General features: G+C 42.7%; 4 protein-coding genes and 1 long non-coding RNA gene across 6 annotated transcripts; 4 read left to right on the top strand and 1 right to left on the bottom strand.

Moving 5' to 3' along the window:
- Nucleotides 1–13,784: 13,784 nt before the first annotated feature.
- Nucleotides 13,785–49,494, bottom strand: sec24d (SEC24 homolog D, COPII coat complex component). Of its 2 annotated transcripts, none has more exons than XM_029674541.2 (23): nt 49,416–49,494; nt 39,261–39,460; nt 38,788–38,887; nt 38,244–38,362; nt 37,643–37,945; nt 37,197–37,327; nt 36,666–36,777; nt 35,800–35,927; nt 32,704–32,842; nt 32,205–32,320; nt 29,622–29,746; nt 26,930–27,121; nt 22,373–22,466; nt 21,429–21,545; nt 21,102–21,272; nt 20,536–20,632; nt 20,161–20,306; nt 19,194–19,332; nt 17,983–18,101; nt 17,377–17,556; nt 16,301–16,492; nt 16,053–16,142; nt 13,785–15,156 (listed from the first exon to the last, which is right to left on the bottom strand). In XM_029674541.2, exons 2-23 carry the CDS (start codon nt 39,409–39,411, stop codon nt 15,016–15,018), a joined length of 3,102 nt encoding a protein of 1,033 aa, XP_029530401.1. In that variant the 5' UTR covers nt 39,412–39,460; nt 49,416–49,494; the 3' UTR covers nt 13,785–15,015. The 2 variants fall into 2 exon arrangements, with proteins under 2 accessions (XP_029530401.1, XP_029530400.1); XM_029674540.2 differs by lacking the exon at nt 49,416–49,494 and adding an exon at nt 40,964–41,105.
- LOC115138083 (synaptopodin-2-like) lies at nt 42,642–105,167 on the top strand. The gene is given in 6 exon segments (XM_029674539.2): nt 42,642–42,893; nt 77,922–78,073; nt 84,020–84,783; nt 86,738–88,279; nt 88,282–89,759; nt 101,079–105,167. Coding segments are annotated over 6 exon segments (4,722 nt in total). The 5' UTR covers nt 42,642–42,785; the 3' UTR covers nt 101,757–105,167.
- Nucleotides 105,168–116,165: 10,998 nt separating this feature from the next.
- Nucleotides 116,166–125,890, top strand: LOC115138082 (myozenin-2-like). The gene is made up of 6 exons (XM_029674537.2): nt 116,166–116,330; nt 118,022–118,111; nt 119,546–119,712; nt 122,028–122,157; nt 124,717–124,903; nt 125,277–125,890. Exons 2-6 carry the CDS (start codon nt 118,030–118,032, stop codon nt 125,515–125,517), a joined length of 807 nt encoding a protein of 268 aa, XP_029530397.1. The 5' UTR covers nt 116,166–116,330; nt 118,022–118,029; the 3' UTR covers nt 125,518–125,890.
- A 17,717-nt stretch (nt 125,891–143,607) lies between these two features.
- Nucleotides 143,608–150,963, top strand: LOC115138081 (uncharacterized). Its single transcript, XR_003864885.2, has 3 exons — nt 143,608–144,045; nt 149,123–149,193; nt 149,795–150,963. It is a non-coding gene; the product is annotated as an uncharacterized LOC115138081 (long non-coding RNA).
- A 141-nt stretch (nt 150,964–151,104) lies between these two features.
- LOC115138080 (inactive ubiquitin carboxyl-terminal hydrolase 53-like) lies at nt 151,105–213,535 on the top strand. The gene is made up of 17 exons (XM_029674536.2): nt 151,105–151,590; nt 166,473–167,159; nt 168,000–168,092; nt 168,452–168,586; nt 172,279–172,389; nt 172,890–172,972; nt 173,122–173,206; nt 173,484–173,630; nt 184,304–184,453; nt 187,902–188,070; nt 190,156–190,320; nt 191,368–191,514; nt 199,729–200,539; nt 201,655–201,722; nt 208,552–208,621; nt 208,845–209,623; nt 209,869–213,535. The coding sequence occupies exons 2-17, from the start codon at nt 167,016–167,018 to the stop codon at nt 209,943–209,945; spliced, it is 3,234 nt and encodes a 1,077-aa protein (XP_029530396.2). The 5' UTR covers nt 151,105–151,590; nt 166,473–167,015; the 3' UTR covers nt 209,946–213,535.
- The last annotated feature ends 4,866 nt before the right edge of the window (nt 213,536–218,401 follow it).

Below are 218,401 nucleotides of genomic sequence, written 5' to 3'. Positions count from 1 at the left end.
AGCACTTCCAGCTGATTGCAGGGAACAGGCTTTAGTCGAGTACATTCGGTTACATTTGGCTATTGTTCACATATTGTGCATCACGTGAAATGCGTCAGGTGGAAAATACAAGCGACCGAACCTACCGGCGCAGCAAAAAGTCAGGTAAACAATACTTTTGTTAATAATTTGATATGTAGAAGGGTGAGCCGGTCAAGGATCGATTCAGACAAAGTGGTAAATTGTATGACAAGCGACAGTTTATTCAGAGTGAAGATATCTGGTACAGCGTAATTACAGCTCTTCCGTTAGCTCGCATAGAACAGCAGGCAAGAGGCCGTTAACATTCAGTACACCCCTAATATACAGAACAGAAAGTAGGTTGATTCTAGAAGATCGGATCTTTGGATTGGTTCAAGCTGGGGTGTAGTCTGTAGTCTTCCGCCATTGGCTCAGTTGTCTGTCCGTCATCGTAGAATCCTCTTCGGGCACACAATGTTCGGCTAGAAAGGAGATTATGTGTGTGCGCTGGTTTGGCAGTTAGTGTGTAATGTGGGAGCTATCCTGTAGGGGACCCCACAGGCTTTACATTGAGTTGTAGCCATGTATTAGCAGTAGGCTGGTCACCTGCATAAGAAATAGCATTTCTTTACACTTTCCTATGGACTACCTTCCAGCGAAAGGACCAACAGCACGGACAACCGGTAAAGTAACCTAGTTTGTAGAGACTATTGCATATTTTTAACAGCGACTTTTTTTTCAGACTGATTATCCATGGCGTAACCATGATAGGTCTGATATATAGGCAAGTTCGGGTACTACCTGTTTCATGTCAAAACATTTTCTCCTTACTATATGTATGTCTCTGGGAAAACAAGTTCCCCAATGATAAAGTGACTTATGCCATTCTGTTATTCAACCTTACATCCTAATGTATTTAAATCGATCATTATAGCATGAGGGTAGTAATTGGGTTCTATGATTTCTGATTTTATGCACTCAAACTCTGATCTTGGAGAATTTGACTGCATCAGAAAAAATCCTGTTAAAATGAATCAACTATAATTTCTCATGTTTTTTTTTAACACTTCTGTCCTGAATGTTAATTTGCTTGTGCCTACCAAATGATACCTTCAACTTTAGCACTGTGACAGACACTTAGGGATGGATAGAAAAAGGGGGGAGGGTCATGCTTTTTCAATTTCAATCAAGGGGAGGGTTTAGTATATTATTTTATTTAGTCCAGGGGTGGGTCATGTAATTTGTAATTGATGAAATGTCTATATTTCTCAGTATTTTAGAATGAGTTGCTAATTAGGCTATAGATCGATGTGTGCCGGTTGCAGCCCCTCACCTCTGATTCTCCGCTGGGCGCGCAATATCAAGTGTGCCTATAGGCTATTTAGTGTGGTCTCAATCAAATGATCCATAGCCTTTTGTCTATGAAGTGCATGCTCGGGGGGAAGCACAGAAAAAAAGTTATATTTCAAAGATAGCTGCTGGGATGGTGTAAATAATACTAGGCTGCATTACACGCTGCAATGGATATTCCAACAATGAGCCCCGGCCTGCTCTGATCTTGCTGATCAAAAAACTATTGTGTGCTGCTTAACCAGTTGCTGTATACTGTATACAGTGCCTTCAGAAAATATTCAGATCCCTTGACTTTTTCCACATTTTGTTATGTTACAGCCTTATTCTAAAATGGATTGAATTATTTTTCTCATCAAAATAAACACAATACCCCATAATGATAAAGCGAAAACAGGTTTTTATAGATTCTTGCAAATGTACACCGCTCAAAAAAATAAAGGGAACACTAAAATAACACATCCTAGATCTGAATGAATGAAATATTCTTATTAAATACTTTTTTTCTTTACATAGTTGAATGTGCTGACAACAAAATCACACAAATTATCAACCCATGGAGGTCTGAATTTGGAGTCACACTCAAAATTAAAGTGGAAAACAACACTACAGGCTGATCCAACTTTGCTGTAATGTCCTTAAAACAAGTCAAAATGAGGCTCCGTAGTGTGTGTGGCCTCCACGGGCATGCTCCTGATGAGGTGGCGGATGGTCTCCTGAGGGATCTCCTCCCAGAACTGGACTAAAGCATCCGCCAACTCCTGGACAGTCTGTGGTGCAACGTGGCGTTGGTGGATGGAGCGAGACATAATGTCCCAGATGTGCTCAATTGGATTCAGGTCTGGGGAACGGGCGGGCCAGTCCATAGCATCCATGCCTTCCTCTTGCAGGAACTGCTGACACACTCCAGCCACATGAGGTCTAGCATTGTCTTGCATTATCAGGAACCCAGGGCCAACCGCACCAGCATATGGTCTCACAAGGGGTCTGAGGATCTCATCTCGGTACCTAATGGCAGTCAGGCTACCTCTCGGAAGCACATGGAGGGCTGTGCGGACCCCAAAGAAATGCCACCCCACACCATGACTGACCCACCGCCAAACCGGTCATGCTGGAGGATGTTGCAGGCAGCAGAACGTTCTCCACGGCGTCTCCAGACTCTGTCACGTGCTCAGTGTGAACCTGCTTTCATCTGTGAAGAGCACAGGGCGCCAGTGGCGAATTTGCCAATCTTGGTGTTCTCTGGCAAATGCCAAATGTCCTGCACGGTGTTGGGCTGTATGTAAGCACAACCCCACCTGTGGACGTCGGGCCCTCATACCACCCTCATGGAGTCTGTTTCTGTTTCCGTTTGAGCAGACACATGCACATTTGTGGCCTGCTGGAGGTCGTTTTGCAGGGCTCTGGCAGTGCTCCTCCTTGCACAAAGGCGGAGGTAGCGGTCCTGCTGCTGGGTTGTTTCCCTCCTACGGCCTCCTCCACATCTCCCGATTTACTGGCCTGTCTCCTGGTAGCGCCTCCATGCTCTGGACACTACGCTGACAGACACAGCAAACCTTATTGCCACAGCTCGCATTGATGTTCCATCCTGGATGAGCTGCACTACCTGAGCCACTTGTGTGGGTTGTAGACTCCGTCTCATGCTACAACTAGAGTGAAAGCACCGCCAACATTCAAAAGTGACCAAAACATCAGCCAGGAAGCATAGGAACTGAGAAGTGGTCTGTGGCTATCACCTGCAGAACCACTCCTTTATTGGGGGTGTCTTGCTAATTGCCTATAATTTCCACCTGTTGTCTATTCCATTTGCACAACAGCATGTGAAATTTATTGTCAATCAGTGTTGCTTCCTAAGTGGACAGTTTGATTTCACAGAAGTGTGATTGACTTGGAGTTACATTGTGTTGTTTAAGTGTTCCCTTTTATTTTTTTGAGCAGTGTATTTTAAAATTTAAAAAACATACCTTATTTACGTAAGTATTCAGACCCTTTGCTATGAGACTCAATTGAGCTCAGGTGCATCTCGTTTCCATTGATCATCTTTGAGATGGTTCTACAACTTGGAGTCCACCTGTGGAAAATTTAATTGATTTGGAAAGGCACACACCTGTCTATATAAGGTTCCACAGTTGACATTGCATGTCAGAGCAAAAACCAAGCCCTGAGGTCGAAGGAATTGTCCATAGAGCTCCAATACAGGATTGTGTCGAGGCACAGATCTGGGAAGGGTACCAAAACATTTCTGCAGCATTGAAGGTCCCCAACAACAGACAGCACTCTTAAATGGAAGAAGTTTGGAACCACCAAGACTCTTCCTAGAGTTGGCCGCCCAGTCAAATTGAGCAATCAGGGGAGAAGGGCCTTGGTCAGGGAGGTGACCAAGAATCCGATGGTCACTCTGACAGAGCTCCAGAGTTCTAGAACCTTCCAGAAGGACAACCATCTCTGCAGCACTCCACCAATTAAGCGTTTATGGTAGAGTGGCCAGACGGAAGACACTCCTCAATAAAAGGCATATGACAGCCCACTTGGAGTTTGCCAACAGGCACCTAAAGAACTCTGACCAAGAGAAACAAGATTCTCTGGTCTGATGAAACCAAGATTTAACTCTTTGGCCTGAATGCCAAGCGTCACGCTGTGGGGATGTTTTTCAGCGGCAGGGACTGGGAGACGAGGGAAAGATGAACAGAGCAAAGTACAGAACGACCCTTGATGAAAACCTGCTCCAGAGCACTCAGGACCTCTGACTAGGATGAAGGTTCACCTTCCAACAGGACAACAACCCTAAGCACACAGTTGAGACAATGCAGGAGTGGCTTCGGGACAAGTCTCTGTATGTCCTTGATTGGTCCAGCCAGAGCCTGGACTTTAACCCGATCGAACTGACAGAGCTTGAGAGGAGCTGCACAGAATAATGGGGGTAACTGCCCAAATACAGGTGTGCCAAACATGTAGTGTCATACCCAAGAAAACTCGAGGCTGTAATTGCTGCCAAAGGTGCTTCAACAAAGTACTGAGTTAAGGGTCAGAATACTTAGTGGCAAGAAAAAGTATGCGAACCCTTTGGAATTATCTGGATTTCTGTATAAATTGGACATACAATTGTGTCTGATCTTTGTCTAAGTCACAACAGCAGACAAAACATTGTGCTTAAACTAATAACACACATTATTGTATTTTTCTTGTCTATGTTGAATACATAATTTAAACATTCACAGTGTGGGTTGGGAAAAGTATGTGAACCCCTAGGCTAATGAAGTCAGGACTCAGCTAACCTGGAGTCCAATCAATGAGACGAGATTGGAGATGTTGGCTTGAGCTGCCCTGCCCTACCCTATTAAAAGCGCTATTCACAAGAAGCATTGCCTGAGTGAACCATGCCTTGAACAAAAAATATCTCAGAAGACCTAATTGAACCTGGACCTAATTCAGAATTGTTGTCTTGCATAAAGCTGGAAAGGGTTTCAAAGGTATCTTTAAAAGCCTTGACGTTTATCAGTCCACGGTAAGACAAATTATCTATAAATGGAGAAAGTTCAGCACTGTTGCCGTCCTGCAAAGATGACTGCAAGAGCACAGTGCAGAGTGCTCAATGAGGTTAAGAAGAATCCTAGAGTGTCAGCTAAACACTTACAGAAATCTCTGGAACATGCTAACATCTCTGTTGAGTCTACGATGCGTAAAACACTACACAAGAATGGTGTTCATGGGAGGACACCACGGAAGAAGCCACTCCCGTACAAAAAAAAACATTGATGCACATGTGAAGTTCGCAAATGTGCACCAGGATGTTCCACGGCGCTACTGGCAAAATATTCTGTGGACAGATTAAACTGAAGTTGAGTTGTTTGGAAGGAACACACAACACCGTGAGGAGAAAAAAAGGCACAGCACAGCACACCAACATCAAAACCTCAACCCAACTGTATGGTGGAGGGAGCATCATGGTTTGGGGCTGCCTCAGGGCCTGGACAGCTTGCTATCATTGATGGAAAAATTATTTCCCAAGTGAATCAAGACATTTTGCAGGAGAGTGTAAGGCTATCTGCCAATTGAAGCTCAACAGAAGTTGGATGATGCAACAGGACAACAACCCAAAACACAGAAGTATATAAACAGAATGGCTTCAACAGAAGAAACAAGAGTTCTGACCTCAACCCGATTGAGATGCTGTAGCCTGACCTCGAGCGGTTCACACCAGACATCCCAAGAATATTGCTGAACTGAAACAGTTTTGTAAAGAAGAATGGTCCAAAATTCCTCCTGACTGTTGTCCAGGTCTGAACCGCAACTACAGAAAATGTTTGGTTGAGGTTATTGCTGCCAAAGGTGGGTCAACCAGTTATTAAATCCAAGGCTTCACATACATTTCCCACCCTGCACTGTGAATGTTACCAAAAAAGACGATACCAATTAATCGGCAGATTTTCTAAAATAAAAACATGTATTTGTAATAATGACAATTACAACAATATTGAATTAACACTTATTTTAACTTAATATAGTACATCAATAAAATGGTTTAAATAATGCAAAAACAAAGTGTTGGAGAAGAACGTAAAAGTGCAATATGTGCCATGTAAGAAAGCTAACGTTTGAGTTCCTTGAGAACATTTACATTTACATTTAAGTCATTTAGCAGACGCTCTTATCCAGAGCGACTTACAAATTGGTGCGTTCACCTTAAGACATCCAGTGGAACAGCCACTTTACAATAGTGCATCTAAATATTTTAAGGGGGGTGAGAAGGATTACTTTATCCTATCCTAGGTATTCCTGAAAGAGGTGGGGTTTCAGGTGTCTCCGGAAGGTGGTGATTGACTCCGCTGTCCTGGCGTCGTGAGGGAGTTTGTTCCACCATTGGGGGGCCAGAGCAGCGAACAGTTTTGACTGGGCTGCGCGGGAACTGTACTTCCTCAGTGGTAGGGAGGCGAGCAGGCCAGAGGTGGATGAACGCAGTGCCCTTGTTTGGGTGTAGGGCCTGATCAGAGCCTGGAGGTACTGAGGTGCCGTTCCCCTCACAGCTCCGTAGGCAAGCACCATGGTCTTGTAGCGGATGCGAGCTTAAACTGGAAGCCAGTGGAGAGAGCGGAGGAGCGGGGTGACGTGAGAGAACTTGGGAAGGTTGAACACCAGACGGGCTGCGGCGTTCTGGATGAGTTGTAGGGGTTTAATGGCACAGGCAGGGAGCCCAGCCAACAGCGAGTTGCAGTAATCCAGACGGGAGATGACAAGTGCCTGGATTAGGACCTGCGCTGCTTCCTGTGTGAGGCAGGGTCGTACTCTGCGGATGTTGTAGAGCATGAACCTACAAGAACGGGCCACCGCCTTGATGTTAGTTGAGAACGACAGGGTGTTGTCCAGGATCACGCCAAGGTTCTTAGCGCTCTGGGAGGAGGACACAATGGAGTTGTCAACCGTGATGGCGAGATCATGGAACGGGCAGTCCTTCCCCGGGAGGAAGAGCAGCTCCGTCTTGCCGAGGTTCAACATATGAAAGCTGGTGGTTCCTTTTAACATGAGTCTTCAATATTCCCTGGTAAGAAGTTGGTAGTTATTATAGGACTATTTCCCTCTATACCATTTGTATTTCATTAACCTTTGACTATTGGATGTTCTTATAGGCACTTTAGTATTGCCAGTGTAACAATATAGCTTCCGTCCCTCTCCTCGCTCCTCCCTGAGATCGAACCACCAACACAACGACAACAGCCACCACATCGAAGCGTTACCCATGCAACGCAAGGGAAACAACCACCCCAAGGCTCATAGCGAGTGAAGTTTGAAACGCTATTAGCGCGCGCTAACTTGCCAGCCATTTCACTTCGGTCACACCAGTCTCATCTCGGGAGTTGATAGGTTTGAAGTCATAAACAGCGCAATGCTTGACGCACAACGAAGAGCAGCTGGCAAAATGCACGAAAGTGATGTTTGAATTAATGTTTAGTGCCTGCTTCTGCCTACCACCGCTCAGTCAGATTATATGCAACACAGGACACGCTAGATAATATCTAGTAATATCATCAACCATGTGTAGTTAACTAGTGATTATGATTGATTGTTTTTTATAAGATACGTTTAATGCTAGCTAGCAACTTATCTTGGCTTACTGCATTTGCATAACAGGCAGTCTCCTTGTGGAGTGCAACGAGAGAGAGGCAGGTCGTTATTGCGTTGGACTAGTTAACTGTAAGGTTGCAAGATTGGATCACCCGAGCTGACAAGGTGAAAATCTGTCTTTCTGCCCCTGAACGAGGCAGTTAACCCACCGTTCCTAGGCCGTCATTGAAAATAAGAATGTGTTCTTACCTGACTTGCCTAGTTAAATAAAGATTAAATGTGTAAAAAAAAAAAAAAAACGGCAAATCGGCACCCAAAAATACAGATCTCCGATTGTTATGAAAACTTGAAATCGGCTCTAATTAATGGGCCATTCCGATTAATCGGTCGACCTCTAGTTGTGACTATTGTTGTGACTGATGAAGATCAGATCAAATTTTATAACCAATGTATGCAGAAATCCAGGTAATTCAAAGGGTTCACATACTTTTTCTTGCCACTATATAAATGTGATATTTTAGGTTTATATACTTTGTCATGTAGTGTAACTTGCTACTACTATAGTAGATTTGATTAAAATCAATGTTTCTTGCCCATGATGTATTTATCAGACTTATTGACCTCAGAATAAGACAGATTTTTAGTAACTTACAGTTGAAGTCGGAAGTTTACATACACTTTAGCCAAATATATTTAAACTCAGTTTTTCACAATTCCTGACATTGAATCCTAGTAAAAATCCCCTGTTATAGGTCAGTTGGGATCACCAGTTTTATTTTAAGAATGTGAAATGTCAGAATAATAGCAGAGAAGTTTACATACACTCAATTAGTATTTGGTAACATTGCCTTAAACAATTTAAACTTCGGTCAAACGTTTCAGTTAGCCTTCCACAAGCTTCACACAATAAGTTGGGTGAATTTTGGCCCATTCCTCCTGACAGAGCTGGTGTAACTGAGTCAGGTTTGTAGGCCTCCTTGCTTGCACACACTTTTTCAGTTCTACCCACAAATGTTCTATATGATTGAGGTCAGGGCTTTGTGATGGCCACTCCAATACCTTGACTTTGTTGTCCTTGGGGTCATTGTCCATTTGGAAGACCCATTTGCGACCAAGCTTTAACTTCCTGACTATGGCCAAACAGTTCTATTTTTGTTTCATCAGACCAGAGGACATTTCTCCAAAAAGTATGAACTTTGTCCCCATGTGCAGTTGCAAACCATAGTCTGGCTTTTTTGGTGGTTTTGGAGCATTGGCTTCTTCCTTGCTGAGCAGCCTTTCAGGTGATGTCGATATAGGACTCATTTTACTGTGGTTATATATACTTTTGTATCTGTTTTTTCCAACATCTTCACAGGGTCCTTTGCTGTTGTTCTGGGATTGATTTGCACTTTTCTCACCAAAGTACGTTAATCTCTAGGAGACAGAACGCGTCTACTTCCTGAGCGTTGTGACAGCTGCGTGGTCCCATGGTGTTTATACTTGCATACTATTGTTTGTACAGATGAACGTGGTACCTTCAGGCGTTTGGAAATTGCTCCCAAGGATGAACCAGAATTGTGGAGGTCTACAAATTTTTTGCTGAGGTCTTGGCTGATTTACCCATGATGTCAAGCAATGGTAGGCCTTGATATACACCCACAGGTACACCTCCAATTGACTCAAATTATGTCAATTAGCCTATCAGAAGCTTCTAAAGCCATGACCTCATTTTCGGGAATTTTCCCAGCTGTTTAAAAGCATAGTCAACCTCTGACCCACTGGAATTGTGATACAGTGAAGTAATCGGTCTGTAAACAATTGTTGGAAAAATTATATATTGTGGTGCTGAAACTTGAAGAAGCAGCACAATCAATCGGAAATGGACAGCTTATGGTCATGAAACCGGATTAATTTGAATTAGATTTACTAACAACGAGGGATTTGTGTTGGAGCCTGTCTTCTTCTTATTTTCATATTCAAGAAAAGAGGTAGGTCTACCTGTTTGACAGACGAAAATAGGCTATAGGCTGCTATATCCAAAGATTTTTCAGTCAATTCCTCTACCCACCATGTTCTCTTTGGCCAACCTCCGTGTCAGTGAAGGGCTGTTGACTTAAAACCAAGACTTGAATTGAGGGGGTATTAGAGGGTATACCATAGGCCTACCTTTTTATTAAAGAAAATGGTAAAAAGCACAGACCCCTTGGCTTAAGATCCGAAGCTGAGTAAACAGCATGTTCATTACACAGGTTCACCTTGTGCCGGGGACAATAAAAGGCTCTAAAATGTGCTGTTTTGTCACACAATGCCACAGATTTCTCAAGTTTTGAGGGAGCATGCAATTGGCATGCAGGAATATCCACCAGAGCTGTTGCTAGATAATTTTATGTTAATTTATCCACCATAAGCTGCCTTCAATGTCGTTTTAGGGAATTTGCAGGATGTCCAACCGGCCTTAAAACCGCAGAGAAAAAAGTAATTCTGATTGGCTGGGCCTGGCTGCCAAGTGGGTGGGCCTATGGCTGCGCTCCTGCCCTGTCATATGAGATTCCTCGATTAGCACCTCATGAATTCATTTAAATTGACTATAACTCAGTAAAATCGTTGAAATTGTTGCATGTTGCGTTTTATGTTTTTGTTCAGTTTTTAACAGCGCTTTGGTCCGCAATGCTTTATGCTAGAAACAAGCTGTAAAATACCTGGGAAAGACATGACAGCGATGCATATGGGGATATCATTGTTTAGTTTGTATGACATTCAGAGGCTGAGTTACAACCGTCTATAGCCAAGGAGACAAAAAATGTACTTTGCTTGGGAAGCAATCGAATTCTGTCACTATCAATTGATTAAGCTATTCACTTTCTGTACAATAGATGTTTAAACCTAGACAGATTTTTGGGAGACACTTGTGATCTTCTCTTTTTGGGTTAAGCCACAGAAGAAAAGTAGCCAGCAGTTAAAGCTTCCATTTTCCCCATAGGTCTACTCTGGGGTGGAACGGTAGGCCTAACTTTTGAAAGTACCATGCTCAGATTCATAATGACGTCTCAAATATAATTATTTGCAAACAAGGCACACTGATTTGGTATTGGAGAAATAGGATAAGATGAACACAGGCCTATCTCTGTCCATTCTTAGCCTGTAATTTGTGTGGTATTCAAATATTCTGTTATGTAAAATTATGCAGATTTGCATAATGTTTATAAAAGACCAATTTTCTTGGACCTGCAAATACAATGATCGATTCCGGCAATGCTTTTACAATGGAGATCTTTCAATCCCTACTCTTGTCGACGGTGGTCTGCGAACCCACAACCTGGCCGCGGTCCTGTGTGCTATCAAAATTCCTGCATTGCCATGTAACGCTTACAGGATGAAGAACAGTTTCTAAAACTGTCCAAAAAGTGAGGGTAAATGGTAGAGATGGTCTTTACCCACTTTGTTTTAATTATTATTTTGGGTATAGGGGAGGGTCACTTTATTCAAGGGAGGATTTAGCTCAAATATATTTTGGTGAAGGGAAGGCCATCACTTTCATTTGAGAGTCCAGATTTTCTCCATGTAACCCTTATTATAAATAACTAAAACAATAATAAATTCACTCTCTTATTTGAGTAGCCTGTGGTGAAAAAATAATATAATGCTGCCACCTTCTGGTACTCTGAGCCTACCACTATTCATATAAACAAATCAAAATAAATTTTATATTTGAGATTCTTCAACGTAGCCACCCTTTGCCTTGATGACAGCTTTGCACACTCTCAACCAGATTCATGAGGTAGTCACCTGGAATGCATTTTAATTAACAGGTGTAATTTCTTTGAGCCAATCAGTTGTGTTGTGACAAGGTAGGGGTGGTATACAGAAGATAGCCCTATTTGGTAAAAGACCAAGTCCATATCATGGCAAGAACAGCTCAAATTAGCAAAAAGAAACGACAGCCCATCATTACTTTAAGACACGGTCAGTCAATCTGGAAAATGTCAAGAACTTTGAAAGTTTCTTCAAGTGCAGTCGCAAAAACCATCAAGCGCTATGATGAAAATGTTTCATGAGGACCGCCACAGGAAAGGAAGACAGCTGCAGAGGATAAGTTCATTAGAGTTAACCACCTCAGATTGCAGCCCAAATAAGAGTTCAAGTAAAACACAGCTCAACAACTATTACGAGGAGACTGTGTGAATCAGGCCTTCATGGTCAAATTGCTGCAAAGAAACCACTATTAAAGGACACCAATGAGAAGAGACTTGTTTGTGCGAAGACACACAAGCGATGGACATTAGATCGGTGGAAATGTGTCCTTTGGTCTGATTTGTCCAAATTATAGATTTTTGGTTCCAACCGCCGTATCTTTGTGAGACGCAGAGTATGTGAACAGATCTCTGCATGTGTGATTCCCACCGTGATGCATGGAGGTTTGCTGGTGACACTGATTTATTTAGAATTCAAGGCACACTTAACCATCATGGCTACCACAACATTCTGCAACGATACGCCATCCCATCTGGTTTGCGCTTAGGACTATAATTTGTTTTTCAGCAGGACAATGACCCAAAACACACCTCCAGGCTGTGTAAGGGCTATTATTTCACCTTTATTTAACCAGGTAGGCTAGTTGAGAACAAGTTCTCATTTACAACTGCGACCTGGCCAAGATAAAGCATAGCAGTGTGAACAGACAGCAACACAGAGTTACACATGGAGTAAACAATAAACAAGTCAATAACACAATTTGATTTTTTTTTAATTAAAAAGTCTATATGCCTTTTGCACACAATGTATGAGGTAGGCGAATAATTATAATTTAGCAGATTAACACTGGAGTGATAAATGATCAGATGGTCATGTGCAGGTAGAGATACTGGTGTGTAAAAGTGCAGAAAAGTAAATAAATTTACATTTACATTTACATTTAAGTCATTTAGCAGACGCTCTTATCCAGAGCGACTTACAGTATGGGGATGGAGGTAGGTAAATTGGGTGGGCTATTTACCGATGGACTATGTACAGCTGCAGCGATCGGTTAGCTGCTCAGATAGCAGATGTTTAAAGTTGGTGAGGGAGATAAGTCTCTAACTTCAATGATTTTTGCAATTCGTTCCAGTCACAGGCAGCAGAGAATATGAAGGAAAGGCAGCCAAATGAGGTGTTGGTTTTAGGGATGATCAGTGAGATACACCTGCTGGAGCGCGTGCTACGGGTGGGTGTTGCTTTACCTAGCATGGACTTGTAGATGACCTGGAGCCAGTGGGTCTGGCGACGAATATGTAGCGAGGGCCAGCCAACTAGAGCATACAGGTCACAGTAGTGGGTGGTATAAGGTGCTTTAGTAACAAAGCGGATGGCACTGTGATAAACTGCATCCAGTTTGCTGAGTAGAGTGTTGGAAGCCATTTTGTAGATGACATCGCCGAAGTCGAGGATCGGTAGGATAGTCAGTTTTACTAGGGTAAGTTTGGCGGCGTGAGTGAAAGAGGCTTTGTTGCGAAATAGAAAGCCGATTCTAGATTTGATTTTGGATTGGAGATGTTTGATATGAGTTTGGAAGGAGAGTTTACAGTCTAGCCAGACACCTAGGTACTTATAGATGTCCACATATTCTAGGTCGGAACCATCCAGGGTGGTGATGCTAGTCGGGCGTGCGGGTGCAGGCAGCGAAAGGTTGAAAAGCATGCATTTGTTTTTTACTAGTGTTTAAGAGCAGTCCGAGGCCACGGAAGGAGTGTTGTATGGCATTGAAGCTATTTGACTAAGAGTGATGGATTCCTGCAACAGATGACCTGGCATCCCCAATCAGTTTAACACTTTTTTTGGTTACATGATTCTGTGTTATTTCATAGTTTAAAGGTCTTCACTATTGTTCTACAACATAGAAAATATAAAAAATAAAGAAAAACCCTTGAATGAGTAGGTGTCAACGTTTGACTGGTACTGTGTGTGTGTGTATATATAGAGAGAGAGAGATCAACTATTTATGTTCTTCTTTCACACCCCAACAATCTGCCATTTGCTACATCTTGGAAACTGCTACCATCGATAGTGTATGTTTAATTTGTGTAGGGGCCTAGCAGTGAGATATTAAGGACTTCAAGTAGTGAGCTCACTGGGCATTTAATGCACTCACCTAATTACACAGCGATTCAATTAAAGGCTCCGAATGTTCACGGGCCCCTGTGTTCTGATATTAAGTGTGTGTGTGTGTGTAGTTATGTTGTGCTGAAATGTTCTTTGGTTGACGAAATGACAAAATACGGTTTATGATTTAGTATTCTATACCATACTACTTACTGTTGGATTACATTATTTTGTTACTAAACTTCTACACCAGACTAAACCAACTCAATTGTTAGTGAGAATCAGTGGAATTAAGTTAAAAACACACAACCTCTCAATCTTGATATAGTCAGGAATTTAATCAAAAACAAGAGATTTTTTAGATCAAAATGTACATGGCACACCACTCCAAGGCCCTTCCCTCAAACACATCCATTCCAGCCACACTTCCGTCTTTCCAGTTAAAACAGTAACGCCCCTGTGTTCCAGCGCTGCACCACAATTGTTAGGTACACAAATTACCTGAGATGTTTTCAATCTATTTGGTTTGTATGCAATCTATATCACACTGGAATAGAATAATGGCCTCTAGTATTTACTACCATAAAAACAATTTAATTAAGGCAGACGGTTAACTGGCACAGGAACAGTTCCCCCAAAACCTCCACGTCGCATACTAACACAACCATTGGTTTGCAGAGCACAATTCTTGACATAATATTAAAATGAATAACGGCAATAACTTGATAAAAACAAAACGGCATATAGTTCTATAACTGGAATGAATTAAGTGTGGAATGTTTAATTGCATCTTTACAGATAAATTGATTTTGGTTATTTCTCCTTTTTTTTACAGCAGTGAGTTGTCACTGGAATCAGCCTTGTATGAATTATCTTGCTAGCACATCCTCTCCATTCCTGAGGGGAATGGCAAAAATAATGGATCCAATCACAAATGGTGGAGTGAATCATTAATTTAATAGCCACGGCACCAGTGTTCAGTCATTACAACCAGATGTTTATTCCAGTCCATGTAGCTAAATTACCATTTGGTGCTGTGACATTGTCAAAACTATTCCTTAATAATGAGAAATTGTGACAAACCTACCATTTTGGAAAGAATGCATATGTGCTTAAAACATGTTGGCAATTTAAATCGCACCAGAAAAACACAAAATAATTTACATTTGGTTTGGTCAATAGTGAAACATGGTCCGTTTCAAAATGTAGCCAACCCTGTGGTCCTGATGTTCTGAACCCCACAAAATTCATTTTACCATCATTGGCCCATTTACATAGAAATCAGTTAAATTGTTAATGTACATAAATTCAACAGACAAAGCAGTCAGACTGACACGTACAAGTACACGAAAACGTACAATGCAGACTGGAGCACAGATCCTGGTATACTGACAAAGAGCGAGCGGTAGCCCCATAGGTTTGTGTGGAATAAAGGGGATGGGGATAAAGGGGTGTTGGAAAGGCAGCTCTGGAGTCAGAGGTGGTGTGGTCCTCTGGTTGTTTTGGTCCTAGCCCAGCCCAGCTAGGTGATATCCACAGTGGGTGGTGTTAAGTGAGGACTTGTCTGATCTCACGGTGGACATAGCACAGGAAGTCCATGTAGGAGGCTCCACCGTGGAGCCCCTTGTCCTCTACCAGGTGCTGGCGGAACATAATCTCAGACCGGTCCTTCTGCTTCACAATCATGAGCTATGGGGGGGATAAAAATGGGGACATAGTCAGCTTATGACTTTTCACTCAACCTTGAGGGATAAAACTGTGCACTGGAGTAATACAGTCCTGGTACTTAATTGATAAATAGTGAGAATAGACAGCAAAAATATTTCACTACTCCTTACATTTGTTGACAATTGCTTACAGGCAAAACCTGGTAAGCTTGAGCAGCCTGTTGAATTTGATATTGTGTCCATGGCTTAAGACAGTTGTGGTCAATTTGGTTACATGTTTGTTTCCCAATTCAACAAACAGATATTCTGTAAAATGGTCATCTCTGTATACCCGTCGCAAGCCCCACTGGTTTTTGCTTATTTATTTAGGTCTCTCCCCCATCTGAGATATCTACTGCAGCCCTCATCCTCCACATACAACACCTGTTCTGCCAGTCACATTCTATTAAAGGTCCCGAAAGCGCACACATCCCTAGGTCGCTCATCTTTTCAGTTCGCTGCAGCTAGCGACGAACGAGCTGCAACAAACACTCAAACGGGACAGTTTTATCTCAATCATCTTCATTCATTCTTAAATCATGGACACTCTTACTGACAGTTGTGGCTGCTTTGTGTGATGTATTGTTGTCTCTACCTTCTTGCCCTTTGTGCCATTGTCTGTGCCCAATAATGTTTGTACCCTGTTTTGTGTTGTCGTCTTGAGTCTCTCTTTGTGATGTGTGTTTTGTCCTTTATTTATATTTTTAATCCCAGCAGGTCTTTCGCCTTTTGGTAGGCCGTCATTGTAAATAAGAATTTGTTCTTAACCGACATGCCTAGTTAAATAAATGTAAATATCATTCTTTCATTATATGAAAGTAGTTTAGACATCCAGAGGAAAGTATGCATTGTAACAGTAACCAACATTGAATAGTGTACCTTCATGGAGCTGGGCCTCTGGTCAAGTAAGGAGTCAACGATGGAGCGCAGCTTCTGAGACTGGGGGTTATCCAGCTCTGGTAGGGACCTCTGGAAAGCACACACATGAATATTAGTGAGATGCTGTGCTTTCTACACAGTCTAAAATTAACTTTTCAACCATCTAAACTAATGGTATCTAAATAACTTTGGTGTTTCCAAACACCATCTTCTGTAGCGCTTGGGGTTAAGGAAGTTACTGTCCTCACCAGGTCAACGGGCACATGGGCGAGGGAGGGCACGTTGAAGATGCTCTGGATCATCTCTGGGGGGCAGGCCTGGCCCAGCCACAGGAAGAGGGAGCACCCATTCTCCAGCAGGAACATGCCGGCATCTGTCAGGCGCTCTTCAGAGCAGCGCACCGGAGTTGGCACCACGTCACTGGCAACGTCCATGTTGTGCTGGAAGAAAAGGAATCGATGAAGGAATGCGGAGGCTGGAGAAATGAGCCTGACAAGTTAAATCCATCTTTCATTTAGGTCAGAGTGAGCGGTAATGCAGAGTTTGCAGCATATTATTAGGAGGACCATTCCACCCCTAATTATGCAATATTACAGTGTTTGGTGACATTGACACACAAATTAAAACCAAATGAATCACAAATGCCTGGCCACTTCCCAGCAAACACTGCAATTGAAGTGAAGGAGAACAACTGCCATTGTCTGAGACATTTGGTCACAATTACGAAGCATGTAATTATTCTGAGGGCAACTTATATATTTAAACTCAAACACACTTCTCAGAAGTCTTTCATGGACACCATTTACTGAGCTTTTCTTACCACAAAATGGCAGGTTTTGATAAAGTGCTGGGTAATTGTTTGTGTGCTGGCATGCAATAACACAGCCTCATACACTGCCATCATATTTATCGAATTAGTTGGCATATCAAATAAGAGGATGTCACACCTAAGGGATGCCAATACCAAATAACTAGTAAATGCATCAACTCAATTATAGGAGACGCACACTGAAAGGCTGCCCTCTGCTGTTCATCTGTAAAACAGTTCTTTACCTCAGAATCCTTCAGCTAGCCTGGGATCCACACAGAATATCTTTTGTTTCTTTATTGTATCACTTGTAGTCAGAACTCAGCACTGATATGAGTACATGAAGTGGGATTGGAAAAGAGTGATATAAAACTACTAAGAGGTCCCATTAGCCTCAATGAGAAAGGAAACATAGATTTTTTTTAAAGTTGGTAAAAAAGGACGAGAGTGTGTGTGTGCGCACACACTTTCATGAGTGGGATAAGGCAGGAGAGAGTGCCTAGTGTGTTGTCTCACCAGTGGGATAAGGCGTGGATAGAGCAGCAGCTGGGTATCCTCCACCCCCATGGCTGTGGTGCTGAGTCTCTGGTGAGCCCTGTCATCTGTAGAGAGCTCAGCGCTGCCCACCAGGGGACCAGTCTTCAACAGGCTGTTTAAGTAGACTGGGAACACCTTCATGGCATCAGGCAGGATCAGCTACACAAGGAGAGACGAGCTAGTGAGAACACCCCTAATACACACAGGACTCCCTGATGCAACAGTTTGTTTGCAATTCTTGAAAAGACGAAAACAAGCATAAAACTGCAGTTGGAATCAATCGTGCCGGAATCTGTCTTATCAGTTTACTTTTGTACTCTGCACCTGTACGTTTCTAGATGTTAGTACACTTCTTTGAAACTAGATCCTTGAGATGTCCCTAGAGACCATGCTGCGCCATGTTCAGTTTCTAGCATTCACACACTGGCCTATGAGTGAATCACACCACAATCTTACACACCACACTCACAGTGCTGGATTAGTAGAAATCTTACACATATTACCCTACATACACAAAGACAATTTGTCACAAATTGAGAATAAAGTTTTCTATCCAAGTTAACTGTGTTGTTGTATGCCACTGACCTGGCTGGCAGCGGAGGGACTGGCACAGTTTTTCCTGTAGCAGGCCAGCATGTGGGCCGCCTGGTTGACCAGGATCTCCTTCACCGTCTTCAGGGGCTGGTTCAGCATGGCACGGTATGCTGGGAGGGAGAGGACATTTGAAGGTCAGTAACTGTGTTCCCACACCAAAGCTGTCTGAAGTGCTCTCATACAAGGGGTTTGCTTGTCACTAATACTTTATGGGAGGTATATGGGTTACCTCACCTCTTAGTTTTCTTAAGGTGATTTACATATACAAGGTAGCTAAAGTGAAGCATGAAGTTTTTTGAAAATTACAGATAATCATTAATAATGATGAGTGAAAAGTTATGCACAAAGATCATACCCACAAGACCCATGCTAACCTCTCACCATGACCAATAATAGGAGAGGTTAGCATTTTATTTGGGGGGGGGGGGGGGTATGATATTTATGCCCGTTACCTTCTCATCATTATTCACAATTCATTCATGTTTATCTATAATGTGAATGCTACCATGATTCATGTAGAAGTGTTTAGAATCATATTCTATTATTGTTTCAAATAAAATGACAATACATTTACTATTAATTTCTATTGGGCACTAAATCATCCGAAACAATCTACAAACTAGTTGGATGCATTTGCAGTCACACGCTTGATGTAATCATTGCATACTAGGAATATTGGACCAAATACTCTTTTGGCTACTTTAATACAGATAACTGACTTGCCCAAATACTTTTGGTCTCCTAAAATGGGGGACCCATGTACAAAAAGTGTTGTAATTTCAAATCCAAAGTGCTGGAGTACAGAGACAAAACTACAACGAAAATTGGCACTGTCGAAATACTTTGAGCTCACTGTACATATAGGGTATGAGTATGCTGTATATAATGCAGAATTACACATCAGCCAGCTATGTTCTACTACTAAGTGGTATTTAACTGATATTATTTGTACCGGAATCTCATTCAATATGCCTAGATGGGAGGGAGCGAATATATTCAAACAGGAAACATAAATGAACATTCCAAGTGGACAAGCCCAGGAGGCATCTCTTCTGCAATCAAACCTTTTGGTAACTTCTATGAGGCAAACATACATAATGCCTTTAAAGTGGATTTATAATGTCTTATGATACACAGGATATTTCCCTCATTTGGACCATACTGACACAGGCCTAAAGACAGTAAAACTCTGCTGTAGTCACCTGACTTGGCGAAGAAGTTGATGAGGGCGTCCGTCTCACAGCTCTTGTAGAGCTCAGACAGCTGGGCGCTGCAGTTCAGACTGAGGTTGTGGATCCGCAGACGCCGCTGGCCGCTGATGGTCGTGTACAGCAATGCACACTGGGAAACAGAACACACACAGAAGCCATTAGTGGGTCTAAAGGCTGTCAGGGTTTTAATCTAACATAACAGAGTGGGATGTTTAAGGCTTTGTGGAACCCTTGCCAGAAAACACACATTGTGAAAGGGATATATTGGCAGTGTTGGAAAAAGTACTCTTGTACAAGTACATACGTGTGTAAAAGTTCAGATGCCTTAATATAAAATGACTCAAGTAAAAGTCACCCAGTAAAATACTTAATGTGTCTAAAAGTATTTGGTTTTAAATGTACTTGAGTACTTTTTCCACCACTGTACCCAATTGTCATACTTGAGTAAAAGTCAAAAGTTAAAGTAAATGTTATACATCAAATTCCTTTTACTATGCAAACCAGACAGCCTGATTATTTTTAATTGTATTTACGGATAGCCAGGGGCACACGCCAACACAATTTATAAATGCAGTATGTGTGTTTAGTGAGTCCGCCAGATATTATATTGATAGGTGCATGAATTGGACCATATTGCTGTCCTGCCTGAGCATTTGAAATGTAACATACTTTTTGGTGTAGGAAAATGTATGGGAGTAAAATGTACATATTTTCTTTCAGAATGTAGTGGAGTTAAAGTTGTCAAATTAAATAGTAATGTACAGATACCCTCAAACGACTTAAGTGGAACTTCAATGACTTTACACCACTGGTTATTAAAAGGGATGCATATTTTTTATTTTGGTTGGAGTCAAATACCTACTTTGCAGTGAGCCTAAATATCTATTAGTGGTAACCCCTCTAAAATCAGATTCAGTGTTCGTTTAGATTTTTTTGGAGTGGTGTGCGAGACACAGACCTGCATGAGAGCGCCCGTCTCCTCGCTAAGTGTGTCATCGTGTTTGAACTCCACCGTCACAGCCTTGTCACAGTCCACGGCAGCCATCTCCACGTCTGTGGTGTTGTTCATGTGGATGGCACCAAAGAAGTCTGTAGCCCTGAAGCCTGGAAGGAGAGACAAGGGAAACATATTAGTAAGTATCTTGGCACGCCACTACAGTCCAGCAGTATTAAAACCAATTTTACCTCAAATTTGAATCAATTAATAATTTATTATCTGGCAGCGTTGTAAACAACAAAAAAATCCTACAATCGAGACTACATATTTTGGGGTTCCTGAGTACATACAAGGGCAATGAAATGAGCTCATACACATAATAGATGGCTGAATTACCTGTGCTGGTGCGGACTCTCATGATGGCATCAAACCCGATGGCCTTCTCCACATCCTTCCTCAGGTCACTCAGGAAATGCTGTCCATCCCTCTCCACCTGAAATACACAGGTAGTGCTACAGTCAACCACAAGGTGTCAGAGTTTCCCCAATTTACTCTCCATGGACTATTGTACCAGGGCCAAGATCAATGTGATTCTGGCTCTAATGCATTTAAGGTCATTTGATACATCACATGTGTTCAATAACATAACTGATGGACTCAAATGGCAGTTTGGACAAAATCCAATTTTCTGTGGCATACTAGGAGCACTCTGGGGAAACTTTCCCGTTTTACCATGCCATGTTTGGTGGTGGTGCCTGACTCGGACCTAGGCTCCAGAGGCTGTGACTAAGTTCCTCCCTCCCTCCCTCCACATTATCACATTATTTCTTTATTGGTTTATTTTACTTTATGGACTGTGCACTGCAACTCAGCTCTTAGCTGCCAATGTACACCCAGTAACAAAATATTTAGATGTTTTGTTGTGGCATCTGTCCTCGGCTGCGTGTGTAATGTGTACGTACCTGGAAGTTGCTGTATTTGAAGACGGAGCCTCCTGTGTGTGTGGCAACGTCTCCCATGGTGGCGATGTCCACGTACTGGCTGGGGAAGAGGAAGAGGTCCACGCTGCAGCCCTGAGACACACAGTCCTTGGACAGCTGCTCATAGACAGCCTTCTGAGGCTGGAACAGAGTCTAGGACACCGCAAGGGACCCAAACAAGACACACACGTTAGAAAGCAGGCTATGGATATCTCAAACACTCAAAAGAAATGTGATATCCGATGATATGGTGCACTTAAAGTCTGCGTTTTCAATACAAATGTTTAAATACTGCCAATTTTGCTTCACCTTTTCCTTCTCTGTGTTTATCAACTTCTTGTCGTCCCTGTTCTTCAGTTTCCCAGGGGCCTCGGCGGTGGGGATGGAGGAGTGGAAGATGAACAGCTTGCCGCTGCATTCTGCTGCCTGGAGAGGACAAAAATAAATATCACACTAGAGACAGACGAGAGAGATAACAAAAGTGTGCTAATATAAGAAGGTGTGCACATGAATGCATTTCATTGTGGGACTGTTTCCATGAAGGAGACAACATTGATTTGACCTGGACGGGTCTCTGTGTTCATTTTCAGTAAGGGGATTCTATGGTTGGAGTTTAGGTCAACAGATTGCTAAGGCAATATAGTCAACGGTATTACCGACCCAAATTAGTTGCTGACTCACCATTATGCTCAAGTACTAGCATTTTCTGCAAGTCTGTCTGTTCGCATGTCAAATCTATTTGACCTCTACCACACATTCAATCAAACTGAAGGCAAGTCGTTGGGAAATATTCAGTTGGAGCCGATTAAATAAGCAGTTCTATTAGGAAGCGAAAAGGAAAGTTGCCGAGTCATTGGGTTGGAGAAACTTTACTGCACAATGCCAATTGCGGAAGCGCAGTATAACAGTCTGTCGAGTTGGCGGTAAGGAGGCTGTGACTGCAAAAAGTTATTTTGGCCTCTACAGCTGTGATTTGTTTGGACTATTCTACTTCCTTTAGTTTTAAGCTTGGTTGATAAGCATCTAGTAGGATTACACAATGCACTGTATCAATTTATGTGCTTCTGTCGTCTTTTAATCTGTTGACTTTTCATTTCAATGTGCCAGTGTTTTTGTATCTGTCCTAATGTATATAAACAATTCAAATGAAATCAGCACTTTAGAGTCCATCACCGCCTGGACAAAGTAACAGTTGACTTGCCATCTCCCCTTCCCTCGTGTGTGTGAGTGGGAGCTGACATCCAGCCTCTCACCTTCAGTGCCTCTACCCCAGCCTGGATGACGGGGGCAAAGACCGTCTCGCTCTCATTGGTGTCGGCAAACATGTCAGGGATCTGGTCCAGGAGACTGGACAGGGGTTAGGAGAAAAGGACAGTGTCACAATCATTCACCTCTGGTATAATGTTTTCAACACTTGGTAGATAATCATGTTAAACAGCTTTGTTTCATTGCCTCCTTTATGACAGCTAATCTGAACAGATAGTTAACTGGATGGACATTGACCGTAGTACTTTCACAAGTCTGTGGTTTCCAAGGGATAAGGAAAGGAAGTCATTTTAGAGATTACTGGGACAGCCAGTGGTTGGCTCCAAAGGCAATGTCCTTACAATTCCACAGATCATTGGGGGACTATGATGCACAAGTACAGTTCAGAAGAGTCATACAGTAGACAAAAACCCTGCAAGGCAGCTACTCAATTCTTCCAAAGTCATATTTGGATCTAAACCAAGGCCTCAACTCACATTTGTTGAATTATATCGGGAGTAAGAGATTTTGCCAAAAGTCCCTGTTTGAGATGGACTACCGCCATGTACTCTGTACGCCTGCATAGACATATCAAAATATCAAGTGGTAATAAATCATTTTGGTGCTGTGCCATACACAACTGCAAAGATAAGACTATTTTTCCATATAAATCCACATGGGCCTTTTTAATATAAAATCCTTCCAGGGACCACTTAACCTATGAATTCTCTGGACATAACGTTTTTTTATCTCCATCTTAGCATTTATGATGAAAAGTTTTAGAAAATTAAATAAAACGTTTTGGTTATCAATTTTTTACTTAACAATTGTTTTTCTTAAAACTGCATTGTTGGTTAAGGTCTTGTAAGCATTTCACTGTAAGGTCTACACCTGTTGTATTCGGCGCATGTGACAAATAAAAATGGATTTGATTTGAAACTAGAGATGCAGAGAAAATTAGGCATTGGATACCTTCTGATGGGCAAGATAATCAAATGCTGTCATTCAACATTTTCTTTCACCACATGAAACATGTAGCTCAGAAATCAGCCTCGACAGAAATACAGTTGAAGTCGGAAGTTTACATACACCTTAGCCAAATACATTTAAACTCAGTTTTTCACAATTCCTGACATTTAATCGGAGTACAAATTTCCTGTCTTAGGTTAGTTAGGATCACCACCTTATTTTAAGAATGTGAAATGTCAGATTAATAGGAGAGAGAATGATTTCTTTCAGCTTTTATTTTTTTCATCACATTCCCAGTGGTTCAGAAGTTTACATACACTCAATTAGTATTTGGTATGATTGACTTTAATTTGGTTAACTTGGGTCAAACATTTTGGGTAGCCTTCCACAAGCTTCCCACAATAAGTTAGGTGAATTTTGGCCCATTCCTCCTGACAGAACTGGTGTAACTGAGTCAGGTTTTTAGGCCTCCTTGCTCACACATGCTTTTTCAGTAGGATTGAGGTGAGGGCTTTGTGATGGCCACTCCAATACCTTGACTTTGTTGTCCTTAAGACAATTTGCCACAACTTTGGAAATATGCTTGGCATCATTGTCCATTTGGAAGAACCATTTGCGACCAAGCTTTAACTTCCTGACTGATGTCTTGAGATGTTGCATCAATATATCCACATAATTTAACTTCTCATGATGCCATCTACTTTGTGAGGTGCACCAGTCCCTTCTGCAGCAAAGCACCCCCACAAACATGATGCTGCCATCCCCGTGCTTCACGGTTGGGATGGTGTTCTTCGGCTTGCAAGCATCCCCCTTTTTCCTCCAAACATAACGATGGTCATTATGGCCAAACAGTTCTATTTTTGTTTCATCAGACCAGAGGACAATTCTCTAAAATATACAATCTTTGTCCCCATGTGCAGTTGCAAACCGTAGTCTGGCTTTTTTTATGGCGGTTTTGGAGCAGTGGCTTCTTCCTTGTTGAGCAGCCATTCAGGTTATGTCGATAGAGGACTCGTTTTACTGTGGATATAGATACTTTTGTACCCGTTTTCTCCAGCATCTTCACAAGGTCCTTTGCTGTTGTTCTGGGATTGATTTGCACCAAAGTACGTTCATCTCTAGGAGACAGAACACGTCTCCTTCCTGAGCGGTACAATGGCTGCGTGGTCCCATGGTGTTTATACACTGCTCAAAAAAATAAAGGGAACCCTTAAACAACACAATGTAACTCCACGTCAATCACACTTCTGTGAAATCAAACTATCCAATTAGGAAGCAACACTGATTGACAATCAATTTCACATGCTGTTGTGCAAATGAAATAGATAACAGGTGGAAATGATAGGCAATTAGCAAGAAACCCCCAATAAAGGAGTGGTTCTGCAGGTGGTGACCACAGACCACTTCTCAGTTCCTATGCTTCCTGGCTGATGTTTTGGTCACTTTTGAATGCTGGCGGTGCTTTCACTCTAGTGGTAGCATGAGACGGAGTCTACAACCCAAACTAGTGGCTCAGGTAGTGCAGCTCATCCAGGATGGAACATCAATGCGAGCTGTGGCAAGAAGGTTTGCTGTGTCTGTCAGCGTAGTGTCCAGAGCATGGAGGCGCTACCAGGAGACAGGCCAGTACATCAGGAGACGTGGAGGAGGCCGTAGGAGGACAACAACCCAGCAGCAGGACCGCTACCTCCGCCTTTGTGCAAGGAGGAGCAGGAAGAGCACTGCCAGAGCCCTGTAAAATGACCTCCAGCCGGCCACAAATGTGCATGTGTCTGCTCAAACGGTCAGAAACAGACTCCATGAGTGTGGTATGAGGGCCCGACGTCCACAGGTGGGGGTTGTGCTTACAGCCCAACACCGTGCAGGACGTTTGGCATTTGCCAGAGAACACCAAGATTGGCAAATTCGCCACTGGCACCCTGTGCTCTTCACATATGAAAGCAGGTTCACACTGAGCACGTGACAGAGTCTGGAGACGCCGTGGAGAACCTTCTGCTGCCTGCAACATCCTCCAGCATGATAGGTTTGGCGGTGGGTCAGTCATGGTGTGGGGTGGCATTTCTTTGGGGGGGCCGCACAGCCCTCATAGTGCTCGCCAGAGGTAGCCTGACTGCCATGATGAGATCCTCAGACCCCTTGTGAGACCATATGCTGGTACGGCTGGCCCTGGGTTCCTCCTAATACAAGACAATGCTAGACCTCATGTGGCTGGAGTGTGTCAGCAGTTCCTGCAAGAGGAAGGCATTGATGCTATGAACTGGCCCGTCCCTTCCCCAGACCTGAATCCAATTGAGCACATCTGGGACATTATGTCTCGCTCCATCCACCAACGCCACGTTGCACCACAGACTGTCCAGGAGTTGGAGGATGCTTTAGTCCAGGTCTGGGAGTAGATCCCTCAGGAGACCATCCGCCACCTCATCAGGAGCATGCCCAGGCGTTGTAGGGAGGTCATACACTACTGAGCCTCATTTGGACTTGTTTTAAGGACATTACATCAAAGTTGGATCAGCCTGTAGTGTGGTTTTCCACTTTAATTTTGAGTGTGACTCCAAATCCAGACCTCCATGGGTTGATACATTTGATTTCCATTGATAATTTGTGTGATTTTGTTGTCAGCACATTCAACTATGTAAAGGAAAAAAGTATTTAATAAGAATATTTCATTCATTCAGATCTAGGATGTGTTATTTTAGTGTTCCCTTTATTTTTTTGAGCAGTGTACTTGCATACTATTGTTTGTACAGATGAACGTGGTACCTTCAGGCATTTGGAAATTGCTCCCAATGATGAACCAGACTTCTGGGGTCTTGGCTGATTTCTTTTGACTTTCCAATGATGTCAAGCAAAGAGGCACTGAGTTTGAAGTTAGGCCTTGAAATACATCCACAGGTACACCTTCAATTGACTCAAATTATGTCAATTAGCCTATCAGAAGTCATGACATCATTTTCTGGAATTTCCCAAGCTGTTTAAAGGCACAGTCAACTTAGTGTATGTAAACTTCAGACCCACTGGAATTGTGATACAATGAATTATATGTGAAATAATCTGTCTGTAAAGAATTGCTGGAAAAATTACTTGTTTCATGCATAAAGTAGATGTCCTAACAGACTTGCCAAAACTATAGTTTGTTAACAAGAAATTTATGGAGTGGTTGAAAAACGAGTTTTAATGACTCCAACCTAAGTGTATGTAAACTTCCAACTTCAAATGCACATCCATGGGCTTTGAGAAGGAGCTGGAGATAAAGACAAAGTATACGCTTAGGAAAAAGAAAACAACCACTACTAACACACTGCACTCCAAAGTGAGATTCATCCAGACAAGATTTTCACCCTTTGGTGTTCATCAGGTTGTCTGTCTGACTTTGGAGCATAGATTGCAGTGTGCAGAGATCTTGTTTGTTTTTTAACAAAGAGCTTCCATTGGGCTACATAAGCTAAAGAGTGGCAATGCCTTCTTCAAGAGGTTCAGCTTACTCACATTACCTATGGCCATTCATACACACTAACATATCTAAATATTAGAAAATATGCCATCAGGGATCACTACTCAAATCAACTGTCATGTAAGATATGTGCCCTTTCTCTTACTTGTTGATGACTGCCCGTGACTCCTGGAAGTTGACAAGGAAGCCATCGAGCAGCGGGACGAACATCTCTGCCGTGTCGGATACTACCATCATCTGGGGCTGGGCCAGGGCACTCTTCACGTTGTAGAAATGTAGGATCTTGTTGTAGGTGACGAAGCCCACCTTCACCATCGAGCTCTCAGCACCATCCTCTCTGTGGGGGAGGAAGAAAGGAAAAGTAGGGGATGTGTGTGTGTGTGTGTGTCAATGGAGAGAGAGAGAGAGATGGAAAGAAAGAGAGAGTAGCCTGACGTGAGTCATGAATTATAGTCATGTCATTGATCATATTTGTCTAAAAGACAGATTTGGGACCAGGTGACGAGGAGAGAGTATGTCAGAATAGCGATTTTGTTTTTACTAAACATGCTGGTCCTTAGAGGGCACTATGTTACAGCATATATGAACAACTTAGTTGTTGTAGTCATTTATCCACTTAGACATAATGGCAAATAAGCAGCAAATATGTCCGCTATTCTGAAGTGTTAATCTAAACATGATTTTTCAAAATACAGTGTTCCTGATATGAACGGATCACAAATAACTTCTCGCCCTATAAATTACAGTGAATTTTTAGGGTAGGCAACTGATACGCTAAAAACATTCCTGGGGGCAGAATTGCAAAAACAAAAACAAAAGAAAATGTCTTATTCCCGGGTATGGGCACCTCTTGCAGCAGCCACCACTCAGCAAATTAAAAGGGCCATTACCCAGGCATGCCTAACAAACTTACACAAACATCCACGGAAAAGTAGAATAACAGAATATGGGATTGTTTATTGGCAGAGGAGAGTGGGAAGAAGAGAACAAGTGTGTTGGAGAGTTACACTTGAGAAGGTCCTGACTATGCTTTTTCTCTAGGAGGGGTAGTGGGGTATTGAGGCTTAGAGAGGCTGGAGGGGCTAAGGAGAGAGAGGCGTAGGGATGTTTTTCTTCAGGGCAAAGTGCTGATTGGTGAAGGAAACAAGGGGCCTCGTATGCTTTCAATTAAGCACACACTTTCTCGCACATTAAACTACACCAAAAATGTCCTTCTCTTTCACACACACACACACACACACACACCTCTCCAACCTCAACAGAAGTTCAATTACATTAATAAGAAACTGTCAAGGAAATATATGACTGTTCTCCTCCCTTTACAGACCTCGCTTTAATTTTCATGGACTGGAGAATTCAATGCAGTCGAGATGAAAAAATAATTACATCTACTTTATACACCTCTGTTTCGACGAGGCTAGAGGGAAAGTAGCTGCACTAGCACAGAAAGAGAACCTGACCAAGTGTGACATAGACCAGAGCACTTGGAATTGGCCTGTGGGACTAGTAGGTCTGTTGAACTGTGGCCTGCATCTAAAATCATTCCCGTCTGACAAGGGGCAACTGGGGTTTGTCTCCCTTTCTTTCTGAGCACTGCAAGAGCAATACAGAACATGTACCTCAACTCAATGTAAAGTCCCATAGAGCGGACTTCTATCTACATCATTCATAAGAACTGATAGGAGAAGTAGTCCGGCAATGCAGGCTTGTTATTGCTTCTTTTCATTCCAAGTATCAGTGATGAAATATTAAGATGACAGAGAAATGCCACAGGATTTAGTCTACACCTGTTTTTGCTTTCTCCGAGCCCCGTTTCCGCACTAGCAAGCGAGAGGCAAAAATGTGGCTATTTCAGCAGCATCGCTGATCCGTATCAGTGTTGGGTGTCCAACATGTTTTCCATCAGTTTAAATGTAGCAGAGAGAAAAGCTTCAAAACAGAGAACAGGGAAGAAAAGTCTGATTTAAAAACAGAGGGCTTATTTAGAGAGCACTACCTAACGGATTCAGGGGTGATGTAAGGGTTCTGTACAAATATGTCCTGCAGGCTAGGGACGAGAGAGAGTTTCCAAATAAGTTATTTTAGGAAAGTCCAGGTGAAGTATATCATTGTTTTCTCAGTGGTAAATCAAAACCTTTATTCCTCGCCGGCAACCCACATAAAACAGCCAAAATCAGACCCATCTGTGCAGCTGACTTCTTGTGTTTTGGACAGGGTTCAAGGTTGGAATCTGCACAGTAACATTTTCCATTTTAGCCCGCCCTCCTCCTTTCCCTTCCCCTAGCATCTCCCCCCTCCCACCAACCCAGACCCAGCAACCTTCAGGCAACAATTTTCAACCGATGAGATACTTGAATACTTGGCTTAATGCTTTTTTCTTTGCCTTGGACTTGTGGGACCTCCTTATTTGGCAGTGTATCACAGCCCACCACCCAAATAACAAACCACCCAGCTACACATTATGGGTGATGGGGTTATGGAAAACCAACACTTCCATAAATCTAATGTAATTTCTCTCTGCCTCGAGACACCAGTTAGCATGGTATCCAATTACCTTGGAGGGCACAGCATTGCATGAAGGATTCTGATTTTGGCCACCGCTTACGTAATCCTACTGTGACCTCCAAGGCTATGTAGTGGGTCTCAAAGACCTCTATCACTCCAAGTTGGCAGATCTTATATAAAATACCTTGGAGCTAGGCTGTAGGCAGAGAGATGCTGGGACAGTTTCTATGCAGGCCGTTCAAGGTTCCATTCCTTGACTATGAGAGGTCAGTGTTTGATAGTGTGTGTGCGTGCATATGCTTATTTGTGCGTGTGTGTGTGTGTGTGTGTACCTGGGCAGGTTGTCTAGCAGGGTCTTCAGCTCATCACACACCAGTCTGACCAGTCCGCTCTTGATGTTGGCATAGGACACGTCGATCATGAAGATGTACGCTGGAGGACTGGGTGGCTTGTTGTTCTGATAGAGAAAGAGCGAGGACATTTTTATTTACAACTTCAATTCAACTAGTATTACTTCACCTTGTTTATTTTATTTGCTCATAGTTTGCAGATATTTAAAATGTCAAATGTATTTGACTGTCTAAATACAGTTTTAAAACCCTGTAACACAAACACAACTATTGTTCAATTATACCATAAAATCAACACAATTGACCTTGCCTCCAATGGCCAAAGGTGCCTGGCAGACATCAGAGCTCGAATGTCAGCTCTTCCTCCTGGGGAAGGCCTGCCCGCTCCAAGACCTCTCCATCACGGTTGACAACTCCACGTTGTCCCCTCCCAGAGTGCAAAGAACTTTAACATGACCCTGGACAACACCCTGTCATTCTCTGCAAATGTCAAAGCAGGGACTCGCTCCTGCAGGTTCATGTTCTACAACATCCGTAGAGTATGACCTTTCCACACACAGGAAGTGGCGCAGGCCCTAATCCAGGCACTTGTCAGTTCCCATTTAGTCTACAACTCTCTGTTGCCTGGGCTCTTATCCAGAATGACACAGCCCACCTAGTGTTTAACCTTCTTAAGTTCTCCCATGTCACCCGCACACTCTACTGGCTTCCAGTCGAAACATGCATCGTCTTCAAGATCCTGGTACTTCCCAACAGAGCAGCAAGGGGAACTGTCCCTCCTTACAGGCTATGCTACACCCCAACCCGAGCACACCATTCTGCCACATTTGGTCTCTTGGCCCTCCCACCCCTACGGGAGGGCAGCTCCCATTCAGCCCAGTCAAATCTCTTCTCTCTCCCAGCACCCCCTAAAGTCAGGACAGCGGAGTCCCTGCGGATCTTTTGAAAATGTCTGAAACCCTACCGCTTTGAAGAGTATATTAAATGAGTCATGGTGCCCGACACCCCCCCAAAATAGCACTTATTTTCCCACTAGCATTGACTGATACATACTTTGAGAGAAAATGTACTTGATTCGATTGTGATGTGTTGTCTCATCTAGCTATCTTAAGATGAATGCACTAACTGTAAGTGGCTCTGGATAAGAACGTCGCTTAATGACAAAAATATTATTATAAATCGGATGGTTGGAGCCCTGAATGCTGATTGGCTGAAAGCTGTGGTATGTCAGAGCGTATACTACGGGTATGACAAAACATTTACTGCTCTAATTATGTTGGTAACCAGTTTATAATAGCAATAAGGCACCTCAGGGGTTTGTGGTATATTGAGAATAAACCACCGCTAAGGGCTGCATCTAGGTACTCCGTGGTGCACATAAGAACTGTGGTATATTGACCATATACCACACCCCCTTGGGCCTTATTGCTTAAACATAAAATGTAAATGTCAAACACATAACAACGAACACACCAGAGAAGTTGAATCAGAGGTCACTTTCCCACTAGCCTTTGAAATCATACTCCATTCATTAAATGTACCCCAATTTTAGGTCAAACCCTTTTCTTTTCCGTTCATGTTTTTTCCCCCCGTCTCACTCTCCCATAAGAAGTGTTTACACTGAAGCCACTTATCCCCTAACCTTTGAAATTGTAGGCAACTCTTATCAAAACTACATTAGTCAATGGACTCTAATTTTTGGCAAATACTCCCTCTTCTGCTCATGTTTTGCCCGGTGTATACCTCCACCACACTCAATACTTTCTTTGTGTTTAAACTTACAGCTTGCTTGGATCTTGGAGCCGTTAGGAAAGACTATGTAACATCCAACTGCCCTCCATGTTAGGAATGTGGATGAGCATGCCATTGTTTTGTTTCCGTGGTAACAGTCTGTGACATAGCTTACCTTCGAGGCTTTTGATAAAAGCTGTCCAGGACTTCATTTCTAAATATTAATAAACAGATTGAAGTAACACGTTGGCTTAAGTAGCGAAACGTGAAGTTGTTATCCCCCACCTACCTCTACCCATAATGTACAAGATAAGAAAACCCCACAGAGCGCAACAAAATCAAGAACATATAGATCTCTTTTGGCTTTAATGCAGTGGTCTCAATGTAACAGAACATGCTTTTGCCTGTGCTTCCTTCTAATCATTTGGTCCTGAATGAAGAATGAATGCAGTGTCTGTCAAGAGGTGAGCACCTCCTCCCTACACACACACAAACACTTTATAGACCCCCCCCCCCCAGAAAGACCACTGGGAATGGAGATCCTAATAACTTTCACTTTCTGTCCATATAAGTTTTTAGGAGATAGACTCTTGCCAAGCATTGAACATTTTATCCATGCATCGTCACAGCTTTCCCCATGTCAATTCACATTGTAGGCTATTAGGTCTATTGGTGATGTATACCACTACTTAATTTACTTTTCATCCATATAAATGTCAGTCAAACTAGTTATTCCACCAAGTCCTATCTATTTGTATGAAATGGAACAAAGCAATATTATACATACGGTTCACTATAGAGGCAGAAAAACCGCTATAGTAGGGCATGGCGTACCTTGCAATAATCCAGGGTGGCGGCGAACTCGTAGGACCCCAGCGACAGCTCTGGCCTCTCGTAGAAGTCCACCCTTTTGCCCATGTGGTCCAGGTGTTGGAAATAAAAGGCTGGCACTATGAAAGAACAAAAGAACGTGTTTTAGCAGTGGCGACAAAAACAAACCCAAACATAATATTGCCTCCGCTTAGCAACCACCCCCCTTTACAGTCTTTCTCAGGCAGTGTCCCCCTAACAGAGTGCACTTGTTTCTATGGAAAAGGGGGTTCAAAATTAACCCAAAGCACAGCACTGGTTGGAACTTATATCTGAAATATTAAGAATAACCCCCCCCCCAAAAAACAATCATTCAGATATTGGTTACCCAAATTAAAGAAACCTGTTCTAGCTTTGAGCTTAAAAGAAAAAAAGGTTGGTCAGATCCTTAACTTATTTTTATCCACAGACCATTAAGACCCAGTAAGGCCCTGCATGGCATCCTTGTTACGGGTGGACGTACCTTCGTTGACGCAGTTGCAGAAGCCACACTGGTAGCGGCGGCCACCGTCCGTGAACTGCATGTAGGGACACATGTAGGCCTTGCAGCGGTTACAGCGGATTGGGCCAGTCTCACCATGGTTCACGACGTACATAGGAGTCTGGGCCAGACGACAGAGGAGATAGGCAGTCTCTTAAGACAGTGGTCACACACACACACACACACGACAGCAGTCGCACACATGCTTGTTTTAGAGTCAACTGTAGGCTATAGTCAACTGTACAGATAGATGATTCCTTATTTGGTAGTTTGTGTGAAATAGACAGGCTTCAGGTTAACCATGATGATTACAATGCATTTCATTGGCCTCATCTGGTGCTGCTCTATAAACTGGTGAAGCTGGCTATACACCAACAGAAGCATCCAAATGAATATATATCAGTAAACAGGACCAGGATGCAAGGTTACAGTCAAAAATATAACTTTTATCAAACCCTTAACCCTTGTCAAACAGAGTGATTTAAAACACTGTGCCCATGTGCTATCTGGATAAATCCATTTGAATTCAATCACTTTGACAGCACCCCTTTTGTTTTGAATGAAACCTTCCAAAAATATTTGCCCATTGTAGAAGTGCTCAGAAAGTAACTTTTTGGACCTGAATGCCAAAACATTCAAGAGATAAAAGTTGACCCATTTTGCATACCCCGCCATATCATGAGACATCCATGTCTTCATCACTGGAAAAGACAAACGGTTGAGTTTGATAGCATTTAAAAGCTTACAAAACAGTGTTGTCAAACTTCTTTAATACAAATTGTCATTTTTATAACCTTTAATGTAAATTCTATAAAAATGTGTTAACTCTTTTTTCTTTCCTTCACGTTGTAGCTTAGAACTGAAAAAATGTTTGTGTTTTGCCCGCCATCGGTTGAGACACAACATGCCTCTTAAAGTCATTTCAATCATAGAAATATAATTAATAGAATGGACCTATCCATTCAGACCACTGCAATTTAGCTGGTACACCATCGAAATGTAAAATGTTCACTTCTAATTACTATCACAAAGATGACCGCAGGTCCACCCACCATCAAATGTCAACTTAAAATGGTCATTTATTTTCAATAGGTTTCTTTGGATGATTGATAGAATTTAAAAAACATTCCCATTCAAGTCAACATTCTTTGATGTGTGGACCTCCAACCATCTCTGTGGTACCATTTGAAAGATGAAATGTCAACTTTATTCTCATTTTAGTACTTTTATCAACCAAAATATGACACCTACCCTGTATTCAAGAGAATTTTGTCTCAACCAATGCTGGGCACAACACATAATACATGTTAAATGATGTAAAATAGGGCATAAGCTACATGTGAATATAACAATTATACGATTTTACTTGTTTTTTAGATCATTTACATTAAAATTGTATTTTAAAAAACATTTTTGCAGAAATAAGATAGCTTACTGACAAGGGATGTCAAACGTTTAAATGATATCAACTATTTATATTGGAGGAAAGATTGGAGGAATGTTTAAAGGTGTGCCTGTCCTCCTGAGTAGTTGAGCTGTAGTAACTGCCTTGGACAAAAGGCAGACCAATTTCCCAGGCCTCAGTTCATGCCTCATCCCTAGGTTCAGCAACACTAGATAATCATTCTAACTGTTCAATTTTGCATTCAAACCTTTTAAAAAAACAAATAGTCCCCCCCCCCAAAGGCTAACACAGTGCAACAGTCTACAAGTGTGAAGTTGTTGCCCTGTTAAACAAGTGTGAGTTCTATCAAGATCTTTGCCTGTGTAGATGTAAATGTATGATGCATTTAATGTCTAAAAACAATGTAAATCTGATTATTTCTCAATAATCGAAAACCGACCTCAAAAAGCACTAATCGCTCAGCACTAACACACACAAACAAACCCATGGGAACATATGGTACAAATTGCCTCTAAAAATGCACAAACATTTACTAACGAAAACAAACAACTTTGTGCACGTTACACACACACACAGTTCAAATATAGCCTTAGTTAGAAGATTTATTTGAGGGCATAAAATCTTAGAGCCAAGCCTCATTCAAATGAGTTCAGACAATTTATTAGCACCACAGAAGGTGATATACTATCCAAAACATTGTAGCCTAACAACCAAAACATTGTCTAAAAGATGGTCACTACTAGGCGTAAATGTAATCCAAATCTATCCTGAGAAACTCCAATTAGACTTTTAACCAGAGGAAGAAACCGGTTCAGGGAACAGAACCAAAAACCTTGGTTTCTCCTCTTTCTTGAAGGGAGGCTTTTACAAACAACAGTATGTGTTTCATATGGGCTCCAAGGCCATAAAACTGCAGACAGACGTCAATGCAGCCAAGTAGTTATATTATTAGAACAGTTCATCCAAAGAGGACATTAAGTTATTATACATTTGTTTATAATAAGTACATGTACGATACAAGATTTTAACGTTAACACTCGAGTGCTTGTGCAGTGAAGTCATTCATTCCAAACAACCAAACAATAATGCTACACGCTGATAAAATGCTAGTCCGTTTGATTTGGAATCCATGCAGGGCTTTAGCATACGTTAACTTCCTACTATGGGAATCGTGCTAGCACTGTCTGGACACTGAGGGATAACCTGAGATGGCAGTGCGCTTGACATGAGCGCTTTGTTAAACTGCTTTCATCTTCTGTGGTCCCTGCAGATCTTGACATTAGCTGATTAGCACTCTATGAGACAGAGAAAAAAGCTACATTAACATTGCCTAAAAAGGGCCTTTGGCGCCGATGACAAGGTGAGGGGAAGAATATCCAAGGCAGGTTTCCTGGGACCACACAGGATTACATAGAGGTCGTCCTTGGGACACAAACTTTTACAGCACTTGGACAAAGTATAAAGGAATGAAAAAGTTTGAGTCATTGAGCTTCTGAGGAAAACAAAAAGTGCTAGTGTCTCCCTCCCCAAACATTTCTACAATTATGTACCTGAGGTCTATGTAGTGTTTGGGTTTAAACATATCGGTTTCAGAATTCATAAGCGGCTTAGTTGTCCGACTTCATAAAACAATGTGGATAATCTCTGCAAACATACAGAGGGCTAGTGCCTACCTCATTCTTTGGCACTGTGGCGAAGGGTTTGATGATGGTGGCCAGGGGAACTTGGCACTGCTTAGCCAGGTCAGCCGTGCAGGGGAAAGAGTATGTGGTGCAACGCATGAACCTTGGGCTGGCGTTTCCTAAAGGGGAAGAAGAAATGGAAACAGATCCAGTTTAAAAAATAAAAAATATATTTTAATTAAGTTGGTAAAGAATGTAATAATATTGGTTTGTTTCAAGAAAAAATATAAATACAATTTAAAAACAGGTTTGCATTTTCACAATATCATTCAGTTCTTCCCTCATAACTTTAAAGATTCATCAGGTTGTAAATAACTGTTTGTGTCTGAAGTAGAGCTGTTAATAGTAATAGCTTCCTGAGTTATTTGTTTGATGAAGAGCAGGGGTGTATTCACTTCGACCTAAACGGAAGCAAACAGTCCGAAACGGGGAGGAACCTACCTGAACTTGTCCAATAAGAAACTCATTTTCGTTGCGAAAACGTTTTGCTAGTTTGCTACGATGTGCACTAATGAATACACCCATATCATGGTCCCCATGTTGCCATTAAAAAAATCTTTCAAAAGTGTATAATTGAACTAAGGCTATTACGGTGTTGTCCAAAGCCATCGGTCACGTTTTACTTATTCATTCCTTGGGGAACACCACATTGTTCCAGCCCAGCACAAACAAACCAGATTCAACTAGTCAAGTAATCACAAAGCCCTTGATTAGTTGAGTGAGGTGTGCTAGTGATGGACTGGAAATAAAGCAATAACGGATTTCAGAAGTGTGTTGAAGTAAAGCTGTGTCCTTTAGTTCTGTTCAATGACACCGACAGGTTTGTAGTACTGTACGCTGGTATTCCTGTGCCTTACCTTGGTCCTGTACTGTATAGTCAGTGGTGACCAGCGGGGGCACCTGGCCCCTGAGGTTCGTAGTGTACACCTGTCCCCCTCGTTTGGCTTGGTCGTCCTCGATGACTTGTGTCTGAACCAAAAGAGGTTGCATTGTTGGTAAAAGAGCTTCTACTGTGGTGAGCCATTTCCTTGACAAACAGTCAGGCTGGGTGAATGATTTCAATCAGTTCCACTCTGTTTTTGCTGGCTGCGTGTGGTATAGGACACAGATTGGTATTGTACGAATTCACATGCTGCTGTTGCTTTGTTGCCGTTTGCCTGACAACAACCCAACCACAATCAGTCAAACATTTTGTTTTTAACTACGGGACACAGGGTTGACGTCATCATTTGTAATTCATATATTTCCCCCAAATAAGACAAAAAAACATGATCAACGCTATAATGCCTTTAAAGGAAATACTGGCCTGGAGGTAGCTCGGAAACATGTGAAATGGCATTCTGGTATGCAAAGACGTGAAGTCACGGGATAATTAAATATGGACTCACTGTGCTAGGGATGGAGTCAGGATCCAGCTTTTTCTGAGGTGGGCCGGCCATTTGTGCTGCCCCACCTTGGAAGGGTCCCGCCATCCCGGGTCCCGCCATCCCGGGTCCCGCCATCTGCCCCCCAAATTGACCTGTGACACACAAACAATTCCACAGTGTAAGGCTCTGGTGACCTGTACCTGGTGCAATCCTATTGGCAAGAACACACTTAGCGGTACAGTCCTCCAAAAGCTATTTGTGCACACTCCTCGCCACATTCAATACAATAAGCTTGAGTTCCACGGTGAGTTCCCATATCCAAGGACCCAGATTAATCCTATCCCTGGACTGAAAACATACTTTTATTCCAGGAATAGGCTTAATCTGGCTCCTGGAAAATGGCCCTACAAATCCATAAAGCTTTGAAATGGCCACTGTTGAGCTCCAGGTTACTGTGCTATCTGTACCTTGTAGTTGCTGAGGATGTCCTGGTGGTCCGGCAGCTCCAGGCCCAGGCTGCTGGAAGCCTCCAGCACCTGGAGGGGGTGGGCCAGGGAAGGGCCTACCCATGCCTCCCATGGGTGGGGGGCCACCCATAGATTGGGGCCCTGCCATAGTTGGACCAGCTAGGGGTGATTGTGGGTGAGCCATCTGAGACGAGTGGGGGCCCATGGGTGGATGTCCCATGGCTGTGGGAGGGGCAGTCTGGAATTGCTGCTGGGTTAGGTGAGAGGTGGGAGGTGCTTGAGGGCTCTGCACGGGCCCTGGACCTGCAGGAAAAACAAGGGGAGGGTGATCCACTTTCAACACACTGCATGAATGAAGCCTTAACAATAACATACTGCATGCTAGTGTACCTAAGTTGTGGTGCCTCTGTTGAATATATATAGACTAACACTAGCAAGAATAGTATATCTACCTAAAGGCTTCCATTTTACTATTTGGGCAACAAGGCAGTTTACTTTTTTTTAACTTGTTTGAGAGTTGGTTTGCATCTTGTTAACCAGCTAAAGTGGATGCCCTAACCATCCTTAAAACATCAGTCTTGAGTTCTACAGTGGTAATTACCATATCCGAGGTTCATGGCACCCATCTGATTGGTGAGCTGCTGTGCTGGGGGCGGGCCCTGGTGGGCCATGCTGTGATAGGGGGACTGAAGTGGCTGTCCATACGGAGGGGCGGGGTAGCTGGAGGAAAGTAAACAAAGAGCTACATATTTAGTCTGTTCCAATAGTATCAATTAGCTTCCTTGTTTATTTTCCTTCATTACTGATTTGAAAGTAGAGGAAAACCAACTCACCTATTTGTCATGAAGAAAATGGAAGAAGGAATGTACTAAGAGTATTGGAATGCAGATGGTTGCCTTCCAATTCTTTACCTGAAGTGTGCATTATCTCCCTCCCACTCATGGGTTTGAAAGCAATGAATTGGTGTTAACATTGGCTAGAGGGCGTTTCTAGCATATGTATTGCACCAGTCCATTCATTTTAAATGAAATCAAATTCCATGAGGGTGGACAGATCAAGTGCATACTTCAGGGAGAAGGGTAGAATTGGCCATAACAATGTTATTGTAGTAAATGGACTCTGCTCGGTGGAGGAAGCTCTGTTACCTTTGAGGGTGAGCTCCGTTCTGCTGGCCGTTTGAGCCGTAATGGCTGGGGACCTGTGGAGGAGGCATGCCGGAAGGGGACGACACAGGCTTCATCATACCTGTAAGGTAAAGCATTCTCTTATGGCAACACATTATATACAAATCATGCACCTGAGCAAAACATCTAATCAAAATGCTATGGCAATAGCATAGCTATACACAAAGCATCACACATTACGGTCACACATTACATACAGAGTACAATACACACATGAGCAAAAAAAAAATGTATTAGGAAATAGCATGGCCATGCAGAAAAAAACATATCCGTAGTCTTAAATGTTGTCATTTTAATTGAAGCTGCATCGCTTGACTTGTTCATGAATGACTGCTACGGGACACTTTCCAACTGACAAGATCAGACCTGTTAAATGAAAAGCTAAACAGAAGACTTCACAGGAGGAATGGGAGACCAAAGGCACGTGTCTTTACCTGTTGGTGGGGCGGGGAATGATTGAGGTGGTCCCCCATAGTGTCTATAGAGGGGCTGGGCAGGCGCGCTCCCAAACCCGGCTGGGTATCCCCCCATCCCAGGCTGGGCCTGGGAATAGGGAGGTGTGGCAACATAACCCTGCTGACTCATCCTGTGCTGTTAAGGTCTTCTCATTACAAAATGGCAGAGATCCAACAATCTGCAAAGATGAAAGCACAGAGTAAGGAACTTTGCTACCTGACGAGGCAGATAATTTAAGGAAGTGTCTATTGGTCTAGCATTCTCGTAGTCTTGACTTGAAGGGCCAAAGCAGTAGTTTGAGTTTAATAATGAGATTACAAAAGCTCTAATTCACAGAATTTCACAAACCAACCTACAACTGTCACCTTGCCCATGGGAAGATTTTTCATAGACTGCACACTTAATATCCTTTGTTGTCTTCACTATTTTCCTCATACCTAACATTAGTACTTTCCTCCAGTACAAAGTAAATAAGTGGTATTCTCCACCAGGCAAAGCCAACAAGCAATATTTGACCTCAGAACAACGTCAACGCTCACGTGTAACAAGACCCAAGAACATTGGACTATTAGGAGATAAGAGAGTTCCATCTTTGATAACATAGACTAATCTACAAGTGACTGATTTATACTGTTGTTGTCAGTCAGTTTCCTGCAACAATGGTCCTAAAATAATAATAATATTCTCAAGATGAATATATGCGATAACACAATGTAATTACACTATTATATATATATTATTTCTTACAACTGTTGGTTGATGAAAGCCGGTGTAATGGTTGCTTAATGACATATTGGAGCAGAAATTGTAGGTAGATACAGTCTCTCTTAATTGGGGTTCAAATTATTAAATGACTGATTCAGGCCTAGCTTCACAAGCTCATGTGTAGTGTTGGTGAAATCATTATTGAGCAATGGGCCTCTCAGTAAGTCCAATGGTTATAAATAAATACATACAGTAGGCCTAAATCATTTAGTCACCTTCTCCAAATAGGCAATTAATAATAATGGATTAAACGAATTATTGGTCTCCCTTGTAAACTATTCTTTGTCCTTAAATCTCTCGGTAAGGTTGCATTTTTCCCCCAGTTTTAGAACAACCTGAGCTTGACCTGATGGGACTTCCACAAGCCTATACAACAGCTGTCAAATATTGCTATATTAAGGCCACAAACAGCTGTCTGGCATTGCGACTCATATCAAATGCAAAGTACTTAAAATAAAAGGGGGGATCCATAAATGAAGACAGAAATATCAAAAGAAACAGTCATGGCTAAAAACGTAGGCTAATGTACGACGAGTAGCTCAGCCACAACCCAGAATTGCCACGTCAAAGACCGTTATGATGGTTTAAAGCTGAGCTTCACCAACCCAGGACCTAGGCTAGGTAGCCTAGCTACCATTCAGTTACAACCATATTTATCAACCGCATGAAAATATATCGGTTGTTAACACCACCCGAAACAATATCCATCTATCCAGCACCATTGTGATTAGTGTGTGCGCGGTGTATTTAACGTTACAAATAAACAAAATGTGTCGTTCATACACGGAAATTGCTAACGCGTTAGCTAGCTATGAAAGCATTCTGGTATAAAATGTATTTTAATATGCCTACAAAAGAAAGTGAAATATCCTCTTATAAAACGTATTCGGCTTCTCTGACTAATTTAATTATTTACCTATATTCTGGGGAGTACCTGCCGAGTCCTCTTCTCTACGAATTCCTGATAGTCAAAGTAGAGTGCCACGTCAAACTCCAACACAGCACCGGTCGGTACGTAACTCGCTGTAATTCCCAGTGGTAAATGCGCATGCACCAACCTGTGGGAAACCCAACACGTCAGCGTAGACAAATATTATTGCGCCGATTGCGTAGCATAAAACTCTCTAGAAATGTGTGCATTTCTGATCTGTCACGCAGGCAATCAACTGCTCATAATGTAAACTAGGCAGCATGAAACTAGGCAGTAGGCCTATCTAAACTTGATTTCGTTCTCCATTCAATAGGCAGTAGCAATTGGAATAGATCCACTATCAGGTGTTCTAAAACGGCTTATCAACAATGTCTATGTAATTGAGACCAGGCCAATTGGATCATAACAGTCCCAACAGGGTAGTCCTACCAACTCCAGGTTAGGTGCAGATTGTATTTGATGTGTAAACATAAAGCGTCTCAATATACAATCAGCACTTGAATTCAATAGTTTGCATCTCTGCATATTTGTAGACTACATGTGACTGTATTGTGTTTATTCACTTGCTTGTGTTTTTTAGGCCTGCATATTCACAAGACAAGTTCCCTATCAATGCAATGTCTCTACTATGTTCTATTGCCAAGAGTTAGTCTCTCTATTATAGGCTATTATATTGTATTGTATAGGTAGGCCTATTGCCAAACCGTACACTCAATATCCTGGGTACCTCACATGCACATACTCGAGAATTTTCCGCGGGCCACCACTTACTGACAACCCATTCATAGACGTTAACAACCTTTAGCGCCTATTGACAATGGGCCTATCTTCTGCCTGGGGGAGTTTTGTTAAGAGCCCCAAAGTTCAGCGATAAATAATTTGCAAAAAAACAGAAGGTTAAATTACTACACATATTAAGCCACATTTCCATGTTACAGAGCATTTCCATGTTATGGAAAACAGAGGGGGCACCTGTGCTAATTAGCTATATCTGCGTCTCCAAACACCTGTGCGTGGATGGAGTATTTGGCTGTTTTGGCTGCCAGAGCCAATTCGCCTCTGAAAAGAGGAATGTTTCTGTCCCTCCTCTCGCATCGAACCAGGGAGCCTCTGCACACATCGACAACTGCCTCCCACGAAGCATCCTTGCCCATCGCTCCACAAAACCCCAGCTCTTGCAGAGCAAGGGATACAACTACTTCAAGGTCTCATATCGAGTGACGTCACCGAATGAAACGCTATTAGCGCGCACCCCGCTAACTAGCTAGCCATTTCACACCGATTAAACGAGCATGTAAGGTCCTTGGAATACAAGGAGCAAAGTTAGGTTCCAATAGTCCATTATTTGTCTAGTCATCAGCTATTATTTTTATATTTACAATGCAAGTAATCAACTGATTTATAGGGATACACAATAAAAAATGAGGCCTAAATCCCTTTCAACCAATAGGCTATAGGCCAACACATACATTTGACTAGAAAACAGCCAGCATAATCGACACAAACTAAATTGAGATATCAAAGCTCATTATTATTGTAGCTACACTGTATGAGAAGTTCAACCCCGACGGTGGCCCCATACAAATGCAGCTACAAGACATTCCCAAGAGCGCACAACTAGATGAGCAGGCGGGGCAATGTGCAATGACGTTTCAGAGCGGGCTGGACGAGAAGGCTGGAATCGGGATAATTTGCAGATTATGGGAATTATACTGCACTGTGCTGCTCTTGGTTTCCTAGAGCCCTGTTGGTCCAACTCCGGACAATTTGATGATAGCGGTTTTGGTGGGAGCCTGCTGCGTGTGGCATGGGCACTGGGGATTATATCTGTGTAACGGTGCGCGGAGGCGCGCCCTGGGGCTTCAGTCTCTGCCAAGGAGAGGGGGATGCCTACCGACCTTTGCAGGTTTATCAGGTAGAAACATAATTAATTTGAAGTATTTTTTTGTTAATCGTTTATGCTTTTGGCGTTGCAGTGTATAACATAGGTCAACGGAGCCTTCATCAAGATCATGATTTGTCGCATTGCAAGTTTGTTTTGTCTCGCGTTTATTTGTGGAATGTTTCTATTGAACCATGTAAAACGTGCATTTACATGTCATACAATGCGGCTTTAGGCCAACAAGTTTTTTTTCTCCTCATGTTCAGGAACAGTGGCGACTTGGAAATGAATCCATTAGCTACACTGGACATGCAGGTTATTTGATGCGAAGTTGAGACAGGTATCCTAATGATGTTGATCTTTAGGGTTGATGTTCTGGCCTACATTTCATATGGTGAATTACTTGTTTTGAAAATACTTTATTTGGGTAAATGTTTTGAGTTTAGAGAGCGTGTGTTTGAGACGGGCAGAATTCCCCTTTTTTTCTGGTGTGTCGGAGATGGGTTTTTTTTATGGTATGATTCCTGGGGACCCTTATATGGTCAGGGCTCGAGGACTGTGGCGTGCAGCGCGATCTATCAGTTATCACATCACAAGTGAAAATGTAATTAGGAATCTAAACATCCTTGAGCTGTGGAGACCGTGCCTTCAGGGGTCACGGAGTGATAAAAACCTAAACAAAACGGAAAAGATGGAAAGCTGTTGGATGGGAACTTTTATTTAGATAAGTCTCAATCGAAAATGGTAGATTTGTTAAATCTTTTTTTAATTGAAACCTATAGGCCAAATTGTGCAGCCAACCACATGTTGATTCATACAGTAGACCTATCCCATGCTGGTCTAATTTGTAGCCTATTACTTTCTACATGTTAGTAATTGTATCCAGCTGGAATAATGGTTCCTTTCCCAATGGCATAACTTTCTTGGTCACATTTGTGGCCAACACGTTCTATTCTCCTCATGTTTAGGAACAGTGGCCACTTGGCTACACATTACTATGTACACTACTGTCTTAGAGAATGGACAGTGAGCCCATTTTGACAGAAATACTTACCAAAAGGCAATCCGCTCCTTCATTGGCCACACATGGAGCTACCTAGCTCCATGTGTGGCCAATGAAGGAGCGGATTGCCTTTTGGTAAGTATTTCTGTCAAAAGAAGCATCACGTAAGGATAAACGGACCCTTAAAGCACAGGGATGCTTTATGTAGGAATGCCATCCAAAGACAGTTGATGGATCAGTATGACTAGGCTACGTCAAGTGCATTGTAAAGGAAGTGAAAATGATTATGCTTGTGAATGATGGTGTAGATGGCTACCCCATCAACCACATCCAGCCCCCAGCAAGGGGTCAAGGTGTAGCTTAGAGGGGGTCTAGGACTCTGCGGCATTGATTTGTTCTGGCCAGGAGAACAACTCGCAAGCAATGCTTTCCCCTGCACTAAAAGTTCTAATAGGCAGCCCAATAAAAAAGGCTGAACCAATAAATATTTTAATATCTCATGAAATACTAACTCTCAAATGGCCAAATAACTTAGGGTTCCTAAGCTTTGTGGGGGTACTCTCTCCTAATTGAAATTTTAAGTGGACCCACATCACTGACCCAAATCTCACTTGTAGCCATTTACTGGGTTATAGGACTCTTTTAGTCATTACATCCTTTGTTTTAGGGAGAGCCTGGTTTTGCTTTGTGGAACTCCAGGGAATGACATTGGTAACATATGGACCAAACATATGGACTACATTTTTGAAGAATTCAACTATTTTAAAGGTCATTTTTTGACAGGATTGATGATGTCACCAAGTCCTAAGCACTAAGGGGTGGTTTCCCAGTCACATATTTCACCTAGTCCTTGGACTAAAAAGCATGCTCAATGGAGAATCTGACTTTTTATTCAAGGACTAGGCTTAGTCTGTGTCCTGGAAATCGGCCCAAAGTGTGCCACAAGACTGTTAGCCCACTGAACTATTCAGGGAGCTAACACAAGTGTGCAGGTCTCAGGCAAATGTACTCATCATGAGAGTATAGTTTTCTGAAGCCCCTCCATTTATCTACAGAAATGCATAATTCCTTAAATAAAATGTTGTAAATACATTTTAAAAGAGCTGTCCACTTTATAGATATATAATGTTCCCTTTGAGCGGCAATATGATTTATTTAACCTCAAGTGAAACATGTATTAATTTACTCGTCAAAAACATTTTTTTACAAAGACTGTTTGTAAATCATATGATACCATGTGAAAAGCATTTACATCAAGCCTGACCGAAATAGCCAAAACTGCTTCACTTGAACTGAAAACCCTCCGATCACTGTGCCTACAATGTTTGTATCAATGTTTTTTTTCACATCATTTCAATTCAATTACGTTGAACCAACGTGGAATAGGTGTTGAATTGACATCTGTGCCCAGTGGGTGGTAACTGACCTTCCTCTCTAACCACAAGGCTACTGCCATTACTTTGTTAGACTTTGAAGCTAGAATGCTCATATAATAATTCAAATGTTCTCTTCCAGGTGTTGGAATGTTACACTCCCCAGGTCTTGTTTATGGAAATCTGTCATCAACTTGTCAACCATAGAGAGAGCGTAAATACATTCCTGTGACATCAAAAACGTGTGCCAAAAAATCCCCCCAATAGATGAAAATCAAATATTTTATGAACTCATAAAATAAAACATATTTTATAACATATAATATACATGTAACTGCCAAAATAAAGGAAACACCAACAGTGTCTTAAAGTGTTGGGCCACGGCGAGCCCTGTGGATGGGGGCATTTTCCTATCAGGATATAAATGATTCACTCAGAATGGCTGTGTATTTATTTGTGTTTACCTTGAGTGGACCTAAACCATACCACAGGGGTATCCTACGAAGCAACCTAGATCTACTCAGGGTTTTCTAAAGCTAACCAGCTTCAGTTAGCTTCACTTTCCTAACTCAGGCTTCATTCATACTACGAGTATGGATATTGCTTGTCCTCCTGCCGCTAACTCTAGCAGGCTTATTGTCACGCCCTGACCATATTAAGCTGTTTATTCTCTATGTTGGTTGGGGTGTGATAATGACTAGGGTGGGTCCTCTAGGTTTTTTGTATGTCTGTTGGCCTGATATGGTTTCCAATCAGAGACAGCTGTTTATCGTTGTCTCTGATTGGGGATCATATTTAGGTAGCCATGTCCTCATTTGTGTTTGTGGGATCTTGTCTACAGTTAGTTGCCTGTGTGCACACCAGTAGCAGCACGTTTTGGTCAGTAGTTTGTTGTTTTTGTTCGGTGTTCATTTAAATAAAATAAAATGTATGCGTACCACGCCGCACCTTGGTCCAATCCTTACTACGATCGTGACACTTATAACTGCTTGTGCATGTTGCACGATACTAGTCGAACGCTAGACTCTTCATTGAGACAATGCTGAAACATGAATCCATGAGCGAGTCAGTGCCACATTTTAATTTGTGCCGAAATGAAAATGAAATGTTATTTTGCAAATTCATCAGGCTATGGTGTTAAATCGGCTTTTAGAAGTGCCATCTTTATTTTATTACTTATCTTTAATGCTGTCTTTGGTGTGCTTATCAATGGACAAGCACATTTAAACACTCCTGATACAAGTGTTACATTTTGGTGTTATTTAAGAAAAAAAAACAGTTTCATTAATAAAACATGTAATCAGTAGTCTTCAACAAATGAAGGTGATGATGCCACAGGAGGCTGCTGAGGGTAGGATGCTAGTTAATAATGGCTGGAATGGAGCTAATGGAAACCATGTGTTTGTGTTGGATACCATTCCAATTTTTCAGTTCCAGCCATTACTATGAGCCCGTCCTCCCCAATTATGATGACACCAGCCACCTGTGGATGACGCAATCTTTTCAAGAGGGAGGGAATCGGATTTCATTGGTCCTCAGTCATTTCATTCTGGGTGAGTGGAGTTAGCCTGGCCTGGAGCAGCTTAGTTCCGAAGGATTTGTTGCCATAGAAATTTAGCTGGCTAGAAGGTGAGCCACCAAAGTTACCTCTAACTCCGCAAACCTGCATTGTACGATACCCCTCAGTAAAATGCACCCCACACCATAAGAGGCACCAGAACCCTCATTTACTCACGTGTTTCCTTTATTTTGGCATTTACCTCTATATAAAATATATTATAATAGTTTAATTCAGCCTTTTGACTTTGTCTGAATTTGTTCTACTGATTGAGGTCAATCCTAAACTATTAAATTATTGATTTACCCATATGCTCAGTGGCCTTTCAACAAAACAGCATTGCAGTGTAACACAAAGGTCAGAAGAATCTGATAGAAGTCAGGTTGGTATTCAAAGAGAGTGGGAGGAATCGCCTATCACCGAGCTTTAAGTGCCTGGCACTTGTTCAGTGTCATGGAGCATGATCAAAGGGAATATCTTTGTTTTTCTGGACAAACACTCAGTTACTATGCTACCGTAACTTCATTGCTTTTATAAACCCATGCTAGCTTCTGGGTATGTGTGTTTCAGAGTGAGTTTTTGTAGTTTGGTCCTGTTCTATTTGAAATGTTAACGGAACATAAATACAGTACATACACAGATTTCTGGACATGCAACGTTGCACTGACATGTGGCTATTTAGAGAACGTTAGCTTTTTGTGTAATTCAATTTCAACTAATGTCATCCTTGATTCTATTACTTGATGTTGACATTCAATTGATTTGGGGCAGAGCAAGTTATATAGCTTTTGATTGACGGTATTACAATGCTGCTGTATCATATCATCCACGATAAGCCTCACTCGGCCACAGCCACTCCAGTAATGTTCATCTATAAATAAGTCAAACGACTATCAATTTTTAGACAAATAGTCTCGTTTTAAACCTTGTTCTTTTCAGAAGTGAGGAGTGTGTTGACATTCCAAAAAAGACTGATGTGGAGAAACTTGGCTTAATTCACATCAGACAGCAACAATAGGCCTTTTTTAGGCAAGGCAGCTGTGAATGAGACCTTTCTAATGTAGCATAAGGAATAGGGTCAAATTGAATTAAATTAAAGTTGAATTACATTTGTAGGGAAGTGGAATGAAAACACGCACCACTCCTCAAGAAAAGGGCTTTGCGCATGACATCCTCATTGAACTCGTTTTTGGATTTGTCAAACAAATGAAGTTTGATTAAACTGAAGTATTTTAGGGTCAAGGGTGCTAAGTTCCAAAAGAGGGTCTTTCCAAAGTTTGAGCACATTGTTATATAAGCCCTGTGTTAATGTCTTCTTTGGCTTAACAGCCAAATATTTGCCTGTACCAGTGTGAAATGGCAATAGATGATGTCTCTTGCGAGTCTATGCCTCAGTCGAGGATATCTTAAGAGTGACCTCGTGGTAACAGCGAGTCATCTGGAAGACATAACTTTAAGCTTGTCTCGAGACTTTTTGAGGAGGGTTGGAGCAGAGAGTGGGGAGAAGAGCTGTCAGTAAAAGTTTTAAAAGCTAACATACCAAGATTGTGAGAAATACTCCACTAGCAGAGTTAGGGCACTTTCATATCTGATAAATTGGAGTTATTCAAAGCTTCTGTTGGATTGTGTGAGCAGGGCTCCCTTTCTAAAGAGAAAGTGACTGTTGAATGTACTGACATGCAATAGGCCCACAGTGCGAGGGGGTCTCGTAACACTCAAGAAGCTGTTGTCCATATATGGGAAGTTGTTTTTTAATCTGAGTTTTTGGGAGAACAAACTTGGTGAAGTCACAACCCACTTCCTTTTTTAAAAGTGCAGAAACTCTTTGGCCTGACTGAAATGCAGCCACATTTCAAGAAGTAGGGGATATTTCTTTGTTGGTTTTATTCATAGTCTATTTTCATTTAATTTCCTTAACTGATTCACTGTAAAGACAATCCTACATTAATTACTTTGAATTCAGAAGTATTTTGCATCTGGAAATTGTATTTATACTTGAACACATCGGTGTCTCCACATCCTGCCACACCGAATTTGTGAAACATGTTACGTCGATGCTGACTGACAACGTTTGACTTCGTAGTGCTGGCCTCTAGGCTTCCTAGTGTGGAGTTGTCCCCTCGTTGCTACCATATAGATTCATGAAGACGGAACAGTCCCTTTACAAGTCAGCATGTTGAATAAATGTTATTTGAACTTACTCTACCATTTGACCACTGTGTTCGTCCTTATGCCGTCGGAGAAAAATAGACAAAAACACCTACAGAAAAATAATATCTATTAGGCCTACTGATTTAAAACGCAGAGGTCTGTGCGTGGCTATCACAGTTTTTGTTCATCACTGGAGCTATGCATGAAAATAGCCTCAAATGAAAGGTGACTTTCTGTCTTGTCGCCTCATATGAAACATTTGATATCAAATCCAAAATGCTGGAGTATAGAGATAAATGTAACATTTTGCTTCACCGTCCAAATACATATGGAGGGGACTGTAACTCCAAAGGAAAGGCCTACCTCTGATAAAAGCATAAAGAGACCAAACTAGTACTTTCAGGTTCAGTCTAGCTACTGAATTAATCATACAATGAAACATTACAACACTTGCACCACACCAAACTCACTTTCAGTCCACATGGATGTTGCGGTTTCCCTTTCCCTATCTCTCATGGTCATAGTCCTAAAGAGTAACATGCACTGTGCTTGAAACACATGGTTGATTAATCAATTACTGTCAGGTGGCATTTCCTGCCACAGTGCAGGGGGTTGTGACAAACGGAGTCCTTTGATTTCTACAGCCCCTTGAAATGGTATCAGTTTCCAGACAGACATGGGAAAATGCATGAGATGATGAACTCCCTGGGAATTCATCCATGAAGGCTACTTTCTGGCCTTGGCTAGTATGGATTGCAATATAAATAATATAGTTGGGATTCAAATACAGCTCTTTTGAAAGCACTAGTGATGCTATTCCAACATGATTAAATCCTATGAGATAAGAACTGTAAGTTAACCTGATTCTGTGTCCATACTGAATCCAGAAATCTTGACAGTTACCCTCAAGTTTACCATCCTACACAGATGGCAGTAAGTGAATGAATAGGGTTATTTGGGCCGTCCAATTACCGAGATACAGTATGTCACTGCGTATCAAGTCAATCCCGTCGTCCAAAGACCAGAGTAAATGTTTTCTTAATATAAAGACCTTCTGACTCCCTTTATGTAAATGTCAATGTTAAAGGGGCAATCTGCAGTTTCTACATCCATATTTGGATGTATAAATTAATTCTATGTACTCATTGATTCTTGAAGAATATAACTTGTATGTGAGCTTAGTTCAACTGTCGTACCCCATCAGAACTGAAAATATACAATTGTTTTACTCCATGTTTGTAAACAAAGTAAACATAAACTAACACTGTACAGCCTAAAAACATTGTTAAAACTACACTGCTCAAAAAAATAAAGGGAACACTTAAACAACACAATGTAACTCCAAGTCAATCACACTTCTGTGAAATCCAATTGTCCACTTAGGAAGCAACACTGATTGACAATAAATGTCACATGCTGTTGTGCAAATGGAATAGACAACAGGTGGAAATTATAGGCAATTAGCAAGACACCCCCAATAAAGGAGTGGTTCTGCAGGTGGGGACCACAGACCACTTCTCAGTTCCTATGCTTGCTGGCTGATGTTTTGGTCACTTTTGAATGCTGGCGGTGCTTTCACTCTAGTGATCGCATGAGACGGAGTCTACAACCCACACAAGTGGCTCAGGTAGTGCAGCTCATCCAGGATGGCACATCAATGCGAGCTGTGGCAAGAAGGTTTGCTGTGTCTGTCAGCGTAGTGTCCAGAGCATGGAGGCGCTACCAGGAGACAGGCCAGTACATCAGGAGACGTGGAGGAGGCCGTAGGAGGGCAACAACCCAGCAGCAGGATCGCTACCTCCGCCTTTGTGCAAGGAGGAGCACTGCCAGAGCCCTGCAAAATGACCTCCAGCAGGCCACAAATGTGCATGTGTCTGTTCAAACGGTCAGAAACAGACTCCATGAGTGTGGTATGAGGGCCCGATGTCCACAGGTGGGGGTTGTGCTTACAGCCCAACACCGTGCAGGACGTTTGGCATTTGCCAGAGAACACCAAGATTGGCAAATTCGCCACTGGCGCCCTGTGCTCTTCACAGATGAAAGCAGGTTCACACTGAGCCCGTGACAGACGTGACAGAGTCTGGAGACGCTGTGGAGAACGTTCTGTTGCCTGCAACACGTTCTGTTGCCTGCAACATCCTCCAGCATGACCGGTTTGGTGGTGGGTCAGTCATGGTGTGGGGTGGCATTTCTTTGGGGGGCAGCACAGCCCTCCATGTGCTCGCCAGAGGTAGCCTAACTGCCATTAGGTACCGAGATGAGATCCTCAGACACCTTGTGAGACCATATGCTGGTGCGGTTGGCCCTGGGTTCCTCCTAATGCAAGACAATGCTAGACCTCATGTGGCTGGAGTGTGTCAGCAGTTCCTGCAAGAGGAAGGCATTGACGCTATGGACGGGTCCGTCCGTTCCCCAGACCTGAATCCAATTGAGCACATCTGGGACATCATGTCTCGCTCCATCCACCAACGCCATGTTGCACCACAGACTGTCCAGGAGTTGGCGGATGCTTTAGTCCAGGTCTGGGAGGAGATCCCTCAGGAGACCATCCGCCACCTCATCAGAAGCATGCCCAGGCGTTGTAGGGAGGTCATACAGGCACGTGGAGGACACACACACTACTGAGCCTCATTTTGGCTTGTTTTAAGGACATTACATCAAAGTTAGATCAGCTTGTAGTGTGGTTTTCCACTTTCATTTTGAGTGTGACTCCAAATCCATACCTCCATGGGTTGCTAAATTTGATTTCCATTGATAATTTTTGTGTGATTTTGTCAGCACATTCAACTATGTAAAGACAAAAGTATTTCATAAGAATATTTCATTCATTCAGATCTAGGATGTGTTATTTTAGTGTTCCCTTAATTTTTTTGAGCAGTGTATATTTTGGATATCTTGGATGGCCAATCCTGGCATCCATAGCTCTGTCTTTGAATTTGAGGCGCACGGAAGTAATTTCAGAAGAGGGCAGTAAAGTCATTCCCCATATTTTGTGGAATATCGCCCCTGGATCAGAGCCGTTTTCCCCTTCTTTTGACCGGTCTTCTAGACTAAAAAGCATGCTCAGTAGAGAATCTCTTTGAAACATCCTATTAGTCCAGGACTTGTCCTAATCTGTGTCCAGGAAACCTGCCCTGAGAGTATAGAGGCCTTTTGTTACTTGTGCATTAGTCCTAATGGTAGACCACATGAGCTTGATAAAGACGCTGTACTATCAAATACGCTTTTCTCAAGCATTCCCTGCAGTCGCAGAGTTGTTACAGAGAGAGACAAATGGCTCGGTCCATTCATTTGTGGTGACTGCGGGAGTTCACTGTGGTTGTCAATCAGTGCTTGATATCAAAGTTGAGTTTTTCTATACTGTACTCATTGCCTTATTGATTAAATTAATCTATACAGCAGAACCCACTTCCATAGTTACCTGTAAGACAGATGGAATGTGTTTGCCTGAGATTTAAAAACATCATTACTTAAAGCTGCATGGAGTAGGAACTGCCTGAAGCTATGTGTTCAATGCACAATGTATTTCCTGTGGTTTTGTGTTGTGTTTAAGACACTAAAAATTATGTTAGAAAATTGGGAGAGGAGCAGTCAAGCAGGGCGTGAGCATAGATCGTCTCATTTTAGCCCTACAGCTGGCAATATAAAACTGTTAAAATCTTTATGTATGGTAAATGCCACATTGTAACTACACAAGATTGTGTTGAACACTGCCCTCTTTTATGCTGCTACTACTCTTTGTTTATCATATATGCATAGTCACTTTAACTATACATTCATGTACATATGTACATACTACCTCAATTGGGCCGACCAACCAGTGCTACCGCACATTGGCTAAACCGGGCTATCTGCATTGTGTCACGCCACCCACCACCCGCCAACCCCTCTTTACGCTACTGCTACTCTCTGTTCATCATATATGCATAGTCACTTTAACCATATCTACATGTACATACTACCTCAATCAGCCTGACTAACTGGTGTCTGTATATAGCCTCGCTACTGTATGTAGCCGCGCTACTGTATATAGCCTCGCTACTGTATGTAGCCTGTATGTAGCCGCTACTGTATGTAGCCTCTCTACTGTATATAGCCTCTCTACTGTTATAGCCTCTCTACTGTTATAGCCTCGCTACTGTTTCTCACTGTCTTTTTACTGTTGTCTTATTTCTTTACTTACCTACTGTTCACCTAATACCTTTTTTGCACTATTGGTTAGAGCCTGTAAGTATGCATTTCACTGTAAGGTCTACACCCGTTGTATTCGGCGCACGTGACAAATACACTTAGATTTGATTTGTAATCTGAATGACAGATTCAAACCTCTTATACGTGGACAACTACAAATACTTAGGTGTCTGGTTAGACTGTAAACTCTCCTTCCAGACCCATATCAAACATCTCCAATCCAAAGTTAAATCTAGAATTGGCTTCCTATTTCGCAACAAAGCATCCTTCACTCATGCTGCCAAACATACCCTTGTAAAATTGACCATCCTACCAATCCTCGACTTTGGCGATGTCATTTACAAAATAGCCTCCAATACCCTACTCAACAAATTGGATGCAGTCTATCACAGTGCAATCCGTTTTGTCACCAAAGCCCCATATAAGCCCCACCATTGCGACCTGTACGCTCTCGTTGGCTGGCCCTCGCTTCATACTCGTCGCCAAACCCACTGGCTCCATGTCATCTACAAGACCCTGCTAGGTAAAGTCCCCCCTTATCTCAGCTCGCTGGTCACCATAGCATCTCCCACCTGTAGCACACGCTCCAGCAGGTATATCTCTCTAGTCACCCCCAAAACCAATTCTTTCTTTGGCCGCCTCTCCTTCCAGTTCTCTGCTGCCAATGACTGGAACGAACTACAAAAATCTCTTAAATTGGAAACACTTATCTCCCCTCACTAGCTTTAAGCACCAACTGTCAGAGCATCTTACAGATTACTGCACCTGTACATAGCCCACCTATAATTTAGCCCAAACAACTACCTCTTTCCCAACTGTATTTAATTTATTTATTTATTTTGCTCCTTTGCACCCCATTATTTTTATTTCTACTTTGCACATTCTTCCATTGCAAAACTACCATTCCAGTGTTTTACTTGCTATATTGTATTTACTTTGCCACCATGGCCTTTTTTGCCTTTACCTCCCTTCTCACCTAATTTGCTCACATTGTATATAGACTTGTTTTTTTTTACTGTATTATTGACTGTATGTTTGTTTTACTCCATGTGTAACTCTGTGTCGTTGTATGTGTCGAACTGCTTTGCTTTATCTTGGCCAGGTCGCAATTGTAAATGAGAACTTGTTCTCAACTTGCTTACCTGGTTAAATAAAGGTGAAATAAATAAAATAATTAAAATAAAAATGAATACTCTTATGAACACTAATAAGCGAGTGTTTCCTATGTTGATCTTTCTATACCAAGAGCAAAAAAGAAATAACAATTGCAGCGGAACATATAGCGTACCCTGAGGAACATTTTATAAGCAATCTATGGCTGACATTTAACAGTGGCAAAGCAGTCCTGTCCAGAACATTGTTTGACATCTGTGTCTATCACTATGGCTAAGGAGGGGAAAGAAATGAAAGGTTTCCCCTCCTTTTTTGGAGGAGGGAGGGAGGAATGGTGCTGTGGTGGTCCAGACAGACTTTCCTCCCACAGAGAGTCCAAACACAGGCTCACAGGAGGCATCCATATAGGGCCCTGTTTGCACACAGACTGCTCCTAAAACCCAGGCTGGAGTCACACTGTTTTATCAGATGGTTACCAGCTCATAAAAGAAACCCATAAAACATATCTGTATATATAAATGACTTAAATGTAAATGTATATATATAGCAAGGTCTTGTTTTTATCACAGATTGTCAGGTAGTGGCCTTTTCGTAGTGGCCTTTTCACCTTTTGGCTTTATGCTCTGAAATGTTTGATAATGTGATGTACTGTAAATTGTACTTTTGTAGGAGTAGAAGTATATTACTATTATGGTAAGGTATACATATGTGTGTCATGTTGATACTATTTTGGACAGACTGGGAACTCTGGTTTGACTCTGACAGAGGCAGGTGGCTAGGATGGAGATCAACATAATGTAGGCAAGGCACCACAGTAAATTCTGGGCTACAGTTGTAAGCAGAATGAGTGACAGCTAGGAGAAACAGCCTAGCTAGCAAATTTGGTTCCTTGGAAGTTGTGGGAATGTATGTTTTTGGTTTCACATTGGTTGTGGGAACAAAACCATACGTTTCCTGATGTTTTTTTAAACATTCTGAGAACAGAAGTGAACATTTAGCCTATTCTGGGAACATTTATTTTTAGGTTACAGGGAGGTTCTGAGAATGTTTTACTCTGGTTCTTTTGAAGTTTACCTGAGAGTTTTTATTAACTCTCTTAGAACGGAAATTCTAGGTAATTTTTTTTAATAACTTCCTTAAAACATTCACTAAATGTTTCAATAAGCCTTAATAACACAGCTAGCATATTTTGGGTTAACCTTTTTGAACTCCAAGCACAGATAAGACACATGGAAATGTATTTCCTTAAGCATTAATCATGCAAACACATTTGTTTTTTTATTGTGACACGGCATCAGTGAAATTAAAACCTGTAATCTTCTGTTCTCTATCCTCGGAATTAGTGCACTAGCCACCTGCCTCCGTCACCAGGATGGAGCTAGCATGCCATGTTTTTTACAGATAAAAAGCTGTTCATTTTATTCTATTCAAACAGACCTCAGTTTAAAAGAAACAAGCACTCGTTAAGATCAGATGTGGCCAATTAGTGGGCACGGCAAACACACCTGAACACACTTAACAAGATAGAGGATAGAGATAGTTTTGTTGATGCTGAGAATGGAATGTATATGTTTGTATATTCTCTGAACGTAACAAAAGTTTCTTATGTTTTGTTATGGAAAGTTTTCTTAACATTCCCTGAACAATTTGAGAACATTACTTTGAATAGAACCACGAGGAAACCTGTAGGAAACAATATGCTGAAGTACTGAAATTCCTACAAAAGAACATTGTTTCTTAATGTTCTTGGAACAATTTAAGAACATGCCTTTAAATAGAATCATGAGGAAACCATAGGAAATGTAATGCTGAAGTACTGAAACTCCCACAGAAGAACATTGTTTCTTAACGTTCTTGGAACAATTTAAGAACATTACTTTAAATAGAACCATGATACATGTATATAGTCTCGCTATTGTTATTTTATTGCTGCTCTTTAATTACTTGTTACTTTTATTTCTTATCCATATTTTTTCAAACTGCATTGTTGGTTAAGGGCTCGTAAGTAAGCATTTCATTTCACAACAATACCTGTTGTATTCGGCGCATGTGACGAATAACATTTGATTTGAGGAAACTTGTTGGAAATGTTATCCTGATTTAGTGAAATTCCTACAGAAGAACATTGTTTCTTAACATTCTTTGAACTATTTGAGAACATTCCCAATGTCAAACCAGTAAGAGAACGTCCCAAAATTACCAAAATGTAAATTAAATGTAACTAAAATCAGCAAAAAAAGTACCTTCCCTTTTTCAGGACCTTAAAAATCCAAATAACTTCACAGATCTTCACATGCTTGTTCAATGAACCGTAAATAATTAGTGAACATGCACCTGTGGAACAGTCGTTAAGACACTAACAGCTTACAGACGGTAGGCAATTAAGGTCACAGTTATGAAAACTTAGGACACTAAAGAGGCCTTTCTATTGACTCTGAAAAACACCAAAAGAAAGATTCCCAGAGTCCCTGCTCATCTGTGTGAACGTGCCTTAGGCATGCTGCAAGGAGGCATGAGGAATGCAGATGTGGCCAAGGCAATAAATTGCAATGTCTGTACTGTGAGACATCTAAGATAGCGCTACTGGGAGACAGGATGGACAGCTGATCGTCCTCGCAGTGGCAGACCACGTGTGACAACACCTGCACAGGATTGGTACATCCGAACATCACACCTGCGGGACAGGTACAGGATGGCAACAACAACTGCCCGAGTTACACCAAGAATGCACAATCCCTCCATCAGTGCTCAGACTGTTCGCAATAGGCTGAGAGAGGTTGGACTGAAGGCTTGTAGGCCTGTTGTAAGGCAGGTCCTCACCAGACATCACCGGCAACAACATCGCTTATGGGCACAAACCCACCGTCTCTTACCAGACAGGACTGGCAAAAAGTGCTCTTCACTGACGAGTCATGGTTTTGTCTCACCAGGAGTGATGGTCGGATTCGCATTTATTGTTGAAGGAATGAGCATTACACCGAGGCCTGTACTCTTGAGCGGGTCTGTCATGGTCTGGGGCGCTGTGCATTACAGTGAAGACATCCTCCTCCCGCATGTGGTACCCTTCCTGCAGGCTCATCCTGACATGACCGTCCTGCATGACAATGCCAACGACCATACTGCTCGTGCTGTGCTTGATTTCCTGCAAGACAGGAATGTCAGTGTTCTGTCATGGCCAGCGAAGAGCCCAGATCTCAATCCCATTGAGCACGTCTGGGACCTGTTGGATTGGAGGGTGAGGGCTAGGGCCATTCCCCCCAGAAATGTCCGGGAACTTGCAGGTCCCTTGGTGGAAGAGTGGGGTAACATCTCACAGCAAGAACTGGCAAATCTGGTGCAGTCCATGAGGAGATGTACTGCAGTACTTAATGCAGCTGGTGGCCACTCCAGATACTGACTGTTAAGTCAAGTTTTCAGGGAGGGAGCGTGCAATTGGTGTACTGACTACAGGAATGTCCACCAGAGCTGTTGCTAGATCATTTTTTGTTAATTTCTCTAACATATAAGCTGCCCCCAACATCGTTTTAGAGAATTTGGCCTCACATCCGGCCTCACAACCGCAGACCACATGTAAACCTTTCCAGCCCAAGACCACCACATGGGGGATAATTTGTGACCAGCCACCAAGACAGCTGATGAAACTGAGGAGTATTTCTGTCTGTAATAAAGACCTTTTTTTGGGGAAAAACTGATTCTGATTGGCTGGGCCTGGCTCCCAAGTGGGTGGGCCTATGCCCTCCCAGGCCCACCCACAGCTGCGCCCCTGCCCAGTCATGCGAAATCCATATTCGGGACTAATGAATTTATTTCAATTGACTGATATGAACTGTAACTCAGTAAACTCCTTGAAATTGTTACATGCTGCGTTTATATTTTTGTTCAGTATAAATTGCGGCCGCAAATCCACGATAGAAATAGAAAGAATATAAACTCCGGTAATATTGGATAACCTAACTATTGAACGGTTTGGAACCTGTATGAAATCAATGAGCGAGTTCAGTTTGTATAGACCGGTGCCCCGGGGGATGGAGATTTTTCTTAGGATCAATGGAATTTTCGAAAATTAGCAAAACATGCACACCTGGGGCGCCAGGCCATGCTAAACGAATTTCATATACCCCCGTCTATTTCTAAAATTGTGTTCTTCTTACAATCAGATTTTAAACCTAACTCCCACCTTAACCCTTACCACACTGCCAACCTTAAATTAAGACAAAAAAGCTCATTTTTGTTTGAATTCATTTGTATGATATAGCACATTTGGACTTGTTGGCTTTTTTTTATCTAGTGGAAACCCAACTGTAGGCTAAAGAGAAAAGCTGTTGGGCTCTCTGACTCACGAATAGGAAGAACTTTGCTGTAGGTGTTTCTGATGAATAAACATTGCCATGCTGGTGGGTGGTAACATTTAAATAAAACCCAGCTCTGAAACTAAACGTAGGCTGAAAATAATTTGCATGTCATATCATAGGAAAAGACACATAAGACTCACAGAAACATCCAAAGTCACACATTCGGATTTGTCACTTCAAGCCAAAAATATATCAACTTCGACTAAAACTTGATTTATTGACTTACATCGTTGTGCAACATCATGGGTAAACTCTGACCATCCAAAAAGTGGATTTCTACTTGTGTGGGCGTTTAAAGGCCCAGTGCAGTCCAAAACGTTATACAAATATATATATATATATATATATATATATATATATATATATATATATATATTGCCACACTATAAGTTTGGAATAATTCTGTGAAATTATGAAAATTATGATAATGCCCTTTTAGTGTACGAACCGTTTGAAAAGACACGCTGCAATTTCATCCTATTTTGGTGGGATGGAGTTTTGGCCTGCCTCACCAGGTAGCAAATTAGTTAATAGACCAACAAGAAAGTTCCAAACATCTCTGCCAATAAAAGATACCTTCCCCCTCCCCACTCAGACCACTCCTAGACAGTCTGAGGAAAATTCTTGTTTGGGAAATAGCTATTTTCTAAGAAGCTTTTTTTTCCTAAACAATTTATTGCATTTTTAATGAAACAACAGTAAGGTACTGAATTGTTACCCATAAATGATTTGATATTGAAATAAAAACAGCTGCACCTTAACAGCTTGGACCTTTACCTTTAATCAATAGCCAATTATTTATTTTTTATAAAGGGAGTAGAGACAACTTTATTTTTCCCAGCTTTATTCCCTGTTGGGAGAAAAATCTATATTCATGCAGTTTATGACCTGTGCTCCCCTACATTGGCTGTACACTGCCCTCTAGTGCCAGAGTAGAGGAACAAACATCAGTGTTGTGAGTGACTTAATCTCATTCCCAGACACTTTCCGCCCAAATGTGCAATAGCCTGGGGAAGAGGTTATGACTGACTAGACAAGGCTATGTGCAGTACTCCTATATGGGAAATACATGTTTTTGTCCGAATTAGTGTCCCTTGAAATAACTTATTTTTCATTTTTATTCCACTGTCATCAACTTTGTTATTCACCTCTTAGTTCACCCAAAGGTGAACAATTATCTAAAACAGGATTGACTGGTGTGTTTGTTGTCAGTGGTTCATCTTGGTTACCCAGAAGTAAAACTCTTGCAAAGCTGTCCACGAGAGACTGCTGTGTGTCCTTAAACAATATTTACACAATGATTGTACACAGGAAAACATGTGATCTGAGAGCAATAACCAGTGAAGAGAGTGTCATTTTCGGGCAGTTGGGGACAGAGCAACAAAGCAAAATTGAGGTTGAACCTTTAGCAGTTGGTTAAAGGTTGAACCTTTAGCAGTTTTGTCCCGTAAGCATTTAACGTCACACTCAATTCAATGAATCCAATGTAACACTTTAATTTCTCCTTTCATTATTCATTGGACTGACTGTTGTGAGAATCCTACGAGGCATGGGAAAGTGTTATTTACAGTTAGCCTCAAACAGCTGTGTTGTTTAAATAGTCAGAGAGTCCTTGGGGATCCTCCCTGGTAATTGCCTGTATATAAATGCCTAAATGTTATGCTTAGAAGGAGAGCTGAACATGATTTTTTTGTGGAAAGCAGTCGCCAGAGGTCACTCTGGGTAACGAGGCTATAAATATAGCAAATGGAAGAGCTTATTTTGGAAAATGGTGTTAGGTTACAAATGGACCTCTCAGAATGGAATACTATCATGGCAGCTAGGGGGCATTAAAGATATGACCTATGGTAGTCAGAGAGAACTGAGAACTGTCAGAAATCAGAGATGTTCACAAGACAACTGTCAGTGATGCCATAAAGTGCCTTCTGAAAGTTTTCAGACCCTTTGACTTTTTCCACATTTTGTTACGTTACAGCCTTATTCTAAACTTGATTAAACTGTTATTTTTTCTCATCAATCTATACACAACACCCGATAATGACAAATCAAAAACAGGTTTTTAGACATTTTTGAAAATAAAATAAATAAATAATGGAAATATTACATTTACATAAGAATTCAGACCCTTTAGTCAATGCTTTGTTGAAGCACCTTTGGCAGTGATTATACCATTGACTCTTCTTGGGTATGACACTAAAAGCTTGGCACACCTACACTACCGTTCAAAAGTTTCTAGTCACTTAGAAATGTCCTTGTTTTTGAAAGAAAAACACGTTTTTATGTCGATTAAAATAATATCAAATTGATCAGAAATACAGTGTAGACATTGTTAATGTTGTAAATAACTATTGTAGCTGGAAAAGGCAGATTTTTTAAAATGGAATATCTACATAAGTGTACAGATGCCCATTATCAGCAATCAACACTCCTGTGTTCCAATGACACGTTGTGTTAGCTAATCCAAGTTTATAATTTTAAAAGTCTAATTGATCATTAGAAAACCCTTTTGCAATTATGTTAGCATAGCTGAAAACTGTCGTCTTGATTAAAGAAGCAATAAAACTGGCCTTGTTTAAACTAGTTTAGTATCTGGAGCAATCGCATTTGTGGGTTCGACTTGTGGGAGATGCTTCAGGAAGCATGGGGTGAAATCTCTTCAGATTACCTGATCAAATTGACAACTAGAATGCCAAAGGTCTGCAAGGCTGTAATTGCTGCAAATGGAGGATTCTTTGACGAAAGCATAGTTTGAATGACACAATTATTATTTCAATTAAAAATCATTATTTATAACCTTGTCAACATCTTGACTATATTTCCTATTTCCTATTAATTTTGAAACTCATTGTTTTCATGGAAAAAATGACATTTCTAAGTGACCCCAAACTTTTGACCGGTAGTGTGTGTATATTTGGGGAGTTTCTTCCATTCTTCTCTGCAGATCCTCTCAATCTCTGTCAGGTTGGATGGGGAGCGTTGCTGCACAGCTATTTTCAGGTCTCTCTAGAGATGTTCGATTGGGTTCAAGTCCGGAATCTGGCAGAGCCACTGAAGGACATTCAGAGACTTGTCCCGAAGCCACTCCTGCGTTGTCTTGGCTGTGTACTTAGGGTTGTTGTCCTGCTGGAAGCTGAACTTTCGCCCCAGTCTGAGGTCCTTAGCGCGTTGGAGCAGGTTTTCACCAAGGATCTCTCTGTACTTTGCTCTGTTCATCTTTGCCTCGATCTTGACTAATCATCCAGTCCCTGCCACTGAAAAATATCCCCACAGCATGATGCTGCCATCGCCATCCTTCACAGTAGGGATGGTGCCATGTTTACTCCAGACGTGACGCTTGGCATTCACGCCAAAGAGTTCAATCTTGGTTTCATCAGACTAGAGAATCTTGTTTCTCAAGGTCTGAGAGTCTTCAGGTGCCTTTTGGTAAACTCCAAGCAGGCTGTCATATGCCTTTTACTGAGGAGTGTCTTCCGTCTGGCCACTCTACCATAAAAGCCTAATTGGTGGAGTGCTGCAGAGATGGTTGCAGAGATGGTTGTCCTTTTGGAAGGTTCTCCCTTCTCCAAAGAGGAACTCTAGAGCTCTGGCAGTGTGACCATCGGGTTCTTGGTCTCTTCCCTCTTCTCCCCCGATTGCTCAGTTTGGACAGGTGGCCAGCTATAGGAAGAGCCTTGGTGGTTCCAAACTTCTTCCATTTAAAACTTATGGAGGCCACTGTGTTCTTGGGGACCTTCAGTTCTGCAGAAATGTTTTAGTACCCTTCCCCAGTGCTGTGCCTCGACACAATCCTGTCTCGGAGCTCAACGGACAATTCCTTCGACCTCGTGGCTTGGTTTTTGCTCTCACATGCACTGTCAACCGTGGGACTTTACAGTGGTGTGCGAAAGTATTCAGCCCCCTTGGCATTTTTCCTATTTTGTTGCCTTACAACCTGGAATTAAAATAGATTTTTGGGGGGTTTGTATCATTTGATTTTCACAACATGCCTACCACTTTGAAGATGCAAAATATTTTTTATTGTGAAACAAACAAGACATAAACAGAAGTCAATACTTTGTAGACCCACCTTTTGCAGCAATTACAGCTCTTCTCTTGGTATGTCTCAATAAGCTTGGCACATCTAGCCACTGGGATTTCTGCCCATTCTTCAAAGAAAAACTGCTCCAGCTCCTTCAAGTTGGACGGGTTCCGCTGGTGTACAGCAATCTTTAAGTCATACCACATATTCTCAGTTGGATTGAGGTCTGGGCTTTGACTAGGCCATTCAAAGACATTTAAATGTTTCCCCTTAAACCAGTGTTGCTTTAGCAGTATGCTTAGGGTCATTGTCCTGATGGAAGGTGAACCTCCGTCCCAGTCTCAAATCTCTGGAAGACTGAAACAGGTTTCTCTCAGGAATTTCTTTGTATTGAGCGCCATCCATCATTCCTTCAATTCTGACCAGTTTCCCAGTCCCTGCCGATGGGAAAAACATCCCCACAGCATGATGCTGCCACCACCATGCTTCACAATGGTGTTCCCGGGGTGATGAGAGGTGTTGGATTTGCACAGCTATAGCGTTTTCCTTGATGGCCAAAAGCTCACGTTTAGTCTTGTCTGACCAGAGTACCTTCTTTCATATGATTGGGGAGTCTCCCACATGCTTTTTGGCAAACACCAAAAGTGTTTGCTTATTTTTTTCTTTAACCAATGGCTTTTCTTTCTAGCCACTCTTCCGTAAGGCCTAGCTCTAGGCTTAAAGTGGTCCTATGGACAGATACTCCAATCTCCGCTGTGAAGCTTTGCAGCTCCTTCAAGGTTATCTTTGGTCTCTTTGTTGCCTTTCTGATTAATGCCCTCCTTTCCTGGTCTGTGTGTTTTGGTGGGCGGCCCTCTCTTGGCAAGTTTATTGTGGTGCCATATTCTTTCAACTATTTAATAATGGATTAAATGGTGCTCCGTGGCATATCAAGAAGCTGATTAAACAGCATGATCATTACACAGGTGCACCTTATGCTGGGGACTCTAAAATGTTCAGTTTTGTCACACAACACAATGCCACAGATGTCTTAAGTTTGGAGGGAGTGTGCAATTGCCATGCTGACTGCAGGAATGTCCACCAGAGTTGTTGCCATATCATTTTTTATTAATTTAGTTTTAGAGAATTTGGCAATACGTCCAACCGGCCTCACACCCGAAGACCACATGTGTGGCGTTGTGTGGGCGAGCGGTTTGCAGATGTCAATGTTGTGAACAGAGTGTCCCATGGTGGCGGTGGTGTTATGGTATGGGCATAACCTACGGACGACGAACCCAATTACATTTTATTGATGGCAATTTTAATGCACAAAAATACCATGGCGAGATCCTGAGGCCCATTGTAAGGCCCATTTATTTGAAGGTATCTGTGACCAACAGATCTGTATCCTAGTCATGTAAAATCCATAGAGTAGGGCCTAAATTATTTATTTAAATTGACTGATTTCCTTATATGAACTGTAACTGGGGCGACAGGTAGCCTAGTGGTTAGAGCGTTGGGCCAGTAACCGAAAGGTTGCTAGATTGAATCCCCGAGCTGACAAGGTACAAATCTGTCGTTCTGCCCCTGACCAAGGCAGTTAACCAATTGTTCCAAGGCAATCATTGTAAATAAGCATTTTCTCTTAACTGACTTGCCTAGTTAAATGAAATAAATACTAATATATTTAAGAAAAACTTTGTTTGTGTTTACCACTGCACACAGTTTAGAGTTCACTTGCAGTAAATGCAGTAAATGCTTATATGCTTATATATCATTTACCGGGATATTTGAAAAATAACAAAGTACAAATCTGTTCATTTCATTTTCACACCAATGTATGCCATTATCTGTACTGAGTCATTTTTCCAGTTTCGTCTCTCTACCTCATTGAAACATATAGAATTAATCCTGTATAAATGGCCTTTTGTGAACAATTTATGACACACTTCTGCTTATTACATCCCTCATATTAATGAACCATTTTATGGGGTCTAGGAGCCAATTATAAAAGAGAAAAACCGCAACCAGTTAGTTTTTCTGTAGGGGTTCCCTTTACATTTGTTCAAATGGAGCACCGGTGTGTGTAGCCACACATGGTAACACTTTATTTGGATAGTGCATCTGTACAGTGGATGCTCTACTAACCCTAACCTTAGCCCTTATCCTAAGCATAAACTTAACCTTTTCCCTAACCTTAACCCTTATTCTAAACCTTACCCTAACCGTAACCTTAGCAAGCAGTTGCTTATCAACAGATAGTTTGTTGATAGTATGACCATCTGTAGAGCATCTACAGCTGGAATATCCAAATAAAGTGTGACCAGGGGAATGCTTTCAATCGAGGCTTTAGTTGTTTAATTAGTTGGATACAGATGCCATGAAATGGCTGTTATTTGCTTCAATGATAAGCAATGTTTCAATTACTCTTTTGTTGAAAGTTGACTACAGATCCTTATCATTCATTTGAATTGATATATTATAAAATATCTTTAAACCATTTTGCTTCAAAACACTTTTTGGGTCATTTGTGCAATATACAATTTAATGGAGAGTTTAATAAAGAACAAAGCAGATTCACTCCCAAACGGATGAAAAGTGATGGTTGCATTTGCATGATTTGCTGGCATATAAATGGTTTGTATGAATAACTATGCACACCTTTTGGCCTCCACTCCCCTTGAGAACCTCCATTTAAACAACACTGGCCATTTCAGTAGGTGCTACACGGACCATAAGCAATTGACTGCCAGTGCTGGATATTGTTTAAAGGGGCAATCTGCAGTTCAAACAATAACAAAGCCGCCACTCTGCCACTCTTTCGATTAACTGCTGAATAATTAGGCTGGAGAAATGTAACCACTCTCATAGACACAGCTATGTATGCCAAATTAACCATGTTTTAAATGTTTACTGTGTTTGTTTATAATTACATTCTTTACAAACAATGGAGTAAAACAGTCTTGTACTTTGGGTTCTAATGGGGTACGACAGTTGAACTGAGCACATGATGCATTTACAAGGTATATTCTTCAAGAATTCTTGGATACACGTATATCATTAATTTAAAAGTTTAAAAAATGATTTAGCAATCACAGATTGCGCCTTTTAACGAATAACTTTGTCCAAATCCTACTAATTCCACATGTTTGTGTGTCTTTTACCCTATATTGTTTTATCACAGCACAGTGGTAATTGTATCACTCCATAACTAGCTGCAGTCTATTTATAGTTGGTTTACTACAGCTTTATAATGTGAAGCGTTATTGCAGTAGTATGTTATATTAATCTACTTGACATAATGTAATTGTACCCACCACATTGTATTTCTCAAATATTTTTAGAGGTGAATGTAGTTTCAATTAGTACAGTAACCTAATATTGCTGTGCCAACAATACACAAGTGACACAGTTATATTAAATCAAATAAGTATCAGTGTCAGCTGAGACCTTATGTTGTCCCTATTACTTTAGGTATGTCCATGCATCTAATATTATACCTCACCTGATGCTTGAGTTATGGAGTTGACATGGTTTGGAGCTGACAGCATTACGGAGCTGACTTGTGTTCTTGCTGTAGATATAGTATCACTGCCACATCTAAAGTGCCAGAGAAGGTCAGTGGCAACTCCTGCACCTGAACACCCTCCAGCTCCTTGGCTATTCATAATGCCTGGGTTACGGGTCTGAACGAAGCAGCAATTTGCATTGTTGTGTCACACGACGAGCACCTGTTGTGGTATGTTTACTGGTGGACACTGTACACTCTGATGTCACAGAACTCTGACAGTGGAGAAATGACCTGTCGGGGGTTGTCTACAGTCGTGGCCAAAAGTTTTGAGAATGACACAAATATACATTTTCACAAAGTCTGTTGCCTCAGTTTGTATGATGGCAATTTGCATATACTCCAGAATGTTATGAAGAGTGATCGGATGAATTGCAATTAATTGCAAAGTCCCTCTTTGCCATGCAAATTAACTGAATTGCAAAAAAACCCATTTCCACTGCATTTCAGCCCTGCCACAAAAGGACCAGCTGACATGATGACAGTGATTCTCTCGTTAACACAGGTGTGAGTGTTGACGAGGAGAAGGCTGGACATCACTCTGTCATGCTGATTGAGTTCGAATAACAGACTGGAAGCTTCAAAAGGAGGGTGGTGCTTAGAATCATTGTTCTGGTTATCTGCAAGGAAACACGTTCCGTCATCATTGCTTTGCAGAAAAAGGGCTTCACAGGCAAGGATATTGATGCCAGTAAGATTGCACCTAAATCAACCATTTATCGGATCATCAAGAACTTCAAGGAGAGTGGTTCAATTGTTGTGAGAAGGCTTCAGGGCACCCAAGAAAGTCCAGCAAGCGCCAGGACCGTCTCCTAAAGTTGATTCAGCTGTGGGATCGGGGCACCACCAGTACAGAGCTTGCTCAGGAATGGCAGCAGGCAGGTGTGAGTGCATCTACACTCACAGTGAGGCGAAGACTTTTGGAGGATGGCCTGGTGTCAAGAAGGGCAGCAAAGAAGCCACTTCTCTCCAGGAAAAACATCAGGGACAGACTGTTATTCTGCAAAAGGTACAGGGATTGGACGGCTGAGGACTGGGGTAAGGTCATTTTCTCTGATGATTCCCCTTTCCGATTGTTTGGGGCATCCGGAAAAAAGCTTGTCTGGAGAAGACAAGGTGAGCGCTACCATCAGTCCTGTATCATGCCAACGGTAAAGCATCCAGAGACCATTCATGTGTGGGGTTGCCTCTCAGCCAAGGGAGTGGGCTCACTCACAATTTTGCCTAAGAACACAGCCATGAATAAAGAATGGTACCAACACATCCTCTGAGAGGAACTTCTCCCAACCATCCAGGAACAGTTTGGTGACGAACAGTCCCTTTTCCAGCATGATGAAGCACCTTGCCATAAAGCAAATGTGATTACCAAGTGGCACAGGTAACAAAACATCGAATATTTTGGTCCATGGCCAGGAAAATCCCCAGACCTTAATCCCATTGAGAATTTGTGGTCAATCCTCAAGTGACGGGTGGACAAACAAAACCCCACAAATTCTGACAAACTCCAAGCATTGATTATGCAAGAATCGGCTGCCATCAGTCAGGATGTGGCCCAGAAGTTAATTGACAGCATGCCAGGGCGGATTGCAGAGGTCTTGAAAAAGAAGGGTCAACACTGCAAATATTGACTCTTTGCATCAACTTCATGTAAAATAAAAGCCTTTGACATTTATGAAATGCTTGTAATTATAATACAGTATTCCATAGTAACATCTGACAAAAATATCTAAAGACACTGAAGCAGCAAACTTTGTGGAAATTAATATTTGTGTAATTCTCAAAACTTTTGGCCACGACTGTACATTGGCCGGTCACACTAGCATTGAGATATGCACTGGGTTAACATGTGAATACAGTGGTGATTTCTTATCACAACTGTCACGTTCTGACCTTTATTGTTATGCAGATGAGTAAGGACCCAACAGCGATTCAACAGAAACAGAGTCTTTTAATGTCCAAACAGGGAAAACATAAATCCTCAATCTTTACAGGAGATGTCCAAACAGGGAAAACATAAATCCTCTATCTTATGCAGGAGAGTCCTCCTTCTAGTAGTAGAGGAGAATTGCAGGGCTATGCAGGTCCCTTAGGCGCGGGCCGTAGAGGACAGAGACACCTGCTCACACGCAGCATCTGAAGAAGAGGCAGATTACGACAGGACGGGACAAGGGCAAGGCAAACAAGAATCCGACAAGGACAGAAGCAGAAACAGAGAGAGAAATAGAGACTTAATCAGAGGGCAAAAGAGGGGACAGGTGTGAGAGAGTAAACGAGGTTGAGGAACAGCTGGGAGCAGGAACGGGCGATAGCTAACCAATACGACCAGCAGGGGGAAACGAAGAGAAGGGAAAGCACAGGGACAAGACATAACATGACAGTACCCCCACTCACCGAGCGTCGAGGAGGAAACCTTTCTTCCGAACCCTGTAGATAGGTGCGCCTCGACAAGGACGGGGGGAGACGGGGGCGCGAAGAAAAGGCTTGACACAGGAGACATGGAAGACCGGGTGGACGCGACCGCACTGCGACAGGATTAACGACCTGAGAAATACGGAACGGACCAATGAACCGCTGGGGTCAACTTGCGAAGCTGTCATAAGGGGAAGGTTACGGTCCTACGCTTTATTAGCGGCTCACAGTCTGCGCCCTATACACGGAGGAAATCATCGATCAGCATCCCTGCGCCCTAGATGGAACCCAGGTGCGCCACAACGTCCAAAAGCCTGAGCGGAGGGGACGCTGGACTCGGCGAGCTGGGACAGAACAGAGGAGGCTGGTACCCGAGGCTACTCTGAAAAGGAGATAGCCCGGTCCAGACAATCCAGGGGAGCTGTTCTGCCCAAGGTTTCTCGAAAAGAAAGACTGAAGATGCGACCACGTCTGATTGGCCCGTTCTGCTTGACCGGACTGGGGGTGAAAACCGTGACGGAAGCCCCAATCTCAATCAGAGGCAGGTGAATTCTGAAAACATTCTCAATTATGATTTGTCAGCAGAAGGGAGTTTAGCGAGGGGAATAAATGAGCCGCCTTAGAGAACCTATCGACAACCGTTAGAATAACAGTCTTCCCCGCTGACGAAGGAAGACCGGTAATAAAGTCTAAGGCGATTGAGACCACGGTCGAGAGGGAATGGAAAGCGGTGTAGTCCGAACAAGCAGCCACGAAGATGTGCTCCTGAGTGGGCCACCAGAAACGCTGGCGAATAGAAGCAAGCGTATTGAGAACGGAGTGGTGAGTGAGTGCTTGCTTTATAGGCTACTTGAAGAGACGGGACAAAGCATCAGGCTTGGTGTTCTTGAGCCCGGACGATAAGAAATAACGAACTCGAACGAGCGAAAACAGCGCCCAACGAGCCTGACGAGCATTAAGTCGTTTGGCAGAACGGATGTACTCAAGGTTCTTAGGTCAGTCCAAACGACAAAAGGAACGGTCGCCCTTCACTGGACGATGAGAAAATACTGGACCTTATCGTGGGAGCGCTGGGGGAATGGCTCCCATTGACGCGACAATGAACTGTCTAGAGACGTCAGGTGTAACAAGGATAGGAGCTAAACGCTTCTTGAGGAGATCAAAGCTCCCTGGGCGGAAACGGACCACTTAAAGCACGTCTTGACAGAAGTAAGGGCTGTGAGAGGAGCTGCCACCTGACCGAAATTACGAATGAAACGACGATAGAAATTCCAAACCGGAAAGCGCTGCAGCTCGACACGTGACTCACAGCTTGGAAATCCATCTGAATGCGTTGGAAAAAAGCCTGCAGCTCGACACGAGGGACGGCCAATCACTGACAGCTTGGAAGCGGAATCCATCTGCGGAGGAAGACACATGGCACTTCTCAGCCTTCACATAAAGACAATTCTGAAAAGGCGCTGGAGGACACGTCGAACGTGGGACTGAAAAATCAGGATATCGTCAAGCGAAAACAAAGATGGGTCTCTCATAGGGTAAGATTAGCCAACTTAGTGAAAACCTGGCTCCTGCAGATCTCGTTCATTCAGCCTCGATAATCCACGCAGGGGCGCAGGGTCCCGTCTTTTTTCTTAACAAAAAAACCCCGGTTTTCCGACACGGGGGAGTGGTACATTGGCACCCCTGTCAAATCACCAGGCTCCTCCTGTGAAGAGGGGCAGAAGAAACAGGAGGGATAGCAGACATTAAACATTTCACATGACAAGAGACGTTCCAGGAGAGGATAGAATTACTTGACCAATTAATAGAAAGATTATGACACACTAGCCAGGGATGGCCCAAAACAACAGGTGAAAAGGTGAACGAAAAATCAAAAAAGAAATGGTTTCGCTATGATTACCAGAGACAGTGGTAGCGCCACGCTGAATACTGGGAGAGGACTACCATCCAAGGCGAACATGGCCGTGGGCTCCCTAACTGTCTGAGAGGAATGTCATGTTTCCGCCCCCAGAGTCTATCAAGGCACTGCAGGAAGCTGCCGAACCGGTCCAGCGTAGATGGACCGACACATGAGACCTGATAGCGCCACCAGTAGCCCTCCGCTTGATGAGCTCTGGCTTTTACTGGACATGAAATGACAAAATGACCAGCGGAACCGCAATAGAGACAGAGGCGGTTGGTGATTCTCCGTTCCCTCTCCTTAGTCGAGATGCGAATACCCCCAGCTGCATGGGCTCAGCACCTGAACCACTGGAGGAAGATGGTAGTGATGCGGAGGGGGGAAACGGATAACGCGAGCTCTCTTCCACGAGCTCGGTGACGAAGATCTACCCGTCGTTCTATCCGAATAGCGAGTTCAATCAAAGAATCCACGCTGGAAGGAACCTCCCGGGAGAGAATCTCATCCTTTACCTCCGCGTGGAGACTCCTCCAGAAAACGAGCGAGCAGTCACTGGAGGCAGCAGAGTGAGGGCCCTGGAAGCTTCTTTCCCAAAAACTGAACGATCAAAAACCCGTTCTGATCATCTCCCCTTGCCTCCCAGATAAAGTTCTGATACTGGTTGTTGGGCTGGAGAGAGAACACAATATCACACTGGGTGAGGAACGAGCCATTCAGTAGGCTTAACACGGTGGGTTATTAATTCCCGAGATTGCCGGTGGATCAAGGCGGAGATTGTGAATATGTTTCCGGAGACTTGGGCGGCCAGGGTCTCAACGGCATGTCGAGCAGCAGACAATCCTGCTCGTGTCTGCCTGCAGGGAGAGATGAGTAGAGCTCGTACACTGGAGGCAGCAAGAGTGCTGGAGTACGTGTTGGGCTGAGAACACAATATCACAGCCTGTCCTGTAAGGAGAGATATGAGGGCGAACGAGCATACGTGTTGGGCAGTAGGCTTTCCCCAGAGTAACACGGTGGGTCACAACTGGGCCCGGAGACTGGAAGCCCTGGAAGTAGCCGGTGGATCAAGGCGGAGATTGTGAATATGTTTCGAGAGGTCGGAGACTTGGGCGGCCAGGGTCTCAACGGCATGTCGAGCAGCAGACAATTCCTGCTCGTGTCTGCCTAGCACGCTCCCTGGATCTCGACGGCTGAGTAGAGAGGATCCGATTCTTGGTCGGATTCTTCTGTTATGCAGATGAGTAAGGACCCAACAGCGATTCAACAGAAACAGAGTCTTTTAATGTCCAAACAGGGAAAACATAAATCCTCAATCTTTACAGGAGATGTCCAAACAGGGAAAACATAAATCCTCCTCCTTCTAGTAGTAGAGGAGAATTGCAGGGCTAGCGGCAACCGACTTGTCCCTCGGGTAGGCGCGGGGCCGTAGAGGACAGAGACACCTGCTTTAAGAAGAGGCAGATTTCCTTTGTTTTGTATTTATTTAGTATGGTCAGGGCGTGAGTTGGGTGGGCAGTCTATGTTTGTTTTTCTATGTTTTGGGGTATTTCTATAGCTAGTATGGTTCTCAATCAGAGGCAGGTGTCATTAGTTGTCTCTGATTGAGAATCATACTTAGGTAGCCTGGGTTTCACTGTGTGTTTGTGGGTGATTGTTCCTTTCTGTCTTTGCACCAGATAGGACTGTTTTTGGTTTTCCACGTTTATTGTTTTGTAGTGTTCATGTTTATCTGTTTTTATTAAACATGAATCAATATAACCACGCTGCGTTTTGGTCCGCCTCTACTTCACCACAGGAAAACCCTGACAACAACTTTTCTGTCAGCAGTTACACCGAAGATGTGTGGTGTGGAGTAGTATTGTAATGTATTGTTGTGCTGTCATCTAAGTCAATGATATCTTAATAGAGGTTCCATTTGGACTCATATCAATAAAGACATTTGACTTAAGGCCAGTGTTAATTTTGGCACACTTTTTTTTAGGTTTAGTATAGTCTTAGTCAGTTTGACTAAAATATAATTTAGTCTTGGTCACATTTTTGTCAGTTGAATAATGATTTAGTGTAGTTAATGACGAAAACAGTGGGCCATTTTAGTCAACTAAATGGCCTTTCATTTTAGTCACATCACATTCGTAAAACCTCATTAACCTATAGTAAACATAAATTACTGACTTCCATGTGCTCAAACATACATAGCCATGTCCTTCCAACATATTTTTCTGCATAACATCATATTCTCTTCCCAATAGCAGAAACATTACAAACATATATAACAAATAAGTGCCTTCATAAAATATTCACACTGTCACGACTTCTGCCGAAGGTGGCCCCTCTCCTTGTTTGGGCAGCTTTTGGCCGGTCGATGTCACCGACCTTTTCATTTTCCGACCTTTTCAATCATCGATCCTCTTTTCATTTTCCTTTGGTTTTGTCTTCCATCACACCTGGTTCCAATCCCATCAATTACATGTTGTGTATTTAACCCTCTGTTCCCCCTCATGTCCTTGTCGGTGATTCTTTATCTTTATTCTTTATGATATATTTTTTTTCTCAACTATCTACAACACAATAACCTATAATGACACATGTTTCTGCAAATGTAATCAAAATGAAATACAGAAATATATAATTTACTTAAGTATTCAATCCCCCCGAGGCAAAACTTTGTAGAAACACCCTTGGCAGCAAATACAACTGTGAGTCTTTCTGGGTAAGTGTCACACTGTATAATGATAGGAGACAAGTGCAGGAATACGTAATAGGGTTTTTCATTTCTCCACCCAAACAAAAGAGCGAGGTGTAACCCTCTAAATAATACACGGGACGAGACCCGTAAAACAAGTGCATAATAACACGTAGCATGGAGGCCGATACAACATAGCACAGGTACTCACAGGACAATGGAAATGGAACAAGATGGTGTCGAAGAGGATGGATGACATTTTACATGCTCATAACCAATTGTTCTATTCTGTTTGTTTTTTTGCGTTGTTTGTTACTTATTTCTTTACTTATTTTGTACATAATGTTGCTGCTATCATCTCTTATGACAAAGAATAACTTTTGGACATCAGAACTGGGATTACTCACCGCGAACTTGAAGAAGCTTTCCTTTAACGAGTCCGATGAGAAAGATATACTGCTCTCCCAGGTACAGGCCCAGATCCCTGTCATTTGCATGAAGAAAGGACGGAGGAAAATAGGATGCAGATCAGGCTACCTTTTGAGAATCCGTAAGCGAGTGAGTAAACTCCCACTGCCATCAATTCTACTTGCTAACATGCAATCATTGGAAAATAAAATGGATGATTTACGATTATCCTACCAACGGGACATTAAAAACTGTAATATCTTCTGTTTCACTGAGTCGTGGCTGAACGACGACACTGATAATATAGAGCTGGAGGGATTTTCAATGCACCGGCAGAAGAGAGAAGCTACGTCTGGTAAGACGAGGGGTGGGGGTATGTGTCTTTTTGTCAATAACAGCTGGTGAGTTATGTCTAATATTAAAGGTCTACAGCTTATCATAAGGTACTCTATCTACCAAGAGAGTTCTCATCTATATTATTTGTAGCAGTCTATTTACCACCACAGGCGGATGCTGGCACTAAGACCGCACTCAACCAACTCTATAAGGCCATAAGCAAACAAGAAAATACTCACCAGAAGCGGTGCTCCTAGTGGCCGGGGACTTTAATGCAGGCAAACTTAAATCAGTTTTACCAAATTTTTACTAGCATGTCACATGTGCAAGCAGAGTACCCCCCCCCCCCTGACGTGCTGCATGACACCGGTCTCGGGGATGAACACAGGGACACGGTGCGGGTCGGTCAGGGTGCCGACTGTGAAAATTCCTGGTCAGCGAAGCATCCAGGATGTCCACCGCAGGAACCCAGCACCGCTCCCCTGTGCCGTACCCCTCCCAGTCGATGAGGTACTGGAGACGCCCCGCCCGATGCCTCAAATCCAGGACTTCACGGACCGAGTACGCCGGACCTGCCTCGATGTCCAGAGGAGAAGCCAGTCCTTGTTCTGACGCATGGCACGCTGGAGACGAGTGTGTGCAGCGTTCCAGGTCTCCTCAGTGCGCCGAAACCACTCGTCCACCACAGGGGCCTCGGTCTGGCTCGGATGCCAAGGTGCCAAAGCCTGCTGATACCCCAACATGCACCGTAAAGGATTTAGTTTAGTGGAGGAGTGTTTGAGAGAATTCTGCGCATACTCAGCCCACTCCGCCCACTCCCTCGGCCGGTCCTGACAGTAACACAGGGAACCTGCCCAGTTCCTGATTTTACCCTCTCCACCTGCACATTAGCTTGAGGACAGTACCCGGAGGTGAGACTAACAGTGACCCCAGGCGTTCCGTGAACGCTTTCCATGCGCGTGAGGTGAACTGAGGGCCACGGTCTTACACAATGTCCTCCGGGATCCCATAGTGCCGGAAGACGTGCGTAAAAATAGCCTCCGCGGTTTGCATGGCCGTCGGGAGCTCAGGCAGAGGAAGGAGGCAACAAGCTTTGGAAAACCGGTCCACAACGACGAGAATGGTGGTTTTCCCCTGGGAGTGGGGAAGGTCAGTGACAAAGTCCACCGAGAGGTGAGACGGTCTCACACACCCGTGGGCACGTAGGCGTGGTTGTCCGGGCACTGTGCAGGTGTGGGTTCCGTGTGCAGGTTCCGTGCGCAGGTCCTGCTGTATGTCGGCATCCACGTCCCACAACACTGACGTGATGATACGGGACGTAGGGATGATGGGGTCTATGTGTCATAGAGGCGAGACAGGGTGTCCACCTTCACATTCTTCGAGCCTGGCCTATAAGAAAGCGTGAATTGAAACCTGCCGAAGAATAGAGCCCACCTGGCCTGTCTCGGGTTTAGCCTCTTTGTTTCCCTGATGTACTCCAGGTTGCGGTGGTCCATCCACACCAGGAAAGGGTGTTTGGACCCCTCCAACCAGTGCCTCCTTGCCTTCAGAGCCTTCTTGACCATCAATAGTTCCCAGGTCCCCTAAGTCATAGTTCCTCTGGGCAGAGTTCAGCTGCTTGGAGTAGAAGGCTCAGGGCCACAGCTTGGGAGGGGTTTTCTATGCGCTGTCCCAACTCCTACTTCGACGGCATCCACCTCGACGATGAAGGGAATTGAGAGCTCGGGATGTGCCAGTACAGGAGCAGTGGTGAAGCATGCCTTCAGTGTCTCGAATTCCCTCTCCTCCTCCGACCAACGAAGCCGCAGGGGACCTCCTCTCAGCAGGGAGGTAAGAGGCGTGACCACCATGCTGAAGCCCCGGATGACCCTTTGGAAATAGGTGGCAACCCCCAGGAATCGTTGGACTGCTTTCACGGAGATGTGGATGGACATGACCTGACTGCGCTGACGCGTTGCTTCTCCATCTCCACTCCCTCCGTGGATGTGAGGTAGCCCAAAACGGACAAGGACCAGTGGAAAAATAAATATTGCTCTTGTATAACATATAGATCATGCTCCAACAGTCTTCCCAGCACAGACCTGACTAATGAGACATGTTGGGCGCGGTCAGGAGAATAGCCCAAGATGTAATCTATATAAACAACTATGCCCCATTCCAGCATGTCCCGAAACACTTTGTTTAATAAAGTTCTGGAAGACTGAAGAAGCATTAGACAGGCCAAAGGGCATTATGAGATACTAGATTGTAAGTGCTCCTCAAGTCCAGTTTGGTGAAGTACTGCGCCCCATGCATTTGTTGGATGATGGTTGAGAGGAGGAGTAAAGGATAGCTGAACTTAATGGTGGCTTTGTTCAGTGTAGGGGCGCAGTCCCCCATCTTTCTTTTTAACACAAAATAAGCGTGAGGAGGCTGGTGATGTAGAGGGGCAGATAAAACCCTGCTGGAGGCTCTCCAGTATGTAGATCTCCATGGCCTCAGTCTTTGCATAAGAGAGGGGATAGACATGTCCTCTCGGGAGGGCTGCATCAGACAACAAGTCTCTAAGAGCTTTCCACACCTGGATTGTGCAACATTTGCCCATTATTCTTTTAAAAATGATTCAAGCTCTCTGAAATTGGTTGTTGATCATTGCTTAGCAACCATTTTCAAGTCTTGCCATAGATTTTCAAGCAGATTTAAGTCAAAACCCTAACTCGGCCACTCAGGAACATTCACTGTCTTCTTGGTAAGCAACTCCAGTGTAGATTTGGCTTTGTGTTTTAGGTTGTCCTGCTGAAAGGTGAATTCATCTCCCAGCGTCTGGTGGAAAGCCGACTGAACCAGTCCTTAATATTACAAGCATACCCATGACATGATGAAGCCACCACTATGCTTGAAAATATGGAGAGTTGTACTCAGTAATGTGTTGTATTGGATTTGCCCAAAACATAGCACTTTATATTCAGGACAAAAAGTTAATTGCATTGCCACATTCTTTGCAGTATTACTTTAGTACCTTGTTGCAACCAGGCTGCATGTTGTGTACAGGCTTCCTTCGTTTGACTCTGTCAATTAGGTTAGTATTGTGGAGTAACTACAATGTTATTGATCTGCCCTCAGTTTTTTCCTATCACAGCCATTAAACTCGGTAACTGTTTTAAAGTCACCATTGGCCTCATGGTGAAATCCCTGAGCGGTTGCCTTCCTTTCCAGTAACTGAGTTAGGAAGGACGCTTGTATCTTTGTAGTGACTGGTTGCATTGATACACCATCCAAAGTGTAATTAGTAATTCACTACTCAAAGAGATTTCTGCTTTTTCAATTTCTGCTTTTTCAACAACAACAAAAAATGTGCCCTTCTTTGTGGTTGAATCTGTGATTAAAATGCACTGCTCAACTGACGGACCTTAAAGATAATTGTATGTGTGTGTGGTACAGAGATGAGGCAGTCGTTCAAAAACTCCTGAACTTATTTAGGCTTGCCTTAATAACAAAGGGGTTGAATACTTATTGACTTAAGACATTTAAGCTTTTCATTTTAAATTAATTTGTAAACATTTCCAAAACCATAATTCCTATTTGACATTATGGGGTAGTGTGTAGACCAGTGACACAATATAGTTGGCTTAATGCATCACTAACATCATCGCAGTCTTGCCAATGACCCGATATCCAGCTGGTTAAACATACTCAAACTGTTTGACTGACTGTCCTCATAGTCCAATAGGGAATGTTTTCTGTATTTTATCCATGTAAATGTCTTATTGAAAATGTTACCTACAGTCATGTGGAGTTTGAACCTGGGTATCTTTTGTGGCAAACGGCTGTGTTAGCCTGCTTCGATAAAGTCCTAGGCATTAACTCGGTGAGCTAACACAAGCCTTCAGATCTCAGGCAATGTTCCTCATCAAACAACTGTGGTTGGCCAAAACTACCTCAGTTACATAAAGTAAATACACTAACCTGAATAATAGGTGTAGGTGATTTGTTATTGTGAGGCATGTCCTGGGGACTCACCACTGCTTGTCATTCCGCAGGTGGAAGAGGGGGGTCGTGCGTCCCTGGCCGGGGTTTGTGAGGGGGATGAGGTGGTGTCGCTGAATGGAGAACCCTGCGGTGACCTTTCCCTCCCAGAAGCTATTGCTCTCATTGACGCCTGCGTCAACTGCCTGCAATTACTGGTCAAAAGGTAACCCCAAAAAGGCTGGATTTTTAACCACACCATTAACTACACCATTTCAACTACACCATTAACTACACCATGGTTTCTCAAACCAGGGTCTGCACATAATATATTATATACCCCAAAATATACTTAGCCTTTTGATTCATTTTCTTTTTTGGAAACAATGACTGCCAAGTTAACACCACAACCTTGGGGTGCTACAGGTTTATCCAGGTTTATGTCAATGCTCTCATAACTTAATGTTGCATTGGTGTGATAAACTGGGCCATATACAGGGCATGCTTCAACACAACACAGCAAGCACTAGTGTATTATTTAAGTGATAATGGCAGAGAAGCCAGTGTTTGGAGGATATATTGGCACGGGTGTTGTTCGGCCCGAGGCTACAGTAAGTTGAGGGCCGGCAAACCATGCCAATATATCCTCCAAACACCGGCTTCAAGAGTATTATCACTTTTATATAATGAGTTACCAACATATTAAAATAACAATTGACATATTTTCATTAAAGACGTTAAAGACGTCTGCATCCAGTCGATCGTTCTAAATGTTCCATTTCCATATTGCCTGGCAAGATTCTTATACCTTGCTTGCTAGCTAGAGAACTACGGCTAATTTAGAGTCACGCCAAAACGTGCAGCCAGAATAACAGCAAAGTAGCTGCATTTGCATTTGTTTAAGCTGTTTTCTAGTGACATTTATTTGGATACATCCATAACAATGAGCCAATGATTTCGCCTGGCATGGAAAATGTGCTCACTCGTCAGGACACAGTTGTTCAGAGGAGCTAGCCAACAACACAGCTACAGTAACACAATCACTCCAAACTGAAGCTGGAAAGACTGCAAATTAGCTGCATTTCATTTGACATTTTTTTAATATTTTTATTTTTTTATATATATCCATAAAAATGATGCCACCTGATTCATGATTTTAACTGGCTGAGAAACGTTGCCTGCCTGTCTCTCGTCCCGGCACATTCATTACTATAGGACAGCAGGAGAACAAATTTGAATATTGAAACAATGCTGCAAAAGTCAGAAAGACAGACAGTAAGGTTTATACAAATCTCCGCTCTTGAAAAGTAGATGTTAGTCTAAAATAAATGTGAGTTAATGTCTAGATGCTTTTTATAGTGGCGATCAAGTTGCCTGGCTGGGATGATGAGACAGTGGATTGCATTTTAACGTCAACTTGTGGAATAGACACCGGCTGGAATGCGGTTTTAACCAATCAGCATTCAGGATTAGACCCAACCATTGTAAAATTGCATGTACACGTTTGAGTGGCCTGGAACATGGTGGCCGGACGGACAGATCGTGGTTCATTGGTAAGTGCGTTGACCTTTGAGTGTCTTGGCTGCTGACGAACCAGCTGTTGCAGATTTGTGTGCACACTCAACAAGCAGCTTTTAAACAGTTACTCAGTGAGCCTCACACACCATGCGTGTCTGGTGTGCCATCGGATATTTGTGCCGATGCCCATATTTAAGGGAACACATACAGTGAGCTCCAAAAGTATTGGGACAGTGACACATTTGTTGTTGTTTTGGCTATGTACTCCAGCACTTTGGATTTGAAATGATACAATGCAGACAAAGTGCAAACTGTCAGCTTTCATTTGAGGGTATTTTCATGTCAGGTGAATTGTTTAGAAATGACAGCACGTTTTGTACATAGTCCCCTTACTTTAGGGGACCAAAAGTATGGGGACATATTCACTTTCACAAGTGTCCAAAACATTATGAACACCTGCTCTTACCATGAAATAGACGGACCAGGTGAATCCAAGTGAAAGCTAGAATCCCTTTTTAAATCCACTACTCGGGGGTGACAGAATCATGGTGTGAGGGTGCTTTGCTCCAGGAAGGACTGGTGCACTTCACAAAATAGATGACGTGACGAGGAGGGGAAATTATGTGGATGCATTGAAGCACCATCTCAAGACATCAGGCAGGAAGTTAAAGCTTGGTTGCAAATGGGTCTTCCAAATGGACATTGACCCCAAGCATACTTTCAAAGTTGTGGCAAAATGGCTTAAGGACAACAAAGTTAAGGTATTGGAGTGGCCATCACAAAACCCTGACCTAAATCCTATAGAAAATTTGTTGGCAGAACAGTGTCTCCAGTACGCATTCTTAGCCCGGTGCGCTACATCCCAGCTCCCCGCATCTGCCGGGCTAGGGTGAGCATCCAGCCAGAAAGGATTGTGCCAGTCCTGCTCTCCAGACCTCCAGTACATCTCTACGGCCCAGGATATCCTGCGCCGGCTCTGCGCACTGTGTCTCCAGTGCGTCTGCACAGCCCAGTGCATCCTTTGCCTGCGCCCCGCACGTGCCGGGGTACTGTCATGTCCTGACCCTAGAGAGCCTTTTTATGTCTGTATTTGGTTTGGGCAGGATGTGATTTGGGGTGGGCATTCTATGTTTTGTTATCTATGATTTTTGTATTTCTTTGTTTTGGCCGGGTATGGTTCTCAATCAGGGACAGCTGTCTTACTATGAACACTTACCATGCTGCGTGTTGGTCCGATGATTCCTATTCCTCATCATCAGACGAAGATGAGAGGCGTTACAGAACTACCCACCACAAACGAACCAAGCAGCATGGAGAAAAGGAGGAATGGACATGGGAGGACATTCTGGACGGGAAGGGATCCTACACATGGGAGGAGAACCTGACTGGAAGGGATCGCATCCCATGGGAACAGGTGGAGGCAGTCAGGAGAGTGGAGGCAGCAGGAGAAGGGAACCAGCGTTTACGAGGGAACACGGCTGGCGAGGAAGCCCGAGAGGCAGCCCCAATAAATATTTGGGGGGGGGACACACGGGGAGTGTGGCAGAGTCAGGTTGGAGACCTGAGCCCACTCCCCGTGCTTACCGGGTCGAGCATGTGACTGATCAGGCCCCGTGCTATGGGGTGATGCGCACTGTGTCTCAGCCGAGTATTCACAGGCCGGTGTGCTCGGTGTCAGCGTTCCGCATTTGCCGGGTGGAAGCTGGCATCCAGCCAGAACTGAGCTGCCAGAGCCGCCCGTCTGTCCGGAGCTGCCAGAGCCGCCCGTCTGTCCGGAGCTGCCAGAGCCGCCCGTCAGTCCGGAGCTGCCAGAGCCGCCCGTCAGTCCAGAGGCGCCAGAGCCACCCATCGCGCCAGAGCCGCCCGTCAGCCCGGAGCCACCAGAGCCACCCGTCAGCCCAGAGCCACCAGAGCCGCCTTTCACTCCGGAGCCGCCATAGCCGCCCTTCACTCCGGGGCCGCCAGAGCCGCCCTTCCCTCCGGGGCCACCAGAGCCGCCCTTCACTCCGGAGCCGCCAGAGTCGCCCTTCACTCCGGAGCCGCCAGAGTCGCCCTTCACTCCGGAGCCGCCAGACTCGCAGCCCCTCAGTCCAGAGGCGCCCCTCAGTCCAGAGGCGCCCCTCAGTCCAGACGCGCCCCTCAGTCCAGTGGCTCCCTCTACGAGGGTCTTCAGTCCGGGACCCGCTGCAAGGGTCCCCGCGCCAGAGGCGCCACCTAAGTGGGCCAAGACTGAGGTGGAGCGGGGTTCACTTCCTGCACCCGAGCCGCTGCCGTAAGGAAGGCCCACCCGGACCCTCCCCTTTAAAGTCAGGTTTTGCACCTTTGGGGGGAGGGGGTTACTGTCACTAAGACGGGCATTGTATGTCCCCTTTTCTATGTTTTTGTATTTCTTTGTTTTTGGCCGGGTATGTTTCTCAATCAGGGACAGCTGTCTATCGTTGTCTCTGATTGAGAACCATACTTAGGTAGCTCTTGCCCACGTGGGTTTTGTGGGTAGTTGTTTCCTGTTTTGTGGTTTTTCACCTTACAGGACTGTTTCATGTCATTCACTCTCTTTGTTGTTTTTTGTCATTCAGTGTTCAGTTTATTTCATTAAATTTACTATGAACCCTTACGACGCTGCGTGTTGGTCCGATGATTCCTATTCCTCATCATCAGACGAAGAGGAGAGCCGTTACATCTTGCCTTTCTTTGGACACTGTGTTAACTAACCTCCAGACGAGCTTCAGACGAGCTTCAATGCCATACAACTCTCCTTTCTTGGCCTCCAACTGCTCTTAAATGCAAATAAAACTAAATGCATGCTATTCAACCGATCACTGCTCACACCTTCACTACTCTGGACATTTCTGACTTAGAATATGTGGACAACTACAAATACCTAGGTGTCTGGTTAGACTGTAAACTCTCCTTCCAGACTCACATTAAGCATCTCCAATCCAAAATTAAATCTAGAATCGGCTTCCTATTTCGCAACAAAGCATCCTTCACTCATGCTGCCAAACATACCCTCGTAAAACTGACTATCCTACCGATCCTTGACTTCGGCGATGTCATTTACAAAATAGCCTCCTAGCAAAGACTTATAGATGACCTGGAGCCAGTGGGTTTGGCGACGAATATGAAGCGAGGGCCAGCCAACGAGAGCATACAGGTCACAGTGGTGGGTAGTATATGGGGCTTTGGTGACAAAACGGATGGCACTGTGATAGACTGTATCCAATTTGCTGAGTAGAGTCTTGGATGCTTTGAGTTATCTCAGCTCACTGGTCACCATAGCAGCACCCACCCGTAGCACGTGCTCCAGCAGGTATATTTCACTGGTCACCCCCAAAGCCAATTCCTTCTTTGGCACCTTTTCTTCTGGTTCTCTGCTGCCAATGACTGGAACGAACTGCAAAAATCACTGAAGCTGGAGACTCATATCTCCCTCTCTAATTTTAAGCAACGGCTGTCAGAGCAGCTCACAGATCACTGCACTTGTACATAGCCCATCTGTAAATAGCCCATCTGTAAATAGCCCATACAACTACCTCATCCCCATACTGTTATTTATTTGATTTATTTTCCTCCTTTGCACCCCAGTATCTCTACTTGCACACTCATCTTCTGCACATCTATCACTCCAGTGTTTAATTGCTAAATTGTAATTATTTTGCCGCTATGGCCTATTTATTGCCTTCCCTCCCTTATCCTTCCTCATTTGCACACACTGTATATAGACTCTTTCTATTGTATTATTGACTGTATGTTTGTTTATTCCATGTGTAACTCTGTGTTGTTGTTTGTGTCGCACTGCTTTGCTTTATCTTGGCCAGGTCTCAGTTGTAAATGAGAACTTGTTCTCAACGAGCCTACCTGGTTAAATAAAGGTGAAATAAAAATAAAATTCAGGGCAGGTGGGGCAGAGCCTGTTTTGTGTATTATTTTGGCATTAGTACGTGCCAATATATTCTCCAAACACAGGCTTCGAGGGCATTATCACTTAATTAAATATGCTTGGTCACATCTCTCACCCCCTTCCCTTTTGGTTGCTAGGTTCTAATTGACTCCAATGCAATAATTGTAGTGACACAACGACATACTGCATTTCTCTATGATGCTGAAAGGGGAAATGAAGTGGGGCCCAATTGAAATGTGATTACCTTCCACTTTAGTGCTTCACTCCAGTCATTTAACATGAGGGACAGAGTTTGAGTTTGCGTGATTATGGTGACCACTTGAGGGGCCAGTGGTGAGATGGCTTTAGTTAACACAAACGTCAAGTGCTCTGGTGCGCAGCACAATATTCAACGATATTACATATTGGAAATCCAGGTAATCAAACCATGAGATCAAAAAACATGTTTTTTTTTAAATGAGATGTTTTATGCCAGTCCCCAGATAACCTTTTGCCTGTGTCTTCAAGGGAAAAGGAAACTGAGACATATTATCTATCTATCTATCTATCTATCTATCTATCTATCTATCTATCTATCTATCTATCTATCTATCTATCTATCTATCTATCTATCTATCTATCTATCCCATTTCAAACCAAATGACCATACTCTTATTATGCACAGTCTAAACACTTGTAAATTCAAAGTGATTTTCATTGAACTATTGTATGATGTGTTATGCTCCTAACTCTCCACCCCCCCTGCTCATACAGATGCTGTGCACTAACCCCCGAGGCATTTGATTCAGAGGAGACCTACTTTGGCACAAGGGAGTCCTCTGGTGAGGCTTTGGAAAGCACCAACCTCCGCATCCTGTCCCTTTGCACGTCCCAACCACCCAGAGAGCTCTACATCGCTGAGTCCCAGGATGAGACCTACTATGGGGAGACGGAGAGTGACACGGAGGCCGCCAGAGGGACCCATCTGGTCCGTACCCAGCTCTGCGGCCCAGAGTCCCAGTTACTCGGAGGGGGAGGGTACGGAGGTCTAGTAGGACCCCGGGGAGCGGGTTTCTCCCCAGGGGCAATGGTGGAGCTCCAGTTGTCCCTCTCTGAACACACCCTGGAGGATCCTGTCTGCACCTCCCTGGGGAGTGCTCTTGGAATAGAGGGGGAGATCCAGGCGAGAGAGGCCCTCCAGAACAAGGCCCTCCTCCATACCACCACCCACTCGCTCTATGTCTGTGGCCCAGCTAGGGAGCCCCTAAGTCAGCATGGAGTGGTGGAGATCACCCTGCAGCATCCCGCAGCCGGAAGGGGTTCTCCATGTCTGGTAGAGGGGGAGGGTGCCTGTGGGGCCAGTGGAAATGTTGGTGGAGCCCCCAGGGAGGAAGGAGCAGGGCAAAGCCAGGGAGCTCCTGCCTCCTTCACTGTCTCCTTCGGAATTCCCAAAGAGGGTGCCGAGCCGGCAGAGGAGCCAGACTCGGATTCGGAGAAGGACCTTGGGAAACCCAACAAGCACCGGGCCAGGCACGCCAGTGAGTACTCTATGCTTGTTTCCACTGCTACTTGTCCTGCTTTGTGTGTGTATTTATGAGGGTCAAATTACTGTTGTCTTATAGGGTGCACAGACTAATAGCAGACTGACATACTGTAGCACTGCTGTGAACTGCATTTGTCAACTCAACTCTGGGAGGCATGTGTGCATTCCTTAGCCCGGTGCCCTGTTGCACACAAAAATGTGGCCCCAAAAATAGTAGATGCTCTTTCTTACTTGGGAGGGGTTTTGTTTGGACTGAAGCAGAGAGGTCCAGTTCAAGCCTGAATAGTATCCAGTTTGTAGTATCCAAGATCACTGAGGGCAGGATTGTGGCAATATAATGGGTAGAGATAGAGAATGATCATGTTTTTAAAAAATATATAAATGTTTTCCTCTAGCTTAGAATAGTGGCTTGATGAGGATGTCTCTTTCAGGGCGATAAGTATGACATTTAATTGAATGCCAGCGCATTGATGATGCCTGCAGAAGTGCTCTTTGACGGACACCAGCATGTGCTGCACTAGCCTGTTACCCGATCCTTTAAAACCGTATGTCTTAGCCCGAGCCGTAAAGCGAGCTTCGCTCACTACTCCCAGTCTTCCTCCACCTTGAGGTTAGTCGTACTAAGAGAAATAAAAATGTAAGGACGGGGTACTTTTTTAAAATCACTGCTTTTTATGTTTGCGTATGTGTGTGTAGGGTTGGTGCTGTGAAAGAGTGTGTGGACATGACTGTCGTGGCCTCGGGTTTAGGTGACAGATCCGAGAGTGGACTTACAGATAAGGAGTGGGAAAGGTGCTTGGGTGCTGGTGAATGCACTCCCGTCCCACAGACTATTTTTAATTCATTTTATCTCTTCTATGCTCTGCCATTGGCTCAAACTATGGGGACCACCCATTTGAATAGGCTTTCACAGCTTTGCTAATATCGTGTATTATCGGGGAACAAACTAGGAGGATATTAGACAGTTGGTCAGAGAATTAGGTAATTGCTTTTTGTGTTGATTTAATAGAGATTTTGGAGATTGAATGATCAAATCTGTGATAAGTTTCGGCACTGAGGTAAAGGGCTTTAAATGACTTTTTGTTGGGCTATAGATAACCTGAGGTAAAGGGCTTTAAAGGACTTTTTGTTGGGCTATATATAACCTGAGGTAAAGGGCTTTAAAGGACTTTTTGTTGGGCTAGAGATAACCTGAGGTAAAGGGCTTTAAAGGACTTTTTGTTGGGCTATAGATAACCAAGTATAAGATCAGGACCAGGAAAATATTGAATGAATGAGTGAATGAATGGATTAGATTTAGCTCTTATGTATGTTTATGGAAATGTGTAGGTTATTGTTTGCATTTATGTCATTTGAGGGATTTCTACAAATGTGTTTTGCTTGAAAAAAAGATTCCGGTTTTCAATTTAATGGGGTGAATACAATTGTCTGCTATGATATTTAACACTGCTTTTAATTTACTATCTAATAGCATGGTGTGATTTAAGTTTGCAGTTTGTCAGAATTTCTGCTATTTTTCATGTCTGCCATTTAAACAGTGATTGTTTACACGAGTGAAATATCAGTGGAAGTAATTAGTAAGTGGTTGCTTTAATGTATTAAGATACGTTTTCACAATGTCATTAGGGTGGACATGCAGTGTTAAGGTGCATTCAAGATTATCATAAGACTCATAAGAAAATGTGGTTGCATTGCAGGCCTGCTGGTATCTGAAAACAGTGTAACTTGGTGTGGAAAACATTTTCCGATGGATGTTCATCCAAATGGAATGATTTGTGGTCGTCTCAATTAGACCCAAGCTATTAATAACCATTATATGCAGTTCAATTAAATAGGCCACAAGAAGCAACCATTTGAAATATCCCTCGTCTCTCTCCCTCTACCCTCTCTCTTCCTCCCTCCCTCCACCTGTCTCTCTCGCTATCTCTCTCCCTCTCTTTATTTTGCAGGGCTCAGGCGCAGTGAGAGCCTGTCAGACAAGCAGGTGAAGGAGGCCAAGTCTAAATGTAAGCGCATTGCTATTCTTCTGAACGCTGACGCTCCCAACCCCAACAACAAGGGGGTGTTGATGTTCAAGAGGCATCGACAGAGGGCCAAGAAGTACACACTCGTCAGCTACGGCACTGGTGAGAGCGAACCAGAGTACGAGGAAGACGACAGCGAGGAAGACTACGAGGAAAAAGACCCCCGAGCGATCAAATTTACCCTCTTAGCCACCACCAGCGATTCAGAGCTTGACGAGGACTTCTTTACTAATGCCCATGGTGGAGGCAGAGTGATAACCTGCGACTGGGACACGGGACTACTCAATATCGAGCGCAAGCTCAATTCCGGAGAGGAGATGGACCAACTGCCCAACACCACGGGCAAGGGGGCCACAATGTTTTCCCAGCGCCGCCAGCGCATGGACGAGATCGCTGCCGAACATGAGGAGATGAGGCGCCAGGGGATTCCTGTGGAGGGAGTGCAGGAGGTGGAGAAGCATGCAGCCTACCAGCAGATGGAGGAGCGCTCGTACATGCAGGCCACCACAGAGAGCCAGGCCTACATGGACGTGAACGTGCACCAGAAGCAGCAGCAACAGTATCAGCAGTTCCAAGAACAGCAGTATTACGAGCAGCAACAGCAGCAGCAGCAGCAATACCAGCAGCAGCAATACCAGCAGCAACAACAGTACGAGCAGCAGCAATACAACCAGCAGCAGCAATACCAGCAGCAACAACAGTACGAGCAGCAGCAGTACCACCAGCAGCAGCAAATTCAACAGTACTCATCTAACATGAATGGCGTCGCCAACCACCAAAGCAATGAAATGCAGAGTTCCATGAGCAATCAAACTCCCCAACCCTTCTCGGTACAAAACCAGGTGCCCGTCCCATTTCTTACCCCAATGAGTGGGAACAACCAAGAAGCGATGAGTCAGGGGGAGCAGATTGCCTCGCGCGATGAGCGCATTTCAACGCCGGCTATTAAGTCTGGGATCTTGCAGGACACAAGGAACAGATTCAAGGGCAAGCCAATGTTCAATTTCAAACAGGCTCCCAAAGTTCCACCCAACCCGGAGCTTATGAATCTCCTCAACAGGAGTGACAAGAAGTTGGATTTCGAGTCAGCTACGGAAGAGGACTACCTTAGCTTGGGGGCTGAGGCTTGCAACTTCCTCCAGTCACCAAGGGTCAAACATAAGACGCCTCCACCAGTCGCTCCCAAGCCCATCATTAATCCCAACTCTCCGCCTTGGTCCCCTCAGCCTGAGCTGGCCAACCAGGAGTTGCCACTGCATGCTGAAAATAGTGTCCCCGCACCTGCTACAGCCTCCGACCCGGAGTCCGCCCCTGCTCCAGAACTGGATCCAACCCCTGTACCGGCCCCAGAACCCTCCCCCCCTCTTGCACCCCAGGAAGTTCCTGCCAACACCCCCTCTCCAGAAAAACACACATGGAGTCCCCCAGGGTCCCAGGCAGAGCAGCAGCCCCAGCAAGTGCCAGCCTGGGAAGAAATGGACCTTCTCCACCTCAGCCTCATTCACAACCCGAGCCTCAAGTGAGTTCTAAGGCTCCACCACAAACACAGGCACAACAGCAGCCACAACTGCAGCCACCCGTGAGTACTTGGACACCTGCTGAAATGAAGCCCCAAGCTCCAGCTCCAAGTCAGTCCCCACCACAGCTCCCTTGGGTGACTCCCCAACCTCCTCCTCCTCAGCCTCAAGCTCAGCCTCAGCCACCAATTAATTATTGGGCTGCCCAGCCCCAATGGGCTCAACCTCAAGAGCAAGCACAGGTCCAACCACCATGGGTTCAGCCTCAAGAACAAGTACAGCAACAGCCCCAGTCACATTGGGCTCAGCCTCAAGAACAAGTTCAGCAACAGCCCCAGTCACCATGGACTCAGCCTCAAGAACAAGCACAGGCCCAGCCACCATGGGTTCAACCTCAAGAACAAGTCCAGCAACAGCCCCAGCCACCTTGGGCTCAGCCTCAAGAACAAGCACAGGCCCAGCCATCATGGGTTCAACCTCAAGTTCAGCAACAGCCCCAGCCACCATGGGCTCAGCCTCAAGAACAAGTTCAGCAACAGCCCCAGCCACCTTGGGTTCAGCCTCAAGAACATGTACAGCAACAGCCCCAGCCACCATGGGGTCAACAACCTCAGCCTCCACAACAGGCTTGGCCCCAGGCCCAGCCTCAGCCACCTTGGGTGTCATCACCTCAGCCTCCAATGAATGCATGGACACCACCACAGAGCCAGGCCCAGCCACCACAGCCACCTTGGGCCCAATCAGCCCAACCCCAACCTACAGCTCAGCCCCAACCCCATATGAATACATGGTCCCAAGCACCTGCTCAGGCTCAAGCACCTGCTCAGGCTCAAGCACCTGCTCAGGCTCAGGCTCAAGCACAGCTACCCATTAATGCCTGGACCCCAGATCAGAATCAGGTCCAGCCACAGTCACATTGGGCCCAAACAACTCCAACCCAATCACCATCCCAGCAATGCTGGCAACAGCCACCTCCACAGCAGACACCCCCACAGCCACCTATGAATGCATGGGCCCCGGCTCAGGCACAGCCTCAGACACACACAAGTACCTGGGCCCCACAACCACAGCAAGCCCCAGTAAATACCCAGATCCCGATGGACAGAGTGGCTCAACCTTCTCCGAAACCTGGGAATGCGCCACAAAATGCTCCCCGTTCTATTCCTCCACCTCGCCCACAGCGAATGAATTCTTACACGCTTGGAGAAAGGTCATCGTCACCCCTCATCAATCCAATGGCCAGCGTGTTGGTACCAGTGCGAGGCATGGGCTCAGCTTTGTCGATGCCGGCTGTTACAGGGAAAGGAGCTGATTTGTTCGCCAAGAGGCAGTCTCGTATGGAGAAGTATGTAGTGGATTCGGACACTGTGCTGGCAGCCACTGCACAGGCAGCCCAGCAAGCCCAGGCAGCCACTGCGCAGGAAAACAAGGCAAGGTCCACATCGCCCTCTCCCTCCATACCTCATTCGTGGAAATATTCACCCAATTGCAGAGCTCCCCCTACATCAAATTACAACCCCATACAGTCCCCGTCCTACCCACCAGGGGCCATTAAGCAACCCCCTCCATCTAGCCCTATGGCCAAAGCCAAGAAAGGGAAAGGCAAACCTGCCTGCAAACCCCTTGCTGTTATAGATGTTATGAAACATCAGCCGTATCAGCTCAATGCCTCCCTTTTTACATATGGCCCAGCAGTGGAGGCTGCCGAGGCTGCCAAGGCCGCTGCACCAAAGCCTGCCCCAGCCCCTGCCCCAGTCCCTCCAAACCAAAACCAAAACCAACCAATCAGTTATGAGCAACTTTCCCCTGTCCAGCCGGCTGGACCAATGAATTCTGCCTATCCACAGCAGCCCCAGCAGCCCTATGGGATGCCCCCTCAACCACACATGCACGATAGTCCCTACCACCAAGTCCCACTTAATGCTTACCAGCCACCTAATAACCCCTACCAGCAAGCTCCTGCTGGCCCTTACCAACAACCATATAATCCCCTTTACCAACAAGCCCCTCCAGCCCCTTATCTACCCCAGCACCATCCCCAGCCCCAAGCTCCAAACTCTTCCTACCAACCGACCCCCCAAGGTCCATATCAGCCAGCCCATAGCCCCCCTTACCAAGCAGCACCCCAAGCCCCCTACCAGCCACTACCTCCCAGTACCTATGTGGTCCCCAGCTTTCCGATAGCGGCAAAGCCTGAGTCCATCTCTGGGGGCAGCACCGCTCCAAAGCCCAGGTTCATGGCCAAAAAGAGTTCAGCCCAGGTATGGAAGCCAGCACCTGTGGAGAAAGAGTGATTTTGATAGGATGACTAAGTGATATTTGATTGAAACAACATAAGATCTAGTTAAAATAGACATTCATACAAATGCAATATATTCATAGAAGGCTTTTAAGATGGCTTTTCTAAATATTTTACAGCCAACATATTTTTTAAATGATGTCACAATATGACACATTTTAGAATGTCAAATATCATAAAGTTCGGATGTATTTTTCCACCAGCTAAGCAAAGCTTTTCAAAGTTTGTTTCTTAGCATTAATGCAATGCAAAACACATTGAACATGAAGTATATGATATTGGTATAGTTTATTACTTACCCGAGCCAACAAAAATGATAAAATGTAGATTTTCAGGAAAGCCATGAAATGCATTCAATGGACTTATAATGTGAATCAGTGTTGATTCATCGGAGTCTGTGAGCAGGCATTGACAGAATGTGAACAGGTGAGTGTTTATTGCTGAGAAAAAAATGGAAATGAGAGTAGATTGAAAGGTGATTTAAGAAAATGTTGGTGATGAGTACTAAGGAGGTGCCTGAGCGAGTGCTAATTTTGAGAATCTCTTCTGCAATATCAACAGTGTATTTGTTAGCTGTTAAGATGTGCAATAATGGTTTGTCAAAATTGACCTTGATGACAAAGAGAAGACTAAATGATTAGTAGTGACTGAAGTGGTTTAAAACATGGTAAGGGAGACCAGGACTGGTCAGTTGAAATATATTTAGAGACAAACTGTCTGACTTTATTTGACATATTCTCCTGAGACCCAGTTTTAGATAATTTATACATTTTTTATTAAGTTTATTACGTTTTTGGGGTGAAAAAAAAAAAAACATGTCAAAGGATGTTCACTGTAGTGGCCATTAGGACTGTGTTGTTAGTAAATATGAAAAAATATGAACGATTATGAACGATCACTTACAGTAAGTGGGGGCAGTAGGTAAAGAACATTGTTGAGCTCTTATTTAATGTCACATATGATTACATTGCTCTAAAACTCACCAAACTATTCCTGAGATATTTACCTATTAGAAACCATTTGACAATCAAACTCACAAAAATGATAATTATACAATTACAGACACTTACTATGAAATGTGCTAATTGTGATGGTAGGCATTTTGAAGAATCATAAAGACAAAAATGATCAAGGTGACACCCCCACACATGTTATCATTGGAAAGCCCAGAATGTCCTCTCAAAGGTACAACAGGATCTACCACAGTGGCATGTATGGCCTAAGAGATACGGACCAAAAACGAATGTCCATTAGAGAGGACGAAAATGAATTCCTGGATCTTAGGAGGATATGTATGTTTTGTATGTATAAAGAAATTATTTCGATTTGGTGGATATAATGCTCATATGCTATAATGAATAGGAAACCTGGCGAAATAATGTTCACAGAAAAATATTCATAAATTACATTGCAAAAAGTTAATGTATTGTATTTTATGGAAGTATATAGGTAACTGCCAAAATAAAGGAAACACGAGTAAACTAGGGATACAAAGTATATTGAAAGCATGTGCTTCCACACAGGTGTCGTTCCTAAGTTCATTAAGAAATGTTCATCTCATCATGCATAAGGTCATGTATAAAAATGCCCAGTTGCCCATTATTGTGGCTACCATGGCTAGAAGAGATCTTAGTGACTTTGAAAGGGAGGTCTCAAAGGAGCATAGGGGGTTTAAAGGGTGTGTGTGTGTGTGTCTGGCCCCCATCTCTGAGAGGTGGAATGTAGGATGTAGATCGTGTACAATTTCCTTCAGCGTCTTCCAAAGACCCTACTTGAATGGTTTGGTTTTATTTTAAACTTTTTACCAGCTGTTGCGTCATGTTAGGTTCCTACATTTAAACTGTCCCAATGTCACAGATCATATGTTTGTGTGTAGTGAGAGCTGTTGGTTTGGGAGGGTTAGTCGGCTTGTATTTCACCTACACGAATGGCAGTCGAGCACTACCTCTCTAGCTTTGGCCTACAAGTGATTGTCTTTTCTCACTTTTCTGATTTCAGCTTTGCATCCTTTTTTCTATGTTTCTGTCCACCTGCTCTTTGATTTGACATCATGCCAAAAACAAACATCATTAAAGGGATATTTAAATAAGCACAGTTACAGAAAATAGGTGAGCTAGGATGAAACCACCCTGAAATGTTAAAGGTATCATTTCGTGTAGGGCTGCTTCCTTTCGTTTTTCAAGTTGTTTCTGTTTCATTTTCTTTTGTGTGTTTCTTCTCCATAGTGCACTTTCTGTAAGATTCACATCGGTGCAATTAAAATGTGTTTTATCCTTCTGTTTGCGTTTCCTTGGTTGGTCTCTTCTGCCTGCATTGTTTAGATCCCGTTCTGTTTGTTACTCTTTACTTTTCCACTATACCTTCTTTATGCTTGGCACAACATTGTTCCCACCTTGTCACCACTTCACCCTATTTCCTGTACAAAACAAATGACCACACCCACACAATTAAAATATGTATTCATTGTTTTGTTACTTCTTTACTCAAATATGACAACGGATGGATTGTAGGTTTAGATTTACAAAACGGCAACACATCTTGGACTATTTTCAGTCATAGCAAAATACAAATCATACTTTCCAATAAGCACAGCCGAAGGGACTTTGAGAACATAGAGAGAACTAGGACAGAGGAGAAGAAACTTGTGCAGGTAATCCATGTCACCTTCTAAACAACTGACATGTTTATTGGCATAGCCAACATGATTTTGTACTGTCAGAGTGGATATAGCTACCACTGTTACCACTGTGTTTTATTATTGTAAATTCAATGGATAGCCAACCACTTTCCAATAATAGCTCACTGCTCGCCTTCTATAAAAGCCTTGTAACCAGCCAGCTGCCCCTGCTTAGAAATCGGATATGTTCCTCACCCAAACTCCAGAGTTATCTAGATTGCTAGGAAAGTGCTCAAAAGGCACATTCCCATCCCTGAACGCATGGTCACTGATTCTGCATCAAGGGTATTTCGATCTTTGACGACCTCATCGAATTGGAGCTTGGAGTGACCTCTTTGGATAAGATTGGAGGATGAGCAAAGCTGTGACCTAAGTGTTTACCAGTCAGTCTTGCATCATCACGTCGTTTTGGGATCCATGTTAGAGGGGTTGTCAAGGGGATGTCATCTGTTTAGAGGGAGTCTTAATATCAATCGGTGCCCAGAGCAGGCTGCAGGAACAGGCTATATCGGGTGGAAATTTGATCCCTACTTGAATGACCTGACTAGAAGAGTCCTGTCCTGGCCTGTTGGCTACACCTGCTTCTTAATCTCATGTAGATTTATGTATTTTATGCATGCTAAGGAATACTTATTTAGATGGATGGCAGCTAGTCTAACACTTAAGAGTGTTGGTTGAAAAGTTGCTGGTTTGAATCCCAGTGACGACTAGGTGAACAATCTGTCGTTGTGCCCTTGAGCAAGGCACTTAACCACAATTGCTTCTGTAAATCGCTCTGGATAAGACGGTCTGCTAGATGACTAGATTTGAAATGTAAAATGTGTTCTACTTGCTTGTCCATTTTAAATACTGTATAGACCTCTGTATGAGTTACGGGAAAGTCGCAATCAAGACTAAAACTGGCTGGCTTATAGCTAAGGAATGGGAGAGTTCTAGAATGAACAGAAATGCATTTGTTGATGCACAACGTATTTCCTGGTAGATTGAATGAGACAAGACCCAAAAATGTGTATGTTGTTCACACATTATGTCTTTGCCAACAAATGCCCTCATCTCAGTATTTTAATTCTGAGGTAGTCAACAGGTAGTAACAGACAGCGCTTGCTTATAAACCAGTGACGTAGGAGCCAAGTGGAAAACATAGAAAATATCAAATCCATTTGTAGCACTATCACGACAGACCAGGAAACTCTCTCTCCAATGGCCCCAGTTGCCATGACATCATCAAATTCCTAACGGTGACACGCAATGCTAACTGGACTCCCCAATGGTGTGGTAGAGCCAGACTCAATGGTGCCCATCTAAGTTTGACCTTCAATCCCCTACCGTCACCCCCTCCAACCCAAGGCAGACACCCAAGCGCCCCTGGCTGTGGCTGGGAATCAGTGATTAGTTCATGCCCCCCCACACACACACATTCCGCAAATGTGACAAATACAATTTGATTTGATTTATTCATATCCTACCCACATTTAACAACCGTCATTCTGTTCATATACATTTTTGATACATTATGAATAAGTAAACTTAAGCTATGGGTTAGCAATGGAAAACAGATAGAAAAGTGAAATAGAACACGCCACAACAGTGGGATATTTCTTTTTCCATTTTTCCAATCATTTTCAAAATCTCTCAATCTCCTACTGGGTCATTCCATGTCCTTTCAGCAAGCCATGACACCCACCATCTCGGATTGTTCTGAAATCGTTTCTGTAGTTAGAAACAGATAAGATAGGCATTCCGGAAACCATATTTTGTTGAAATATAATTGATCTCTGAGACATTAAGCTAACTGATTGCACCCAAATTGGCTATTTAAATTTATAGGACTCATGTAATATTCAATAACTATAGTACCTAACATCCAATTTGGACCCAACAAAAATTCTAACAATAACCACGTTTCTATCCACTGTTTTTATGCGAGTAAAGTTATACCGTATAAAATAAATCAACAGCTGTGATGGAGATCATTTGTTAATTCGACATGGTGGGATCTTTTTGTGTCGTTATAATTAATTATGCGAGAAATGGCAGTGGAAATGCCTTTATGTGCAAATATTGACATACACTGAACCAAAATATAAACGCAACATGTAAAGTGTTGGTCACGTGTTTCATGAGCTGAAATAAAAAATCCCAGAAATGTTCTATTTGCACAAAAAATGTATTGATCTCAGATTTTGTGCACAAATTGGTTTACATCCCTGTTCGTGGGCATTTCTCCTTTGCCAAGATAATCCATCTACCTGACCTGTGTGGCATATCAAGAAGCTGATTAAACAGCATAATCATTACACAGGTGCACCTTTTTCTGTGACAATAAAGGGCCACTCTTTAATTTTTTTAAAATGTTTATTTAACTAGGCAAGTCAGTTAAGAACAAATTCGTATTTACAATGACGGCCTACTGGGGAACAGTGGGTTAACTGCCTTGTTGTCACATGTGCTCCCTCTCTGGCCTCTAGGTCACCAGGCTGCTAGTTATGGCGCACACCTGTCACCATCGTTAAGCGCACCTGCGCGTTATCCAACTCACCTGGATTCCATCACCTCCCTGATTCCATTCCCTATATTTGTCACTCATTACACAGGTTCCCTCCCCCAGACGTTATTGTGTCTGTTCCTGTGTTATTCGTGTTTCTTATTTTGTGTTGTGTTTATTAAAACACTCCCTCCCTGAACTTGCTTCCTGACTCTCAGTGCGCTACTTTACCTTGTCAGCTCGGGGATTTGATCCAGCAATGTTTCGGTTACTGGCCCAATGCTTTAACCACTAGGCTACCTGCTGCCCCTAATGTGCAGTTTTGTCACACAACACAATGCCACAGATGTATCAAGCTTTGGGGGAGTGTGCAATTGGCATGCTGAGCTGTTGCCAGATAATTAAATGTTCATTTCTTTACCATTTATTCGCCTCCAATGTCATTTTAGAGAATTTGGCAGTATGGGCAGGAATAAGCTACGGACAATGAACACAATTACATTTTATCGATGGCAATTTGAAGGAACAAAAACACTGTGACGAGATTCTGAGGGCCATTTTTGTTCAGTATAATAACCATCATATCAAAGTTAACTTGGAGTCATGTGATGAAATGGTGTGTGGTCCTCCCACTACCACTCAGGAAACCATGCACTTTACTGGGCTACAGATGAAATAACTTATGATGAACTCCACAGGGTGGTGAAGGGTGATCTTGATGCACAGGTTGATCTTGATGCTCCTTTCCAATAAATATAGAGGGTAAGATTCTGGTGACATGATGATCGATGATTGACTGCAGTTTGACAAATAAGAATCCATAATAATCTCATCCTGTAGACTAGCCACATTGTATCTGCGAGTTGTTGGTTAGAGCGCACGTGCCAAGACCAGAGTAGGCACATTTGCTATTTAATACATTTTTTCTGGAAAAACTATCGGGGGAGTTGAAAATGCTTTGGAAACACACTGAATTATTATTATTTTTTCATTACATGAAAACTTAAGCAAAAAAGTACATTGTGTGCACTATGTCATCAGGCACTGATTTTTATCCACAACAAGTCCGTTTGGTGGAAACACCACTGGTGGGAAAATGCTCATATTTGCTTTATGCAGATTTTAGAATATTACAATATTCACATAAAAATCTGTTGCCAATTGGATGGAAACCTAGCTATTGAGTAAGACATGAGGAATCCAAAGAAGTGGGCAAAAGCCATACACGGATCCCCACACCAATCCAACCCAAACAACGAGTATATAGTATCGATTCTCTATGTTTGAAAGGTAGTATGGAGCTGCAGCTTGGAGTATTGTTTCTATCAAATCAAATCAAATCTGATTTGTCACATGCGCTGAATACAACAGGTGTAGACCTTACCGTGATCTTGCAGAGTTACTCCACCACAAGAGTTGCATTTGGCGAAAGGCATGGCACAAGCCTACTCAAGCTGACTGGCTATCGTTCAGGCAAATTAGAAATAAGTGCACTCAGGCTATCCGGAAGGACAAAGTTAGTTACTTTAAGGAGCAGTTCTCTCTCTATGGGTCTAACTCCAAGAAAATCTGGAAAACAGTTAAAAACCTGGTGAATAAACCTTCCTCCTCACAGCTGCCCATGTCCCTTAATGATGATGATGTGGTTGTTACTGACAAGAAGTACATGGCTGAGCTCTTTAATCACCACTTCATTAAGTCAGGATTCCTATTTGACTCAGCCATGCCTCCTTTCCCGTCCAACATTTCCTCTCTCCCACCCCTTCTAATGCGACCATCCCCGATGCTTCTCCCTACTTTTCCCCTGTCTCGCTTTCTACCTGCAGGCAGTCACTGAGTCCGGGGTGCTAAAGGAGCTCCGTAAACTTGACCACAAAAAACCATCTGGATCAGATGGTTTAGATCCTTTCTTATTTAAGGTTGCTGCCCCTTTAATTGCCAAGCCCGTCTCTCCTCTCTGGGAAGGTTCCATTGCTTGGAAGGCAGCCACAGTTCGTCCTTTATTTAAAGGGGGAGATCAGGCTGATCCTAACTGTTATAGGCCTATTTCTATTTTGCCCTGTTTATCAAAAGTGTTTGAAAAACTTGTCAATAATCAACTGACTGGCTTTCTTGATGTCTATTCTCTCGGGTATGGACACATCACTGCACTCTATACTCCTCTGTAAACTGGTCATCTTCTGTATACCCGTCGCAAGACCCACTGGTTTTTGCTTATTTTTAAAACCCTCTTAGGCCTCACTCCCCCCTATCTGAGATATCTACTGCAGCCCTCATCCTCCACATCCAACACCCGTTCTGCGAGTCACATTCTGTTAAAGGTCACCAAAGCACACACATCCCTGGGTCGCTCCTCTTTTCAGTTCGCTGCAGCTAGCAACTGGAACGAGCTGCAACAAACACTCAAACTGGACAGTTTAATCTCAATCATCTTCATTCATTCTTAATCATGGACACTCTTACTGACAGTTGTGGATGCTTTGTGTGATGTATTGTTGTCTCTACCTTCTTGACCTTTGTGCTGTTGACTGTGCCCTATAATGTTTGCACCATGTTTTGTGCTGCTACCGTGTTGTGTTCGTATCATGTTGTTGTTGTGTTGTGTTGCTACCATGCTGTGTTGTCATGTGTTGCTGCCTTGCTTTGTTGTTGTCTTGGGTCTCTCTTTATGTAGTGTTGTTTTGCCACTCCTGCTGTGATGTGTGTTTTGTCCTATATTTATATTGTTTTTATTTGTTTATTTTAATCCCAGGCCCTCGTCTCCACAGGAGGCCTTTTGCCTTTTGGTAGGCCGTCATTGTGAATAAGAATTTGTTCTTAACTGACTTGCCTAGTAAAATAAAGGTTAAATAGAATAAATAAATAAAAACTGTGAAATGCTTAGTTTACAAGCCCTTAACCAACAATGCAGTTCAAGAAATAGAGTTAAAACAATATTAGCTAAATAAACTATGTAAATAGTCCAGGTGGCCATTTGATTAATTGTTCAGCAGTCTTATGGCTTGGGGGTAGAAGCTGTTAAGGAACCTTTTGGACCTAGACTTGGTGCTACAGTACCGCTTGCCGTGCGGTAGCAGAGAGAACTGTCTATGACTTGGGTGACTGGAGTCTGTGACAATTTTTGGGGCCTTCCTTCCTTCTGAGCAATATATTCTCAGTAAATTTGGTGAGTTTTTTTTACCTGTTCAGAGAAATTAGGGTTTATGTCCTATCATATATCCTGACATATATCCTATATCCTGATATTGCCAGGTTCTGACCACTAGATGGTGCTGTTCCTGCTATTAGGTGATTTTTAAAGAACCACCCTTCCCCCTATTGTTAAAGGGTTAGTTCACTCAAATCACCAAACACATATTGGTTACCCGTTAACCAGTCGATGGAAAAAGTATGACAGCAACCCATGCTTTGGTTTTGTTTACTTGGCCACTGTTTAAAAAGCAAACTTTTCAGCATTTGTAGCACAAATCCAACTCAAGTCAATAGTACCTATATTAGCCCTTTCACACTTCATTTTCAAATCATCTATAAGTAACATCATTGAGTTACACAATACATTTGTTGATACAGGAAGTGTGAAAATATAGGTACAATTGAGTTGCATTGGATTTGTGACACAAATGCTAAAAAGTTAGCATTTGAAACAGTGGCCATGTAAACAAAACCAAAGCATGGGTTGCTGTCATACCTGGTCCATTGACTGCTTACAAGAAAACCAATATGTAATTTGGGTGAACTATAAAAAATAATCACCTAATTTCAGGATCAACACAATCTAGTGGTCACTACCTGGTAATATCAGTATGAGACATAAACACAACAACTTCAATTACTAATTTCTCTGAACAGTGGGAAAAATCATTACAAAATTCAGCCACACCAATGTGTCAGAGGAAACACCGTCCAGCTGGAGACCGAAGTCAGCTTGCTGGCGCCTGGTCCTCCACAAGGAGTCGCTAGAGTGCGATGGGACAAGGAAATTCAGTCCGGCCAAACCCTCCCGAACCCAGACGACACTGGGCCAATTGTGCACTGCCTTATGGATCTCCCGGTCACAGCCGGCTGTGACACAGCCTGGGATTGAACCCGGTTCTGGAGTGACACCCCAAGCACTGCAATGCCTTAGACCGCTGCGCCACTCGGGAGGCCGTACAAATCCTCTTTAACATCATTCTTAGAATTAAATATGAGTTTACATTGTCTACTAATCTAGTTAAGCCCATTCATATGTGTCCCAGTCCAAATAATGACAGCTGGATCTTGGATTCCTCTTACAGCTTACAGGATATCTTGACTAAACAAGTTATTCATTGAATTTCGCCCCCTAAAATTACTCACATGTTGCTGCAATTGACTTCACTCTCTTGCTGTCCTATGAGTCACAAGTTTCCATAGGAGCTGATCTTATTGGCTGTTTTTACACATATTCACCAGATGGCAGCACACTCCCATCTGAGCGGTTTAAATTACAGGAAGACTGTTTGGATCATACAAGAGATGCTGCCAGCATTGCCCACTCGACACATTTCCTCCGCCTGTGCAGGCATTCTAATGGGGACTTAAAAGGACCCTGGTCTTTGATGCAACGAGAGGCACAAGATAACAGCCATTGGGGAGATTTGCTGACTCATTGAGATACCTTAAAAGTGAAGCATGTAATCCACGAAGCCAGTCAGATCCAATTGAAATAAGCTAAATGTGACTTTCAATGGAAACACATGCTTATAAGCCAATTGTTCTGAGAAATCCAAAGACCGTCTAAGTGTTGGAATTGAGACAATAGAAAATGGTGAACTAGCCTCCTTGAGTAGTCGTCCTCTATCTGGTTGATTGTGGTAGTTTTCTTCTTTTAGAACATTGCAGCATGAATCTTAACTCCTAAAAGATTCTGATGACCAAAATACTCCTCTTATGATGTAAGACTAATGCTGTGTTATTTCCATTTACTCAAGAGAACACAAACAAATTGATTTATAACATAACTAATGGGGGTTCTAAACATCTAATTGCTTTAGTTAGATTCTCGGTTTAATAATAATAATAATATACCACATCAAAAATATTACTTGAAAGATGACCTAACATACGTTTTATAGTTACACATTATTGTGCTGCATGAGATTGAAGAGCTTTGTGGATTATATATGGATTTTAAATGCTCAAAGGAAGCTCTCAAAATTAGTCGAAGACATTTTCAAAGTTAAACTCTGCTATTTGCTAGTAGACAGACAAGAATATCAAAATCTGCCTCTGTCTGAAGTAAACATGTCTGAATGTCCCTTTTCCAGGAGTTTGGCCGGAGCTACAATCTGTCCCCACCCGCCGCCAAAGCACCATCGCTGGGCCTCCGGTCATCGGCTGGATCCCCCTTTCCCTCATACAAACCCCTGGTACAGGCCTCGTCTGCTCAGGCCCCCCCAATGAGGCAGACGTCATGGCTGGACAGGAGTCACAAGCCTCCTTCCCCCTGGGAGGCCGCAGCTCACCACCCCATGGGCCTGGTTGACGAGGCCTTCGCCTTCCAGAACCTCCAGCAGGCCATCGCCTTCAACGTTCGCTCGGCTGCCCAGCGCAAGCTCCTCCCTGAGCCCCCTGCCGAGTGGAAGGCTAGGGTGTCTGACGACCCTCCCAGGAAGACTGAGGTATGGAACCCGAACCAAAGATGGAACAAGAGACAGAGCTGGGGTCAGAGCCAGGGTCAGAGCCAGGGTCAGAACCAGGATCAGAGTCGGAGTTACAGCAGAGTTATGCCTCCGTTCCTGTCCCCGACCAAGAGCATAGCCTCGGCCCCCACTGGTCCGACTGGCTACAGGTCCCTGCCCAGACAGTGGCAGCCACAGAGGTCCCTGACGGAGACCAACATCGGGCCCTCTGGGGCTATTCATGGGTACGGAAGGCCCCTTGGGGGCCAGCAGCAGCCGAGCTACAGATCTGTGTACCACACTAACTGGAGCTGGAGACGCTAGAGGCAGACAAACATGATGGTTACTTCATAACAACACCAAAAAGTAACTCCAGGATATTCAGATGAAGCTGGTAATTGTGGCCATATATATCACCATTAAATAAAACTTGGGACAATGGGATAACACATTGATTGAGGAGAGTGAGGGGCTAGCTATTATGTTTGTGATGTGTATAGGAGAGAGTTTAAGAGGGAGGTCTGTTTTTAGATCTGCTTATTCGGTTTCACTGAGAATACTGCTAGGAGTATACAGATGATGACATTCCCGCACCAGAATTTAGTTGAGAGAGACAGACTGTTGCATTGCATTCAAGTACGCATAAATGCCAGACAGATTAAGCCAGTAAATGTTTTGGTATTGGGGACACTGTCAATGATGGTTCTATTTTAGCAAATGGGCCACTATTGAGTTTAACTTTATCAAGTTTTCATTGGACAAAAATCAATGAGTGATTGACGGTGCAATTCCACCCTTCTTTTTGCTTCAGAGGCTTTCATTTCGTCCAACACTGTGAGGCGATAGTGGCATTCAAAGTAAGTGAAATCAATAGTATTTCTTTAGAGGACGTAATGGGCATAAAGTATGTTGTAAGGCAGAATGTGTAATTGGTATGTATAAAAATGAAAGGATAGGAGTAATGAATGGACAGGTACACTGAACGAAATATAAACGCAACATGTGAAGTGTTGGTTCCATGTTTAATGAGCTGAAATAAAATAACCCAGAAATGTTCCATATGCACAAAAAGCTTATTTTTCTCAATTTTTTTGTGAGCATTTCTCCTTTGCCAAGATAATCCATCCACCTGACAGGTGTGGTATATCAAGAAGCTGATTAAACAACATGATTATTACACAGGTGCATCTTGTGCTGGGGACAATAAAAGGCCACTCGAAAATGTGCAGTTTTGTCACACAACACAATGCCACAGATGGCTCAAGGTTTGATGTAGCATGCAATTGGCATGCTGACTGCAGGAATGTCCATCAGAGTTTTTGCCAGATAATATGATGTTAATCTCTCTACCATAAGCCACCTCCAAGATTGTTTTAGAGAATTTGTCAGTACTTCCAACCGGCTTCACAACCGCAGACTACGTGTATGGCGTTGTGGAGGCGAGTGGTTTGCCGATGTCAACGTTATGAACAGAGTGACGTATGGTGGAGGTGGGGTTATGTTATGGGCAGGCATGGGCAGACAACGAACACAATTGCATTTTATCGATGGCAATGTAAATGCACAGAGATACCGTGACGAGATTCTGAGGCTCATTGCTGTGCCATTCATCCGCCGCCATCACCTTATGTTTCAGCATGATAATGCATGGCCTCTTGTCACAAGGATCGGTACATGATTCCTGGAAGCTCAAAATTTGAGTTCTTCCATGGCCTGCATACTCACCAGACATGTCACCCATTGAGCATGTTTGGGATGCTCTGGATTGATGTGTTCCAGTTCCTGCCGATATCCAACAATTTAGCACAGCCATTGAAGTGGAGTGGTACAATATTCCACAGGCCACAATCAACAGCCTGATCAACTTGATGCGAAGGAGATGTGTCGCACTGCATGAGGCAAATGGTGGTCACACCAGATACTGACTGGTTTTCTGATCCACGCCCCTACCTTTTTTTAAGGTACTGTGTCAGTGGCCAACAGATGAATATTTCTATTCCCAGTCATGTGAAATCAATAGATGAGGGCCTAATGAATTTATTTAAATTGACTGATTCCTTATATGAACTGTTACTCAGTAAAATCTTTGAAATTGTTGCATGTTGCGTTTGTATTTTTGAAAAGTATATATTTGTGTCAAAGACCTTGAATGCTGTGGGAAGTATACCTGCTATGTTTGCTGTGCATCATACAGATCACCCACTCTCACCAATGAACACAACACAAGGCAAGTGGGAAATTGCGGTGCAGTACAATAATGTGCGTCGACAAGCTAAAACCTAGTACGATAGCGTTAGTTGATAGGACACTAAAGCTGTGAGAAACACACAGCAAAACACAGGTGCTACGATAGTGGTTGGTGGCGTTAGACACAAAAGGGTCAGGTTTGATGGTTTTATGATGTTGAAGTTCAACTGTGGATGTATTTACAATGCATCCGGATTTTTGTGGTGTTTGTGTACTCGCATGTCTTGTCAAACGAAATGTGTCAATATGATGCTGGGAAATGCTTAGGGAGTCAATTAAAGCCAAGAAAACCATTTTACATCCAGAGCAAGGAGCTATGGACACAGGGCTGAATACTGATCTGGGATATAAATCACATCTCAAACATCCACATAAATCATAAATATTTAGGTAAGTCCTTTAGAAGACTTTACATAAATATATCAAGGCCAGGATTTCAACACTTACTGCATAGTGAGAAGAAATACTGTTGATGCATTATGGGTCTAAACCAGGCTTAAAACTTGGGAAATGGATAAATCTATAACTCAGCAAGTCGGGAAGACAGGTTATTAAGTACGCTCTCCACTTAGAGAGATCAATTCATTATTTTCTCTGGCTGCCTTTTATGTACTACATGAACATGTGGCAGACAACAAGGGTTGTGTCACAAATGGCACCCTATTCCCTATATAGTGCACTACATTTGACCAGGGTAGATCGGGGGCTCTGGTCAAAAGTAGTGAACTATATAGGGAATGAAGGGGAGAGCATCAAGCTCTCTAATTTATCTAACAGGACATTCTTTCTCCTGCAAGATATTTATCCAAGTGATTACACTGTGGGCACCTGGAAAAATAATCTCCAGGTATGTAACAGTGTTAACACCAGGCACATTAGAGAGAATAGAGTGAGGGATGGAAATGATGTTCTTGGACTTTGATATTTGCTGTTGTCCGTGGCTGGTGAGAAATAGGCTTCGAGCAAATAGATCATGTAGAATAAAGTAGAAAATGAATGATTGTATGTTAATTATTTGGTCATGGATGTGTATGAAGTTGAAATTGTGAGATACATCACATGCGTTTGTCTGTGTTACTTATTTCTTTCATTACTTTTCATAGCAGGCCTACCAACTGTATGTGTGAATGCGATGGATCAAATTCTGAATGTTCATGTATCATCTCTTATTATTGCAAGATTTGAAATTCTTGTCTCACAGAGTGAACACTAATATCTCTCTATCATGTGATTTTAGATGCCCACTGTATTTGTGGCATCAGCAATGATATGTTTGAGTGATAATGATGTATTCATGGTTTTTCTTTTTTGATTATTTTACACAAACACTTTCTGTCCAAACAACTAGCTAATGTCTGTTTGAACTGTATAATTCCGAAGTTCAAAGTGTTCTTTTCGTTGATTTTGATTTCTTCATTGGATTTCAGTAGGCTACTATTCTGAGCTGTATGAGGCATTTTGGAAAATAAAAATGCATTGGCCTACTGACTAAGTATTTGTATTGTTGTGTTGTTGTGGAACTGACATGTTTCTGCAGACTGGTCTCATAGACTAGACTTAACATACTAAACGCAAATCCGGGACACTCAAATTAGTATGATATGTTACTTTTGATATGCTTACATAAGATAGAACAGTGGTCACCAACCGGTCGCCAAACATTTCTGTAAAAAACTCAATGATAAAGCCTTGCGTTCCTATTTATTGTATTCGTTTCGCACTGTTGGCGGTAGGTGCACTTGATTCAGCAGCCCTACCTCCGGGAAGGACTATTTCATGTGTCTGAAGGTAGAACGCACAGCAAAGCTAATACCGTCTGATTTCAAAACCATGACTAGAAAGACACTCAAGGAATATAGCAGAGAGCTGCTGTTTTTATGAGTAAGTTAATGAGTAAGTTCTTATTCTGCAGTCAACACTGTTCAACCCTTTTATAAGCCAGAAAATGTGTGTTCTCCCTCCTTCCACTCACGCTACAACTAACACTGCAGCTGCACTGAATGACTATAGCAAAGTGTTCCGATAAGCTTGCGTTATTATTAACGGATTGCTGCTCCCTCCCCTCAGACTGACCATCAGATGCAGGCCATCAAATCAAACTAATTATTATGCTCACTCAGCTGTGCCTCACAGGTAATACTACACATGATCTATGATCATATACCTACATTTTTTAAAATATAACTTCAAAATTATATAAGAACCACATTGGCAGGGCAATTCAAGCATAGACAATATGCAGTGCTAATGTATTGGGCCTATAGCCTACTGCACAAACCTCATCGCTACAGAACTGTTTTTAATTGGTTAATGTTGCATAGGCTTATGTTTTTTAAGTTCTAAAAATAGAACTCTTTGGCCATAATGACTATTGTTATGTTTGGAGGAGAAAGGGGGATGCTTGCAAGCCGAAGAACACCATCTCAACCGTGAAGCATGGGGGTGGCAGCATCATGTTGTGGGGGTGCTTTGCTGCAGGAGGGACTGGTGCACTTCACAAAATAGATGGCATCATGAGGGAGGGAAATTATGTGGATATATTGAAGCAACATCTCAAGACATCATTCAGAAAGTTAAAGCTTGGTTGCAAATGGGTCTTCCAAATGGACAATGACCCCAAGCATACTTCCAAAGTTGTGGCAAAATGGCTTAAGGACAACAAAGTCAAGGTATTGGAGTGGCCCTCACAAAGCCCTGACCTCAATACTCTAGAACATTTGTGGGCAGAACTGAAAAAGCATGTGTGAGCAAGGAGGCCTACAAACCTGACTCAGTTACACCAGCTCTGTCAGGACGAATGGGACAAAATTCACCCAATTTATTGTGGGAAGCTTGTGGAAGGCTACCCAAAACATTTGACCCAAGTTAAACAATTTAAAAGCAATGCTGCCAAATACTAACTGAGTGTATGTAAACTTCTGACCCGCTGGGAATGTGACAAAATAAATAAAAGCTGAAATAAATCATTCTCTCTTCTATTATTCTGACATTTCACATTCTTAAAATAAAGTGGTGATCCTAACTGACCTAAGACAGGGAATTTTTATTCTGATTAAATGTCAGGAATTGTGAAAACTGAGTTTAAATGTATTTGGCTAAGGTGTATGTAAACTTCCGACTTCAACTGTACATACTGCTTAAAGCTATCCAGACTAAAACTATTATGTTTGTAAATGATATGACAATGGTTATAACCGTTTGGTTTATCAAAAATCTTAAGTGTTTGTTTGAAGAGTGATTCAATTGGTTTCAGAATAGTAGCTCCTCCTTGTGACCAGCATGTGAGGCAATACCTCAGATGTGAGAAAATCATAGCATGCATATATAGTTCGGCGGCCAACATCAATTTTTTATTGAAGTTGGGTACTTTGCCATGTATTTGTACTCTTTATCTGGACCCCAGGAAGAGTAGTTGCTGCATGTGAAGTAGCTAATGGGGATCCTAATACACTAAACTAAATTCCGGCAACTGAGTTAGGAAGGACGCTCGTATCTTTATAGTGACTGGGTGTATTGATACACCATTCAAAGTGTAACTAATAACTTCACCATGATCAAAGGGATGGAAAACCTCCCTGGTCTTTGTGGTTGAATCTGTGGTTGAAATTCAAAGCTCAACCGAGGGACATTACAGATAATTGTATGTGTGGGGTACTTAGATGAGATAGTCATTCAACTTCTTATGTGACTTAAGCAAATTTCTATAACAGAACTGTTTTAGGATTGCCTTAACAAAGGGGTTGAATACTTATTGACTCAAGACATTTCAGCTTTTTATTTTTTATTAATACAATTTTGATAAACATAATTCCACTTTGATGTTATGGGGTATTGTGTGTAAGCCAGTGACAAAAACCAAATCTAAATTCAATTCATTTTAATTCAGGCTGTAACACAACATATGGAAAAGGTCAAGGGGTGTAATTACTTTCTCAAGGCACTGTATATCAACATCCTTCTTGTCAATTCAAATATCCCATGTTGCTGCTGTCAATTGTGAGCAGCACATTTAACACTGCATTCAGTCTGAACTGAACCCCAGAATATGCAGCAGGAGGACAACATTACACAGGTGATAAAAAGGTGGCAGAAACAGTACACCACAATACTTTCAAATGTTTTACTCTGTCTAGAAGTGATCAAATCAGGAGAAGAACAAGTGAAGGAAGCGGCATAGGGAAAATAAGTGTAGGTTCCAAAATGTCCAAAGTTGAGGGACCATGGGGCATAAAATATAGTGTGGAATAAGTAGTAGCTAGAGGGATGGTTGGCCATGGATTAAACATAAAATGGTGTGCTGGTGTGCTTCTGCACCCCTTTTAGGTTATTGTCTCAAATATCAATTCCAATGCTTCAATAAGCATTTCTCAACGGCTGGCCATGCCTTCCGCCTGGCTACACCAACTCGGCCAACAGCTCCGCCCCCCCCGCAGCTCCTCGCCCAAGCCTCTCCAGGTTCTCCTTTACCCAAATCCAGATAGCAGATGTTCTGAAAGAGCTGCAAAACCTGGACCCGTACAAATCAGCTGGGCTTGACAATCTGGACCCTCTATTTCTGAAACTATCCGCCGCCATTGTCGCAACCCCTATTACCAGCCTGTTCAACCTCTCTTTCATATCGTCTGAGATCCCCAAGGATTGGAAAGCTGCCGCAGTCATCCCCCTCTTCAAAGGGGGGGACACCCTGGACCCAAACTGTTATAGACCTATATCCATCCTGCCCTGCCTATCTAAGGTCTTCGAAAGCCAAGTCAACAAACAGGTCACTGACCATCTCGAATCCCACCGTACCTTCTCCGCTGTGCAATCTGGTTTCCGAGCCGGTCACGGTGGCACCTCAGCCACACTCAAGGTACTAAACGATATCATAACCGCCATCGATAAAAGACAGTACTGTGCAGCCGTCTTCATCGACCTTGCCAAGGCTTTCGACTCTGTCAATCACCATATTCTTATCGGCAGACTCAGTAGCCTCGGTTTTTCGGATGACTGCCTTGCCTGGTTCACCAATTACTTTGCAGACAGAGTTCAGTGTGTCAAATCGGAGGGCATGCTGTCGGGTCCTCTGGCAGTCTCTATGGGGGTGCCACAGGGTTCAATTCTCGGGCCTACTCTTTTCTCTGTATATATCAATGATGTTGCTCTTGCTGCGGGCGATTCCCTGATCCACCTCTACGCAGACAACACCATTCTATATACTTTCGGCCCGTCATTGGACACTGTGCTATCTAACCTCCAAACGAGCTTCAATGCCATACAGCACTCCTTCCGTGGCCTCCAACTGCTCTTAAACGCTAGTAAAACCAAATGCATGCTTTTCAACCGATCGCTGCCTGCACCCGCATGCCCGACTAGCATCACCACCCTGGATGGTTCCGACCTTGAATATGTGGACATCTATAAGTACCTAGGTGTCTGGCTAGACTGCAAACTCTCCTTCCAGACTCATATCAAACATCTCCAATCGAAAATCAAATCAAGAGTCAGCTTTCTATTCCGCAACAAAACCTCCTTCACTCACGCCGCCAAGCTTACCCTAGTAAAACTGACTATCCTACCGATCCTCGACTTCGGCGATGTCATCTACAAAATGGCTTCCAACACTCTACTCAGCAAACTGGATGCAGTCTATCACAGTGCCATCCGTTTTGTCACTAAAGCACCTTATACCACCCACCACTGCGACTTGTATGCTCTAGTCAGCTGGCCCTCGCTACATATTCGTCGCCAGACCCACTGGCTCCAGGTCATCTACAAGTCCATGCTAGGTAAAGCTCCGCCTTATCTCAGTTCACTGGTCACGATGGCAACACCCATCCGTAGCACGCGCTCCAGCAGGTGTATCTCACTGATCATCCCTAAAGCCAACACCTCATTTGGCCGCCTTTCGTTCCAGTACTCTGCTGCCTGTGACTGGAACGAACTGCAAAAATTGCTGAAGTTGGAGACTTTTATCTCCCTCACCAACTCCAAACATCAGCTATCTGAGCAGCTAACCGATCGCTGCAGCTGTACATAGTCTATTGGTAAATAGCCCACCCATTTCCACCTACCTCATTCCCATACTGTTTTTATACTGTTTTTATTTATTTACTTTTCTGCTCTTTTGCACACCAATATCTCTACCTGTACATGACCATCTGATCATTTATCACTCCAGTGTTAATCTGCAAAATTGTAATTATTCGCTACCTCCTCATGCCTTTTGCACACATTGTATATAGACTGCCCCTTTTTTCTACTGTGTTATTGACTTGTTAATTGTTTACTCCATGTGTAACTCTGTGTTGTCTGTTCACACTGCTATGCTTTATCTTGGCCAGGTCGCAGTTGCAAATGAGAACTTGTTCTCAACTAGCCTACCTGGTTAAATAAAGGTGAAATAAAATAAATAAATAAAAATGTCCAGTCATACTCGGGGTCTCAGCGTGTGTTCCTGCATTCATTCCCTATCAGTTGCAGCATTAAAATCGTGGTCATCGTGTGTCTGTGAATCACAACTTTAAAGACGAAAAGTGATCACAGCATTTCCATAAATTGAGTAGTGTTTGCATTATAGAATTTAAGCAATGACAACAGTATTTTGTTGACAACATGGTGGTTCACACTGTGTGTGAATGATGGAATAGTAGGTCCATTTGAGTTTGTTTGGTCACTTAGGCCTGCACATCAACCAGTACTGGGACCATTGGAGACTTGGGATGCTTGCTTTCAAAATGCTGCTTGAATGTTTTTGGGTTTGCGTCTGTAAAGATCAATGACAAAATGGAGGACGTTCATCTGTGGCTTATATTGAATTCAAAGTTGACGCAAATGATAAGCTAAGCAATACGATGCAACAACCTACTGCACATATGAAAGACTATCACACAGGCCAGTACAATAGCCTACAAATTCATTACCAACCAACACTACTCACCCGACAGACAGGGCAGGTGTGGACCGGCGCTGCCTTGGCTGCAATCTTCTGGTCTGCAGCTGCCCCCTTCTAAGCAGCCGCTGCCTTGGCATCAGTCAACAAATTAAACTTCAACTAAAGAGTGAAGCATGCATTATACCCCCCACACACACACCAATTATACCCAGAGTACAGAATAATGAGTTACAATGGTGGACATCTACAGATCTGAATGGCAGGAGTGTGTATAAGCTTTTGTTCCAGCCCAGCTCCTACCTGATAACAAATCATAGCCTATCGCCGTGATTCGTTATGTTGATTATTTAAGTTGGATGTTAGAGCTGGGCTGAGCCCTTCACACACTCCTGCTCTTCAGGACTTCCTGCTATGACTGAAACAGACCAAAGCAGGAGTATTGTTGAAGGTTGAAACAGCATACCTAGTTGAGAGGTGATAAGACTCAGGCACACCCATTGCTTCTGGAGTAGATAAGGTAGAAATAAGGTTTGCAATTTGGCATCAATAACATGACAGTAATTCGACCTGGAAAAACAAATGTGTGAATATCAATTCAATTAAAACCCACCACAGCAAGTAGGAATAAATACGGTTACATAACCTTGCTTAGTGGCTATACTAATGATTTGCTGTCCAGAGGCTAACAGCAAGCAGATCAATGTCTTCCTGCAGTAAAGTAAGTACACTGTTGACTGAAGAGATACTAAATCAGGCCATTTCTGAAACCTCTCAAAAAGCCAGACCAAAATAATGCAGTTAGCTAGGTTAGCTACATGTCAAGTACCGGAGAAGTCTAATTGAAGTAGGCTACCCACCCCTCAGCCACAGACACAAACAAACATCAAGAATGCCTAGCTTCACCATCTAAGTCGGCTAGCTAGTTAACTAGCAAGCTAGATAGTTGGTTTAGAAAAGCCAAAGAAAGAAACTTGTTTTTATGAATTTGTCATGCATTTAAATGGATAGACAAATACACAGCTCATGTAGCCATATAGCCAGGCTACTGTTGCTAACTAGATAGCTAACCATGAGCGAGCTAGCTAGCTAGATAACAGGTATTGTGTAAATGTTAAACTTTCCCAAGACAGTTCACATAATTGTCCATTTAAACACATTTAGCCAATTTATTATTTTCTAAATGTAGCTACCATTAGATAGTTAATCGAGAGAGTCTTAACTGCTTCGATTCGGCAGTCTCATCCAGATAATCATGGCCTTGGTGAGTGACGTGAAGTTTGAGACAGGCATTTCTAGTTCTGTATGATGGCCAAATTAGCAGCTAATTAACATTTCATTTTTTCGGCATCTTTTAATCAAAAATGTTACGGTAAGCCTACATGAAACACATGCCCTTATTTGAAGTGTTTCTAAAGTCATGTATGGGGAAAAATTATGATGGAAAAATTGGAACCATTTCAATTTAAGGGCTTTCTTGGCATGGGAAACACATGTGAACATAGCCAAAGCAAGTGAAGTACAGTTGAAGTCGGAAATTTACATACACCTTAGCCAAATACATTTAAACTAAGTTTTTCACAATTCCTGACATTTAATACAAATTCCCTGTCTTAGGTAAGTTAGGATCACCACTTTATTTTAAGAATGTGAAATGTCAGAATAATAGGAGAGAGAATGATTTATTTCAGCTTTTATTTCTTTCATCACATTCCCAGTGGGTCAGAAGTTTACATACACTCAATTCGTATTTGGTAGCATTGCATTTAAATTGCTTAACTTGGGTCAAACGTTTCGGATAGCCTTCCACAAGCTTCCCACAATAAGTTGGGTGAATTTTGGCACATTTCTCCTGACAGAGCTGGTGTAACTGAATCAGCTTTGTAGGCCTCCTTTCTCGCACACACTTTTTCAGTTCTGCACACAAATGTTCTATAGGATTTAGATCTGGGCTTTGTGAGGGCCACTCCAATACCTTGACTTTGTTGTCCTTAAGCCATTTTGCCACAACTTTGGAAGTATGCTTGGGGTCATTGTCCATTTGGAAGACCCATTTGCAACCAAGCTTTAACTTTCTGAATGTCTTGAGATGTTGCTTCAATATATCCACATAATTTCCCTCCCTCATGATGCCATCTATTTTGTGAAGTGCACCAGTCCCTCCTGCAGCAAAGCACCCCCACAACATGATGCTGCCACCCCCATGCTTCACGGTTGAGATGGTGTTCTTCGGCTTGCAAGCATCCCCCTTTCTCCTCCAAACATAACAATGGTCATTATGGCCAAAGAGTTCTATTTTTGTTTCATCAGACCAGAGAACAATTCTCCTAAATGTACGATCTTTGTCCCCATGTGGAGTTGCAAACCGTAGTTTGGCTTTTTTTATGACAGTTTTGGAGCAATGGCTTCTTCCTTGCTGTGCGGCCTTTCAGGTTATGTCGATATAGGACTCGTTTTACTGTGGATATACAGTAGATAATTTTTACCGGTTTCCTCCATCCTTTACTGTTGTTCTGGGATTGATTCGCACTTTTCGCACCAAAGTACGTCCATCTCTAGGAGACAGAACGTGTCTCCTTCCTGAGCGGTATGACAGCTGCGAGGTCCCATGGTGTTTATACTTGCGTACTATTGTTCGTACAGATGAACGTGGTACCTTCATGTGTTTGGAAATTGCTCCTAAGGATGAACTTGTGGAGGTCTACAATTTGGTTTTGGCTGATTTCTTTTGGTTTTCCCATGATGTCAAGCAAAGAGGCACTGAGTTTGAAGGTAGGCCTTGAAATACATCCACAGGTACACCTCCAATTGACTCAAATGATGTCAATTAGCCTATCAGAAGCTGCTAAAGCCATGACATCATTTTCTGGAATTTTCCAAGCTGTTTAAAGGCACAGCCAACTTAGTGTATGTAAACTTCTGACCCACTGGAATTGTGATACAGTGAATTATAAGTGAAATAATCTGTCTGTAAACAATTGTGGGAAGAATTCCTTGTGTCATGGACAAAGTAGATGTCCTAACTGACTTGCCAAAACTATAGTTTGTTGACAAGAAATTTGTGGAGTGGTTGAAACACTAGTTTTAATGACTCCAACCTAAGTGTTTGTAAACTTCCGACTTCAACTGTAGATAACAAACCAAAGGGAAATAAACAATAAAAATGAACAGTAAACTTTACACTCACAGAAGTTCCAAAAGAATAAAGACATTTCAAATGTCATATTATTTCTACATACAGTGTTGTAACGATGTGCAAATAATTAAAGTTCTAAAGGGAAAATAAAGAAACATAAATATGGGTTGTATTTACAATGGTGTTTGTTTATCACTGGTTGCCATTTTCTTGTGGGAACAGGTCACACATCTTTCTGCTGTGATGGCACACTGTGGTATTTCACATGGTAGATATGGGAGTTTATCAAAATTGGGTTTATTTTCAAAATCTTTGTGGATCTGTGTAATCTGAGGGAAATATGTGTCTCTAATTTGGTAATAGATTTGGCAGGAGGTTAGGAAGTGCTTTCCACCTCATTGTGTGGGCAGTGTGCACATTGTCTGTCTTCTTTTGAGAGTCAGGTCTGCCTACAGCTTTCCTTTTCCTTTCCTACAGCTTTCCTTTGAGTCAGTCACAGTGGTCAGGTATTTTGCTCTGTTTTTTTGTTAAATCTTTCCAATGTGTCAAGAAATTATATTTTTGTTTGGGTCTAATTGGGTTGCTGTCCTGGGGATCTGTGGGGTCTGTTTGTGTTTTGTGAACAGAGCTCTAGGACCAGCTTGCTTTGGGGACTCTTCTCCAGGTTCATCTCCCTGTAGGTGATGGCTTTGTTATGGAAGGTTTGGGAAACGCTTCCTTTTAGTTGGATAGACTAGAATAGATGTATTGAAGAACTGTGAATGTTGTTCAATACACCCTGAACACCCTGAATCTTTGGCATTTGTAATACCCTTTTAAAAGTGACCGCCCCTTCAGTTTTACTTTTGGATCATGTCTCCTAAACGTTTGAACGATTATATCATGACATTTGTAACAACTTGATGATTTAAAAGGTGCAATCTGCAATTGACACAATAACAAAGTGGGAACCCCGCTTCGGTTTTGGTAAAGCACTGAGCGATGGGTCTGGAGAAATGTAACCACTCTCAGATTCATAGACAGAGCCATGGATGCATGGACAGGGTTGTGCCGTGGCGGAGATCTTTGTGGGCTATACTCGGCCTTGTCTCAGGATGGTAAGTTGGTGGTTGAAGATATCCCTCTAGTGGTGTGGGGGCTGTGCTTTGGCAAAGTGGGTGGGGTTATATCCTTCCTGTTTGGCCCTGTCCGGGGGTGTCCTCGGATGGGGCCACAGTGTCGCCTGACCCCTCCTGTCTCAGCCTCCAGTATTTATGCTGCAGTAGTTTATGTGTCGGGGGGCTAGGGTCAGTTTGTTATATCTGGAGTACTTCTCCTGTCCTATTCGGTGTCCTGTGTGGATTTAAGTGTGCTCTCTCTAATTCTCTCTTTCTCTCTTTCTTTCTCTCTCTCGGAGGACCTGAGCCCTAAGACCATGCCTCAGGACTACCTGACATGATGACTCCTTGCTGTCCCCAGTCCACCTGGCAGTGCTGCTGCTCCAGTTTCAACTGTTCTGCCTTATTATTATTGGACCATGCTGGTCATTTATGAACATTTGAACATCTTGGCCATGTTCTGTTATAATCTCCACCCGGCACAGCCAGAAGAGGACTGGCCACCCCACATAGCCTGGTTCCTCTCTAGGTTTCTTCCTAGGTTTTGGCCTTTCTAGGGAGTTTTTCCTAGCCACCGTGCTTCTACACCTGCATTGCTTGCTGTTTGGGGTTTTAGGCTGGGTTTCTGTACAGCACTTTGAGATATCAGCTGATGTACGAAGGGCTATTATAAATACATTTGATTTGATTTGATTTGACAGACCATCCAATACATTTAAATAATAGTTTTAAGCATGTTATGAGGCTAAACAGTATTTGGTTACATTTAAAATGTCTACAAACATTAGAGTAAAACAAGCTTATATTTTAGGTTCTAAGCTCATAAGGCATATTTTTTTTTTTTCATAGCGTACTGGTAGTCCCATAGTCATTGATGCATTTGGTGCACCAGAAATATAAAACTCCTCTCAATGACCTCTCCTGCCACCTAGGGCTCAATACCAAAACAGCTCCAATCAGCGGCTTAGGTAGAGTTCATACATATCCAATCGTTTCAGCTCCCTGGGCAGACCATTGAGATCTACACTATAAATACATATGAGAAGGATCAGTAATATAAGGGTTTGGAAACTTGGTTCAGCTGGGGGGAGGGAGATTTACAACATTCCCACAGGTCCTTGCTTGTCAAACGGGGAGGGGGAGATGGTATGGAATCAAAAAGGGGTAGGGGGAAGTAGTGGCTAAGACTGAGCTAGTCTGGTAGTGACCTCCATCTAAGCTACTGTACAGACACCGGCCCACGAGAGAGCGGGAAGTGAAGTGGTAGCCAAGGCCTGCTATATTTAGCCACCTCCCACGCTGGCCAAACCACATACCAATGACAACAGACACTGACACCCACCCAGTCACTCACCCATCCCAGCCAGCCACTGATCCCCACCCCCTCCCCCTCTTTCCCACCCACACCCGCAACATCTTCAGAGCTGGGGAGCGCAAGGACCCGTCTAGGCCGCACTACCCAGTCTGACCTCCTCGCCCCACGCCTTCCTAGCTTCCGTAAGGATATAGACGTATCTTGAGATCCCCCTAAAGGGACCTACACACAGGTAAGGTGTCATAACCATAGGGCCACTTCTTAGGTGTTGTGCCTATATGTTTTGCTGTGTGATTGTACAGGGTGACATTGATGTTTCAAGTCAAGCTTGTTGGGGACACTCAATAGACCGTTGGGACAGAGCTGCCCTCCGCACTATTGTCAATTTAACAAGTTCTTTGCTAATATGTAAGGTCCATCTGAACCCCTAAGATTTAATAGAGCCTGGCATTATGTCAATGACCAACCTGGACTCAGGGGTAGACGTAACATAGTAAATGTAAATCTGTCTCCCACCATTTAGTATATGTTACATATGTATTAATTTGTGGATGGCCATCATCTATTTCATATGATATGATATGTTACGAAATACAATTCGTATGATATGTTCCCAATTGCAATTTGTACAATATGTTGCTAACTTGCAATGCGTATGCTATGTTTCGAATTAGTTAACATTAGTTAGGTGGTCAACTCTAACATTAGCTAGTTGGCTAACTTAGGGTTAAAGTTAGGAGTTAGGTTAAAGGGTTAGGGTTAGCTAACCTGCTAAGTACTGTAGTTGCAAAGTAGCTAAAAAGTAGTAAGTAGTTGTAAAGTTGCTAATTAAATTTGTCCATGATGAGATTCGAACACTCAACCTTTGGGTTGCTAGACATTGAGTCTATGAGACCAGGCTGGAATGACTTACTCTATGTTGATTAATTTAATTATGTATGACAACGTGCAGCAATTTCACATTATTTCTTAGTTCTCCATACATCTTTTGTTGGTGCTATTCCCTTAACATTTTTACATTTACAACAGAGTATGAACGAACATTGAGAATTCTTTGGAAGTGGATTTACTTCTTGGAGCTGACACTAAAAGCTATGAATGAACATGTGAGCATGCTTTAATCGACTGGTCAGATAGCTATGAATGGCTCTAAGGCCAAATTAGTGGACAAGATCAGTTTTGAGTTGTTTTACTTTACTTATGAGTACCTATTCATAAAATACTGTACATGCAAGTATATATATATTCATTCAGATTTGAATAAAAACAAGATGGTGCATACAGTGTTTCCCAACTCTGGTCCTCGAGTACCCCCAACAGCACACATTTCTGTTGTAGCCCCGGACATAAAATGACTGATTAGCTGACAAGTAGATTCAGGTTTGCTTGTCTGGGGCCACAACAAAAATATGTACTGTTTGGGGTACTCGAGGACCAGAATTGGGAAATTGCAGTAGGCTATAGCTTGACTTGGGCAAAATGTGTATTTTGCCGTGGACTGTTGCTCGCCCCATCTTCTCAACTGTCACATCTGTTTGTTGTGTCCTGTCCTGTATCCCTGTCCATTTTCGACCAACCTGGGTAATTCCAAGCATATCGATTCTTGTTCTACCGTGGTTCGCTCCTGCCATGTCTGATGAGTATGTGCTCAGCTTTTAACGGCCCAAGGTTATTTAAAGGGATGCCAAGGTTATTTAAAGGATGCCAAGGTTATTTAAAGGGATGTGCTAACTTTGCCCTTTTAGCGCCTCCAATAAATGCAACCGGCCCCAGCGCGTGTTTGTGCGTGGCAGGGGGAGTGTAATGTTAGCAGATCAATAGCATGCTGCACAGTGTTGCCTCCTTTGGGGTGATGTTAAGCTAGCTGTCATTGAACGAGGTGTGCCGTAACATGCTGTCCCTTGTGATATTGTGTTTCCCCAGCGGCAGCAATGTCACAGTTCTCTACCATGACAACCAATGAGAGGAAGCTACAAGCAGCAGCCATCTGTAGGGAGATACAGGGTCCTGAAGGTACCCCTCTCACTCTCTGAATAAATGTAACTGCAGTCATAGTGTACATACTGCACAGACATAAATACACTCACGTGAGTGCCTGTGAACAAACACAAACGCGTACGTACGTACACACACACACACCAAAGGAGGCTGCTGGGAGGCGCTATAGGAGGACAGGCTCATTGTAATGGCTGGAATAGAATGAATAGAACGGTATCAAACATATGGAAACCACATATGCCATTCCATTAATTCCAGAGCTCCCACCACCAGCCTCCTCTGACACACACACTTAACACTCTCACTTTGTAGCGGTGTATCATCTAGTTCGCCACCATCTAAGGCCCTGTATATAAATAAGAATTTTATTTGCTCAAAGTAACTAATCTCTTTGTCGTTGTCCTTTGAACAAGCTATTTCTGGGCGTGGACAACTGCATGGCTTGTCGCGGTAGGGAGGGAGGGATGGGGGGGGCCTGAGGGTCACTGACAGCTGAAGCATATTCTGGCAGGCTAGATTGCTTTTGGCTGATTTGATAGGCCTATGACACCTCCATGATCAGCATGCATTAGGTATTAATCGCAAACAAGGGGGCCAACATGAGAGGCTGGCTGACACGAGAAAATGATTCATCATTACTCATATTGACAGTATACACTATATCAAAGTATATCAAACATTAGGAACACCTCGATTTGTCAGGTTATAGACTCTATAAGGTGTTTGAAAGTCTTCCACTGGGATGCTGGCCCATGTTGACTCAATACTTCCCACAGTTGTGTCAAGTTGGCTGGATGTCTTTTGGGTGGTGGACCATAGTTGATACACACAGGACACTGTTGAGTGTGAAAAACCCAGCAGCGTTGCAGTTCTTGACACAAACCGGTGTGCCTGGTACCTACTGTACTACCATATCCCGTTCAAAAGCACTTGAATCTTTTGTCTTGCCCATTCACCCTCTGAATGGCACACATACACAGCCCATGTCTCAATTGTCTCAATACTTAAACATCCTTCTTTAACCAGTCTCCTCCCCTTCATCTACACTGATGGAAGTGGATTTAACAAGGGTCATCAATAAGGGATCATAGCTTGCTCAATGTAATGTTGTGTATACTCAGTGTATACTAAGTCAGTGAGGTGGGTATTGGGAATGTGTAAAATGTGTTTTACATTGAAAGGTAATCAGTAGAATGTAATTAGCAAAATGTGCATATTGTCTGTATAATGAGAAACTGCTTTGACAGAATATGCATAATAGGGTCATTTAAAAGTAATGGCGTATGGGACACTAGCTCAGCCAAACGCAGATAAACCGACAACTACACATAATAAGTGCATATACATGTGGAGGTACAGTATGACACAATACACACACACACCAGAACCCCCCACACACACACACACATTCACACACACACTTTCTCAGAGCTGCTGTGTCTCTTCCAGATGCAGAGATGGACCTGGGGAAGAAGATGAGTGTCCCTAAGGATGTGATGCTGGAGGAGCTGTCTCTGGCCTCCAACAGGGGCTCCCTCCTCTTTGAAAAGCGCAAGAGGCGCTCCGAGAAATACACTTTCGAGAACATCCAGAATGTCACCAACACACAGATCAATGTAAGCAACACAAACCACTTGCATGTGCACCCTTGAAGGTGAACACTAACTACAATAGTCTACTACAAGGGCAATCAAAACACTGGAACAAAGTTGCTGTTTCAACAAGAACTTTTAAGGGAAACTGAGCGATGAGGGTGATGACAGTTGCCATTTGTTTTGGTACTTTATGTGATTGTGATGAGAGACGCAAATAAGGCTCATCAGAGTTTCCATTAAACGGTTCAATCAGACCATTGTCAATAAGCATTTTCTACATTATCAGTAACTTATCGGCTGTTGAACTGTAGGAGACTGTTCTGCACGGCTAGTACATCTAGTGATTTATTCTCCCCAATCCTAAAGCAGCCTATGGTCCTAAAGAAAGGAAATTGAGGAACACAATACCTAATTTCCTAATGAAATGCACAGGCACTTGAAATGCATTGCAGACTGCAGCCCTACTGCTGCTCAAGACTTGAACCCGTTCCAGAAACAACCCCTTGACCCTACCTCCTAGGCACTTGTATAGAGTACAGTAGATCTATAGTAGCTCTGCCCTTTGATAGTCTAGGTGGATTTGCTATCGTATATTGCTACATGAAGGTTTATAATGAGGTCATAGAGGATAGGGGGCAGGACATAGGGGTTGTTTCTGGACAAGGCCTTGGACTTGCATAATAGGTATGATATTCTTCCAACGGGCATACGTCAAAGTCCTGTTTTACATGCTTTGTGTTTGGATGGGCAGTGTACGAAGTCATCGTCTTCGCAGCAATATAGGCTACACAGGCCCTAGTAAGCTACTAGACTACTTAGGCCACATAGGGACATTTCCCATATAGCTTTTAAAACAGAAAGTCCAAATGCCAAGGGTCTAATAATCTGTTACTTTGCATTTAGATATTGTTGTATCTAGCTCAGCTGGAGAAGAACGCACATCTGCACGGTTTCACATTGTACATCACTCTGATGTTTTATAACATGTGCCACTCATTCTGATAACCCATTCATACGTAAAGCAGCACACTGTTGTAAACCATAACGTACAGTACGACGTACCATACACAACAGTAATGTCATGCAGTACACTTCCTCTGGTAGTTGCTTGAGCCTTTGGAATGTACACACACAGTCATACCTGTTAAACTCTGAGTGTTGTTTTGGGCCCGGTACCGGGCCTCCGGAGCTTAAGAAAGTGACATATCATTTGAAAGCTAAAGCACTTGTCTTTTTGAAAATTGAGCTTAAATCTTACTGCTGGTGATGTCATAAGAATGTCCCCCATGAGCTATGGTCATATTCATAGAGTATGCAATTTAGGTCAAGTCACCAAAAGTGCAAAAATGTTGTATGTGTGGAAAGGGTACACCCTGGTAGTCATCGTAATGCAATGCGTTTCTTTTTTGATCCACGTTTAATATGACGTTACCTCAAATGCATCCGTTGATCCATCGTTTCCTATGACAACAATGACTGGGAAACATCACCCGATGTCAGGCTTGAGGTGAGGTATTACCCAAACCAGATCAAACCAGATGCATCTGGTTTCAACTGTTTAAAAAAAATGGCTGTGTTCCTATGGGAATTTGCAAATGTGTAGAGTGCCACCATCAGGTAAAAGATATGACAATGTTTTTCTGAACGGTAATTGGTGACATATTTTACTTAAAATCTAGACTTTAAATTCTCTTATTCCCCAACATGGGGACAATTTGGAACCAAAACCCCACCCCAAAAATATTTATTTTATTTAGCTTTTCTTTGCCTGCTGTTTCTCTGGCTCTGTAATAGTCACATTGTTGCTGTACACCTGTAATAGAATGCCACGGTTATTACGTTTCTATCAGTACTAAGCATGTGTTCGTAGGACATTTAGATTTTTTAAATCGTTTGTAAATGTATCTAATGAAGTCGCTTAGAAAATGCCACCAGAGGGCGTCATAGTTTGACAGGTTGTTTGGAATATATTTACAATATATTTGAATATGATGAAATTCTTAAAAAAAAAATATCTCCCCCCAGTTTGTTTACCTTTGGGGGCAAAGGGGAACTGCTATTTCAAGTGTCGACATTCCCTGAGGAAGTCCTGGCATAAATCATTCCAAATATCACTGGGAAGATGAAAGTTACACACTGTGGACCACAGCACAGGATATTCAAGCATGAGAAAACAATGCTCTTTATATTACTGGCTCTGCATAAGACACTCACTGACCTTTCAATTCCCCCCACCCTCTCCTCTTTCTGTCCCTCTCGCTCTCCCTCACTCTTTCTCTCCATCTCTTTGACCCCTGCTCTAAACTGTATTTCTCCTTCCCTCCCTCTCCCCTTAGAATCGTGTAACTCTTCAAACGGAGAGTCAAGAAACCAAAGAAAACAGCTTAAGAGTGGAGCAGTTGTCTAAAACGCCCCAGAACATGCCTGACCTGAGCACAGCCCCTAACCCAGACAACATCGCACCAGGTTGGTGCTGCAACTGTGAAATAACCTCTGCTCTAAACTCATGACCCCATGACCCTTATGACTCAGTAGCCTGGAGGTCAGTGGAGTCATTAGCATGATATATAAGCGTGAGCTATCTCCGGGTGAGCCAGTGACGTTGGAGTCAGCCTTGATCATTTGAAAATGTATGTTGTATCACCTGAATCGCACACAGAATAAAAAGCCTTGGTCCAAATTAAAAGTAGCGCAGCCTGGCCTGGCCTGATAGCAAGCCTAATTTAGAATGAGACTTATATCCAGTCAAGAAACTAACCCTAGCCCCTTACTGCCTAGACAGGATTTTACTTGTATTAAGTTATATAGTCATAGCTCAACCTTGCCCTCTGATAGGCTAGGTAGGACTTTGTTTACTAGGAGCGCTTTCTCCATTATTCACACATGGTGCTGTATGGGGAGGCAGGGTAGCCTAGTGGTTAGAGCGTTGGACTAGAAACCGGAAGGTTGCAAGTTCAAACCCCCGAGCTGACAAGGTACAAATCTGTCGTTCTGCCCCTGAACAGGCAGTTAACCCACTGTTCCTAGGCTGTCATTGAAAATAAGAATTTGTTCTTAACTGACTTGCCTATAAAGGTAAAATAAATAAAAAATATGTATGGTCTAGCTGGATATAACAAACAATGTAATGCTTTGCTAAGGCTTCATAGGGGAAAGCATTTTATCCTTCTATGTAATCTTCTGGCTCAAGGGCATGAGCCATCTTTCTTCTTCTCCTCCTCCTTGTTCTCCCTCTCCCTCTTATTCTCTTTCAATGGATCCCCCCTAAGTTTCTGTATCTATCCCTCATTCTCCCTCTCTCTTTCCCCCCTTACCCTCCCTCTCTTTTTACTGGCGACCATGGGCATAGTTTGATAACAGTCCAGATTCCCCACAGGAAATGTATAGAGTATTTCCTGTGTCCAATGCTCGCTGTCCCCTGATACCATCAGGAAGAGACTGGCTCTCAGATATTGCTCGCACTCCCGATCCAGCACCGTCAACATAATATGGACACCAGTTTAGCCGATGAGCACATGGAGACAGTACGTGTTGCTATTTCGGGAACTTACGACTACGCCACCACCTTGATAGGGAGTCGGAGGAAAAGTCAGTGGATACAGCATGGAAAATTTTGGTTGGACCTTGTGTGCAATTGACCAATAATGTAAAAAATCATAACAGTCACAAAGACGTACCGGACCAAATTTGAACCTATCATAGAGTTTGGATAGCACAGTACAGTGAGTGGAGCTCAATACAGTACTGAACTCTACTATGTTCTGCTGTATTGTACTACACGGTACTTCACTGTGTTTTGCTGTGTTGCGCTGTGATGTTAAAAATTGTGAAACATGAGGAGAATGATATTTATATCCATAATTATGCATTTCTGTGCAGTACAGATCAGGGACCCATGATGTAATTCCGTTACTGGGTGTAAATCAACTTAACTGTAGTTCAATAAACAAAATGTGTTTCAAAGTCAAGGTGCCATGTCATAACAGACACCCCAATCTTTTTGTAGATATTTGTTATATATTCATTCGGAGCAGATATTTAAGAGTTTTTTTTTGGTTTGCATCTGTACAGTTCTTCCACTACATTCGTTTTTGTACATTTTTCAGTGGACATTTTTAAAAGTAGTCCTTGTGCATGGAGTTGTATGGTTTTTTAAACTATTAAATCAATGGTTTCTGTTTGGCATATATTTTAATGTCATTTTTTATTTGTTTTACCTGAGTCAAAGCGTAATTCTGTTACTAACCAAGCTTTGGGGCAACCATGTCACTTATACACAAATCCTCCTCTTATCTCCCCCAACCCCTAGTGTTTCCTGAAGTGCAGCAGTCACAGTACATTTCCCACAACACATTGGAGCAACTAAATGCGCAACCATGCACGTGAGCACTGTATGTGGCCGGTGTAAATCTCTTGTGGTGTGCGTTTTGTGAAAAACAGCAGAACTCCCCAGAGGGGCCAATGTTTGGTCTTTCCCATTTCCTTCTCGAGCAACCATCAATTCAGGAAGAGGGATTGTTCGTTATAAGAGGGTTGGACATGACAGCGCAACACCCCACGTTATGTAACACCTGCTTGCAAGCTGCCCCTGGCGAAGAACACCCGTTTTGAAGGATAGTTCTTTGGATAGGCCTTCCCTGTCACCCTTACACCACACAGTAAGAAGTCCTTCATGTTGGTTCACTGTGGAACTTGACCATATTTTCCTCTGGATGCAACACAGGGAGGACCCGTGCAGTGCTTCATGGGGTTTATATTGAGCTTTGTGTTAAGAAAAATCAGGTTGGTAGTATAATATATCTGGCCTGATGGATGCCTCAAAGGTCATTGTGAATCATTTCTAATAGTCTATTATATTATTTTGCTGTTAAGCAGTTTCTCACTAATTCTCTCTCTCCGTCATTCTCTCCCTCAACCCCTCTTTTTCACTCACTCTACTTCTTGAACCACAAGCTGTACCAAAGAAAGGTTATGTGGAATCCCAGGGCCCTTTCACCAGATTCTCTCTCCCTCTCTTTCACCCAGGTTATGGTGGCCCTCTGAAAGAAATGGAACCAGAGAAGTTCAACAGAACATGCCTCCCGAAGTCCTACCACTCCCCCTGGGACCAGGCCATCTACCACCACGACCCCTCCCTGGCCGATAGCCTCGTCACCTGCCTGCAAGAGCCTGAGGCCAAGCCAGAAGGACCAGGGTACAAGAGCTTCAACAGGTATAGCCGATGATGGACCCGGACCACACCTTGGTTGAAATAGTACTTGCGCATCGTGTAACACTCCTGACTTCGGAAAACATATGTCAACATGTGATTTTGTAATGAGCATAACATACTCTATGTCGAAGTGTACTAAAATGTCAACTTGATTTTACCATTTGTAGTAGATGAAGGGAGTCCACTGACATGCTTTCCTTTATCTGGGTCACAACATAGTCAACAGACACACCATGCATTATCATTTCAACAGAACATGTCCTCCAGACAGTGGCTCATACCTTTGATGGGATGAGCCAATCTGTCACTTCCCTCTGCATTGTTAGTGGTGCAAGGTTAACATTAACATTGTCAATCCTCTATCTATCTCCAGGGTGGCTACTCCGTTCAGAGGCTTCGGAGGCAAGTCCACTAGACCGGCCCCAATGTCCAAGGCCCCCGAGGTGGAACACAACCCCATGTCGGAGCTGTACCCCGAGCTCCAGGCGGAGCCCGCAGTGCAGAGGCCCACATTCAACAGGGTGGCCTGTGGCTGGGCGGGGACCAGCGCCCCACTCATCCTTCCCACAGTGCCGCTGGTTCCCATGCTTATCCCGGAGTCCGATGACCTTTGAAACTCTGGCTGCTGCTGTGTGTCCCGAGACGTTTCCTGGTTTGCTACCCACAAGTCCTTTTTGGTGGGTTAGGGTCAGAATAGGGTCAGAGTGAAGGAAGGAGGTCTTTTGGTTTTCCGCTTAGGGCAAGTTAGCAACGTCTTTGTGGCGAAAACACACGTTTCTCTGATTAACTGGTTGGCCCATGCCCAAGGTATTCTGCCCATCTTCAAACTGCACTTAAAATAAGTCAACCACACTTGCCAGAGTTACTAAATACAGTATAAGAGCTGTACATACATTGATGTGTATGAGTGAAATTGTATTTGCCTGATGACATTTGATTATTGGTATTAGTTGTTTTTTGAGGTAAATAAAATTATGTAAAGCATAATGCTGTTATTTCAGTTTTCCTTTAATGATTTTATGCTTGCATTGCTGCTTTTCCTGCTGAATTAGTCCCTTTCCTTGTGATTGAGTGACACAAATTGCTTTAACATATTCACAGAGAAACGCTTCAATAACTGTTCAGCAGTGAGTGTCTGCACTTGATCTACAGTGAAGGAACCATTGCCGCATGGCATTGCACCTGTGTTCTCTTCTATGTAGTCTTCCATCACCACTCAGTCAGTCTAAGTTACAGTTCTATAACACACCTCAAGTTTACACTGCCCGAGCTGACATATCAAATCTGCTTCCCCGAGGCGAGCGAGATGACGCGCCTCACCTTTTTGCCACTCGCATCATATCAGCCAGTCTCCTACCCACTCCTCTCTGTCGCTACGTATTTCAGTTATCCCACTCAAAATAATATAGGGTATTCGTGAACAGGATGTGACCAATGTTGGGAGTACTCAGATTACTTTTTTTGTGATAACGAGAAACTTAACGGGTTCGTTTTTTAATTTAGGTTATCAGTTAATTACTTTTCCAAATAAGCAAGTCGTTATTTTTACAAAATTAATTTCCTTTTTTTTGTTGGCGCAAATAAAAAATAAAAGTCCCTCACTGTACGTTCGCCGCAGTTTCTGTTTCTTCCTGTTTCTGCACGAACAAGTATTATTCTATTTACAGTTTTTGACAATTGCTTACACATGATTTCTGAAACTAGGGCTCATTTTCTCTAGATTCTACACACAAAACCCCAAAACACACACACAACATGCAAAACATCACACATCTCTTGCAAAACCAAACAGTTAATTCCAAACTATTTGAACTCTTTTCAAAATGGTGTTTTTGCATCAAAACTCTACATACAAACCATCACATGATTAGCTCTTATACACGTCAACTACACACGGATGTGACAAATGTAAAAGACTACTAATCTTGTGTCTTTTGCATGTTCAGTGTGCAGTGCAGTCTACGGCAGTTTGTCATAGCACTCACACGTACATGTGTGTGCACAAATATATACAGTATGTATGCATATTCAATATATATTTACACTATAAACAGAAATGCAAGGGAGTGAAAATAAAATGTATTTCTTTCTCAAAACATTGTATTTTCATCCAGATTTCAGGATGAACAGTAACAGACAGAACAAATACAGTGGAAAATAAACAAATAAGCTTGTTACTGTAAAGATTAAAACTAGGGTGCATCCTGTCTCCTATTTGGGTCTGGCCACAGCACCTCATCAACATCACAAGCGATGTTCTCTTTGGCTCAACAGGGGGGGAAGTCTGGAGTGGTGTATCCTGCCCTGGCATACACACTCGTCTATGTCAACACAGGCCTCCTCCATCGCCTGGAGAAGGGGTATGCGTTAGTGGGGTTGGCGATCGTGTACCTTCCAACGCCATGCCGAAAATAACTCTTCCATTGGGTTTAGAAATGGAGAATATGTTGTCAGGTTGAGCATCAAAACTTGCGTTTGGACTGCTCTGGCCCATTCCTCTGGTCATTGGGAATGAGGATATTATGCAGGGTGTCAAGGAAGGTGATAATGTGGGCAGAATTGTAAGGATGTAGAGTGGCATGATGAAGGTCACCGTTCTGACTAATGGCTGCACACATTGTGATAAATCCAAGATGGCGTAGATGGATTAGCAGTAAGGCGTCTTTGTCTTCGTCTTGTCGTGTCCTAAGTATATATATTTTTATATCTTTTTTATTCGTATATATTTTAAAAATATATTTTCTTAACCTCAACTTCAACATACTCTCCTGCAACCCACTTCACCCAATGTGGTATGGATCTACTATTTTCTTTACTTTAGAACTGGAACCCCCAACAGAGGCTAGCCAGCTAACGAGCTAGTAGTCAGCTAGCCACTGCTAGCGGTCATCAGCTAACCTTTAGCCCGGACTACTCCTGCAAACCTTTTCACCTGGATCATCGCAGTTAGCTAGCTGCTATCTGAGTGGCTATTCCTGGCTCTGTCCCGAAGCAAGCACCAATTAGCCTGGAGCAAGCCTATGCTAGCTGCAGAGGTCCATCAGCCACTCCTTGGGCTACCTATTTTGCCAATTGGCCTGGACTCCTTTTACTGCCGATATGGAGCCCCGCCGATACTTCACGACTGGACTACCGACGTAATCTGCTCGAGGCGGTTTATCAACAGGCTCCTCCATCGCGATGTGCCCTGAATGCCCTTCTGCTAGCCGTGGCCCGCTAGCTGTCTAGAGCATATCGGACTGTTAGCTGAAGAGTTCCATCAGCCAATTTCTTTGGCTACTATATCTATTTTGTCAATTGGCCTGGACCCTTTTACTACACTGAGCCCTGCTGATCCGTCACGACTGATCTGCTGACGTAGCCGCACGATGGGGCTACAACAGACTTCTTCCATCGCGACGTCCCTCTAAGGCCCTTCTGCTAGCCTGTTGGTTAGTGATTATTGTCATATTTCACTGTAGAGCCTCCAGCCCTGCTCAATATGCCTTAGCTAACCCTTTTGTTCCACCCAAGCCTCCCCCATTTCTCCTTCACCCAAATCCAGATAGCTGATGTTCTGAAAGAGCTGCAAAATCTGGACCTGCTCGACCCCTACAAATCAGCCGGGCTAGACAATCTGGACTCTCTCTTTCTAAAATGATCCGCCAAAATTGTTGCAACCCCTATTACTAGCCTGTTCAACCTCTCTTTCGTATCGTCTGAGATCCCCAAAGATTGGAAAGCTTCCGCAGTCATCCCACTCTTCAAAGGAGGAGACACTCTAGACCAAAACTGCTACAGACCTATATCTATCCTACCCTGCCTTTCTAAGGTCTTCGAAAGCCAAGTTAACAAAAAGATCACCGACCATTTTGAATCCCACTGTCGTGACGTTGTATTAGTTAATGTGACGACTGTTGCTCATCGAATGATAAAAGGTTTCTAATTGCGTGATTAACTGAATCAAGCAATTATTAACTCATTAACCTGGGGCACCTTGGGAAAATTAGTTTTATTGAGTTTCTATTTCCCAAATTAAATCAAAGAATATCAGAATATCGATTTTACAACAGCCGCTAATGAATCAGTTACCTCTACAGTCTTGTTCTGAACGTCGCATAATCCGGGAGTCTGCACGGACCCAGGTCTCACCAATGAGTTCGTACCACACCAATCTTAGTTGAGTATTTATTTCCTAGAAATCTAAAATTATGATAAAAGATACACATACACAAAAACACATTCTAGGCTATTGATTAGAACTTAGTATAACGGGCCAACACACTATAGCACGTGTTACCCAAATTGGGGATTTAAAAGAGAGAGAAAAAGAGAATGCCCCCGAGAGAAATATACATTTGGGTGAATTTGGTAGCTATGCTTATTCTAACCCTAGGCTTGCCCCAAACTGCCGCTCTTATGGGTCAGAATATAATGATGTAATTACGTGAGGAAGGTCTCTGTGGATTCTCCGCTCAGACCGTTCAGGCTGCTCAATGACGCACTTCTCCGGCGCAACTCTCTGGTTGTTCTCACGATGTCAGTGTCCTTTTGGCTTAGGAGTCTGTTCCCTCGCCCTTGTTCTGGAAGGCCTCTTCTGAGGACAGACAGCTCTGTAGCTCAGAACTCACAGCGTAGGAATGAAACAGTGTAGATACCACGATTCGATGGGGAGTGGAGGCTAGGTGGTTCGACTTGAATTCACCCGCTTAGACACAGCTACTCATCCGTAGCTTGGGTAGAAAAACATTTCTTTGTCTTCAAACTTGTGTTGCGTTTTGGGTTTGTTGACTTTATTAGACCTCGGCTGCAGCTTGGGTCACTTAGTCTGATCTGTTAATTCTTAACTCACAGGTTTTATACCCTGGGTCAGAAGTGGGCGTAACCGCCTTTAGGGCAATTCTCTGGGCGTACCAAGTTAAGGGCAAGGTCTAGATTTTACTCAAATCCAATTTTAGACAACTAACTTCACATTTCATCTTTACCAAAACATTCTCTTTCATTTGGACATTTTCCACACAACGTACAATGTATAAACATCAAACATATACTAGGAAAACTCTTAATTAACGTTACAATGTTTTCGTAATAACGTCATCTATTAACCTTTAATAACAAAACAAAAATTACATACATTTTCATATTCCATCTATCGTCATGACCACCATTGTGGCTGACGGAAACCATTGTTCCAAAGTCCCTTTATTGCATGTTTAATGTTCTGAGGGTGGTTCTCCATATTGAGGGGACACAGAAATGTTGTGTGGCCTAAGATTTACCAGGGGCGTGAGGGGTCATAAAAACCCCACATCTTCAGACCTCTAGATCTCTCCTCCTCTGTTGGGGTTGGGAGATAATGTGTAGGGTTGTGGTCTCCTGTAACCTGACCCGATCAGGACAGTCATGACACCACCCTACCTTCTCCACAATGCAATCTGGTTTCCGAGCTGGTCATGGGTGCACCTCAGCCACGCTCAAGGACCTAAATGATATCATAACCGCCATCGATAAGAGACAATACTGTGCAGCTGTATTCATCAATCTGGCCAAGGCTTTTGACTCTGTCAATCAACACATTCTAATCGGCAGACTCAACATCCTTGGTTTCTCAAATGACTGCCTCGCCTGGTTCACCAACTACTTCTCAGACAGAGTTCAGTGTGTCAAATCGGAGGGCCTGTTGTCTGGACCTCTGGCAGTCTCTTGGGCTGACTCTTTTTTCTGTATACATCAATGATGTCGCTCTTGCTGCTGGTGATTCTCTGATCCACCTCTACGCAGACGACACCATTCTGCATACTTCTGGCCCTTCTTTGGACACTGTGTTAACTAACCTCCAGATGAGCTTCAATGCCATACAACTCTCCTTCCGTGGCCTTCAACTGCTCTTAAATGCAGGTAAAACTAAACGCATGCTCTTCAACCGATCGCTGCCCACACCTTCCCGCCCGTCCAGCATCACTACTCTGGACGGTTCTGACTTAGAATATGTGGACAACTACAAATACCTAGGTCTCTGGTTAGACTGTAAACTCTCTTCCAGACTCACATTAAGCATCTCCAATCCAAAATTAAATCTAGAATCAGCTTCCTATTTCGCAACAAAGCATCCTTCACTCATGCTGCCAAACAAACCTCATAAAACTGATTATCCTGCCGATCCTTGACTTCGGCGATGTCATTTACAAAATAGCCTCCAACACTACTCAGCAAATTGGATGCAGTCTATCACAGTGCCATCTGTTTTGTCACCAAAGCCCCATATACTACCCACCACTGCGACCTGTATACTCTCGTTGGCTGGCCCTCGCTTCATATTCGTCGCCAAACCCACTGTCTCCACCACATCTATAAGTCGTTGCTAGGTAAAGCCCTGTCTTATCTCAGCTCACTGGTCACCATAGCAGCAGCCACCCATAGCAAGCGCTCCAGGAGGTATATTTCCTGGTCACGCCCCAAAGACAATTCCTTCTTTGGGCGCCTTTTCTTCTAGTTCACTGCTGCCAATGACTGGAACAAATTGCAAAAATCACTGAAGCTGGAGACTCATATCTCCGTCACTAATTTTAAGCACCAGCTATCAGAGCAGTTCACAGATCACTGCACCTGTACATAGCCCATCCAACTACCTCATCCCCATACTGTTATTTAATTATTGTTTTTGCTCCTTTGCACCCCAGTATCTCTACTTGCACATTCATCTTCTGCACATCTATCACTCCAGTGTTTAATTGCTAAATTGTAATTATTTCGCCGCTATGGCCTATTTATTGCCTTTACCTCCCTTTATCTTACCACTGTATATAGACTTTTTCTATTGTGTTATTGACTGTGCTTGTTTATTCCATTGGTAACTCTGTGTTGTTGTTTGTGTCGCACTGCTTTGCTTTATCTTGGCCAGGTCACAGTTGTAAATGAGAACTTGTTCTCAACTAGCCAACTTGGTTAAATAAAGGTGAAATAAATCAAAACTATGTTGCCACCACACTGTCCAGGGACATTGACGATGGCGCGGTGTCCTATGAGGTTTCTTCCCCTTCGACTTGTTTTGGCTAGTTTAAAGCTGACCTCATCAACATAGAGAAAATCATGATGCTGTGCAGCAGCATCTAGTTCCAGAACTCTCTGAAACAGACAAGACAAAACATTATTGTATATCAGTATGAATAGACATAGAGCAGTCAACATGTAGCACAATACACTGGAATACAGTACCAATGACAGGATAGTATAGCTTATTTGTACATATTCATAGCGCAGTTGTTTCACTCTTTCAGAATTTTGCTCAAATAGTACTCTGTAGAGCTGCTTCATACGAATCTGATGGCTTTTCAGGAGACGGCTAAGTGTGGATAAACTCACCCTATTTATGTTACTGAATGGTGTGTTGCAGTGATGATGAGGTGTTGCAGTTGTCGTGGACATATGCTGTTGTTTAAAATGACCATATTCACCATGTGTTATTCCTACTCTGCTCTTCCTCCATTGAAGGGTCGTCTAGCAATTCTGCAAAAACATGATGTGAATGGTTAGGGTGCAAGATTTCTTTCAGTATGAAATGTCATGTTACTGTAGTGCTGTAAGTACAGTAGCATAGTATAGAGGGTAGGTTAACTTACCTGTTCTCATTTTAAAAATGTCCGGATGACACTTGCTGCAGTGTAGCAGCTCAAGTTAGGCCTCCCTGAAACTCAGACCTCATGGTCAACCAAAGTGGCCCACATTTGTGATTGTTCTCCTTCCTGCTCTTTCTTGTCCCACTCCACGTCCTCATTCTCTTCCCCGTCCTCCTCCTTGTCCTCTTCCTCCTCCTCCTTGTCCTCCTCGTCCCCCTCTTACTTTCACTCCTCTTCCTCTAACTCTCTCTCTAAAATTGGCCTACATTGTTGTCCAAACCAAGAAAGCCAATTTATAGTGCTCAAGCTCTGATTACTAAGTGAAGAAATGAGCTATAAGTGTTTTCACACGTGAGCACTGGGTGTAGGTAATCGGTAAAGGAGTGTGGCATTTTGAATGGGAGTGTTTTCCAAACGAAACACAAGACCTGTTAGTTTTGAATGATGTGTTGAATGTAGAGAACTGTGTTTAGTGTTTAGCAAAAAGTGTTTTACAATTGCAAACTGAGTGTAAAGCAGATAATGTGCTTGCAGTTTTGCAGACTTGGTCTGAAGATTAGGCACATGAGTTCATGGTTTCACTGAGTGTGCCTCAAGTACTGTAATACCAACATTTTTAAGCAGACCCCCATGGTGCCTGTGTCCAAGACCACTAAGGTAACCTGCCTAAATGACTACCGACCCGTAGCACTGACGTCTGTAGCCATGAAGTGCTTCGAAAGGCTGGTCATGGCTCACATCAGCACCATTATCCCAGAAACCCTAGACCCACTCCAATTTGCGTACCGCCCCAACAGATCCACAGATGATGCAATCTCTATTGCACTCCACACTGCCCTTTCCCACCTGGACAAAAGGAACACCTATGTGAGAATGCTATTCATTGACTACAGCTCAGCGTTCAACACCATAGTGCCCTCAAAGCTCATCAATAAGCTAAGGACCCTGGGACTAAACACCTCCCTCTGCAACTGGATCCTGGACTTCCTGAGGGGCCACCCCCAGGTGGTAAGGGTAGGTAACAACACATCCGCCACACTGATTCTCAACACAGGGGCCCCTCAAGGGTGCATGCTCAGTCCCCTCCTGTACTCCTTGTTCACTCATGACTGCACGGCCAGGCACGACTCCAACACCATCATTAAGTTTGCCGATGACACAACAGTGGTAGGCCTGATCACTAACAACGACAAGACAGACAGCTTATAGAGAGGAGGTCAGAGACCTCGTGTGGTGGCCGTGTGGTGCCAGGACAACAACCTCTCCCTCAACGTGATCAAGGCAAAGGAGATGATTGTGGACTACAGGAAAAAGAGGACCGAGCATGCCCCCATTCTCATCGACGGGGCTGCAGTGGAGCAGGTTGAGAGCTTCAAGTTCCTTGGTGTCCACATCACCAACAAACTAACATGGTCCAAGCACACCAAGACTGTCGGGAAGAGGGTACGACAAAACCTATTCCCCTTCAGGAGACTGAAAAGATTTAGCATGGGTCCCCAGATCCTCAAAAGGTTCTACAGCTGCACCATCGAGGCAGTTAACCCACTGTTCCTAGGCCGTCATTTAAAATAAGAATTTGTTCTTAACTGCCTTGACTAGTTAAATAAAAGGTCAAATAAAATGTAGAAATTCTTTTTTAAATCCTGACTGGTTGCATAACTGCGTGGTTTGGCAACTACTCGGCCTTCGACCGGGGCATCACTGGGGCCAAGCTTCCTGCCATCCAGGACCTCTGTACCTGGTCAGAGGAAGGCCCTAAAAATGGTCAAAGACTCCAGCCACCCTAGTCATAGACTGTTCTTTCTGCTACCGCACGACAAGCGGTAACAGGGTGCCAAGTATAGGTCCAAGAGGCTTCTAAACAGCTTCTACCCCCAAGCCATAAGACTCCTGAACACCTAATCAAATGGCTACCTAGACTATTTACATCCCCCCCTCTTGTACACCGCTGCTACTCTCTGTTGTTATCATCTATGCATATTCACTTTAATAACTCTACCTACATGTACATATTACCTCAACTAACCGGTGCCCCCGCACATTGACTCTGTATCGGTACCCCCCTGTATATAGTTTCACTATTGTACATTTACTGCTGCTCTTTAATTACTTGTTGCTTTTATTTCTTATTCTAATCCATATTTTTTGGTTAGGGGCTCATGAGTAAGCATGTCACTGTTAGGTTTACACCTGCTGTATTCGGCGCATGTGATTTGAAGTACAACTTTAAGTTCGTAGGCGATTGTAAAAAACTAACTGTGCATACTATGCTTCAACTGCAGTTCTTACTTTCGCCACTAGGGCAGGTGATTTCTTGGGGGTCTGTACTCCCCAAGTTGCTGACGTGCTTACAAGTTATCTAGCAGTTCCCAGCTGTTAGCAGTTTATACTGGCGATAAAAACAGATGATTGCCATAATTTAAAGTCCTTACTGAATGATTTAATGAAACAAATCAAACATTAAAACACAGTTATAGAAGGTAAAGTAAAAATCCAAGCTATTGCATCTGTCATTACTTGAGTTAATATCACTTGAGTTATAGATTAGGCTATGCAAGCCATTCAAAGGATAATGTGCACCCTCTATTGGGCATAAGAATGAGCAACACACGCAAGGCATCTTCAGAGGGATTTCTGTTTTTGGTAATGCAAAAGTAATGTAACAAGTTACTTTCCACAGTAACAACTAACATTCAATGGAAGTAACATTGCAACGAGTTACTTTAAAAAGTAACTTTCCCCAACACTGAAAGTGACTTACAAGTGTGGTGAGTCTTCCCGCCACTTTTATGTTAGAAAGTGTGTTGAGCACTGGAAAGTATACTACATAAATACAAAATATTACATAGTTGCATTTTTTTCGCTTAAGTTGTTTCTAGTACATATAGCTATCACTGGATGTATACCAACAGCGATTCAAACTCAGTGATAAAAATTACACATTCACTGTGACATATTTTTCCAGGTACTTTAAAAAATCCTTCTTATCTACAAAATTTCACAAACAACTTCAATCAAATTCAAAGTGAGAATCTTTCAGTTTCATGAATAATAATTACCATGTGGAGTCATTATTTTTCACTTTTTTTCTCCATTGCCTGTCAAGCATGGCTTCAAGCACTCCATGAAAGCAAGGAAAGTATAGCACACATGATATGGCGATGTACTGGACAAAAAGAACACCCATATGTAAAAGACAGCTTTTGCTTTAGCTGCCCATCATCACAAGAGCAGTGTGTGGTAGGTCAGAGACCATGTGGTGTGAATTTACTGTCTTGTCACTGGTGGATATGAAAAATGGGGCCTCGGCAAGCGCCAGCTTATGGAGACTGTTTTTGGTCCTTGTTCTCTCCTTACATTTGGCTATAAAATCTACTGAACAGCTGAGAATATAGTCAGAACATAAATACTGGATGAACACCTGGATGAATAACAGATGAATTATTTCAGCCGTACTTCATTTCTTAAGATGAAAGGAACAATGCACATCAGCTAACACAAAGAGAGAACTTTGGAATGGGTTGTGTTTTATGAGCCACATGCCAAAGACAAAAGGTCCATCATGTAAATCGCATGGACAATAAAGCTTTATGAATTTGAATACTAGACAGACGCTGCAAACCCACTCCCTATTGCTCCATAACGACTTGGGCCCAGTGGCTGCATGCATTCCTAGCCTCTGTTTTGCACTCTTCGGAATGCACTGGAACACATGAACCCCGCCTTTAGCTGTCTTATTGATTTTCTCTCCATCAGTCTCCTTTGCGCTCAGTGTACACCCAGCATCCCAGCACGTCAGCATTGCCAAGACTGTTACGCTATATCCAGCCTGTTTATCAAGAACGGCCTGGACTCTCTTTGAACTACTGTGCACAGTATCAAAACTCAGAAAGGAAATATTATTGGCTGGTGGTGGGGTTGGGGTGGGGGGGGGTCATTCAGTCTTTAATCTCCACCAGTTTCCCCCAGGGGTGTATTATTTGGCACTGGATGGCACAGTGGGAGGTGGGCTGAGTAAATCGAGGGGCTTTGGTTGGCAGACCAAGACGTCCAGGAACGTATTGGTCTGCTGCACGAGCAGGTCCAAGACGAGCCCTGTACACACTGTGCTCTAGGAGTACTGTAGCTGAGAAGATATTCAGCAACTCTTGGCAAGGCAAAGGAAGTTCAAAAATAACTATTTCATTGTAAAAACCGCCACGTTTCTGGGTGTACTGTAAAATCTAACAAACATCCGACATCTAGGGACTATTACACATGTTCTCTGGGGCATTGCAGATAAGACGAGAGCACTTTTGCCTTTCAATCATGTGATTGCCTGTGATTGTAGAATGCAGGACAAGCATACACAACAATCACAATTCTTGTTGGCTTTTGTAACTTCATAACTACTACATAAACATGACAAAGGTGTTTTTCTTGGTTTTGCTGTACTTCAAACGTGTTTCATATCATGTTACCCTGTCATTTGAATGTATATAGCACTCTCAATGTAGTGCTGTTGCTACTGCAGCTAGACGGTTTGTGTCATGGAAAAGTGCATCAGTCCCCAGAGAATCCTTCTGCACACACAGCAACAAAAGCCAATGTTTGAGGCAGAGTCTGACACACAGACAGGCTCAAAAAGGGTGAGACTTATCTCCAAAATGGTTTCCTCTAGCATGTCAATGTCTCATAGAAAGAGCTAGCCTGAAACACAGCAATATCAGTGTGGATTCCAGGCTACTAGTAGGATATTGTATAGGCTAAACTGCAAGGTATCACAAGCACAGCTAGAGGGAGGTGTGCTTGCATTTGCTCTCATAGGCACCTGTTTCTGTCTGAGAATTTGTTTCATCAGAGGACCAAGGGACATATTTGGGTTTGACTGGGAATATTTTATACCCCTTTCCTAACTATACGGACAATGATCTCGAACATATAACGTTGGATTTGGGATAAATAGTCAGTGATATTTGACCTCCACACATGTTCTTAAATAATTGATATCCAACCAATGGGATTGTGTGGTGACCATGTGTTTTCATACTCTATGGGTTGGTTTCCCAGGCCCAGAGAAAGCATAAGTTGTACTTTAACACAAAGAGAATCTCCATTAAGTGATTTTTGGTACAGGAGCAGGCCTAATCTGCCTGGGAAACAGGTCCTTTCTTCAGTATATAGTCTACATTATTATTGTTATTATTATTCTTATTAACAATACTGCCGATATGTAGATAATATAGTGTACTGTAAATTTACGGTACTATAGATTTCTGCCCGGTGCTTGTAAATTGACACAGCTGGTGGTCTATCTCGTAGCGGGTGCTAATCCCAGCGTGATGCTCAAAAATACAAGTGAAGAAAATATCCCGAGGTCAATGGGTTGGTATAGGGTTACTAATGAGGTGGGGTGAAAGGGTGAGAGGGAATAGGCTTCACGGGTGGTATAACTCAAAATGTCATAAAAGGCAGACCTATATTTGACTGTCAATACGTTTTTGACCAATCATAGTAGTCGTTTTTTTGGGAGAGATGTCATGGGGTCAAACAGTGATCGACAGGATGACACGTATCAAAGCTTCAGTCCCCCATCATTAATGATTAGCTTACTACAAACAAAATAAACACAAAGATAGATCAGGGAGGGAGGGAGGGGGAATAAAAGAGAAAACAAATCCAAAACTGGTAGGAGCGGAAGTAGGAAGAAGAGGAAGCTTGGTCGGTAAGGAAAAACAAAACTTATGGATGAAAAAAAATGCTTTGGCAAGACCTTAGCCCCAAGCACACATCAAAATTGACCCCAAAAATCTTAGTCTCCATTGAAAATGTGTGGTTTGAATTGAAGAGGGCAGTCCATAAGCACAGACGAAGGAAATCAAGGATCCGGAAGGTTTCTGTACGGAGAAATGGTCTAAGATCCCTCCCAATGTGTTGTCCAAATAATTATGAAAAAGGCTGAGATTTGTTTTTATTACTTGTTAACAAAATCTCTTTCTCTGAGTAATTGTATTAGTATGACATAATATAACGTACACATTTTTTTGAGCATACATTATAGCTCAATGTTTGAATTATTTATTTTATACAGTCATTTTTGCTCATTTTTATCAAGGGTGTCAATAATTTCAGACCCCACTGTATATTAACCTCTCATTGGTTAATGGCCTGCAAATAGTGATGGACTTACTAGCGACTGACATGCTTTCTAGGTAAACAAGCGTATGGCTTGGAATTAAGACAACAGCTTTCCCCTTGGACAATCGAACACCCTTTCATGGTTCAAGAGCAGAAATCTGAGGATTAAACAAATCCTGTGGAATCCCAGGAGCTTTTGTCCATACAAAGCAACATGAATGGGAATGAGAAACCGCCCCCCGATTTCTGAAGACGTCTCAGTGGAAAGAATAATAAATGTCTCTTATCCATGATGGCGGAGGCCATTCGTTTCCTTAACAGACAGTACTGAGGAGACGGCATCACTTCCACGACTAGTGCCGGAGCCCGGGCTGCCACGGATACAGCAAACACAGCAGCAAAATATATCACAGTCACCCCTTGGCTGCGAGCCAAAGTTAACATGGTCAATTGCCCATTTTTATTGCTCACGTCATCCCCTTTACTCCCCTCCCTGCAGCAGTTAACAGCTAACGGCAGCGGTGCAAGTCGACGGTGAGAGAGTAGGCGAATAATGTGAATCTGTGCTTTTTCTAAAAAGGCAGATAAAGATGTTGGAGATGAATGATTCAAGTAAATGCATATAGCTACTGTATGTCTACACTGTTCGCAGTTGTCCCTGATTACTTAACACTTGTTATCAAGATACTTCACCTGCACCAACAGTTTCTTTGTACTAATGCTACATGCAAATTCATGGTGATGCATGTTGAACTGATATACATTCCACTATGTTAAGCAATATCTATGCCTACCTTGTTCTTGCTTGTTCTTAAGCACAACTAATTCGTATATCACATGAAATGGATGACATGGTACACAATTGGATAGCATAGTACACAAACAACGGGACTCGTTCCGGCTCATGAGCCCGCCCTTTCAAAACTACTGGCTCAAATTAGACTAAAGTTTGAGTGCCTCTTCAAGATCCTCAACACACGTGGACTACTTGTCCTGTGCATGATATGATACATTCATACTAGAGGTCGACAGATTATTGGAGGACCAAAAAAAGCCGATACTGATTAATCGGCCGATTTTTTAAATGTATTTATTTGTAATAATGACAATTACAACAAGACTGAATGAACACTTTTATTTTAACTTATTATAATAAATCAATAAAATCAATTTAGCCTCAAATAAATAATGAAACATGTTCAGTTTGGTTTAAATAATGCAAAAACAAAGTGTTGGAGAAGAAACTAAAAGTGCAATGTAAAAAAGCTAACGTTTAAGTTCCTTGCTCAGAACATGAGAATATAAGTCTTCAATATTCACAGGTAAGAAGTTTTAGGTTGTAGTTTAGGTTGTAGACTATTTATCTCTATACCATTTGTATTTCATATACCTTTGACTATTGGATGTTCTTATAGGCACTATACTATTGCCGGTGTAACAGTATAGCTTCCGTCCCTCTCCTCGCCCCTACCTGGGCTCGAACCAGGGACACATCGACAACAGCCACCTTCGAAGCAACGTTACCCATCGCTCCACAAAAGCCGCGGCCCTTGCAGAGCAAGGGGAATAACTACTCCAAGTCTCAGAGCGAGTGACGTTTGAAACGCTATTAGCGTGCACCCCGCTAACTAGCTAGCCATTTCACATCGGTTACACCAGCCATTAGGCTGATAGGCTTGAAGTCATAAACAGCGCTGTGCTTGCGAAGAGCTGCTGGCAAAACACACGAAAGTGCAGTTTGAAAGAATAGTTTCCGTCCCTCTCCTCGCCCCAGGAACACATTGACAACAGTCACATTTGAAGCATCGTTACCCATCGCTCCACAAAAGCCCTCAAGGGCCGAGGGTGACTGTTGTCTATGTGTTCCTGGGGCGAGGAGAGGGACGGAAGCTATACTTCAAGGTCTAAGAGTGAGTGACGTCACCGATTGAAACGCTATTAGCGCACACCCAGCTAACTAGCTAGCCATTTCACATAGGTTAAACCAGCCCAATCTGGGAGTTGATAGGCTTGAAATCATAAACAGCGCAATGCTTGAAGCACAGCGAAGAGCTGCTGGCAAATGCACGAAAGTGCAGTTTGAATGAATGCTTATGAGCCTGCTGCTGCCTACCACCGCTCAGTCAGACTGCTCTATCAAATATCAAATCATAGACTTAATTATAACATAATAACACACAGAAATACGAGCCTTAGGTCATTAATATGGTATCCAGAAACTATAATTTCGAAAACAAAACGTTTATTCTTTCAGTGAAATACGGAACCGTTCCGTATTTTATCTAACGGGTGGCATCCTTAAGTCTAAATATTCCTGTTACATTGCACAACCTTCAATGTTATGTCATAATTACGTAAAATTCTGGCAAATTAGTTCGCAACGAGCCAGGCGGCCCAAACTGTTGCAGATACCCTGAATCTGCGTGTAATGAACGCAAAAGAAGTGACACAATTTCCCTAGTTTAATATTGCCTGCTAATATTGCCTGGATTTCTTTCAATGAAATATGCAGGTTTAACAAATATTTACTTCTGTGTATTGATTTTAAGAAAGGCATTGATGTTTATGGTTAGGTACATTCGTGCAACGATTGATTCAATGACAAATTAACAAGCCCCCGCATCGATTATACTCAAACGCAGGACAAGCTAGATAAACTAGTAATATCATCAACCATCAACCATTAACTAGTGATTATGTTAAGATTGATTGTTTTTATAAGATACGTTTAATGCTAGTCTCCTCGTGGAATGCAATGTAATCGGCCATGATCGGTGTCCAAAAATGCCGATTACCGAATGGTATGAAAACTTGAAATCGGCCCTAATAAAATCGGCCATTCCGATTAATCGGTCGACCTCTAATTCATACATCCAAATTATGTTAGTTGAAGTATCAATGTATTCTAGGGACAAAACCAGTGAATAGAACGCACAATTCCCCCCCCCCAAAAAAAATGTATCTATTATTATTTTCTATGAGAAAGCTGACACGTGATTTTGTTTCAAAACCATCATCATTACCAGATTATAATTCCTGGATAAATATAGGCCTAGCAGTTTCCCAGTCAATAGCCGCATTACCTCCCATGGCCTCGATTGTGGTAATGAACCATCTCTAATCTCTCTCTTATGTAACTAGGGGTATTCACATTGTATGTAGCTGCTAGTTAGTGGTAATTCAATAATGGCACTACCCATAGTGTTTTAGAGGAAAGAACATGTTCTGATGCTTTGGTTTTGACATTGGTGGGTACATTGTGAATAAGAAGGGCGTTTTGGAGAATACGTTCGGAGTCCTGTCATGAATTAGTTTGGTCGATGTCAATCATGATTACAAACAGCCAATGGTCTCTGGATGGTTCCTTGGTGAATGGGCAGAGCTGGTTAACCGGGTTGATACAGACACACCCACACACACAGATGTACTGTACACACATTAGTACAGTACATATCTCATTTGCAGCATCTGCATTTTCTGTGAGTACCGGCAATCCCACAAAGGGGCACTTCTGTGTTTGCTAACTAGGCAGAGGTTGGAGAAGGAGTGCACCTCAATGTGATGGCTATTTTCCTAAAACCTGACAGTAACTCATGGAGATGTATACTTTATTGTAGCTGTTATACTTTGTACCTATAATCACATGTACAGTAGATAGGAGAGTCAAGTAATATCATTTGAAAAGCAAAATGCATTCTCCAGTCAATAGGTTTAGTAGGCCACAACATCTGGTTTATATGCCACAGCATCAACAGCCTGTTTTACGTCTTTTCATGTACTTTTTAACAGTTCTGAAAAGAGCAAGCCCAACAACGTGGCCCTGTTTTTTAACGCTAGCGGTTGTCCCCGTTTCCAAACAAAGTCTGCCCATTACCAATAATAGAAACAAGTATGGGATTGAAAAGCCAGACAGTGATGCTGAAAATATCCCAGCTGTCCATCAAATGGCTGCATTTGGGGTGAAACAGCATTTAGCCGCATGGTGACCAGCCCAACTAATCCAAAAATAAACATGAGCTGATTTCTCTCCACCAAGGGGATTGGTCAATATGTTTGTTAGGCACATTGGGTCATGCTAACCTAAATGGCTAGCTGTGAGAGAAACATCAACAGTTCAAACTAAGTGAATGAAAACATAGAATTTGGATCTGGGAGGTGTCAGATGTCATTTTCCTGATAACTCCAAATGATTGAATGCAGCTTATTGCTTTTATCTACAGTGTTGGGAATTGTGGGAAAATGGCTTGGGTTGGTGGGTGCCAGAGGAGATGGGTTTGTCATTTGAGCCTCTGGGCAAGGCACTGTGTTCAGCAAATCACTAGCTGTTGACTGGGGGATTTTCTCAAGGTGAGAAGTCAGGGCAAGCAGAGGCAGAAATTCTCAGAGGGCCATTTACTATGTACTGTACAGTCAGTGTCTCCTTGCAGAGCTGGCAAAGTCTAAGTAATTCATTTTCTATTAAAATGCTATTCACAACCCAGCCAAAACAGGGTAGTGTTGACTATTAGTGGCTTGGTTTGCTGTTGAATTTGCAGTCAATACCTGTTTGGTCTCTAATTCGGAAAGCTATACTTTGCATGGGTGGGTTGTGTGTGTGGGTAGAAAAACTCACTCATTTGGAGCTTAACAAACTTGAAAAGTATGTAAATGCAAATAAAATTGGCTGCTTTCAAGGCAGTTTAATGCCTATCCTCATTGTTATGAAATATGGCATAGATCTAATGAAAAGGCTCCTGAAATTCTATATATCACATCTACTGTGCTACACATAGAGACCACGCATTGTTACTCTCCCTTCCGGGATGGCTATAAGGCCCTCACTTCAGCAAATCAGGCCACACCTCCATCTGCTCCTCCCTGCCTATAGGCAGATACTTATGCATGAAGCAACCGTGGTAAGGACTGTTCAAAGTTGGTCTGACCAATAGGAATCTATGCTTCAAGACTGTTTTGATCACGTGGACTGGGAAATGTTCCGGGTCACCTCTGAGAATAGTATCGATGTATACACATACTCGGTGACTGGGTTTATCAGGAAGTGCATAGAAGATGTTGTTCCTCCCGTGACGATTAGAACTTATGCAAACCAAAAACTGTGGATAGATGGCAGCATTTGCGCAAAAACTGAATTTAACCACAGCAAGGTGACTGGGAATATGGACATGTACAAACAGACCAGCTATGACCTCCATAAGGCAATCAAAGAGGCAAAACATCAGTACAGGGACAAAGTGGAGTCACAATTCAATGGCTCAGATACGAGACGCATGTGGCAGGGACTCCACATAATCATGGATTGTCAAAGGGAAAGCCAGCCATGTCACGAACACTGATGCCTCGCTCCCGCACAAGCTAAAACACCTGTTCTCCTTCAAGAAAAACAACACGTGGACCCCAGCCGCTCATGACGACCCGATCTCTCTGGCCCACGTGAGTAAAACATTCAAGCATGTTAACCCTCGCAAGCCTGCCCGGACCAGATGGCATTCCAAGTCACATCCTCAGAGCATACTGACATATTCAATCTCTCCCTATCCCAGTCTGTTAGAAGCTAGTTAAGGATCATATCACCTCGACCTTACCTGACACCCTAGACCCACTACAATTTGCATACTGCCCCAACAGACGACACAATCGCCATGGCTCCGCACACTGCCCTATCCCACCTGGATAAGAGTAACGGTGCTGTTAATGGGAATGTAATGGAGCAAAGGTGCTCTGCACAGGTAGACCCCTATCTGTGCACATGCCTGACTGTCTGCAATGCCAATGACCCAGAGCTGGAAATGAGAGGCCGTTGATTCCCGGGAGTCATTTACGTTAGGTATAAATCGGACAATGACCCGTCAATGCACGAGCTGCAAATATACAGTAATATTCGGGCAGACTCAGTATTACAGAGCGATGCTGACGCGTCCCAAATCTGTGGATTCAACTGCTGATATGCAAGCTGTCCACAAGGTCAAAAAACAACTTGTGGAAGTTGCTTCTAAACTTTGAAAGATGTTGAGCCATCTTTATGTATAGATATTCAGTGACATCGCTTCAAATCAAGGACTAGCCTACGTCCAAGGTGAGAATGTCCAACGTTGGGAAGAAAATAGGCTCAGTATGTATGCAATGCACCCCACTGATACCAAACACACTTTTTTGTTAATCTTTTCCTGTAAGCACAGAAACATTCCTAGCCTATTGAGTGACTGGTATCAAGTTATTGTCAAATCAAACATGTTTCTAGTGTGAATGCACTTCCGTGTTTGTTGTTGAAATGCACCAACTGTATTTCTAACTCTGTTTTCCTAGGGACTTCTTCAGGTGTTTTGTATCAAATGAAAGCATTGATAGTGATCATCCCTTTGAAGAATCCCTCCCACCCAGGGAGGGAGTAACGTCCACTCCCACGCTGTAAAAGGCCAGTGTCCTTTGCATGGTTTTGAATTGGTGATTGTAGATAAGGGCTCAGTGGCGTGGGCTCTTAGCTCACATCGCTTAAAATGATTAACACACTGCTAAACTTGTTCCCTGGTCTGAGAGGAAGCACTATGTGTCCCCCAGGGAAACGTTGGCTGAGGGACAAGACATTGTCTCATCTATGGCTCACAAGTATTTCCTGGGGAAAGCCTGGGCCACTCAGATACGCTGTGGCCCCCTTTAATCGCACAGCCAAATCAAATCAATTGATCGCCACGTCCCGATTTCCTTGACCACTCTTTGCCATTGCACAGCTTTGTTTGAAAGACAATGTCTATCAAACACGAGCTTGTGAGACCTTTGGCCCACCTGAAAATAATTAGCCCATATTGGATTGTACAACCAATTGTATCTAGAGTGGGATCTTCACTGCATTAAAGTGGATTAATAGAACCTGAGCCCAAAGCAGCAAAAATGACATTGCATCTCTTTAAACTGTCCCAAATTCAGGTAGCTGATAACACTCATAACACTTCTTCTTCACTTCTATCAACAAAAATTAATTGCACCCTAAAACAAACTGTTAAGCAGTATATGGAAGCCATTCAAAGAGCTTCAGAATCTGGGAATTAAGAAGAAACAGATGATGGGAAGCTGTGGTTAGATTAACTTTGTAAGTCTGTGGCCATTTATAAAAAGAGTGCCCTAAATGTATTTATGTATAAATGTCATGACATAATAAAGCCACAGCCAAATTGTGTTTCTGAGTGACAATCATGTAGTATTCGTGTTTGGTCAACAATTCAAAGAATGAACCGTAAAAGTTGTATTTGATTTTAATTACGAGAGCTTTAAATGACCTCACGGTTTGTCTCTGGGATGGATGTGACCTTGTTTAACCTCTCTTTCTCCAAGCGCAATGGGTTAAGGAGTTACATTTTCTATTTCCATAAAGGAAATGAGAATGGCATCAACACAGAGGAACTTCTAACAGACGTGCACACATGCCCTCTCACACACAAAATAGAGACACACAGACAGACTGTAACGATCTTCTTCATCTGATGAGGAGAATGAAAGATCGGACCAAAATGCAGCGTCATAAGTGTCCATTTGAATGAAATATAACTGAACACTGAATACAAAATAACCAAAGTGAAACAATGAAAATGGAAACAGTTCTGTACGGTGAAACACAGACACAGAAAACAACTACCCACAAACCATAGTGGGAAATCAGGCTGCCTAAGTATGGTTCTCAATCAGAGACAACGATTGACAGCAGCATCTGATTGGGAACCATACCAGGCCAAACATAGAACTATAACACATAGAACAAAAACGTAGAATGCCCACCCCAACTCACACCCTGACCAAACTAAAATAGAGACATAAAAAAGGAACTAAGGTCAGGACGTGACACAGACACATCTGCATAGTGTGAACAAGCACTGTTAAAGGCTACTAGTAAAATACAGAAGTGTGGCAAAGTAACCTATACTAAAGAATATAATACAATAATAGAATGCACAATACTTGCACTCAAAAAAAATGCTTTAATTGTATTCCATTGCTTCCTTTATATAACAGGATTGGGCAGATGGTGTTTGGGTGACAGGAGTCCTATATCACATTGTTGTACAACTGATTTCAGTTCTTCATAATCGTCAAGCAGTGTTGTAGGCCTAATAGTTGCCACATTTCTGGCGTCTGTAGGCTGTGTGTAGCTTATAAGCAGTAGGCTATCAGCATGTATAAATAATATAAAAATGCATATGACTCTTTTCCACACCTGAAACCAGTATGGTAACCGACTTGAAACCACATTAGTAAAGGCATATCCCAGTGGGCATACAATGTGATGAAGACATATTTTTCTAGTTAGAATTTGGTCGAGACGCCATATAACCAGATCACAACCAGATTAAGACGTATTTTTCATGACACCAATTAATAGACACCAGCCTACATAAAACATGTGCATAGTGTTTGTGGGCCATGCACCCAGTGGATGTAAGACACTAGAACCATTATAATGATTAAAATGTGAGTGTTTTTTTTCAGCAGGGTTTGCATGACTCAGTTTAGCACAGTTGGCAAACAACAGCTGGCAGAGTGCACCAAAGTGGGTAAGGGTCTCAAGGCATATGGTACCCAATGAACACGGTGTGCTCAGGCCTATTCCGTTTGAGACTCGGCACTACATTTGAGTCATTTAGCAGACACTCTTATCCAGAGTGACTTACAGTTAGTGCATTCATCTTACGATAGCTAGGTGGGACAACACCATATCACAGTCACATTTTTCCTCAATAAAGTAGCTATCAACAAAGTCAGAGCTAGTAAGGGGGAAAAAGTGTGTTAATTCACAAAAGGAAAAACATATATATACAGTTGAAATCAGAAGTTTACATACACTTAGGTTGGAGTCATTAAAACTCGACCTCAGAAAAAATATGTAGACCCCCACAAGCCTGGTTCATCTATGGGAGCAATTTCCAAACACCTGAAGGTACCACATTCATCTGTACAAACAATAGTATGCAAGTATAAACACCATGGGACCACACAGCCGTCATACCGCTCAGGAAGGAGACACGTTCTGTCTCCTAGAGATGAACGTACCTTGGTGCAACAACAGAACAGCAGAAAAGGACCTTGTGAAGAAGCTGGAGGAAACAGGTACAAAAGTATCTATATCCACAGTAAAACGAGTCCTATATATCGACATAACCTGAAAGGCTGCTCAGAAAGGAAGAAGCCACTGCTCCAAAACCGCCATAAAAAAGCCAGACTACAGTTTGCAACTGCACATGGGGACAAAGATCGTACTTGTTGGAGAAATGTCCTCTGTTCTGATGAAACAAAAATAGAACTGTTTGGCCATAATGACCATCGTTATGTTTGGAGGGAAAGGGTCAGGCTTGCAAGCCAAAGAACACCATCCCAACCGTGAAGCATGGGGGTGGCAGCATCATGTTGTGGGGGTGCTTTGCTGCAGGAGGGACTAGTGCACTTCACAGAATAGATGGCATCATGAGGAAGTAAAATTATGTGGATATATTGAAGCAACATCTCAAGACATCAGTCAGAAAGTTAAAGCTTGGTTGCAAATGACCCCAAGCATACTTCTAAAGTTGTGGCAAAGTGACTTAAGGACAACAAAGTCAATGTATTGGAGTGGCCATCACAAAGCCCTGACCTCAATCCTATAGAAGATGTGTGGGCAGAACTGAAAAAGCATGTGCGAGCAAGGAGACCTACAAACCTGACTCAGTTATATCAGCTCTGTCAGGAGGAATGGGCCAAAATTCACCCAACTTATTGGGGGAAGCTTGTGGAAGGCTACCCGAAACGTTTGACCCGAGTTAAACAATGTAAAGGCAATGCTAACAAATACTAATTGAGTGTATGTAAACTTCTGACCCACTGGGAATGTGATGAAAGAAATAAAAGATGAAATAAATAATTCTCTCTCCTATTATTCTGACATTTCACATTTTTTAAATAAAGTAGTTATCCTCACTAACCTAAGACAGGGAATTTGTACTCTGATTAAATGTCAGGAATTGTGAAAAACTGAGTTAAAATGTATTTGGCTAAGGTGTATGTAAACTTCCGACTTCAACTGTATATATATTTAGCTATTGTAGCCATTTGTTGTAGCTAGCTAGCTTTTTGATATAGGTTTAGTTAATGACAGTAAATGTGTGTATGTGTGTGTATTCTATCTGTGTTTGTGTGTGTGAGGGAGAGGTAGGAAGAAAGAGAGATGATCACAATAACTTTAGAAAACATTGTTATGTCAACATTGTGTGTGTGAGAGAGAGGGATGGTTGGTAAATACACAAATATGAAACATTGATTTTGTGTATGTGTGTGTGTGTGTGTGTGTGTGTGTGTGTGTGTGTGTGTACCCCAATTTGGATGTGAAGATCTCTTGATTCCCTCTTCAAGAGGGCTCTTGTATTTTTGTGTATTTTGTATTTGACAATACGATACATTTTCAGATACTATGCCTGCTCCCCCTCAACACTCATTCTAACTTCACACCTCTCAACTGCCTTTTTCCATTCATGATTCTCTTTTGTTGCAGGAATCTTCTATCGTGGATGGAAGGATGGAACAAAGGGAAGAAGTACAGAAGTTATTCAGCCTGCTGACAAAGTAATGTAAATAGACAGCAAAACATAGGCACTCTTTCTATCTGTCTGCCTGTCTCTGTCTGTCTGCCAGATTGCTGAGGGGCAACATAGTCAATGTACTTTGCTAGACTAAGTGAAAACTTTAGGTAATGGCTAATCATGATCCATCTCCATCTTACCATTCCTAAAACATGTCAATAACCCGATGCATGGCCTCTACAGCAGTTCTTGGCCACCCTCTCAGTTATTAGTGACCTATTCTATTCCTATTCTAATATACGTTTGTAAAGGAAATAAAATGTTTTTGTTTTTTTTTTTTTTGCCACCCTTCTGTCCTGATTCAACAGACACCTCCCCTGGTGGGTCATGTACATTTTCTCCCATTCCTCTCTTATTCATTCTCCCTGTCGCTCACTAAAACTCACACACACACGTGCACAGTTACAGAGAACAGAAAGAGATTTGACAATTACACCCCTTTCTAACAATGTTTCTTGCCGCAATGATATGAAAGACAACTTGTGAAAAATATAATATTTTATTATATCTATATTTTCTCTTTAAAACATAAAAATGATCATTATCCAACTAGGCTAATTTTGATATCCTCTTTCTTGTTTCAGATTGATGATAAATTCATTAATGTCCCACTTCAATATAAAGGCACAGAGGACAAAACATGCCGTTGCTACCATTCCTCCATTCCATTGAAGTTGCTAAGTTAATGTGGGGTTGCGACCATTGACATGGACAGTGTAACATTTTTAGTAGAATCTGTTACAAATATTTGATTGTGCGTTACTGTTCTGTCATGTCCTGCATGCCCACATTATGCCAGTTGTTTATGTATTGCTTACTGTAAGTGTCATTGATTGGTTGATTTGTTGGTGGAGGAGAATACAAAGTATGTATATGAGCAAGTTGCTCTTTTTTGAAGACATCTCTAAGCTATAACTGCCACAAACTTCTTTAACTAGTACCATGGAAATACTTTTAGTCAGCTAAGTCCAAAGTTTTGTCAGGAATGTCATTTTCTAGTTATTTTACAATCTCAAATTGATGAAGTTGTAATGCGCTGATTCGCTTCACTGCAGATCTGACCCATCACACCACTCTTCAAGAGGGCCACTATGCTCCAGATCGCCTTCTGTGCTCTGAGGTCCAGGATGAGGATCTACTCATTCTAATTAGTACAACAAAACAATTGGCTTAATATAGTCTCGTTATTGTTATTTTATTGTGATATTACTTGACTGTATTTAGTAAATATTTTCTTAAAACTGCATTTTTGGTTAAGGGCTTGTAAGTAAGTAAGCAGTTCACGGTAAGGTCTACACATGTTGTATTCAGCGCATGTGACAGATACATTTAGATTTTATTTGATGATATATATTCTGTCCCAGTCTCTCTATGCATGTAATGTCTTTGGGTGAACTATGAAACAATTACTGTATGCAGAATGGGGAAGTAGATTTGTTTTTGCCATTGCTTTACCTATATCTAAATGTAAGAATATGCTGCAGATTTAAACTTGAATTGATGCCTATGGTAACAAATAGAAATGTAATTATCAATGTTTTCAATATCAAACTTTGTCCTCTGCAACACTTTTTACAGTACGTAATAAACTGTTACCAGGTCATGATGAGGTCTTAACTGTGACCAGTGAATAATATAGCACATAATATAGTGGTAAAAATTATGACCAGCTGGTCATATGTTGGTCAGAAAAAAAGTCACATTACATTTTTTATTTATTTTCAACCAGTTTGCGACCAGAACAAGACCTATTAAAAACACGTTAAACTAACATATTCTGAACCAGTGTTGCCTACTGGGTATTACCTGCTTGATTGACTGTGAAAAGTACCGTGAAACTCCTCCCTTCACTCGCAGGCAGTTGGGATTGCTTCCTATGCAAACGTGTCTCAGTAGAGTACAGCACAGTACAGACGGTTGCAGTAAATACAGTGCTCCAGAGGCGGAGTTTGACCTCGCAGCTCTGAAAACATCACTAATCCAATATTTCAGGTGCGGAAGCCGACCATTGCTCAAACTGCAACAGAAACACACACGACTCTTAAAACCGGTATACTGCAAGTGAATGGGAGGGCTTGTGACAAACTGGAATTCTGATTGAAGAAAGAGTCCGTAACCGTAAAGACGATTACAGCTAAATTGTTACACGTGCTATTCTCTTAGTTATTTGGTTTAATTTATAACGCGACATCTAATAATTTTAACCACGCGCAACGACTGCTGGAATTGGGACACTAGGCTACGTCAATTTCCACTCTGGTTTCACTGAAACTCCAGCCGTTCCCAGTTAAGAACTAACACAAAATACATTTGGAAGATCCTGCCGATTTCCTACCTTGGATTTACCTACTGCTGGAGATATTGGTCATTCTTTAAAAAGGTGAGTGTTAGTGTTCTTTTGGTTTAGGTTGGGTTGTTCTTCAAACTTTTCCCTTGTCATTTTCCTGTATCAATTGTGTTTTCAAAACAACTGGGAACCCGGAAAAAACGATGTCAAATCATGACGTCAATGGTCTTGAGGTCGGATCTCCGAGTTCCTAGTTGTTTTGACTGTGGCACAACGCGCATGAGGCGGAAATGTACCTGAATTACAGGTAAACTCATCTGAAACGTATGATATCGCCGATTAACTTCCGACGTTATTCAAAACAAAAACGTCAACAATATGGATTAGTGCGGTATCAGTAGTGCTTCTATAACTGCGTGAAATAAAATCTTATTTCTATAAGAACCTATCCTAAATATTGTGAAAGTACCCGGCTTGGCAACAATATTTCATTATTGCACTTGGGACATTGTAGCAACATAACATATGAAAAAAGACTAGTCTAGCATGTCCCTTACCGGTTTACACTGACAACAATTCTGCAAAGTTTACTTAGGTTATTGAAATTGAGCCTCAAACTTAAGTCCCTCAGGCTATGCGATATTTTGTGAGCCTAGTCAATCGTGTAAAGTTTTAAAATCCGCTACAAGTAGGCCAAAATACTGTTGTAATTGAAACCAATACATCTGACAGGTTATTAAAAATAATCATGCAGATCTACACTCAAGCATTTCCATTAATTTGCACAAGTTGCATCAGACTGTCAGTTCAAGTAGGCCCGCAGTGTTTCCCAACTCCAGTCCGAGTACCCACCAACAGCACACATGTTTTGTTGTAGGCTAGATAAACTCACCTGATTCAACTGAGGGCTTGATAATTAGTTGACAAGTTGAATCAGGTGTGCTGGTGATGGGTACTCGAGGACTGGATTTGGGTTAACACTGCAAGCCTACTTGAATTGACATAGCCTGATGCAGCCTGTGCAAATGAATGGAAATGCTTGAGCGTAGATCTGCATGATTATTTTAATGCAGGATCCAGCAACATTGACTAAGTAACCTGTCAAATCCAAAAGTTTCATTTTGTTTAAACTATTGCATTTGTTGGGGGCACTCAAGGACTGGATTTGCGAAACACTGTTAGGTATCAACCATTTAGTTATAGATTTGTGCCATTATCTGATAGAGAAATGTGCTTGTAATAATCCGGAATGAATTGGAGAATTTCCTACTTCCAAACTGATTTGACTGTACTAAATTAAAGTAACTGTCCAGTGAAAATCTCACTCTTTAAAGTTCATATTATGATAACTCATACCTAAAAATGTTGTTGACTCGTCCTATACTCGTATGTGGCCAAAGCATAAATTGGAGAAAAAAACACTCATCTCAAACAGACTTTCAAAAATGGTTGCTATTTCCTCATAGAGTATGATGTCATACTCCTGAGAAGGATAAGCGGCCCAAGCAGCGGTCTACTTACATTCATATTTTTAATGACCGTTATACTCCCATACCATTCTGTAGTTGGGTAAACGCTCACACTATTCCAACCCAGAAACAACATAGGCCTTCTTAATGACCATTTTTTTGGAAGGATAACTATTTCACTCATATAATTAATGAATTATAGGTCATGTAGAAATCATACCTTTTTTTATTTGTCATGTGGACCAGCACTAGTTTCTCAACACTGCCAATAACAAAGTTGTTTTAACATGATTATAGCATGATTCACTTTTACAGAACATTCAGCAAACATCTGAGTGATAAAGCAGACAGTCAATTAGTCATTTTACCACATAGCGCTGTGCTTTTGAAATACTGTGTCTTTTGTATGACCAGTGAGTACAATTTGTACTCAACTCCCGAGTCCACAGTGAGTTTCAGTGATATGCATTGTTCTACGACACCCTCTTTCCCCCGGAAGCCTTGCTAGCAAATGAACACCTCATCCTGTCATCAAACATCAGACACCTCAAGAATATTCCCTTGATTGTGTGATTTTGGCCATTATTAGATAGCTGTCTTTTTATATTCCTCACAGGCATTAAGCTCATTCAAACCTTGAGTTGTGTGTAAGGTATTACAAACCGAATGAAAATCATCTTATCAGAAACTAATGGTTTAGAATTGAGTATATTAAATTGTACTTAATATACATTGTGGAATTGTTTGAATTATTTAGATGTGAGAAAGGGTGGTGTTCACGTTAAGAATAAACTCAATTGGAAGGTGTTACGATTAGCCTACTTATCTATCGTGGGACAAAAATAAGCCTAGAGGGTGGCAGGGTTGGATCTTCACATTTTACGATGCTCCAATTTCAGTTTAATTGATAGGAAAGATACTTTGATTCAGGACAAGGTAGCAAATGTCTTTCCATCACAATGAATATATTGGAAAGAAGACTTCATTCAGAAATGATGGATTACTCATTCTCTATTTTACATCACATATACAACACACTCCTCAAGATAACACATCAACAGTTGTATTATCCTGCTGTGACATAATTACCTGTATTGTACACCGCTAGATAATGCTGTGCTGTTTTTAGCCCACAATGCATTTTCATCTTACCAAACTTTACTGTGGGATATTTTCATTGGAACCCGTAGATTAGAAGATAATGGCATGCTGAAAAAACAGCTAATGTTTGTAGCAGCATGGCCCATGTTACATAATTCATTTCCCAGAGTTGTTTCAGAGGACTATGTCAGTTCACTCTTGTTTTCTGGTGTGATATTTATTTAGGTACTATCACTGGGATAGTCAAATCGAGTACCAATCGGACCAGAGAAAGTGCTAACTCTCAATGGAGTGCAGTTCACTAGCCATTTCCCATAGATAATCAGCGCTATTGGAGGTTTGATTGAAGGGTACCTGGCATGGATGATAACTTGTGTCCCATTTGTTGGCCTATGTCAGCAGCTGCATCATCCATTCATTAAAGCCTCACTCTGTAGGATGTAGGACCACCAACTAAAACTGAAAATCCATTCACTTTTTCACTGTAGTGCTAAAAAATGCCATTCCATGAGAGCAACATTACTTTTTAAAACATGTTTTGAAGCTATACATATTTTGCTTATAAATGACTGAAATCTTAGACTGTGGCATTAAACAAGGGCTGTGCCAGAGTGCACTTAAACCACCTGACCTCCGCATGCAGCATTTCATTTAGCTGCTGGAACAGAATAAACTCATTCATCTGTTTTAAAAAGGGAGAGAAAGTTTTTGGCCAGCGCTGTCGCGCTGACATTTATTGGCAAGTCATGGGAAGCAGTGAGACATTTAGGAAGTAGTCTGAACAGTCCAAGGGAGGATGTTATATTTCAATCAGAGCCTTAAAAAAATGCAGGGTCCGGTTTTGGGAACATGTACTTTTGTTCTCTCCCTTTTCCATTGTCACTGTGACAGAAGGGGGTCGTTCATTGAGTGACTCAGCGAGGTGTGGGTGACCTGTTCAGTTTCACAGGGTTCAAAGTGGCGACCGTGTGCTGGAATGTAGCGAGCTTTTGGCAGGAAGGCCACTCGAGAAACGTCCGCTTGCATTGTTTCCCCAGTCTCCAGTCCCCAGGGAATTTACCAATGTTTTGTATCGTTCTGTTATTTCATGATTTTCAACAGAAAATTGTTTTATTTCCCCATAGCTGAGCAAGGTTTCCTAGTAGTCAGCTTTCATTATTACATGGTCTAAAATGTTTGAGGATTTTATTTGTTTCATCCGCAACATCTAGGGATTGTGATATACAAGCGTTTTCGACTGAAACCAATGGAAACCAACATTTGTGTATGAAGCAAAATGAGGCAGATGCTGACTGAGTGTGAGGGACAATGTCAATAAATGTCGGTTTTCTCTTCACTTTCTGACCTCGCTGCTTTTTAGCACCACAGTTACGCCTGGTGGCAGCTTTAAATGAATTATTTAGTGAAGTATTGAGTTGACGTTGGAAATGGTCAGCACAGAGAAGGTCAGCTTGACTGACCGGTGTCAAGTTGCTGAGACAAGTCTCCTACTAAGTGCTTTCATGCTAAATGTAGACCTATGTCACTCCATTTGGGAATATCAATCCATTTTTCCATTGATGAAGACTACAAAACAAACCGTGATGACAATGTGGAACTGTCAGCCACACGTGGGAGAAATCTCTCCTGTCAACCTTAAAAAAAAACGACGCTATTGTCTGTAGGCTTGGGTGGCTTACCGCATACTGGGGTATATGGAGAACACCACGCAAAGATTTATTTTTCAATACCGTCGAAAATGTTTTTTTGTATTTTACTCCCTTTTTCTCCCCAATTTCAATCTTGTCTCATCGCTTCAAGTCTCCAACGGGCTCAGGAGGCAATGGTTGAGTTACGCGTCCTCCGAAACATGACCCTTCAAAACGCTCTTCTTTACACCCGTCTGCTTGATTTGGAAGCCAGCCACACCAATCAATCAATCAATCAAATTTATTTATAAAATTATTATTATTATTATTATTTTCAGCTGATGTCAAAGTGCTATACCTCAATATCTCAAGAGAGGCTTTATTACTGCCCATTTTGTGAGTTTGGTACACATCTGGTGGATGCGGAGCTGTTTATTATGCTCAATATAGGAGGGCCAAGCACAGGAAGCAGCTCTTTCAGTAGTTTAGTTGGAATAGGGTCCCGTATGCAGCTTGAAGGTTTAGAGGCCATGACTATTTTCATTAATGTGTCTAGAGATATAGTATTCAAAAACTTGTCTCCCTTGATCCTAGGTTCTGGCAGTGTTGTGCAGACTCAGGACAACTGAGCTGTGGAGGAATACGCAGATTTAAAGAGGAGTCTGTAATTTGCTTTCTAATGATCATGATCTTTTCATCAAAGAAGTTCATGAATTTATCACTGCTGAAGTGAAAGCCATCCTCTCTTGGGGAATGCTGCTTTTTAGTTAGCTTTGCCACAGTATCAAAAATAAATTTAGGATTGTTCTTATTTTCCTCAAGTTGGAAAAGTAGGATGATCGAGCAGCAGTGTGGGGTCTTCGATATGGCACGATACTGTCCTTCCAAGCTAGTCGGAAGACTTCCAGTTTTGGTGTAGCGCCATTTCCGTTCCAATTTTCTGGAAGCTTGCTTCAGGGCTCAGGAACTTTCTGTGTACCAGGGAGCTAGTTTCTTATGGCAAATGTTTTTAGGGGTGCAACTGCATCTAGGGTATTACGCAAGGTTAAATTGAGTTCCTCAGTTTGGTGGTTAACTGATTATTGTATTTTGATGTCGTTGGGTAGGTGGAGGGAGTCTGGAAGGGCATCTATGAATCATTGGGTTGTCTGAGAATTTATAGCTTGGTTGGGGTCTGAGCAGATTATTTGTTGTGTTTGCAAACTTAATAAAATGGTGGTCCGATAGTCCAGGATTATGAGGAAAAACATTAAGATCCACAACATTTACTCCACCGGACAAAACTAGGTCCAGAGTAAGACTGTGGCATTGAGTAGGTCCGGAGACATGTTGGCAAAACCCACTGAGTCGATGATGGCTCCGAAAGCCTTTTGGAGTGGGTCTGTGGACTTTTCCATGTGAATATTAAAGTCACCAAAAATTTGACTATTATCTGCCATGACTACAAGATCCGATAGGAATTCAAGGAACTCAGTGAGGAACGCTGTATGTGGCCCAGGAGGCCTGTAAACAGTAGCTATAAAAAGTGATTAGGCTGAATAGGCTGAATAGATTTCATGACTGGAAGCTCAAAAGATGTACATTTAAATTTGCTATTGTAAATGTTAGCAACACCTCCGCATTTGGGGGATGCGTGGGGGATATGGTCACTAGTGTAACCAGGTGAGGCCTCATTTAACACAGTAAATTCATCAGGCTTAAGCTATGTTTCAGTCAGGTCAATCATATCAATATTGTGATCAGTGATTAGTTAATCGACTATAACTGCCTTGGAAGTGAGGGATCTAACATTAAGTAGCCCTATTTTGTGATGGGAGATGGGAATCTCTTTCAATAATGACAGGAATGGAGGAGGTCTTTATTCCAGTGAGATTGCAATGGCGAACACCACCATGTTTAGTTTTGCCCAACCTAGATCGAGGCACATACTGTAAATGCAACATGTAAAGTGTTGGTCCTAGAGGTCGCCCGATTATGATTTTTAACGCCGATACCGATTATTGGAGGACCAAAAAAAGCCGATACCGATTAATCGGACGATTGTTATTTTTTTATTAAATTTATTTATTTGTAATAATGACAATTACAACAATACTGAATGAACACTTATTTTAACTTAATATAATACATCAATAAAAATCCATTTAGCCTCATAAATAATGAAACCTGTTCAATTTGTTTTAAATAATGCAGAAACAAAGTGTTGGAGAAGTAAAAGTGCAAAAAAAAGTGTTGTAGTTAATATAGTATTTATATGACTATTTCTCTCTATACTATTTGTATTTCAGAGCGAATGATGTTTGAAACGCTATTAGCGTGCACCCCACTAACTAGCTAGCCATTTCACATCGGTTACACCAGCCATTAGGCTGATAGGCTTGAAGTCATAAACAGCGCTGTGCTTGCGAAGAGCTGCTTGCAAAACGCACATAAAGTGCAGTTTGAATGAAAGCTTACGAGCCTGCTGTTGCCTACCACAGCACAGTCAGACTGCTCTATCAAATCAAAATCGTAGACTTAATTATAACATAACACACAGAAATACGAGCCTTTGGTCATTAATATGGTAGAATCCGGAAACTATCATTTAGAAAACAAAACGTTTATTTCAGTGAAATACGGAACTGTTCAGTATTTCATCTAACGGGTGGCATCCCTAAGTCTAAATGTTCTTGTTACAGTGCACAACCTTCAATGTTATGTCATAATTACGTAAAATTCTGGCAAATTAGTTTGCAGTAAGCCAGGCGGCCCAAACGGTTGCATATACCCTGACTCGCCGTGCAATGAACGCAAGATAAGTGACACAATTTCACCTGGTTAACATTGCCTGCTAACCTGGATTTCTTTTAGCTAAATATGCAGGATTAAAAATATATACTTCTGTGTATTGATTTTAAGAAAGGTATTGGTGTTTATGGTTAGGTACAGTCGTCCAACGATTGTGCTTTTTTTGCAAATGCGCTTTTGTTAAATCATCCCCCAGCGTTGCATCGATTATATGCAACGCAGGACACGCTAGATAAACTAGTAATATCATCAACCATGTGTAGTTATAACTAGTGATTATGATTGATTGATTGTTTTTTATAAGATAAGTTTAATGCTAGCTAGCAACTTACCTTGGCTTCTACTGCATTCGCGTATCAGGCAGTCTCCTTGTGGAGTGCAATGAAAGGCAGGTGGTTATAGCGTTGGACTAGTTAACTGTAAGGTTGTAAGATTGGATCCCCCGATCTGACAAGGTGAAAATCTGTCCTTCTGCCCCTGAACAAGGCAGTTAACCCACCGTTCCTAGGCCGTCATTTCTGGGATAAAATATCTCAGAAATTCGCACAATTTGTAAACATTAGTGAGCATTTCTCCTTTGCCAAGATATTCCATCCACCTGACAGGTGTGGCATAATATGAAGCTGATTAAACAGCATGATCATTACACAGGTACATCTTGTGCTGGGAAAAATAAAAGGCCACTCTAAAATGTGCAGTTTTGTCACAACACAATGCCACAGATGTTTCATGTTTTTAGGGAGTATTGCAATTGGCATGCTGACTGCAGGAATGTCCACCAGAGCTGTTGCCAGATAATTGAATGTCAATTTCTCTAACAAAAGCCGCCTTCAACATCTTTTTAAAGAAGTTGGCAGTATGACCAACCGGTCTCACAACCACAGACCACGTGTAACCACGCCAGCCCAGGACCTCCACATCTAGCTTCTTCACCTGCGGGATCATATGAGACCGGACAGCTGATGAAACTGAGGGTTTGCACAACCAAATAATTTCTGCACAAACTCAGAAACCATCTCCGAACCTGACTGCAGTTCAGCGTCGTAACCGACTTCAGTGGCCAATTGCTTATCTTCGATGGCCGCTGGCGAAGTGCTGGCACGCTGGAGAAGTATGCTTTTCAAGGATGAAATGTGGTTTCAACCATACCGGGTGAGCAGTTTGCTGATGTCAACATTGTGCCCCATGGTGGGATTATGGTATGGGCAGGCATAAGCTAAGGACAACCAATAAAATTACAGTATCGAATCTTAAGACCTATCGTGTCGACACCAAGGTCCCTGGCAATTCCCAGCCTTATTCCACACTGAATGTTGTCTCCTTTTGGGAGTCAGAGTCGGCGGGTTGCGGGGAGGGACATACTTCAGCCGTCACACAGGTGTGTAATGCGGCAGCTAGATGGGATGATGTATGGATCTGCATTGAGCAAAGGCACACTGCACCACTGTCCAACATCAAGCATTCAGTAGAGAAAGTAGGCCAACAAAGGTTTTCAAGTTTTGCCTTTGCGTGTCTGTAAAATGAGGTAAATGACAATACATTTTCTTCCAGCGGCCGCTTCTTTATACGGCAGTGTTTTGTTGTGATCATTCGCCTGACACATGTTAAATGACGACAGATCGACTAGTAAGTTTCAAGTTCCTCGGCATACACATCACGGCGTACACATCATGGACAAACGGAATTTGTCCACCCACACAGACAGCGTCGTGAAGAAGGCGCAGCAGCGCCTCTTCAACCTCAGGAGGCTGAAGAAATTCGGCTTGTCACCAAAAGCATTCACAAACTTCTAAGATGCACAATCGAGAGCATCCTGTCGGGCTGTATCATCGCCTGGTACGGCAACTGCTCCGCCCACAACAGTAAGGCTCTCCAGAGGGTAGTGAGGTCTGCACAAGGCATCACCGGGGGCAAACTACCTGCCCTCCAGGACACCTACACCACCCGGTGTCACATGAAGGCCATAAAGACCATCAAGGACAACAACCACCGAGCCACTGCCTGTTCACCCCGCTATCATCCAGAAGGCAAGGTCAGTACAGGTGCATCAAAGCAGGGACCGAGAGACTGAAAAACAGCTTCTGTCTCAAGGCCATCAGACTGTTAAAACAGCCACCACTAACATTGAGTGGCTGCTGCCAAAATACTGACTCAACTCCAACTCACTTTAATAATGGAAATTGATGTAAAAAATATATCACTAGCCACTTTAAACAATGCCACTTAATATAATGTTTACATACCCTACATTACTCAGAGTACAGTATATACATATACGATATCAGCTACTGCATCCTGCCATCTTTATGTAATACATGTATCACTAGCCACTTTAAACTATGCCACGTTTATGTTTACATACCTTACATTACTCATCTCATATGTATATACTGTACTCTATACCATCTACTGCATCTTGCCTATGCCGTTCTGTACCATCACTCATTCATATCTTTATGTACATATTCTTTATCCCTTTACACTTGTGTGTGTATAAGGTAGTAGTTGTGGAATTGTTAGGTTAGATTACTCGTTTGGTTATTACTGCATTGTCGGAACTAGAAGCACAAGCATTTCGCTACACTCGCATTAACATCTGCTAACCATATGTATCTGTGAAATAAAATTTGATTTAATTTATTCGAAGGTTCTTGCCATTACCATATAAAAGTTAAACTCCTCTTAATGAGGCCATCCATTACTTCTATCCCACACTGTATCCCAGGTCACGTTTTGCTGTGTTCAAGTCTAACGGACAGCCTTGTCCTGTCAAAGATGCTGATTTACAACAGACACTCTAGCTGATTACTCAAAGGTGCTAGCCTTAGCATTTTCACTATGTCAAGAAAACATGAGTTTGTGCTTGGAATTTGCAAGACACCATCTAAGCAAAGCCTCTCTCTTTACAAAGAGAGTCCCATAACTCCTTCCTGTGCTTTGGTCTATTCTCAAAATCCAGACCAGTGAAATGCCTTTGCTTGGCTACTCCTCAAAAGTGTAGTTTATCCTTACCAGATTTACAAACACACCTGGAAAGGGTGGCTTGTCATTTTTGTTTTGTTTTTCTCATTAATAATTCCATACGGTAATAAGTGTTGAGGGCATGGCCACATTTTCAGAAAGGCCTATGACTGAGATGTTGTTGAACAAAGATATGGAAAAGGAACTCAATAAATGGACATGAAAAGTGATTCATAGGCCCCTTGAAAGGCCTGCCCACTCAGGTGAATGTGCTTTTGAACTGAGATCAGGTGATGCCTATGTTTGTGATAAGTTGGTGGATTTCACTTCTGTATATTGATATACTTTCTGTTAGACACAAGGACATGGGCTTCACAAACAATCATTAACACTTGACCATAACGAGTCTCTTTTAAATTAGCTAATTTCTGTTCATCTGTGCAAGCCTGTGACTTTGCGACATGGAATTACATCCTCTAGTCTAAACCGATCAAATTTCATAATAAACACAGCTTGAGGAAATGTCACCCATGCTTCAGAACTCTAAAGGAAGGGTGTGTCTCGGGTTACGCAAGGACCCATGCCATGACATCACTCGGCTCGGTTGCAGAAGAGTGGCAAATTGGAGAGCAGGCTTTCTCCAGACAGGACAGAAAGCAGGAAGCCGAGATATTTCAACACAACTGCACTCTACTCACACTCAAATCACAGGGTATTTAAAGCACCAATATCCATTTGTCTGATTAATATAATATTTGACCTTAAAAGCACAGTGGCTATTGACATGTTCTGCGGTTTTACCTTCGCTACCTGTAACCCTGACCCTGCACAGTCACTCTGTGTTATTCCACCCTTGCATCTCTGTCCCAGTTCTCACCTAGCAGGTTAGGTTTGGAATGAAAGACCATGCCTGTCTCCCTGGTGTGATAGTATTCAGCCAATCCAGGTCACAACAATGTCTGTCACTCATGCGTTGCATTGTCATGTCCTTACTGAATGCTGTCACCTGCCCTAATCACATGTGCCATATAGTAAGCACATTGACCGTAGGTCACACAGAAATGTTAATTGGTTTCTTTTCGAAACCAGTGAGAACGTAGTGACTGTAATGACTAAGAAAATTAGATGACACTGGTAATAACGTGATGATTGTTAATGGTGATGAATCAGCAGTTAGGTTTTAGAAACCAGAGATGGCTACACGTGATAGCATTGTTTGAAGGCACCGCTGAGCACAGGGTTGTCTTCAATGTTGAACAAGGGTAGCATAGAGAGAGATCTTTGTCATTCTATAAGGTTGTTGAGACACACGTACATTGGTTCTATATTGTGCTCCAGTTGCAGTCTGTCACACCAGTGCCAATTTACCTCAGACTTTGAGATACTAGAAGATAAGAGAGGTTGGCAGATTGAGTACAGTAATGTATTATCTGTGCTGTGATAAGGTAAGCATACATTAGTCATCTTTACTGTTGTTGCTGTGGATGTACTTCTTATGGAAGGGGAGTATGTCTTATGCACTGAACTGAAACCTTAATTATTATTTTATTTTTTGTCAGAGTTGGTAGTTGACCTCTAAATATGTGGTCATGATGACATGGACTTATTTTACAAGCACTTGACTGTGGGCCAAGTTTTCTCCATAGGGATTATTTTGTTCATGGTCATCATCTATGGATGCATACTGGCTGGGCTTGAAGGGCCAACCATATGGAAGAGATTCAGTTAATTTATGTTGAGGATTTATGCTATATGTAAGATTCCAGGGAATCACTTTCTCTAATGGTGGAAATCAAGGATTTATCTTGGTCTTGAGTATCGTTTCAGGGCCGAATGTGTGATTGAATTGTGATGCCGGCCTCCTTGATTTGACCTGGAGGGATGGATACATCAGGGTAATGTTTGTGAGAAGGCGGTATTAGAAATGAAGGAAATTAATCGTGGCCCCTTACAGCTGACTTGATCAATCGTTCTCAATCATTCTCCTGGCGTATTGGACATGGTGAGTAATAATTTAGTTTTTGCAACTCACTTCCTTAAATGGATGGGCACATTTGGTCAAATGTGCATTGAGAAAATAGGCTCTAAATGGATGGATGATGTGATATATTGGTGTCTGCAGGAAGCTTTTGTCCCGGTATAGACAGACATGACAAACATGCATGGTTGAATGGAGTCACTCTAGAAGGTTAAGTAGAGTACAGTTTTCCACTTGCCCCTACAGCGTTGCATCTAATCACAAAGACACAAGCTCTTTAGCAACGCCAGGCTTAAGTGATTCCTTTGGAATGCTGTTGCTATGGAGGGTAGTTGCAAATGAGAGCCACAGGGCCTGAGACGGTTGTTTTCTGTAGAGAAACTTTTTTAAATAATTTAGTCAATCAGAAACTATTGTGAATGAATGGTCAAATTCTGGTTCCAGCATAAACATACTCTATTGTAGCTGTGTGGTCACATTTCAGGACATGTTGAAAATAGTTTGAATACCAGAGAAGAAATATTGCTCGACTGGTTTTGGCTGACACTTTGTGCCGTCCCACAGTCTGCTCTGCTATATTCTCAAGAGTTTAAGCTCGAGCTCAAAAAGCTGTGAAAACATCCAAATGATAAAAACAGAATCTATAAACCTTCGCTATCTCCTAGTCAAGAAAACAGCATGGTTCCCAACTTCCTAGCTATAACAATTTCAGTTCTGCATACAATCACCATCTTCTCATTTATTTATTTTTTAACAAATTCTTATTTTCAATGACGGCCTAGGAACAGTGGGTTAACTTCCTGTTCAGGGGCAGAACGACAGATTTGTACCTTGTCAGCTCGGGGATATGAACTTGCAACCTTTTGGTTACTAGTCCAATGCTCAAACCACTAGGCTACCCTGCCATCCCTTATAGAGAGAGGTCTCCAGTCTTACAACTTAACCCCTTTATTATAGCTAATGCTATTGGAGCAGATGCCCATTCATCATACTGTATGTGGAAAGGTTCACCACCAGAGGGAACCAAGTCTCAGTGTACCTTCCACTCTATTGATTATTGATAGTATCCAATAAGTATCCAATAAGGGTTCAGAGCTTTCACCTGGTTAATATATGTCCTGGAAAAAGCAGCTGTTCCTAATGTTTTGTACACTCCCAAACTCTGTCCTGCCACCTCCTTTCCTTTCAATTAAGACCTAGACAACCAGGTGAGGGGAGATGAGACCTAGACAGTCGGCCCTCCGCAGAATGAGTTTGACATGTGCTCTAGAGAGATTGTAAAAACAGGATATATTCAATACCTGAGATGTAGGAATGGACTTGGACCAGAAATTTCCCTGGGCTTTTCTATCACAACGGCCAATTCCCCCCTCCCTCAAGGCACCAACTCTAGCCCAAACTTTTTTTTCTTTAAGGTCCTCAGTATTGGACAAGTAATTACAATTCTTGCAAAAAATATATACAATTTAAATAGGCCCACCGGGCAAAAAATGGACCAGCCCATCTGGTATTTGCCAGAACTGCCCTGTAGCCAGTCAGTATCTGACTGCATGACTTGATATGTCAACCAGGCACAGTACATTACTCATGGAGTGGATCTATTTGTTGATTTGTCAAGTTATGGGTTGCACTCCAAAGCTTTTGAGCTATGGAATAAAATATTTGCGTCATCATGTACTCGGAGGTGCCTAACTTAAAGCAGAAGTCTGAATTGGATGTGAGCTGACAGTGGAAACTGCTGCTCAGTGTCTCATTCTAACATGTATAGCTTTTAGATAAGTGGGATGCTCACAGGAAATGATCTGTTAACTTCCCTTAACCACATTCTTTGCAATATGGTAGCACTAATATGAATAGTAATACAGAGGGGTTCTGCCAAAAGACTAGGTATAGAGTCCTTTGTTCCTCAGCCAACATTTTTAGAAGATACAAACAGACCGACATGAACAGCAAAGAAACACTTGGTTTATGAAGCTCATAACTCTTTACCATCAGTATGCACATTCAATTTACTAAAACAACCCTACACCAGCATGTCCAAGGGAACAGATGACACATTGCAGACAACACTGGCAGCATTCTGGGAAAAATCTCTTCTCTCTGTCGTGGATCGATTGTTGCATTTGAAGCTCAGTGTGTCGGTATGACCTGGAGCATTAGGGTTGCACTGGTTCCACGAATCTCACATGTTTAACAACACACTGGTGTCCTGGTTATGTTTTCGAGAGGCTATTGCAAGCAGCAGGTCAGGCCAGGCCGGGCCGGGTCATACATTGTCTGCCATATTCGCCTAATGCTAAGTCCGCTCCAGGCTAACACTCATAAGTTGAAAGGCTATGAGAACTACTACATGACTGAAAGACTGGCCATTGGCAAGCCGTTGGACCTGAAGGAAGGCGTGCTGCAAGTAGATAATTTGCACTACATTGTTCACTGGGCTGATGATATTACTGTGTAACTTGGCATAGCTCCCTTTCTTGTTTAGCCTTCAACTCAGTAGCTGGGGCACGACTATTATAAGTGACACGATGACGAACGGCTTAGACTTTAAATCACGTAATATGCACAGTCTACTGTAATGTCTTAGTTTGGTGGACTTTTGGATTTGTGACCTGATTTTTCTAAGACCTAAACAATGTGATATTTGGCAATCTGTAAATGATCAATAATTACTTTGTTTCCCACTCTCCATTAAATGTGTTTAGAAAGAGGGGATAGATTATATACATTTAATCTTTCAAATGTTTTATTTAGAAACATTGGGTACAGAGGACAGTCATAAAAGTTAATGGATATAGTTTGTTTATATATATATATATATATTGTAAAGAGGGTGGGGTCAACTACTGACTTTGAAATAGGTGAAGCCTGCTGTTTACTATTGCCTGAAAATTATTTACTAAGTGGGAAGATCAAGCATCAATCCTTTTTCTGACTAAATGTTTTTCCATTTACGATTACGTAGAATGTTAATCCTGGATGTTCATTTGTTTTCAGTGAAATGTATTATTTTATGGTGTCAAGTCTTTTTCACTCTTTCTTTTACAGATCAGACCCCATTGACATACAATGGCAAGCGCTGCCTGGATAGATCTTCTCTATGGATGAAGCTTGGAAAGGCCGATCATTTCCATTTGACTGCCCTATAACATCCTGGCAATGTGGAGAGCCCCCAGAGGCACTGAATCCCCAGTGCAGAATGATCCAGGCTGGAGAATGCCTAACACCCCTACTTCAGGAGTTAAACAGCTACGCATAAGAAATATCGGACTAGCGATCGGTGACGAAATAATTTGGTCTGGATTCCAGACTTCCTAGCTAGGGACTTTCTGAAACATTTCTCCCGGTTTCTGTGACATTTAAGACCTTTCCAAGTTGTGGACAAGGTAAAATCGCCTTTCTCTCAAGCTGCGGAGAGGTGGGAGTAGTCGCCCATGTGTAGCAGGACAGTAACTGCTGCTAGCGGAATAACGTAGCCTCAGACTGTCTGGGGTTCCTCTCAACGGGACGAGGGATCCCACCGCTACCACCAAGCCTCAGTCTGCCTCACCGAGTGACTCCACTCACGTCAAAAGGCAGACCCTCTATCCAATGGCATGGGTCAAGTTCTTCAGGAAGCCGGGGGGCAATCTCGCCAAGTCCTACCAGCCGGGGAGCATGCTGTCTCTAGCCCCCACCAAAGGCCTGCTGAACGAGCCGGGGCAGAACAGCTGCTTTCTCAACAGTGCGGTGCAGGTGAGTCATATCTAAACAATGAATAGTAAATGATTACTGCATGCTTTCAGATAATTGCAATAAATGCTTTGTTTTTCAATGACTATATATCCAGAACAATAGAATGGAAGTAGAGACACTGTTAATATCTGATAAGGGACATGTGTATTAATGCAAATTGTAACAATGCCCAATCCCTTGATTTGAAATACCTGGTAAACCAATACAAAACATGATCTCATTTCCAGGAGGCTACATTCCTCATGTTAGCTTTGCTTATTCATAGTAAAGGACTAGACAGCATCTTCCTCCAGACAAAAAAATATTTACCACCACCAACATTACTTTATAACCTCAAAGCCAATAGCTTAGTCACTCTCTAAATGCTTCAGTACTTCCCGGCAAGTTACTGGAAGGTTGTTTTTGCCTCGTGGGAAGGCATTTGGCGGACCCTTCCAGGCCGTGACTCAGAGGGCGAGACATGGCTGAGCTGGATGAAGACGTCCGCCACCCAGGGCTTTGTTTCCAAGGAACATAACCCCCCCCTCCTCTTTCTTTCCTCTCTCTCTCTCTCTCTCCTCTTTTTATTTTTTCCCCCCTTTAATTTAACTAGGCAAGTCAGTTAAGAACAAATTCTTATTTTCAATGACGGCCTAGGAACAGTGGGTTAACTGCCTTGTTCAGGGGCAGAACAAAATATTTTTACCTTGTCAGCTCGGGGATTCGATCTTGAAACCTTTCGGTTACTAGTCCAACGCTCTAACCACTAGGCTACCTGCGGCCCCAGGTCATGTTGTCCTCATGGCCTGACACATCATGACAATACTTTCACAATAATGTTTTCTTCCATCCCCTGTTCAGGTACTGTGGCATCTGGACATCTTCAGACGCAGTCTGAGGCAGCTTCCTGGACACTTCTGTCTCGGAGACTCATGTATCTTCTGTGCGTTGAAGGTATGCACCCTTCATCAAGTCTTTGTTGTTGCAAGCAATCCCAAATGTAAAAAAAAAAGACATTTGTCGGTGCTTTGATAGCATTACCAATAATTTGATTTGACATTTTGTTGATAACACACATTCAGACTGGGGATATTGAGCTTTGAGGGAGTAGTTAGTTGTCCCTTGAGAACTGCTATAAATAATTATTTGTAAATATTTTCATTTGCAAAATTGAATGAATGAACTCCTTTCGATTAAGGCAGCCCCCCGCACCTCTCTGATTCAGCGGGGTTGGGTTAAATGCGGAAGACACATTTCAGTTGAAGGCATTCAGTTGTACAACTGACTAGGTATCCCCCTTTCCTGTTCCGCAGGGCATCTTCTCCCAGTTCCAGCACAGTCGGGAGCGCGCCCTGCCCTCAGACAACCTGCGTCACGCCCTGGCCGAGACTTTTAAGGATGAGCACCGCTTTCAGCTGGGCTTCATGGACGATGCTGCCGAGTGCTTCGTAAGTTTCTTTGGTGACTGACCAGACTTTCTGGCAGGTCCCTGGTATCCAGGGGGCCTTTGAGCAGAGGCGAATAGAGTGGAATGTGTGTGTATGTTTGTTTGTGTGAGTGTTTTGGGGGGAGGGGGGGGCTGTAACAAACATTTAAGCGAGGTCATCATCTGAAAGAGGTATGTCCCTTCTCCCATCAATCCCCTCGACACAGCCTCTAATATATCATGGTGGTGGGTTATGTAAGACAACACGATCTTTGGGCCTTCACTGTTTCCTCACTGTATTATGCAACACCACTGAGTGGTTTAAAGTGGTCTTTGAGCTCTCTGAGTCATTTTGACCATAGCTATTCAGTACACTTGTGTTTAGTTTGCTAACTTCCAAACATTTATCCTACTATAATAACAGTGGTGGACAAAGTACCTAATTGTCATACTTGTGTAAAAATAAAGATACCTTAATAGAAAATGACTCAAGTAAAAGTCACCCAGTAAAATACTACTTTGATAAAAGTATAAAAGTATTTGGTTTTAAATATACTTAAGTATCAAAAGTAAATGTAATTGTTAAAATATACTTAAATATCAAAAGTATAAATCTTTTTTCAAATTCCTTTATATATTAAGCAAACCAGACAGCATCAAAACATTTTTTTTAGGATGACCGGGGCATACAACAAAACTCAGACCCCATTTACAAACAAAGCCTGTGTGTTTAGTGAGTCCGGCAGATCAGAGGCTGTAGGGATGACCAGGGATGTTCTCTAGATAAGTGTGTGAATTGGACCATTTTCCTGTCCTGCTAAGCATTCAAAATGGAATAAGTACTTTTGGGTGTCAGGGAAAATGTATGGAGTAAAAAGTACATAATTTTCTTCAGGATTGTAGTGAAGTAAAAGTTGTCAAAAATATAAATAGTACAGATACCCAAAAAATGACTTAAGTAAGTACTTCAAAGTATTTTAACTTAAGTACTTTACACCACTATGTAATAGTAATGCTTTGTTACCCTGTTCTTTTTAACACTTATTCTAGACCCAACAGAGAAAAGGTCATTACCATCTGAGAGCACGATGTTCACACGCTTCAACACCAACTAAGAAACATCCAGGATTTTAGGAATTTTACTGTACATTACGTCTAGTTTTAGACTTCATCTTGGCTAATGAATTAGTTCATCTTTAGCCCTTTAGCTATAGGGCTTAGGTGAGGCTACACCACAGTACATTATGTTCTCTGTCTGCCTGCATCAGGTTTGTTACTGTAGCGTAATTGCTCTAAACCGAGTCAGCACAGACATATAATCATTTCCTGTTTAGCGCAGCAGGTCTTGAGTGGGGAGGACATTCACTCAGGAGAGCTCATTATACAGTGGAGGATAAACAGCAGAGAAAATTAAGTCTCTTTCTCTCAAGAACAGGAGGTGATGAGAAAACCAGCGGTCAGCCAAACCGATAAACCAATATGCGCACTCTACGAGCTTTCCGGCAACACAGGGAACCAGTCACACGAGCAGTTTACGTCAAATTTACCTCAGATTCCCTACCCAAGTCTGTTATGAATAAGCAATGATTTTCAAAGAACCACGATCCAATGAAATCCAAAGTGATGGTTGAAAGGTCAGCTACCAAACAAAACAAAAAACTTTCTGTTTGAATTCTTGTTCTTAAACAATTCCCCCTTTTTCAGAGTGGCAACAATGCTGTTTCAGTTACATAGCTAGAATAAAAATGTTCGAACACCGGAGGTGACGTGATATCAGGTAGAATGGTTAAAGGAGCTTCTGCATACTGTGTACAACTTTTTTCCCCCCTCCCTTTTATTTTTATGTGCAGTTTGATCAGATAGTCCTTTGTCAGGCATGTCACCTTAACCATTCTAACATTGTAACAACTGACTTCATTCTGTGTTTATTTCTCCGCGGGCGTGAAGTTGCATGAACGTTCTGCTGTGTGTATGTTAGGATTTGGCAAGGTTATATGGCGACTCTCTCTTCATCTAGATTTTCCCATGGGAATCTTGGGTTTACATGCGTAAAGTAAAGGCCGACGCTCTGTAATGAAATGCTTTAGCAGTACGACCTGGATTTATTTATGAGCAGAATTAGCCAGTGTCAGAACAAATGGGCTGTGTGGTTATGGAGGTCTAAAAGCAGCCTGAATGTTTCATAAACCTAGGGGGATTCCATAGCAACCGGAGCGAGTTTCAAGTGCTTGCACACGGACTGGTTCCTTAACTACAGTAGTGAGGCACAGCATAACTCCCTAGCTGTTAAATGTCACAAAACAATACAGGCTCATACCGATGTATCAGGGGGAAAAGTATTTCTTCTCTGTACTGGTACATTGGGGAGAGAAGCTGATAGCTGAGGGTAAGTTGAGGGTAATACATGCTGGGGATAAAGAATAAGCTGGTGATTCGTAATATTGTAATCGAGGGGGATGATTACTAGTTTCAATTTGGAAATTAGAATGTTCCCATGGATAAGATCGAGCAAACTTTGCTAATGGAATATATTGTGATTGGTTGACAACTATTGTCTCAATCTCTCATGGAAAGACCTACGTAAACCTAACTGGTTCTGTCACCATCCTATGGCAGTGGTTCTGCCATTTTAGTTTTTGCCTTAGCACTACACAGCTGATTCAAATGATCAACTCATCATCAAGCTTTGATTATTTGAATCAGGTGTGTAGTGCTCAGGCAAAAAAAACTAAATTAGCACCCACTTGGGCCCACTGGGCCAGAATTGAGAACCACTGTCCTATGGAATACATATAACAAGCAGCATTAGTTCCGGATCTTGGGTTTTTGTTTTTATTTAGATGTATAAGGATTGGGTGAGGGCGGTGCTAAAACTGGTGTGCCCACACGAATGATAAACACAAGTGAAATTATCATAAGGGGTGGCTTCAACTAAGATTTTCCTTTTGCAAGGGTGGGGGACTTCGCAAACCAGAAATCTTAATTTCTAGCATGCTTAATGTTTTGTATACTCCGTGTATAGGGAATAGTAATCTCAGTTAACCCAGAACTAAAATATTGCGTAATTTGGTCAGATGCTTGATTAGGTTATGGGGGTTTGGGTTAACCCATCACCTAATCAAGCATCTGATCAAATTACGCAATATTTTAGTTCTGGGTTAACCGAGATTACTATTCCCTATACACGGAGTATACAAAACATTAAGAACATAGCTTCAACCTGGTCAGTCTATGATCCCTTATTAATGTCACTTGTTAGTGTAGATGAAGGGCAGGAGACAGGTTAAGAAGGATTTTTAAGCCTTGAGACAATTGAGACATGGATTGTGTATGTGTGCCATTCAGAGGATGATTAAACAAGATAAATTATTTAAGTGCCTTTGAACAAGGTATGGTTCTAGATACCAGGCGTACCGGTTTGTTTCAAGAGCTACAGCGCTGCTGGGTTTTTCGCACTCAACAATTTCCTGTGTGTATCAACAATGGTCCACCACCAAAAGGACATCCAGCCAACTTGACACAACTGTGGGAAGCATTGAAGTCAACTTGGACCAGCATTCCTGTTGAACGCTTTTGACTTAGAATCCATGCCCCGACTAATGTGTGCTGTTCTGAGGGGAGGGGGTGCAACTCAATACAAGGTAGGTGTTCCTAATGTTTGGTATACTCAGTGTGTGTATTCTCATTTCTTATCGGCATACTATATTCTCACAGGAGAACATTCTGGAGAGGATCCACCTGCATATTGTGCCTGAGGAGACAGATGCCTGCACCTCCAAGTCCTGCATTACACACCAGAAGTTTGCCATGACACTCTATGAACAGGTTAGAGAAAACCACATCTGGCAGCTCTCTAGCTGGAAGGTTGCTTTGATGGGTAAAAAACAACATGGTCTGCAATACATGATAGATCAGAGGAACTCATATCTGACCCTTGAGGTTACATGTACTGCAGGTTTTATTTTCTTCTTGGTAGTTTATTAATTGATTTGTAACTAGTGGAAACTTCTCCCCGAAGCTGAAAACCAGCAATGCTTTGGACCTCAAGGCCCAAAGTTAAGGGGGCAATAGATTAAGTCTGAAGAACGGACACAAACCACAACCCACCTGCCACTTTTCCTCTCAACTCTGACAAACACTCCACTCTCTCCCATCACAGTTTTCACAAACAGCCAACAGTAGTAATTTCCCCATAACCATCCCCAAACTACTACCCCTCGCGAAATGACACGCTGACTTGATAATTAGTGCTTGGCAGTGGCTAAGCGGCGCCTAGCTAACGGCCATGTGTCTGTATTATGTTCCTGTTCCCCTCTCCTCTGCAGTCTGTCTGCCGTAGCTGTGGGGCATCCTCTGACCCCCTGCCCTTCACTGAGCTAGTGCATTATGTCTCCACCACTGCCCTCTGGTAAGCCATGCTTATTGTTTTCAAACTGACGTCACACAGAACACATTTCTCTATGTTCCTCGTAGGGTTACTGAGTGACTTTTGTGCTTTCTAGCTTTGTCTCTCTCTCTACCTATCTTTCCTTGTCTCACACTCTCTTTCATTCTCAGTCAACAGGTGTATCAGAGGCGGGATGAGTCATTTGGAGAGCTGCTGCAAGCGGCCAGTACCATCGGGGATTCCCGTAACTGTCCGGTAAGTGGCTGCCCCATCAAGCATTAAGGAAGTCATGCATGTCAATGGAAAATTCATGTCAGGATGCTACTTCATCTCCATCACACTAAACAACTACTAAGAAGGGGAAATTCGGAAAATCACTAGCAAGACAACAGAAATAAAATCAACTGTGAAATTGTATTTATGGTTCTTGTTACTTAGTTAGTTGGCTAGTTACGTTGCTTAGTTTAGTTTGTTAAGCTGGTTAGTTAGCTCTGCTCCCCTAGTTAAGTCTCTTCCCTGTCTCTGTCATCAGAGTAATTGTGGCCAGAGGATCAAGATCCGCCGCGTCCTCATGAACTCTCCAGAGATCGTCACCATCGGTTTCGTGTGGGACTCGGACCAGTCAGACCTCACAGAGGACGTCATTCGCTCGCTGGGGCCACACCTCAACCTTTCTGGGGTAAGGACAGCAAGCCAGCAGGGACAAAAAGCACATTACTACGAAGCTCAGTTCAGTAGGGTAGCGCTATGTCAGTCGGTCTACTCTTGTTTCGTTCAATGAAAGTACACCTACTACCATACCCCGTTCAAAGGCTCTTTAATTGTCTCAAGGCTTAAATATCCTTCTTTAACCTATCTCCTCCCCTTCATCTACGCTGATTGAAGTGGATTTAACAGGTGGCATCAATAAATGAGCATAGCTTTCACCTGGATTCACCTTGTCAGTCTAGGTCATGGAAAGAGCAGGTGTCCTTAATGTTTTGGACTCTCAGTGTATGTAAAGTTGGGTAGCGCTTTATAATAACTCCATGTAACCAAGCATTTATAATGGATTAGTAAATAGTTTATTCATGTATTATTCATTACTCCATTCATTGCTCCATTTAACACTCAGAGCACTGGAATTCCATACCTACTAGAATGGCCCTGATGGCCTTTCTGACGATGATATTTCAATTGTATAAATAATCCATAATAATTTGCCAAATGAATGCATTTATTATGTTCAAATATAATCAGTCAAATGTATTGATTGATCCAGAAGCGATAGTCTTGCCTACCAAGCTGGCCTTTCCACTCTACATCTAACTACATTTCAAATAATTTTGCATAAAAAAATAATACATTTTGCCTAAAGACAAGATTAAATTGACGATGGGTGACAATATTATCAATTGTCAAATCGAGAATGAAGGGACTGATGACCTGCACTTTAGAGTACCAAATAGCACTTCTTCCATATCATCCTATAGAGTCCATGCAGGCCAGACATTATGATTGCTATACCCTATCAGAAAGAGCAGATTCCAAGGTTTCTAATGAACCTCTTCATGCCAAACAACTCTACAAATTCCGCGGATGGTCTCCGTTTCAAAATAGAACTTTTCCCAAGAATAACCGTGGTGCCGTGCATTCCTCATGTGAGTAGGTTACTGATGACAATCAGCAATAGCCATTTGGAAAACAATCCTTTATTTTATTCTGTTATATTCCATTATTATATATATTCCATATTTTTACTGTAAAATGTTAGTTGACTATGGTAGGGCAGGTCTGCTAAATGAACAAGTTGATTTCATTGGCATGGCACAGCCATAGATTGGCATGGCACAGCCATAGATTGGCATGGCACAGCCATAGATTGGCATGGCACAGCCATAGATTGGCATGGCACAGCCATAGCCTTGGCTTCTAAGCACGGATAATAAAACTCAAAGCATGCTATTCTGTTATTTTTAAATAAATTGCTTTGTGTCATATATTTCATGACCTTCCTAAATGGAATATGAATGGATTTCTTTGTGATTATGTACACTGAGTATACAAAACATTAACAACACCAGCTCTTTCCATGACAGACTGACCAGATGAATCCAGGTGAAAGCTATGATCCCTTATTGATGTCACTTGTTAAATCCACTTCAATCAGGGTAGATGAAGGGGTGGAGACAGGTTAAAGACAGATTTTTAAGCCTTGAGACAGTTGAGACATGGATTGTGGATGTGTGCCATTCCAATGGTGAAAGTACCTTTGAACAGGGCATGGTAGTAGGTGCCAGGCGCATCGGTTTGTGTCAAGAAATGCAACACAGCTGGGTTTTTCACGCTCAACAGTATCAAGAATGGTCCATCACCCAAAGGACATCCAGCCAACTTGACACAACTGTGGAAAGCATTGGCGTCAACATGGGCCAGCATTCCTGTGGAACGCTTTTGACACCTTGTCCATGCCCCGATGAATTGAGGCTGTTCTGAGGGAAAAGGGGACGGTGCAACTCCACATTAGGAAGGTGTTCCTAATGTTTGATATACTCAGTGTACATTTAAAACTAGCAAGGCAGAGAGCATCAGAATGACTCAAAATAAATGTACATGTTTATATACTCTGCCATTTTTAAAGTCATGTCCCCCTCGTCCTTGTCTTTTCCTGAATAAGTCTATATAACACACTGTATTTGTATTTATTATTGATCCCTATTAAAAAATGCAGCATTGGTCCAGCTAAATTAAGGCAGTTAGTTACAATTTAAACATTTAAATTACATTTCATAACAGATTTCACAACACATTAAGTGTGTGCCCTTAGGCCACTACTCTAATACCACATATCTACAACACAGTCCATGTGTGTATAGTGCATATGTTATTGTGTGTATGCGTGCCTGTGTGTGTGTCTTCACAGTCCCTGTTATTCCATAAGGTGTAGTTATAACCCGTTTTAGGAAGGAATGTAATTGTTGGATTGGTTTTCCATCAGCTCCTTCTCTGATAGCTGAAAGTGCCGTGCTCAGTTAATAATAATCAGGATAATTGCCTCATCTGAACCTAGCCTATATCGAAACTAGTTTCACACATATAACAGCAGATTAAATAAATGAAGTATAGTATGATTGGGAAAAATGGGTGAGTTGATGAGCGAGGAGAAACAACTATGCATAATTGTGTAGGCCTAATCACCAATTGTGAATGAAGAATGAGGCGGGCCATTCTATTGATGTATTGTAATTCTAATCTGAAAACGGTGTACCCTATATCAATCCACTGGCATTCAAGTGGTTTTATCAATTTACTCCTACTTGGAGTAGGCTACACAGTGAGAGTGTGCCTCAATTCCAATGGTAAGACCAAGATGAATGGAGGCACATGCTGTGTTAGCGTTGCTACAAGATCTGAATGAAAACGACTCTGATGGCAGTGATGAAATGGTTCATGACATTCTGATGATTATTATTCTGATTCATGCTGAATAGCTTTCCATATCTGAGAAAGGATCCATATCGGGCAGCAGGTGAGCGAGTTCCGGATAATGTTTCGGGTTAGATAGCACAGCTGTGCTAGGTGAAAGGAGGAACTCGCCGCTGGCCTGTTGCGGTGTTCTACAACATGCTTGACTTAGCTGCTATCATCACACGTGTTGTTCATGCTGTGCATGAACACCATGAGCAGGAAAGACTTCATCAGTCTGCATCAGTCTGGCACACGGGCTACGTGAGTGAGATTTCAGGCCAAGGTAGCAGCAAAGATTCAACGGGAGCCATTGCCCGAGCCAAATTGCGCACAGCTCCCGGGGAGGAGAAATTGCATGGTGGGCAGATGCACTCGGAACAAAACCCACAACACCTGTTTCAACTGCAGCTCCTGCAAGCAACTTATTTGTGGGAAGTGTTGCAATCAAGTGAAAGTGAGGAAGATTTGCGCTGACTGTTACAATGGCTTGTGAAAGTATTCGCCCCTCCCCCCCTTGTCATTTTTCCTATTTTGTTGCCAAATGGATATTTTGGGGGGGGGTTGTATATCATTTTGATTTGCACAACATGCCTACCACTTTGAAGATGTAAAATATTTTTTATTGTGAAACAAACAAGAAATAAGACAAAAAAACAGAACATGAGCGTGCATAACTATTCACCCACCCAAAGTCGATACTTTGTAGAGCCACCTTTTGCAGCAATTACAGCTGGAAGTCTCTTTATAAACTTGGCACATCTTGCCACTGGGATTCTTCAAGGCAAATCTGCTCCAGCTCCTTCAAGTTGGATGGGTTCCGCTGGTGTACATACATCTTTAAGTCGTACCACAGATTCTCAATTGGATTGAGGTCTGGGCTTTGACAAGGCCATTAGAAGACATTTAAATATTTCCCCTTAAACCACTCGGGTGTTTCTTCAGTAGTATGCTTGGTGTCATTGTCCTGCTGGAAGGTGAACCTCCGTCCCAGTCTCAAATCTCTGGAAGGCTGAAACCGGTTTCCCTTAAGAATTTCCCTGTATTTAGTGCCATCCATCATTCCTTCAATTCTGATCAGTTACTCAGTCCCTGCCGTTGGGAAAAACATCCCCACAGCATGATGCTGCCACCACCATGCTTTACTGTGTGGATAGTGTTCTTGGGGTGATGAGAGGTGTTGGGTTTGTGGCAGAATTAGCATTTCCCTTGATGGCCAAAAAGCCCAATTTTAGTCTCATCTGACCCGTGTACCACTCTTCTGTAAAGCCCAGCTCTGTGGAGTGTACGGCTTAAAGTGGTCCCATGAACAGATACTCCAATCTCCGCTGTGGAGCTTTGCAGCTCCTTCAGGGTTATCTTTGGCCTCTTTGTTGCCTCTGATTAATACCCTCCTTGCCTGGTCTGTTAGTTTTGGTGGGCGGCAACACTGTTGGCAGGTTTGTTGTGGTGCCATATTCTTTCAGTTTTTTAATGGTTTTAATGGTACATCGTGGGATGTTCAAAGTTTCTGATTTTTTTATGGCCTAACCCTGAACTGTACTTCTCAACAACATTGTCCTTGGCCTGTTTGGAGAGCTCCTTGATCTTCATGGTGCCCCTTGCTTGGTGGTGCCCCTTGCTTAGTGGTGTTGCAGACTCTGGCATTTCAGAACAGGTGTGTATATATGTGTGTGTGTGTGTGTGTGTGTATATATATATATACATACTGCAAAACAAAATAAAGGGAACACTAAAATAACACATCCTAGATCTGAATGAATTAAATATTCTTATTAAATGCTTTTTTCTTTACATAGTTGAATGTGCTGACAACAAAATCACACAAAAATTATCAATGGAAATCCAATGTATCAACCCATGGAGGTCTGGATTTGGAGTCACACTCACAATTAAAGTGGAAACCCACACTACAGGCTGATCCAACTTTGATGTAATGTCCTTAAAACAAGTCAAAATGAGGCTCGTAGTGTGTGTGGCCTCCACGTGCCTGTATGACCTCCCTACAATGCCTGGGCATGCTCCTGATGAGGTGGCGGATGGTCTCCTCAGGGATCTCCTCCCAGACCTGGACTAAAGCAGCCGCCAATTCCTGGACAGTCTGGTGCAATGTGGCATTGGTGGATGGAGCGAGACATGATGTCCCAGATGTGCTCAATTGGATTCAGGTCTGGGGAACGGGCGGGCCAGTCCATAGCATCAATGCCTTCCTCTTGCAGGAACTGCTGACACACTCCAGCCACATGAGGTCTAGCATTGTCTTTCATTAGGAGGAACCCAGGGCCAACCGCACCAGCATATGGTCTCACAAAGGGTCTGAGGATCTCATCTCGGTACCTAATGGCAGTCAGGCTACCTCTGGCGGGCACATGGAGGGCTGTGCGGCCCCCCAAAGAAATGCCACCCCACACCATGACTGACCCACCGCCAAACTGGTCATGCTGGAGGATGTTGCAGGCAACAGAACGTTCTCCACGGCGTCTCCAGACTCTGTCACGTCTGTCACAAGTGCTCAGTGTGAACCTGCTTTCATCTGTGAAGAGCACAGGGCGCCAGTGGCGAATTTGCCAATCTTGGTGTTCTCTTGCAAATGCCAAATGTCCTGCACGGTGTTGGGCTGTAAGCACAACCCCCACCTGTGGACGTCGGGCCCTCATACCACCCTCATGGAGTCTGTTTCTGACCGTTTGAGCAGACACATGCACATTTGTGGCCTGCTGGAGGTCATTTTGCAGGGCTCTGGCAGTGCTCCTCCTGCTCCTCCTTGCACAAAGGCGGAGGTAGCGATCCTGCTGCTGGGTTGTTGCCCTCCTACGGCCTCCTCCACGTCTCCTGATGTACTGACCTGTCTCGTGGTAGCGCCTCCATGCTCTGGACACTACGCTGACAGACACAGCAAACCTTCTTGCCACAGCTCGCATTGATGTACCATCCTGGATGAGCTGCACTACCTGAGCCATTTGTGTGGGTTGTAGACTCATGCTACCACTAGAGTGAAAGCACCGCCAGCATTCAAAAGTGACCAAAACATCAGCCAGGAAGCATAGGAACTGAGAAGTGGTCTGTGGTCCCCACCTGCAGAACCACTCCTTTATTGGGGGTGTCTTGCTAATTGCCTATAATTTCCACCTGTTGTCTATTCCATTTGCACAACAGCATGTGACATTTATTGTCAATCAGTGTTGCTTCTTAAGTGGACAGTTTGATTTCACAGAAGTGTGATTGACTTGGAGTTACATTGTGTTGTTTAAGTATTCCCTTTATTTTTTTGCGCAGTGTGTGTATATATATATTACTGAGATCATATGACACTTAGATTGCACACAGGTGGACTTTATTTAACTAATTATGTGACTTCTGAAGGTAATTGTTTGCACCAGATCTTATTTAGGGACTTCATATCAAAGGGCGTGAATACAAAAGCACAACTTTTACACTATTTTTTAGATTTTTTTTTAAACAATTTCTTTTTTTGATTTCACTTCACCAATTTGGACTATTTTGTGTATGTCCATTACATGAAATCCAAATAAAAATCTATTTAAATTACAGGTTGTAATGCAACAAAATAGGAAACACGCTAAGGGGGATGAATACTTTTGCAAGGCACTGTAGGACAAGGGATAACAGCTAAATGAGATCCAATGGTTGCATGAAGACCATACTGTAAGCACGAGCGAGGCCACAAATAATTTTCCCAATAACTGACAATAGACTATTTTTGACCCCTGTCATATCAACACTTACAGTTGAAGTTTACATACACCTTAGCCAAATACATTTAAACTCAGTTTTTCACAATTCCTGACATTTAATCCTAGTTGAAATTCCCTGTCTTAGGTCAGTTAGGATCACCACTTTATTTTATGAATGTGAAATGTCAGAATAATAGTAGAGAGAATAATTTATTTCAGCTTTTATTTCTTCCCAGTGGGTCAGACGGTTACATGCACTCAATTAGCATTTGGTAGTATTGCCTTTAAATGGTTTAACTTGGGTCAAATGTTTCGGGTAGCCTTCCACAAGTTTCCCACAATAAGTTGGGTGAAGTTTGGCCCATTCCTCCTGACAGAGCTGGTGTAACTAAATCAGGTTTGTAGGTCTCCTTGCTCGCACACGCTTTTTCAGTTCTGCCAACACATTTTCTATAGGATTGAGGTCAGGGCTTTATGATGGCCACTCCAATACCTTTATTTTGTTGTCCTTAAGCCATTTTGCCACACCTTTGGAAGTATGCTTGGGGTCATTGTCCATTTGGAAGACCTATTTGTGACCAAGCTTTAACTTCCTGACTGATGTCTTGAGATGTTGCTTCAATATAGCCACATCATTTTCCTTCCTCATGAAGCCATCTATTTTGTGAAGTGCACCAGTCCCTCCTGCAGCAAAGCACCCCCACAACATGATGCTGCCACCGTGCTTCATGGTTGGGATGGTGTTCTTCAGCTTGCAAGCCTTCCCCTTTTTCCTCCAAACATAACGATAGTCATTATGGCCAAACAGTTTTATTTTTGTTTCATCAGACCAGAAGACATTTCTCCAAAAAGTATGATCTTTGTCCCCATATGCTGTTGCAAACCATAGTCTGACTTTTTAATGGCGGTTTTGGAGCAGTGGCTTCTTCCTTGCTGAGCGGCCTTTCAGGTTATGTCGATATAGGAATCATTTTACTGTGCATATAGATACTTTTGTACCTGTTTCCTCCAGCATCTTCACAAGGTCCTTTGCTGCTGTTCTGGGATTGATTTGCACTTTTCACACCAAAGTACGTCCATCTCTAGGAGACCGAACGCGTCTCCTTCCTGAGTGGTATGATGGCTGTGTGGTCCCATGGTGTTTATACTTGTGTACTATTGTTTGTACAGATGAACGTGGTACCTTCAGGCGTTTGGAAATTGCTCCCAAGGATGAACCAGACTTGTGGAGGTCTACACTTTTTTTTCTGGGGTCTTGGTTGATTTCTTTAGATTTTCCCATGATGTCAAGCAAAGAGGCACGGATTTTGAAGGTAGGCCTTGAAATACATCCACATGTACCCCTCCAATTGACTCAAATGAAGAAGCTTCTAAAGCCATGACATAATTTTCTGGAATTTTCCAAGCTGTTTAAAGGCACAATTAACTTAGTGTATGTAAACTTCTGACCCACTGGAATTGTGATAGTGAAATAAACTGTCTGTAAACAATTGTTGGAAAAATTACTTTTGTCATGCACAAAGTAGATGTCTCAACCGAATTGCCAAAACTATAGTTTGTTAACAAGAAATGTATGGAGTGGTTGAAAAACAAGTTTTAATGACTCCAACCTATGTGAATGTCATCTTCCGACTTCAACTGTATATTCATTATAATTCCATTATTTGTGATGATTTTCTCTATTCACAACCACGCTTGGCGCTTATACCGATGTTTAGGCTACTGATATTTTCTTCATAGACTGAGTGATTTATTAGACTGGTGGCTATTGGTACTCCTCGAGGTCTGGCTATTGTACTGTTAAATATGCATATGGTCATTTTGACCTTCTATGATATCTTTCTGAAAGTACTGCTAGAGTGTAAAGCACACATTTAGGAAAAGTCAGGGACAGGTTGGTTCAAGGTTTTTATTGAAATGAAGTTTTTGAAATTATGTGTTGGTTGTTCTAGTGTAAATATAAATATAGTCATTAGTTACGTCTTTTTATATGGCTTCATCTAAAGTGTGGGCTATTTATACTTTATAAATACTTTTTAAAATGTTTTGAGTGACCAGTGCAATTTCTCACAAAAAGATGGAGATCCAAAGTTGGATCTCTGATGGAGGACAAGCCAAATACCTGTGAAGAAAGTTTGAGATGGCCAAAAACCTTCATACGAGATTAAAAAACGTCCTATTCCAAGAATCACAATAATCTTCGACTGTCAGCCCGTACTAAAACAGATTAGTCAAGTAGTCTGATTAAATTGGCCAAGGCACTGATTGCATCAAAACAAAATGTCTGCCTCCGCTCCAAAATTATGTGAATAGGACAAAACAACAAAAACAATACACTGTTGTGAATTTGTTTTGGAATATGTATGGAATCACTTCATTCTGGTTTTACTCAATTTGTTTTCTGTCTTGTGTTTTTGTGTGTATGTGGGTTTTTTGGAGCCTCCACAGCTGCCATTCTTTGCCCTGATTTTGTTGGGGTCTGTTTATTTTGGTGCCATGGAGCATATGTGGGAAATAGTGGGTCTTTATCCCTCTGTAAGTCGGAGAGTTGCGTAAGCAGTGTGCGGTGTGATGCCCAGTTGGCCCACGTCGCAGATCAAAAAGCCTCTGCTGCACAGGCCAGCTCGTGTCAACGCTTCCTCCGTGCCACGATGGAACGGCACAGTGTTTGTGTGTGAGAGAGCGAATCAGTGAAAGGTTGTGCGTGTGTGTGGTATGTGTAAGAGAACATGGCGTGTGTGGAAGATGTGGCGTGTGTTTTCTGTACATGTGTGAGTTTGGGACTGTGTTGGAGTACAGAGTGTCCTTGGCGTGGGCATGCAGTAGGTTTAATTTGTAACACTCTGGCTGACACTTCCTGTTCCTTCAAGATGTTTGTTTTTTCAGACATGGAATGAGCTTCGGTTAAACCTACTACAAATTTAGAACAAACTCTTATAGGCCAGGCCCAACATATTGCGCAACTTCACCTCCCTTGAAGACTACAGGCACAGAATGAGCTTCTGTGAGACCTGTGTCAAACCTAGGCCAAACTCTCACAGAACAGGCCCAACGTATTACACAACAGCCCCAACGTATTACACAACAGCCCCCTTAGACTACAGGCACAGAATGAGCTTCTGTGAGACCTGTGTCATACCTAGGCCAAACTCTCACAGAACAGGCCCAACGTATTACACAACAGCCCCAACGTATTACACAACAGCCCCCTTAGACTACAGGCACAGAATGAGCTTCTGTGAGACCTGTGTCAAACCTAGGCCAAACTCTCACAGAACAGGCCCAACGTATTACACAACAGCCCCCTTAGACTACAGGCACAGAATGAGCTTCTGTGAGACCTGTGTCAAACCTAGGCCAAACTCTCACAGAACAGGCCCAACGTATTACACAACAGCCCCCTTAGACTACAGGCACAGAATGAGCTTCTGTGAGACCTGTGTCAAACCTAGGCCAAACTCTCACAGAACAGGCCCAACGTATTACACAACAGCCCCCTTAGACTACAGGCACAGAATGAGCTTCTGTGAGACCTGTGTCAAACCTAGGCCAAACTCTCACAGAACAGGCCCAACGTATTACACAACAGCCCCCTTAGACTACAGGCACAGATTCCTCTTTGCCCCTCTTCTTGTTTTGAGTGCATTCCAGAACTGGATTAGTCTAGCAGAAGCCCCACCAAGTACCACAAAGGTCTTGATTCATACTTGTACTGTTCATGTGACTGTGCTGGATGTCGGAGAAAACCTCCCCTTTCCTAGGAATCCATTGTCTCCCATAGCCAAAGAGAACTGGCCATTCAGGAAATACGGGTTATTTCACAAACTCTTCATCCAGTGGTCTTTTCAAACTGGTGGGAGGCTGTGGTTACACTGATAATTGCCTGAACTAGCTTGATGGAAACTGCTCGATTTGTGGAAATGTACAATGCAAACGAGTCCAACAGTCCAAGTTATGCTGTCCAAATGCTAACATGATAGTTTTGGCCAAAGGGCTGTATATGTGACCTAAGAATGTTCGAACCCGGGTCTGCTGCATAATGCAAGACTGTGTTGGTCCATTGAACTAAAGCCTAGGCATTAGTTCGGGCAGCTAATGTAAGTCATCAGGCAACGTTACTCGTGGACAGCATGGGATTGTTTTTGTCTATTTTGGTCATTTCTATCTCATTTGATCCAAATAAAGTAATTGAAATGTGTGTCTGTGTCCGCAGCTCTTCTACCGGGTGACAGACGAGCACGCAAAAAAGGGAGAGTTGCTCTTGGTGGGGATGATTTGTTACTCCAGCCGCCACTACTGTGCCTTTGCCTTCCACACCAAATCCGCCAAATGGGTCTTCTTCGACGACGCCACCGTCAAAGAGGTGAGAGCTCGCTGATGCGTCTTGAACACCAAAATACACACTCACCAAGCAAGTAAGCAAACACACACACATACCTCACCCAATGCCCTCATAGCCTCTGAGTCTTTTGCTGTGGTGCAATATGAAGCTCGGACCACACACACACACATGCACTAGCGTGCACATACGTTTTATGACAAGACTAACTAAAGTAATGTTACGTTGGTAACTGGCTTGAATAGTTCTTTGACTATTTAAATAATATATAAACACAATCTGATATCAATGGAACGGTTTCCATGAACTGATTTAGATACTATAGGCTACTGCAGTCAACAGGGCGCTAAAACTGTCCCCAGGCAGCAACTCAATGCGCAGTGCATAAATGTACTTGTCTGAACCGATAAAAGCAGGCAGTTTTAAGAGAGAGCAAGGAGCGCCCCGCTCCACCTCTTATCTCCATCACCACCGTCTTTATCGTCTAAGGGCCCCATCGACCGCCCTTCCCCACCCCCGGGGTTGAAAAGTCTGCTATAATCACTACCACCCACACAGACACGTACACAAGCAAGCACACACACATACACGCATGAACTCAAGGAGGCTCGCTCACACACACACCCCCACTGGGCAAAATCTGGTTGAATCAACCCCCCAAAAATCAAGGCGATAACGTTGAATCAACATGGGAAACTAATTGGTGTTGGAAAAAGTAATCAACGTCAGGGTATTTCTTCTTTGCTTTCATCAAACTCAACCAAATGTATACTGAACAAAAATATAAACCCAACATGCACCAATTTCATTGATTTGACTGTTTACAGTTCGTATGAGGAAATCAGTCAATTGAAATAAATTGATTAGGCCCTAATCTATGGATTTCACATGACTGGGAATACAGATTTTTTTATTTTTTTATTTATTAGTATCCCATTAGCCGACGCCAATATACATCTGTTGGTCACAGATACCTTTAAAAAAATGGGCCTCACAATGGGCCTTAGGATCTCATTACGGTATTTTTGTGCATTCAAATTGCCATCAATAAAATCAATTGTTCGTTGTCCGTAGCTTATGCCTGCCCATACCATAACCCCATCACCACCATGGGGCACTCTGTTCACAACGTTGATTTCAGCAAACCGCTTGCCCACACAACGCCGTTCACGTTGTCTGCGGTTGTGAGGCCGGTTGGACATATTGCCAAATTCTCAAAGACGACGTTATGGTAAAGAAATTAACATTAAATTATCTGCATTGTGTTGTGTCACAAAAGTAGTGGCCTTTAATTGTCCACAGCACAAGATGCACCTGTGTAATGATCATGCTGTTTAATCAGCTTCTTGATATGCCACACCTGTCAGGTGGATGGATTATCTTGGCAAAGGAGAAATGCTCACCATCAGGGATGTAAACAAATTTGTACACAACATTTTAGAAAAATAATATTTTTGTGCATATGGAACATTTCTGGGTTGTTTTTATTTCAGTTCATGAAACATGGGACCAACCCTTTACATACGTTTATATTTTTGTGTTTGTTTTTGTTCAGTGTAAATTTGCAGTTATATTTTTGTTCAGTGTAAATCAAAACTAGACGTTGAACTGACGTCTGTGCCCAGTGGGACACCATTTTCCCCCATCGTTTTAGTCGTTTAGCAGACACTTTTGTCCAGAGTGACTTACAAATAGTGCATTCATCTTAAGATCGCTAGGTGAGACAACCATGCATCACAGTCGTAGTTAGTACATTTTTCCTCAAAGTAGCTATGAACAAAGTCAGAGCTAGTAAGAAAGGAAAAGTGTTAGTTCAAGAAAGGCAAGGGTGTTACTTTTAATAACTATTTTTGTGCGGGGGAGAGACGTACACACACGCTTTCACAAGTACACACACAAAAGTGTACGCACACACACAGCAGCAGCACCTGTACAGTAGTAGTGTACTAGGGTTTCCCAATGGAAATTATTAAAGCAGTTAATTGCGTCATCAGTTAATTGCGTCATCATCCACTGTTGAGATATACTGTTTAGTGGACTTTTTGGATATATTGAAATGACTCGTGGTTGAAATTGGACTTTTGCGTGCGCATGACTGTGTGTGTGCGCGCATGCATAAGTGAGTGTGCTAATGAACGGCACGGTGTGTGTGTGTGTCCAGTGCATTTGACTGGACTGCGGTGCAGGGGCTGGCTGGCTCCGAGTCAATCCATCAGCAGCTTATGCAGTGTGTGCACTTCGGCCCTACTGGGACGGACGGCTACAGTACAGCACTCTTAGCCAGCTAAATAACACTCCATATACCTGCTGTATTGCTCCTCATTCTCTCACTGCCTCACACCAAGTAACGAGCAGACATGCCCTACAGTTTATGGATAGCTTTTAAAACTTCCACTATATTTATATTTTACAGGTTGTGTTTTGTTGACTATCATTCTTGTCATTCATTCTTTTTTTAAATGTATTGTTGCAGTAGTGGTTCAGTGTTTCTCCTATATATATATTTTTTGTGTGTTTTGTCCTGGGCAAAGATAAGTGTTCACCATCAAAATGCCAACTCAAAGCAACCTCTTCCAACCTTTGTTTCTCCATCCTTTTTTCTTTTCCCTCATTTTGCTTTCCTTTCTTGTTCTTTCTCTTCCCTCTTTGTTCTCTCTCTTCCTCTTTCACTGTGTCTTACCTTCTGCTTCTCTCTCCCCCTTCGTTCATTTGGTTAATTAGGGAGCACACTAGCATCTGTTAGCCTCCAGTCTGCCTCTGTGGCATTTTCTAGCGAGGCACACACCTAGCTAATGTGATTGTGAGACTCCGCTTCAGTGCATATTTTTCACTTAAAATCCAGGACAAAGGGAAAATGAGCATTTGCAGTGTACAACAATGCCTCCTTGGCCAATCAGAGTTTTTTTGTGTGGAATTAGAAAAGTAAAATTAATCTCTGAACAGTTTGCAATAAGCTTGGATCCTTCTTCTGGTTTATGGTCAGCGCATGTTTTGGGGTAGCGGTACAAAGAACGTCACAGAAAGCATTGTGTCAAAATCATCCCTCCAAGGTTTTTGTTTGTCCACTATCCATGCGTCTCATTTTTAACAATGCATTCGACATTACTTGCAGCGGAGTATTGTGTCAACCATTTTGAACGAGTCAGTGTTTTCTGAAAGGTGTACACAGATCAGAGCTAGGGTTTGGGGACCTTCTTTAAATGTAGATTTTGGCAACTGGTGCTCATCAAATACAGGAGCTTCAAAAGTAGTAATGTATATTGTCACTAAAGAACACATCTTCTGAAAAGACCTCTCAGGGTAATGAGATGAGGAAACTGGTTGCTGCCAGTAAGACAAAGGTGACTTCTTGTCACATTGGGAAAATGCCAGTTTGTGTATGTGTGTGGTACACAGACAAACAGCCTTCCAGACGTGCACACACACACACACACACACTATTGACCTCTATATCTCATCTCCTCTATCCTAGATTGGGACCCGGTGGAAAGACGTGGCCACCAAATGCATCAAAGGCCACTTCCAGCCCCTCCTCCTATTCTACTCCAACCCAGACGGCAGCGCCATCTCCGTAGACGACGCCTCGCGCCAGAACTGTGATCATTCCCGCTACAAGACCCCCGTCAACGGAGACGTCCAAGGTATACAAGACATCGGACAAAGGGACATTCTCTTTTCGTTCCTTTTATGGGAAGAACTACACAACTAACCCTAGAGTCATGGGAACATTCCAGCACGTTGAGGGGAATAACTGCTTTCAATTTACAATTCAAAATCATGCAGAAAATGTTTTTTTCCAGAATGCCAAGTCAAAACCAAGATGTGCTTTTGCGATGCAGATGCAGTCTATCTAATGATCTTTGACTTGAGACAACTTGAGGCCAAAATTTGTTCTTGGTCTAGGTCTTTTGGAGACCAGATTAAAACGGTCCCCCTTTCCAAATTGGTTAAACCACTGTTCCTCAGCTTCATCTGTACCAATTCCAAGGAACCACATACCACGTTTATATAAAACATTAGTTTATTTTAATTCATGCTTAACAAGTGGGTGCTATATTTAAGTCATGCAGTAAATTCGCAGCCAATACGTTCTTCTAAGAGTAGAGTTCTGCAGCACCAGCCATTTGGAAGTAATGTCAGCAAGTGTTGCCAATGGTGTGATGGTGGTTAACTTTCTTTTTTGACGGCGTGTGTTGAAATGCATACTTAACCAAATGACTGCCACTGCCACAGAGCAGTGGTTCTTAAAAGTTTTGACCAGAACTTCCTTGAAATATTTTGGTCAAACCGTGAACCCCCTGCCAGATGCACATGAATAGCTTTTTATTAAGTGTCAGCCCCACCACATTCAGTCTGAGCGAGAATCGTAAAAACAAAAGTTGCGCTACAGTACACGTTGCACTGTGGACATAAAAGTGATGGGGTCAATTGGGGATGCAATTTTGGTGTCTTTTGAAGACATTCATGTCAAGTGTCTAGACTGTGGGTGACCAGAAAAGGCGTGCTATTTATTTTATTTTACCTTTATTTAACTAGGCAAGTCAGTTAAGAACAAATTCTTATTTTCAATGACGGTCTAGGAACAGTAGGTTAACTGCCTGTTAACTGCCTGTTCAGGGGCTAATGGCATTGCATTACCTTGTCAGCTCGGGGGTTTGAACTTGCAACCTTCATGTTACTAGTTACTAGTCCAACGCTCTAACCACTAGGCTACACTGCTGCCCCTATTAACCGAAGTGACTATAACTCTACAAATACGTGCTGCACTTTAAAACAAGTTTGTGTGCCATCACTTTGTGTGCCATCACTTCCAAAATGTCCTGCTTATTGCCTCCTGATTACATGAATATTCCACTGGGATTTCTGGAAAAGCTGTGAATCTTGGGATAGCTGTCGGAATTCAGCAATTCTAGTTGGCTGTTTAAGTGTACTAGCTAACGGTGTTCCAACCGATCAATACTTGATTTGAAACCGAACAACGAAAGTTCCTGAGCCGAAGGCCTTTTTTTATTTAGTAAAAAAATTGTTAACCTTTTACTTAACTAGGCAAGTCGGTTAAGAACAAATTCTTATTTACAATGACGGCCTACATCCGCAAAACACGGGCTAATTGTGCGCCGCCCTATGGGACTCCCAATCACGGCCGGTTGTGTTACAGCCTGGATTCGAACCAGGGTGTATGTAGCAACGCCTCTAGCACTGAGATGCAGTGCCTTAGATTGTGGCGCCACTCGGGTGCCCACTTCTTTTTTCGTATGATTTATTTATTTCTGACGTCAACCTCAACCATAATACTCATTGCTGTTGGCAATGGCAGGAAGTTGTTGATGACAACAGCTGAACATTTCTTTGTGGGGATTAAAAACATTTGGATATGTTTGGGGTGGGATTTATCCCCCTTAATGATCCTCCCTCTAACTCGCTGAGCTGGCCTCGCCTCAGGTCGTCACGTTGCCATGTTGCCTTCAGAGGCAACAGACAAGCTTAAGAAGAAAGAGCGACCATTTTAATTTTTAATTGTCATCAATTTCAGTTATCACACATTTTGTTAACTGGGTAGCTCTCCACTTTTTTGTATTTATTTTTAATTATTGGGGATATTTGGGGAATTTACTGAAAAGCTAATGGCACTGCATTACAAAATACCTAAGAATTGCTTTTTGGGATTGATAAAATTGATCCCAACCCTGATTTTTCTCATCCTCTTCTCCTTTCCGACCACCCAGCGCCTGAGTCTACAGTTCCAGGCCCCAAGAAGCTGGACCTGACCAGGGAGAACCTGAATGCCCTGCTGGGCCTTGGCGGCTTGAAACAGAAGAGCCAGAGCCCATCTATCCATAGTTCCACCTTTACCAGGGGCAGCGGCCAGACTAGCGGGGGCCGAGGACCAGGTACGACGGTTGGGGGGTGGGAGAGAGAGGGGTATTTTTACATACAGGCTCTGGTCGAAAGTAGAGCACAATATAGGAAACGGGGTGCCATTTGCGATTCAGCCTTAGTTATTATTGCACATTCCTTTGTTATTGTGGAGCATGGCGTAATGTCTGCCCTTGTTTGCGTCCTCCTTTGTTGTTACTCCCTGCTTAAAGCCAGCAGCTCAACTGTACAATGTGTTTTGACTGTTTTCTATCCCCCAGCAATGGAAAATGTTACCAGTAGCTCAGGGCTTTTCAGAACAGCAAATCCACTCTGAATGACTGACAACAATAGCAGTCAAGTACCTTGTGGGAAAAGCGATGAATTGTCCTCACAACACTTAATTCAGGCAATGGAGTGACTGCAATGTGCAATGTGTAAGACCAAATTCTCTTATCATGAATTCAATTGGAGGCCTAAATCTTGGAGAGGTGGGAGTGATCATAGCTCATATTCACGGAGAACCTGTTCTAGCACATTCTTTGTGCTACAGAGGGTGGGTCTGAAATGACCGCAGTGCATAGTTCTAGTTCTCTCCGTCGTCTCCGACTTTCTCCTACATGGCGAGAGATAACACTCGGAAGGAGAAGGAAATGGTTTCCGCAGCTCCAAGGGTTCCACCTCGGTGCATTTCCCCTCACCCAGCAGACAAGCCCGCCGTATACATTAGCACATTGGTCGGCCCTAAAGTTCCCCCCACACTCCCTCCTTTACACACTCCGCACTGTTCAATGAGTCCAGGGGTCTAGTCGGTATAGAGGGGAGTGGGGAAGAGGAGGGATTGAGGGTGTGGAAGATGGAGAGGGAGTTGGGGTGGCCTAAGTAGTTTTGTCTCTCTTCTTGTATTTGGCTTTAGAAGGAGAAAGAAAGTTCCCACTTGCGTGTTTGACTTGCTACACATTCTTTTTGCTGTGTTTCTGCCCCTTGTCTTGTCTATTGGAATTTAAGTCACTCTGTGTCAGTTTCTCAAAATGACTGAAATGGAATGTGTTACATAATGTTTCTTTCTCCCCGTCTTGCAGTGACACTGGGCACCAGTGATCCTAAGAGCCGTCTGAAGGACATATCCAGAGAAGTGTCCCAGAAGGCAGTGGAAGTCCGGGGGATGCACCCCTCCAGGAGAGACCAGGACAAGATGGAGAAGAGGAGACCGGATGCCCACTACAGAGGTGTGGAACTACGCACAGGCACACTCTCTCACACACATACACACACACACAGATTTACATTCACACACACATAGAGAAATAAAATTAAGATATGATAACCCTTGACACAACGGTGTACACAATGCACATGCAACCCACCATTATCAACATACATAACATCAAATCACCTGACCAACACAAACGACTAGCATTTCACTGTACTGGCCCTTACATAATCAACCAGACAGGGTGGTTTGGGAGCATTGTGTCAGGATAAGGATTAGAATTCTGACATCTGTTCAAGCCTGCCCTCATTACATTTACATTTAAGTCATTTAGCAGACGCTCTTATCCAGAGCGACTTACAAATTGGTGCATTCACCTTATGACATCCAGTGGAACAGTAGTGCATCTAAATCTTTTAAGGGGGGTGAGAGGGATTACTTTATCCTATCCTAGGTATTTCTTAAAGAGGTGGGGTTTCAGGTGTCTCCGGAAGGTGGTGATTGACTCCGCTGTCCTGGCGTCGTGAGGGAGTTTGTTCCACCATTGGGGGGCCAGAGCAGCGAACAGTTTTGACTGGGCTGAGCGGGAACTGTACTTCCTCAGTGGTAGGGAGGCGAGCAGGCCAGAGGTGGATGAACGCAGTGCCCTTGTTTGGGTGTAGGGCCTGATCAGAGCCTGGAGGTACTGAGGTGCCGTTCCCCTCACAGCTCCGTAGGCAAGCACCATTGTCTTGTAGCGGATGCGAGCTTCAACTGGAAGCCAGTGGAGAGAGCGGAGGAGCGGGGTGACGTGAGAGAACTTGGGAAGGTTGAACACCAGACGGGCTGCGGCGTTCTGGATGAGTTGTAGGGGTTTAATGGCACAGGCAGGGAGCCCAGCCAACAGCGAGTTGCAGTAATCCAGACGGGAGATGACAAGTGCCTGGATTAGGACCTGCGCCGCTTCCTGTGTGAGGCAGGGTCGTACTCTGCGGATGTTGTAGAGCATGAACCTACAGGAACGGGCCGCCTCATCACCCCCCCCCCCAAAAAAAAAAAAATGTAATCTCTAACCCTCTGTCATATTTCTCTCACCTATCCTGTAATTTAATTTCTCTGAACACCAAAGGGGTAGAAACTAGGGGCAAGGTGCTAGGAACTGAAAATGAACTAGCCCCCAAATCCACCATGCAACCACAAGCGTCCCTGATAGCACCAGGCTCACGTCCCTTTGTGATTGACGCTAGCGTCATGCCCGTGATGAATGGCGAGACTGGAAGTGACACTATAGTTGATGTAAGTGAAATAAATCCATCTCTAGTGCTGCTCGTGAACAGGCTAGCGCTCCACTAAAAAGCTGACCTCAAAGCTACTGGACATACTTGGAAAATGAGAAGCATAAGAAGAAAGTTAGCATTCGGGTCAGATAGGAAGTGTTGATGTCAATGGCTTCATCATAAATGGCATTGGCTTCATCATAAATGGCACCCTGTTCTCGATATAGTGCAATATTTATGAACACAGGTTTTTGGTCTAATGTAGTGCACTATGTAGGAAATATAGGAGTTAGTGTTACCAGAACACATTACCCAGTTTTCCTCTATCATAGTGTAACTGTGTTGATTTTTAGCTTCCAACCCTAAAAGACAAATGTGCTGTGTTTTCATCACAGCCATAGTTAAACCATCTGTACACACACACACACACACACACACACACACACACACACAGCTAACAGAAACTCTTACACAAATCCACTCACAGGCGCACACACACAAGTCTCACACACACGCCATGTGAACAGTTATGTTCGAGGTGATTTAACTCTCGCATGCCCCGTCAGCAGAATCCATCTCTGTAGCGACTCTATCTCTCAGGAAAGGTTACATCTAAGGCGCTGTGGAATATAACCCCTCATAACTTTCTCTGTACACCTGAGACTCAGTGCAGGCCTCAACCCTAGATCACACACCCTATCATGTTATTGATGAATATTAATATGGTGATTTAGGAGACACTTTTACCCAAAGGGATTTCCAGTTATAAAACATACACCCAGACGTGTGTGTGTGTGTGTGTGTGTGTGGGGGGCGGGGGGGTAATCAAACCCACAACCCTGATTTTGAAAGAACAATGCTCCGTCCAACAGAGCCATTGGAATCATGAGAAGGCCAGTTGTTAGTCAAAATCACCCAAATGTTAAATACTGGTCCCTTAGTGCATCTCCTGTTACTCTTTGTTCAAGCGCTCCATCAGTTAATAGAGTTGGACGGTAATTAGAAGAGCATATTTTTGACAAGTAAAGCTTTAAGTGTCTCTTTTTCTCATTTGACATATGTGGCCCAAAATGTGTTACATGGACCCAGCTGGTCCACGATTACACCAATTATACCACGGGCTATTGCATACTGCACACCTTGTTTTGTGGTACAAACACTTTTTGTCCCCTGTAATGGTTTTAGGGCTTAAAAATGTTTCATCCTCTTCCATTAAAAAGTGCTAGTCAATTGTTTCTATTTAGATTTTATTTTTATATTCCCAAGCAAATTTTTTTTTGATAGAGGTAGTACTGTATGTATAGTAGCTTCATGCTCTGCTAGTTGTGGATACAGTATAGAAATATCGAGCTTCTGCGCGTGTGCCCCCCGGTCATATCTTTAGAAAGTGGCGGGCTTGACTCGGTGTCCTTGAAAGACAACCACACACGCATACAAACACTTTGTCCTCTCAATCATGCACATCTCCAGGCTACAGACTCATCAGTTCAAGGAGTCATGGACAGCCAGCAGGGAATACACACACACACACACACACACACACACACACACACACACACCATTCATCAATAATATCTTCACAGACGTCACAACGTTAGGTCACTTCCCCTACTGCTACACCACAGCGACACATACAGCCTCCCGGCGTCCATTATTTACACCTTCCTCTTGTCTACAGACGTACAGTACCAGTCAAAAGTTTGGACACACCTACTCATTCAAGGGTTTTTCTTTATTTTTACTATTTTCTACATTGTAGAATAATAGTAAAGACATCAAAACTATAAAATAACACATGGAATCATGTAGTAACCCAAAAAGTTTTAAACAAATCAAAATCTATTTTATATTTGAGATTCTTCAAAGTAGCCACCCTTTGCCTTGATGACAGCTTTGCACACTCTTGGCATTCTCTCAACCAGCTTCACCTGGAATGGTTTTCCAACAGTCTTGACGGAGTTTCCAAATATGCTGAGCACTTGTTGGCTGCTTTTCCTTCACTCTGCGGTCCAACTCATCCCAAACCATCTTAATTGGGTTGAGGTCAGGTGATTGTGTAGGCCAGGTCATCTAATGCAGTACTCCATCAAATCAAACTTTATTTCTCACATGCGCCAAATATTTCAAGTGTAGACCTTACCGTGAAATGCTTACTTACAAGCCCTTAACCAACAGTGCAGTTCAAGAAGAGTTAAGAAAATATTTCCCAAATAAACGAAAGTAAAAAATTATAAAAAGTAACACAGTAACGAGGCTATATATAGGGGGTACCAGTACCAAGTCAGTGTGCGGGGGTACAGGTTAGAGGTCATTTGTACATGTAGGTGGGGGTGAAGTGACTATGCAGAGATAATAAACAGCGAGTAGCAGCAGTGTACAAAACAAATGGAGGGGGGGTCAATATAATGGTTCGGTGGCCATTTGATTACTTGTTCAGCAGTCTTATGGCTTGGGGGTAGAAGCTGTTAAGGAGCTTTTTGGTCCTAGACATGGCGCTCCGTTACCGCTTGCCGTACCGCTTGGGTGAGTCTCTGATAATTTTACGGGCCTTCCTCTGACACCGCCTATTATATAGGTCCTGGATTGCAAGAAGCTTGGCCCCAGTGATGTACTAGGCCTTAGCACTACCCTCTGTAGTGCCATACGGTCAGATGCCGAGCACTTGCCATACCAGGCGGTGATGCAACCGATCAGGATGCTCTCGATGGTGTTGCTGTATAACTTGTTGAGGATCTGGGGAACCATACCAATTCTTTTCTGTCTCCTGAGGGGGGAAAGGTGTTGTCGTGCCCTCTTCATGACTGTCTTGGTGTTTTTGGACCATGATAGATTGTTGGTGATGTGGAGACCAAGGAACTTGAAACTCTTGACCCGCTCCACTACAGCCTCGTTGATGTTAATGGGGGCCTGTTCGGCTTGCCTTTTCCTGTAGTCCACGATCAGCTCCTTTTATCTTGTTCACATTGAGGGAGAGGTTGTTGTCCTTGCACCACACTGCCAGTTCTCTGACCTCCCTATAGGCTGTCTCATCGTTGCCGGTGATCAGGCCGACCACTGTCGTCAGCAAACGTAATGACGTAACGATGTTGGAGTCGTGTTTGGCCACACAGACGTGGGTGAACAGGGAGTAGTACAGGAGGGAACTAAGTACACACCCCGAAGGGACCCCAGTGTTGAGGATCAGTGTGGCAGACGTGTTGCTGCCTACCCTTACCACCTGAGGGCAGCCCGTCTGGAAGTACAGGATCCCGTTGCAGAGGTAGGAGTTTAGTACCAGGATCCTTAGCTTAGTGATGGGCTTCGTGGGCACTATGTTGTTGAACACTGAGCTGTAGTCAATGAACAGCATTCTCACATAGGTATTCCTTTTGTCCAGGTGGGAAAGGGTAGTGTGGAGGGTGATTGAGATTGCGTCATCTGTGGATCTGTTGGGGTGGTATGCGAATTGAAGTGGGTCTAGTGTATCCGGTAGGATGCTGTTGATGGGAGCCATGACCAGCCTTTCAAAGCACTTCATGGCTACCGACGTGAGTGCTACTGGGCGGTAATCATTTAGGCAGGTTGGTTACCTTCGCTTCCTTGGGCATAGGGACTATGGTGGCCTGCTTGAAACATGCAGGTATTACAGACTCCGTCGGGGAGAGGTTGAAAATGTCCGTGAAGACACTTGCACTTGGTCCGCGTATGCTTTGAGTACACGTCCTGGTAATCGATCTGGCCCCACCGCTTTGTGAATGTTGTCCTGTTTTAAGGTCTTGCTCACCTTGGCTACCGACAGCGTTATCACACAGTCATCCAGAACAGCTGGTGCTCTCGTGCATGCTTCAGTGTTGCTTGCCTCGAAGTGAGCATAAAAGGCATTTAGCTTGTCTGGTAGACTCGCGTCACTGAGCAGCTTGCATCTGTGTTTCCCTTTGTAGTCCATAATAGTTTTCAAGCCCTGCCACATCCGACAAGCGTCAATCTTGATCCTTTATTGATGCTTTCCTTGTTTGATGGTTCGTGTGAGGGCATAGCGGGATTTCTTATAGGCGTCCAGATTAGTGTCCTGCTCCTTGAAGGCGGCAGCTCTAGCCTTTAGCTCGATGCAGATGTTGCCTGTAATGCATGGCTTCTGGTTGGGATATGTACGTACGGTCACTGTGAGGATGAATTCGATGATGCACTTATTGATGAAGCCGATGACTGAAGTGGAATACTGCTCAATGCCATTGAATAAATCCCGGAACATATTCCAGTCTGTGCTAGCAAAACTAGCGTAGCATCCGCGTCATCTTGACCACTTTCATATTGAGTGAGTCACTGGTACTTCGTGCTTTAGTTTTTGCTTGTAAGCAGGAGTCCGGAGAATATAATAATTGTCAGATTTTCCAAATGGAGGGCGGGGGAGAGCTTTATATGCATCTTTGTGTGTGGAGTAAAGGTGGTCTAGAGTTTTTTATATATATATATTTTTTCTCCTCTGGTTGCACGTGACATGCTGGTAAAAATTTAGCAAAACTGATTTAAGTTTGTCTGCGTTAAAGTCTCCGGCCACTAGGAGCGCCGCTTCTGGGTGAGCGTTTTTCTTGTTTGCTTATGGCCTTACAGAGTTAGTTGAGTGTGGTCTTAATATAGATGAGAACTCTCTTGGTAGATAGTGTGGTCTACAGCTTATCATAAGATACTCTACCTCAGGCGAGCAATACCTCGAGACTTCTTTAATTTTAGACATCATGCACCAGCTGTTATTGACAAAAAGACACACCCCCCAACCCCTCGTCTTGCCAGACGTAGCTTCTCTGTTCTGCCGGTGCATTGAAAATCCCTCCAGCTCTATGTTATCCATGCCGTTGCTCATCCACGACTCGGTGAAACCTAAGATATTACAGTTTTTAATGTCCCGTTGGTAGGATAATCTTAGATCATCAATTTTATTTTCCAATGATTGCATGTTAGCAAGTAGAAGTGGGAGTTTACTCGCTCGCCTACGGATTCTCAAAAGGCAGCCTGATCTGCGTCCTCTTCTCCTCAGTCTTTTCTTCACTCAAATGAATCTGGACCTGTTCGCGGGAGAGCAGTATATCTTTCTCGTCGGACTCGTTAAAGGAAAAAGCTTCTTCCAGTTCGTGGTGAGTAATCCCAGTTCAGAAGTTATTTTCGGTCATAAGAGACAGTAGCAGCAACATTATGTACAAAATAAGTTTAAAAAACAAGTTACAAACTATGCAAAAAAACTATCAAAATAGCACAATTGGTTACAGGCATGTAAAATGTCAGCCATCCTCTTCGGGCGCCATCTTACTAAACCATCACTCTCCTTCTTGGTCAAATAGCCCTTACACAGCCTGCAGGTGTGTTGGGTCATTGTCCTGTTGAAAAACAAATGATAGTCCCACTAAGTGCAAACCAGGTGGGATGGTGTATCGCTGCAGAATGCTGTGGTAGCCATGCTAGTTAAGTGTGCCTTGAATTCTAAATAAATCGCTGACAGTATCACCAGCAAAGCACCATCACACCACCTCCATGCTTCACGGTGGGAACCACACATGTGGAGATCATCTGTTCATCTACTCTACGTCTCACAAAGTCACGGCGGTTGAAACCAAAAATCTCAAATTTGGGCTCATCAGACCAAAGGACAGATTTCTAGCGTTCTAATGTCCATTGCTCATGTTTTTTGGCCCAAGCAAGTCTCTTCTTCTTGTTGGTGTTCTTAGTGGTTTCTTTTCAGCAATTACATCATGAAGGCCTGATTCACGCAGTCTCCTCTGAACAGTTGATGTTGTGTTTGTTACTTGAACTCTGAAGCATTTACTTGGGCTGTAATCTGAGGCTGGCAACTCTAATGAACTTGTCCTCTGCAGCAGAGTTAACTCAGGGTCTTCCTTTCCTGATGCGGTCCTAATTAGAGCCAGTTTCATCATAGCACTTGATGGTTTTTGCGACTGCACTTGAATACATTTTTTTATATTTCTTGACATTTTCACATTGACTGACATTTATGTCTCAAAGTAATAATGGACTGTCATTTCTCTTTACTTGTTTGAGCTGTTATTGCCAAAATATGGACTTGGCCTTTTACCAAATAGGTCTGTATTCTACCCCTACCTTGTCACAACACAACTGATTGGCTCAAACGCATTAAGGAAAGAAATTCCAAATAATTTACTTTTTACAACGCATTACAGGTGACTACCTCATGAAGCTGGTTGAAAGAATGCCAAGAGTGTGCAAAGCTATCATCATGGCAAAGGGTGGCTACTTTGAAGAATCTCAAATATAAAATAGATTTGGATTTGTTTAACACTTAAAAAAAACGTTTTTTCATTTTTTGATGTGTTCACTATTCTACAATGTAGAAAATAGTAAAAGTAAAGAAAACCCATTGAATGAGTAAGTGTGTCCAAACTTTTGACTGGTACTCTGTCCCTACAGTAAACTTCACCACGACCCCATTGTTCACATCCCACACTACGCCCCTGCTGTCTTCCTTGGCAAACCCCATGTCTTGGGTTAGAATGGCATTGAAAGTCAGTTGCTGCACTTGGCAACGTGTCACAATCTACTGGCATTTGGCATTACAGGCGGCAGTTTGGATACTATGCCAGCTCGAGTGCAATGTTGGAATCAGAATTAGCCCTGCAAAAAAAGTGACTTTTTCCTAGCGACCTCAACCAGAAAAGGTTATTTGGACCATTAAACCCCCCACTTCTCTCCTACCACCCTACTTTGGCCTCAGATTAATTGATGGGGTTTTGTTTGCATCTTTTCCGTCAAGCCTTGGCGTAATGTCGCCAAACATGTTTATTTTTTATCTTGATCGTTTTTTCCTTCATATTTATTCCTTCATGTACAGCAAAACCTGTAGAAAAATATTTTTCACATCCTTTTAAGTAGCAGACACACCTCTAGAACAATGTCCTTACAAAACATGTACCCACACACTGCACCTATCCTCATAAACCACTTGAACATAAAATCCTTTCATTCAGATCCAATCCCAGAGAGGTACTCACGCTCCACCTCCCCACCGGAGAATGGCTTCAAGCAGTACCTGGATACGCACCTGTACGCCAGTCAGGGCAAAGGGCCCACCAAGACAGAGAGGACCCCCCACTTTGGCGGCAGGTCCTCCTCACACGAGGGGCCTCCTCGCTCCCACTCCAGGGTCCATGTACATCCAGCCCCTCCCAGCAGTAGGGGCTTCGGTGGCGGCCATTACAGCCGGAGACTGGAGCAGCTCTCCAATGGCTATGACACAGACAGCAGCCGGGAGGGCAGCCGTAATGACAACTCCAGCTCCAGCAGCAGCAGTAGTAGCAGCAGGCCCAGTCGGCCATGGAAGCCCATGCGTGAGGTGCTAAATGTGGATAGTGTGATTAGCGGTGGCGGTGGTGGTGGAGGGGGTCACGAGCACCGGCAGCACAGCCCCCACCGGAGACCTTCCAGCCAGGAGAGGACGCCACCCCCCAACGAAAAAGACATGGACAGGGACTTCACATGGGGTGGGCGTGAAGAGCACAAGCCCAAGAGCCTGATGACCATCTATGAGGATGAGCAGCGTCCTGAAACGGGCGGCAGCCGCAGTTCGGTGGAGTCTGAGGGAAAGGACAGGTCAAAGGGCACCACTGTGATGGCGAACACACTAACGGTGCGCAGCGACAACTGGAGGATCCAGCGCACAGAGTCAGGATACGAGAGCAGCGACCGGCTTAGCAACGGCTCGGCCAACCTGGACTCACCCGTGGTGGAGAACTTTATGTCCAAAGAGCTGAGGCCCATACCTGAGGTTCACCTGACAAGGTAAACAGGAGTGTTATTTTTTGCCTCATGTTGTTGTTTCTCTAAGATCATATATCCAACTTCATTCAGTACTAGTTTGTTGATAGACACACCTTGTATTCACTCACTCAAACAGTTCCAAGTCAAACTCTGTCGCTGCCTTCCTCCAGCTATAATCTCTTTGTCACTCATGTTATGATTCGACAGAGTCAAAATCGCTGCAATTTCTGAATAATTAAATGGTAAAAACAACTAATTCTAAAAATAGAGTAATACATTTTTTACTTAAGTGCACATGGAGCAGAATCTACCAACGTTATTGTACTAGGGTCGTCATTTGTCTCGGCAGGGTGTCTTGTTTGGCGATGATCCCACAGTGGTGTTTCCATTATAACAACATAGTTAAATATGTTAATTCATCCCGATGTATATAACAAACATTAGTATACAATATAAATATATTGCTCAATATATTGGAGTGAATAATGTGTTTTTTGATGAGTCAGTGTTAAGACTATATGAGTCTTGAAATGACTAGTATTAAATTAGACATTCTATTGCACTCTTAGAGCTAGTAACATAAGCATTTTCCTGCACTTGCTATAACAAATGCAAATCTGTGTACACCAGCAATACACTTTGATTTGTTAATGACTATATAGAAATCCATGTACAAATCTGTAAGTGAAATCTCACTAAGGCTTTAATATAGATCATCTCAGAGGCGATCGTGAAACGGTATCTAAACACAGTAGCTATTCTATTGGCATGCTACGATTCAGTGCTCCACTGCTGTTGGGGCACAATAAGTATTGACTTTTCTCAGTCTCCCGAATTCATCAATGCACCAGCCGAGAAGAGCAATGGATGTGAGCCATACATTTACCAAAAGAAAAAAGCTGTTTTTGTGGATTAGTATCGTATTACTCCACAATAAATCAGATACAGAACAAAGTAGTGTGGAGTAAAGTGGATTTCCGTGTTTACGCTAGCAGTTTAGATCCAATTTAATCTCTTTAAAAGGTCAGTTGGGGGGAAAACCTGCATGCGGAGAGACACCATACAAAGGGACATGCATAGAAAGGCCTTTGTCATGTGGCGTCAGCGTTTGACCCGACTCAATTTGTGTATTTCAGGGACCCTTTCTCTCACCGGAGAGGAGACGACTCCAAGGCCCACATCTTGCACTCCTCCTTCTCCTATGGTAAGTACTACAGGGTAAAGTTTCCCCTAGGTACAGATCTAGGATCAGCTTCACCTCCCCCCAATCCAAACCTTAACCATTAGTGGAGCAAATGCAACACACCCCCAATATCATTATTTAGGGGCAACTTCATCCCACTCCATGGTGGTAAGTAACTTCTGCTGCTTTTTGACTGACACCGATGTTAGACTGGTGTATACACACTGATGTTATACCAAGGGAATTGTGTTAAACATTGGGGTTAATCCTTTGTGGAAATTGGCCATTAGTTGTCCTGCCTCCCATGACGTTTTGTGCCAGTTACCTTTCGGCCCTCACTCCTTATTTGTTTTGCTTGTTTGTAAGTTCTCAGAAAAGCCAAAGCATCTGGCAAAATCCTCACGTTACACCCCACCTTGTCCTATTGTCCTTTGCCCAAAGCATAAACACTCAGAAAATATGAAATGAGGCAGCCGTGCTAATTTTGAGTCAATATTTTGGCTACCTGGATGAGATCTCATCTAGACTAAATGTATTGTTGTGTAGACGATGGGGGGAATGAGCAGCTGAAACTTTCCGATGGTAGGAAATATACTTTTCTGTCAGTCGCTTAACCCAATGTGTCTGATATAGAGGTAAAATAGACTCTGGTGCGGTCATTATCAGAGAATGATAATCTTTGTCATTACGTGCTTCAGAAGTTAAATTGTTTTGCCCCCGAGATGTTTATTGTGCAGTATAAAGTCTAGAGATATTAAGAAACACCACTCTGTAATTTTCTTGATTTATAGTCCCATCAGTTGTGCTAAGGTTAGAGCCCAATGGTGGCGATTTCTTATGCAAGTACACATGGGATTGGTTTCTCATTTGCTGGACCGGTCCTTTTCCAGAGCAAAGTTAATGTGTGCTTTGCAGTCCACAGAGAGTAATATGATGTGTTCTGCCCTGAACAATGCATGTATGAGCCTGAAAAGTGGTTAGGAGAAGGGTGAATATCAATGTATCCGGTATTTTAATACTTAACCCTTAATTTGCAATGTCATTTTTAACACTTAACACCTAGGCACCCAGTTTCAAAGAGAAGTGGAACAAATCTTACAAACTAATCAATAACTCCTGTGTCTGATTGAAGGCAACAAGCTTTTAGTACCAAAAACGAGTAAATACAAGTCAGGTTTACGACTAGTTATAATAGCTATTTTAGCCCCCAGAAGAGATGGAGGGAGATGAGTTGATATGAATAGCAGCAGGGGGGGCTCACCGCTCGGCCACCTCTCACATACTGTATCTGTTTTTCATCACGTTCCCACTGTCTGAACCATCCATTCCAAGAGAGAAATAGATTTGTTTTATAATGCTCCAATCTACGGCAGCCCTTTTAAACACCCGTCACCAATTCTCAGAATTGTCCGTGGAGTTTGTCCTTACAGAGCAGGAATGATGAGCGAGCTCACGGGGGCCTCCCAGCTGTGCCCAGCCAGGCAGAAAATGCCATGACCCGGCCTGTCAGAAGGTGGCATTCACACACACATAAATAAAATGCAATTTTCTGTGGCACCACACTTTTCCCCCTCCCCTCCTTTTATTTTGTCCTTTCTTCTCAATAACAACAAATGGGGTGAATGTGAGGTCTCAAACATCAGTGTTTAGAACAGCGGGATGGTGGGTTGGTTTTTACGTAAGTCTGGTGAGCTGACTAATCGAAGCGGAAAAGGGTTGTGTTTTATGTCTGGCCTGTGAGCGTCTGTGTGTGCAGAGCAGAGCAATCCATGTGGAAACACTCCCTGGCAAGGAAACAAACCCTTTTGAAGCCTTGACGTATTTATCACCGCTGCGATTTCTGATCCCCCTTAGGTCTTTTTTTTCTTCTGGATCTGTCATTTTTAGCAGTTTGATTTAAAACAGTGGGGATCAATTAAATCGTATTTTAATGCCTTCACAATTGTATTAGCTTATTGCACACACAGTAGGCCTACAAGAGAATCCATTTATATTATTGTTCGGGCACCACTTTGATTGCTGTGTTCTTGGCTTCCGGTGATATATAATCTGTAACAAAATGATTCCAATTTTCCAACTATTTCTTTCCAATTTTCCAACTATTTATATGCCAACTTTTTAGGGAGGCTGACTTGTTGATAACCGGAGTGTTCGATATTTGAGTCACCCTACTTGAGCCAGGGCTGTTGCCTCTACTCCCCGCCATTTGCAAATTGTATTGACAAGCTCCAGCAAATGTTTTTGAATTAAATTTGGCAGGAGTTCAGCTGTGAACCCGGCCTGCGCTGCAGATTCCAGAAGTCCATTAGAGGCTAAAATACTTTTTAAGATCAAAGCTGGCCAGGATTCAGTACAGACGTAAATAGTAAACACCATTTTATAAACAACAAACCTTTGTTTTGTCTGGATATTATGTTACGTCTACAAATGTAGAGTAGTCATAAAAGTAGAGAATATGGATGTTATGTCTAGATCACTTCTGGAACAGCCATCCAGACTTTGCCTACCTAAATGACAGTGTTACATTGTGTTTTTGTTGCCGAGATGCCAGCCTAACCACAGGGTGCTAAAATGGATAGAATGCCTTTAGAGAAGGCATTCTGTCTGTGTGAGGGCTTCGAAAGGTCAAGGCTGCTGGGAGATGGGTGGAAAGTCCAGCGTCTTCAAACGGCTGTATCCAAGCAGTAAATCATGCCCTCGCTTGATTTACTCCGATTGGCTCCTGTGGTTCCCCAGACACTCGTCTGGAGGCATAGACACACACTCTGTCGTGCTAATTTCTTGTTTTGCTATCGTGTTAGCACAACATCGCTAACACTTACTGAATATGGCCCCCCTTCTCCTTCCTCAGAATATCGACCTGTTTCATTCACAATGAAAGCCATATTGTGCAGTGTCAAACTACCCCAACTGAACACCTACATGCACCAACCTCTGTCACCAAGACACAAACTGTCTCTATTTATCAAGGCTGACAAATTATTTCTATGTAGGTGTTAATTTGTCTGTGAAAGACAGAATGTTTTGAGCAAACAACAATTTAAAAATATTAAAGGGGGATACCTAGTCAGTTGTACAACTGAATGCCTTCAGCTGAAATGTGTCTTCCGCGTTTAACCCGACCCCTCTGAGTGAAGTTAACGTCGTTGTGTTCAAGCATTTGTGGTTGCGTGTATTAGTGTGTCTAAGACATAAGGCATGCCTTTGTGTATGCGCGCCCACTGCTTTTGAGAGCACGCCTTGGCTCTGCTCCCTCAGCCTGTTTAGATGAAAAGAGTGCCTTTGGCTCCCAATGGGTAACCAAGCACAACCAAAGCATTTCCATGTTCAACAAAAACTTAATAGGACTCTTCTGCATATTAATTTCAAACAATTATCCAGTCATGTAAGCTACCAAATCTCTCTCTTTTTTAATACTCACATTTGAATGAAGATGGTAAATAGTTAAATCTATATTAAATTCATGGAAATTATTAACATAAAGCAGTTTCCGAGAAGGATTTCTTTCTCAGTCATGTGTTGTGTTACTGTACTTTGGTCTATTGCGCATCCAAAATGACACCCTGTTCCCTATACTGTGCACTACTTTTGACCAGAGCTCTATGGGCCCCGTTCAAATATAGTGGAATATTTAGGTAATAGGGTGGCATTTGGGACGAAACCTATGACTCAGCAAGTTGGGAGCTGGGTTGTAATGCTCCCAGGCTTAGAAAGCCCATTGACACCACTTAACAAGCCTGTGACTGATGTGTTAAACTTCGTGTTAATGCCCTGGGATAGAGTCCAAATTTATATTGCACCTTTCTGCTTGATGTTCTCAGACTGGTGTCCTATCAGCACTCCCATAAGCCATACCGAGTGGGTGGATTATGTTGAGTGATGAGACGATTTAATAAAAAAAGTGTCAATATTTTCAATATTCAACAATATGAACAGGCATTGGAGTTAATAAACTATTGTATTTATGAAATTCGTAATGACTTTGAAATGAATAATTGGTTAAATTGTCAGCATTTTAACAAACTGTCTGCCTAAGTAAATGTGGAGTTGACACCCCAGAGAACTGATCGATTAATGTACAGACTGATCGATTAATTTAAAAGTGTGAATTTGAGCAACGTGAAAGGTCAGTCGCTTGTGAGATCTGATATCTTTGAATCCCTGCCATCCACACCAGCTTGAGTTACATCCCTCTGATCAGTGTCTTATCTAGTTTCAAGCTGGAAAAGGAACTATCTTTAGGTGTCAATAAATACTCTCGACAGCTTTTGGGTCCTTTGATTACTCCGATGTACCATCAGATCGAGTTTAAACTTGTCAAAAGGCTTTACATTTGTTGCCATGGTTCTCTTTTTCTCCTCCCCATAATTGATTCACACGAAAACTGAATAGGTAGTGTGAATGCAAGTATAATTGATGTCAAGGAATATGAAGGACTGCAGATCAGCAGAAAACCCTGAGCTCTACAAATCTTGACTCGGCAATCTTGAAATTGAAACATCTGAAGTTGTTTCATTTAGTTGCTTCAACACAGCTATTTAAGACGTTCAAAAAGCTCTTAAATTCTGGTTTTATAATTTTTCATAACTGGGAGAGGTTGGAGTTTGTGACACCACGTGAGATATTTGGTAAGTAACCTGAGGCTCCTATATAGATGCTGAGCTATGATCATAGAGTTCTGAAACAATGTGATTAGTATGATGTTGATTTGATTCACAGGTGTCCTTTCGACTGCTCAGGATAGTCCCATTCACTGAAATGGGATCAGTGGCATCAGTGATTTTGGTCCACAGAAACAGTATCTTTGTATAAAAAATCACCACTGGAACACTAAATATTATGTACACAAACACCAGAGGCCATATTCTATCAAAGACAGTAAAGCTGGGTGTACACTACATGATTTTGGCCCTGATTTGGCTGTCCCAAACAGATTTTTGAGATCGGAGACGATGTCGTTGCCTACTCTCGAGCAAGAGCGACGACTACTACTAGTATGCGTTCACAAGCAATGTTATTCAGTTCAAAATGTTGGCTAGATATTTAAACTCTGTATGGCAAGCGTGAATGTCTGACTGAAAACATTTGAGGCTGCTTTGAGCCACAGCTTGTTTTGTTTAAAAAATAATAATAATTACATTTAAAAAAATATATATATAGTAGTCATAATACAAAAAGCGGCTCAGCGACGTTAGGATTTTGAAAGTAGTGTACACCTGGCATAACTGGGTTTCAAAGTGTGCTCTTTTGGATTCATCCAGTAAAACACATTTCTTTTTACAGTGTTGAACCAAAGAAGCATATTCAAAATATGCATTCTCGTTGTGTGGAAATATGCATTTTTCCATAGGGACACAAGCTTATCCATGTTGTTTCTTATGGCAGCGTTAGCCACACAGTTTCTGAACTATACTGTTGAACTTGTTGTGCCCGTAAGTGCGAAGAGATGGAACAATACCACATTACTTTATTAATGCACCGTATTACAGAGGTATGCATCACCTAAGTTGTTGGTCTCTAATGCTTATAGTTTTACAACTATCAGAGTGACCCCAACTCTGCCGTTAACCACTTAAGAGATTATTCAACCATTGATTTGATGGTAATCGAATTGCCGGTGTCTGAACCATTTTGGGATCTGGTTAGAGGCATTTCTCTAACCGGAGAGCCGCAGCTGCCTTGCTCTTTGTTACACAACAGCTATGCTCCCCAGTCCCCCTGGTTCTCTCGGCAACAGCCGACTGTAAAGAAGAGAGGATTTGCTACAGTAAGAAGCAATGTAGTGGAGGGCTGTAAACTGCAACCCACTTTGTTTTCGTATTGATATTGTTATGGTTGCTTGCCAAAATTTCAAACGACGGACTTGGCGACATAAAAGCACGCAGTGTTGAGAGGGAGAGAAAAAAAGTCAGATCCCAGCGTAATAAATGCATGCCAGCTGAAGGGTTTTAGCCAGCAATGCTCCTGCGGAGAGCACAAAATAAAGGTAAAGGTGAGACATCACAGACAGTCTAAGCCTTATAAATTGATGCACATTTTTCAACCATAAACTTTTAGCCACACTTCCTGTGAGAGTCCAAGGGCCTTAGAGGTTATATTGACGCACGTCTCTTTGCATTGACATGAAAGGTAAACATGCACGCCCCGACTTTCTTGCCCTAGTTTATTTTATTCGTGGTCATGCCCTTCTCTGCAACTGTCCCACTACCACTGATGGCTCCCTATTTAATCTGCTTGTCACTTGCTTTGTTGACATAGCTCACTGGGTCAGGCTCTGCCACTGGGGCCTAAATCTGCAAGGTGCAGAAAGTCCAGATGCTGGACACCCTCTGCCTGTCACATCCCCACCCCCCTCGGTTCAGGGTACGACCCTTTCCCCCTGTCCCCATCTCCCCACTGGGTTGAAGTCCTCACTTTGCATTAGCAAGGATTAGCATCATTAGCCTAAAGGCTAGCAGATTGGCCTGGGCTTTGGACTTTAGCTTTCTCTGAGGGGCCTTGGCCTCGCTCATGCCGGATCAGACAGTGGTACATGGGGCCCGAAGGCACTCTACCAGACTGCCTCTCTACTTTGATGTGTCCTCCCCCAGCACCGGGCTAGGCCCACAACCAAGTTAGATAACGTGTCTGTGCTAGAGGCAGGCAGGAAAATACTGTGAGTCTGTTCAAACATGGGATCAGAGCAGAGTCAGATAATTTTTTGGGGTTGTGTCAGTGAGGTTAAGGGTTAAAAATGTATTTTGAAAAGTAATTTTGAGTACTTGATTCAGAATAGGGCAGTCTTGTTTGTGTAGCTGTAGCAAATTAGTAGCAATCTACAAAATCAAATGAACTTATTATTATCGTCCAGGTGAACACCCAACAAAGTCTCCGGACCTGCAAGATGCACATCTCCTCAAATTGAGTCCAAGATTACAAAGGTAAAGCATGGTTATTGCATTACTTACAGTTGAGTGAAAGGGTTGTTTCTTTTGATTATTTGATCTGTAAACTGGATATAGAGTAAAGATTCCGAAGATTGGTCTCTGCTATTCACCCATTTTGAAGTACAGGTACTGATGCTAGTGACAAAGTATGCAATCTTATTCTGGATAGACTGTTTAATTGATGTGTGTTTTTTTTTCTCTCTTCTCCCTGCAACAGAAGACGAGCCTTCCGATATACGCCTGGAATTCTGGAGAGGAGGGACGGTATGGATGACGAGCAGGAGGATAATGTCGATGGCAGCCCCAGCCTGGTCAGCCCCTTTCCCCCATACCTGGCCAAGACCAGCTCTGAGTGGAACAGCTCCGACAACCTCGCTGGGCCCTTCTCCGAACAGGAAGAGACCAGGCCACTGGTCCCCAGAGAACCCTCACCCCAACTCCATTACCAAAACCTAGCCCCGCCTCTCCCCCCAAAGACTTACGCCCACCGATCGACAGACCAGTCGGATTTCCGCTCTTACCAGCTCCAAGAGCCCTCCCGGACGAGCCCCCGGAACGAGAGCAAAAATGGTCCGATCCTGTCCCTCTCCCACACCACCCTCCACAGGTGGATCGAGACGCCCTCCGAGCACAAGCTCTCGTCTGATGCAAGCTCCAAGTCAGGCTCGTCAGACCAGGACCGGAACGATCTGTCGGCCAGTGAGAGTGGAGAGGAGAGGTTTCCTAGCCCAAGGCCAGGGGATGACATAGATGGCCTAGACTCCCCGATCACACGGGGGATGGTTCTCCCCATGGTCCTCCCCACCACATACTTCTCCGTGGACAACTGTATGACGGACACATACCGGGCCAAGTACCACCAGAGGTCCACCTTATACAGGGACACTAAAGATGGGGAACAACACGCAGTGTCTGGTGAGAGCGACCTGGGAGATGGGTGGCTCCCCATCCCCGAGGCCCAACCTGCAGAGCTCCCCAAGAACCGGCCTGAATCAGGTAAATGGAATTGTCTGTAGATAATTTGCCACAGGACGTGGAAAACACTTGGAGCCCTAATTGTTTGTGGTCATACCCACTTCACCATTTGTTTACTATGACCAAAGTAAAAGCATGTTCCTGCTATAGATTTGTTCATCATCAATAAATGTTACCAAAAGGACCAGAACTTTCATTAAAGTCTATTAGTGTGGTGGATACTGTTTTCTTTGTGTGTTCTAATCTATGACTCTGGTCTTTTGCAGGTTACTCCACCAGTAAACATACTGCAAAATGGAATCCTGTAACACCCAAAGGACTTGATGAACATGGGTTTCTATGATAGAGACTCCTGTTGAAGGGCCTGGTACGAAAGCCACAGTTAAAACAATCATCTCCTCCTACAAGTTTTGAAACCTTCTTATGGTGATGCTTATTTGTACAGATCTCATATCAGAAGTCCAACATGAATCTGGAACGCCAAAGAGATTGGTAACTCCCAAAGGCAGTAACAACTAGTCTGAAGTGTACTTTTCAGTTCAGCAGTAGTCACAGGAGTCTTGCGCCACCCCGCAGAACAGTCTTAGTACCATTGTGATTGTGGCCACTAGATGGCAACAGCAGTAATTGTGGATTTGCACAGTAGAAAGCCCCAAAAACTACCGAAAGAGGATCTAAACCTAGGATGGTTATTGGTCTACGCAGGGACCTCCTCGAACTTACTTCCAAGGTCATCCACTGAGTTGAATCACAGAATGTCTCCCACGAAGCCACTTTTTCCCCTTAAGAGATTATCAAATAAAATACCCTTAACAATGACAATAACCCATCTCTAACCCATTTACAATTTACGCAGATAATTGATGGAGTGCTTGTATTTCTTTCTGGAATTATGCTAATTTCAGCGTTATACGGTTACTGTGCTACTTCTGCCTATGTGACAATGCAGGGTGAGGTAGATAAGCCTTGAGCAGGTTTTTAGTTTTAGTCTTCAGTGTGGATTCATTCATTCATGGAATAAGATTTTTTTCAGTTTGTGGACACTAGGGCTGGCACAATTACTGTTTAACTATGTGACCAACGATTATGGAATAAGACTGTCATGAAAATAAAATATCTGTCATAACTGTAAAAAATATATACATTTGCAAACAAACAGAAGACTGAAGACTGGGCGGCTGGGCATTCGTGCAGTTGAGTCCCTTTCTGTGGTAATATGGACTCTTAACAACGTGATGAAACTTGGTTGCTCCTTGCTGAAACAAGCAAGGGGGTGCCTATGCAACGCACCCCACAATGCAGCAGCACACAGAAATAGAATGAATAGACCAGGCTTGGAACCTCTAATCCTGGCAATTTGACTGGTAAACTCATGGGTAAACTCAATGGCTGCCTGGTATTGTGATGCAATATGTTCAATGGTTATGTAGATTGTTCATTCAAATGTGACTCATGCAATGAAATGTATTTTTTGTAATGTGAGTTGAATCAACAAATCACAACACATATTGATGGGTACTCTAGGTTGAATATAATATATACATCTTTACTTCCTACTTTGCGCAAAGATTGTGGATGAATGAAGATCATTCACTCGGGCCATTTACCATAGATTTTTTAAAAATCAGTTCCTGTCTACTTAAGGGGGTGGCTCTCCCATAGACACCAATGCAATAGCATCTGGGTCTGGTCTACTTAGTTCATTGACTTCCATTTAAAACAAAAAATGTGAAAGTGGGATTTCTCACTTCATCTTCCTTCTCTGCTATGTGTACACTCGCCTCCAGTCCACCCATTATGCGATAATTGACATGAATGGAGACACCTGTTCTATGCATTCTATGTATATGGCAGCACATGCAGTCAGGAGTGGAGAAAATGTGCATCTAAAAAATATATGATTATTTTTGCTGTTCTAATGTTATTACAGAGACTGCGGTTATTTGGCTGGCCAATTGCCGTCATCGGAAATTCCATGATCATCACAGCCCTAGTGTACACTCATCCATTGTTTTTGTAAGAGCCAGTTGGGGAAGACGAGAAGCCCTAAGGATTCCTAAAGATTTATAAAATTTATTAAAAATGATTATAAATTATATTTATATAATTTAAATGATATTCTGATTTCATCTCTTCAGTTTGTGTTGGAAAGGGAACGTTTAACAATGAAGAGAAAAAAATACTAAATGTGGATTTTTTTTTGTGGTGGTCTCTGAGGATAAATATTTTGCTAGCTAAGCCAGCCATGGTTAGGCCCTCAGAAACTAGACATCTGCCATTCAACAGTGACAGGGAAGACAACTAATCATATTTTGACTGGGTAGGACCGTTTTTACAGTATTGTTTTAAACATCCGCTTTTTCAAAGGCCTAGACACTTCACTCCTGATAGTATGAGCGGTAGCCTAGTTCTCCCACGGTCTAGCTAGCTTTTGTTGCCGTGTGCAGCGGCTGCAGCCACAACTGTTATCGAGGAGGATGTTTTTTTCTATTTTTTTTTAACATCACCCTTCAATATGAACTTTTTAAGAAGATGTTAAGTTTCACATTTTCATAGTTTGGTGAGTGTCACTGTTTTTGCAGCACGCGTGTTAGCTATCACTTTGAAAATATGCCTGTGAAACATTGTTGCATTTAAACTTTAGATCACTGGTTACTGTGTGTGCTTAACGTGATAAAATGTTTGCAATAGGAAGTAATAGTTGTACATTTAATGGTTGTGTTTTTGGTTATGATTGGGGGCTCCTGACACCTTTTGATGTGTCACTTATCGCTAGGCTATTGCTGATAGTGATGGTGTTAGGCTGCCACAGATTGTTTAAACTGTTGTTGTTGGTCGCATTATTCCGTGATGGCGTGACAGCCTGATGCGTGGCTCAGGTCTGTTTGATGAATTAATGATGTCATCAAAAAACATTGCTACTCTTGCATTAGAGTTAGTGTAAATTAAGTGTAAATGTTACCTTTTTTGGGGGGGGGAGATGTTTTAACCCCAATAAAGTCCAATAGTCATGGTTCGTAGGAGCACTACTTTAAAATGGATCCCAAGGGTCCCCTTATGTGGCCACCGAGGTGTTGGGTGAATCTGTTCTAGTCAGAGGTTGAATGCGAGTTTAGGGATTGTTAGGAGAGAAACGTCTCAATTCATTGGCATTGGCACAGTATGTTATCTGCCTTTCAACTGTGTATTCACTAGGAAGCAAATTGCCGAAGTGGGGAGGGACTAACCAGACTTGTCCAATAAGAATCGCAAATTTTCATAAACATTCGCTGCTGTGTTTTATACGTTTTTCTATTCCTAGTTCGGATCGCAATCACTTTCTAGATATAAGCTTATTTGTCTGCTCTTTTTAATGTTGCTCCTGTCCATACTGGGTAGTATGTTAAAGGTATGTTAGGTCAAACCATGCTTCTATATATTTGTCTTCTACTCCTGCGTCAAATACATGAGTTAAATACTTTAGGTGTGTTTCATTTAGTTTTCCCCATACAATTGAACCAATAGAATTTGTTCCAAAAGTCCAAACTCCAAGCTAAATCAAGCCCACCTCAAACTGGTAAGTATTTGACATATGAATTTGACCGAGGTCTGTTGGTTTATCTAATCTTAAGCCTAAACCTCAAGGATGGATTGAGTAATGGATTTTAAGAGTGTCTTAATGAGGTAGAAAAGGCCTGCTTTTCCACAGGTATTGTGCTTGACCCCCAGAGATGATCACATTGGCTAGTGATGCTGTAAAAAGTTATATTTATTTCTGTTGTCAAATATGTTTTATATATTGCTCGGCAGACTTCACTGCACAGTGCCTTTTCTATTTTTCTATGTTAGAGAAGAGGTGAAATTAGGAGCCATTATTTGTACAAAACTGCTTTTATAACATTTGATTTAATTTTTGATTAAAAATTGTTTAATAAACCATTTTATTTAACCATAGCATTGTCTACATGTTTTATTTTAAACCATGAAATTCCCACTATTTTAAGTTATTCTCATTACATCATTAATGTAAATAAAAAGCCTACTTGGGGTAAATGTGATCTCTGAAAAACAAAATCTTACGTAAACTATTGTATTTTATGGATACATCTGTCCATGAGAGATTAGGGTAAATGCAATTGAACACCCTATATGAAGTTATACATTGTATTGTAAGAGTAAATGGGAAGCTGAGTTTTGATATATGGAGCACAAAAGGTTTAGCAATAGAGGCTTGGAAACCTGAAGCTCTGCTGCCATCTACTGCATGGAGGAGATGTGGACAACATGTAAACAAAGGGTGTGTACCAATGTCTCCTTTCTCCAGAGGGGTACACTACGAAGAAAGTTAATCTATTCAGGAGTTTCTAAAGCTAGCCAGCTAGCTTCCCTTCCAGCTCAGGCTTGTAAATGCGCATGCATGTCGCACGTGGCTAGTTGAACGCCGAACTCTTCATTGAGATGATGAAGCATCAATCAAAGGGCAAGTCAGTGCCACATTTTCATTTGTGTTGAAATTAAAATGAAAGAAAAGTTCATTTCCAAATTCAGCAGGCTACTACGGCAGTCCAGAGAGGACATTAGTACATTCAAAGTATTCAGACCCCTTAGACTTTTTCCACATTTTGTTACGTTACAGCCTTGTTCTAAAATTGATTAAAGAGTTCCCCATCCCCTTCAATGTACACATTTTTTTAATACATTTGTATATAAAAAACGAAATATTACATTTACATAAGTATTCAGACTCTTTCCTCAGTACTTTGTTGAAGCACCTTAGGCAGTGATTTACAGCCTCAAATCTTGGGTATGACTCTACAAGCTTGGCCCACCTGTATTTGGGAAGATTCTCCCGTTCTCTGCAGATCCTCTAAAGCTCTGTCAGGTTGGGTGGGGTGTGTCACTGCACAGCTATTTTCAGGTCTCTTCAGAGATGTTTGATCGAGTTCAAGTCCTTGTTCTGGCTGGGCAACTCGGGGACTCTGGTCTTGACTGTGTGCTTAGGGTTGTTGTCCTGTTGGAAGGTGAACCTTCACCCCCAGTCTGAGGTCCTGAGTGCTCTGGAGCAAGTTTTCATCAAGGAGCTCTTCTGTACTTTGCTCAGAATATCTTTCCCTCTATCCTGACTACTCTCCCAGTCCCTGCTGCTGAAAAACATCCCCACAGCATGATGCTGCCACCACTATGCTTCACCATAGGGATTGTGCCATGTTTCCTCCAGACATGAAGCTTGGCATTCAGGCCAAAGAGTTCAATCTTGGTTTCATCAGACCAGAGAATCTAGGTTCTCATGGTCTTGAGTCTTTCGGTGCCTTTTGGAAAACTCCAAGCTGGCTTGAGGAGTGGCTTCCGTCTGGCCACTCTACCATAAAGGCCTGATTGTTGGGGTGCTGCAGAGATGGTTGTCCTTCTGGAAGGTTCTCCCATCTCCACAGAACTCTGGAGCTCTGTCAGAGTGACCATCGGGTTCTTGGTCACCTCCCTGACCAAGGCCCTTCTCCCCCGATTGCGGAATTTGGCCGGGCAGCCAGCTCTAGGAAGAGTCTTGGTGGTTCCAAACTTCTTCCATTTAAGAATGATGGAGGCCACTGTGTTCTTGGGGACTTTCAATGCTGCAGAAATGTTTGATACCCGTCCCCAGATCTGTGCCTCGACACAATCCTGTCTAGGAGCTCTACAGACAATTCCTTTGACCTCATGGCTTGTTTTTTTCTCTGACATGCACTGTCAACTGTGGGACCTTAAATAGACAGGTGTGTGCCTTTCCAAAACATGTCCAATCAATTGAATTTACCACAGGTGGACTCCAAGTTGTAGAAACATCTCAAGGATGATCAATGGAAACAGGATGCACCTGAGCTCAATTTCGAGTGTCATAGCAAGGGTCTGAATACTTATGTAAATAACATATTTAAGTTGTTTTATATTTTTATACATTTGCAAAAAAAAAACATGAAAAACCTGTTTGCGCTTCATCATTATGGGGTATTGTGTGTAGATTGATGAGGATTTGTTTTAATTTAATTAATTTTAGAATAAGTCTGTAACGTAACAAAATGTGGGGAAAAGGGAAGGGATCTGAATACTGTATGAATGAAATAAATAATTTCCTTATGTCGATCACAACTTACATTTCATGATCACTATATAATTTTTTTTTTGTCAAGATCACAAAATAAACTCTATAAGAGTGCACATATTGATAGTATGGCTGAGGCAGCAGAGCCCACTGTGGATCAGTGTGTACTTTATTAATTAATTGCTACACTAAAGGATGGTACATTATATGCTAACATCATGCTTTCATTTGTATTTGGAGCTCATTATCAGTTTATAAATTAGAATCTTAGCAAGCTAAATGTCCCTTACCTTGAGCTAAGAGCTTGTGGGGAAAGCTAAGCCCTCGTGGGGCATTTAAGCCCTGAATGATGTCTGACAGGCAGCCCTGTCTCCCAGGCTGTCTTCCACCCCCAAAACTACAGCCAAGGGCATGCAAGAAACAACACCCCTAACTGGGCTAGTCTTGTGAGCGAGCTATCTAGCTAATTAGTTCTGTTATCAATGCTGGTTGTTAGCTTGCAAAACTAATGTGTATAATTGTAAGGGATGCTTCATGTTTTACATTTACAGAGTGGATGAGCTCCATTCCTGACAGGCTGATCAGATTCAGTAGCAGCCTCAGAGGCTGATAAGTCCGGATCCTGCCTTGAAGGCTGTCTGCAAGGAGCCGGACACATGAAACAGCCTACAAGGCAGCATCTTGATTTATCAACCTCTGAGGCTAAAATTTAATCTGATCAGCCTGTCAGGAATGGACCTCACCCACTGTAAATGTAAATATCCACAAAACATGAAGTGTTCTCTATAATTACACACATCCGTTATGCAAGCTAACAACCAGCATAGCTAGCTATCTCACAAGACTAACCAAGTTAGCTGCGTCGTTCCTTGCAGGTTGTGGCAGCCTGGGAGACAGAACTGCCAGTCAGGCATCGTTCAGGGATTAAATGCCCCACGAGTGTATTGCGGTCAAAACAACTTTTGTTATGTCGCGATCACAAGACTATTATCTTGTGATCTCGACGAAACAACTTTTGTTATGTAGTGATCATGAGATACATGAGTTGTGATCTCAACATTAGGATAATCATTTTTTTTATTCATACAGTTGAAGCCGGAAGTTTACATACACCTTAGCCAAGTACATTTCAACTTAGTTTTTCACAATTCCTGACATTTAATCCGAGTAACAATTCCCTGTCTTAGGTCAGTTAGGATCACCACTTTATTTTAAGAATGTGAAATGTCAGAACAATAGTAGAGAGAATGATTTATTTCAGCTTTTATTTTCATCACATTCCCAGTGGGTCAGAAGTTGACATACACTCTATTCGTTTTTGGTAGCATTGCCTTTAAATTGTTTAACTTGGGTCAAATGTTTCGGGTAGCCTTCCACAAGCTTCCCACAATAAGTTGGGTGAATTTTGGCCCATTCCTCTTGATAGAGCTGGTGTAACTGAGTCAGGTTTGTAGGCCTCCTTGCTCACACACTCTTTTTCAGTTATGCCCACACATTTTCTATAGGATTGAGGTCAGAGCTTTGCGGTCCTTAGGCCATTTTGCCACAACTTTGGAAGTATGCTTGCTGTCAATGTCCATTTGGAAGACCCATTTGCGACCAAGCTTTAACTTCCTGACTGATCTCTTGAGATGTTGCTTCAATATATCCACGTAATTTTACTTCCTCATGATGCCATCTGTTTTGTGAAGTGCACCAGTCTATCCTGCAGCAAAGCACACCTACAACATGATTCTGCAAACCCCGTGCTTCATGGTTGGGATGGTGTTCTTCCGCTTGCATGCCTCCCCCTTTTTCCTACAAACATAACGATGGTCATTATGGCCAAACAGTTCTATTTTTGTTTCATCAGACCAGAGGACATTTCTCCAAAAAGTATGATCTTTGTCCTCATGTGCAGTTGCAAACCGTAGTCTGTTTTTTTATGGTGGTTTTGGAGCAGTGGCTTCTTCCTTGCTGAGCGGCCTTTCAGGTTATGTCGATATAGGACTCATTTTACTGTGGATATAGATATGTTTGTACCTGTTTCCTCCAGCATCTTCACAAGGTCCTTTGCTGTTGTCCTTGGATTGATTTGCACTTTTCGCACCAAAGTACGTACACCTCTAGGAGACAGAACGCGTCTCCTTCCTGAGCGGTATGACGGCTGCGTGGTCCCATGATGTTTATACTTGCGTACTATTGTTTGTACAGATGAACGTGGTACCTTCAGCCATTTGGAAATTGCTCCCAAGGATGAGCCAGAGTTGTGGAGGTCTACAAGTTCTTTTCTGGAATCTTGGCTGATTTCTTTTGATTCTTCCATGGTGTCAAACAAAGAGGCACTGAGTTTGAAGGTAGGCCTTGAAATACATCCAGAGATCAAATTATGTCAACTATCCTATCAGAAGCTTCTAAAGCCATGACGTCATTTTCTGGAATTTTCCAAGCTGTTTAAAGGCACAGTCAACTTAGTGTACGTAAACTTCTGACCCACTGGAATTGTGATACAGTGAATTATAAATGAAATAATCTGTCTGCAAACAATTGCTGGAAAAATGACTTGTGTCATGCACAAAGTAGATGTCCTAACCGACTTGCCAAAGCTATAGTTAACAAGAAATTTGTGGAGTGGTTGAAAAACGAGTTTATGTAAACTTCCGACTTCAACTGTATGTCCTCTCTGGACTTCCATATTTGACACAAGGGTTGTGATACAACTGCTATTTTTGTGATACAATGGAGAGTTGGTCCACACACAAATG

Source organism: Oncorhynchus nerka, linkage group LG12, assembly GCF_034236695.1.
Source record: "Oncorhynchus nerka isolate Pitt River linkage group LG12, Oner_Uvic_2.0, whole genome shotgun sequence".
Taxonomy (NCBI): domain Eukaryota; kingdom Metazoa; phylum Chordata; class Actinopteri; order Salmoniformes; family Salmonidae; genus Oncorhynchus; species Oncorhynchus nerka.
This window is presented reverse-complemented; position numbering and strand designations above follow the sequence as displayed.

Bases quoted from the DNA above. Each gene is read 5' to 3' on its own strand.
- sec24d (XM_029674541.2), bottom strand. From the start codon at position 39,411: ATGAGTCAGCAGGGTTATGTTGCCACACCTCCCTATTCCCAGGCCCAG. The intron at 22,467-26,929 runs GTAAGAGAAAGG...ACCCCTGTCCAG, and splicing joins TCACGGGCAGTCATCAACAA to TCTCCTGGACCAGATCCCTG. The intron at 15,157-16,052 runs GTACACTATTCA...TCCCCCCCATAG, and splicing joins AGAGGCCCAGCTCCATGAAG to CTCATGATTGTGAAGCAGAA.
- LOC115138082 (XM_029674537.2), top strand. From the start codon at position 118,030: ATGTCACAGTTCTCTACCATGACAACCAATGAGAGGAAGCTACAAGCA. The intron at 118,112-119,545 runs GTACCCCTCTCA...TGTCTCTTCCAG, and splicing joins GGAGATACAGGGTCCTGAAG to ATGCAGAGATGGACCTGGGG. The intron at 124,904-125,276 runs GTATAGCCGATG...ATCTATCTCCAG, and splicing joins GGGTACAAGAGCTTCAACAG to GGTGGCTACTCCGTTCAGAG.
- LOC115138080 (XM_029674536.2), top strand. From the start codon at position 167,016: ATGGCATGGGTCAAGTTCTTCAGGAAGCCGGGGGGCAATCTCGCCAAG. The intron at 172,390-172,889 runs GTTAGAGAAAAC...TCTCCTCTGCAG, and splicing joins CCATGACACTCTATGAACAG to TCTGTCTGCCGTAGCTGTGG. The intron at 173,207-173,483 runs GTAAGTGGCTGC...CTCTGTCATCAG, and splicing joins GGGATTCCCGTAACTGTCCG to AGTAATTGTGGCCAGAGGAT.